The sequence below is a fragment of the Melozone crissalis genome, unplaced genomic scaffold (genome assembly GCF_028551555.1).
Source record: "Melozone crissalis strain CALT ecotype California unplaced genomic scaffold, PUWL_Pcris_2 ptg000038l_1, whole genome shotgun sequence".
NCBI lineage: Eukaryota > Metazoa > Chordata > Aves > Passeriformes > Passerellidae > Melozone > Melozone crissalis.
Window position 1 is genome coordinate 7,822,530 of NW_026535816.1, and position 274,971 is coordinate 8,097,500.

The window sequence follows — 274,971 nt, forward strand, 5'->3', positions numbered from 1 at the left end:
GTAAAACTCGATTCAGTGCTAATAACTCCTTAGGGGGACTCTCAACACAGCCAGGAGTGAAAAGCAGAAGGAGTGAAAATACTGTTTGCTTTCAGAATTTAAAACCTTCTTTTCATTCCTATGGATGAGCAGTCAATATTTCAGCATCTGGTCATGCAGAGGATATGTGGTCAGATTTTAGGATATGCACTGTAGAACTGGAGAGGATCTTTTAATTTTGCCCTTGGAAACATTTTCCTCCAAGCTGTATTGAAGTTGCATGGACTGTAAAACACAAAACAACAACTGGTGCAAATAACCTAAATACTGTGTAGCTTGCTGATGTGTTATGCAGTTTTTTGAGGGTGTTGGCATCATGAAATAAGGCCCAACAGAAGATAACAAGTAAAAAAATTTAAAAAATTCAGAATCAGACTGGAGAGATTAACCAAGCATATGTTGTACAATATAATCTTTGGGCAAAACACATTTCTATTCTGAACATGGAATGGACAGGGAAAAACTGCAATTTGAAAACTGAACATTAGGGCAGAAATAGCTGTTTTCTTCAGTATAAGGTGTGTAAAGATACAGCCATGAAATAGAAATGAAAACTGAACTATCTTAATTACAATTTAAGTAATATCTGGACCATCTGTTGGCCATAATCAACTCCAGAACCAAACTGCACTCAGGAAGACACTGTTGGCTAAGCCCAAGTACCTTGATTTAAAAAAAAAATTAGTTTTTTTAAAAAAATCAAGTATCTTGATTTTTTTTTAAGGACTCACTGAAGTATTTCAAAGGAGTTGGCTGTTTTCTTGTTTTATTTACCTAACCTAAAACGCTGAGAGAAATTTGTAGTAATACCATTACCTGAATATTTTGCCGCACTGACATGTTGCTCATTGTTACAACTCAAAAGGAATTTTTCATTCTTATTTAAATATCTGCCATCACCCAGATATTTGTTGGTATGATCAACCAGCTGCAAAAAATTGTGCTTATCTGAATGCTTATAAACCCAAGAAGGGAACTGATGCCTCAGGAAAAATAATTGCAGAGGTAGAGGTGCTAAAAAAGAGATCTGACTTTCAAAAGATGTGCATTGTATGACTGAGAGGCAAAAACTCACTGCAAAAGACATGGAGATCCAAGCATTGATTTTTTTATTAGGATTGATTTCTTTATTAGATTATTTGCACAGATCCCTGAAGCACAATCAAGCTGTTGAGAATTTAACTAGAGTTTCAAACTGTATTTTTTATGAAGAGCTACTCTATATAGGGTCTATAAAATATATTCATGTGTATATGTTTAAAAAGCTATTTTATTGTACATGTGTTTGTCATAAAATTAATGAAGAAATGGTCAAAAAATATTTTCTCTGATTCAACTGATTGCTGTCTAGTCATCTTGGGTTCATCTGATATGTCTTTGATGTGTACAACCTATCACTGACCCAAAAAGAAAAAATATGTCATTACTAAAACACTGGAAAAAACAAAATCTCTTCAGTAGCACAGTGTGTTGATGGGGGCTGAAGCAGAATTATTTTTCCCTTTGTATAGGGCTGTGTTTTGGATTTTTGGTGGAAATAGTGTTTGAGTAGGGGTGTTTTTGTTATTGCTGAGTGTGAGGATTTGAAGGAATTAGAGATGGGATCTCTGAGTTGTTTTTGATGATGGAATTTATTTTTCTTATAGGCAGGAAGGGTGAGTTCAGCTCACATCTTCACTGCATGGCTCAGAAGGCCACAAGACCCTCAGTTACAAGATCTTTTAAGGAGTTATTGACCAATAAAACACTGCCAGCAAGGATATTTATGGTTTTGACCCAATCCTTCAATATTTCATCTTATGGGCCCATGTTACAGTGTAAGCTTTCTTAGCAATCATGTTATGGCACACAAACCTACAGTGCTGCATTCTAAACTCCTTATTTACCTCTGTAACTACTTTATTTTTTCTATATCTTAAACTGTAAAACTCTGAACTTTACTTAGCTCAATGTGTCTTTGCTTTAAACCATAAATTCACATTCTGGCTTCCAGCACCTGGGTTTGAGAGCCTTTTCCAAGGCCTCAGGTCAAATCCTGGGTTTAATTCTAAGCTTTGGGTTACAAACCCCAAGTTCTGGGAGTTCCCTGTGATGCCTCAGGGCGTATGTAGACTTACTTTGCAATAAATCTATTTTTTTTTTTTCCTAGAGATGCAGTCCTGTTCCCCGGAATCCACACTACAGTGCACTACACAGACTGTAGGGTAGAACAGACTAGGAAGTCCAGTTTGGTTAAAGAATATTCCAAAACTCCCTTGTCAATGTACTTTTTCCAGGGTTGCTCTATTTGCATCACTGTGTCTAATACGACACTGCTGCTTTCTTGGTCTGTTTTACTTTCTGTTCTCCCTTATCCTTTCATTAAGATATCTCCACCAAGATTTCTCCCCATAGCTAAAATTTTTCTATTTACAAAGATCTGATTTTTAGGACAATTTTCCTTCCTTAGGACATCTGATTGTACATATAATTTTATATAAAATATAAATGATTTTATATAAAATATAAATATATTTATATAAATATATATGGTATAAATATATTGTATAAATATATAATATATTAATATTTATTATAAATATATATAAATATAATATGATATATAATATTTATATATTTAAATATACTAAAAATTAGTATACATAGTATATGAATATATAATATATAATATATATATAATATATAATATATATCATAAATATGAGTATATATAGCATATGAAATTATATTATATATTTTATAATTATATTTTATACATTTGTATATAATTTATAGAAAGATATATAAGAAATATATTTTATATTAATATATAATATATATAAATACATATTTTATGCATAAATATATATATTTATATATAAGAAATATATTTTTATATAAATATATTCAATATAAAAATATTGTATACCAGGACTTGTACCTTTCCACCCTGTTTCAGGGAGTTTTCAGTCAAACTGTACTAGTATATTCATATTTGTTCTTATTGTTGTAAAACACCATTTTTAACATATTTTCTGTATTAAAAGTTAAAGGAGACCCTTGAGTACCAAGATCATATTTTAAGTTGTCAGAAAATTTTTAAAAATTCTGATTTTTTTATATTATAGGTTGGGTTCATCCACATGATGCATAAAATAAGGCTGTGATGAATTGAAGTTGCTTGCTATAGGTAAATAAAATTAAAATAAAAAACAGTTGAATTCTTCTTCCACCTGGCAGGTGAGATGCAGCTGCAGTTCTGAAGTGCTGGTGAGCTCCCCACAGGCTGTGGTAGAAAGGGAGTGTGCCTGGGCAGGCTGAGGCTGCAGGACAGATCTGTACAATACAGATCAATATATGTAGGTAAATCTGCACCAGCAGATTGTGCTGTGCCCAATGAAGTGGAACGGGTGCTTGTAGCTCCGGGCCTCCATTGTAAATCAAGGCAGTTCACAAATTTATCTTTTCTGGAATTTTGACAGCCTCTATCTTTCACATGGCCTTATTGCTAAACTTAATCTACTTGGTTTTGGGTTGGTTTGTTTTTTTTTTTTTTGAGAATTTTGAAGGAAAACCTCCCTCCCTCTTCGTGGCATTTGTAAGCTTTTCAAAATGTACCAAAAGTGCAGCTCAATAGTTGGTGTGAGCATCAGAATGAGGCAGCAGGTTTGATTTTGGATGAGTTATTAGTGCACTTAATGCACAGATCTGATTCCTGGGGCATGGGATTACTCAAGTGCTCAGGAGTCACAAGCAGCTGCTCTTGAAATCACTGCTCTGCTCCGTTCTACCACGATACACCAGGACTTCTATTTATTTATTTAATTTATAGTATTTATATATTTAATTTATAGTATTTATTTAATTTATAATATTTACAGTATTCTTTTTATTTTAATGTATTTATTTATAGTATTCTTTTTAATTGATAATATTTATTTAGAGCATTTTATTCAATTTGTACTATTTTTATTTATACTATTATTAAATTTACTATAATAGTTTTATAGTAGAATTATATGAAGTATATTATAATTATATATATTTTAAGTGAGAAATATAATATTATATTATATTATGTTATATTATATTATATTATATTCATAGTATTATTATACTAATAATATAGTATAATACCATTATGCTATATAATTTATAGTAGTATTATAGTATAATAGTATTATTAGTAGTATAATTATCTCATTTTATTAATTTATAGTATTTAATTTAATTTATAATATTTTAATTGATAGTATTATTAATTTTAGTATAATAGTAGTATAGTAGAGTTATGTTTTATATGTATTTTAAGTGAGAAAATACATAAATTATATTGTTATATTACTATTTTGCAAATAGTATTATTATACTAATAGTGTAGTATAATAATACTGTTACACTATATAGTGTATATAATAGCATTCTAGTATACTAGTATCATTAGTAGTATAATTATGTAGTTTTATTAATTTATAGTATTTTATTTAATTTATAGTGTTTTAATTTATGGTATTATTAACTTTTATAGCTTATACTTAGAGATTTTTAGTTAAGGCTCTATTTTAAACTGTTGTGGCAGAACCCACAATGATGAACTTGGTAATTTCTTTATTTTATCGGCTGCAGAAGTGCCCCTTTCAGCACAGGGTGCAGGAGCCTGCTGAGCTCACCAGGATGAACTTCCCAAGCCCTGGGACCAGCTCAGGTCCCTGGTAATTAATCAAAAGTTAATTAATCAGAAGTACTCCACACAAATAAGTTGCCAACCCTTGCCAGATGCCCCATGCCTGTTATTGAGGAAGAAAGGTTGTAGCTGTACACTGAGGGTAAAATCCAAATTCTGAAGCCAAGACTTCAGCTAAATTTAAATTATCAGTAAGACTTTCATATAAAACTCTCCTCTTTTAACAAACTCAGTTTTAAATGATAATTTGTCTTATGTCAATGAGCTCTCTGGTTTTAATTTGAATTTTCTGTTCTTGATTTGAATTTTCTGTTCTCTTTTAAAGCTTATATCTGAGATTATTGACATTTGCATGATAAAATATCCTTAATGTAGACAATTTATCCATTTGGTTGTTGGTTTCTGAACTCCTACATTTATGTTGTCTTCAACTGAATTGAGCATGATAGGACTGAGATTATAGATGAGGGAAGCTGCTTATTCTATGGCTCTTTAGCTTTTAAAAGCTAAAGCAATACCATCTTTCATCAATTTGGATATTCTTGAATTATATTGTAATTTGACTTAATGGAGAAATAATGAGAAACTGAGTGGGAGCAGAGGATGCATGCTCACCCTCTGAAATAAAAAATAAACAGTGTAGGAATTAAATAGCAAGGGACACAAAAATTACAGCAGATTCCATTGATGTCTTTTCCTCTAATAAAATGAAATATATTCTGTTCAGCCAATATGCCTGTGCTAATTGGCATCACCAATCATATTTCAAAGGAGCACTATGAATGAGATTTGCCAGCAAAGAACAGTGAATTAAATGACTGCATGTGAGGAGCACAGACAGACTTTCCCCCTCATTTATTCAAGATTGAACGTAATAACCAAGGAAAACTGATATAACTAACCACTTTTGACTCCTGTAAATTGATATGGGATGGAGCTGTCAGCTTCTAATCAGATTAAGTCCTTTCTTAGGCCATTTTTAATCTGAGTTCCACCATGAGGTTTTACTTTAGGGGAAAATAAACTGCTTGGTGTTCAGATAGGAAACATTATTGATTTAATAAGATGACCAAAAGATATTCCACTGGTAACCAAACCTTTTAGTTGTAGTATGTATACTCTGAGTGCCTTTTCACTTGTCCTTTACAGTATTTAGGATATTGTGAGAAAAATGGGAGTTGGTGTATTAGATTGCCTTAAAACTTAAAATTTAATATTACAGCATGTTTGTTCTCTTGAGTAACTGTGGTACAGGAAAGCATTTAATGTAGTCATTAACATAAAAAGTCATGCACATAGGCAGAAATGTAATTTTTATGAGGCACATTATAATGCCTCTGATTGCATACAAAATCAAAATAATACCAGGAAACACAGGCAAAGCAGCAGCAACAAATAGAAACATGTAAGGAAATAGACCAACCTTTACTGTAGCTAAAAGTTCCACACAGCTCCAAAATTAAAAATCAAAAAAGAAAAAAATTAGAAATTTTCAGGCATCCAAAATGATCAGTGAGAGCTCTCAATTATCATTTCTGTTACAATGAAGTAATTTACATTCTGATGCATTACAGATGTCAGCATTTTTCTGGGTTTACTGCTCCATACTGCAGCTGGAGGCTTACAGTTTTCCATCTCCTTGGTTTCTCAACCTCTATAGCTTATGATATTGCAATCCCCCTTATGCTAACTTAAATCTACCTAATATCCCAATAATGCTTGAATTCTAAAACCTGATTATCCTTTCCACTTCTGCAAGGGATGAAATGATGATCCTCTTTTGAGAGGTGATGAAGGAGCAATACCAATAATCCTGGCTTTCTTTGGATTCCACTGGAGCCCTGTGCCATCAGAGGTCCCCAAGATTTTGGGGAAAATAAATTAGAATGAAAGAAGTGAAAGGGATTTTATGCAGCCTCAAGTTTTTGAACAGCAAATGAAGTATTTTATTTTCTATGTGGATCTCTTTTTGTTACTGTTGTGCAGGAATGATTTAGGCTTTGCAATGGTGCGGGTGATGCTTTAGGAAAGAGAAGCTCCACTGAGTGGTTAGGGTGGGGCAAACACCACTGAATGCCTTCCCTCCTAAACTGGGGCTACTTTCTAAGGATATTTGGGAACAAGAGCCATATTTCCTTTTCCTCCTTTCCAGGAACCTTAAATGTGAAAATACAACAACCTAGAAATTCCAAAAGCCAATCTAATCTGGTTTTTAAATCTTCTTTTCTACTGTGATTTATTTCTCCTTACCTATTAACTTCTTTCTGGTTGTGGGCAGCTGTCAAAAAATATAAGAATTTTTGATAGTAAATTGGCCAACAGACACAGTACCACCCTGAGATTCTGATTTATTCCATCTAAGTTCTACAGCAGATTTTAGTCTTCAATCTGTGGGTTAAAGCCAGATTGTGATAATATGTACTCTTGGTATTTTCCTTCATCTGGTTATACTTTTAATATTTGTTAATTTTATTTATTTATTAGTTACTTTTATTTATTTAGTTATTTGCCTGGTTTTCTGGATAGAATACAAACTAACTCCATATAACAAATGTAACTCTGTACATTTCTATTTATGTGCTAAGTTTAATTGCTATTTCAGCATCCAAAAGAAGCACGATTCAGCTGCCACAGATGCTGCTCTTTCTCCTCCAGAGAAATGTAAGAGCCAGGTGTTGATAGAGGTGTTTTGCATACAATCTACAAAAGGTATGTGGTTACTAATTTCTTTTATTCAATTAGAAATTACTAATTCCATCACAGTGTAGGTTTACAATGTTCTTTGCTTTACCTTCTGACTTCAAAGAATTGATTCCTACATGAATTCAGAAGCAGGAATTCAACGTATTTGAAATTCTCACTGAAGCAAACACACACTTCTCCCGATAATCAAAGATTTTTATTTGACTTTATTAAAAATTTGTTTTCCATTCTATAAAAGCCACAGATGCCTTAAAAATGGTAAATGCATGATAACATCCATTAATTCTTTCAACAGATAAAAGTTAATCTAAAAGAAATTTCTGTGGCACTATTTTGGAATCAAATTAATTTTTTCCTTGCCTTAGGAAGCTTTGTCATCAAATTCATGGCTGTAGCTTCCAGGGGCTGTTGTCACTTGTAATATTTTCTTTTTAGTGTGGCATAGGCTGCTTTCTCTTCAGTAGAAAACAAGCAATAAAACTGTCAAAACAAATAGAACACAAAACCCAAAGAACTTCTTCAAGTAACTGAGTTAAGAGGTCTGTTATCTAGTTTCTCAGAAAGTTAAAACGCATGAGAAACTTGCTTTTACTGTTCCAATCCACTTTAAAAACATGCAAACAGGAAGTGATATTGAGTTAGGATTAATAATCAAAACCTCACTGTTACTAATTCATTAGTCTTCCCTCATTTTTCCATCTCATCTGCAAGCAGATTGCAGGTCTGATGAAAAGGGCTCATTTTGCCAGAACACTCACTTAAAATCTCACCTACTTTCCTTAGAGAAAATTTTCCATAATGCTATTTTCCAGTGTGGGTGAGCTAGCCTAACATTTTGAGTAGAAATGAGATCCCCAGATTCTCTCTTGCTCCCCACTGGCAATTCCTCCAGAGTGGCATCTCTCATTTTTAAACCTCTCATTTCTAAAGGTGCAAAAAGTCATTCCAGCTATAGGAAATCTTCTTTTTCTCCTAGCATGGGGAGAAAGAAATCCCAGCTTGCAAGGAAATATCTATTGGTTCTCCTCATTGAGTTTCTCCAATTTGAGTTTAATTTAATTTCCTATTTATATGCTGAGATGAACAAAAAAAAAGAAGTACAAATCTTTGTTGTGTCCAGTTCTACAGTAACCCAATGGTTAAGGGAAAGGTAAGTGCCTAAACTTACAGTACATTATCAGTTACTCATAAAAACAAGTGTTATCATAGTTCAGTATTTAACTAAAAAGGTGTTTGAAATTGTCTGAATAATGAGATTTCTGTAACAAAATAAACAACGTTGAAGGCACTTTTGTCTTCAGTCTTAAGTGGAAATTTGTCAAGTAAATTACATATCTTTCCCTCTAAAAATACTTCAACTTCTGAAGAAATATTCCCTGTGGTTAAATCTTAAATAGATTGTTTGGTTAAGCCGTGACTTTTGGATCTGATTGCTACATACCACAATTTTTTAACAAACCCAGTCATTCCTGAAAGGCATTTATAAATTTACATCAGGTATTTGAAAGCCACAAATCAGAATGCAGTATTTTTTTAGATGAATGAGAAGCCATGCTGTTATTAAAGTGGGAAGATACAAACAGCTCAGAGGCTGACAGCATCCCATGGAAGATGCATTTCCTGCTGCTCCAGGATCAGGAGGGAGATCCAGAGGTAAATCAGCAGTGACAGGTCAGTGACCATAGTGCACACTCAGCAGCCTCAAGAGAGCTTGTTTGCCTGCACATCTCAGGCTTTCCTTGTCTAAAGTGTTTTCCTGTCCATAATTAACAGGAGGATTCCAGAGCCATCAAGCATTTACTTGCAAGGTGTTCTCAAGCAAAACAAGGAATAACTCATGCTGTGACTGAATAGCTCCCTTTCTGTGACTGGGCTGTGGGTTTGGGCAGAGTGGCACATAAATTGAAGTCTCTGACACTTTAATGCTGCTACAGCAGCTTCAAATCAATTATAGAAGAAGCAGAGATATACACTGCAAGATTGCAAAATATGCAAATCCAGCTCGGGAGTTTGTTGTTTCTCTTATCTCTCTAGAATTTATAAGCTTATAGTTTTGCTGACAGAATAACCTTAGATTTATACATATCATACATTATGGACTGCCTCATTCCATGGCCTTCTTTCTCTGGGTTGTTTTATGAAGAAAATTTGATTTCTTATGTGTGGACAGAGGCTGCTCAGTTTCCTTAATAGACCATTGATGTTTTTCTGAAAATAAAATGTTTGCATTTAAATGTAGGCTGGAAGAATTTTAGAAAACAATGTTGTTTCCAGACTGCTCACTTCTTAAACAATGTCTAATTTAAGAACAATGAAAAGGTCAATATTATGATGCAGTTATGATTATTGTAATTTTCTTTCATGCCAAAAATCTTGGTTTACCCCTAAGCCTTACTAGCAGTGCCCATCTCTGCTTGAAGAACAGATTGCTCAGCATGTCATTAGCCAAACAATCAATTTTACTGTCACTTTACCCAGTTTAGGATCAGGTTGGAAGCTGTATTTCTGGGAGAAGTTTGGCCAGAAACAGAAATGCTGTGATTGTCACATATTTATCAGCTATGACACTGTCCACAGCAACATGAAAGATCCTCTATTCTCAAGGGCTTGGTTCTCAGAAAATTGTCCAAGAGGACTTTCTCTGTGCACAGGAAGCAAGTTCAAACTTGAGGAGAAGTTCCTCATGCTCAGTGCCTTATCTAACAAAGTTATGTATGTCATGTTCACCACAGTGAAGTCAAGCTCACACACTTGGCTGAACTGAAGCCTAAGCCCAAATCAGCATCTCAGCAAGGAGAAAAACACAGAAATGTGTTGTAAACAAAGAATGGCAGAAAAAATGGCAACCATCATGGATCTTTTTACACCCAGGAAAAAGGGAAAATACTAAAATTTGTACTCTTAAGCAGCTGTAGAGAAAAAGAGCTTTGTATACAGTTTACAGAACTGATCTTTGGAGAAATGCTGCTCTCCATAGAAAATATCCCAGAACTGCCCATAATTCCACAGGACTTCCTCAGAAAATGTTTTGCATTGAGGGGTGTGTAAGTCTTCAACTCTTTGGGGTTTTTTGTGTTAATGGGAAGGTACCTGCACACCAGCACAGGATCAAAAAGTTGTTATAATGGAAGAAAAGCTGGCAAGCAGTGTGACTACCACAGAAATGCAGAATCTTTTACAATTTCTGTTTTCTAGCTAAAAAATTTGTCATGCTCAGTGTCAGAGGGTGATGCAGCCATTTAGAGCAGCTGTATCTTTAGGCAAATTTAAATGCCAGCTGTCTTCACTGGGACTCTTTTCTGCTTAAAATTAAGGACATCTTCAAATCTTGGAGAATAAAAAACTAACCTTAAGTGCTTCTTTTTCAGTACCACGATGGTTAAGCCAGTCACAGTTGTTCATGTTGTTAGCATTTGCCCCAAGACAGATCACTGAGGCTTGAAAATTCAGTTAGAAACTCACATTATCAAATGAGATACTGCCTATCAGAGGTGGAGTTTTATATCACCAGCTCAGTCCCCACTGGAATGTTAGCCTGGCATTTCTGGACTCATGGAAAACTACATTTTGAGAACTTTGTTCTTTTTCCAAGGCACATTGCTGTAGAAAATCAACAAACATTAGTACTAATATTAGAGCAGGCTTAGTTTGAGAGTCACATTTCATTGAAATTCCAAACCCTAGCAACACATTCTTTTGTAAAGGAAACACTGATTCCAAGGAACATTCTACTTTCAGGAGTCAGGAAGCGGAAAAGAAAACTTGATGTTATTCCCTTTAAAGGATTCATCTTGCTCTTATTCATTATTATTAGATCCTGAAAAAAAGTAAAGGTACTACATTTAGGTGACTTTAAAGGACCTAAAATACATCAGTAGTATTTTCTTCAAAGGTGAGATTGGAAAAGTTGCCATGATGATACCCACATGAAGAAATGGTTTAACACTAAGAAGTTACCAGTTAGAATTTTTACTTGTCTTTCTTCCTTTGATGTAAAAAAAAAAAAAAAAATCTTTTGAAATATGAATGTAGACTTAAAACCAGCAAAACTGCTTAAAAAACATAGTGGAAGACTTAACCTTTTGACTTCTGGCAAATGTCCCAAAACTTACTGAACCTGTTCAAGGTGACTCAGTGAAATGAGTTCAAAGAAATTGTGTCGCATCCGCAGCTAAGAGTTGAAGCAGGCCTTTAATTTGAAAGGTTTTCTCTGCATTTCCATACTCCTCTTTCATCCTGTGATGTTCCCTTCTTTTTCCCAAACTCGGCTATTTCTCCCATCTTTGCCACCTTTCCATGGTGCAGTTCCTGTCAGGTCACTCCTTTCATTCCCAGCTGAGTCAACCCTTCCTCAGCTGAAAGTGCCAGCAGAGAGCAGGGAAATTCTGCCTGCAGAAATGCTGTGTCAGCACAGTCTGAGCCTGCTGCTGGAACCTTAAGAATCATGAAAGGATACATGAAAAAGATGAAAGTAAATCACTGTCAACACCTCACACAAAAATTTTTATATCAATTTATACTTTCGTAAAAATACAACTTAAAAATATTTTTGTGTTTTTAAAATTCATATAAATTTTATTGATATAAGTAAATTTTTATTTATATCCATTTTTATATCAATTGTGGCTACTCATTTGCATATTCAACATTCAAACTGTGCAAAAATGAAGCACTAAAAAATTCTTAGAAGACTTTTGGAAGTGATTTTTGATCATTGATCAAGAATCTGCCATTTGGGAAAAAAAAGTAAGCAGCTCTACCAGATACTGGGCCTTACATTTGTTTAACAGTAGTAAACTTATTTAGGCTATTATAATCACAGATGGTATCATAGAAATCTGTTCAAACCTTAAAAAATAATATAAAGGGAAATTAAACTGTCATCTGTGTCTATTCTAATAATTTAAGTATGACAGTAATTGAAAGGAGAGTAGTGTTTGGTGATGTTGTTTCGCCTAAAATTGGGACTCTCTGGTGTTAGTTACTATCTGTCCTGGGTTTTCTGCTTGAAAAAAATAGAACAAAAAACCAAAAAACAAACCCAAACGAAAAACCACTAGCCAAAGCAAAAAAAAAAAAAAAAACAAAAAAAAAAAAAAAAAAACCACCCCAAAAACAAAAAAAAAAAACCCAAAAGCCCCAACACATTTGTCCCACCACAGGGTATAAGAGCTTTTTACAGTGAATTCAGCAGCCGGAATATGCTAAGGAAATAAAGCCCAAAAAGCAATAGAGTACTCTACAGAATTAATGAACATTAGGTGAAGAAACCACAGATTAAAAAAGAGGTTATTTAACAACAATCAAACACTAATAGCAGGGTTGATGATATTTCTTACACTCTCAGCTACAAATGCATTGAATCAGGTATCATAAGCACTAAAATATATGAATATATTCGACTATAATTGCTCAAGTTACCATTACTACAGCTTTCATTTGGAGGTGCTTCAAGCTGGTCAGCTCCAGAAAAAAGTGTTCTGGTATAGGGGCCTGAGTAAATATAAATACATGTATTGCAGTAAAAGATCTCTGTATTGTATAGACAGCCGAGAGCTGTGGCAGCCTGAAAGCTGGGACTCTAGAAATATGATCTACAATATGAATTATAACATCTGGTGACCCCAACGTGATGGAGATATGTAGCCTGAGAGCTGTGGAGGAATATGCAGCCTGGAGAGCTGAGGAAGAGCTGCAGCCATAAGAAAACACCGAGAAAAGGTATGAGACCCTAGAAATATGATATACAACAATATGAATTACAACGTTCTGGCATATAACCAATCCCTCTGGCCTTTGCTGGCATGGGCACAAGAGACTTTACCACCACCAGTAATGAAGGGATGGGACTATTTTTGGGCCAAGAATGATTTATTGCTCAGATGAACATCAGTCTCAGAGGCTGTGAGGTTTTAGAGGAGCAAGAACTGGGCCATAGCTCAGAGCAGTCACAGGTTCTTTGTTACAAGGCAATACAGAACTTTCTAACCCAACAGACAGCTGCCACAGGGTTTATTTTGCTTTTCTAACCTATCACTTTTAATTAATTCTGCTGCACTGTGGATACTTTTCTCCAATGGTCTTTCAACTCATATGCACACACAAGCTTCTACTAAAACTTCTAAACTCTGAGCTGCTCTATACAACCACACCCCTACATTATAAACCCTTCACCATCTTACCCATACAGTTCCTCATTTAAGGCATATTCTTTCCTACAACTATAGAAGCATAAGTTTATAATTTTTCTGCTTAATGTCTGTGTGTTGTATTTTTTACATCAATCCAAGCTTCTTCCAATGCTGCAGATCAAACCTTTCAGTGGAAGTTTCTGTTTTTCTGATTCCCACAAACCTCACCAGCAAAATAATGAAATAAAAAAGATCTGAAGGAAAATATTTTAGAGGACACAGAATAAGGAAAATCAAAACTTCTGAAAGTAGAATGAACCGACTTTGTGGTTTGGGTGGGGCCAGACCTGTTCTGCATTTCCCCATCCGTGGAACACATCGTGGAGGCCCTTCCAGAAATGCAGAGATGTGTAGAAATTCCAGAGATATGTAGGAAACATATGCAGAGAGCAGGGCATCCCTGGAAACACAGCCACAGTTCTTTGCTGTGCACTCACTGCAAAGAGTTTCCAATTAGGATTCCAGCTCATCAAGGCAGTGCCAGCAGGCTTATGGCTGGTTAAGCCTCCAATTTTAATTGAAGTGCCTTTAGCTGGTGATAAAATCTGTCTTTTTAAACAGGCAAACTGCACAGTTCCTGTAGCAAGTTAAATTCAAGTTGGAGTTGCATTCAGGATAATTACATGGAGTTGGATCTAATTGATTTAGTTGAAACATGGATTTTATTCACCAAAGTGCTACAAAATGTAATTATGTTTTTTTCCATTTCCTATTTCTCTCCTCCATTTTTTTTTTTTTGCCATCATGTTGTTCCTTTCAGAATAATTAATTTCTAAGGAATAAGGCATAAGAAGAATTTTCTGGTTGAAAATTGAGGTTATTCAGACTTTCCATATATATAGAAAATTAGTCCAAAGGCTAAACTTAATTCACATTATCCATTTTGTACTGCCAAAACCATTCAGGACTATGGGAAATTTTGAGAAATATATTACAGTAATTTATAAAACAGTAATACCAGTGATCAGTAGAGTGATCACTGTGGAGAATCAAAGATTCTCCATCTTTGGATGCAATTAAAGAAGGAATGAGATGAGGTATATTTTTCAAAGATATTCACCAATTGAAACATGGTTTTAAAACAAGAAAATTGTGACAAACCTTAAAAGTATGAAATAATCTCATTATAGTACACATAGCAGTCATGTATAAATAGAAGTAAAGGACAACTTTTGTGGGAGAGTGAAAATAGAGTCTAGGCATTCTTTAAATCTCATCATATGAAAGAAATTACAATTAATAAAGCAATAACATTCTTAATTAAAGAGGTAGAATGAGGGTACCTTTTAACAGTTCCAGGCTGTTTTTAATACTTCCTTGGTGTGACTGGGACAATATGACAATATGTTGAGAAAGCAATTATTGATCTGCAGTTGCAAAAGCAATATTCAGGGTGAAAAAATGAATTTTGAGATGTTCAGCAACAAAAGCTAACAAATGCAGCAAAAAACTGTTCTTTGAAGTGTGCATGTTATTCCAAACAAGTATTCTCTAAGGTCTGTATGCTATTAAAAACATTTTAAAATCAAATTTTTCTACCCAAAATAATCATCAGTTGAAACATGACCAATGCTCCATCTTCCAGCAGTGTATCGTAAAACTTCTTCTCTTGTCACTTAGTGACAAAGGAATGCAATTTTATTACTTGGCCAGATAGCTCAGGTTTCTGTTCACTCTTAGTAAAAACCTTTTTTTATAACATTTATAAAACTTTATTACAGAGTTACGAGAATAAAATTGGATTTCATAACTCACACGAGATCTTGAGGGACCGGCATCTATAAGCTTTAAAATCAGTATTAAACTTATTGCATTTATTCTATTAAAATGTGTTTTTCTTCCAATTTCTCTGAAAACTTTAACCATATTATTTCATTCCTTGGACAGATTAGATTGTCTTTGGCAACCATTTAAAAAGTTATTTCATTTTTTTTAAATCCTATAATTAGTTGATAAGTTAGTTGGAATTTACAGGCATATTTTTTGTGCACAAATCAGATTTGCAAGTAGGTATCTAAATCCAGGAGGTACAAATATCTCCTCACAAGGAATTTCTGGAGGGTGTTCTTGCATATCCTGTCTCTAAATGAAGTTTAATTCACTAAAAGACAGGCTTATTGTAGTTCTAGATTTGAAAAGTGGAAGCAAATTAGCATGAATGATGTAACTTACCTGAGACTAAAAAGCTTCACTTGTTAAACACAGCCTTCTTTGAAAAGTTAAGAAATATTACAGGATCATCTGCATCATATCCAAAATTATTTTTATTTTCTTATTTAATTTTATATTATTTTTTATTTTATTAGGGATACTAGGCGAGTTCCTCACAGAGGTAAATTAGAAATGTTCCAGTTAAGTCCATCTCACTGTGACTTTAAACCCTGTAATTGAAAACAAATCTGTTTCTTTTTCGGGCTGTTTTTTTCTGAAATGGGATTTCTGTATCATACAGATGCTAGGATCCAGTAACTGCATGATTCTGAAAGTTCCTTCTCTTCAGTTCATCTCTGTTAAGTAAGGCTGCACAAAACTGGTTATCCAGAGGGGAATATCTAGATTTTATCTCTTGAATCCATACCTGAAATAACTTTCTCCCTTGTTTTAAGGAAAAATTTAAAATTCAGAGTCATGGCTAGACCAGGCTCATCCATTTCAGGTTTCATGAGGAAAACACAGAAAAAGCAAAAAAATTCTGGGTAGAGATTATTCAGGTAAAAAAAATTAAAGAAGAAAAAATACTTTTAAAAAAGACAAAATAAGACATGAGGAAGACTATTCTTTAAATCTTTTCCCTACTGTGTGAAAATACAGAGTGAAGGAGGATATCTGCAAAAGCATGACTGAACACAAGAATGTATGTTGTTATCCTATTATTGTTATTTCTAGAGTCCCATACCTTCTTGGTGATATTTCTTGGGGGCAGTTCTTCACAGCACAGACTTCTTTTGCTTGTCACTGCTTCTTACTCAGGGCTCCTTCCAGTCTCTCCCTGACTGGCCAAGCCCCCCCCCCCCCGCCCTTTTATCACAGTTATCTTCACTAGCCAGAGCTGCAGCCCAATTAAGTACAACAGGGGCTTATCAGGGCAAGGCCTATATATAGATATTCAAATACAATACAGATATTTTACTAGGACTCCTACTATATTTCCCCCTTCTCTTTTTCTTACAGGTTTTATATATTCTACTTACAATTGTAAAATACATATATTTTCCCAGCTCTCAACTATACAATAAAATACAACTAGGACTCCTACTGTATTTTCCCCCTTTTTACAGAAACGTATTTAGAGGGACACAATACACTACATATATTCTACCACAGCTCTTGGCTGCACAACACATATATTTACCATGACTCAAAGGCAATGTTTCCCCACAGCCCCTTGATTCAAAGGCCATAATCTCACACAGCTCCTTGATTCAATAGCCATACTTCTCCACAGCTCTAGGCTGTCCCACAGTTCTTGGCTGTCTTATCTTCTGCAACTCTCAGGCTGCCTAATCTCTTCCACAGCTCTTGGCTGCCACAGCTCTCGGCTGTCCTGTCTTCTATCACGTCGGGGTCACCACTTGTTGTTATCGTATTATCGTTATCTTATTTCTAGAGTCCCGTACCTTCTTGGTGATATTTCCTGGGGGAAGTTCTTCACAGCACAGACTTCTTCTGCTTGTCACTGCTTCTTAGTCAGGGCTCCTTCCAGGCTCTCCCTGACTGGCCAAGCCCACCCCCTTTTATCACAGTGATCTTCACTAGCTACAACTGCAGCCCATCAAGAACAACCGGGGCTTATCAGGGCAAGGCCTATATATGGATATTCAAATACAATACAGATATTCAAATACAATACATATATTTTACTAAGACTCCTACTATAAATGTGGAACCCCAAGACACATGTTCCTTATGGCTGTGGATGTCTGGGTACACCTGCCTGGAGCTGGCTCCAGGTCAACAGCCCATTTCCCAGCTGCACTTCAGCAGGCTTCACTCATTTAATATTTTTAGCACAATTGCCTAGTCTTGTATTTCCTTCTTGCATTGAGAGTTTTGTCAAACTCATCCATTATCATGAGAAAACAATTTCCAACCCGTGACACGATACATCCTTACACTAAAGACTGAAGATTCAGGACATGCTCAGATGGCAAATTTCCCCACTGGGGATAACACACAGATATCCAAACCACGACTGAAAATGGGCAAGGTTACAGATGAAATGGTGCCATGCACATTAGGAAGAAAACTTTCATGTAGTTTAATGCAGTTTTTAACTTGATAAAGCTTGATAAAGCTTTTCCAAATACACAAAAGACCTAGCTGGAAGCTATGGTTCTCCAGTTTGTATTGTTTAGTATGATTGAAGGAGGTATAACTCAATAGTCTAGACATGTATTTTAATTTAAATAGTTTTGATCTCATTATTTGAGATTCTGGTTAAAGTTTTTAGGGTATATTAGGAAGAAAAAATTATCAAAAAGGAACAAATAGGATGTTCTTAAAAGTCGCTTTGATTCTATGTTAGATCTCATTATTAAAAGTTTAAAAGAGAAACCATTTTCCACAGAAAAAAGCTAAATCTGATGCCCACAGTGTTCTATTACAGAGACAGCAGCAAGTGGACAATGATAAGTCTCTGATCTTCATATTATTTTAAGATAATTGAAGTTGATGGGGTTATATTCTAATGTAACTGAGAGTGAGGCCCAGGCTTTTGAAATACCTACTTAAAAATCATGAGAGTAGTTTTAAGAACAGGACCCTCTATAATGACACACAATTTTGATTATTCCAGAATTGCAAACCCCTGACAGTCAAGAGGTTTATTGACATTTGTGAGGAATTTTGTAGTAATTTGGGATGAGACCTCTGAATTGTTTTTGATGATGCAGTTTATTTTTCTTATGTTTTATATAAGCGAGAAGAGTGAGTTCAGCTCACATTTTTAAAAAGTCACAAACCCCCTAGTTACAAGACTTTTTAAGAATTTATTAATCAATAAAATACTGCTAACAAAGATATTTATATTTTTAACTTAATCCTTAAATATTTTGTCTGATGAACTTATACTACAGTGTAAACTTTCTCAACTAATCATAATATGACATACAAACTTACAGTACTACATTCTAAACTCCTGGTTAATGGCAAAGAACAATGAAACCTATCCTTTGTAGATGTTCTTCACGGATTTTACTTCTCTTTCTACAAGTAGATATATTTAAATCAAGAGATGCACTAGTGTACCTTCTCCTATGAGCAAGGCTTTCAAGGATAAAACAATTAGTAATAGCAACATGCTTTTTGGATTGGGAAATAATTTAATACCTTGAAATATGCTATTTTTGTATGTTTACCATCTGACACGTAGAATTACTGCAGGATCTATAAACAGTAAGTTCTTGTTTTTAAAAGTGTTCAGCAAGAAAGACTACATGTGGGTGGTGTCTTTGGCACCAAATTCAATTCTCTTTTTCTGTCTCTCATAATTTACATGATTATTAATTCCAGCAACAACATTGGGCATGAATGTAGCATGTATTTCTGTACTATTGCTGGTTTGTGCATTCTTTACTATAAAAACTTCTTTGTTTGGCAGAATCTCCACTGGAGTTTTATTTGGAGTTCTTGGCTCCTTTGGATACACTACATTCGTCCCCCATCACAAATGGGAAGAAACAACCCATGGCATAAGATGCCATGGATTTTTCTCTTACTTAAATCATACAAATGATTCATTTACCAGGTTTAAGCAGAAATAGAACTTTTATTCATAGTTCCAGCTACTCTGATATAGTGTCTGATCCCATACATCTTTAGTATATTTTGTAAATCTATACATACCAGATTCTAGGTGTTCTTTGGTTCATACAGCAGCTTTTATCAAACTATATCTTTTTAGTAGTTTCATTAAAGTAGAACAATTGCTTTAAAGTTAATATTAAAACTTGTTTCTGATAATAAATGTAGGAAGAAGGGAATGCTCTCAGTTCTAGGGGCCAACAAGAGGCAGGGGAATTGTAGCAATTCCTACTGAGATTTTTGTTAATTCTGTTATGGTAATGATGCACAAATAAACAGAGATTATTTCCTATCCCTTCCATTGCAATCTTCAGAGATTCTGTCAGGAGTGGGCTCAGGAGGAAGACCCCAAGATAAGAAAGGTTAATAAATTCTCTTTTTTTTTTTTTTTTTTTTTTTTTTTTTTAATAAAAAGGGACTGATACTATTGGTATTTTGAGGTTGAGATTGAAGGTACTCGAGACAGTAGTTTGTGTTTGGACTTGGATGTTAATTATTTCTTATTAGTAAAACAGTCTTACAACTATGAGGTTGGCAGCTTTTCATTACTAAGGCACAAAATGGCTAACTATTTCTTCTAAACTATTTCTTTCTTGTTACAAGGTCTTTTAAGACTAAACTATTTAATTAAGAAGAGACAGTTTATTTTCCCTTTTAACTTAATAACTGATCTCTCGAAGCTTGCAAGGCAGACTTTTCTCTCTAATTACAAAACATCGCCCAACTCATGAAGAAGAAGGTAAAGAAGGACAACTTGCCTTCACCTCAAAACCTCTGTCTTGCTTCATATTTATTTCTAAGTGTTGTATCTTGTGATATTACACACTTCTAACCAACTTACACACATGTAATCTCAGTATTATCAATTAATTTTAGAAGCCTGTTCCATGACCTCAATGTTCTCTTGTGGGTCTGTGCCTTTAAGCACAGAAAGTTTCAAATTCTCAGCATCCAGGATTCCAACATGGTAGGATTCAAGCAGCTTTTATATTGATCATAACACTTGCAGGATTTTTTATAGCATATTAAAAGCTACAATTGTTATTACGAAGACAGGAATTGCATTTCTGAAGTACATATCGAAGGAAAGTACAACAGAATACAAGCATATGTTCATATTCTAAAATATAATTGTTGGGAAATAGTACTTGCTACTCTGATATTTCATCTCTCTAACAACATGCACGAAACACAAGAATGCTTAGGGCCCCTAAGCCCAACAATGTGACTTTTTTTGTTCAGTCCTTAAAATACAGAATAATGATCATTATAGATTTCTGCCTTATCCTGACATCTAAAACCCTCATGGAAAACACACCAGAGTAGCTTATAATGATAGCACAGAGAATGGACACTTTTAAAACACAAAAAGGCGGCAGAATTAGGAGGCAACACATTATTGTTTTATTTTTTTAATTGCCATGTGGTGAATAGGGAGGCTGCGCCACGTATGTCCGCATCCTCCGCAAGGTTGATGCAGCACTGAAAAAACCCTTCAGATTTAATTATTATTTTTTTTTTTACTATTGGAGTGAGCGTGTTCCAGCTGGTATCCCAGTCCAAGAGTGCTGGGACACACAAAGCACAACTCTGCAGAGCAGTTCTTCGGAGTGCGGAAGTTTTGTGGGTGCTGTGGGGCTGCTGAAGGAGGGGATCGCGTTAATTATGGTTTGTAACCCCTGTACTGTCCCTGTCCTTGTCCCTGTCCCTGTCCCTTCTCTCTCTCTCTGCCCCATTCCAGAGCCGCATCCTCTTGCAGCCGCGGCTCTCCGCGGCTCCCGTGCCACTGAGCCGGGCACTTCAACCCTTTCTCCTCTTTAAATCGTGTTTTTATTGCCACACCTCTAGCTTTGCTGTCGGTCTATAAGCAGCCAGAGCGCTCGGGCGGATGTGGGGTCACTTTTAGCAAAGTGACAGTCTGTCATCTCCCCCAAATCTGCTGGCGCACGGTGTTCTGTCGGACCGCCTGGCGACGGGATGACCCCATTAATTGAGAGCATTACTCAACAATCTCAGACCCCCTTCTGGCCTTTTTCCTTCCCTCGGGAAGGCCCGGACACGCTCTACGGTGCTCGGGACCCCCATTTGCCGCCCGCTTTATCCATCGCTGTCACCGGGCACGGCCGCCCCTCATGAGGGACGTGTCGCCCCAGCGCCGCCAGGTGGCGCCTGGGGGCCGGGCCCGTGCGCGCTGGGCGGGGCGACCCCGCGGGCCGGGTCTGACCCTCGGGGGGGCCGGGGCCGGACTGAGGGGTGGGGGACCGGGCTGAGGGATAGGGGACAGGGCTGAGGGACGGGGGACAGGGCTGAGGGACAGTGCTGAGGGATGAGGGACAGGGCTGAGTGACTGGGCTGAGGGACAGGGGACCGGGATGAGGGACAGTGCTGAGGGACAGGGGACAGGACTGAGAGATCGGGCTGAGGGACAGGGGACAAGGCTGAGAGACAGTGCTGAGGGACGGCGGACAGGGCTGAGAGACGGGGATCAGTGCTGAAGGGCAGTACTGAGGGACAGGGGGACAGGGCTGAGGGACAGTGCTGAAGGACAAGGGACCGGGCTGAGAGACTGGGCTGAGGGATGGGAGACAGGGGACCTGGCTGAGGGACCGGACAAGGCTGAGGGACCGGACAAGGCTGAGGGGCCGGGCTGAGGGACGTGGCTGTGGGATGGGACAGGGCTGAGGGGCCGCACAGGGCTGAGGGGCATCGCTACCCAACGGCGGGAAGTGAGCACTGCCGGCTTTTCTGGCGGAGTTTCTTTCCAGTTTATGTCCAGGGCCACTCACTTTACTTTTTCCAAACTCCTATGAGTTTCGATGGGTCGTCGTAAAGATGAACTAGGGGATGGGGATTTGCTGCGTTTGTCTGTAGACAGGCTTTGCCTTTAGGTGCTGGTGAACATCTCCACAATCTTGTTCTTAATATGTTCCAGTCTCGAGTTCATATTTTTCAGTAGCCTCTTCCTGGCTTATTAGTTGTGTTTTGAAGGTCTCCGCCAGACTTAGCTGAGTTGTTCCCAAGTGCACAAACACAGCTCGTCTCCCAGGTGGGCACGCATTTAAAATAATCTATATTCTTTGGCAGGAGCCGGCCCCGGTGAGCTGAGCTGAGGGAGCGCTTCCCTGGGCTGTGGAAGTGCAGGGAGCGCCATGGACACGGGCAGGCACGCAGCAGCTCTGCTGGCTGGGCAGTAAAGGTTTTATAGTTTAATGTCTCCTGCGTTGAAGTCTTCTTGGACAGAGAACAATATCCTCGTATCTTAATATACGGCTGCACTAAAGCTTCAATGACTGGTTTATTTCAAATGTGAGTTCATTAGCCCGTTTGTATACAGTGAAATAGACAGCAACTGCGTTTGTTTCTCAGGTGTTGCTTTTGGGGGTAGCAAGGCTGCAGGGCACAGATGGGCTGAGACACTGGTTGTGGGTTGGAATATTTGTGCATCAAATATTACTGAAATACTACTGTTCAGAGGGAGTGGACTCCAAAGTGACTGTGCCTTTTGTGTGTGATTTTTTTTTTCATTTTTGTTTTTTCCCCAAACACCCCCCACTTCCCTCCCACACCCCAACATTTGATGTGAGCCTTTTTTTAAAATGATTCTTAGGGTAGGGTATGGCTCTGTCACAGTCAGCACATACAGCACAAGTTTATGCCTTTAGGGCTTAAAGACTGATTGCAAGACATGTTGCTCAGGCAGAAATTCTCTATTTACATGATACTCAAGGACTCCATTTTCTTAATGTGTTTTCTCTCTTCTCAGCCTGTTACAGGAAGCAGTCTGCAATTTGTGTCCTGTGAGTGCTCTCCATTGAGTCAGGCATGATCTGGGCTTTGACACAGAGTTTCTAGTGAACTGAACATATGTGAATATATATATGGCTAAACTGTGTTGCCTTGCTGAAGGTGACTGTAGGTATTCTGAAATTGCTCTTTATTTGCTGTAATGAGACCTTTCTTGTCTCTCTTTGCCTCTCAGGCACACCAGAGTTATTAACCAGGGGGAAATTATGTCACCAGCATGTGATTTCTTTAAAAATCATCCAGCCAAGGAAGTCACTCTTCTTATAGTAACAAGAAATGAGTACATCATCTGATGTTCTTTTCCTAAGCCTAATTTAACTGCTTGAGGGGAGATAGGCTGCTTTAAAAACAACTACTTCAATTAGCATTAAATGGTTGGAATTGAAGTGTTTTGGGGGGAGAACTTTGTTGGTAATGAGGTAAATTTTAGATTGACCATATAAACACACCTTGCATGTGTTTAAGCTTCCTGTTGCTCATGTGTTTAGTCAGTTTTCACACACACAAACTCTGGGTCAGATGAGCTACTGAAGCAGAGCACAGCTGTGCTGACAAGAAAAGAGCTGTGCCCACGGTTGCCAGCTGAACACGTGTCCCCTCTGTGGTCACACTTACACGTGGTTTATTTTGAATTAGAGAATGGGATGGCTTCTCAGTCAGATACAGGATTTATTGTCAGAAATGAAAATTTTTATTTCTGCCCTGGTCTTGGCTTCTTGTGCAACCCGGAGCAAGCACATCATTCCCTTACTCTTTGTCTATAAATGGAGTATTATTAAGTTTAAATCAGTGATGCACAGAATGGGATAAATACTTAGAATTGTTTGGCCTGCAGTGTCAGTCAGAGTGTGGAAATAAATACCTTCTAAAGCTGTGAGCCAGCTCCTCAGCCAGGTTCAGCTGAAATGGTTTCCCTAAACCCCTGGAGGTATCAGGGTAGGTTCATATGATCTCAAGGCCTGATCCATGTGCCTCTTGGGGGGTCTTCTGGAGTTCAGCCTTTGCAAAAATACCAAGTTTTGCATATTGGAGATGCTGTAAAGGCTGGAAGGAATGTGTAAATGTTACTTATTAATGGTCTCTATTATTAGAAGGAGAAAGGCTCGTGTTAAATTTTTCAAATTGGCAGTGCATTTAAAGCTGAAGCAAATTTGATTCTGCTGGCTGCACAGAAGTGAAATAGGTCACCATCACTACTATGGTGGGCTTTTTTCCTTCTTTGCTTTGGCAACACTTTACAAAGCTTGAGGAGAAAAATTATACACAGCTGTAGTATACTTACTTTAATTAAAGAAAAATTTATGTCTGTATAATCTAAGGGAAGGAAATAATAAAGCTGAGGAAACACAAAAATATCTGCAGGCTACTTGGCTTTGGTAAAATGACTTTGTATTGAAAATATATACTGTACTTTCTCAATAGAATGTAAAATATTATTTATTTACTCTGTGATGAGAGCTGACCCTCTTATTTCTGTCCCATATTAAAGGGTGAGGGGCATGAACACTATCTCCAGGTTAATATTTCACTGTTCTCCAAGTATTTTTGTCCTTGTCAAATATTCCACAGCTTCTGTGTATGGCTGAGCTTTTCTTGCTAGATGTGGTTAGGAGAGAAAATTAGTTTTGGTCCACGCCATGTAGACCTCCAAAAGAAAAGGCCTGAGGGGGAGATTTTATTTAGTAACCCTTTACACCCTGCACAGCAGCCAAGTGCCTCAGCAGAGCCCCAGATGCCTTTGTGCAGCTGTGGGAGGCACCGTGTGCAGAGGGCAGCTCAGCTCCACGGTGCCCTCAGCAGCACATCCCTCCAGCCCTGGGCTGGCAGCCCTTCTGGGGTTTGGGGTTTGGGAGGGTCCCCAGGACCAGGTGGGAGGTGAGAATCTGACTCCAAGTTCTCAGCAGACTGATTGATTATTTTGTTATATATATTATATTAAAGAATGCTATACTAAAACTATACTAAAAGAGAAAGGATACATCAGAAGGCTTGGCAAGAATGAGAATGAAAGCTCGTGACTGACTCCTCAGAGTCCGACACAGCTGATGGTGTTTGGTCATTAATTAAAAACAATTCACATGGAGCCATTCCAAAGCAGCAAACACAGGAGAAGCAATCAGATAATTATTGTTTTCATTCCTCTCTGAGGCTTCTCAGCTTCCCAGGAGAAAATGCTGGGCAAAGAGGATTTTTCAGAAAATATCACAGTGACATTTCTGCTCTGGGGCTGTGCTCTAATCACACCCTGCAGTGTCTGCACAGCCCTCTGGGCTTTGGGTGTCACCCACGTGCCAAGCTCAGGGTAACCAGCTGCTGGTTTGTAATCCATAAAGAAATAGCTGGGGGTACAGTATGGATGCCAAGCAGCAGAGCACTCCATGTCCAGCTCCAAGCTGTGGATCTGCACAGAATATCTGCCTTCTACTTCCTAGGCTACTGACATCCTCTGCCAATTCTTTATATGGCATGAGTCCATTTCTTTTCAGTCCCTGTGACCAGCAAAGGGTGTCTGGGTGACAGAGCAGTGGAGTTCAGTTGTTTCACAGAAATGTGTTGCCTCTTACCAGGCTCCTGATGCTCTGAACACCAGGATGTTAAGGGTGAATAATAAAAGAGGAAGGATGCACTCCATTTTCATGCAGACTGGTAGGTGGGCAGTCCTCAGTTTTAGGACATCAGTGTTGGGATACACGTAGGAAGATGTTGTTCCCAGACATCTTGTCTCTAGGCAGATATCCACATTAAATAAGGAAAGACCAGGAGGGAGAATAAGCTGGGAACTGCAAGTCTGTGCCAGGCAATAAAAGCATGTAAACCATGCTATTTGACACTTGGAGAGAATCCAATTTGGTTTTCCCCCCTTGTACTGAAGGTGATGAGAAATGCTGAGCCTGGTTCTGTTCCCTCACTGCAGAGTTTAAGATAAATATCTCCACACAGCTCGACTCCAGGGGCAGGTTTTCTGTCCCTACTTTGTTCTCTATGTTTAGGCTATTTGCAACTCTCTGACATTTTGCTAGAACTTCTATGGCATTTCTTTCATCAGTATATATTTTTAAATTAAAGTGTTCTCCTTTTCCTCTTCTACATCCACCAGAGACACGAGCATTTGTGTTTTGCTAGACCTTTTGCAAAATGTTGGTTCCCTTCTGTCACAGGAGAATATTGGGTGAAAAGAATACTACTACCTTGTCCCTGTGCTTTCTCCTCTGTTGTGTCACTTTGTTCTGCTAGACAAACTATCTTTGATTTAGTGGGCTTGAAGTATGAGTGCATAATGGATTATCTGTCACTGGACCAAATCCATCATGGTTAACAGTGTATTGACAGGGCATATAGCAACTATCCTTGACCTGGGGTTTAAAGTACCTGTTGTCAACATCATGAGGTTCTTGCTCCTGCTTGGCATGAACTTTGATGCAGAATATTCTTTATCAGCTCTTTTATTATAATATATGTACTAGTTTTGTCTCTGACCTTTTTTTTTGTCTTTTTAACAAATATAGGCCTCCCTTTTCATTTGTGTAGCAGAGAAGAACCCAGCCAGACAGCGCTCAGAGTTTTAAAAATAAAGAGAGAGAACCTCTTTTGATTTAAATAGAAGCCAGACTTTGAACACTGAGATATTCATTGTAGTTAGGCTGCCATTTAATTTCCCAGGCCAGGATGTTTTACATATTTATTTGTGGTACCTGTTTTTGGAAGGCAAGTATGGAATTATTTCTTTCTGTTATGGCAGTTCCTTTGCTCCTTTACTCACTTTAGGCATTTATGCTTCAGCATTTCTTCCCCACAGCCCTATGTAACAGCATCATTGAATGTTACAGCCAAATGTTCCTGCTGTTTGCTGTGTAGCAGGAGAGCTGCAGTAGTTTCTGTGGGAGAAGGAGTCCTTTTCCTCCCCAGCGAGGGTGTTTTGGTGTCTGCCCCATGCTCCTGGTGATGGGGCCTGACAGAATCACTCCTCTGGGCTGTGATGGACAGGTGAGGTACTGCTCTTGTTCCCAGTGCTAATGGTGCTTGTCTGAATTCAGAGATCCCAAGGTTGATTTGAGCATGTGAACATCCCTGCTGGACTTACTGGTACCTAAGTTCAGTATGTGTTTAAGTGCTGTGCTGAAGTAGGAGCTTATTTTGGGCCTCCATGCATCTTTACAAAGATGAAATAGTGATGTGGAGTAAGTAAAGTAATTACTGCCAAGTGAAAAGTAAAAGACTTGGAGGAATATTATTGATGTACTTTCAGGAGAAATGTATTTGGTCAGCTTCCAGGCAAGCAGTGTCTTTGCTGTAGCTTGGCTTGTGGTTTGTGGACAAATGAAAATAAATTTTACCTACAAACAGTGGTACTAAACCTTCATCTTACTTATTGGAACATCCATATATCCACACAAGAATGACCCAGCTTCTACCAGAATGGATTTTTCCTCATTGTTCCTTGTTTTGGAAATGGGGGGTGTTTAGCCTGTGGAAAAGGAGGCTGAGAGGAGATCTTATAATTCTCTACACCTCCCTGAAGGGATGTTGGGAGGATGTGGGTGTTGGTCTCTTCTCTCAGGTAACAAGTGATATAATGAGAGGAGATGGCCTCCAGTTGTACCTGGGGAGGTTTAGATTGGGTGTAGGAAAAATTTCTTCACAGAAAGGGATGTAGAATATTGGAATACGCTTCCCAGGGAAGTGGAGGACTCACTATCCCTGCAGGTGTGAAAAAATCATGTAGATATGTCATCTGAGGGCATGGTTTAATGGTGAACAGGGTGGTGGTACTGGGTTGGTGGTTTCTCTTGATGATCTTAAAGGTCTTTTCCAACATGAGGGATTCTATGATTCTATCCAAATGCTTTCTTGCATTGTCTCCTAATCCAGACACCTGAATGCCTTTTGTTTGCATAATTAATGATATGTTAATATCTTCTCTGCTCCTTATCTCCCAAACAGGAAGTTTTTTGAAGAGGAAGGAGAAATGTTTTCCTCTGTGGACCAGCCTGGAAATACATGCTGTGGGCAAGGACGAGGGGGCAGTTTGCTTCCTGTTTGGGTCAGAAATGAGGGGGTTTATGGTGAATCTTAGCTGCTGCTCTTCTGTACCTGTTCCTTTGTCCTGTTTGAAGCTCAAAGTGGGATCATGGTGCTCACTGCAAGCTGCCTGTGAGAAAACAAAATCGTGATCCTAAGTGGCTAATCAGCTTAATCCTTACAGCAGAGGCACAGGAGGGTCGATCTCCACCATTTCTGCTGCTCCTGTTGGCAGCCATGCTGCCGCTCCATTCCCTGGCAGAAGGTGACACCAGCGCCACTGTGCCCTGGGGGACACTGGCCTGGGGGTGGGGGAGTGCCTGGCTGTGAGTGACCACACCATGGTGTACATCTGGAGCCCCACAGGATGTTTGAGATGGCCAGGGCCCAGCCTCCTACTGCTGTGCAAACAGGTGGAAACTCTGAGCTTTTGTCACAGCTTGAAAACGTGGAGATGTGAAATACATTTTGTACCCACGGGTATTGCTGATTTACTGGTTTTTGTGGGAATTCTTGCAGGCATGCAAAAGGGTAATTATGTGAGTCATATTCCTAGAAAAGCTTCAGACATAATTCTTAGGGGAAACAATATCAGGCACTATCAGTTGATTTGTATGTAGACATCTAAGCAATAGATCATGCTTTAAGAGGATCATGTATTGCAAAACTGCAGGGTTCCAGCAGATTTATTTCTTGGGACAAAGCTGTGGAATTAAATAATTCTGTGTCCTCCTGTGTTTTTCATTATATAAGTGCTTAGCTTCTGCAGACAAAACTTTAAGGAACTTTGAGCATCATCGTACAAAGACTTCGGACTATCCTTTTGCCAAAAACTCCTAGTGAATGAACAAATTCAAAAGAAAATATCATTCATCAAGATAACCTGTAGTCAAGCACAGAGGAGTTGAACTGAAAACACAGGCAGACAAACTGCATCTTACACACTTTATATTCTTCTCATGGTGAGAATTTGAAGATACCCATCTGTTTGATTCTTTTTTCCCCTTAGCTAGATTGTAATATCCATATATTCCTCATGTCCAGTCCAGCTGAACTGAAATATAGACCTGGCTCTGTGTGAGAGCTGTGATGGATTTTATAACTATGTTCCAAAGTTTCACATTTCTGAGTGCCAGACCAGGGAACTGCATCTCCATTTCAGAAAAAAAATGAGCTCACAGTGTGCCTGCTGTGTGATTTGTGTGCCAGTCACACCTCTCGTCACCGTGTTCAGCACACAGGCAATGCACTCCTGTGGTTTGCTTGGCTCAAGCCTGTGGAAAGCCAGGTTATGAGAAAGTGTTTAAAGTTTTTATTAATGCATTTATTGTGGTGCAGTGTTGGATTGTCACCTGCAGGAGCCCAAATGTGAAAGCAGTTTTGTGACATCCACGTAGTACAGCAACAGCATAGGGATGGAGCTCAAGAGGAGATCATTGTTTATAGTAAATATGAAACAAACAGCTATTGAAGGACAAGCAGGTGATATTGTCAGGAATGGTACTGACCTTTGTTTTGTTTTGGACAAAATAATGAAGTCCTTATTTCCTTACATCTGTATAAAACAAAGACAGAATAGATATAAAATACACAGCTCTGACCTCACTACTTCTTTACAGTGACATAACCTGGTACTTTTTATCCTCTATTCCTTTAGCTAAGGTGGGTATGGTATTGATACAAGTAAACTACTGTAAAAACAGAGACTGATGCAGATGAAAACCTGTTTTAAAAGATTCCTCTTCTGTGCCCAAGGAACTGTTCACAATAATCATTATTCTTCTTTGCATGATTCCCGACTGTGTGAGGCATTACTGTTGTTACATGTTTATTACTGGTTTTTGTTGTTTATTATTAATATTATTAGATGTTTATATATTATTAGACATTTGCTGATAGATATTTACTGTTATCAGACATTTATCCAGTATTAGATGTTTATTGACTATTAGATATTTATCAGTTCTTAGATGTTTATTATTAGATGTTTATATTGATAGATTTTTACTATTGTTAGATACTTATCTGTTATTAAATACCTATAATTAGTAAATATTTAGAATAAAGACTCAACAAGGTAAAGGCCTTGTCAAGCCTCTAAAGGGAGGAAAAGATGCCTCAGGTTTCAGCTTTTATATTTTTCACATTCTGTGCTGCTTTAGTGTGTGGGTCTGGGCTTCACATTCAGGGATGTTGAGCTCTGTGCACAGAGCAGGGAGACAAAACAATTCCTGCTCCAGCTGGGCACCAAGGACAAATGATCCCAATCTCAGCCCCAGAGCACAAACACCGTGGGCTGCAGAGAGAAAAACAAGCAGGGTGGGACTGCCTGGGCTAAAGCTGGAATGGGACAATGAACTGCAAGGTGCAAATGGAGCAGAACTGATCCCAGGGAGAGAGCCCGGGAGCGCTCGTGCATTTTGGGGCCATTTCGGGTCATGTTGGGTGCAGCCCTGGCTGGGCTCTGGTGCTGCCCAAGGTGGATCCATGGAGGAGATGCTTTGAATCAATCCCTGCTTTATTCTTTAACTGTGTCTAATCTCTGTTCTAGGGCAGCCTTCACAAGGCATCAAGGTAGACACAGGATGTTTTAAATTTTCAGAGAAAAATTTTTTAATGTTACTTTTTAATGTAACAGTCAAACAGCTGCTTCTTCTCATTGCTATGAAGGTAAATGAGAGCCTGGTCAAGGTTTCAGGAGAGAGAAATAAGTGGATGCTTTGTATAAGTAATGCCATTGGCTGGGGGGGAGGACAGAGAAAATAAAAATCTTTTGCTCATGCCCTTCTGTGGAAGTGCACACAGAGAGAGTTGCAGAAGGGCATGAGCAAAAGACAAAAAGCAATTGTTTCCAGAAATCACAATTTTTTGTTACAGGATTTTTTTAGATGCTGTCAGAAGTTTTGGCACCAGTTGTTGTTGTAAAGAGGATGGTGTGTTAAGTCTCAGATTTAAGCCATAATTCATCTATTTCTTTTAATACTGGAGATATACAAGAACTGAAGCATAGGCTGTTTTTTAAATTTTTTTGCATTTCATCATTTCCTTGTCATGTGTCACTGATGACCTGTTCTACTGTTGGTTCCCTTGTTGTCCATTCACTAATAATCTCACAGGAGAGCTCAACCTCATTTTCTAAGTGAATTCCTTGATTGCTGAACTTCATCTTTGAATGAAATACTAATGCATCTCCTTCCCTTCACTCCAACCCCTTGGACATCTCCTTGTTCCTTCAATGACATTCATTGTCACACCACCTCTTCCAGCCACCAGCACAAGAATTCAGAGCACTCTCACCAGCTCCTGTCTCAGGACTTGGGTGTGACCATGTGCTCCTTTCCCAATAGCTTCCCTGCAGGCTGGTGTTTCCATGCAGTCCCTTTTGGCCATTCCACATCTTTGATAATGGTACCATTGCTGAAATAAAGCGTTCAGCAGCATCAAAGTTCGTTAAACTTTGCTCAATTGAAATGCTTGTTGAGAACAAAAGTGACATTGCCAAAGATGTGAACAAATACTCATCCTTCTCAGATTTAGGGAACTACTGAAATGCTGCTCCTTTATCAGCCTTGGGGTTTGGGGGAGAGGTTTGGATTGTTGGGGGATTTTTGGGCTTTGGGGATATTATTGTATTTGCAGGGTGCCCCATGACAGGAAGGAATGATGAATGTGACTCCATGTTCTCAGAAGGCTAATTTAATATTTTATGATACTATATTATAGTAAAGAATGCTAAACTGAAGAATATGCATAAGAAGAATACTATATTACTAAAGAATACAGAAAGGATACTTACAAAAGGCTGAAAAGATAATAATGAAAACTTGTGAATTTTTCCAGAACCCCGGCACAGCTTGGCACTGTTTGGCCAAAGAGTCAAAACAATTCACATGAAACCAATGAAACAATCACACTCCAAACACATTCCAAAGAAGCAAAACACAGGAGAAGCAAATCAGATAATTATTGTTTTCCTTTTTCTCTGAGGCTTTTCAGCTTCCCAGGAGAAAAATCCTGGGCAAAGAAGGATGGTGATATTCTGCCAGTCCTGAAGGACAACCAGCTGATGTCCCCAGGTTTTCTTTCTGGTTTCTGACCCAGAAAGGCAACTCCTTTATTGAGCAGATGTGCATGGGACAGGGAGAACTGCAGTGAACGTGGTGAGCAGGAGCTGAAGCACTCTAAGTGAAGAGTCAGAGGAGCTGATCTGGGGGACCTCGCTGTACATCTGTGGGTGCATGGCCTCACTGCCTGCTAAGGCACTGCCTCAGAGGCCAGGAAAGGTCGTGGGAGATCCTCAGTGCTCAGTTTGTCCCATTGTTTCAAGGACCTGTGGTGGGCTTGGGGGTTTTGGTTTGTGATACTCAATGCTGCTGTTCTTTGTAATTAATATTCTTTGTGATTAACATCTGCTCAAGTTTCCCGAGCGTAGTGATTTTCCAAGCTGGTTACATAGAAGCAATCTGGGCTTCTGCACTTCCTGGCATAAGTGGAGAGATGTGAGAAGATGAGAAAAGGCTTTGGGGTCTTTCCTTTTCCTGTGGTGGTTAAATGCCAGGGCTTTCAATAACTTCAGTTCCAGCTGGGTCATTGGGATTCTGAACTATGTACTTCAGCATAGCTTATGGATTTTAAACTTGTCACATTGGACTTTTATTATAGATATGGTCTTGCACTTGCAAGCTGTTTTCTTGATCTTTTGCCAGCAAGGCTTTTGTAGCAGTCCTTGGAAGATGCACCGTAGCAGCTCCCTTTTATAATATCTATCATTAACACCTCTTTGGCATCTCGAAGCATTTCTTCTTTGCTGGAGATTGGAGCAGTTGATTAGGCAGCCTTTTGCTGTCCTCAGGCAATTTCTCAGTTTTCCACTTTGTTTCAAATCTACTTTTCTAGCAGAGGTCCTGAAAAAAGGTTGTGGCAGGGCAGCTGCAGCCCTTACCTTCATGGTAATAATAAACTGTTTGAAAAATTTCAATCAGGCCAAAGCAGAGAGACAGCTTTAATGAGGATTTGTAGTGACCTTCTGTTTCATAGTAGGTGGATTCTGGCACATTGTCAATTTTAATTCTTACTGATCTTCCTGTGGCTTTTGATAGCAGAGATCATAAGTTTCTCTTAAAATACCTGTAGAAGCTCCTGAGCCCTGTGGGCTCTGTTCTGACATTGCTTCATTAGTATTTGCCTCAGTGGTGCCAGTTTGTCACTGTAAATATCTCATCTTCTGATATTGCCCCTGTGAACTGCCAGGTTCCCCAGGGCTATGAATTGGGCGGGTCCCTGGGATTCCTCTATGTATATGTGAGCTACAGCTTGCATTCTCAAAACTTGTACACATGATAATGACCTGCAGAGAGGGCTCACACGTGTTTATTTCTTACAACTGTTTCTGTGTGTGTGACAACAGATCTTGCCTGCCAAAGTGCAGACTGTAAAATGTTACAAAAGTAAATGCAAACAAAAATGACCTTCTGGTTGTCTGTTATTTCATTTTGATTGAATCACATTGTTTTGGTTTTGATTGGCTTTCTAAAATTACAGTAGTAGGCTAGGGATGGGGGTGAGGTTTAGTTTCTGGTTAGTCTTGTAGTGCTGGGGAGGTGTTTCTGGGTGCCAATAGGCAGCAGGGGCTGGCTGCTGTTACTGGTTTGGGTAATGATAAGACTTGCTAATGGAAAATCAGCAACTTACTACTAAATCACCACTTTTTCTTGTCTAGCAGAACTTTACTTAAGGACCATGTGTTAGAGGTGTCTGCCCAATCCTTTAGAAAAATTAAAAATTGAAGATGTATTATTTCATGTATAGAGGGAACTTTTTTTTATAGCTAATCTGATGTTCTTATTATTTTATTTTATTTTTTGACTCCTAGTTATTTTTCTAGTGACTTGAGGTAGAGTTAATCTCATATTGAATGTATCTCTAGATAAACAGCTACCACTGGGCTAGATATCGTGACTGGAGTTATATCAGTGGAGAGACAGAATATAATGTGACATGATTAATTTTATCCTAAGAAGGCTTCTGCAGATTTAACTATAATTTGAAGGGTGCAAGTCCACACAAGGTTATGGTCTAAAGAGGCTTGGGAAGGAAAAGCACAAAAAAGCAAAATGTCAAGCAAGCCACAGCCTGTGTGGGCAATGCTCGGTGTCACAGACCTTGGAGCAGCACTACTGGTGATCATTGTGTGGGCACAGAGTTTGTGGTGATTGGGAGTGGGGCCCAGCCTCATCCCCAATTGTCTCCAGCTGTGCAGGACAGGTGAATGCTATTGAAGGTGAGGAGCCATGGAGTGCCCAGGGGTGCTGAGCAATCACACAGAGGGCACACAGGGGCAGGGCATCAACAGGGCATCAATGGCAAGATTCCCCTGGAATTCCCTTTCCTGGAGCCAGGATCTCAAGGTCTGAAGGACTGGAGTGGATAGAGCACTCCTGTCCTCCTGTAGTTTGTGTAATCCTGCATGAAAACCGAGTCACTTCATCCCCTCTGGGCCAGGTTTTATTGCTCGGGAGTTCTTGGGATGGAAACTGTGGGCACAGAGTTTGTGTTGGTTGGGAGTGGGGCCCAGCCTCATCCCTAACTGGCTGCAGCTGTGCAGGACAGGTGAATGCTATTGAAGGTGAGGAGCCATGGAGTGCCCAGGGGTGCTGAGCAATCACACAGGGAGCAGAGGGCACACAGGGGCAGGGCATCAACAGGAGGGCATAAAAGGCTGGGCTGATGAACAAGAGGAGTAGATGCTCACCGCCTTCTGATGGGATGTGGTGGTGTTCTGTATGGGTAGATGCCTGAAGCCCTCTGATGAGGTAAGGTGTTGCTGTGTTTGGTGAATATTTAAAGCTTTCTGAAATTGTGTGGTGATACTGTATTTTGTATTGTGTCCATCTTGGCTGCCACATATGCTGTGACATATGCTGCAACAAGAGAGTGTAGCGCTTCTGTGGGAGGCTCCTTTTGGGTTGATAAAGTAGCTGAACTCACTTCCTTTGGGGTGGTACTTTTGAGGGTGAGGGGAGAGGTATGGGGGAATTGATTCCCTGAAGGGCTGCAGTGTTGCACTGCAGTGTCCAGAATGTGAGAGGAGCTCTGCAGTGATTTCTTTTCTCCTGTGCCACACGGGCAGTGCTTTCATAACAGGGTGTAGCTGAGCTCCTGGTTCGTGGTATCTGTTCAACTAAAGTACCCCTTTTAGAAGCAGAGCTTGTTAGTAATTTACCTTCTGACTCAGTGTCTGTATCCTCAAACTATACTCCCCTGTTTGGATCATATCTCACTTTGAAATGATTTCTAAGTTCTCTTATACACAACCACTGTGGGTTTACCTGTGGGAGCTAAATCTGACAGGGATTATGAATTGGAGTCCATCACCACCACAGTTCACAGTCCAGGGTATTAAAGTGACCTGAAATCAATAGTGGTTTACATTATAATGTGCCTACCTCTGAACTGGAAACTGAAGAATGGACACATCACCTGCATGTGCCCCTGCAGCTTTCAGCAGAGGGTGAGACTGCAAAAAACAAGAAAGTTGAACTTAGCTTAATAGGGTTTGGAACATCTCACAGGGAAATGCTCTTTTTTGAGAGCTTGCATGATTGTTTTCTATTCTATGTGCTTTGATTTATATTTGATGCACATTAAGTTTGCATGTATTTCTAATTTACGTAGTTTCTTCAAATTTTGTAGTTTTGTGTGGTTTTGCCACTTATCTCAAATTGCTATCAGCTGTAATTATCACACTGTTTTCCTAAGTACAAATGAAAATGCAAGCTGAAACCAAGACAACAACCCTGCTACTCCACATGAGGCAATTTCTGTATTTAATACCCTGTTTCTAGTCAGGGTTATAAAGCTCTTATCTGTGTAATTCACTGTTCTGTCTCCACAAGTGGTCAGAAAGTACAAGGCAGCAGCTTACTTAAATACACATCTAGAAATTGTTTAATGATTTTGAATTACTTTGTTTCTAGTTTTATCTAGCTGGCTGTTAATTACTTATTACCTAATTAAACCATAAGAAATGGTAGTAGTATCTGATGCTTTTGTTAAAAAAAGTTATATTTGCTAGTAGAACATTATCAGATAAAAATAATGGATTAGTAATTTCATTAGATTTGGAATAGACTCTGTGAACCAGTGATGCTTTTTCGGAGTTCCCTTAAAGGGTGAATGTTGTAGATGTTGTCCATAACATAAATTATTAGGAATGTGCCAGTGTTTCTACTTCTGCCAAACAACGCTGTGCATGTTTGGTTTGGGTTTTTTTTAGTTTCTCAGCCTCCCCCAGCTGGCTGAGTTTCCAAAACCCTGTGAGTGCTGTGACAATGGCAGGGAATTCCCTCTCAGCCCTGCGGTGTGGCTGCCTGAACCAACAGGTATGCTTTGTTTTCCAGGGCTGCCTTGCTGCTCCTTTCTGTCGTTGTTTTTGATGAATCTGAGGCTCTGTGACCATCAGATAGCATTGTTGAGCTGTAATGTTTAGGTCCTGTTTGTTTCCACGAAGCAGAGAGACAGCATCAAACCTTATCACCTAACTTACATATTCCCAGCACAGCTCCCCTCCCCCGGGGGCTGCGCTGCCTTTGTGTTAAATAGCATATTGATTACAAGATTACAGCATTTTGTACCTAGAAAGTGAACGGTCATGGGCTTTTACATTTCAATTGCCTGTTTATCTCTGTGGAAAATTGTACACGTTCGCAGAGGAGCTGCTTGGGGTGGTTCAGCGCAGCTGCGGGGAGTGGTTGGGACAAAGAAGCAGATCCTTGCTCTTTGGGTCCTTGTACCTCTGTGCATGAACATCAGAAACTGCAGAAAAGGTGTCAAGGCTTTGCCTGTGTTGCTACCCTTGCAAATCTAATTTCATATTTAACTATTAGTTAACCCAGAAAGATCTGGTATTTATTTTGGTGTTTTAAATCCCCATCTTACACATTTCAAACACGTGGGGTTAGATTTGTAATGACACCATAATTATTTGATGTTCTTTTTATCAAGTACATTGTTTTGTGGCATTGTACAATTTATTTTCCTTTGTGGCATTGTAGCATTTTATTATCCTTTTTAGCTGTTGTTGGGCTTTTTTTGCCCTCTGATCATATTGTTTTAGACTTACTCTGAATATGCACCCAAGCAGCGCATAGCACTGTTGAGTCTGTTATGTTCTCCTGATTTCCTGGGTGTGTGGTGAGTGTCTACTCAGGATCACTGCAGAGCCCTCCAAACTGCAGTATCACAATAGGAAAGGGAAATTACTGCTCAGATGGTATCCGCTGTGTTAGTGACTTCAAATGAAATTTAGGAGTCCAACTATGTGTGTAATTAGCCTGCAGAATTGATTTCTAGTGTTTGATATCCTGGTATCAACACCAGGGATTGTTAAAAAACAATTGCTGGTCTTTGATGCAGCTCTGGAGTTTTATTTGCATTATAGCAGCAGTAGCTCTCTAGAGAAAGGCAACAAAGTCACTAGCTATTGACATACTAGAAAGAAAAGCTTCATTAAGGTATTTTGTGAGTGAGAGAAATTCAAAGAATGTCCCAATATCATCCATCTCGCCATTACTGCTTTGCCACAGCTAGAAATCTGGAGAATGTAGAATTAATTGAGTCTGAGCTAGGACTTTGGGCAAAGTCAGAAAGAGAATTGGGCACGTTAAAATCCTGATGCTGGACCTTACTTAGGAACTCAACCTCAACCTGCTCGGTCCACACTGCTTCGGCACTGAAAAGCTGAGCTTCTTCATTATGCAAAATTTCTTTTAATTCTCCTCAAATTTTACATACACAGTGATTATATAGAACAAAACAATATCTCCTAGATAATGCTCAAAATAAAAATATCTATTTATAGTGTTTTGAAATACCTGAAATTCATAACACTGCATCTCCTCAGACATCATCTGCTGATTTACAGAGCAATATTAGTAACAGAATATTTTTAAATATCTCAGATTACCAGTTCAAGTCAGACCAAATGTGAAGCAGGTACTTGACAATATTATATCAAGAGTCAGCTGTGAAGTTATCAAAGAAGGAAACTTGAATTTCCTTGACAGATGCTGTACTAAAATCTTGATTGATTTTCATGCACATAATGCAAAAAAAAAAAAAAGGCTGGTTAAAAAACAAAAGAGCTGAAAGTTATACCATTATTGTGGTTTTACATCCATAACCCATGCCATCAGGTAACTTGTGCAAAAATCAAGGCAGAAGCAAAGGAAGTTTTGCAGAACCATTAAGAGAAAGAGCTGTGCTCTGATTGCACTGAATTACCTGGATGGCAGCAGGTAAAAGCTTGGGGTGTTTTTAAATCCAGTGTGTTAAACCAGATGGAATCCTTTTTCTGCTGTAAGGTGGCTAAGGATATTTTCTTTTGGAAGGACTCCACAGAGTAATTATTACCCAGTTCTGTAACTGTTCTAGAATGTAGAAAACTCAGAGAAAATAATAATTAAAATTTTAAATGTGTGGGTTTTGGGAGGGTTATTTTTCTTCCCTCTGAGAAAATGCAGTTGTTCAAATGCCTGCTAATTAGACTAGGGATGGTCTATATTGGATTACCTTTCCCCCCTTTCTGATGTATTTGGAGAGTATGTTTCAAATTATTTACAGTCTTGAATTGGTGAGATATTCCCAAATGTTTCTCTGACTTTTTTTTTCCTGCTGTTGCCTCAGTTTTTATATAATTAGTTCTCTCATTTTCATTAGGTCACTCAGGCTGATGTATATACCCTGAATGAAATCTTATTTTGTATTTAACTATTAGTTAACCCAGCAAGATATATTTATTTTGGTGTTTTAAATCCCCATCTTATGCATTTCATACACGTGGGGTTAGATTTGTAATGATACCTTAATTATTTGGTGTTCTTTTTATCAAATACATTGTTTTGTGGCATTGTGCAGCATTTTGTTCTCCTTTTTAGCTGTTGTTGGGCTTTTTTTTGCCATCTGATCATATTGTTTTAGACTTATTCTGAGTATGCACCCAAGCAGTGCATAGCACTGTTGAATCTGTTCTGTTCTCCTGATTCTGGATTTGTGGGGTTTTTTTCCCCTGAGGATTCCCTCTCCTCCTCTGTCCTTTGTCACTCTGGTCCCTCTCACACCTTATGGGGAGTAGGAAATAATCCTACCCTTAAGATGAGGATATGCAATCTATTATTTTTCCACCCATGATCACAGCAGTCTCCCTTAGTAACTAAATGTTTTGTCCTGTCAAGCCTTTTGCAGATCAGGTTATTAAGGAGTAGAATATTGATTATTTAGGATGAGATTTTTAAAGCTTGCCTAGAGGGTTGCGATGTCCAATTAGAAATTAATGACTTAGAGGCAGCTTTGAAAATCCCACCTGTAGAGCTGCAGCTTTCAAATGAGTCTGAAGTTAAGGGCCATAATGAGTGCACAAATGGTGTGATATTTTCCTGTGACTGGAAGAAGTGTTAAATAGCAGCTCTCTATCTTTGTGTCAAACAATTAGGGAAGTTAACAGAAGTAGACTTCTGATGAGTAAACTGCTCGTGTTTTCCTTGGAGCAGGCTAACAGGCTGTTATTTAAAAGTACTAAGGCACAGTGCGGCCCTGGTAATGACAAGTTTTGTCTAGAAAGTCATGTTATATTTGTTTGCTAAAATAGTTAATCACAAACTTTGACATAAGTCTAGAGCAAGCATAAAAGCAGAGAACATAGATGTAGATGGAGAAAATTGAAAAAATAATGTTAAGTTATTTTTAGGATGTAAAAGTAATAGTACATCAGCCATAAGAATAAAACTAAAGCACAGCTGTGTGTGCCAAAGACTTTTTTTTTTCTCTTTTTAATGATTCTGAGGGTATGGCAGGTGAATCCATTTAGCAGGTCTAATGACTGGAAAGTGGAATGTTTTTCAAATAGCATGGATGAAACGATCTGTAGCCCATCAGCCTACAGCTGGAATGATGTCATACATGGTTATGCTTTAATTCTTCCTGCATTGCTGAAGGGGGAATGGGGTCTGTAATATCCCCTGACTGCCTTGCTGAATGCAAATCCTTGAGCTGGAAATGGAGAGTGTTCTCTTTCTCCACATGACTAATGTTAATTTCTTTAGCAGAAAAAAATTTAATAAGTCTCTCTAATGGTAAATTACCATTTATTGTAAATGTGCCACATAAAGGAAGTAATAAGTCATTATTATTGACCTATTACTGGTATTTCTGTTTTACCTCTAATTAAATAAAAATGTGCACTTTGAGTTAATATGCTTTTTGTTTGAATATCCTTTTTTTTGTCCAGAACTGGTGATGATACTCCAGCACACTGTAGTAATCACAGCTTCCTCTTAGATTTTTGCTTAAGCTGGGGATGAAGTTTTCTCCTTAGCTGCTCTTTAATTGGATCCCCTCCACCACATTTCTCTCTTTTGGAGACTTCTACTCCCAATATTTTATTGGACTCTTCTAATCAATTGTTTGGTCCTTAAGCACAAATGTAGAGGAGATAATGCCCTACTGAGATTCCAACTTCAAGCTGATAGCTTCAAGTGTGTTAGTGTTGGAAAGAATGGGTTAGAATTTAGCAAACTGAGAGGAATTCTGAAGGAAAGCCAGAAATGTGCAGGGTGTGAGTGACTGTTCTGGTGTGACTGGTGGAACAGCTGAATGATTGAGGTGGTGGAGCAGGGTGAGAAAGGAGCCTCAGTTCCCTGGGTTTGGCACACCTGCGCATGTACAGAGAACTGCCAGGAGGGTAGGAGTTATCCCAGAATAGGCTCAGGGGCTAACATCAACATCTGGGACGCCAGAGGCAAAGTGTTCTCAAGAAGTCATTAAAGCCAGCTATGATTCTTTCTTGTGTTTGGGTTGGTTTGGCTTTTTTCCCCTCTGAGGTCAGAATTTCTTTCTGCATGACAGGACAGGGCTAGCAGGAAGAATCACAGGAAGTGCTGTGTCATTTGATACACAGCCTGGGGGAAAGGAGCCAGAAAAACTGGACTTGAGCCTTGTTAGGTGAGGGTAGCATTGAACGTGACCTCTTCCACCCTCAGCGAAGGTGTGAGAGCTGTGGTTGAAGGTGAGCAGTGCAATCACCACATCAGTCGTGTTTAGCAAACCCTGTGTCAGACCACATTAGCCTGCCTGAGGAAGGACGTGCAGAACTCTGTGTGCCAGAACTTGTCTGCAGCTCTGAGCAAATATTTTCAGTCCCGCATTTAAGGTGCTCTCTCTGTGTGCTCAGGTTTTTCCCTGGATTTCAAGTGCATTACTTGCTTTGAGTCCCACTGTGAAATGTCCAGCTTCTCCCTGCACTGCAGGCACCAGAAATCTGAATTCCCTCCTTGTGATCAGAAGCCTAGGAGTTAAATGTCATTGCCTGTTCTTTCTAGAGCCCTGTGTCTTTCATTGGCCATCCCTGATCCCAAGTGAGCAGTCAGAGTGCAAAGGCAATGTGTTGCTCGTGTCTCCTCAGTGATCCTGGTGCAGTAATTGTCACTAGGGACACTCCAGGGTCACCCTTGTTCAACCAAACAACACTGTCATGAAAGTAGGAGCTAATCTTTGCTTTGTAGCTCTGCTAACTCCAGTTTAAATGTGCTGGTGTGAAATAACTGCACCAAATTTATTGTAGTATGTACCCACTGAAAATTGATCTTCAGCTGATTATAATGAATATGTTAATAGATGTTGACACTTTTTAAGTAAAAATTTAAAAGTGAGGCCAGTGTTTGTTTTTCAATGGACACGACTAACTCCACTAAACTTGCCTCAGTAGTAGCTCTCTAGTTCATTGGGCTTTTTTTAAGAATAGATATTAAGTTGAGGAAGTCAAAAACCACTGCTGTTCTTGAAAGAGCATTGCTAAAAGGTGTTGCTGCCCAAGGCCTGGAAATCCTCCCAGGCTGTTTGTGGTCCAGGCAGGGATGGCAGGCTGGGGGTGTTGCTGAAGGAGTAACCAAACCTGTTGAACCACCTGCCATTGGGGATTTCTCCTGGCATGTAGATATTCTTCTGAGCTAACAAGTGTCATGAAGTGCAGAACTCTTTCAAATTTTGTTTCCAGACACCTCTGACCTTGACCTCCTTTCCAAGAGTTCAGCTTTTTCTTTCCACCAGTCCTCTGCTGCCCTTTATTCTGTGCTTCTGTTCTTAGCTCCCTTCACTTTACCTGGACTTCATGTGAGGAACACAGCTAGCTGGGGCCAGATGGTCATGGAATAATGCAATTTAGCTAATTGCCTTTGTCCAAAAGGAAAAAAAAAAAAAAACCCTATCCATTCTGGCAGCAGTGGCATTGCCCCATAGTAGGAATTCTTAGAAGATAAGGAAAATTTCCTAGAATTCCTAAATGGCTGATCTATTTAGCTCAAACTTGTGGTGACTTTAGCTCGAATCCCTGGTGACTCTATTACTAGTCTTCAACAATGGTCCTTAATAAGATGGAGGAAAAAATAGGAAGTCTAATTTCTCTTTTAATGCTCTTTGTAGAAGAGTTCTGATGTAGAAAATCAATACTTGTATTCAAAGGAAAGCTATTGAAACAAATAATATTACTGGTTGGCAGGCTCAGCAGGCTTTTTGCTTTGATTACATTCTTGCTGACAGTACTGCACTGGTGTTTAGAAAATCCAAAAAACATCCCAACTTTTAAGTTCTTTTGCTATGAAACAATTTAAGCAGTTTAGTGTTTGAGACATAATTGAAATAAACTTCATGAGCAAAGGAAAATACGTTATTTGTGCTAAAAAATATTTTAAGCATTAATGAGCAAATAGATTCTGTATGTCAACTCAAGGACAACTGCAGTCCCACATTTTGGGACCCCTTGTTGTAGTTGCTCATGTTTGGAATTTTTTTGAAGTTTGTACTTCACTGGATTCTTAAGATAAAAATGTAATACTTGGAATTTTTTAAAGTTGCCTTTTAGCCCGTACTTAATCAGAGGCACTTTCCTTGTTATATCTGGAACACAGATTACTCAATGGTCTTTCTTTGTCTGTGCCAGCTCATATAATTCACATTTTTATTACCCTGATCAATTGAAACATTTTATTAAAGGTCAAAAGAAAAGAAAAATTGTAAAATTAGATATGGAAATGGATTTGATTAATGATTGAAAGGAAATATGGGAGCAAATGATCCAATTTATTACCTTTTTCTATTTGATAAGCGTCTTTGATTCTAGCTCTGTGTTTTACTCCAGCTGCTTTGACTACACAACTATCTGTTCCTTTTTTCCCCAGCCTTGGAAAAACATGGGAGGAACTCAAGCTGTGGGTGGGTAAAATGAGGGTAACAGGGGCATATGTCACAGTACTAAACTTGGGCAAGTAAACTCTGCCTGCAGGAGGTTTTTCCCTGAGACACTGATTAAGGCCAGGAATTGGCCTTGATCATCCTGATGGGTTCCTTGTAACTCAGCATATCCTATGAGTATAGGAGAATATATATATATATTTTCTCTCCTATGAGAATATCCTATTATCTGAAGGCAAAAAAGTTATTCAGGTGATTTTTAGGATTTTTAGTTGAGGAGGTTGTGCACCTTCTAGATCAGCTTACCTACCAACATGTTCTTCATGTGATGCCCTCCTGGTCTCTTGCAAACAAAGCCTTTTTCCCAGCAGCCAGAGTAGATGTTCCTTTAGTTGGTTAGAGCTCACTTCCCACCCCCTAAAGGACTCCACCACATACAGTGAATGGGTGAGCGAGAGACTTGTTTGTCACCATCATATTTTCTGAAAATTGCTCTTTGCCCAGGATTTCTCTCCTGGGAAGGTGAGAAAAAGGAAAACAATATTATCTGATTTGCTTCTCCTGTGTTTTGCTGCTTTGGAACGTGATTGGAGGTTGTTTATCCAACACGTGAATTGTTTTTACTTAATAACCAATCACAGGCTGTGTCAGACTCTGAGGAGAGAGTCACGGGTTTTTCATTAGTATCTTGTTAAGCCTTCTCTAAGTATCCTTTCAGTATTCTTTAGTGTAGTATTCTTTAATATAATATCATAAAATAATGAATTAGTCTCCTAAGAACATGGAGTCACATTCATAATTTCCTTCCTGCCACGGGGGACGCCCAGAAAATGCCACACTTGTTAAAACATCACTGCAGTCTGTTTTATACACACTGCATTGTTCCGTGCAAGGGAGTGAATGGAATTGCATGGTCAGCCCTGGTTTGAGAAATCTCAGGTTTGGAATTGTGGATTTTTGCTAACTCCATTGTAACAGATTGGAACACAAGGAGGGTTTTTTTGTGTGCAATTATACAATACTCCAAATATGTTAACATGCAGTGCTCGAGAAGATGGATGGATTCTAAATATATCAGCAGGGAATTATTGAGGGTGTCTCAAGGGGTTATTTTACAGACAAACAAGACAGCTATTTTGAGCAACAGTCATATAACTCCTTTACATGGACAACTCTTCAAGACATGTCTGATTCACTGATAATTAAAATTATAAATGAGTCTTGTTTGGCCTGAGTGATTAAGTTCATGCTCCAGTGACCATGGCCTCTAAGTACTAAGGCATATAATTAGACCCTTCTTTGACCTTTCAGTATCATGTTGACCATATCTAGGCTCTAACAGATCCACAGCCCAGGGAGTTGTTCAGGGCCAGATGGTGTTTTCATGCAAAATTAGTGCAGGAGTTTGCTTCCAAGCTCCTTGCCCCATGCCCAGCAGAAGAATAGATGATTGAAGCAGGGGCTCTGGTGGGATATGATGAACTGTAACTGAGCTCACTGAGGGCAGGCTCCTCCTGTGCATCATCCTCCTCCCTGTCCAGCATGCTCCGTGCCATTCTAGGTGCTTTCACTTGGAATTTCTGTAGCATTTTCCACTCAGTTCAGCAGCAAGATGAAGGTTTTAATCTGACATTAGGAATGATGAATATAATTTACCAGTAACAAATTTTAATGTATTTAGCTAAGTAAGACAACTCTGCTATGACAATTTGCATGAAGCATCTGTGTACTTCATACACAGAAAGCATTACCTTCCCAAACAGCAAGAAGGACAGAAGTTTTTCATTCACATGCAAAATTGTATGGTGTGGGAGACTTTCATATATAAAATCCAATTAATAATTCCTCTTCCTGAAATTTTAGTTTGACTGTTTCCACTTTAAGTGTTTTAAAGGTTGATGATTTTTGTAGTATTAAGGGTCACACTAAGGGAGATTACAAGAATTCTTTGAGAAACTGATGAGAATTTTGCCAAGTTTGAAGAAGTCAGTCAAGATAAACATTCCCTTGAAACATCCTGATGAGCCTGAACTTTCAGAAAGTCATAAATGTTCAGTGTATGAGCACAGCATTTCTTTCAGGTGCCCATGAATACAAATACTCATTATGTGAATTACAATAATTATGTAAATTATATAATCGTTATGGAAATAAAATGAATAAATAGAATCTGGGGAAAAGTTCCTATCAGCTCCACATTTTGACTGCAGCTGTTACTTAACCTTGCCTACTTAGTAATTCATCAAGAAATAATTAAAGAATCTCTAATATTCCATGCAGTCTTTAAATCTGTGCATAGGAAGGGATGAGACACAAAAGTTCTGTACATTCATTGATTCCATGCTAGCAAGTTGACAAGACACTGGGCCAAACTGTACCCTAGTGTACCTTTAGTACTGCTTTACCGAGAATTGCTGTTGCCTGGGGTTTCCCCCAAAGTCAGCTGTGAGGATTTCTTTGCATTTTCCCTTTAATGCACTCAGGCAGACTTTGGGAATGAAGTCCAGCAGTAACATTTTCTGGCAGTGCCTCCATTTTCCACAGGTTGATTTAAATGATTTACATAATCTTCTGCCCTGAGCCCAGACAAAGTCTGCATTCTGCTGCTGCAGGTAACAGGCCCAAGATGTATTTGGAAGGAGGAGGAGGAATTATTGAATTTACATACTTTGTGCATGAGGAATGCAAAAGTCATGTAAAATAATGAACTGATGTCAACAATATAAAGGAGTATAATACTTTCCTATTATTGATTTTTTTCAACTAGTCTTTTGGTAAACATGTTTCCTTCTGAAGTTGCTGACTTTTAACTGTGAAAGGAATTGATGTGGATTTTAGTTTGGGTTTTTTGTGTTTCTAGTTCGTTTAAATTGGGCAGCTGCATATGATGTTACATGGTGGCAAATGAAGGGTTTTATCTGTCCTTTTTTGTTGGTTTTACATATAAGTGGGAAAAAGCGACTAAATAGATTTGTAATAGCTTTGTGTGGCTGTAAAACAGATGAAGATTTGTGCTCTGTGTTAAGTGTCATTCAGTTTTGTGGGGTGTAATTACATAAATACTTATTATGAGGTCTGACTTAGAATGATGTGCCTGCTCATGGTAGGGAATTGTTTCATCACTCCTGTTCCTCCTGCGCTGCGATGATTGCTCTGCCAGAAAAGTACTTGTAGGCTAAGGAAGTGCTTAGAAGGGCTGAATATACTGTAAATCTTCATTTCTGAGGTTTCAGGTGCTGGAAAGTATGATCTGATTTAGAATCCTATTTTAATTACTAAGAAAAATTTCTCCCTGTTGTTTCCTAATGACACCTTTCATTCCAGGCCAATGACAGGTTGTGTCACCCACTGCTGAAATGAATTTAATGCTTGTGTTTAAGCTGTGTTAGCAGCAAGAAAAGGAAGTTGGTAGGAGAGTGTTAAGTTCTTTATTGACCTAGATATGGGGTAACTGAGAGTTGTTTTAAAAACTTTTATTCCATTTTCAGTCTCATGAAAAGGGTGAGACAATACAGATGTTACAATTCACACCATCACAATCAGAAGCCAACTATTTCCTAATTACATTGCACTATAAATGTTCCTTGGCCTATCAGCTTTAGCCACACCATGCTGTAAATGCCTTAAAGCCAATCATCTAAAATTACCCCTCAAGGGTCCCACTACAATGCATCTTTCATAGCTCTATTTCTCCAAATTATCCAGTCTTATTTGTAAGGCCATCCTTTAAAACTTGTTCCTACCTCTGTTTCTCTCTCAGCCATGTCTGTCCTATTCCATGGCATTTCTAAATCACCCTCTCTTATCTCAGAGTTTACATACAGATGCACACTGTATGGACCTTCTGTCAAGCTTTGAGATTTCTCTACAAATGCATTTCCCACAGGAAAGCAGCAGAGAGTTGAACCTTTATGCACCTGGATTATCATCTTTTGGGGACCAGCTTTCCTAGGAAAGATGTGATGGGCAAAGCATGGATGGAGTTTCAAAAAGAAGTGTGTTCCTGAGGAGCTGTGGCATTCTGGGGAGCTTCTGGAGCTGCAGGTTCGGGGAGCAGAGTGTTAAAGATTTGGGCTTAGAGAGCACTGAGCCTGGCAGCGAGCACCTGGAGAGCTGTTCAGGGTTTGGGGTCTGACTCCATTCCTAAAGGATGGGTTTAATCCTCATGTGTGTCTGGTTCCCTTTCTGTCACCTCTCATGACTCCAGTCAGCTTGCCTGGCTTTCACTTGGGAAGGGACAATTCCCATTTATTTTGCTGTTGCTCAGGGAAGAGATGTGGTTCAACATGCTAGCCCAGGAAATTTTCAAGCCACTCTGAGAAATAGAAGATCCAGTACAGGTTTCCTGTAAGAAACCTGAGTAGGACAACTTCAAATGTCTTGTTCTAAGATTTTTTTTTAACCAATGAAGAACCTGCTTCAATTACCATGTAGTTTCTGTTATACTATTTCATCCAGTTGTACTGTCATTCAGTTTTTCCAAGTATGGATATTCCCTTTCTGTTGCAAAAAGAGGATTATAAAAAGATGCTGCACAAGTAGAGAGTGCATGCTTGCTGTGTTAAGTCCTTGCTGTCTTTGTGGTTACTTGGGAGAAACAACCCCTCTTCCAAGGCAAGCATATCATGAGCATCTCCTTTCAATTGGTTGTGTCTAACTATTAACTATGAAATCCTGATTTAAATATGAATAGATTTTTTTTTTCCTGAAGTTAAATTTTCTATTTGATTTTTCTGTTTTCTATTTGGTCTTTGCTTATGTATTCTCATTTTCTAAGGCAGCTGCTTAGGCTTATGCAATACCAGATAATGCTGACTGAATCTCCCATGTTTGTTTGCATTATGCTTTTGTTTCACTCTGCAGCTCCAAACCGTAGGTTGCAGTAAGTGTTCAATTTCCTGATGAGGCTTAAAAGAACTTTGGCTCTCCAATGCCTCAGCACACGACTCCTGTTTTACCATGATAAGAAAGTATTTGCCTTTAGGGAAAAGGGAAATGATTGAATGCATGTGTTTTACATTACTTGAACCATGATCATTTTACTGAAACAGGCCAAGACATTAACAAGGGTTTGGCCACGAGGGAATTAAGAGTCAGTCGTGTATCTTGTATCCTAGTCAGATGCACTTTATTTTAGCAAAATGAATTCAGAGAGGAAAATACCACTTTAGCATTTACATTGTGGTCAGAAGTAATGAAGAATGAGATGCAGTCATACCAAATTCAGTGCTATTATTCATACAGATTTGAATTTAAATCAAGGGCGTGTAAAATGTATATGTGAAACACTGTTCTTTGTCATGTATTTATTGTGTTATAATTCCTGGGTGATTATTTTAGCCTCCATTTAGATTTGAGATCTTTTCAAACCTTAGATCACATCCCTTCAGTAGTTGTCAAAATTCTAAAATTTTGGGTTTTATCTCAGATATGTGCCCTGGGCTGTGTCTGTTGCTTATCAGTCTTTGAGAACCCATGTGTCACTCTGCTCCCTGCAAGGGTGGGAAGCCACTTGGCTGGCAGTTCAGATGTTAAATCTTGATGTTGCAGCATGATCCTCTGTGCTGGATCAGATGGCCATGCATCCACTTCCCTTCAAACAGCAGCTGAAATGATGCCCTCCCTTACAGCATGATGCCAGGGGCAGGTTCTGCACCCTTTGCTGATATTTTGTGAAAGGATGAGAATTGTTTGCAGCACTAGTTCGTAACCAAGCTGCTTCCCTAGGCTAAACCATGCCCATGGAAAATTCTGAAGCCTTCCTACCAAAAAAAGAGAATGGCACAATTCACACACTGGCCTTATTGTTTAAAACAATATAAAATAAAAATGAAATGATAAATTATAAAAATGAGTCTTCAGGAGATGCAATTCAGTTCTTCTCCTGAAGCTGGTAGGGCACTAATGGTTTATCACAGAATCATTTAGGTTGAAAAAGACCTTTAAGATGGAGTCCAACCATTAAGCCAGCACTGCCAAGTCTGCTGTTAATTGGGAATTGTTGCCTCATTGCTTAGAGAATGGGATCTTCAGCTGCTCAGAGTGACTCTGAGATGTGTCAGAAAGTCTCTTTTCCCAGTCTGGCGGTAGAAGACAAAGTCAGAACTCTTCAGTTCTTGGTCTCAAGGTTGTTTATTGTTTCTTATCTATAAAATTCTTTCTCCTGGCCTGCCGAGGTTCATTCAGCAGGTCAGACAGAGGCACTCTGCCCATCCTTGGAGGCAGTGTTATCTTTTTATACTAAAAACTACATGTACAATATTTACAATAACTCCCCAATACCTATCACCTATGTTAGACAGTGAGCTTCTACTCCAAACCAATCTAAAAGTGCCAACATCACAGCAGAAGATGGAGGCCAAGAAGAAGAAGGAGAAAGGCTGGACATGCCCAGATTGCTCCATCTTTCCCCCTGAACCCCCATTCTAAAAACTCAAAAAAATCTATTTTTTCTATTTTTTTGTGATAAATTCACTATCATTCTACTTAAACTTTCATGGCTTTTAATTCTTCATATAAAGGTTGGTAATTGTTTTTTCCAAGGGCTAAATCAAAGGCCCAGGGGTAATGGGCTCTGTGCCAGGGTCTCTGAGCCCCCTGGGCAGGGGCTGGAGCCCTCCAGGGCAGCCAGAGGAATTTCCTGGGTTCCCACAGTCCTGCAGCCTCTTGGAGGCTGCCCTGGGAGTCTCCTTGCAGAGTCCTGTGTTCCTGGACATCTCTTGGCTTAAGCCCTGGGCCAAGCCCTGTTTTATCATGGATGGTGCTGAGACACAGGGAGAAAATGAGTTTTTTAAGAGCTGAAATGCTTGCTGAGTTTACACTCATTACCTGCATGGAGCAGAGCCTTTGGCTGTTCATATCAGTCTGTGCTGATCTTGGATCTCTGTATGGGTCTGTTGGAGGCTTTCATGTTCATTTTGTATGGAAATTTTGTCTCTCTAATGAGAGACCCTATGGGACCCAGCTCTTGGGATGTTCCCTCATATGTGCCCACAGTTCCACACGTACCTAAAAGAGATAAACTGTTTAAAACTCCAGCCAGGCTTTGGAGAAACTGTTTAAAACTCCAGCCAGGCTTTCTGGTGGTGGATTTTGGAAGTTTCCAAGGCCTGCCATTTTCCCTGTGGTGTCAGGGTTTCCTGGCAGGGACACAGGAACTTTGGGCCTCACAGAACACGCAGCATTAACCTGTGAAATCGAGATTTTCACTGCAACATAAGCTGTCACCCAGGAAAACAGTGTACAATGCATTTGTGAAATGTATGAAAAGAAGTTCAGGAATTCAGTTAATTAACCACATCAGTTTCTTAACGTGATCAATTTTAATTAAACTGAATTTTAATAGAGATCTGTGTAGTCTGTAGAGAGCAATTGCTAATTCTACAAAGCATGTGCTGCTTTTCACTTCAGATTTGCTCCCATCTAATTAATATGGATAGGGCATTAAGCCTTTTTGGACTCTGGTGGTTTTCATTTCATGACTATTAATGATTTTAATGAACTAGACTAATTCAGTAGTTTTCATCCTAGTGTTTCAGAGCTTTGTTCATCACAAATTTCAGGTTTATAATTGGTTTCCAGGTCTTAACAGTGGTCATTGATCAGCTTCAGCAGTTTCTTTTACAACCCTCTAGGAACATAAGAAAAGGTTTTAACCCTTTGCTAGCACAAGGGCACGTCAAGACTGCCTCAGTCTCAGAGAAAGAAGATGGGATCTGGGAGTTCACTGAACATTTTGTGTCTGAGTGCAAGTTGTGCAGAAATGTTGCCATTTGAGGTGTGAAATGAATCTGAACACATCATTGTGTCACACAGTTTACAAGATAGAGGACCCGATTCTGGCCTTGTGGCAGACATTGCACCAACACAGAACCATCTCAGGGCACATCTGTTCTAACCCATGTGCTATATGTGTGGCTGGGAAAAGCGTACAGACTGCCTGTCCATTCAAAACTTCATCAAAAGACCTTTTTAAGTTGTTAGGTAACTTGTTTGTGTAGCTCAGAAACCTGTCAGAGGTTCACCTCTCTGACTGGCCCAAAGTGTCCTGCTCTCACTAAATGCCTTTGGTGTGCTGTGTGTTTTTTCTAATAATAAAACCTTCTTTCTGTAGGGTTTAACTCTGCTGTTGACAGAAATGAAAATGCATATACGTTGTTTTTGCTTTGCAAAATGAAATTTTCAGTAGGGTTTGAGCAAAATACCTCGTACTTGTCAAGCAGGTTTTATTGATTCCTACACAAAGGGTTTCTGCTGGCAGTTCTCATTCAACAAGCAAAGCCCCTGTTTTTATTCATTCTTTTGGCTACCTGCACTGCCTTTGTGGCCCCTGGGAACCTTAGGACAACAAGTTCTGAGGAAGCAAGTGGTATCAGGGCTCAGTTTTGAGGCAGCTGGTGGTCTTAGACTTGGGAAATTGTTTTTTGTTTTTTTTTTTTTTTTTTAAAAAAAAACCCTGCAGTTTTGTTTTAGATGAAACATTTTACCAGCTGCATGGAATGCTTTGCCCCTGCTGCAAACACTGTGCTGAGCCATGGAAATAAGCAGCAGCCACAGTGTGCTGGTGTCATGGTGATGGTATTGATGTTTTGTTTTTTGAACTTGCTGATCACTGCCCAAGAGTGAGTATAGAAGGCGGGAGAATGTGGTGAGGCTGCTGCAGAGTGTGCTCAGCCATCCCCTGGCCATGTGTGTGGAGTTTCCCTCAAATGAGCCAGGCAGAAATTGTGCTCTGTAAGTCTCTTGTGCATTTCCATGGCAGCATTTTAATTTCTCTTTCTCATGGGCCATGCGCATTTGGAGCCAGTGCAGATGAAACATTTCACACCAGCAGTTTCCTAAGGTTTACACACAATTCTAGTCCTCAATGATGTGATTTCTAAGTGTTAATGACAGCTTGGAACAACTGACAGTGATAAATACTGGCAGTGAGAAGAAAAAACAAAAAGGTGTATCTCTTTTCTAGAAGTAGATCAGACACCCCAAACATGAATCTGCAGTAAAGCCTCTGTCACAGTGGTCACAAGGGTTGCAGGATGAAGAGAGAGGCAAGAATGTTGACCTCATGTTCAGAAGGCTTGATTTATTATTTTATAATATATATTACATTATGAATATACTAAAAAGAATAGAAGGAAAGTTCTCAGAAGGCTAGCTAAGCTAAGAATAGAAAAGGAATGAATAAACAAAGGTCTGTGTCTCAGCACAGAGTGAGACCCAGCTCTGCCATGAGTGGTCAGTAAATCCAAACATCCACCCGAGACCAATCACAGATGCACCTGTTGCATTCCACAGCAGCAGATAACCATTGTTTACATTTTGTTGCTGAGGCCACAGCTTCTCAGAAGGGGAAAAATCCCAAAGAAAGGATTTTTTCACAAAAGATGTCTGTGACAAGCCTCCACCCAGCAGGCCATGAATTAAGGCTGATAAATAAAGTGTGCTGGGGGTTTTTGCATCCTCATTTGAATTCACCAGCAGAAATAATAGCAATGTTGATGTAATACTATAGAGGTATGTTTGGTGTGCTTAGTGCAGAATGGAGCTGGATTTGTGCTGCTTCATCACGCTGGGGTGGTGCCATTTGCCCATCACCTACCACTGCACACTGGATAATTGTGTTCAAGTTCTGAATGGATCAGAGCAAGTTACAGGAGAGAGAGGCTTATTATATTCAGAAGATTAAACAATGATCATAACTATTCCTACCGGCCCTGTAATCTCTGCAGGCATTAGCATAGGGTTCCCATCCCTTCAGAAAGTCACTTTGCTCTCTGGCAGAAGGATCTCCTTCCTGTTGCTGCCAGCTGTAATCTCTGTGCTTGTAGCTCAGATGAGAAGATTCTTATCCAAGTGCACAGTGGTGTGGAAATGTCTGTTCCAGCACTGATGTGTGAGACTCTATCAGCTGCACTAAAGATCAATGGTGCTCTCCAGCTGCTAACCCTGCTCCAGTCTTTGACAGCATTTGGTTCTTAGCTGCCCTCAGACTGTGGCACTTTTTAAAAATATGACAAGAGTGTGATGTATGGATGTATAAGACCAAATTGTTGGATTGTTAAGCAATAATGGTGAAAAAAATGCTAATGACTTCCATTATTCTCTGAAACAATGTTCTTTTTTACTTGTTTTATTCATTCTCCCAGCACTTTTAGCATTTTTAACGTGTCTAAAACAGTGTTGTCACAATGAGAGCCAAGAAACTCGCAAGTACCAGGCTCTAGTGCGTAAGGTAGTGAAAGATGGTGGATGGCATTTGACAAATAATAGCTCAGTATTTTCACTGAAAAGTGAACAGAAACTCTCATTTTATTTACTTGCTCTCGGTGAGGTTTGAGCTTATCTGTAGCCCAGCAATCTTCTCTTTCAAAATGCTCAGATGATTCCCAGAAGGTGAGGGGGCAGTTTTGCCCACAGGCTTATTAAATTTCAAGGAACTGGAGTTATCATTGGGTTCCCACTGAATGCGTTTGAAGACCAGTGTAAAAATGCACAAGAAAATCCTTGTGGACAGAATTACCCAAGCAGAATGCTTCCAGCTCTTGGTGCCTTTGCCTGTTTCTCTCTGTCTGTCTGTCTGTCTGCCCTCCAGGACAGGCTCCTGAGAGGTGAGGAGCATTCTGACTTTGTGGTGACCTGCAGCAAGGTTTGCATGAAACTATCTCTGTGTGTGTGTGTGTGTGTGTGTGTGCCTCAGGCAGGATTTATTCATTCCATGTGCTGCAGTGGTTCTGTAAAGTCAGGAATCCTTCTAAACTGGGAGGATTAGCAGCTGGAAGAAATACAGACATGTAACCATGGTTTATAATCTATTAATTCCCTTACAGTGATGAGTGTAAATGTTAATGTGCTGAAATAAAACCCATTGACACCGAGGCACCACTAAAGATATATATATATATATAGGGAATATATCTTATATATAATAAATAATATATATAATAAATATATATTATATAATATATATAATGAATATATATTATATATATTATAATATAGGTAAATTTTCAGTCCTATGGTGTGCTCCACAAGAACAGACAGAAAGGTGTTTCAAGGAAGAGTGTAAATAAGGATACGAAATATTTTTATTAAAAAGAGTTTTATCGTTGGTTGGCTGTTGCCAAGTCAGTAGAGCAAAATTATTGTAAAAAAAACCAGATTCCAATTTCTTTCAATCAAGTCAAAAGTGCCTCTTTCAGCTTGCAGGCTCTCCTTTTGATATAATGGGAGTGCTGCTGGACACAGTAGAACAAAAGGGACAGCATGATGGGGACATATAGAAAATATTTTATAGTATGTTATAATAGTTTATAAATAATTTATAATAGTTTATATTTTTTAATTTTATTATTTTTATACTCTATTTTTAACTCAACAAACTACAGTCTGCTATATTTAAGAACTTGACATTGGGATCAGAGGGGAGGAAAAATGTTAAAAATTGTACCAGAAATGGACAGAACTATGTTAGAACTATGTTATATATAGATATAAAATATATAGTAAAATATAATATATATATTTATAAATATATATTTATAGCATTATGAAATATATAGTAATATAGCTTTGTGTGTATAATATATATTAGCTATTTATATGTATCGCTAATACAGTTCTGAGCACAGTGTTGCTGCAACAGAAAAAGCAGCTGTGATTTAGAAAATGGTCACGTTTGAAATGTCTAGATCCCAGTTTTCCTTTTTCTTTTATCATTGCAGTCAGCATAGTCACAAAAAATAGCTCTCATGATGTCATAAACTTTACTGAAGAAAGCAGTGTCTTTCTTGAATTATTTATTTTACATAAAACATTTATAAAGTGCTACCAGACAACATGGAAGAGCAGTATAGTAAAATCAATAAGCATTAAAATCAGAACGAATTTGGGCACCTCATACATTCTGTGGGATTATTCTGCAACTGTGCCTCATGTGTGATTACAAAACACCTTTGGTGCAACCCTTGATCCCGTGGCCGCTCTGGGGAGCACATGAACGATGCTGCTGGGCTGTCCTCAGCCATTGCCAAGGGGCATTTCCCACCTGGCAGCTGCAGGCTGTGGTTTGTGCTCCCCTCTGGCCCCCAGTGCCTTTCCATGCTGCTGAGCACTGGGATTGCTGCAGAAGCTGGGAGTGTGGCACAGGGTGGGCTGGCACTGTCCCCATGGCTGGGCATCCCCCACCTTTAGGTCCCTAAACCCCCTTGGAGCAGCAGAGGAAAGATCCAGGAAATTCTCCATTGCAATGAGCAGTGGTTGCTGATGTCAGGTTGGGAAAGATGATCAAATTCTCAGTGTAAGAAATAAGCAGCAGCTAAGGAGTTGAAATAATGTGGAAATGAGGTTATGTAATTTTTGTTCTTACAGGGTAAATCAAATTGCTCTGCAGTTATCTTAAGTAATGACATCACACAAATGTGGGATTCCTATCAAATAACAAGTGCTCACAGATGATATCATAGTTGAAAAGCTGAGGATCTGTGTGTACAGGGCAGAGGCACAGGATGTGAAATGCAGTTTGGCAAGTGAAATGAGAGATGGTGTTACACACAGAAAAACTCTGCAGTGTCCACTCTGGTGTCACTGATGCCTTGGGCAGGCTGCCCTGGAGCAGAGGCTGGGCAGAGCTACAGAATAAAGCAGGGATTGATTCAAAGCATCTCCTCCATGGATCCACCTTGGGCAGCACCAGAGCCCAGCCAGGGCTGCACCCAAGATGACCCAAAATGGCCCCAAAATGCACAAGCGCTCCCGGGCTCTCTCCCTGGGATCAGTTCTGCTCCATTTGCACCTTGCAGTTCATTGTCCCATTCCAGCTTTAGCCCAGGCAGTCCCACCCTGCTTGTTTTTCTCTCTGCAGCCCACGGTGTTTGTGCTCTGGGGCTGAGATTGGGATCATTTGTCCTTGGTGCCCAGCTGGAGCAGGAATTGTTTTGTCTCCCTGCTCTGTGCACAGAGCTCACCATCCCTGAATGTGAAGCCCAGACCCACAAAAGCAGCAAAGAATGTGAAAATATAAAAGCTAAACCAGAGGTATCATCTCCCCCCTGAGGCATCATCACAGTTCTGTCATTTTTGAAATCGCTGAGTGGTTGTTTTGCCAAGAGGTGCTGCCAAATTCCTCTTGGAGAGTGCTCCTTGTCCCTTCACAGTTCTCAGGTGCTTCTCTTCACTTCCCCCTCTGCTGAGCTGCGTGCCCTGGTGATGTTTTTGTGTCACCATGGTGAGGTTTTTGTGTCACCAGCTCTTGCTGTGTGCACCATTCCTCCTCTGCTCTGCTTTATTTCAGGCTGATGTCCCTGGGGCTCCTCACTCAGCCCAGCTTCCCAGAGGCACTGTTGGGAATGCTGTCAATAGGCTTCCCAATCATCACCTGGCCCAAATCCTCACCTTTCCCAGGAATGCCCTGACAGATGGGGTGTTCTCTGTTGGTATCCTTGGCAGGTGATTTGTTGGTGGGGTATAATTCTTCCCTCCCAGTGTCTAGACCATCAGCCAGCAGATGGAACTCATACCTCTCCTTCTTGGTAATCCTGTTGGCTCCAGACTGCAATCACAATTAAGCGTCTGAAAATAGCTTTTTTATTAGGATCTTCAGGTCAGCTGCCAAGGGGAAAAAATGCTAGTAAAGAACTTATTTTCATTTGGAGGAAATCTTAACTATTTATTGTCTCGTCTCAATGGAAAAGGAAATTTGAACAAATCCCATGAGCACAAAAAGGAGACTGCTGCTTCACTACTTTTCCCATACAAATTTGAGCTTGGATCTCTGAGAAAATTGACTGTAAGACTAGGCAATAGACTCATTTTCTCCTTGAAGATGGAGGTTTTGTTTTGTTTTGGTTTTGTCTCACTAAATATTTCTATATTTTGTTCTAACTGAAGGAGCAGAAACTGAGAGCACACAGGCAGAGGCTGGGTGTGAGTTGGGTTTGTGGAGTGAGAAATGAAGGTTCAGCTTTCCCTAAGCAGAGAAATGTATTGAAATGTATTGGCCTTGCACTGCAGTTACTGGAAAATTCTGCTGGTAACTGGCAAGTAAAAATTTTCACCTTCAAAAATGTTTTTTCCCTCTCTAAGGCTATTTTGATGGGTTTCTCACAAATTTCCTATTAGATTTGTCCATGAAGTCTTGGATGACCCAGATTAAACCTCGTGGTAAATTTGATAATTATTTCAATTTTGCATGTGCGCCCTTGCTTGGGCTTTGTTGGTATAATGTTTGTTTTCAAAGAGCATTGTCTGCAGGACAGTCCTTTCCAGCAACAGGCAAAAATGTGGAATTCAAGTGATGTTTTGCCAGATTTTGCAGTTTGTGAGTGCACTGAAGTCTCAACAGATGAAAATTTTTAATTGTGGAGGAGATGTTTTCTTTTAGAATTGCAAGGGGTTTTCTCCCTTCTTGGAGAGTCATGGATTTGTGTCAAACATTCTGGGACCCAAAACTGGTTTGTGAAATTTGTGAAGATAAAAAAAAAAAAAGACAAAAAAGAAATCCAGCTCTCCAAAGACCAAACCAAAAAAAACTAACCCAAACCCCAGATTTCATCATTTTTTTAAAAAAATAACTCTTTTTCTTTTAGATTTTGTCTTGTATTCTGATTGCTGTGATATTTCTGGACACATTAGCTGGTTGTGTGGGGGTGAAAAGTGGTATTAACTTTTAGAGCAAAATGAACAGTTTGCTGTTATTTTAGAATATTTGCTTTAAATAATGTCTTGCTATTTTTAGAATTTGTTCTTTCCCAGGTTCTCTGGTTTAGTTATAGCCTGCTGTCTGGTTGCAAGGCAAATACTTGGAAATTTACTGAAATGATAACTAGAATAAGAAAACCAATTTGTGGACTCTGGAGAGTTTATTGTCTGAGTTTGGTTTGAGTTTTGTTGAGTTTTGTTCTTTTTATTTTTAAACTAAGCATGCCTGTTCTCTGAAATGAATGCACAGTATAACTTTATTATCCAATTAAAAGAATCATTCTGGCTAAATGTTAAATATGTTTATCTAAGGAAATATATATATATAAGCAAATATTTATATAAGATTTGCTTTTGGGAGCAGAATAAAGGTGATGCTTTGTGCCTGAAAATACACAGAAGCTGTGGATTCTGTCTTGGAAAGTGTTTTATGCTTATTCTCAAGGTGGCAAAATCTGTTTTTGCATGTGCTGTGTGGAGCCAACCACATGATGATAGTTTAGATTTAAATTTAGTGGCTCGGGGAATGTGGAGGTGATAACTTGGAAAGGAGTGATCACAAGTGATTCAGTTTAAATGATGTGGAAGAAGGTGCATGAAGATCAAAGTGAGGTCAGAAGGGAAAAATTCAGAAATGTATCATTTAAGGGTGGATCAATGAAATGAACTGCTCTGAAGAGTTGAGGGAATTGAGTTCATGGAATTGAAAAGTGCTGTGGAATTCAGTTTAAGGAAATTCCAGTGAAATGTGCAGTCAAGTACCCAATTGCAGAGCATTGGCCAGAGTTACAACAGAGATCGTTTAGAGCCAAAATTAAGGGATGCAACCCATAAACAATCAAATTCACTGCCTACCCCAAAACCATAATTAGGCTAATGGAGATCTGGTGGGAGAACAAATGGGCATAATTTTGCATTGGATAAATTCAGGTTGAAAACTACTTATTGAGCATGTGGCACAGCTCTCAAGGAGCAGCACCAGGAGACAGAACTCTTGAGTGGAGCCCAAGGTTCTTTTCAAAATTCTCATCCAAAAAGAAGGTGCAAGCTGAGGCTGTACACCACATATGGACTATGTGCTGCCTCTGGTGTTTTTCTGCACAGTTCTGTATCATGCAGTGAATCTAAAATATGAATCATGAAGGTGGGCTGGAGCCTTTCAAGGTGTGCCTCAAAAAGTGTTTGCTTCAAACCTGCTGTGCTTTTCCAATTGACCACAGCCAGGCGTTGAATTCTGTCCCAAAACAGCAAGTGGGGCTTATTTTTCATGGCTGAAGGTCTTCCTTATTTTCCATTTCTGGCATGGTAAAGCTTAAGAGGAAGCCAAGTCTGATTACCAATGTTTTTACAGGAAATAAAATAAATGTTTTTACAAAAAAAATCTTTATTTTAGCTGAAGCTGGGACCACAATGCATAAACCAGTCCCAAACTGGACAGCTCAGCCCTAGCTGGGGCTGTGTGTGTGGGGGGGACAGGGAAAGGAATTTACATGGAATTACTAATAATTTAAAAATGTGTCCTTTATTTTATGTGAAAATAAGTCAAGTCTAGAAGTGAATAGTTCTATGTTGGGGTATTTTTATTTCAAACCTGCTTCATCCTAAAAAAAAATCCATTACAATAAGCAGGAAGAGTCATTGATTTAAATTAAATAATTTGTTTAGTTGATGCATAGAAATGCAAAGTACCCAGGAAATCAACGTAATAAATCCAGCATGCCTTCATGTTTTATATTTTGGGAACCCAAGGGTTGTATATTTTTTTTAAACATATTTGAAATCAACAGTAGCAAAGCTACTATAGAGCATATAACACACAAAAGAGAAAATATTGTCTACTGTAGTACCCAAAATATTTTAGCTTGGTATGTGAGAACTTTGAAATCCACTTTAAGGTCTGTGTGGTTAAACACTTTTTAAATGTGCTGCTTAATTTTTCCTCCCATTGTAATTCATTGTTGGCCTTTTCTGCAGTGAATTGTTGGGATTAACCAATAAATCAGCAGAAAAGACATGCCAATTTCCTCAACAGTTGACAAATTACAGTGTGGGGAAAGTACTGTATGTATTATTTATTTTTTTAAAATTTGTTTCATGAGAAAGGCTAACATTCAGATGTCCCAAACCCATGCTTGCTTTATTTGTTAATATTGCATTTAATTATGTTCCACTTTTTCTCAGGTAGCATTTGCAAATATTTTGCTAATAGTCATTAATATCAATATTAAAGTAATACAAGTAATATATTTGTGGATATTTACTTAAAAATAGTATTATTTGGGAATAGAAGGTTTGTAATTAAAAGATTTTTCTTCCTAGAACTTAATTTTAATAGAAGACCTTTGAATTTGGTGTATTTTTTCAGAATACATAAAGCAAAATTTTGGATTTGAATACTGTAGTTCTGAATTATTTAAATACTTGCATTCTGGTTTCCACACATTTATTATTTCCTAGTGCTCTGGGATTGTAGTCCTGCAGTCAAACTAAACAGGGTATCTGCTGCGCACAAATTCTGTATCTGTATTTACAAATAGGTATTTAGCAGGGCATTCACAAGTAGCACTTGATATGTGTGAGAAATAGTGACAAATAATCATGCAAATTAGCCCCTTAATTGTGCATTACCTTGGATTTCTCGATTCTTAACTCTCATTGCCTGCAAAGGTTAAAACAATAAACACAATCCCTCAGGATTGTGGGCTGTTTGGTCTTTATCATAACAAACCTATTGTTTAAGGCGAGCTTTTGTGAAGTGCTCAGAAAGTGTGAGTGCAGAGAAAATGTCCCTGACCTTGGCCATGTAGTACAGCTCCTGGAATTGTGTTAGCTTTTATACTGCATGATGTATGAGCAGCCTTCCGAGGAGGCTGGAGGCTGAAAAATAACCATTCCTGCCACCCCTTCCGTGGCTGTGCCTTGGGAATTCTGCCCTGGAGCAGAGGCTGGACAGAGCTACAGAATAAAGCAGGGATTGATTCAAAGCATCTCCTCCATGGATCCACCTTGGGCAGCACCAGAGCCCAGCCAGGGCTGCACCCAAGATGACCCAAAATGGCCCCAAAATGCACGAGCGCTCCCGGGCTCTCTCCCTGGGATCAGTTCTGCTCCATTTGCACCTTGCAGTTCATTGTCCCATTCCAGCTTTAGCCCAGGCAGTCCCACCCTGCTTGTTTTTCTCTCTGCAGCCCACGGTGTTTGTGCTCTGGGGCTGAGATTGGGATCATTTGTCCTTGGTGCCCAGCTGGAGCAGGAATTGTTTTGTCTCCCTGTTCTGTGCACAGAGCTCAGCATCCCTGAATGTGAAGCCCAGACCCACACACTAAAGCAGCACAGAATGTGAAAAATATAAAAGCCAAAACCTGAAGCATCACAGGGAACCCCCAGAACTTTGGGGTTGTAAACCAAAGCTTAGAATTAAACGCAGGATTTGATCTGAGACCTTGGAAAACACTTCCAAACCCAGGTGCTACGAACGAGAATGTGAATTTATAGTTTAAAGCAGAAAATATAAACCTGAAAATATAAAGCTGAAACCTGAGGCATCATAGGCACATCATAAAGGCGGCAATGCTGGAGCCTATTGCTGCATTTGGGGATTTCTCACAGCTCCAAATCTGCAGGCTCTGCCTGGGGAGCTCCTCTGGGGCCAGGGAAGTTCCTGCACAGCAGCTGCTGTAGGTGCTGCTGTAGATTTGTATTACAATATTGGCTTTCTGCAAATGATTAAATGGATGCTATATGTATAATGTTAAAGTAACTTTGATGTAGCTTTTTGCTGGATTAAGCCCTTTTCTGACCCAGAGGTGTTTTAAAAACTTTTATTCCATTTTCAGTCTCACAATACAGATGATATAATTCACACCATCACAATCAGAAGCCAACTATTTCCTAATTACAATACACTGTAAGTGTTTCTTGGCCTATCAGCTTTTGCCACAACATGCTGTAAAGCCTTAAAGTTAATTACCTAAAATTCCGCCTCCTGGGTCCTACTACAATGCACCTTTCATAGTTCTATTTCTCAGAGTATCTAGTTTTATTTGTAAGGCCATCCTTTGAAACTTGTTTGTATTTCCATTTCTCTCTCAGCAATGTCTGTCCTATTCCATGGCATTTCTAAATCACCATTTCTTGTCTCAAAGTTTGCATAGAGAAGCACACTATAACTATGGAAGCTTTTTGTCAGGCTTTGAGAATTCCCTACAAATCCATTTCCCATATTTCCCCCTCCCTCTTGAACAGAAAAACTTTTTTGATGATTTTGTATATTGTTTGTGGTGTACAGTTGAAGTACATCAGGTACTATTACTAACATTGTTACCATAACAATCAATGCATATAAACTTATTTTGTCAAGTTTATTCTGTCAACTAAACTTAGACATAGTAGTGAAATAGCTGATATAAGTATTCTTGTGTTAAACTCCCTGCTTGGTTGGGATAACCTTCCATGAACACAGGATGAGGTCCCTGATATTGATATGCCAATTATCAGCACTCACTCTTGGTAGAAAGTATGGACCAAAGCCCAAAAACTGGAGGTGATGACAATGGACTAAAACCACAGCCAAGAAACAGGGCATGCTCTAAAAAGGTGGAATGGAGGAGGAGCCATGCTATACAGCTCTTGGAACATGCCAACTAGTTTGGGGGAAAAGTTTAAAAATGCATCATTTTGTATGAATATGCAACAGGCTGATGCCATAGAAATGATATCTCAAGGAAATGATATTTCCAAAGTGGAAATATTGGAAATGATATTTCCGAAGTGGAAATATTGGAAATGATATTTCCAAAATTGCAGGTGTGCTCTTGGTGGAATGAAGAAGCCCCCTGGCTGTAAATCTTTATTGTCTTTGTCTCCTGTTGTCCTTTATTCAACTTTTAAACTTTCCCATGAGAGTGATCCTTGTTTTTTACGATGCCATGGGGATTCTCCTTCCCTGAGCAGTGGGAGGGGGCTCGGGTGAGCTGAGCTCTGTAGGAAATGAGGCCAAGCAGAGAAAATGCCCCAGAGCCACAGTGCTGCCCCCCTGGGCGCTGGGGCCACCCTGCCATCAGGGCAGCCCCATGTCCCCATCACTCACTGCCTTAGCTCATCTGGGCAGGGATGGGGCTCTGGGAACACTGTGACCCCTTTTGATGCCTCTTGCTAAAAATTCTTTGAGCCTCAAGTTTGATTTCAGTCAAAATACCCAAATTTCTCTGTGGTGGTGTGTTCAAGCCTTACCCTTCTTCTGGACAGGGAAAGTTCTGGGAAGGGCTCCCTGTAGGAGCCAAAATGGAGATGGAGCCATGGGGAAATACTTAGAACAGCCAAAACCATTTTTTCCCCTCTTTTTCTGTTTTCTGTTTACTCACTTAAAGTTCTTTAGAGAATGTGGTTAGGTAGGTATTACTTTGAAACTCGATGTTTATTTAGCTGTGACAGATATGCTCTGGATTTAAAACCAAACTGCACTTCCTCCTACATGGAGGGGTATTTTTACTTGGTGCCTAAAAAAGCTGGCTCCAAGTAAAAATACCCCCCTAGGTGGGAGGAAGAGGAGCTAATGAGAGCTTTGTTGGCTGTGGGGAGGTGGCTGGTTTGCTTCTGAAGCTGCAAGATCTTTGTGGACACACTCATGTGGATGGCGAACAAATCCTTGGGGGATGAATTCAGCTGCCATGCTGGCATTAATTATAGCTGTGGGTAGGACAGTGTGAATTACCAGCCCTTGGGCTTTACATCCCAACTGCAAATGATCAGCTCAGCTCTGCTGTGGGGAGCTGGAGCTGCATTTGTGTCAATATTGGGGTTTTGGAACTTGGCTGGATGTGTCTGTGACACCTTTTAAAAGAGAGCTTGCACACATAGTCTGGGAAGCAGGGTAGCACCAGGCAAACTTTTTATAAAAAAAATAAATATTCAATTATTTTAAAATTTTTACGTTCAATTATTTTAAAAATTATATACCAAATTATTTTAAAATTTAGATTTTTGATTATTTTTAAAATTTAGACATTCCATTATTTTAAAATTTAGGTTTTCCATTATTTTAAAATTTAGATGTTCCATTATTTTGAAATTTAGAGTTTCCATTATTTTAAAAATTAGTTTACATTATTTTACAATTTAGACTTTCCATTATTTTAGAATTTATACAATTATTTTAAAATGTATACATTCCATTATTTTAAAATTTAGACATTCAATTATTCTAAAATTTATACAATTATTTTAAAATGTATACATTATATTATTTTAAAATTTAGACATTCAATTTACAAAAATCTTTTATTGGTTTAATATGACAGTATTTCAGCTAACAGTTCCTGTTTGTTTTCCCCCAAAGTTTCAAAATCAAGCTTCAGGAAACTGTTAGGGAAAAGGAAGTTTTCTTTCTCTGTGTTTCTGTAGGCACTCTGCTTCCTTCATAACAGAAGTATTATTTACCTGTCTTAAGGAGATTTTAAAGGAGAGCTTGACAAATTAGTATTTAAATATATATTGCAAAAAAAATGCTTCTTTAACTTTAGTTTTGGTGGCAATTTACAGAAATTGCCAATATTCAAATATTTCTGAATACAGGTATTGTATACAATTACAAATATACAATACAATTACAAATATACAATACAAATATTTCTGAAATCACTATTTTGGCAACACTTTTTTCTTCAGTAAACAAACAAAAAAAAAAAGCATCACCCCAAGAAAATATAGGAATATGCAATAGACATTTTCTCTAATACAGGATGGGGAATGCAGTTTGTATAAACAGTCACAGATGGAGCTTCAGTTTTGCTATTAGGATCACTCATAAAGCACTAATTACTTGGCTTAAAGGAAAGCACTAGGGGAAAAAAATGGGCTTTGTGGATCAGAAAGCTGGAATCTGATTTGAAGTTTCTGTTTCATAATTACCTACACCTTTATTTTAGTCTGGGTCATGCCATGACCCAAAAGCCTCTGAAAATAAAGGGTTCCATTTACAGACTTCAAAAGCTGTATCTCACTTTATCTGACTTTATCTAAACTTACAGGAGGGAATAATTTAAATAACCTGCAAATTTCAAGGCAGCATTTGAATGTTTTTCTTACTGTGAATATTGCTGTCAGGAAAGAGATGATTTTCTTGCCCCTTGTTTCCCATCAGGCACATGTCAGAAATGAGCTCCTGACCAAAATAAAACACAGGGCTGTCTCCCCAAAAGTGTGCATGTTAGGGCAGGAGCCAGGTTTGGGGTCGTGATGGGTGAGCTCAAAGATGCAGCTGCATTTATTGTGCTTTTGCAAGTCAGCAGCCTTTTAAGAATCTGGGTAATTTAGAACTAAGGCGATAAAGCTTTAGTCTCCGATTGTGGAAGTTTTTTTCTCTAATAAATTTCTCCACTGATGGTACCAGCAGTCGTTTCAGTGTCTGAGAAAGGACACACAAAGCCTGCAAGGATTAAATCATCTTACGGAGTGGGTCACCCTAAAACACCTCGAGCATTTTGCATTTCAATTTTCAAGCTGGGCATCCTTAGTTGCAGGTGGCAGGAGCAGGTTTCAGACGTATTTCAAGGCTCAGTTGGGTTTTCTCTGCCTGCTGAAGTTTGGATACCGAGCCTTAGAGTCCCAAAAATTCAACCTGCTTCTGGGATTTGCCCTTCTGTGCTTTCAATTCCCAATTGTGTGACGCTCTCCGTTAGAATGATTTCATACGTGTGTGTGCTAATAATTTATTATTAGCGATTAATAATTGCTATGGAGGTTCATCTAGGAATAATGATGATTGGAAAAAACATTAATTAAAGTCAGGTTGAGAGCACTGGCTTAGCAGCATTAGATTTCCAGGCCTTTGATTTCATGTGCTTTGGTTCTGTCGATCTACGTTTTTCTGCATCTGTCTCTAATCAGATTTTCCCTAATTTTTAACCCTCTGGTTTTAAAATTCCATGGTCTTGTTCAGTGTATTAAATAAAGGTTGCTTTCCATTTACAAATGGATACTGAAGAAAATATAGTGCTTAGAATTGAGTGAATGGCGCAATTTTAGGGTATTAAATTAATACTAGAGCACTTGAAACAATATTCTGAATTGAATGGGGTTTGCTGATGAGTTAGTTTATTTTTTTTTTTTATTATATCCTTCTTCTCCTAAGGGGAAAAAGGCTTTTTTTTCTTAGACCAACATTTATCTGAAGAATAAGAGCAATGAGCATCTGAGAGTAGAATGTGGATGAAATAATGTGACATACCAATGACATTTTCATTTAAAAATATTTTAATGAGAACAGGAAACAAAAGAGAGAGGAAAAAGCCTGTGGGCTCTGATGCATTGTTCGTTACCAGAAAGTACAAATATTTACTTTGGATTGTGGCTCCATCTAATCCATTTAATATATCTATCTACCTAATCTATCTAGTATATCTATGTGTCTTTCTGTTTTCCCAAAACAATCTTTAAAAAGGTGCATAATTTTATTTTTTAATGGGATATAAGCAGCACAGAACATAAAGTAAGCCTTTGACTTAAGTGAGGTGAGCTGCTCCTATTCTTTGTTCTGCTGTAGACTCTCAATAGTGGCAGTTTTTAGCCATTTTGACAGTTTGTTGAAATACTGTGCCATTGAAAGGTGCTGAAAATGTAATGTGCTGCATTTCAATATGCATTTTTATCACCTTTTTGTTTACAGCAGCAAAAAACTGTGTCATTAGAAGGAAAATAAAAAGACAAAAAATAAGTCACAAAGGAGCATGCGTGTGTTGATCTATACTGTTGGCTGGAGTTTCTGCACTTTGAATTTTGGTTTGACATCAGTCAAAATGATCTGTGAGCTTCTGCAAAGTCATCTTAGCTAACAAGAGCCTGAGAGGGTCATTCAAATCAGGGAATATTTGTTGTACATCTCAGAGCACTTACACACAATTAATCATTCCCTGAAAAATGTTTTGAATTTTTGCCAGGGCTTATATTGGTGCAGGGCCAGTGTAGAAATAATTTAAGGGTCCTGATGTGCAAAAATTGGAGTGTGTAATAGAATTTGGGAATCAGGGAAAGGTCTGGGTTTACATTCAAGTGATATCATCCCAGAGCCAGATAAGAAGGGGGGGCAGGCTGGAACAAGGCTGGAAACAATCTCTCCTCCCTCTTTCTCTTTCCAACTGTCACCACCAAAGCCAAAACCCTTCTCTTCCTTCACACTGTAACTGAAATCTGAAACCATTCATGCTCCAGTCTGTAAATGCAGCAAAGAATGAGATGTGGAAGTGCCTTTTGTGGGGCTGTGTTTAAACCAAAATAGCACTTGATCTTTGGCTTGCACTCTGATAGTCCAGATGGGTGAGGACACCTTCCTTCACTGATTCCACTCTGAGTGAACCTCAGCGTTCTTGAGGTGCTAGCAAATATCAAAAACCCCTCTGGAATCTGTCCCTGACAGGAGCAAACAATTTAAAATAAGCAAGACCTTCATAAATCACTTGAAGCAGCACCCACCAAGGCAGGTTTCAGACAGCTCTCTGTGTGCTGCCTCAGCCTCCTCTGCCAGCTCAACCACAAAGCAGAAATTCACCCCAAAGTCAACCACAAAGCAGAAATTCACCCCAAACTCTTGGTGTCCTCCTGACTTTTGCTGTAGAGTCCCCTAAAATGGAGCCCAGCAGCATCACACCAAAATATGTTAGGTATATATACATATATATATATATATATATATATATATATATATATATATGTATATATATATAGGGCATGGAAAATTTTAGCCCAGAATAATTTTGATTTCTGGTTTTGGGTGACTCTATAAGAATAAAATTATTTTAGAAGAATTACAGAAGAATATACAGAGTTGTTACAGAAGAATAACCTCATAAAATCCTGACTGAGCAATATATTGCTTGCTTATTTTGAAAGAAAGCACAAATTATATTTTATCTACAGAGAGAGGCAGAAGGGAATAGAAAGGTGTGCCTGGGTTTTAATGTCCTTAGTCCATAGTTTAGAGTTCTGTTGATTTTAATACCTTTTTAACTCAGAAATATATTTAAATGAAAATCCATTAGCTAGACCAATTTTCCTGACATAAATAATGACAAGTTTTCTTCTGTGTCTGACCACACAAGTTGTGCCACAGGGAGAATTTACCTTTTTAAATTCACCAAGTATTTCTGTGCAGAGAGCTAGCTGTTCATAAGGGCTGAAGTTCATAAAACAAAATTGTAGTGGAAGAGTAAAAGGCAACTTATTTTATCTTCTTGGCAAGTAAACATCAAACTTTATTAAACATACGTGGTGCAGGGACAATGCTCCACATATGGAGGAAATGACATTTATCCTGCAGATGCAGAAGATGTATCCTGCACCCTCCTCAAGCTCTGAAGTTCACTGCTTAGCAATTAAAACTGTAAAACCAGAAACTGCAGGACAAGATGTCATGGCATTAGTCAAAAGAGAGGGGAAAAGACAAAAAAAAAAAAGGAAAATTAGAAGAGTTACTCTCTGTGTGTAGAGGGTAAGAGAAAAAAACACACCAAAAGCAAACTAAATTTACTATATAGGGGTTTATATATTAATGTGGTGTTAGGGAAAGGTTCACAGTACTAAAGAATTGGAGTTTCTTGATCTTTAAGTCTTGGACATGTCAGGACAATCACTTTGTTCCCACCTTGACATTTGGGTTGGCTGAAATCTTCAGTATCCAAAGGCCAGACTTCAGGCTTATGTTGCTTCAGTTCAAAGCAGCAACATATGGTTGAGCTTGGGGCTTATTTCTGTTTTGTGGTTGAGCTTGAGGCAAATTTCTGCATTGTGGTCGAGCTTGGGGCTTATTTCTGTTTTGTGGTTGAGTTTGGGGTGAATTTCTGCTTTGCTGTTGCTTCTTTTGCATGGAGTCAATAGTTTCTCCAGAGGTCATTCCAAAAAGTTCTTACAGTTGAGGGAGGGGAGCTCTGTTTGTTAGCTTGTTATGGCTGATAGCAGTTTCTGCACCATGGCTGATTAAATTAGGGTATTTTAGAATTAATTCTTCGGGAATCAGAATATTTTACTGACGTTTCCCAGTTACACATATCAGTTGAGTTTTGGTTTGCAATATAGATATTTGATATTGCAGTATTGACAGTGCTGCAGTGATGATCTAGCAGACCAGCAGATCACTCCAGTGGAAACCAAATAACCTTGGGGCTTGCAGGCCTGGGCACCAAAAGTGTCCCTGGGCTGTCCAGGAGATGAGATTGCAGCTGTGCCAGGCAGGTGATGCTTTCCAGCAGAAGGCTTTAATGGTTTTATCAAAGGCTTCAAAGGGGAAAGATGAGAGAAATGAGGAAAAAAAATGGTTTGGTGCTGCAGTCTTGCTGTCATGTGAGAGCTGCAGCCCTGTGCTGCTCTGGATGGAGATCAGAGAGTGACTGGAGACTGTCTGATTACAGCCTGGACACCTGGTTTAACTACCTGGGTCTAGAAACCCATTCAGACCTATAAACCACATCAGGCTAAATTGATTTAAGTTTCTCTTAAACTGATTTAAGATAGACAGCACCATGGAGCGGCACAGATTTAACTAAATCTGTTTCTAAAGCACTTGAGTTAACTCAGCGCTCAGACTGATATAAATCGACCTTTGAATGCAGAAGTTAAAAGGCCCATATTTTATGGTTGTTCACTTGGTTCATTTGACTCATCCAGGTACAAATGTCCACTGTACACAACTATTTCATTAACAGTGAGCAGAATGGAACAGGAGCCATCATTTTCTTTTCTTTAAATGGAGCTAATATTTGAAAAAGGAGGTGTTGGAGATGCACATGACAGTGCTTTTGCTGAAAGCCTGAGAAGGCTGAAAAGACACTGGATGATAATGAAATTGTATTTGGAGCTTTTTTCCATGAAATGAAGTAGTCATTCTAGTGTGCGAAGTGCTATAATTATAAAGCAATTTGCCACCCTTAATGGGAGGACTTTTATTTCATAAAATATTAACAAAATATAATATCAGTGCAATAGGTTAGGAACAGTCTTATTTTCCTCCATAAAAAGTCAATTTGTAACTACTGCAGACTGTCTTTCTCTGAATGACTATATTAGGGTAACTAATCCTTTTATAGAAGTATTGAAAGATAAGCATTAAAATAATCACAACAGCCATCTCATTTACCTTTCTACTTTGTAATCAAATCTTTTGCACTGTCTGCCTCCCTAATTTAGAGGCTGCTGTTGTTTCTGCAGATGATCAGCCAAGGGAAGCAGCATTTAAACAGTGCCTAAGAAAGGTAAAAACATTTGAGGCAAAACTACATTTTAGGAAGGGTTGTCAGCCAGACAACATGGCCCCATTTCCTGGCTTGCTTGAAAAAGCATTTGTATTCAGCAATCAAGTAAGGAAAAATTAACCTTCTTTTTCCACAGTAAGGGGAGAGGGAAGAAAGTCAGGGAGCTTTCTGTAATTATGGAATAATCAGGATTTCAGCTCTGATCTAGGCAGCTGCAAAGCATATCTATCATGGGAAGAAGAAAGGACTGGAGATGGCAGAATTAACCAAGCCTTAATGGATTCACTGTCATTTCCTCTCTTTGTTACTATTTTTAATTAAGCAGAAGATTTCATTTTTTTCTTTCTTTTTACTTTTCTTATTTTTTCCTTTGCTGCTGCTACTTGCGCTATTCCAGTGTCTACTCCAGCAGCACATGATCAACTCCTAGGGAAGTTGTTAATTGTCTTAATTTTGAAGATGCTTCAAGAAATGGAACTCTCTAAACAGTTGAGACAAATCTCACTTGAGGAGGAAATTACTTGAGCTGAATAAGCAATAAAATTTTCTCCCAAAATAAAAGTCACTTTAATGTGTTTTAATGTGTTAGGTAGGGAAATGTCCCAGGAGAAACAGAACAGGTTGGCAAAGGAGGGTCAGAAGTTAAATGTGAGCCATCTTTACAGTGTTTTATTCTGGAAATAATGGCTATAAATTAGTTGCTCTCTAAACTCACTGACTATATATTAGTAGTTTCCCTCTGTATTTAACAACCAGTCAGAAAAAACCATAGGCTATCATTGGCAGGAGCTGTAGAGTTGTGTCCATGAGAGAACATTCACCAAACTCTGTTTTCAAAGTGCAGCCCCAAATCTGTTTGACAAAATATATTTGTGAACTTTACAAAGTGGAGTGCATCTCTGTTTTAGTGATGATTGTTGTGTGTGTTTGCATTTTGAAACTAAAGCCAAAACAAAAAAAGGGACAGCATCACAACAACCATGTGTTCTTTCTCACTGAAAATATTTTCTTTCTAACAAAATTTGGAGAGCTTTTCTGAATAGCACAAAAATACCTTAAGGAAATTGCATTTTTCTGATTGAGGATCCAAAATAGATAAATAAAATACTGAAATACCAATAAAGATCATTGGTATTTCAGTCATGCCAAGGCTGTCAGATCCTGTTTTAGTGTCTTTTATGCAGCAGAGCTTCCACTGATGCCATGTGGGCTCACCTGGTGCATCAGCTGGGGTTCAAACCAGAGGATGGGATCCCAGCAGGGCCCTTAGCAAACATGTGGGGCCCCTCAGAATTCAGTGTACAGCGTGATTATCAGCTAAAATCACTGGGAGCTGGGTGTTGAGTCAGTCTGACAGAGCTGCTGGTTGGAAAATCTGCATCCAGAGGAGCTGCTCACACTGGAAACCCGTGTTGCATCTGTTGTGGGCAGGAAGGGTGGGAGAGTCTTGCAGTGTATGTTCACAGCAGTCTGGCAGCCAGGAGTGGTGCAAACACACATGAAGCATTGCCTAAACCAGTTGCTTGTAGGTTGCAAATGCAGGGTGTTGCTATTTATCCCTGTCAGCAGCAGGCCCTATTAACTATTTTTAATGAATCACCACTGCTTTTACTTTTGCCATCAGCCATGACCTTCACCATTTAGAAACACATGGTCTCTCATAAATGATAGTCTGTGGCATATAAACTTGAGAAGGATTCTATCAGGGCTCAAACTACAATATCTATCATTAAAACAAACTGCTCATTCCAGCTCAAGAGACACTCATATATATCATGGAACCAGCGTTCCATATTTTGAAATTTACTGCCCTGCATTGGTGCTTCTTTTTCTTGGCGCTTTTTTTTTCCTCTCTTTTTTTTTTTTTTTTTTTTTTTAAAGGAGGCCATGCAACCTTGCTCACTTAATACTTTTGATAAACTTCTGCTGACAAGGAACTTGATTAATGATGGTTAAAGGAATTGAATCAAGAGCAGGAAAGACAGGGCCAAAAAAGCAGACTGCTGGCCTGATGGAAAGGAACGTCTCTACAGAAATATATGATGGACCCTCCTTTTTGCCATGCCAAGTAATTACTTGCACAGGCCTGTTGTAATAATTCCTATTACAGCCAAAACGGAAAAGTCAGTAACTCACAGCCCTGGGACAAGGTGAAGGCAAGGCCAGAGTAGTGTGGATCAATATTTCATTTACTCACTTAGGTTAGCTTCTATCCCTGTATCAAATTCTTTTACAGAAAGCCATGAAAGAAATGAGGTTTGCTGAAAAACACCAACACGGGGCCCTCATTTCCTTGGGGGTGCTCGTAGAGAACACTGAGCAACAAAACCTCTCAGCAAAACAATATGCACTCAAGGTCACTCATTACTTGCTACTGTTGGAAAATAAAGTGCCATTAGCCTGATATGAGTAATGTACATCAATCAACTGCAGACCAGCAAAAGTATGTTTTCAGCATGGTATTGCAGCCGAAAATGAATGAACCGTGTTAACACTTTCTGAGCACTTGACAACAGTGAGGAATTTTTCCTTTGGCATTATCATTTATTTCAGAGTTTCACTGCAGCTCATCCTCGTGAAATCCAGCCAGGGCACCTCAGTTATTTGCTGCACTTTGCTACAATTGAGTTAATTCTCAAGAAGTAAACATCCCAGTTTTGAGGGGGGACAGCTGGATGCTGTCCAGAAAGGTTCTGTGAGTGCCTGGCAGGACCCTCAACCTAAGGGTGGAAACCCAGATGTAACAAGAAATAATCTGTTGGGTTAGTAAAATGATTTAAACAATTCTTATGAGCCACCTCTGCACTATTTTATTCTGGAAGTAATGACTATAAATTAGTTGTTCCCTAAAGTCAGAGACTATATATTAATAGTTTCCCTCTGTATTTAACAACCAGTCAGAAAAAAACATAGGCCATCATTGGTAGGAAGTGTGGAGTTGTGTCCATGAGTTATTTGCTGCACTTTACAACAATTGAGTTAATTCTCACAAAATAAACATCCCAGTTTGGAGGTGGTACAGTTGGATGGTATCCAAAAAGGTTCTGTGAGCGCCTGGCGGGACCCTGAGCCTAAGGGTGGAAAACCAGGTATAACAGGAAATAATCTGTTGGGTTAGTAAAATGATTTAAATACTTGCTTAGAACACAAGATGACATCAAAGTACACATACTTCTACTTGGCTGCATCCCCAATGTTTTCCTTCCATACAGAAGTTTTGATGAATGATTCATTCATGGCTTGCACAGTGCTGATCTGAAGGGCAAATGTAATATGTGCTTCTGCAGTGGCTGATGTACACTGTGGTGTATTTTTTCTTTCTGTTTCCTCTCACGGGGTTCTGGAAAAACAGTGTTTGGTGGGTTTTGTTTGTGAATGCTCTTATAGTTGACGAAGTTTTAGATCTTTCCAAAGCTTCTTGATTGCCATCTTGGCAGAAAGTTATGTTTTCTGCTAGCAGAATTCAGAATTTTCTGATCTTAGCTGCATCATTGAAATATTTATATGATGGTCATGAAGCATTACCTTCCCAAAAACTTCCATGTTATCCTGTTCAAAAATAAAAGCATTATGTAGGCATAAAATAAACTGACACAGAGTAGGGAGAACTACTGTGGGAAAAGCACACTTCTTTTTCCTACTAGAAAGAAAATTTTCTCTGCCTCTTTTTTCTTTAGTAGTATTCTCTTTGTTTTTCTTGAGCATTTTGAAATCACTTACTAAATAATAATAGTAAGTCTTTGTTCCAGAATAATACCCTGAAGACTGACTGAGCCATGCAAAAATAGTTGAAGTGTTTAGGATTTTTCACTCTTGCTGTGCTTGGTAGTGGTGAAAGTGAGTTATTTTCTCTTCCAGCCCCATCTCCTGAGATCAGGCTTCCAACCATTGTGAGTGTTGAGATCCTTGTAGCACTGAGCTCTTTTAACCAGCATTACTTCCATGCAACTGTAAAGTGGAAGTAAACACAGCCCAGAAATTCTGGGCCAGAAGGAACATGACAGATGAAAGGGCATGTGCTAAGTCAGATGTGACTGCGGCCTCTCATGTTTGGCACTTTGAAAATTCATGTTAAATTTGCTGCTGTTCAGTAAAGGCTGGCGACACTGACTGAATTAATTTCACGTTGTTAACAACTTGGGTAATGCTCTTCAGTTTTCTGCACCTGTGGTATTTTTTATTTTCATTTACAAATCTCAAGTATTGGCAAGTGAGCAGCTCTAGTCTTAATTCCATGCAGGCCATGCTGGTTCCAGTCAAGAAAATCATCTGAAACCCTGATAAATAGGAGCTTGATTATATTTTGGATTTTTTGGGTTGATTTTTTTCCAGTGGATTTCCTTATTTAAAGCTGTATTTTAGAGTAACTACAGTACTGCAGAATACTTCCTGTTCCTCTTCCTGTGTGCTGTTGCTTTCTAATGATTTAATGGAAAATGATGTCCAGGGTATGAATCCTGAGAGTGCTGCTTCCTTCATGTCTGCAAGCAGGGAAGAAGGATGAGCATTTAGAGCTGCCCATCCAACTAAACAGATCAGTTTGAGGAGACTCTGTCTTGCTGGTCACGTAGAGAGGCTCTCCTGCATTATAAGGGCCCACTCCATTTGATTTGTTCTGTGCTTTAGATGTGCAGTCAACTTTGTAAAGAGGGTGCAGTTCAGTCATATGAAGTCCAATAATTCCTTAAAGAGATTCTTTGAAAGGCACAGAGCAGAATTAGAGAACCTGTCTCCTCTATTCCTTAGAATCACAATTTCCTTTTTTTTTTTTCTTCATTCCCAAATCCTTGTTCTTGTGATTAAATTACTTTTCAAAATCTCATTCACTGCAGGTAGTCAGGCTGCTGTGATTGAAGACTGAGTCCGAAGTCCTAAGAATTGTTTAGGTGACCATGTATAATTTGGAGTGACTGAGTGATGTTAGTAGTTTATTCCCATTAACCATCTTTGAAGCAGGGAGATTGTATTACCATCATGTCCTGGGAGGAAGAGGGGTGGTGAGGCAGAAAACAGTGTCAAGGCATTTTGGTGCCCAGTTAAACCAGCAGGAAATGAGCACCTAAGTACCTGTGGGAGGTCCAGGCGTCACTGACTGCAGGGAGAACCTGCACACAGGTGTTGGAAATCTCTGAAGGTTTCCTCTGCTTCCGGTTGCAATGAAAAAATCTTTCAAGAGTGCCTCCACCAGGGTAGGAGGGTCTTGTGATGGGATGGTGAACAGCTCTGTCTCTTCCAAGACAAGATCAAATCACTCCTTTTCCCTTAATTTTCTCTGGTATAAAGGAATCAAAGGTTATTTTTTCTGTTTGCAAACTAGAACTCTGACTTTTGGGTTTGTTTTTTTTCCTATTTTGCATGAAAATACCCTGGTGGTTCTCAGTGTCTCTGAGAACTTGGAGTCATTACCTTGTGTGTGGTTGAGTGTTCTGGTGTAGCTTTCATCCCAAAGAAAGCTGCATTCAGCAGGATTGCTCTTTGAACCAGAGTGATAACTGAGAGATTTGGGTCACATCCCTCACCCAGTCTGCTTGCACTTAGAATCAAGAACAAATGTTTGGTCTGGAGGTCAGGATTTTTGGATTCATAGTGCACTTAGTTGGATCAAGGTCTCATCTGGGGTTAAAATCAATATTGCAAATTGCAGCTTAAATGGCAAAGAATATGTTTCCATCCATGTAATATTTTAGCTACAGCAGTCTTAATGTATAACTAGGTCAGCTCCATTAAGATGCAATTTCATTAAGGGACCATAACTGCAACTGGAATTTGGCCACTAGATGATGTTTTTTTGTCTAATACAACTGTTCAGACATGCATCACTCAGGGATGCTGCTCACTTGGGCAGTTCTGCTTTAGCACCACAGCCCAGTGATCCGGCAGTGCACTCTGCCAGCAGGTTTGAAGGAAATCAGTGAAAAAATATTTGTCTGCAGGGAATGCTTCTGGTTTTCAGCTGTCACAAGAATGAATACCTGTCAGAGCAGTGCAGCAAAGCACTTGAACATTTAACTTGGAGACCTTCAGTTTAATGCACTTGTACAGGTACATATGCAAGTGGCATGTTCAGCAGCAAAGCCTTCAGGCTCTCTTTCAAACAGGATATGAGACAAAGCATCTGACTTTGAGGAGCTCTGCTTCACTTTAAACGTGGCAAATCTAAGCAGAGTTGACCATAAAAGACTTTTAAAAAGTCTTGGAATAAGGAGATGAAAGCATTGTTCAGAAGAAGGCACTTTTTCTGCATTCCTGCTGCCTAAGGAACACGTCTGTCCCCAAGCATGGTGCACACAGGCAGGCGAGGGGGAAAGGGAAAGTAATCTCAAAATCTTGAAAAAGGAGGAAGGCTGTGGGATGGCTTTTGTGTAACCCTCTGTGAGGATTAATTTCTTGTGCACAACGGCCACACAGAGCTTTGGTGCTGTTCACACAGTGTTTCTGTGTCTGCTGCTGCCTGCACTGTGGCTTCAGTGCTGACTCTGCTCACTGCAGAGCCACAAGGGGCTGGGCACAAACTGGGAGGGTTTATTTTGTCTCTCATCCCCGAGGGCATCACCCAGCACTGCACAATCTGCTTTTCTCCACTCGCAGCACAGAGCTGGGGAGGACAAACAGCCAGAGCTGGAGGCAGGCAAAGAGCTCCAGCCCTCTCTTGGCTGTGGAGGCCTTAAAAAGCCCCAGCTGGCCAACAAGGATCTGCTCTGTGTTTGTGGAGGAAGTCTGGGGAGAGAGGAGATCATAACTGGGCAGCAGCTGCTCTGGATGACTTGCTTCCCTGGAAACCTGGCGGCTCTCCAAGTGCAAATGTGAATAGGAGTTAAACTGCTGGGAGCGCTCATTCCTTCCCCTTGCAGCCACCAGCCTGCTCTTTGCCTCGCTGCTCCCAGCAGAGTGAGGGATCCTCTGCCCAGGCAGCCCTGGAGGGCTCCTGTTGCTGGCCAGGGGTCTGTGTACAAATCACAAACAGGACAGGAATGCTGTCTGTGAACGTGCCTTGAGCTGTTTATTTTCCAGCATCACTCTCATTCCGTGGTGATGACAATGGGAAGATGCCACCAGCTCACATCCCAGGCAGCAGAGCACGAACTTAATGCTACAACTCACTTTATAAGTTTTTTGACCAATCACACAAAGCAGAAGCACATTGACAGCAGTTCTATCCAACCACTACAAGCACAGGTACCTTCGGTTAAACACTGCTTGCTTATTTCAAACACAATACCTGCTTGTAAGCCTTAAAACAGGTATTGGATTTGACTTGCACTTGACTATTTACAATGCACAGAGCTCCATTATTAAGCTTAGAACTCCCTACTATCTCACTAGATAAACTTTTCTGTAGCTTAGGGAGTTACTCTCGACAAGCTTTAATACACAGACCATTGTTGTAGTTGTTTTTACTTCCTACATCTTACATAATTTTTCTGCTGACAGTCTCATGGTTACTGCTCAGCTCCAACCCCAGTTCTGCTGTCTCTGAGGCCTCTCTTTTGCAGCTTTCCCAAAACCCTCTGGTTTTTAAGGATTCCCACGCAGGTTCCTGCAGGCAGCAGAGGACCTGCTGCTGGTGGCAGAAAACGGGGACCAGGATTTTGGGAGCAGCTGTCCCATCTCCTGTGTGCCCTGCCGCTGCACACAGGCAGGAGCTTGGTGCTGCTTTTAGAGCTTTTCTGGTGGCTGTATTGATATTTGGGGATTCCTGTTTACATGGAAGGCTTTCCTGTGAATTTCCAGCCTTGTGTAAGCATCCTAGGGCAGCCTCTGGGTTGCTTGGATATCCTCCCCTCCCTCTCCCCCTGGTTCTCCACAATTTTCTTGGCAGCTTTTCAGGACTCCCCAGCTCATTACTGGGTCCTCTTGAAGTTGGAAAAAATCACTTTTATGTCCCTTGAATATTTATATACAGAATGTTTTAAATCTTCCTGTTTTAAACGTGATTTAATCTGGGATAATTTTTTTTTTAAAGTTCCTTTTAAATTGTCCTGTTTACTTCTTGCTGCTTTTTGTAACATTTTTGTTTTCACTTAATGTACATCACAACTCATACCTTCCAAAATACTGCAAAGAGGAAAAAAATAAAATTTCTACCTGTTGGCAAGTGAAGAGGGTTAACCTGGATGTGAGTCAATATCTGCTGAGGAAATGCTGATGTTTATTTTGTCACAATGCATATAAAAACAGTCTAAAATGAAACAAGAGTGAATCACAGAGCTGCTCTGTGCCTACAAATTTTCTGCCTATGGAGGCAGCCACCACACCAACCCAGACTGGTTTTTGAGGGTTTTCCTGCTCTTCTGTGCCCTCTCTCTATTTTTGATTATTTCCCAAAGCTTGTGAATAGTGCCAAATCAAACAGGGCTGCATCTCCATCAGTCTGCTCTTGGAAGCCAAGGTATCCAGCAGTGCCAGATATGAAAGGAGCAATTACAGTGGGCTTCCAGGAGTTTGGGTCTCATAGCTTTAGCATTTGTGTAATGTATATTTTGAGGCTTTTTTTAGAACTGTGCTTCTGCTTTAGGTATGCCTTGTCCACAAAGTTATCATCTATATGATCTTGCAAAAAACATGGGGTTTTTACTTGTTCTCTCCCTCTTTTTGTTATTTTTCTTTTTGTTTGTGTTTGTTTGTTTGGGGCTTGTATGTTTGCTTTTGGTGTATTTTTTTTTTCTTTGGTTTGGAGTTTTTTGTATTTTTTTTTTGTGGTTCTCAAGTGCCACACGAAGTTGGAATCCTATTTCTGTGCACACGGGCTCTGGTAGCTGTGTTGGGTGGTGAGGGGGGAACCTCTGCAGAAGGAACCACAGCAGCGATTCTGAGTACAGAACACAAACTTTGCAAATATTTCTCATCCTTCTCAAGTGTCCAGTCCTTCTTAGTCAGCAACAACTAAATAAATATGTGATGTTAAACCCTAGAGGTCCTCATGCTTTGGACAACGAAATAAATTGATGGGTTAATGGCATTGCTTAGAATGAAAGTAAGAAAACTCGAATTTCTCTCATTAATTGCACAATTTGCAGTAAAATTCATCTTGCAGTGATGAGCCATGGAGATTCTGCTCTCCATTTGATGTTCAGGGGCACAACAAGGAGCTTTGCCCAAAATGAAGCTATTTTTAGGTACCCATTAGTGAGCAGCCACACTCTCTCAGGGCCTGGAAAGCCAGAGTCCATTTGCAGTGGTTTAACATCTGCCTGCTTAAATTCCAGGTGAGGGGGGCAGAGAAAATCTAACTTGGAACTCAATTACAGCATCACAAGAATAGGGAAATAAATGAGCAAAATTGATTTTGCATTTACTGATCTTCCTTGTAAAGTTTGCCCTTTTAACTTTTTAAATTTTTCTCATTATTCTTAATTTTATTATTGTTTATTCTTATTTTATTATTTCTTGTTATTACTATTTATTTTTTATTTACTGTTTACGATTTGCTCTTTTTTATTTATTTACTATTTATTTTTTTATTTCTTTTATATTTACTATTGCTTTCTATTGCTATTTCTTTTTATTTAGTTTATTTACTATTATTTATTATTTATTTTTATTTACTGTTTATTTTTTCATTATCTTTTTTATTTACTATTATTTTTTATTACTATTTATTTTTATTTGCTGTTTTCTAATTACTGTTTACTATTTATTTGCTATTTATTTTTTAATTTTTTATTTCCTATAGGTTTTGTTACTATTTATTTTTATTTGCAGTTTCTTTATTTACTATTTACTAATTGTTTTATTTACTATTTATTTTTATTTACCAATTATTTTTTACTTAGTTATTTTTAAATTATTTTTCTTTTTTATTTACTATTGCTTTTTATTACTATTTTTTTATTTACTATTTCTTTTTTATTTACTATTGGTTTGTTACTATTTCTTTTTATTTACTATTTCTTTTTATTTAAAATTTATTCTTTATTTATTTTTCCTTTTTTTATTTACTATTTCTTTCTATTGCTATTTCTTTCTATTACTATTTATTCTTTTCTTCTTATTTTAAATTTTTCTATTCTACTTTTCTTTTCTTTAAATTCTAATTATTTTTTAATATTTTCTTATTTCTTATTATTTATTCTTGATAAAGGAGCTGTGGTTTATTGATGCCCACATGACTCAGACCTTCCACGCTGTGCCTGTTTGTTGCATTCACACCACTGTGTGCAGGAGGGGAAATCTTATTTTTGAGTAGCTTTAATAAGATAAAACTTCTGTTTTCTCTGTTGTTTCTTGTAAAGAAACAACATTTTGTACCTTGTGCCTTGGAATTTTGTACATTTGTACCTTGCAGTACTTGACTGTCATGACAAATGCAGAAATGGTTGAAGATTTCCACCTTTCTGTGAAATTTACTGAAGTAGCTTTTGATGGTAGCGAGCTGTAAGAACTGCTAATTCAAACCAAAAAAATCCTTTTTTTAAATGGCACAGGGATTTTTTTTTCCCTCGTTATTTCCCTGTGTAGGCTCAAGTCTTCACCAGAATAGATCAATAAAGAACTTGTTTGCATTAACAGGGCTAACATCACACTTGATGTAGGTGCCTGCCTGTATACAGAGGTCACTTGCACTGGAAATTCATGAAAGAAATCAAATATTTCACTGGCTTTGGTTGAATCTAGGGCCAGCTTCAAGATGTAAAAAAGTCCTCCTTTTTCCCTCCAGGAACTCAGTTCTTTATCGTAGCTACAGCTCTGTTTTTTATAATACCTGTGAGATTTGGGAGGAGGAGGAATATTGTTGTTGTTGTTGTTATATTATTATTATTATTATTATTATTATTATTATTATTATTATTATTATTATTTCGTATTAGTATTTTTAGGGTAGAATGAATTTTTAACATTTCATTTTGCAAGGATCACTTGAACGTGTAAAAAATAGTAATCTGAGGAATCTTTATAGTTCTGTGGAAACCCAGTGTATTTTTTACTCAAGTGCCTTTAACAGGTGGGAGAGGTTTTTTCCATTTAATAAATTTATGTTTTAGCTTAGAAATGAAAAAAAATCTAAAAATAAAATCTACCCACATGCACACATGGGCTGTGAACCAGGTGATATTTTCTAGTCTTTTCCAGACATTTTTCTCTCTGTCCTGAATATATTGAAAAGAGAAGTAGAAGTAAAATAATTCCACTTTGCTTTGGAAAGCAACCTTTTGTAATGTGTAATCCTGTGTCACCACTTCCTTGGGGGAAAAAAAAAGCTTTCTTTTACCTAAAATAAACTTTCTGAAATAACTCTCACCATTTGGGAAGCTTTCAACACATTGTGGGACAGAGTTTTTCTTTTTCTCTTCCAATAATGCTTTGCACCACGCTGTGACTTGAACTTTATTTTCACATGTTGTGGGAGCATCTGAAATCTCTTGCCAATCCACCTTTCTCTCCAAATCCTTGGAACAAAATTGGCAGAAAAGCAGGATATCCATAAAAGTGTCTGTCCTGGTGTCCAGCTGGGCTTAGACCCATAGCAGTGGGTTAAAAAATATTTATATAATAATTTTATGTTTATACAATAATTTTATCTTTATATAAAATGTATTTATGCAGTAGTTAGGGTCCAACAATGGTAGGTAGCAAGAGAGGACAGGCTGCAAATGGAGATTTTTGATGTCATTTCCATGACAGAAAAGCTGATTTTTTTTACATCAGGTTTACAAGAAACTGATGAAAGTTCTGGTGGTGGAGGCACAGATCAATTGTATTGTATGGTGTAAAATATATTTTGTGGTTTTTTGATTGCAAACTGGGTAGGAACCTATGGGCTTGGACCCATGGGAGTGTGTTAAAATACATTTAGACAGTGAGCAGGGTATAACAGTGGTGGATAGCAAGAGAGGACAGGCTGCAAATGGAGTTTTTTAATATAATTTCCATGACAGCAATGCTGATTTTTTTTTACATCAGGTTTACAAGAAACTGGTGGAAGTTCTGGTGGTGGAGGGACAGATCAATTATTTTTTATGTTGTAAAAAAATTTTGGGTTTTTCTGATTTTTTGAAACTGGTGGTGAAGGCACACATCAATTGTATTGTATGTATTTTGTGTTTTTTCTGATTGCAAACTGGGTAGGAATTCATTGGATTAGACCCATGGGAGTGTGTTAAAATATATTTATACAGTGATAAGGGTATAACAGTGGTAGATGGCAAGAGAAGATAGGCTGCAAATGCAGTTTTTGATATCATTTCCATGACACAAATGCTGATTTTTTTGCATCAGGCTTACAAGAAAATGGCAGAAGTTCTGGTGGTGGAGGGACAGATCAGTTATATTTTATGGTATAAAATATTTTGTTGAGTTTGGGTTTTTTTTATTGCAATCTGGGTAGGAGCTCCTCTAGGAACTCGTGGGCTTAGACCCATGGCATTGTGTTAAATACATTTATACAGTGAGCAGGGTATAACAGTGGTGGATAGCAAGAGAAGACAGGCTGCAAATGCAGTTTTTGGATATCATTTCCATGACACAAATTCTGATTTTTTTGCATCAGGTTTACAAGAAAATGGCAGAAGTTGTGGTTGTGGAGGGACAGATCAATTATATTTTATGGTCTGAAATATATTTTGGGTTTTTTTGATTGCAAACTGGGTAGGAACTCATGGGATTAGACCCATGGGAGTGTGTTAAAATATATTTCTACAGTAATTAGGGTATAAAAGTGGTGGATAGCAAGAGAGGACAGGCTGCAAATGGAGCTTTTTGATATGATTTCCATGACAGAAATGCTGATTCCTTTTTTTTTTTTTATTACATCAGGTTTACAAGAAACTGGTGGAAGTTCTGGTGGTGGAGGGACAGATCAATTACATTTTATGGTATAAATTATTTTGGCTTTGGGTTTTTTTGACTGTAAACTGGGCAGGAACTAATCTAGGGGGAAATGCTTAGGAATGGAAGGAGAATGCAGAATCCAAGCATAACTATAAGCTGTGTGTGGTGGGGATGTTTGATCCACACTCTAGGAATGGAAAAAATCTGTTGGGTTTAATCTGATTTGTGATAAATGCCAATGGGTTCTCCACGTTGTGCAGTTGTTGTGGCTGAAGCAGTTTAGGTCTAAACGTGCAAAATCCTGAGCCCAGTGTTCGTGAATTCAGCAGTTCATGTGAGTAATCCAAAATAAGCTTACTCAATGGAAATGTTGTTATGGATTTTTTTTCCTGAAATTTGAGTTCATATTAACCCTCTTATGTTCAAAGAGGGGGGAAAAAATAAATAAAAGCCTGATCCTACAGTTCCAATTTCTTTGAATCAAGAACTTCATGGTTTGGTCTTGATATAGCAACAGTTAATGTTATAGGTTCTTGCATTCACCTTGAGCAATTATATGGTTTGATGTTTATGCAGTAAATTATTGGGTTTGGCAGTGACTCAGTCGTCAAGATTAGTTTTACACCAAATTGCTTGCAGATACCAAATGACAGGTTTTGTAATGAAAGGTTGCAATTATTTCTAATTTCCTCAATAGTAGTCACAAATCACTGATGCTGATTCTGCTGTTTGTACGTGGCTTTCCAGAATAAGATCCTGGTGTGTCTGTCTTACCAGTCTTCTGTTCCCTTTACAAAATTGAATAAATCAGGTGGAGTTATGAGTGTGCAGGAGCAAATTTCAGAGAAATTATTACAGCATGATCAGGGCGGGTGGTTTGGGGTTGGTTCTTTGCAGCTAATTTAATTCTTATTATCTATTTTCCCTTGCTTGTTGATGATGTTTGATATTCCATATGAACCCCCCTCTTCTGAATGATTAGAATAATTCAGAATATGAATTGAAATGAATAATTAGCCATGGGGCAGTGTTGCCCTGGTGTGAGCATCCTGCCCTTGGTTCTGCAGGTGTCTGGCTCAGGGCTCTGTGCATTCTGTGCTCCCCAGGGCAGCAAAAGCCCTTCCAGTCTTCCCAAGCTGCTGAAATTATTCAATCCACAGAGGTTTATCACTTTGCCAAGCTCATATAATCTCCTTATCACAGTCAGTCTCACACAAGTAACACCATGACTTATCCTTATGCTCTCCTGGCCAATATTCATGCATTCTTTCCAAAGAAAACAGCTTCTGATTGCCTAAGCTGTGTGTGAGCTGTTGAGCACTAGGTACCAGTGCTCTTGCAAATATTTAATGCCTTTCTAATACCCATGAGTATGGAAAAAGAAAAAAAAAGCCACAGAAAAACTCCTTTGGTTTATTTTGGGTTTGAACAGTTTACTGCACCAGCACTGTTTGCAGCAGTGTTAACTGGGGTTGTAATGCAACTTTCTGATCATTGCTTTAGTTTATGGTGCATGTCCAACTGCATTTTCCCAGGGACAAAACTGCTGCCAGAGAAAGCACCTAAACTCACACAATCTGCTCTTTTCATTAAATACTTGTTTCGTGTTATCTCAAGGTTCTGCTCAGAGCTGTGGCAGCTGCTTGCACCTGTGCAGGTGGATGGTGATGGACTGTAGGAACATGCGATAAATCTTCAGTGTGATCCGCCCAGAGCAGGGCACAAAGACGCTGAGAGGGCTGGAGCGCCTCCAGAATTGGGGTTGTTCAGCCTGGAGAGGAGAAGGCTCTGGGAGGAACCTTCCAGCAGCTTTCCAGAGCCTGGATGGGTTACAGGAGAGCTGGAGAGGGACTGGGACAAGGGCATGGAGTGACAGCACAAGGGGCAGTGGCTGCACACTGCCGGAGGGCAGGGTTAGGTTAGATTTTGGGAAGAAATTCTTCCCTGTGAGGGTGGGGATGCCCTGGCACAGGCTGCCCAGAGAAGCTGTGGCTGCCCCCGAACCCTGGAAATGTTCCAGGCTGGATGGATGGGGCTCTGAGGAACCCGGTACTGTGCGAGGTGACCCTGGCCATGGCAGGGGAATGGGACTGGATGGTCTTTAGGGTCCTTTATGGGGCTGTTCCTCCTTGCCCAGCAGAGCAGGGAGTCAGGGGATGGGGCCATGGTCAGCTCATCACACATTGCTTCTCCCTCTGCTCAGAAGAGATTTTCCCTTGCTGCAGCCTGGGGTCCCTCCCATGGCAGACAGAACTTCTCCAGCGCGAGTCCACCCTGTGGGTTCTGCAGAAATTGCTGCAGTGTGGGGCACTCTCCCACGGGCTGCATCCCTTCAGGAACAGCCTGCTCCCACAGATATCCCCCAAGGGGTCCCAAATCCTGCCAGGAAATCTCCTCCAGCATGGCCAACCCAAAACACTGTGATTGATCTCGAGTTCTTTCATGTTTTGGTTCCTTGCAGGGAGTTGTGATGGTGTTCACAGGGGTCTCTGGTTGAGGGAAGGAATGAGGATCTGACTCCATGTTTCAGAAGGCTTGATTTATTATTTTATGATATGCATTACATTAAACTATACTAAAAGAATAGAAGAAAATATTTCCTCAGAAAGTTAGCTAAGAATAGAATAAGAAGGAATGATAACAAAGGCTTGTGGCTCAGACTCTCTGTCTGAGCCAGCTGACTGTGATTGGCCATTAATTACAAACATCCAACATGAACCAATCATAGATGCACCTGTTGCATCTCACAGCAGCAGATAATCAATGCTTACATTTTGTTCCTGAGGCCTCCCAGCTTCTCAGGAGGAAAAATCCTAAGGAAAGGATTTTTCATAAAAGATGTCTGCGATAGGGAGTAGCATAACTAATGACACTTGGTACAATATTGAGGAGTTAAAGCAAAATCTCATGTGGAAAGTAGACTCAGGGAGCCTCCATGCATGTTTTGAATGGAATTTCCTCTTTTTTCACCTGAGAGTTTTGTGATGTTTCTCCCACTACCCCCAGAGATGGAATGTTTGCACTGCATTTGTCTGCACAGGACAGGTATTATTCTAAATGAAAAGTAGAAATTCAGACTGCTGCAAATGTCTTCTAAGTCCTGCTCTATCATTCTTGCAATATGTATCAACATATAAAAAAATTTCTCTTTTCCTCAAAAATTTGTTAGTGAAAAATGACACCACTATTATCCTAGTATAAATCATAGTAATTCTCTTGGGGTCAAGCTTCTTTAACTTTCAAACAATTCTCAGATGAAGAATAATAGAAAACAAGGTGGCAACAGTAAATGTTCAATAAAAAAGGTGACTGTCCTCAATCAGTTTGGGTTTCTTTGTGCTCAGCTTTTATATTTGCAAATATGGCCTATGTTGATATTATTTGCTTGAAATAATTTGAAAAGGCTTTTATTTTAAGCAGTGCTTTTTTGTTTATTTTTCACATGTGCACTGAGTATTTCCTCAGACATTCATAGTTTTTCTGCTGAGAGGGAAAATGCTTATATCCCTAAGCAAAGGGGTTGTAGAGTATAGAAACTGAAAATACATGTGACATTTCTCTGGGATGCAGTTTTTCTCTCAGATTTGGGATTCTCAGAGGGGAAAGTGAGACAGCCAATTCCTTCCCACCTGTGACCATCACTTATTAGCAAGAATAAACTTATGAACTTTGGTATCTGCAGTCCAATGCTGCTACACTGGAATAACATGGTTAGAAAAATCAGTCAGTACCCTGGAAGTGACAGTGGCAGGCACTGATGACCAGACTACAGCAATTAGCTATTATCCATTATCTGATATTATTATTATTATCATCAGCTTATTATTTAGAATAATTATTATTATAATAATTATCTATTCTGAGATATAACAAAGACAGCAGGATGTGCTAAACATGGTAGTGTAAGCAATCTGGCTCTTTAGCACAACAGGATGAATTTTAGGAATGCATTATAGAACCTGCCTCTTCCTGATGGAAAAATAATCCCTTATTTCTCCCTGGGAAGGGAGAGAACAGCAAAGCATTTAACAGAATAATTTTGGGAAGCAGCAACTTTATTTCTTCAGCATATTTTATTTATTTGCCCCAGGCTTGCAGTGGTAGCTTCACTCCAAGGCACCTTGGTGCTGTGCAGCTGATGTGAGACAAGACATTAAACATAAAATAGGTATAAATATATATACAAAATAAATGTAAAGTAGGCAGGAGGGCTTGCAGGTGGGCTACATCTCCATGTAGGACCATGCTGAGTCAGTATTACCAGGCTTTGACAAGCATTTCAGACCCTTTGGTGTTTTAATTTTATTTTTTTTTTCCACTGTTGCCAGCTGGTTTCTGCTCCTGCCTGCATTTCCATGTACAGTGCTCTAGCAGACAGCCTCTGCTGAGGGTCAGGATTTGTATGTATTTATCGTTGTACTGCAATGGGGGCAGTTTTACTCTCAGGTTTTTGCAATGTGGATGAGGTATAAAGCTGTCCAGTGCTATATTCTCTCTGTATTACTGTAATTTCATTTTTGGGCAAGTACTTTCCCACTTCTCTCTGCAGTTGTTTATAAAACAATTGTTGTTTCAGTCAGTTGTTTATAAAACAATTTCACTTTGAAGTACATATCACCAGTGGCCGAGATGACATCTGGATGATTTTGAAAGTGTATATAGTAACCAACAGATATTTAATTATCCTGTATTTAATTCTCATTTTAATTGCTTCTCAAATGCTATCTTAATTTTTGCCAGCTTCTTTTTGGTATCTGCTTGGGTCAGGCAGAAATGGAGATGTATCAGAAGGGAACAGAGCAGGATGCTGACTTTGTCCTTCCCACCACTCTGCTGTGTGCAGGTTTTGTTGCTGAGGATGAACACCTGTCACACAGCAGAGCTGTAAATACTGCAGAATTTTCTCTCTTAAAGCTGCATGGTTTCAATTCTATTATTTTGTTTGAGATGTTCAGTGGGAAGAGGGTTCTGTCTTTCTAATGAGACTTCCTTTTAACAACTTTGCTCATCTCCAGAAGCACTAATCCCAAAGTATCAGACTTGTCTTAATCCAGAGATAAAACAGCTTTCTGAAAGGCACACAGCCTACAATTAATTTATTTCTTTACTTTTATATTTTTGGGGAAGAATCAAACTTTCTAACATACCCTTGACAGCCTGAGTCATTTGATGGGGTTCTTCAAGGTAAAAGGGTCACGAAACATCACAGAAAAAGACTTCTTCAAAAACCCTAAACCTTAATCTTTGCTAGAACTATACTTCTTTTACTTCCCAAGAAGAAACATGTGCTTCAGAATGAAATGTTTCTATCATGTTGTAATAAACTATTGTCAAATAGGGAACAGGTGTAATTTGCTCAACAATTCTGTTCTTTTTTAAAGTCTGCATTGGGGAAGGTCCATAACAAAAATGTTTTTTGTTTGTTTGTTTTTATCTGTACTCTATTCTTTGATCCAGTTTGTTCCCAAATCTCTCCTCTATAAGAAATACTACTCAGGGCTTGTGTTTAAGTAGTAAATTGTCAAGAGAATTTGTAAAGGTGGCCTTAATTATGCAATTATCAGGGTCCACCAGCTGACAATTAAACTCACACTAATGTGTTTGATTTCAAACACCAAACCTGGCAGCAGATCCCAAAGCTTCACTGCAGCTCTGGCAGGAATTAAATCTTGATCCCATTGCTGTGAGTGGGGATTGGCTGCATTGATGTCACTGCTCAGGCTCTGAGCTGATCATTATCAGCTACAGCATCTGCTGCCTTTTCAAGCAGAAGAAGAGTGACAATTACAGAAGTTCTTTTAATAAAAAGGGAAATTATGTGAAGAAAATCTCTATGACAACTGTGGCAGCTCACCTGAGTGTGCTAATATACATATCAAGAACTATTGATGACTGTGTGAAATAATATTGCCCTTAAATGGAAACTAAGGAGATGAGAAGTGTACTAATCTATCATTAAAGGCAAATGAAACTTCAGAAGAATTTATGACAGCTCCCCTAGCTCAGTGTAGCCTTGTGGCACTTGTTAGGAGCATTAATCAGGAGAGGCATAGGGGAGGAGGCAAAAACGATCAGGTGTGGGGCAAGGTCATTGAGAAAAATGTCTAATTCAATCAGAGAGCTGGCAGGTGACACGAGGAGCTTGAGAAGGGTTTATGGACACAGCTGGCATGGGCTGGCACCAGGCAGGGTGGGCAAGGCAGCTGTGGAACTAGAAGGGTGTGAGCTGTAGGAAATGTTGAAATTAAGGTGAGAGGGGACTCTCTGTGCTCATCAGCCTGTGAAGTGACACAAAACGACAGAGTGGCTAAAACAAGGGGTTTGGGACTCAAATGCCTCACTGTTAGTTCAGCAATGATGGAGGAGTGTGCTTGGAGGTTTTTTGTCACAAGCAGGATGGGACTGCTGGGGTACAATCCTTGAGCTTCATTGCAGCATCATCACAAGGCTGAGACAACAGAAAGATGGCAAAGCTCACGTACAGCCAGCAGCAGCCAAAGATTTCTCTGTTACAGAGCATTTTAAAAACTTTCTAGCCAGCAGCACATTGCTAAAGCTTACAGACAGTTGTTCTAGCCAGTCACTAAAAGCACAGGTGCACCTGCTGCACACAGTGCTGGCTTGTCTGCCTTCTATTAACTATGCAATATACCATTCTTATACCATTACCATTATTCTATTCTATTATTACCATTATTCTACTACCATTACCATTATTCTATTATAATTATTATTACCATTATTCTATTATTATTACCATTACCATTATTCTATTAGTATTACCATTATTCTATTAGTATTACCATTACCATTATTCTATTAGTATTACCATTATTCTATTAGTATTACCATTACCATTATTCTACTACCATTACCATTATTCTATTATTATTATGCACAATACTCCATTATTAAGCTTAAAACCTTCTACTATCTTGCTAAGAATATTTTCCTGTAGTCCTGAGGTCTAAGCCAAGCCTAAAACTCAAGCTATTGTTCCATGTCCTTTCTTGCTGTGCCATTATGACTTGTTCTGCTTTCAGACTTTGCAGCTGGCTCTCTACTCTGTCTCTAAAGCCTGCTTCCCCAGCTTTCTAAAAATCTTCTTATTTTTACTATTTCCCCCAGAAGAGTATCAGCAGTGAGCTGTGTGCCACCAGGCTGAGAGCTGGTTGGCAGGAAATAAACCTGTGGCATGGTCTGACAGAGCACTGTGAGAATTGGGTGGTGGTGCAGATATTTCATGTTCCACAGAAAAATGGGTGAAAAATGGAGAAATTGGTGGCAGGGCCCAATTTTAATTCAGTGTTAGAGTGCTGGTTTCCTTTAGCAAGTTGCTACAGAAGGAATAAAAGGCAATCCTCTGCTCTGGTAAGCTGTAAGTACATAATAAGGAGCTGCTCACAGAGGAAACTCTTCCTTGGTTCATCCTTTGATTAATTTCAAATTAGAGAGAAATATATCTCAGACTGGTTTTGAAGAAATGATTTAAAGACATCAAAGTAAAGAGCTATTCATTGGAGTCACTTGGACTGTAAAACTCAGAAACCTCTCTGCTTTTGGTCTAAAAAATGTTTGAAATTTGCATCTTGAGCCAGAGGGTATAAACTTGTAAGGGAGGTTTTGAGGCCCAGTTTTGTGGTGTTAATCTGGGCAATGACCTGAAGGATTATGAAGGATAAAAAGCCACTAGAATTTAGGAAAAAAGCCAATGAACAGAGGAAGAGGTCTGGTGTGGGTGGGAAAATTGTCTGGTGAGTGTGATGTGACAAGTGCCAAAGTCAAGAGAGAAAAAATCAGTGTCAATCAATGGTAAATAGTTCCTTTTCTTATATTTTTAAAGAAAATTAGTTGCTTGAGAGAAATAGGACTTGTATTTAATTTAAATGACATAGAGAACAAGGATAATCTAGTTTTGGCCAAACCAGCTGGAGTTGGGTGATTGGTGGGGGGGGGGTGTCAAGGAAGCAACACATTTCTAAATGAGAACAGAGAGTATGAAAATATAATCTGAGTAAAGCTAAAATGAAATGAAAACTTGGAAAGTACGATATGAAAAGTTGGCAGGGAGAAAGAAGGGAAAAGGAGAAACCTGAATAAGTCTTTTAAAAAGGGGCATGTGAAACTGTGGTTCCTATGGTTCCCTTTTATTTTTACAGTAAAATTGTATATGGTGCCAAAAGCCAAAAAGTAAAAGTTTGGTGTAAGTAGTGCAATGCATGGAGGTCAGGATTTGCCTAGGGAACTGTTTCTTTTTCAAGATTAGTAATCAGGAGGTAAGGAAGATATTTCGAATGAACAAAAACTTCTGGAAATTTAAAATTGGATAGCACACACTGAATTTACCAAAAGTAAATTATGCCACATCTCTGATGAATTAGATTATTCATGTAAATTATTATTATTTATACCTAGCTTCAGTAAAGGAAGGAAGAGAGGCAAGTAAGAGAAATCATGTAAAGTAGCTGAAGAATTCTATAATGTTCTAAAAGTAGAAACTTTGATTAGAAATTTCCTTTAAGGCCACCCATAAATCACTGTTATAATAACACTGGGGGGAAAAAAGCAGATACAGCACAACTAAATTGTGAAGTCATTGTTATTAAGAGATTGACTTCATAAAGAACAAACTTGATTGAGGATAATGGAAATGGGAAGTCATTTAATGCCACAAAGCATGATGCTATGCTTTTAAAACTAGTCATAAGGATTTCTTTTGCAAGATCTGAGCTGATCAGTTGAAGCAAACAAAAAGAAGGATCCCAGGACGAGGGGGAGCTCCCACTGTGATGTGGCTGCTGGAGAAAAGCAGGAATTGGGAGCAGCTGCAGAATTATTTCCAAAAGAAGCTGTAGGAGAGCAGGTGAGCTCTTTAGCAGTTAAAGAAGTGAACACCAGGCAAAACAAAACCCCTTTCCTGCTTAAGAGAAGGGGAAATATTGGCACAAGGACAGGTTGTGTATCACCTGGTCTCAGATGGAGATATTGGGGCTGGAAATCTCTGAGGAGATCTCTATCCTTGGAGGAGGGAGATGCCTGAAATGCTGCTTGAAGATAGAAAAGGGAGAAAGATGCCAAGGTGCTATTAAAATGAAATATGATTAATTTATAAGCCAGATTGGATGATGATGTGGCTTGTGATAGCAGGCAATTAATTTTGATTTAGGAGGTTCCTTCCTGCCCTGTGTTTGGGATTCATTAGATGGGCTCTCCCCCTGTCTCAGGCTGCATTTTTGAACACGCTGGCATGGCACTGAGGGAACAACAACAATGGCATTTTCAAATGTGCCACAAAGCCAGGGGACACACCAGCTGAGATTTTTAAAGATCCTGTGGCTGTTTTCTTGAGCTCTTCCTTACTGGTTATGACTTTTCTGGTCTGTTCTGGCCTCCTGTCCCCTGCAGTTTTGCTGGTGTGGGTCAGAGTGTGTGGCCAGCCTTCCTCAGAGCCCGGAGGGGCAGGTCTGGGTTCCCTCATCCTCCTCAGGGGATGGGCTGGCAGCCTGCAAACCTCCTGACAGCTCTGGCACTGCAGGAGAGGAAGTGGGATGTGCAGGGCAAGGAATGAAGGGCTCTTGAGCTTCAGCATCCCTTCGGGACCACAGCTGGGCAGATGTGGCTCCTCCCGAGCCAGGCAAAGACTCAAATCTGGCTTAAAACTGGTCTCAGGATGTGTTCCTGATTAATTTCTGCAGCTTTCTGCTGGGAAGCCTTCAGTTTTCCTGCAGTCACTGGGCAAGCATTAATTCACCCTGCTGCTGTGCATTAGCAAGCAGGGGCTGCATCCCTGTGCTGTTTTAGTGCTTTTATATGGTTATGAATGAGGGTACATTTATACATAAACTGAAAAAAAAAGTAGAAGTGAATATGTATTACAAAACTGACAACTAATATTTTTTTACTGCATTTAATAAATTAAAATTGTGTATGTTGGTGGTAGGGAATTAACACATGTGCTTCAGCCTCAAGGGGAAAAAAAACAAACCAAAAAAAAAAAAGAACCCATGCAGAAATGAGCTATGAGGAATAACCTGGGGTGTTTTGGGGTTATGTTTTTAGGAATATTTATCATGAGAATTGGATCTTCAGTGGGATTTGTGAGTGGGGTAAGAGTTAGGAATTGCCAGCGAAGCCCCATGCAGCTGGATTGCTTGTCACTGTAAGAAATCTTTAAAACAAGGAACCCATCTACCAGAAAGTCTTTTCATGTTTCTTTGCAAGGAATTGTCACGAAGCTTTGACTCTAGATAAGGGAATTATAATGAAATAAAGGAAACATTGTTTAGATGTCAAAACGGATTTGAAGTGTGACACACGTGGGAAGAAAGAAACCACAGAAAATTGGATATTGGCTCCTTGAAATTTACCTATGTAATGTGATGACTGTGGATTGTCTAAGAGAATCTATCCCTTTATGGCTGCTGCAATCAACTGTTTTATTGACCTTTCTGGTTTTCTGTTTTAAAGAGTATTAATATTAATGGCACATAAACAAACACTGCAAAAAGAAAAAGCTTAGGAGGTATTTATTTGTAATTAAGTTGATATTCACTCTTTCTGCTTTTTATTATCATTCTTGCTCAAATTTCCTATTAAGTGTAAGAGTAGATATGAAAATATTTCAGAGCACCCATGAAATAAAACATTTTTTACATTATTAACAAAATATCTAGTTTACTTAGATGATTAAGATTTGCTTTTATACAAATAAGAACTTGTCCCATACTGTGTCTGTGAATCAATAATGAAATATTTTGGTGTGACAACATTTAATGATATTTCTCCTATTTACTGGCCCATAAACAGAAATATATCCTCTGTCTCTTACACACAGATTTGTGTATGAAAAGAGTTAAATGATGAATGAGCATGTTTTAAAATACAGGTACAAATTTAAGGCATTGTGCTTATCTTCTAATATAGGCAAGCATTTGCATAATCAGGATCGTATCAGCTTCACAAGCAATTAATCAGAATGGCATCAACTTCAGAGGGAATGTATGGAATCCTGATGTCAGCTTTGACAGCTGCAGAACTGGCTCAATCTTTCGGGTTTGATGTGCCTTTGTGGAGAATTCCAGAGTGTGATAATGACAGTGAAAATCAGCTCCTGTGACTCGACTTGTTCTCTCAATAATCTTGTTCAGTTCTGTATAAGCTATCAGTAATTTTTTAATTTTTTTTTCTAACTCTCCAAAGCCTTTATAAAATGGTTTAGGAGTATGTATAAAGTGGTTTAGGAGTGTGCACAGATGTTTGTGCTGACAAGGCTGAGGACCTTAAGTGAGGCAAATGAGGGTCTGTGTTACCACAGCCATGGCACTGCAAAGCCAAATCTTTATTTGGTCTTTTGGGGATTTTTAACCATTTTATGCTCAAAAGTTATTCCTCAAAATCAGGATCAGCATTATCTTCCTTCACAGACCTTAGCCAGAAGCAAAATTTTTCTTTTCCCAGAGGGTTCCCAGGGACAATGTGCCAATACTGAGTGATCACAGCGTGGGCATGGCCTGCCTGGTTGGTGACAGCAATGTGTCACCACTTAGAGCCTGCTGCAAGCTGGCAGTGACTGAGGGAGTCATTCTCTGACAGCTGACAGTTGTACAAACCAAGTTCATGCCTTGCTCAGCCCCTGACAAGTGCCTGGAATTCCAGAAGCCACTGTGGTGGTTATCACCAACCAAAATGCTTCTGTGGGTCATCTTGCACTGAAACTCGAGAACGAGTGAATTATAAGGGCTTAGATGTCCCTTTGCTGCTACAGCTGTAATTGCCCTGCTCTCTGCAGCTGAAGGCACCCCAGATGGATTGATAAAGACTTGTGGAATTCCAGCTTTAGCTCTGTTAGACTCGTGGGAGTGTCTCTCCATTTATGATTCTCTTTCTTGAGTTTTTTTTTAATGTGAGTTCACTGCCCAAAGGGAGACCCTCTTGAGGCTCCATGGCGATGCAGAAGCAGACCCTGAGTGAGCTGTGGGTCAGGATGGGAGAAGGATCTGCCTCCAGGCATGGTCTGAGAGAGAAAAATCTTTCCCTCTGCTGTGCTTGCTTGTGAGAGGAAATAATCCTTCGCAGCAGAGGACCCACTGTTGTAGGACCCACACACACACATTCTTCCTACGTTATGAGGTGACTAAAATGCTAAAGAAAAGCTTAAATTCATTTCTTTCACTCAGCCCTGGGCCTTATCTGCGTGAGGAGATGTGAAAGGGCAGCTCTAATCCCCTCTCTCCAGGTGTGCTTTGCCATGGAATGAAATGATGCCATGCAATTCTGCAGGGACACCCAGGGACCCCAGCCCACAAAAACCGCAGGGCCCTTGCAGGAATGGCACAGAGCTCACGCCAGCAGTGTGGGAAACGCTCCAGCAGCAGCAGCAGCATTTGTGCTTTAACTGCAATATTTGTTTTTAAACAGCAATATTTGTATTTAAAGAGCAGTTTAACAAAGTCAGCTCTGCAAGTCAGAACTCAGAAAGGAAGAACTCGGAAAGGAAGGGCTCAGTAAACACGTGGGTTTTGATCAAAGGAATAATAATTTGAGGTGGTTGTAAATAATCTGGAGCAGAATGTTCTGCCAGTGAGCTAAGCCTGCTCAGGGTGCACTTTGATGGTGATTCCCCACAAACCCTGTGTCCTGGATTTAGCACAAATTTGGGAGAAATGCTGTCACCCCCAGGACCCCCTGTCACACAGCCCAGCTCTTTTGGCCCTCCCTGTGCCTGGCTGTGGCAGGGATTCAGCCCAGGCTGTGGGGCCCTGCCTCTGCCCTCCCTAAGTGCTAAAGTAGCTCCGTGTGCTTTAATGGTGTCAATCCTGATTTACTGTGTCACAGCTGAGCTTGTAATCTGCCTCTGAAATAATAACTTGATGCAGACTTGAGTGAAAAAAAAAGGTCTTGTGTAAAATCAGGGACATGCTTTTGGTGAAGAAGAACTGTGAGAATTTTTATTTTAGTTTTTATTTTGGTTTTTTTTTTTTAATCTCTGGTTAAAAAACCCGGGGGTTTCATTTGTCAGACAGGTTTGTCACATCAGAGTAAAGTGAAAAGAAAATACAGCAAATAATACTTTGGGCATTGTGGAGCTAAATGTAAACAGCGTGTTGTTTGTACCACTGAAATGTGTGTCTTTTTCAGCATCAGGCCACTTCTGATACACTTGTGTTGGCATCATTATCCTGGGGTAGTCATTTATTTATTTATTTCCTTTTGGCATCAATGGGATTTAGAGATGAGCCATTGCCCTTCTGGATACCTAATCCAATTCTGCAGCTTTTGGTTTTTCCAGTAAAACATCAATAATTTTATATGCTTCTATTGTCTAAAGCAGTTTTGTCTTGATGAAAGACATTTTAAGTGGGCAGCGTTTCAGAACGAGACCTCTCTTATGTAGCTTGTCATTACGTGTACAATACGTAAGTAAATCTTATCTATTAAATTAATGAGAATGTGGGGAGAAGGAAATATTTTTGATCAGCGGTAGCCAAACTCTGAGAACGGCGAGGAAAAAAAAAGATGTGCAAAGAGCTTCAAAATACAGCACGGCATTGTTTGCAAAAAGCCTGCTGTTTCCTTTATGTCTGACTGATCCGTGCCAGAAGCCCTCTTGAATTTCTACAAGAATAGAGCTTCAGATCATCTGCATTCAGTGCCAGAGTCATGGCCCTGGAACCGATAATTGCCTCTGACAGGATTTAATTACCTTCTGCAGGACCTTTTCTCTGTTTGATTGGAGACCACCCCCCGCTCCGATCAAACCAGACAGTAATAACACGCCGTGGCGCCGGAGCCAATCCCGCGAGCGGCCGCCGCCGTGACCTTGGCGAGCCCGCGGCGAGGGGCGGCCACCGGGGCCACGGGGACGGGGCTGGGGATGTCACCGGAACGGGGCTGCCACCACCGGAACGGGGCTGGGGATGTCACCGAAACGGGGCTGCCACCACCGGAACGGGGCTGCCACCGAAACGGGGCTGGGATGGCCATCGGAAAGGGGATGGGGATGTCACCAAAACGGGGCTGCCACCACCGGAACGGGGACGGGGATGTCACCAGAACGGGGCTGGGGTGGCCACCGGGGCCACCGGAAGGGGGCTGCCACCGCCGGAACGGGGATGTCACCGACATGGGGCTGTCACCACCGAAACAGAGCTGTCACCGCCGGAACGGGGATGGGGCTGTCACCGAAATGGGGCTGTCACCACCCGAACGGGGATGGGGCTGTCACCGGGACCACCGGAACGGGGCTGGGGCTGCCACCACCGAAACGGGGATGTGGCTGCCACCGAAACGGGGATGAGAATGCCAGCGAAACGGGGCTGGGGCTGTCACCGAAACGGGATTGGGGCTGTCAACGCAACGGGGCTGCCACCACCGGAACGGGGATGGGGCTCTCACCAGAGCGGAGCTGCCACCGCGGCCAGGGGGCTGTCACCATCAAAACGGGGATGGGGCTGCCACCACCGGAACGGTGCTGCCACCACTGGAACGGGGCTGTCACCGAAACGGGGCTGGAGCTGTCACCGCAACGGGGATGGGGCTGTCACCGGGGCCACCGGAACGGGGCTAGGGCTGTCAGCAAAACGGGGCTGGGGATGTCACCGAAATGGGGCTGCCACCACCGGAACAGGGCCGGGGCTGGGGCTGTCACCACCAAAACGGGGCTGTCACCGAAATGGAGCTGCCACCAAGCCAGGGCTGCCACTGCAGATCAGGGGTTGTCACCGAGCCGGGGCTGCCAGCACCAAACCCAGGGCATGCAGCCCCGTGTCCCCTGGTGTCCCTCTGGGGTGGCACGGCGGGCTCAGGGACCCTCTGGAGCTGCACCTCTGGAGCCCACCCGGGTTGTGTGAGCTTGGGGGACAGCCTGGCTGCTTGGTCTGCATCGAGCTGGCCCTGTTTGGAATATTAACTTAATGCCCGCAGCCTCTAGGTTATTTAGATTTAATATAGAGTCTAAATGTACGCTTCTATATTATTTAGGTTTAATATAGAGTCTAAATGTACTCCTCTATATTATTTAGATTTAATGTTTTCATTTTGCTGCTTACCCCATTCTACCCTTTTCCTAAGTTGCCATATAACTGATGTTCCTAGATGTTTCCATATGCTCTCAACAGGAATTATGGTGATGTGAGGCTTTCCTTATCTCCAGGCTAATAAACTTCCATAGGAAGCCACTGTTTGGTGAAAATAAGTAAATAAGTGTTTTTAGAAGGCAGCACGTGTGTGGGACTGTTGTAACCAAAGTCCAGTTTAACTGAGAGTGCTTTCAGCTTTCTGTGGATGGTCTGGCAACAGAGCAGCCTCTGAGATGAAGAGACATTAGAAAGAGAAATGGGAATGTGTGATTTTTAAAAATTTTCTTCCAAAAAATTTTGGAAGAAATTACACTTGCACAGCCTGAGAAGGCAGAAATGCTCCCAGCTGCAGTGCCAGAGCTCTTCCCTGTTCCCAAAGCAAAGCTCTGAGAGGATCAAACAGACAGTGATCTGAGCACAGGTCCCCACAGAAACACCCTCTAACTCCAACTCTGGAAAATTTTTAATTTCCAGAGTGGACAAAAATAGTAAAAGTATAAACCAGAGAGTGTGTGTGGGTGTTGGAGGAGGGTGGATGGAATCTGAGGCAAGTTGCATTTTATTTATTTATTTTTTTTCATTTGCCCAGACAGATTCCACTGTGAACATGTAATGGTTTTCACTGAGGCACTGTGTTATTTTAAAGTAAATCTGCTGACTTCAGAATGCATAATCAGTTTCACGATCGTAATAAATTACATCACAGTCATCTCTGGTGGGAAAATGGAAGGAAACACACAATGCAAGGGTGCCAGGACAGCTTGCTGGTTAGGATGCTAGCTTGGAAACCATGTCTTTGTTGCTTTTTAAGGAAATAATTTCAAAAGCCTCTAGGTCAATTAAAAGCTCATTCTGAAAGCTTCATGGGCACTCACAATTTAAATCTGTCTGAAGGATACTTTTGGAATCGTGGTTGCAGTTCAGTTCCACAGCTGTAAATTGGGAATTGCAGTACTTCTTGCAAATAAAATACATTTGAAAGCAACTGAAGCCAAAGAGAAGCTCTCTGAGGAGCTGGGGTAGACAGCCAGCCTGCACAGGCTGCGGCACTGGGAGCACTGATTCACCAGCAGCCACAGCTTAGGCAGTTCAGGCATCTCCCCCCTCCTGGCAGGCTGTCCCCAGCTCTTGCATGTGCTGCCACAACTGTTTGCACAGCAGTGCAGAGAGCTTGATCAAGGAACAGACCCAGCTGGTAGAAGATAAAATACATGCTGACTGCATGGCAACACAAACGACTGCGCCAGCCAAAACACTGCTTGGCACGTGGAGCCCAAGGAGGGAGGGTGGGAGCTGCTTCAGCAACCTGCTGCCAAATGCAAAAATCTCAGCCCCTTTTTATTTTTCAGGCACCTTAAATGTTAATCTAGAAAGGTGAAAGTCGTGTTCTAATGTGCGAAAAGACGTTTCTTTCATGGTCTGATGAGATAACTGCAAGATTTTTTGTCAGTGATTTCTATATGAGGAAAGCTGGCTCTGTGATTTATATATTAAAAAAATCAGAAGTAAAATGAAACTAAAGTTTTTTAACAAGGAAAGTAACTTACAAAAAATATTACTTAGAAGTCATACTGTTATATTTTCACTTTTCCAAGGAATATAATAGCAAACTTAAAAATGGACTACTGCTGTAAAAAAGGCAGCTATAATTTTTTTTATAACTTTCCTTAGAAACTTGTGTTATGTGTCTTTTCCAGCATTACTTTTTAATTACTACTGCCCAATTGTGAGATCAATCATTGTTGCATTACCCTTTTCTATTTGAGATAAAGATCCTCATACTGTAGGTTTGTCTTTCCAGGCTTCAGTGGCGGTACACTAAAAATGAATTTCATCTATTCCATGTGACACAGGTTGTTTAACAGGAAAATGTTTTTATTAGAAGAACTGGGTTAAGGGTCCATCTGGAACCAATTGAATCCTCTAATGGCCTAGCCCTCTATTTCTAGAGGGAGAGAGGAGAAAAAAGCAGAGAGCAAATCCAGGCTATCAGTGTAGCTCTGCAGTGTGAATTTAAGAACTTTCCCCTTTGCTCCCCCCAGCCTCTCATTCTTGCTCTCTAGCTGCAATTTGCCACGTCTTCAGCTTTGTACATACAGCTATTTTCATGACTTGCTGTAAATTACACTCTTCAAATAACTGCTGTTAAAAGTCATCATCAAAAAAGGACGAGGGGGGCACTTAAATGGGGCAAGTGAGGGAAGAGTGAATTGTGCTGGGAGAAAGGGAATGGGTGTGAGGGAAGGCCAGGGCTTCCTCAAGCCCCTGTCACTCGAGGCAGCCGGCCCATGAGCATTTAATTACAGGCTCAGCCATAGGCCTGGGTGCTCAGCAGCCCTCCTCAGATAATCCAAGCACCCCTGCACCTCCCAGGCCAGCATGCATCATATTCACGTATGAAGCACTGGAAAAATGGAAGCCCCTGCATTGCAGCTGGGTTCAATGTCCAGTGAGGATCCGAGATGTATTTCTGTTATTCCAAGTGGCTTTGGTTGAGCTAAAAAAGAAAAAAAAAAAAAAAAACCAAAAGGAAAACATTTGCAATAATGTTTCTTCAGAAAGGAGTTCATATCAAAAAGGCATTGAGGCAGCAATTGTCCTGATGTTACGTTGTTTATAAACCCAGAATTTAGCCTTATTTATTCTCATCTTCTGGCACAATGTTAAGCAATTTCTTTCTCAAGTGCAGAATGGCCTTTTAGACATCAAATGCTTGCTACTTGTCCAGGACAAAAAGGGCTGCAGCACATACATTAATGTATGTCCTGGGATTCTCCATGCTTCTGATTATATTACTTCTTGAGTTTCCTAGCAGAAAGTAAGAGTCATTCTGGGTATATATCATCCTACTTGTCTTGGCCAAAAACCACCTTAAATGTTTGCTAGTGATAGAGAAAAAGCGATATAGAAAAAAAAATTCTCCCAAAGGAAAATAATTTTCCTTTCTGAAGCTGGCCATTGAAAACATTTTATTTCCAAGTCAGGTTGCATTATTAACTCATATCAGTTTGGACTGATAGCAAAATGTGGAAAAATAATGTTATGTTTCTAATAGGAAAAAAAACAGCTAGGAAGTCTGAAGCTGTGAATTTTGTGTAGCTCATGTTCCTTAGCACCACATCTCTGGTAGAAACAATATAGGGTAGAGCACAGTGAGAGGAAATGAACATAAAAAGTGTTGATTGTGTAATATTAGTGGATGTATTCATGTGTGTGTTTGGGGAGGAGATAACTGTGCAGTTCACTGCTAACCTCCTCTGCCTAAATGCACTGTGCAGTTATTTGAAATACCTTCTGAAAAAGATAAAATCCTAAGTGCAAAGAGCCTAAAAAGGCATCCACATTGAGAAACTGTACCCAGTTGATTATTCAGCTGGCAAAATGGGACTTTCAAGTTGCATAGACAGCTAATTGTGGCCTGCCTGTGGAATGACAGGTCTATAATTTTTAGTTTTGTGCACATTCAAAGCCAGTCACCTTGACACTTAACAGTCCATTATCTGCTGGCCACCGACCATATGATGATATTCGAAGAGTGACAGGTCTTTTCCATTACAGAATGATAAAATGCACTTTGCTTTATTTGGATAAAGCTGTCTTCAGAGACAGCACAAACCAAATGCTTATCTGATCCTTGCATGCAACAATGACACTGAGACACCTTTTACTCCACAGAGCTAACCTGGTTTTTGTTGGATTTATTTTTTTTGTTGTTGTTCTTCTTCTTTTGGGATGAAGATGAGTGAAATTGCTATTCCCAGTATTGTTTTCTAGGAGAACAGACAAGCTGGCATTCACATCTATGATTTCTTTCAGTATTAAATAAGACAGATTGCAGGAAGCATTGGGACACAGGTCATGCAACTACATGATTCATAATCTAAGGAGAAATGTTTGGGGTTTTATAAAGAGACTGTTTGTTTTCAGCATGAATACAGAGCGAGGTCAAAAAACACGTCCCAGGATACTTTGCTATCAAATAACAAAAAAAACCCCAACAAATCAGGCTGAGGCTTGGCATTTGATTGCAGCTCAGCCAAGGGGCTGGATGCATGGCCAGGGGCTCTGGGTGAGGTGAAGGTGTCTGTGCCTCTGTCCCTTGAAGCTGGGGGCTGCAGAAAAAGCACAGCTGGGAGGGCAGGCAGGGCTTGGAGGGTGTTCCTCAGCTCAGGGAAGTGTCAGAATTCAGGACATCCCTCTGGCTGTCCTGGATTGCCAGGACCCTGCCAGGGACCTCAGAGACCCTGGCACAGAGCCCAAGATGCCTGTGGTCTTGATTATGACCCGTGGAGCAAATTACCAACCTAATACGAAGATCTGCAAGCCACAAAAGTATAAGTAGAATAATAGTTTGTCATGGGGTAAGAAATGGATTTTTGTGGTTTTTAGAATGGGGGTTCAGGGGGCAAGATGGAGGGATCTGGGTGTATCCAGCCTTTCTCCTTCTTCTTCTTGGCCTCCATCTTCTGCTGTGATGGTGGCACTTTTAGTTTGGTTTAAGGTAGAAGCTCACTGTCTAACATAGGTCATAAGTATTAGTTGGAACCCAGGAAATTCCTCTGGCTGCCCAGGGGGCTCAGAGACCTTGGCACAGAGCCCAAGACCCTTGTGCCTTTGATTTAGCCCTTGGAAAAAACAATTACCAATCTTTATATGAAGAATTACAAGCCATGATAGTTTAAGTAGAATGATAGTGAATTTATCACAGGGTGAAAAATAGATTTTTTGGGGGTTTTTAGAATGGGGGTTCAGGGGGCAAGATGGAGGAATTTGGGCATGTCCAGCATCTCCTTCTTCTTCTTGGCCTCTACCTTCTGCTGTGATGGTGGCACTTTAGATTGGTTTGGAGTAGAAGCTCACTGTCTAACATAGGTGACAGACATTGGAAAGTTATTGTAAGTAATGTACATGTAGTTTTTAGTATAAAAAGGTAACACCACCCCAAGGACAGGCAGTGTGCCTCTGTCTGTCCTGCTGAATGGACCTCGGCAGGCGAGGAGAAAGAATTTTATAGATAAGGAACAATAAACAACCTTGAGAATGAGAACTGAAGAGTTCTGACTCCTTCTTTGACCATCAGGCTGGGAAAAGAGACTTTCTAACACATCTCAGAGTCACTCTGCCCAGCTCAAGCCCCCAGAGGGAAGCTGTGCAGAAGCCACAGTGGGCAGGGGGAGCCTCTTCCTGCTGTCCCACTGGGCAGGGAAAGCCATTCCTTCAATTGGAGCATTTATGTTGACAATTTGAGCATATTTATATGATTATATCACAGACAATTGGAGCATAGGAGCTTGCAGCTGTCCAGAGCCTCACGGGAGACGGGCCCACAGCAGCCACGAGCTTTGTTTGGGCCTCAGCACCAGTTTCTGTGCCAAAACCCTTCTCCTTGAATTTCATTTATTTATTTCTGAATGTCGGTTCTGAGCTGTGAATTCTGAATGTGGCTTTGGAATAGCTGTTTTTAAACTGTTCTTGGACTTTCAGCAGAGAGGCAGGATTGTTTTTCCTAGCCAGCAGGGCCTGCTCCAGCTCCCAGGGACATTAGTGGAGAGATGCTGACTGATTCATGATGTGCTGGAGCAGGGTCTATAGGAGAAAGCGTGCAGGGATGGGCTTTTCCAATACATAACTTTTATCAGCACTTCATTTTGTAGTGATCTTAAAAATGATAAAGATCCTGCAAATTAGGAATTTGCAGAGCACTTTTCTTGAGCATTTGGAGTGAGCAACAGTGACTTTTGCCACTGGAAAAAATGATTTGCAGGTTTTCCAAATGATACACAACTGTCCTTTCAATCTTAAATACTATATATTTATTTTTAAATATTTATATATATCTATAAATATCTATAAATATATATACTATATATATTATATATATTGTATATATTATAACATAATATATGTATTACAAATATATATACACACAAATACACACTTAAAAATATTATATATAGTAAATATATTTTCATATACTATAGTATATATAATAAATAAAAATATTATATAAAATATATAATGATATAAAATATTTATATATGCCACAATATATCATATTTTAATACATTAAATATATTTATATAATGTATATTATAACATATAAAATATTATATATACTATTATATATAGTATTATATATACTATACTATATGATAGTATATAAAAATACATATATTATGTATTTATATATACTATATAAATAGTATGTACCATGTATAAATACTTAAATGCTTATAAATACTTTATATATAAGTATATAAACACTATATATATCTATATATTGTATACTGGTGTTTATACTATATTATATTATGTATATATTATTATATAGATTATCTATATTATTTTATATTTATATTTTATATTTATAATATATACTATATGATTATAGTATCTTTATATATAATATATATTATAAAATATATATATAATTACTTTATATATAATATTTATAATATATATTATATTATAAATATAAAATGTATTTATTTATACTGTACTATAATATAAATATATAATATATATTTATAATATATATATTATATTATATTATATCCATAATATATACTATAATATGTTTTATATTTATAATACAATATCTATAATAAATATTTTATAAATACTACTTTTTTAGGTCCTTGCTTTCTCAAAACTACAATATTTTCATGATTTTTTTTCCCTACAAAATATACTTTGCATGCAAACTTTGAGTCTCCTGTGTTCTCAAATATACATAAGATATGCCATAATAGATGTTATATTTATAATATAATATCTATAATAAATATATTTCTATATACCATATAAATACTACTTTTTCGGTCCTTGCTTACTCAGAAGTGAGCGATGATAAAACTCCAATATTTCTATGAATTTTTGCCCACAAAAACCGACTTTGCATGCAGATTTTGAGTCTCCTGTGTTCTCAAAGATACAGAATATATGCTATAATATATATTATATTTATAATATCTATAATTAATATATTTTAAATACCATAAAAATACTACTTTTTTAGGTCCTTGCTTACTCAGAAGCAAGCCATGATAAAACTACAACGTTTTTATGATGTTTTCCCCACAAATATCGACTTTGCATGCAAGCTCTGAGTCTGCTGTGTTCTCACATGTGCAGTGCACTGCAAATATTTCTGCACAGTTGTGGAGCAAAGGCTGAGGAGCACAGCACAGTCTGAGGAGAGCAGTCAGGAGGCTTCATTTGTTCCCTACATGCTGCAATAATACTAACACACCTTTTACTCTACACAATGGCTTGTACTCGGGGAATTGTGCTTTCATCCAATTTTCTTGCAAATAATGAACGAGTTCCTCCAGGTTTATTGGCGCTACCCTGCGCACACTTTTTTCTTTTTTTGGTGTAAATTATTTATTCTGCTAATTTAACAGCAAACAGTCTTGGCTAGTGAGCTTAGTGAGGCAATTTCATACGTGTTGGTTGTGGGTTAATTATTTAGGGATTAAGATATCTCTGGTAATGCCAAATAAGTACAGACCTCATCAGAGAAAGCAATTGAATGTGTCCAGCTTGTCCAAATCTCAGATCATGCAGCCATCATTTGATGGCCATTAAGTTTGGTGTTTTATTGCAAAAGAACACGAATGTGTTTTTTTGAGGTTGCCCACAAGTTAACCCTTGTAGCTCCTTTCCCAGGAGCTTTTTATTTCCCCCCCCCCCAGGAGCTCCCAATCACTTTTTGATCCCTTTGAGCTGACCAGAACGTCCCAATCCACACATTCTGTTCTTGTGGAAATGGAAGTTATTAAGGATGTTTTTGGATATGTGTCTTGTGGGATAGCTTAATGGTTTGGAGGCTTTAGACACATGAATGCTGAGGAGGCCACAGATAAATCACATTTAGGACCACAATAAACACCTTCTGCTGATTTTTCCCTAGGGTGGTGTGCAGACACACAGTTGTCACTGTTTTTAGGGAGAGATTTTGATGCCAATCATTTGTAAAACACGAACTGTCTCATGTCCTATAGCATCACTGCCCAGTTTAATGGGTGTTGTGTAATTTCTTTAATTCAATGAGGAAAACATTATTCTCATGAGGACTTTTCAGCTGACATGCCATAACTGGGTGATTCATTTGAGGGAGTAGAGCCTGGGAAGACGATGTCAGAGAAGCAGAGTGAGGGGAAGGCTGTGAGCAGGGCTTGGTGTGGATAACATGTTGAGGCATGGTTGTTTCTATTCTGCCATCCTTATTTCTGCAGAAAAATTACTGCTCTGTGCTGTGCTGTGCCTGGCTCCTTAAAAAGCACTCAAGAAAGCCCTGCAGAAGGGCAAGAAACTCTCATGTTCAGGTTCTAACCTCTCTTCAGTAGCAGCTGGAGGTGTTTTATTTTTTAAGATGGGGTAAGCTGCTCTCTAGGCTGGTTTCTGGGGGGCAGTGGGTGTTTGGGGTTTGTTTATCCTTCTCTTAATGCTCGATTTGGAGTGTCGTGGTTTTGTTTGTGTTTAATACAGGTGCGGATTCGTTTTGCATGTTAAATTTAAAACAAGCTGCAGGTGGTGGGGAAGATTTGAGATGCTCCTTTTCTCTTCCTAAGGCAGTTCCTTCTGTAGTTTTAGGTCAGCCTTCACAGAAGTGCTGGCTCCCTTGGAGATGAGCGGAAAGATGCCCTCAAGAATGGGTTTGTTAAGGTCTGCCCAAGGTTCCAGGTGGCTGTAGGGTGGAACAAAGAGGTGCTTTGTGCAGGAACTGCTGTTGTGTTTGGGATGCAGAGCAGGTGGTGCACAATTCCCAAGCTGCATTACCAGCTCCCGGTTTACTCCCTGTTGTAACTGGTGGCATGGGGACAAATCCCACAGCCCATCTGCCTGGAAAGGAGGGCACAGGGCTGGTTTGGATGCACTCAAACTGATCAGGGAAACTTAAAATAAGGACACCTGACAGATTCAGGGGTTTCTGGGTGGAATGCAACCTTTAAAAGCCCCAAGAGAATAGCACATGGTCTTTCAGTGACATGTCTTTCAATGAGCTCCCTCATTTTCACATTGTTCTCTTGGTATGAAATGTTTAACAGAGATTCCACCTGCCTGTTCCACAAGTAGGTCAGCATTTGATAACTGCATTAAAATTGTAGTTTCCTAAATCCTCTCTCTCGCTATAATCCTGCCTGTCCCTCCCAATTTTCCTATGTTCTAACGTGCTGTTATGGAGAAAATGTGGAGTCTTTTTTTGAATTACTTCCGAGTTGTCACCCACAATGAAGCTGTTTTGTCTTAGGTTAGGGTCACATCTCTTCCCCAAAAGCCTCTGAAGACAGACATCACAGTTATAATGCCACACAGGAAAGGTTTTGTCATGTAAAAGTCCACGTCTTTTTGTATTGTCCTGGGAAAAAACCCACCAAGTGTTTGGGCCTGTGAAAGTGTCTTAAAGGATATATTTTGAATATTTAAATATATTTGGTAATTTAACTCTTCAGCCTGACATTCAGCTCATTTTCAATGTAGCCCATCACTTCTGGTGTGACATTACTGAAAACCTCCTGATTAAAGCCAGCTCTCGTATGCATACTTTACCTCTGTGACCTATGAGTGGCTTGAAACCATTTGAACTCTGTCTAAATTGGATCCCCCTGGTTGTAAGTGTTACTGCATGTCAGTTCTGTGTCAGTTGGATGGAAATCTTGCTGCAGAGGATGAAAGTTCACAGCTCAGTATTAATCTACTGGGCAAACTACATCTAATGCCTTCAGTTTTCTTGAAATATAGCTCCTGATGACCTCTGACAGGTAAAATACAATGCAGGATTTTCTAATATTCATTTTCAGTGTAGCTATTTAAAATAAGGCATGTATCATCCTTCTATACCAAATAAATGCTGTGAGAGACAAAAATTAAGAATGGTGACATGTGGATTATTGGATGTGGAGACTTTGGTTAATAAAATATGTCTAGGTCCATTATTCCACAATTGTCTTGGAATAGGAAATGCAAATCCTGGCTGTGCTGGAGGAGGGTGTGTGGGGATGAGCTGCTGGCTGGGATTCCCTTGGTATCTCTTGGATGAGACTTTCAAACTGCTGTGTGAGCTTGGAAAAGCAAAATAAATAAATTCCAGAAGCTGCATGGCTTCTGGAGCAGGCAGCATCAATCACTGAGTGGAGTCTGCCTCCAACTCACAACCAGGAGCTTTGCATTTAGCACCAGCTACTGTTTTAAAAGAGAATCTGTGCAGATTTGTGCAACTTGCATGACACCATTATCAACTGTATCACTGTGCTGTTACACAGTGACAACAGTGACACCTCTGCTCCTGTCGTTGTTAGAGAGAATTCCAAGTACATTACATTTGGGTTTGCTTTTGAAGGGGTTTATTTGGCTCAAAATCAAAGCCTAAAAAAGGTGAAATGCACTGATAGGTGCAGGTTTGTAAGTCTGCAATTTTCTCTCACTTCTGTTTAAACTAACAGCAAAACTCAGATCTCTTTCATGGCAGCAAGTTGGACTTCTAAATAGTTATTTGGAGTCTGAAAGGAAATCCTGCATTCATTGCAAATCCCAAATTGTCTCTAAAAGAGTGGGATTTGGTGGGAAGAAAGCAATCAAATATGGTGAGAAGAAAGAAATCCAGCCCTGAGCTCTGCTTTGCAGGTGCTGGGAGGAAAGGATGCTCTTCAGGCACTAGACAGGAATTAAATCAGTTTTTCCTCAAAGCCCTGCTGCAACCCCACTGAGAAATGACCAAGTGTGCTGTGCTGGGCCTGGAAGGAGCCTTGAGCTCTGCAAGGAGCCTGGGTTTAAGCCTTGTGTTTAAAGAGAAATTTCAGTCTATTGAGAGTTTACCTGCTCAACAGCATCTCTGGAGCCCTTCCAGCTCCTCTGGTTCTGGAGCCACAGTTTGTCTTTCCAAACAGATAAGTCAGATAAAATATCCCATCTGATGACTCTCATCCTGTCACTCCTCTCAGGGAAGCACAAAACAATGGCAATAAATCAGCACTGCTATGGCCAGAGGTATTTTAAGACAGTGGCAGTCGGATCAGTTCTTGGACACTTCAGGAGCATATTTTCCTCTTGTTTCTATTTTTAAACCCAGGCTTCTAAAAATCCTGACAGCCTGGCTCTTTTTCCTGTGACTCACACAAAGAAATAAATTTTTGATTACAACACGTGCAAGGGCCCAGAGCCCAAAACTTTCAAGTTATCTTCTATCAGGGCCTCTGAGGGCTGGAATTGAAGGATAGATATCAGGTGATGGAGGAGCTCCCTGTGGGTGCAGAGCTGGGGTCACACTCATCTCTGGGAGACCAGAGGCAATGCCACAGGACTTTTCTCTGAGTTCCTGCACACTTTCTGCCATAAATATAGAATTACAGCACAGGGGCTCCTCCAACAATGTAACCAGAACGAAGTATTTGAAGAAATGGAAATGAAGCAGCATCTTGCAGACTATGGCAATCTGGTGGCTGGTGGGCTTTAATCATTGATTTTTTTTGCTGTGTTAATTTGGCAGTATTGAACATTCAGACCCGACAAATAGGTGGAAAAGAGCACTCTAATGAAAATCCATCAGAAAGTGAGGGAATGCTTCAAAGCACCAGGAGGGTGTGCAGGTGGATTCTGGGCTGGAGGAATCAAAGCAGGCACTGACAGCAGTGATCTCTCCCCTTGCTGTTCATTGGCTCACACTCTTCATTTTGATAGAGACCCCCAGATATGGAGGAGTAATTTTCCCTTTGTAGAACTCCCATATGTGGGAAATTTTCTTCTTAAGCTTACATAGAGGGCTTTATGACAGGCCAAACTTGAAAGAGTAGAAGGAAGCCAACAACAGTGAATAAAATACTATGGTTTCATGGTTTTTTGCATATGAAACAGCTGGCTAAAAAAATCATGAGTACTCAAAGTTTTTTACATCCACAGCGAATGTCTAATCTCAAAAATAGGAGCTTGATCTCAAGGCAGGGCAGAATGTGTCCTCTTTTCAATTTTATCAGTTTAACTGGAAGTGAAGCCAAGGATTTCAGTGGCATGAATGTGATCCTGTATTGTCTGCTCAACAGCAAATACACCCCTCAGCCTGAAGCTTAAGTATACATTTTATTCTAGATTTGTCCTTCTTAAGGCTAGACAATGCATATATCTAGCAGTTTGTTCTAAATGGGAAAAAATCACTGTCAGATGATTAGCTTATCTTGCTGGTGGTGGGTAGAGCCGCAAGCTGATCTGGAGAAGTTTTGTGGCTGGATTTGTTTTAAAAGCTGGAGTGTTTTGTAGTCTTGGCCCTGTACTGGATATGGGCTTGTGGAAAGCTGGAACTGAACCCCTGCTTTTTCCTTTGTCTTCTGCATTGTCATATTTGTGTTTTTAGTGTTTTCCTTTTGCCTTCTCCCTCCCCAGGGTGGGACATCTGGTTCTGTAGACACAGTTTGTCTTTACAAACGGATAAGTCAGATAAAATATCCCATTTTGGGACATCCCAGTGGGTGGGTCACTGTGGCAAGGAGGGTGGTACAAACAGAGCCCCTGCCCAAGGCTGTGCAGGTCTGAATGCACAGCAGGAATCCACAGAAACCCTCCCTGGGGGCACACCAGGGTACCCTGGTTAAATTCTAACTGAGGCTCAAAGCTGATTTTATGAGCTGGTTTTCTCTGAGAAGTCAGTTTTCTGAGCGTGGTCCCAGTTTGGGATGGATCACAAAAGTCACAAAAGATGGAATTGTGATCAGTGGGTCTGAAGGAGCAAAGAAACACTGAAAAACTCCTCACCTGCATGGTCTGGGTTAGCTGGCAGGGAAAATGACTTTTAACACAAAGGTTTTGAGGTGACCTTATGAGACAAGAGATCAGAACCCACACCTAGATTAGTTTAGAAACCTGAATGTATTTCCAGAAAGTCCTCTCAGGATTCCACTTGGCATTTCTCTACTAAGCTCCTATCTGTGTATTCCCTAGTAGAAACGAATCTTCTAGATAATATCTTCTAGATATTAGATATTATTAGATATCAGTTTTCTAATTAGCCTTATTCATAATTAATCTGCATGAATCCATATGCAGAAACATCTCATTACAATTCTTTGAAAACATGATACATGACACTCAAGAGATGTTTGTGTCTGCTAATTTTCCATTTCATGGTTTCTGCCATCCCTGTGTCATGGTGGGGTTGAAGGTACAGTTTAAGTAAATTTTCAAATTTTAGAAGTATCCACTGCTCGATCTTGATATTGTCTTTTGTACATGAAAATGTTGCTGACTGTACTGAGGGATACATATTTTAATTGAACAATAACACTGTTTCTATAATTTCTGTGTGTTTTGTTGTTTATTTGTGTGGGTTTTTGGGGATTTTTGTGTTTGGTTGTTGGGGGTTTTTTGTTACTTCCCAGTCTTTACTCAGCTCTGCAAGCACACTGAGATGTGTCAGGAGGAATAGCATATAGCTTGCAGTCCATCATCTGCATTCCCTTTGCATTAGGTGTAACACTGGCATGAAAATCAGAGCCCCCGCTCCAATTTTTCCAGCTGTCTCTGTCTCCCTGTGATCTTTTTGTACAAATTTTCTGGCAAGTCTACGAATGTGCACGCTTATATCCCTTTCTTGGGCATACATACACATTTTTCTATCTCAAAACACGGGTAGAACTAAATGGAATCATTCATTTTTTTCCCCCAGTAATATGAGTGTGTGTTTACTGATGTAGGTAAACATCAGTAAACAAAACATACATCTAATATACAAAAATTACAATATCTTCTTTCTTTGTCCTCTTGCTCTCAGATCTCTATGTAAGTTTGTTTTGTTTTCATTCAAAATGTATGAATAAAGCAATATCAGGATCTTTTCACTGCCATCATCAGGTCTTATTTATACTTTTACAGCTTCAGGAATTGTTAACTTTTAGGCAATAAATGTCATCTTATTTCTGAGGTCATATTTATTTTATTCCCCTCAGTAATATTACTGCTTTAAAACTGTAATATGTTTTCTATTTTGGTGTTTTCCTGTTGCCCCCAGGGACTTGAGCTCTAACTAGGATTGGCCATGGTGTTGTTCTTATTCTGCACATATTTTTGGGTAGGCAGGAGAGAGTGCCATGGCTGAACATGATATTCCATTGGAGTAGCTCCTGCCAAGGTTTTGGGCTTGAACAATTTGGTAGAGACATGATGTCACTGTCTCCATCAAATTTGTGCCGTATATTTGTTTCAAAAATAACAATTAACATAATTTCTTGTGGGTTTCCCTAATTTTTTGTATCTGCTCTCTGGTTTCACAGCCTTTGCACTGCGTTGCTTGTGTCCTGGTGGTATTTCTGTTTCATTATTTTTCAAGCAGAGTTTGATGACACTGATTTAGCAGTTTCTCACAGTTCACTGCTCCAGTTTCCATCAAATTAAACTTGTAGTTATACTAGACACTTTCATCATCAATTTCCATATGCCTCAAAGACATGCAGGGCCCAGTTTGCCAACGCTGAACTCAAATTCCAGGCAGTAACTGGAATACAGGATTTCTGTTCTGAGGGTGCCTGAAACAGAGTGTAACATCCTTCAGTTCTTAGCAAGTGTTTTCAGCCTGAATGCATACAAAATCCAGACAATAACTGGTAAGGAATATTGATTTTTTTTTAAATGCCAAATCAAGGGTTAAAAATGAGCATTGACCAGAGGTGATACCACAGGACCTTCACCATTCCTTCCCAGAAAGCTGGCTTACATTAGAGCACTGTGGATTTAAGGTTTGCTCTTTCCCCACAGAATGAGGGGATTCCTAAGCAACATGAACTGTATTTTCTGTGCAGCAGAGTCTGATAATGATGATAATTAGCACACAGTAAAGATTTTGGCTTCAGGCCCTTAGGTTTATGTTTACCTTCAGATCAGCAGTGTTACCAGGACATTTAAAGTGACAAGGCTCCTGAGAAGGTCTTTTCCTTCATTTAGGGAGCTCAGATTGGAAAAGATGTCCGTGTAGGAGCACCTGACACCTTTAAAGGCTTTCTGTTATGGTCATCCTACAATTTTCTGTCAGGGCACCACAGATCTGACCGAGAGGGAATCTGGATGAACCAGAACTAGCTGCAGATTTGCTGGAGAGCACGTTTCTTTGTGTCTGTCAAAAGCATAAAGTTAATTATGCAAGGCATGAAGTGAAGCTCTATTTGTTTAGATGTAAAGAGGTTAACTCTGAGTAGCTGTTGACAATAGTCATCATCATCATCTGATTAATTTGCCAGTAAAGCTGTAGTAAATCTGTAGTCTTCAAAAAAAATGCGTTGAAGGTAGCACAGGAGTAATACTCTCTCCTCTGCAATACCATGTAAAATGCTTTTCTTGCACTGAGAAATAAGATCAATTTCAGGTTTGCCATTTGCTTTCCATGTGGAATTTTGACTGATTTGGAGAACTGCATACATAACTTTCCATGCAATAGGGGACAATAGCAATATTCTCTCAGGAACAGTGAGAAGAATTTTTCTCCATCTGTAGGAATTTGGGTTTGCGGAGCCTGACATTTGAAAAATGCAAAGGAAAACCACTTGACAGAATCTTCTGTGTGAAGTTAGAGGGACAGGGGTAGAGTTGGAGTGTAGACAGGAGGGCATCTGCTCTCAGTGTGACTCCTCAGAGCCATGGGAACGCAGTTCATGTTACACAAAGGAACAGAAACAGTGTGTTATTGTAATCATACATCACAGATCACGTCGGGGTCACCACTTATTGTAATCATACTGTTGTTATATTATTTCTAGAGTCCTGTACTATTGTAATCATATTGTTGTTATTGTTGTCCACGCCTTCTGGCTGGTTTTCTCACATGCAACTCTTCTTAGCAGTGTAGTTCCTTGTGGCTTCATCAGGGCTCCTCCAGGGCTCTCAACCCACCCCCTTTTATCCTAGTAGCCTTCACAAGCCACAGCTGCTGCCCAACTAAGGCCTTCACAGCTGTAGCTTATTTAGAATAACTAGGAGTGGGGCAAGACCACTTATACAGTACATAGATATTAAGGGACTCCTACTACAGTGTGTGACCAGGGTCTGCCACAGGAGAGAGAATCTCTGTGATGAACAGGGCAGGGAGTTAAAGAAGTTAAAGGTCAAGGAGAGGAGAGGTTTGTAAGACACTCTTGTGTACTAGCAATGCCTGTTTTCTGACACACCATCAGATTTTGGTACAAAATTGTTTGGTACAAAATGAGCCTTGAGTGCCTGAGCTGCAGGTGAATTAAACTGAAGATTTTCCCATGCCCTGGCTTTGACTCAATGAATAATTGAGTCAAGTAATAAACTAACTTAACGATAAAACGATCACTTGGGGATAAAAGGCATCCACCTTATAACAGGCAAATTGCAACGCAATAAATAGGATGTTAAAACACCCACTGGTGTTTATTCCCTGCCACAGCTCACTGACCAGAGTGTGACCCCCAAAGCCTTTCTCTGAAGTGTGCCCTGAGCCTCCAGCACCTGGGAGTTCCTGCAGTGATGCCTGTGCAGGAGCTGCTCTCCATCAAACAACACTTGAATCATTATGTGCATACAAAATTGGAGTCACTGCCTTCTCTGTTGTGAAGAAATAAATCACCCATGGATCCTTCTTAATTGTGAAAAAAAGAATGTTTAGGGGAAAAAAAAATTATTAATATTTATAGTATATAATATTATTACATATTATATATAATATATAAAATATATATTATAAAGACATATTATATCATATAGCACATATATATCTCTATATATAATATAGTATAATATGTACATAATGTATATAATATATATTATATTATATAATATCATTAATCATAAGCATAATATATAAAATATTATATATATTTATAATATTTAGAATATCTATTATAAATATGTAAAACATTTAAAAATATATCACATATACTATAAACATTATATAATATTATATAATAGTAATGTTATTGATATTATATAATATTTAAAATATTAATATTATTAATTATTTCTTTTCCAGGTACCATGGACATCAGTTACACTGGGAGTTCTTAGAAGGACAGACACATCTCCTCCAGATGGGGTTTTTTTGGCATCACTTAATTTTTACAGAGGGTGAGTAGGAAAATTCCAATCAAATATTTAATTTTATTTAATTTAAAGGGGCAAAGCAGCAGACAAGCATTATCCTGTGACAAAGTTCTGGCCCATCAAATGTAAAAAGACTGCCCCAGGGGGCAGCTGGTGATATCTCCTTCAGTAATCTTACCTGATGCTCTATCAGCAGAATATGCTCTTCTGCATCTGCAAGTTCTGACAGAAGGCTCCAATTTCAGTTCCTTTTGGCAATTGTCATTTTCCTCCAAAGCTGGTGTGTTTCGATAGAAAGGCTGTGGGTTCTTTCTGAAGTGTTTGCTGGAGTATTGAACAGTTTATAGGCCTGTTTGTCAGATAAAAATTAATAATGGGACAGATTATGAAAGTCCAAAGCCATGAGATCAGGGGAGTTTTTCAGCTCTTAGGATTGAATTAGCTCTAGTTCCAGCCTGCAATTTTGTTAAGAAGCCCTAAGAGCTAAAAAACCCAATTTGCAAAATTGGAATCCTGTTGTTTTGGATTTTTTTTTTTCCTGTTTGTAAGTAATACTCTGTTTTTCTGTTGTTTTCATGTTGTTGGCCAGCATGCACCCCAAATGCCCTGTGACTTATGGCCTGCAAGTGAAAGAACAGAGCAAGGGTGAATCTATCCAAACATATTCAACAAATTTGGGACCTTGTGGGGTGTGAAGACCAAACTAATGCAGTTTTCTTCTTCTGTTGTCTTCTGTTCCACAGGTAGGAAAGAATTTCTGCTTTAATGGAGGGAACGAGCCTGTTAAGATGCAGTTTTTGGTAGAATTGCACTGGTCTGTGCTGACATGTGGTAAATCCAGTGACTTTTGGTGAAGATTGCTACCAGTGGCCATCCACTGGACCAAAATCTACTTTCTTAAAATGTCAGGGAAATTAAAATATGTTAGGAAATCAAAATATGCATTGTCTAGTACTGTACCAGAGTGTCCCAGTCTCTGCAGGCTGAAACTGAATTGTCTGCAGTGCAAACGAGAACCCTTGGTGCTCTGGTCTTAAAATGGCTAAAAAAAAAATGCAGGAAATTGAAACAAACAATCCAAACCCCTCTGGTACTGTGTGCAAAGGAAAAATAGTGTGAAACCCTGGCCTGGCTCTTTCAGGAGGTCCAGCACACGCTGTGCCAGCCTTGGTCCTGCATTGCTTTGTGCCAGCACAAGAATTCATGACATTGCTGTGGGTCTGCCTCAAAACCCCTCCTGCCCTTTTGGAAGGAGCCTTTTTAAAATCTGAATTTGTTCTTCATATTTTCTGTGGTTTGCATGTGTTTGAAAAGGTTTTGTTTGGTTTGGTTTGAGTTCCCCTCTGTGTAAAAGATCTCTTGAAAAATCTGATTATTTAAGGAATGAGTGCTCAGAGCTGGGCTTGAAGTTGTACTTTCTTGTAGTGCTTTACAGATACTTGGGAAATTTTTTTTCTGAAGAGCAAAAATAGGTAGGTGTCTGTGGTTCAGGGTGTCTGAAGTACCCTGTGTGTGTCTCATAAGCTGTTAGCTCTCTCCTGTGCTTGGCAGAACCTGGAGGCAGTGATACCTATGAAATGTATTGAAGATGACATAATAGATTGTGAAGAATGGGTGTGCTTTTCTGGATTCTGTAGTGGTTTGTAATTTTGAACATGCATCTCCTCAATCTGTGCGTCTGATGATAATCACTTTGGATTTATACACGTGAAAAAAAACAACATCTAGCATCAACTCTGAACAGAACTAAAGTTTCATGTATAACATATCTTTCATTATCATTAATAGGCAGTATTAAGGTAAAGAAAAGCTGTCTGTTCACTGTTTTGAATTTCACCCAGCTAGAAAAATCACTCCTGTGACACTCAAACACTGCATTTACTTTTTAGGTTTCTGAATTTATTTCTGAAATCCTCCTGTCATGTGTTTGTTAACAAATACAAGTTCCAGCCATAATATAGATATTTTATTTTTGTGTGCTTGCATTTTGATGCTGCTCTTGTGAATTAGCGAAGAAAGGCAGCAGGACTCTACTCCTTCCCTCAGAAAACCCTTTAATCAGTTTAAGTAAAATATTTTTTCCTTCATATAACGACTCTGGGGCCAGCACATTTCTAAAGTGAGCACAACTTAGGAAAGCATACTGAAAACAGCTTGTAAAAGGGAAAAGTTCTGCTGGGTGCCCTTAGCAGAAAATGTTTCAGAGTTTGTCAAGTCATGTATGAACAAAAATGCTCCTGATGACTGTGTTACAGCTTGCTGCTGTTGCTGAGTAGGTATTATTGTGAAAAAGGTGTGAGCTTAGAAGCAGGTCCCGCTCTGGATTCATACAAGCAAAACCCAAATACCAGGAACTTGGAGGCCACAGGGCTTGCTGTGTGTAAGGACTAGTCAGGCAGGGAAGTGCTCACCTCAGTGCCAGGGAAATGTCTGTATTAGAGGAGATTCCACAAGGTCTGTAAGCATCCTAATTCCAGTCCCCTGCCCAGGCTTCTTCCCTGTTTCTCTGTGCTAGGAGTTCCTTTTGTAGTGCCAGGGGTTCCAGATGTGCAAAGACAGAACAGGAGAAGTCCTGGTGCTGTGAGTGTGGAGAAGGGATGCAGCAGGTTCAGGGTCAAACCTGCTCCCTGTCACCTCTCCCTTCGTGTTCCTGGGACCAGAGGAGCTTCTCCTGTTCCCTTTTTTCCCTCAGCTGCTCATCTCTCTGCTTGTCCAGTCCCAGCAGGAGAATTTGTGCAGTGGCTGGGCGAGGAGGCTGACCCACAGCAGAGCAGAAGGTTTTTCCTGGGGCTGAGTGGATCAGTTTCCCTGGTGGATGAGGTTCTCTGTTCCCACCAGAGTGCAGGGACACGGGTGGGATGCTGGATTGCTGGTTTCACAGCTGGGTCACAGGAAGCCAGCTAAAAATACTCAAGCAGAATCCATCCCAGGAAAAGTTTCCCTGGAAGTGTTGCTCTGATTTGGTCAGGAGGACGACTCATCTCTGGGCCTTTTTGTCGAAACAGGAATTTTCCTGTGGTTTGCAAAGCTCACTTCTTTCAAAAGTTATGACGACTGTAAAAAAAAAATCAGAGTGAAAGGGTAAATTTGGGAAAATGTCTTATGCCATTTAGTCTTTTTCAGGTTCATTTTTCTTAGTTTGCCATGTTTCTAAACAGGACATTCCATCCCAGTGGATTTCTGCCTGGCAATACAGGAGACCCTTCTCGTGGCTTTCAGCAACAAAGGAAAACCTGCCTGCTTGCCATGCACATCTGAAGGTTGGCCAGAGTCAAAATTACTTATTTAAAATATATAGGTCACTTATACTCACTATTAGAGGCCTGTTTTTATCTTCCGTCTGCCCAACTATTAAAAAATATTTGGGCTTGCTCCTTCTGTCTTTCTTTCTTCCTTTCTTTCCTTCTGTCTTTCTTTCCTCCTGTCTTTCTTCTGTCTTTTCCCTCATTGTCATACATTTTTGGAAGTCTCCCCTTTCCATTTGCTGTCTTGAAGGTAAAAGAACAAACACGTAAAATCTTTGTTGCTGTTGTGGCTGTTGACACAATTGCTGTGATTTTGGCGGGGATGGGAGGGGGAGGAAAAAAGGGGGAAAAAATAAAAGACAACAGCCACATCCCTGATTTTATATTTCCATAGGAAAGCCCCAGTTACCCTAAGACAATGCTCGGCCTGAAAGGCGAACCCTGGTGTTTCTGGTCGCTGAGGTGAGCTCACCTACAAAGGAGCGCAGGGCACCGCATCAACACCCGCTGACGGAAGGTGCGGCGGAAGATGCCAAAACCCGTTCTGAGGATTTGGGGGGTTTTAATTGTTATTACTTATTTATTTTGTCATCTCGGTGGGCAGCGGGCGATGCGTGCTGCGGGGCCGGCCGTGTCTCGGAGGGTCGGGGGTCCCGGGGGGCTCGGGCTCTGTGACCCCGGCGGGGAGAGCGCAGCTCGGGGAGCCTTGTGCGGCACTTGGGAAATGCAGCAGCGCTCGCTCGCTCCCTCCCTGCCCGGGGGGGCGAAGTGCGAGGCAGCGGGAGGAGCCGTGCGTGTCTCTGTGTGTGTCTCTGTGTGTGTGTGTGTGTGTGTGTGCGAGCGAGCAGCGCCGTGGCCGCCGTGTTTCCTGGTGCCTGCTCCCTGACCCCAGTGGCAGCCCCGCTCACTGCACCGCGCCCGCCCTCGCCGCCGCCCCGCTGCCGCTCCCGCAGCCGGACCCGGACCCGGAGCCGAGCCAGGGCCGCCGCTGCCGCCGCCGGGCGCCGCCGCGGGGTCGGGCGCAGGCTCTGCCCCGGCCGCGCCCCCGCAGCCCCATGGAGCGGCCCCGCTGCCCGCGCTGAAGCGTCCCCGAGCCGCCCGCAGCGGCAGCCGGCGGAGGGAGGGAAGGAAGGTGAGCGGCCCCGGGCCGGTGCCGGGAGCAGCGGGGCACGGCGGGGGCAGCGGCGCACAAAGCGGCGGGTTAGAGGTGCCGTGTCATGGGCGGCAGCGCGGGGGGGGCGGGCGGCAGCTCCGGCGGCGTTGGCGGCGCCGCTCCAGCCTCCCGCGAGCGAACAATGCTGGGGACGAGCGCGGCCGCCCGCGCCCCCGCCGTGACCGCCCGAGCCCGCCGGGTCGGGTCGGGTCGGGTCGGAGCGGCGGCCCCGGCGCTTCCCCGCAGCCCGGGCGGCGATGTCGGCGGCGCTGAGCGAGGCTGCCCTGCCCTGCTCGCTGCCCAGGCCGTGCCCCCGCTGCCCTCCGCCGCTGCGGGGCTGGCGGGGCGCCGGCGGCGCGGGGGCGGCCCGGGGGCGGGGGCGGCGTGCGGGCCGGCGTTGCGGGGTCGGGGCGGGGGTTGCGGCGGCGGGGCCGGGAGGGTAGGCCGGGGAGCTTTGTGCTGGCTGGGGCCAGCGGGCGGGCGCGGGGACGGGGCTGCGGGCGCGGAGGGAGCCGGGGATGGGGGCGGCGGAGATGGGGGGGGACACGCCGCAAAAGTAAGGAGGGAAAGGCGGGTTGGCTCGGCGTTCCCCGGCGGAGTTGCCCCTCGCCCTTTCGCCGGCAGAGAAGCCGCTCTGAAACCGTGATCCCGGAGGCCTCAGACACTTGGAGGCTTCGGAGGGGTTGGGGCCGCGGTGCGGGGCTCGGCACGGCCGCAATAAAAAGCGGCGGGCATCACCCCCCGCTCGCCCGCGGCTGCTGAGGAGTTCATGGCATCCCTCCTCCGAGCCGAGCCGAGCATCCTCCCCCCGCAGCTCTGTGTGTGGGTGCGTGGCACCGCGGGGCCGGGTGAACTTTGTGCGGCGCGGCACGTAGGGCGCAGACGGGGCAGCGCTGCCCGCGGTGCCGCGGGGCGGGGGCAGGGCAGGGCAGGGGGCGCGGCGCGGGGGCTGCGGCGGCACACGCCGGGACGGGGCCGCGCCGGAGCCATTGGCCGCCCGGAGCCATCAATCACCGGGGGGCGAGCCCGGGGCGGCCCGGCAGCCGGAGGTGGGCAGCGGCCGGGGGCCAGGTACCGGGGGAACGGGGCGGGGAGAGCCGGGCTGCGGCCCCGCCGTGGGCAGCGGGAGCGCGGAGTTGCGCGCAAACTGCAGCGCAGCATCCCGGGGAGCCGGGAGCGCTCCGCGGGCCGAGGCGCGGCCCCGGTGGGTGCAGCGGTGCCGTGTCGGTGGAGCAGCGCCCGGAGAGCGCACCGAGCACCACAAGGTGTTGACACGGGGTTAGCCCTTCCCGGCTCCTGCCTTTCAGCCCGAGCCCAGCTAGAGGCGAATTTTTTGAAATTCAGATGAGGGAGGCGTAAATATTTTATTTGGGGAAATGGTTTTTTCGCGTGCCTTCGTGTGAGCCGCTCTCTGTGCGAGGCAAGGCTGCATTGAAATTCACCTAGCTGGGCAGATTTCGTGGCAGTTTTTTGACAGGGTTTACAAATAGCTGAGCTCACGTTTGGGCCAGCCCTGCTCCGAAAAAGTGCCTGTCTATACCTGTAAGGCTGGGCAGAGTGTACAATGGCACATCTCCTGTCTTGCTGCAAATACACGCTGCGAAAGGAGAACAGCCTGTAGCTGGGGAAAGGCAGCGTGCTGAAAAAGCATCACTTGGGTCTTTAATATAGGCATTCTTGCTCAAAACTGCCTCGAAAGGCGCAGAAGATATCACGCGTTGTTTTTTCCTTGATAGATGGGAAGATAATCCAACACTTATTTTTTTATACTCATCTCCCATGTGTAACCTTCAAGTAGTGCTCATAGTTGGAGAAAGAATGGTAGCGATTCGAAGAAGTCTCTTTTAATTTTTTTTTTTTAAATTTTGGGCCTAAGATGCGTTTGTTTTAAAGTTTTGAAGTGTTCAGCTTCTTTCTTCTATTTTCTTCAGAGACGTTCACAGTAAAGAAGGTAATAATTAGATACTTCTGATAGTTGAGCTGTAGTACTCTATGGAGTATTAAATGGAAATTAAGAGAATTGGCACAGAAGCCAGCTTCAAATTATGTATTTTTTTTACTCCCAGTCTGGCATGTTGTTGAATTTCATTTTTAAAAGATGCTTTGTTCAGCTTTGTCTCAATTTAAGTACAGATTTATTTTTAAGATTAAAGATTAGAACAATGGGAAGCAATTGCGGCTTATACACTTATAATCTGACTGAGAGTCAACTTAAAAGTATTTAATGCAGCTGTTTAAGTGTCCTCTTGTCATTTGTTTTATGCCAGTTAGTTGTAATTTCTTTCAGTAACATGGACTGTTACAAACATTGTAAAAAATGCCTATTATCTTTATGTATAATTCATTCTCATGAACAAATTAGATTTTTCTTCCATGAGTGAACTATAATATGAAATTTAATGTTCTGACCTTTCTTATGCTGGGTTGTTGAAAACAGTGTCATTTAGCTTTTTTGAAAGCCCAAGCATATTTTTGTTGTTGGTTTAATGCACTGTTTTATATTGCTGCTTTTAATTGCAGAAAAAAAAAAATAACATTATGCATGTAATTTTCACACTACTTCTTAACATATGAAGGCTCCAAAGTTCTTGCAGCGTACAAGAAAAACTGTATTTTTTGTTCTGGTAGCTCTGATGGCCTGTCTTGTTAATGACAGTCATTTCTGTGGCAGGAAGATGTTTTCATTTGTATGTACTTCTCAGTGCAGGGCAATTATGCTGCTCTGCTCTGCTCTTGCTCACTCTTCGTAGTTCCTATCTCAAAAGAACAGCAGCACAGCAGTGCTTGGAACAGGATTGCAGTTTGAAGCAGGTGTTGTGTTTTACTGTTATGCAAAACAACGCTGAAGTGTAATTGTAAAGGAAATTCAGGAGACAGCTGCAAACTTGGCGTGGTAGCCACTACTTTGTGTGAGCAGTTCTTGCAGCATCTTCTGCCGCATCTAGCACGGCAAAGATGTGTTCCAGCAGAGCTCACCCTTGCTGGTTCCTGCTGCTGAAACTTTGTTCTCATGAGAGAGGTCCACCAGGTCTCAGAGGGGAGGACCAGGCTGTGACCACAGTTACAGCGCTCTACCATCTCTAGTGACAGTTTTGAAATTGCTGCTTTTCCTTTTCATTTCATCTTCATCGTATTTTTTTCCCTGTTAATTTTTTCCTCTTGCTTTTTTTTTTTTTTTTTTCCTTCCAATGCTAAAGAAGATGAAGGTTAGAATCCAGTTACTAGAATGAAGTCTGCAGAATGTCTCAACCCAACCAACATATGGAAGCCTACATAGGCCTGAGGTGGTAAAATAGTAAAATAAATGGCCTATAGCAGGCCATCTGCCATTTGCAGAGCGTTTTCATCGTGCCTCTTGCCAAACTGGAAATTAGTCTTTGTATTAAAAATATATTTTGAATACAAATCAAAGATTTCAAATGCTTAGCGTTACACATGGCAAGCACATTTCTATCTGGGAGCTAGAGGAGCCCAGGGAAGTTGCACTGGAAGAATATTGCTTGGTTGGATGCTCAGGGCTCTTCTCTTTCCCCTCTCTTTGTCTTCCCAGTAAGCAAGGATTTACTTTTGTGAAACGCTCTCCAGACAGGGGAAGCCCACTCTTGCAGGTGGCAGCTGAAGGGAGGAATTTCAGAGAGTGGCGATTTCACCCAAGTCCTTGCAGCTGTGTCCCAGCTGAGGACCTGCCTCTAAACGGGGCTTCTACAGAGCTGCTCATCTTGGAATCCTTCGACCACGGGCTGATCCATTGCCACAGATGCCCTCTGAAAGGAAGGCAGCTTTTCTATATCACAACCTGAGGTGTCCTCAGTTATGGACCGCAGAAATCCAAGCTCGGATTTTGCGCACACAGCGGGGCGTGTTTGGGAGGTTCTGACTGATACCACAGCACACACATCCAGGCCTAGCTCAAAGTGTGTTTAAGAGCACTCTGAAGAAGCCAAAGACAGGGATGCAGAGAGAGGGAAGAGCCTGTTTCTTTCATTTTACGCAGAAATGTTTGTGCGTAAAATCGCGCTAAAGTCAGATAAATTGTTGCTGTCTGCTAACAGTGAGCCCAAACTAGTTTCAATGCTGTAATCCGGATATTTTGTTAACATTGCCTTCGTACTCGCCTTTCTCTGGGCACTCAAACACCTCGATTTGAAGGTATTGGGTGTGCCTTTAGCTGTGCAATTGTAACTGGTGTTCTTTACATGAGTTTCTTGTAAGCTTCTCAGCTGTTCGTGTTCCACAGCCACAGCAGCTTGAAAACAAGTGTGCATGTTTGTGGAAAGCCTTTTGTCCTTCAGGAAGCTGGGTCCACTTGCAAGTTTTTCGTGGTTGCAATTAACAGGAGATGTTATTTAAAATCAAGGATAAGAAATGGGGAGTATTTAACTGGAGCTTTCAACACGGATATTTTATTCCCCCTTTCCCCACCCCCTGAAGACAAACCCTTACTTTAAGCATTCATCCTTTGGATATGTCTAATGATGATGGAGTTGGATGATGAGGTAATTAAAAAAAAAAAACCAACAAAGTGAATAGTAATTCGTGGAGAGGGGTGATGGGTACATCGGGAATATAGAAAAAGATCTGAAATCTGCATGGAAGTCGCGAGAGCTTGGGAGCAGTGGGTCAGTGTGTGTTTACATCTTGTGGCTCACAGCAGCGTGCGCTGTCTGTCTCTCCCGGCAGAGGTCACGGAGTTGATGCGGAGCTGCTGGGAGCCGGGATCTGCCCGGAGCACGATGCCCTGCCCTGCCCCTGGCCTTGGCAAGCTGTGAGCTGCTCATGTCCATAAGGAGGAAGGATGGCTCATGGAATTCCTTCACAAGGCAAAGTTACCATAACGGTGGATGAGTACAGCTCCAACCCAACGCAGGCGTTCACGCACTACAACATCAACCAGAGCCGCTTCCAGCCTCCCCACGTGCACATGTGAGTATCCACTGCTGCTCCACGAGGGGCTGGAAAACTGGGAAATTGCCTTGGCAGCCGAGAGGCAGAATGGTTAGCGGGTTGTGGCCCCGCTGTGTGCGAGCTGCGCTCCATCGTCTCCTGGATGGAGGTGCCACCACCTCGGTGGGACTCAAGCTTGTCACTTCACTGATGTGGCTTCCACTGGCCTGAGGGACCCGTTGCTGTAAGATTTCAGCTCCCTTCCCCCAGCGCTTACACTCAGCTGCGAAATAGGCCTAATTGGGACTAATTGTCCCCCCCATCAGTGAATCCTTTGTCCTGGCGGTGGCGAGAGGAACGTGTGCCGCATTCCACATTCCACCCGCAACCTGCCGCACAAAGGAGCCGGGGCTGCCCCGCGGCTCCTCCGGGGAGCTGCGAACCCTTCCAGCACCTCCCTGCGAGCTCCAGCCCGGGGAACACCGTGGGGAGAGGGGAGATGGAGGTTCCTCCTTCCCTCACCTCCTCCTTGCCGGCTGCCGTGACACCCAGGGTCGGCACCTAGGCACAAAGGGCTGCTCGCCCAGCAAAGCACCGGTTCCAACTCTGAATTTCTTTCCCATTGTTCAGTGGGGTTTTTGATCTCTATCGGTTATTTATGCCAAGGTTCTTTTTTTTTTTTTTTTCCTTAGCATTAATAGACTGAAAAGCACGTGAAACTAAAAACAAAGCCGACATCCCTGGACATCCTGCGAGCCATTGTTAGGCAGGATTTTGAACCATGTCACACTATTGAATTTGATAAGGATTTTGCATAATAAGGGGGGAAAGTTGTATGGTACTTCATTGCATTTTTGTTATGTAGAAGCCTGCCGGAAGAGTCACAATGTAGGAGTTCAGCACCTTCTAATAGGATTTCGTGTGGTTACAATGTTCCTAAAGGCAACTTTAGGAAGGATGCTGACGAGTGTCTGTCTGTCGTGCATTCGCTTTTCAAGGTGGAAAACTTCCCATTAATTACGTTTGATTTGTTGCTGCCACGATGATGATGTAACTTTGATTTTTAGAAACATTTCCGCGTCTCGATTCACTTTTCAGACCTTTTGCCAGCAAATTTCTGTTGTGTGTTTTGCACTCCAGGCTGGGCTTCTGACTGACGTTAAGTACAAATCTTATTTAGAGAAGGAATTCAAAGCAAACAAAAGAAAATCAGAAAGCAGTTTTAAAGAACTCCTTCCTATGGCTATTGACTTCAGCGGGAGCTGAATTTAGGACTAAGTGTGGTGTTCAGCACTGTAAAAGTTGCTCGTGCTTTGTTTAAAAACCTCAAACATGCAGGCACTCCTCTAAGGGATAGTGTAAAATGATACTGACTTGATGGATGTCGTGAAAGATACTTGTTTGGAAAAACCCTGTAGCTGAAATAAACACTGAAACTTCAAAGTACCGACAGATTTTTAAATAATTTTTAACTTAAATATTACAACTTTCTTAAAATCAGAAATTCTGGTTCAGCAGAGGGTGTGGCACATGAAAGGGAGATCAAAATTTTGAAAAACTGGCAATGAATTAGTCTCAGATTGCCAATGGAAGCAGAGATAGAAATGTTCCAGTGCAGGAGCTGAGTCCAGGTGCAGGTCTGGATAGCAAATACAGATTTTAGAAAACTTGTTGAGAAAGGAGAGAGGGGGGATCCTCCACCAGGTGGACAGCAAGGAAGGGAAGATCTGGGTGTGCTGAGGGTTTGTGTGATGTGAGAAACAAAATTATTGCTGGGGGGAGACTGGATTATGTGGTAGCCTCAGATGGAGCCTTTATTTGGCTTCTTAATGGATTGTAATGGAAGTTTTGTGTGTTCATCTGAAAGTGGCTGTCATCAAGTGAGAAATCTTAACAGAAAATTGGTAAAAGCAGTATTAACAGAGAAACCATGATCTTTTTACTGTGTTCTGGTTCTGTTAGTGCTACATTGCTGCAGCTGCCAGGATTGATTTGATTTGGTTTTACAGTCTGCTTTTCTTTGTTGCTGTCTTTTAAAGCAATGCATCTGTGTGGTTTGTTGATTTCTTTTTCTTGTATTTTTCCTAAGAGGGAGTTTGAGGAGGCTTTGTTCCCTAGTGAAAAATTTATTTTAAATATCATGGGATGAAGAGAAATGAGTGGAGCAACGTGGGGGCTGAGTTTTGTGCTCTGTATGTGGGCAGCAGGGCACTCTGTTGCTGCAGGGCATCAATCAGGAGCTGGGGGCAGCTTAAGGACAGCGTTCTTTGCTGAAGGAAATATTGGTTTTAGAAGTAATTTCTTTATGGATATGCACTGCAAAGGTGAGAACTGGTTTCTTGGCCTACACTGAGCCATTTGCAAGGTCCTGTATCCTCCGGGCCTGACTCTGATTTTACAGAGAGTAGCGGAGAACCCATGGAATACCACCAGCATAAATCTGGTGAGTAAGGCACTACTTTGCCACTTCACATGTCCTGGGCTCCTTGTCCCACTTTTATTTTGTGCCTTTCATGTAGTTCAGTCAGCTGAGATAGAGTTCTCTTTATATGTATTTTTAATACTCCTTAGTCAGTTTATTTAAGCATAGTGTCATTTAAAAACAGAATATTTATTACAGCTCCCTTTGCTTGTGCTGGCAGCGACAGCAGTTTTGTCTGTGCAACTTTTGAATCAGTTTGTCCAACCATTTCATGTCATTAAATTTAATTTCATTTTGTTTCTCTACTAATTAATGTTTGAACAGGTATTCTAAAGGCAATTTTGCTGCACAATTGTTTTGCATAAAGAGACGTAATCTTAAATATTATTTTATCTTGAAGCGATGCTCCCACCCTCGGGTTTCAGTTACTTAGATACAGTTAGACTGTAACTTACATTTTAGACTGTAACTTTTAGTTACTTAGACTGTTACAAAGTGCTTGTATTTGATTACTTTGTCCAGTTAGTGTTAACTTTCTGTTGGGTTTAATTTACAGCATCACTTCAGTTCCCTGCTTTTAAGGGCAGCTGCAAAATAATAAAAAATAGTTAAAAATATAGCTATAAATAGTGATTAATATTATAGCACCTATAATATGCTTCTCTGTGCTTCATGTTGATGATTATTCTTTTGAAAGTTTTCATACTTTCAAATTTTTTGGCAAGCATTGTGATTTAAAGAGGGAAGTGCTTCTTGCCCCTTAGGTGTATAAGAGCACGTTTGAGGGTTTTTTTGGGTGTTTGTTTGTTTATTTTTTAACTAAACCAGCTTTTTAAGCCCGTTTAGACTTTTAAAATATTCTGTATGAGGCTGCTGGCGATGGTACCAACAATACCAGGATGCAGCCTGGGGACAAATCCAAGTGAAAAACTCCTTCCTTAATTTTTAAAGAGAAAAATCTTCCTGTTTAGGTGCAACAGCCCATTTACTTGCAGGGAAAAAAGAAAACCCAGAGAAGAGTGAAATAAACCTGGTGTTTCTATTATGGAAAATACACCTTTGGACAGGCCTGTCTGCTGAGGATGAGGGAGTTTTGTGAAGATAAAATAAGAAAATAGCTGTAGGCTGAGCCTTTTGGAGTAGTGGTGGCTTCTTTTTTTAGGGTAGTTTCACTGCATATTCACACTTTGTTATGGTTGAAATTCAATAATAGGGGAGTGAGGAAAAACAGGGGTTTCTGTGCCAGAGCAAAAGTCCTCTAAATAAATTTAGTCATAGCTGGAGATACATTTTTCAAGCTGTAACTATATAATTTTACTGCCTTTTCTGCACTAGAGCAATCCCCCATGAGAATATTCTTATTTTAAAGAGTATAAGCAAAGTTTTATATTGGTAAAAATATATGTCTGGTTGAATAAAGTACGTAAATGTCTGTGTGTAAATATATATGTATATATATAAAAAATTATATAAATATCAATATATCTATCTATAAATAGAGATAAATATGTATATATAGATATATATTATATATCTATACATATATATGTATATATATTTATACTTATATATTTATATATATAAAAAGCTGAAACTTCAAAGTAGGGCACAGTGACAGAATTTTAAATAATTTTAAACTTTAATTCTGCAACTTCCTTAAAATCAGAAATCTGGTTAAAATTTTTGCTTTAAAATCAGAGTATAATAATAAAAAAATAAAACCACAGCTTTTTGATCATAGAAGGAAAGTCTTTCAGCTGTGATAAAAGTTTACATTGTTAGAATCTTTTTAGACTACTCACCTTGACAAGAGAGGATCTTGATTTATTGTTTTTTTATTTTCCTTTTCTTTTCTTGGGGAAACCATCCTGCATTTGATGAGCTTTATAACCTCCCCCTGAGATTAGTGGGAAATCATGGACTTGATTTGCAGCAGCCTGGATCTTTGTTTCATGTGAGGTGTGTGATATTTGGCATTAGCAAAATATGAACTCATTTGACATTTACCGAAAAGTGGAGCTGGTACATGTAATGTTATTGGTTGAGAAAAAAGGAGACTCAGTCTGACAGCAGTCAGTGTATATATATATATATATAAAATATACATAGGATATATATTTTATATAAATAAATAAATATATATATAATATATATTCTATATATATTTTATATATAAACTATATAAAATATATTTTATATATAAAATATATGTATTTTTATATTTATGATATATATTTTGTATATATTTCATATATAATATATTTAATTTTTTTTTACAAAAATATACACAGTTTATAACCATTCGGGTTTCTTTTCACTACTGATTTTGCCAAATAAATAAATATTCATTTGTTATTAAGTAAATAAATATAGAATTACATATTTATCATAAATATATCTAGTATAAAATTATCTATTATAAAATTTAATAATTAATATTATTTATTACAAACATTTATTTCTAGTATTTTATATATATATACGTGTGTATGTATATATATATATATACACATTATATTAAATAGATATTTATTATAAATATATAAAAAATAGTCTCTGAAACAATCAAGTGACATTTAAGTTGTGGAAACAGGAATGCTTTGAATGAGTGCACTTAAACCAGGGATTTTCTCCTGGGCTCCTGGCTCATGCTCAGCTCACCTTGGTGCAGGTTTAGTCATTAAGAAAACTCTCACTGGTGCCTGTGCACATCTGTGTGAGTGAAGATCTCTGCCATCCCCCTGATTTTTACACTGTTCAGAGTTACTTGTGCAAAAATCTAAGCAGCACCTAAGTTCTAAACTTAAATTTTAGGTGTAAAATAAAAATAATTTTTTAAAGGAGCTGCACTTATTTGGGATGCTGGCGTGTGGAGCATACTGCAAGTGTTCATACAGTGCTGGTGTAAGGCTCAGTTTTGTAATTAAAATTCAAATTCAGGCCCCTTGTATTGAGTTTATACAGTGCAGTCATCATATGCTAAGCACTCTTGAAAAATTGATTAAATTCCTGACCTTTCTTTTTGTCCTTGTAAAAAAGAGTAATACCAACTCTACCTTTAAAAAATGGCCTGACATCCCTGGAAGGCTAATGCTGTAAAAGTGCCAATATTATTATTATTATTATTACAATAAATGTAAGACAGGTTTAAAATAATTTATTTTTGTCACCATTGCCCTGTTACTACTGTCTTGGCACATCACCCTGCTCTAAGCCAGAAGCCAGGTGTGCTTTTAGGTGGGGATTAACCCCTCTTGTGCTGGGGGACCAGGCTGCCAGAGCAGTTTGTGCCTGTCAAAACCAATCCATCAGTATTTAGGGGGAGATCCCTGCTACAAGGAGAGGCTTCAGGGCTGGATCTGCTGCTCCTGCCTGCCCCTGGAGAGGTGGCAGAGCCTTTGGGGGCTGCAGGATGGACACTGAATCTGCGAAACCCAGGACATCCCTCTGGCTGCCCTGGATGGCTCCAGCCCCTGCCAGGGGGCTCAGAGACCCTGGCAGAGCACCCAGGACCCCTGTGCCTCTGATTTTGACCCATAGAAAAAATTACCAACCTTATATGAGGATTTACTAGCCATGAAAGTTTAAGCAGAATGACAGTTAGTTTGCCACAGAGTGAAAAGTAGAATTTTGGGGTTTTTAGAATGGGGGCTCGAAGTGCCAAGATGGAAGAATTTGGGTGTGCCTTGTCCTTCTTTCTCCTTCCTAACCTCCATCTTCTGAGCGATGGTGGCACTTTGAGATTAGTTTAAAGTAGGGACAGACTGTCTAACATAAGTGATAAGTATTAGAAAATTATTGCGAATAAAGTGCACGTAGTTTTTAGTATAAAAAGACAACTCTGCCCTGAAGGCAGTCGGTGTGCCACTGACTGACCTGCTGGACAGACCTCAGCAGGTCAGAGAAAGAATGTTATAGATAACAGAAAATAAACAACTTTGAGAACCAGAACAGGAGAATCCTGACCCCTCCTTCAGTTGCAGAGCTGAGAAAAGAGACTGACACATCTCAGGGCCATCCTGACCACAGGGACCCCTGGGAACAGTCCAGGGTACAAATGTCCTTCTAGTGGGGTGGGGATTTTGGTTTAGTTGGATTTTTGTTTTAGTTTGGTTTGGTTTTGTTTGGTTTTTTTGGGTTTTTTTTTCCAATGATCTTCTTCCAGTGATCCCTCTCCTGATGTAGCCAAACCAGTGGAGGGCCACAGGGGCAGCCAGCACAGGGAGCTGGCTTAGTGTCATCTTAACTTGCTGGATTTTTTTGTTTTTTAAATATCTTCAGCATTTAACATATTGGTTTATATTGTGGTGGGTCTGGCAGTGCTAGATGAATGGCTGGAGTTGATAATCCAGCCTCAACAAATCCATAATTCAGTCATAATTAGCTTCTTCCTAATTAAGAACAACCACACAAAAGTTAAGCTACAGCACAGCGCCTAAAAACTGCAGCCTTCATGGCCCACATCAAAACTGGAAATAAATGGGTAAGGCTTGAATTTCCAAACTCCAGCAAGCAAGCTGTTTGCATCTGCTGAAATAGCTGCCATGAATTATGTGCTTATGGATCCACCAGCAGGCAGGGAGAGAAGGGGGTTTGTGTTCACCTTTGGTGCAGAAATAAGACTGAGGAAGATTTTCCTTGATGAAAATGTGCTGTTAAAACACCTTCTGGAGTCAGCCTGGCTGCTGTTGCTAAGCCCTGAGAGGGAGGGAAGAGAAGTTGTTTTGTGTTCATGTGTGTTGTTGCTGCAGAGAAGCCTTCAGGTCACAAACACTTTATCTGCAGGGCCCCGCTCAGTAGCTGAGCACTAGAAAAGGAAATTTTCATTACATGGTGTTGACTGTAGGGTTCATTTCATGGTCAGTCACACTGAGACACAGCTGAGCTGCACTTCCAGGTTTATGTACAGCACACAAATGTGTGTGTGTCTCCCAAAAACCTTTTGGGGGAAGTGTGATGGGATGTGGCCAGGAATGCTGTGTGCAGCAGGGGCTCCTGCCACAGCACCTTGTGCTCACCCAGGGAACTTTTCTGTGAAGCAATTTCACAAAAAAGATGGAAATATGTTGCAATCAGGATGTTGTGCTGTCACTGGAAACTTGTGAATTTCTTTTTTTTTTTTAAAATACCAGGGCAGTAGGGATGTGGAATTCTTGTGGAATTGTTGTGGAATTATTCTTGCAGAATTGGAGCAGATTCTTGCTTTTATTTAGTGCTTGAAGGGTGAGGCACAATCTGTCCTGTGAAACAACTCCTAGAGAGTGGATTTCCTAACAGAGAGTTAACAGCTGAACCTGCAGGCCCCACACTGCAAATCCCACTGCAGAAATTTTGGCTCCTGGTTCTCTCCCAGTGGCAGGATGAGGCTGCTCTTCCCTGGCAGCAGTGGTGAGGGAGCTGCTTCCCTTGCTGTGACACAAAGTGCTGCAGCTGCCTACCTGTCACACATCTGGCTCTTTTTTTCTGCAAACCCTTGCTGGAATTTTTTTGGTTTTGGGCAAATAAGCAGAAGGAAAGCCCTGTAAATAATGTGAGTTTAGATGTCTGTGTTATTGTGATGATGTTCACAGGGGTCTCAGCTTGAGGGAAGAGACGAGGATCTCACTCCATGTTTCAAAAGGCTTGATTTGTTATTTTATGATATATATTACATTGAAAATATACTAAAAGAATAGAAGAAAAGGTTTCATCAGAAGGCTAGCTAAGAATAGAATCAGCAAGAATGATAACAAAGGTTTGTGTCTCGGCTCTCTGTCCGAGCTAGCTGGGCTGAGATTGGCCATTAATTAAAAACAACAACATGAGACCAATCACAGATGCACCGGTTGCATCTCACAGCAGCAGATAATCATTGTTTACATTTTGTTCCTGAGGCCTCTCAGCTTTTCAGGAGGAAAAATCCTAAGGAAAGGAATTTCATAAAAGATGTCTGTGACTTGTTAGATGTTAAATTTTTATATGCAGCTCGCTTATGTTTGATGCAAGAAGTTTAGTGGTGCAATAAGTTTATTTCAGAAGTGACCAAGTGTTGGTTGTGGATGTTGATTTTTTTTGGTACTTGGTGTCAGCATGGTAATTTTTTGAGTTAACATTTCTGATCTTGAGCTCCCAGAGGTGGCTTAATTTTGGAGTCAGTGGCCTAACATCATGGAAAAAATTCAGAAATGGAGGGCTAGCCTGTCTCCCTGTCAAAGGAACGCTTGAACAGCTTGCCTTTTGGATTCTGTGACATGCCACAGTGTAACTTGAGAAAATAAATGCTTTTAGGCCCAGCAGAAGTACAGTGAGGCAGGGACATGCCTTTAAAATATCTCAGGATATCTTCAGAGCATCTCTGGGCAGTGAGCTTGTGAAGCTGCTGCTGGCAAGGCAGAGCCCAGCCTGGTGCTGGGTGGGCAGTCCTCCCTGTCCTGCATGGGGAAATCATTCCCTGCGTAATTTGCAATTTCCTGAGTCCCTAGGAGTGGATTTTCCAGCGAGCTGTGAGTTTTGCTCCTTGGAGCAATGACTTCTTGTTTCCAGTGGTTTGACTCATACTTGGCACGTGCAGCTGCAGTTTTATGGCCTCGAGGAGGTTGTTGCTGCTTGCAGAGGGCCTGAGAGTGGCCCTGAGCTCTTCCCTGTGGTGTGAGTGAGCACCAGAGCAGTGCAGATGCACATCCTTCCTAGCAGCTGCTTCACAAGGTACAGCTTGTTTGCTGGGGTTTGGAAATTCAAGTCTCACCCATTTCCTTTCAGTTTTGGTGTGGGCCATGGAGGTTGCAGTTTTTAGGTGGTGTGCTGCAGCTGAAGTTTTGGTTTTGTTCTGTTTTTTTTTTTCCAATGAGCTGCTTCCAGTGATCTCTATCCTTGTGTAGCCTCCCCAGTGCTGGGTCTGTGTATCTGAATATCTGTGTGGTTGTTTTTATTTAGGAGGAAGCTGTGACTGAATTATCAATTTGTTTAGGCTGGATTATCAACTCCAGCCATTAATCTAGCACTGCCAGACCCACCACATTATAAACCAATATGTTAACTAAAAAAAAATAAGTTAAAAAAACTAAATTTTAATGTTAAAAAATTTTTAACCAATATGTTAAAAAAAATCCAGCAAGTTAAGATGACCTAAAATAAAACAGGGAACGTGTGCATTTAAAATACTGAAGTCAAACCAATTCTGTCCTGTGGTAAATGAGACTAGACCCCATTTAATGGTTTTTATTTTGCTGCCTTTCTCAGACAAAAAGCTAGGTTAGGACAATCTTGCACCCAGGAACATTCCTGCAGCAGTACCAAGTGGTTGGAGGAGCAGAAAACAGCAAGTTTGGGTTCCAAACAATAAAGTTTAGGTACCTGGCATTGCAGTCATTTTATTTATCACCTAAAGAGTTGGCCATAAAGCCTGGTCATGACCTCAATAAAGCTGGAGGTTCCCCCAGCCCTGGGAGCTTGTGTTGATCCATTGGCAGTAAGAAGGGCTCTACGAGAGACTTAGATCGGTTGGATGGATGGGCAGAGTCCAACAGGATGAAGTTTAATCAGTCCAAGTGCCCAGTTCTACATTTTGGCCACAGCAATCCCCTACAACGTCCCAAGCTGGGGACAGAGTGGCTGGACAGTGCCCAGGCACAAAGGGACCTGGGGGTGCTGCTCCACAGCCGGCTGGACATGAGCCAGCAGAGTGCTGGGTGGGCAAGAGGGCCAATGGAATCCTGGCCTGGATCAGGAATGGTGTGGCCAGCAGGAGCAGGGAGGCCATTCTGCCGCTGTGCCTGGCCCTGTGAGGGCACACCCTGAGTGCTGTGCCCAGCTCTGGCCCCTCAGGCTGGGAAGGACGTTGATCAGGAATGGTGTGGCCAGCAGGAGCAGGGAGGCCATTCTGCCGCTGTGCCTGGCCCTGTGAGGGCACACCCTGAGTGCTGTGCCCAGCTCTGGCCCCTCAGGCTGGGAAGGGCCTTGAGACGCTCGAGCACACCCAGAGGAGGCAACGAGGCTGGGGAGGGGCTGGGAGCACAAACCCTGTGAGGAACCACTGAGGGAGCTGAGGGTGTTTAGCCTGGAGAAGAGGAGGCTTAGGGGTGACCTTATTGCTCTCTACACCTTCCTGAAGGGAGGCTGCAGACAGGTGGGGTTGGTCACTGACAGAATCAGAGGACACAGTCTCAAGCTATGTCAGGGAAGGTACAGGTTGGATATTAGGAAAAAATTTTTCACTGAAAGAGTAATAAAGTACTGGAATGCTCTTGCCAGGGAGGTGGTAGAATCACCATCTCTGTGTCTTAAAAAAAGACTGGCCATGGCACTTGGTGCTATAGTCTGGTTGAGGTGTTAGGGCATGGGTTGGACTCGATGTTCTTAGAGGTCTCTTCCAACCTCATTATTCTGTGATTCTGTGTGTGCTGCAGGATCTGCTGCTGCTGGCACTCAGGGCTGGGCCATGAGCTCTGCTGCAGCTTTCAGGGTGGAGCAGAGGATTATTGGAATATGATCCCAATATTACCAGGTAGATTGTGCCTGGGCCAGTCTGATCCTTGCTGCTGGGCCAAAGGCGGCAACTGTGGTGTTTCACCCCAGAGACACTTTTGGCTGGCTGGAGGTTGCAGCTGGGCACTGAAACAAGTCTAGACTTGTAGAAACTCAGTTTACATCAGGTGGGAAGGCTTCAGGCTAGGGTGAAGAGGAAAAGGAGATGGATTCTGCCGGAGGGTTAATATCCAGAGTTTATTCCATGGTCACAGATATCTGAATCTTGGTAACAGCTCCAACAGAATCCCGAGCACATGGTTCTGGCTCAATTTAAGCCCAGGGACAGGGGGAGGGAAGGGACACTGAGCACCAACCAGGTGGGAGGAGGAGGGTCTCAGGGGACGAGGGACACATAGGCCAATGACCCCAGGCCTGAATTGCATCCTTTGAACTTGAGCAACCACACGAGGCCTTGCTGGAATGTTAAGCCTGATTGACAGAACTCACTCAGCAAGGGGGCGAGGGGGAAGGGAGAGAGGTATTGCCACACCTGGGAAGGGGCTGGGAAGTAAAACAGGAAATTGTAACACACTGCAACAGAGGATGGCTGCAGAGCAGCTCATCATCCAGAATTCACCCTCCCCAAATACAGTTGTCCTCTTCATAGCTGATAGATCAGGCCCTTTTTATTTCTGCTGCAAGTTCACCTGTGTTCTCCACTGGCAGAGAGATGCTTGCCCTTATTTTTATGTGCCCTATTTTATAGTGGGCTTATTTTCTAAATTTAAATCATTATGTGACGGGGAGTGACAAATAAAATCCCAACTGTCTCCTGTTTTCCCTAAAAGATTATTTAAATTACTGTGCAGTGTAGTATCTTTCAAGGTTTGCTTTTGTCCCTGGCTGTGAATTTCACGTTCCCAGACCCTCTCTTCCTTTCACCCTGGCTGACATTAGAGCTACAGAGGATTCTGCTGGATGTTGACATGGGAAAAACCAGCACCAGAGAGGCTGCCTTGCAGCAGAGTCTCCACTTACAGCAGTGGGCATTAACTTATATCCAGCACATCAGACTTAAAAGCACAGGGCCATTAAGGGGAGCTCTGCTTTCCCAGGGGGGCAGCAGATGGAGAGAGGCTGGGGGAGGGCAGGGGGAAGGAAGGAGGGTGTGAGATGGAGGGGCTGGCTCTGATGGAGCTGTAAGCCAGCAAACTCGCTGTTTGCCACGTTGACAATTTCCCTGGGATAAAGGATGGAGTGTAGTGGCTGTGAGCAGGAAGGTCAGCACATTACTCCTCAGTGTTTGGCTATTCCATCATTGATGGGAAGGAGAAGGTGCCAGTCCAGTCCATCTTCCCTCCTGCTCCTCTCATACAGGGAGCACAAAGAGAAAAAAAAAATCATTTAATTTTTAATTATTCCACGCTTCCTCCTTTCTTACAGCCATTTTTGGCCAGCAGTGAGCATTTACAGTGGGTTATTTGCTTTCCTGTGAAAATCCTGGGGAAAATCATGTTCAGAATTAAAATTTCATGTCAGCCAGCGTATTTAATAAATAGGAACTTTGTCCTATTCTTGTCCTCTGATCTCCTCAATGTTTGGCTATTCCATCATTTGATGGGAAGGAAAAGGTGCCACACCAGTCCATCTTCCCTCCTGCTCCTCTCATACAGGGAGCACAAAGGAGAAAAAGTCATTACTTTGTAATTATTTCAGGCTTCCTCCTTTCTTAAAGCCACTTTTGACCAGTGGGTTATTTGCTTTCCTGTGAATGGTGAAGGAATAGTTTTGGGGAAAATAATGTTCAGAATTAAAATTTGATGTCAGCCAGCATATTTAATAAATAGGAACTTTGTCCTATAGTTGTCCTCTGATCTCCTCAATGTTTGGTTACTGCATGATTTGATGGGAAGGAGAAGGTGCAACACCAGTCCATCTTCCCTCCTGCTCCTCTCATACAGGGAGCACAAAGAGAAAAAAAAAAGTCATTACTTTTTAATTACTCCAGGCTTCCTTCTTTCTTAAACCCATTTTTGGCCAGCAGTGAGCATTAGCAGTGGGTTATTTGCTTTCCTGTGAATGGTGAAGTAGTAGTTTTGGGGAAAATAATGTTCAGAATTAAAATTTGATGTCAGCCAGCGTATTTAATAAATAGGAACTTTGTCCTCTTCTTGTGGAATTTAGTGATTAGTGACATCGTTATTGCTTCCAGTGGGACAGGACCTGCCACTTAAAAATACCAGATTAAGCAGCTCCCTCGCTTTTAAGCAATGATTTTTTTTCAAGGACTTATTTTCTCTGTCTGTTAGCAGTGTGCATATAAGATTATGGTAATTGACAGATATTAAGGAAGAGGGAAATTTTGTCTTTGTGGTGTGTTTATTTTGTAAATTTAAGGTCATCCAGTCATTCACTTTTCCTCTTGGTGCAAAGCAGTGAATAAATTCAAACTAAATAAACACACAATCATACATGAAAAAAAATTATATATAACCTCTTTGAATTACTTGAAAATTTATATATATAATTGTTTTATTTTGATAATCTCTCTCTTGACATTAGATTGATTTAAAAATGTAGAATGAAGGCTTTGTTTTCTTTGAGTAAGGACAGAAAGGAAATCCCTGGTCTCAAGGAGTTACAATGGTCTGAATTTGGGGGGGATTTTGTTTTGTCTTCTGGCTCATTCATTTTAGATACATTTATTACAGAGCTTATTTTCCTCAAAAGAATCCTTGCATCCGGTCTGGATTGTCAAGAGAAAAATATTAATTGAGGTTGAAAATGAGTTTTGGATCACCTGGCTTCCTTGAGAGTGTGTTCATGCCATCACTTCATGCTGTCACTGCTTTCAGTGAGTGCTCCTCTCAGCAGTTTTACAGATGTCATTCCAGGGCACGAGGAAACCTCTTGTGAATCACTCATTCAGTGGAGAGTTAAAAGGTATGGACTGAAACTCCTGGAGCCAGGAAGCTGGCAGAGGGTTTTTTTTGTTATTAATTAGTTCAAATTAAATTATTAGTTCTTATTAATTAGTTCAAATGAAATGGGGTCCTGTAGAAGATTTGGAATAGACGTGGCAATTTTCTGTATATCTGTCTATAAAGAGACAGTGCCATTTCTTTGGGTCCAGACACTTATATAATAAAATACAGGAGGAATGAACTGGAGATGACCAATAAATGGAAGTAGAAAAATGTATAAATGATCCCAAATGTCCATAAATAACCTGAGATTAGCTGTTGGCCTGAGGTGAAGCTCCTATCACACCTTGGACCTATATTTATTTATTTATTTATTACAATTTTACTGTCTGCATATGGGTTTAAAGACTTTCCTGCCCTAGCATGAAGTGCAGCAGTGTGAGATATATGTGTATATATGATATATATTGCTGTATTGGAATCTGTCTTTTGTGTCTTTGTATGTGTTTCATTATTTTCCTAACAAAAAGGGTTTTTTAGATTTGGAACTTCCAGACTTATGTCTTGTTGTTTGCACGGAAGCACAGTCATGCTGACCAAGAGGGTGTTTATAGAAAATAAAGAAGAATATTTTCTTGTGTTGTCTTGGTTTTTGTGGGGTTGTTTTTGTTTTTTTTTTTTAAGGCACCAAATGGCCATTATGAGGTCTAAATGAAAAATCAAGCATCCTGCTAACTGTCCTCTGCATTCATATGGCACAGACAGTGCTGACAGGTGTGCTCAAAGAATTTAGGGATCTTTTTTTCCTCCCTCTCTATTTTCAAAACAGAAAAAGGCAAAAATTTAAGAATTTAAATGTCAAATCTCTGATGGTATAACCAAAATAAAATATAACATATAATATAACATATAACAAAACACATAACATAACATCAATATAATATAACACCAATATAATATAACACCAATATATTATAACACCAATATAACATAACACCAATATAACATAACACCAGTATAATATAATATAATATGACATGACATGACATGACATGACATGACATAATATAATATGACATAATATAATATATGATAGGATATAATATAATAGGATATAAGAGGATATAATATAATATAATAGGATATAATATATAATGTACATTATAATATATAATGTATGATATAATATGATATGATATGATATGGTACGATATAATATGATAGTATAGTATATAACAGTATATTTTATAATATTATTTAATATATAATATTATAGATATAAAATATAATAAATAAACACATTATAATATTTATATAATAGAACATCCAAATAATATAATATATAATATAATATAAAATATAACATAATAGACATAATTCAACGCAATATTTATATAATATGATAGCCACATAATATAATATAGTATAATATTTTAGGATATAAATATAAGAAATTAATTTAAAAATAGATATAATAATATCCTGATTTTAGCAGCCTCCCAAAAGCTGTAGAAGAAACATTTGAATGGAGCATGAAAAAGTTTCTTGAACTGCCTTAGTTTCCACTTAGTTTACTTGGACCGAGGACCTGAGGCAGTGCTGATCAAGAAGCCAGGCATATGGATGGCTCTGCCTCAGAGAACTCTGGAAGAGAGTAAAACTTAGGCTGTCACAGGTGGGTGGAGCAGTGACCACACAGGGCACAAAAAAACCCTTTTCCTATTTGCTGTAGTGGTTTTTGGTTTGTTAATTTAAGATTTCTTTAATTTTGAGATTTTTTTTTAACTAATGTGTTGATGAGTGTGGTGGGTTTTAGTGTTGGTTAATTACTTAGGTACTTATTTTTTGTTGTGAGGTAGGATGACAGGATTAGGAGAAAGGTAAAGTAGGTTTAACACTTTAAAAGGGGATAAAGAAAATTTAATTAGATGACCAATAAATGGAAGTAGAGAAATGTTATAAATGATCTCAAATACCCAGAAATAACTTGAGATAAGCTGTTGATAACTAAAAGAAGAAAAAGTAGTAAGAATTACAAGAAATTTTTAGAATACTTCTCTTTGCAACTTTTTTTTACTGATAATGTAAAGAAACAAACCCTAAAATTTATAGGTAGTTTACTACATTTAAAATAATCTTTTTTTTTTTTTTTTAGTTTACTTAGGGAGAGAAATCTCTCTTGCTAATGTTATGGAGATTTCTCTACAAGATGAAAAAAAAAAAAAATCTTTTGTGGTTCTTTTAGGAAAACAGTAGCTGCTGGGGGAAATTGGTTATTGCGAAGTTTTCCACAATACGCTGCTGCCTGTGTGTTTGAGATCCAGCGCAGGGCTGCGCTCGTGTTTTCTCAGGGGAGCCTTGTGCCTGTGCTTTGGGTGTGCCCAATTGACCTGGCAGCTCCATCAGCTCGGGAGGGCAGGGGGATAAAAACCACCTTCATTAACCCTGAGCATCTCCTGCTCCTCGGCAAAGGTGGGCTGGCTAATCACAGCAAAGGCCTGAAGCTGAGTGCAGACATTCCAGGAGGGATTTCCCCCACTGTGAGGTGGCACAGGGAGGGGACAGCAGTGCGCAGTGTGCAATTTCAATAGCTCTGGGTTCTGCAGCATAAATATGCACCGGATGCAGGGCAGGGATGAAAAAAAAAAACCCAGCACGTTCTCTCAGGATGCTGTTAGGGCCAAGCAGCATCTCATTAGGGACAACTTCAAAGATCAGTTCCTCATGTCCATAAAAACAAGTGTAAATTATCTTCTGTGAGCCTGCTGTTAGCAGTTGCACTGTTACATTATGCATGTAGCCTAGACTGCACATGGTATCAACAAACTGCACTGGGTTTCATTAGGGTTTCATCTTTATGTGAGGCTGTTTATTAACTTTGCTGTTTATTTGTTGCACTTTTGGCTAATGCAGTATTTGACTTAAAATTTAGCTGTTAGTGGTGACACAGTGCCTGGAAAGGTCTTTGAGGGTTCCACAGTGCCTGTGTTTTCCTAGAGATATGGCATACAGGCAATTATTCCCTCTATTGACAGCTTCTCTTGCTCTCTCATTCTTTTGCTTCCTGCCCTCAGTGAGAGGGTGTCTGATCCTGACCCCTCTTGGAATGAAACTTGATGAAATTCTTGGATTTTCATTCTTGGAATGAAACTTGAGGGAGCTTTCAGTGAGGAAATTCTTGGATTTTCATTCTTGGATTTTCACTCTTGGAATGAAACTTGAGGGGGCTTTCAGTGATGCTGCCTCTGCAGCACCTGACTTAAATGTTTATGGAAATGGTAACGAGGGCAGAACTTCAGTGCTGTGTGCTCTCACTGCCCCATCACACACATTTGAAAGGCCAGCTGGGGAAATGTTTTCAAGTGGTGAAATGCAGCTTGTGTGCACGTAAGTTTTGTGATAATTTCCTATGGGATCAAGATTTTTGAGATTGTGTTCATTGTCCTTGCAGAAACAGCAAGATGCCACGGAATATTCTCCTGAACTGTAGTGCTAAAAAAAGGAAAAAAAATAATATTTTTGTATTTTTCTTTTCCTGTGGTACTTTTGCCTTTTTTGCCTTTCACTTGCACACCTAGTCAAGGCTTGGGTGTGATGCTGAACTGTGGGCTAGCAATCTGATCTGCACAGGGATTCCACCAAGATCTGCACCTTGGGGCTTGCCTTTGAGTTCTCTTGCGTCATCCAGCATGACTTGAGTGCTTCCAGCCACTGTTGTTGCACTCACAATGCCAAGAGGTGTGTGCAGAGAGGTTTTATGAGGTCTCTTTTGCCCTGCTGTTAGCTGGAGCAGCCCAAGTGCCTCTATTGCACAGCAAAGTTGGGAATTCAGAGGAATCCCTGGAGTTTGGTGCCCAGTTCAACTCTCCAGCCCTGGTCACCATCTGTGCCTGTGCTGGCACAGCAAGAGGGGACTGGGAGCTGCAGGGCTTGGCCCTGTTGGTGGAAGGTGAGATTATTGATCTGTATCCCTGCACAGATTAGGGATTCCCTGTGTTTAATGTGAGCCAGGGGGTTTGCAAAGTGCTTCCTTCATGAGACACAGCTATGAAATGGCTGAATTGTGTTGCCCTGTTGTGTTATGGTGCTCCAAAGGTGCTTCCTTCATGAGACACACCTGAAGCTGCTGTTTTGTGCTGTCCTGTGGTTGTCAGCTGCTTTAGAGCTCACCCACACTTCTCATTCCACTCTCCAAGGGTGGAATGAACCCACACGAGACTTTCCTGTGATTTCCCAGCAGGACACGAAGAATTTCCCAACGTTGCTCAAGGTTATCTCCTTTAATATGAGATGATATCTATGTCCTGAAGGGCCTGGGTGCACCTGTGGGGGGATCAGTGAGAGTCTGAGTTTCTGCAGTGCGTTTGGAGCGTGCAGAGCGCTGAGCTGTGTTGCCACAGTGGTGATTGGTGGCGCAGGGGTTGGTGCAGGAATGCAGAAGTGCCTTTTGCACTGTGGGACAGTGTCTGCAGAGCCCAGGAGGGCTCTGTGTTTGTCTCCAACACCCATGGTCAGGTGGCTGTGCAGCCAACCAAGGGTTGTTGGTGATAACATACTGTGAGAAGGAACAGGAGTGGCTGGAGCCAGGGGCCATGTGGAGATAGGCAGCACTTTTCTGGGACAAATACCTTCATTCTAGTGCCTGGAGATAAGTACAACACAAATGAGATTCAGAATGGGCTGTAGGGGGGAACAGGACCACCAGACACCCCTGCAGCCCATTGTCAGAAAGGTCTGAAAGAGCAGACTGTGCATGATAAACTAACTTTCATAGAAAGTGAAAGACTTGTCTCTGGGATGAAAAAAACCTACAGAGATCTATAATCCAAATAAATCTCTAATTTATATAATCTATAAGATTAAACCCCCCAGAAAGCCCCACAGGGGCTCTGGAGCTGGGCTGAGGCCTTGGTGGAGCTGTGGCCATGGCTGTGGGATCATATCCACAGGAAAAGGGACATGTCCTGGATGAACCAGCCTGACCCTCTGGAACTAAAGAACCAGGTCATTTTCATGGATAAAAAAGCTGATGCTGTGAGAAGAAAGAAATAGCAGGAAAGCTGTTAACAGACAGAAGGGTGTCAACCCCAGTAAAATGACACAGCATCTATCAGTTAGATTAATAAAAAGATGCTTGCTTGCCTCGTGGACAAAGCAGAGCTACCAACCAAACAATGCATGACAAGGTAAGAAGTAAATATAAACAACGTATAGAAGCACAATGAACAGCGTTTGCTTGGTTGACATTGAATCTGCAGAGTCCTTTGTCTCCTCTCCTCACACGGTGCCACTGCAGGTGGAATGAATGGGGCCTTGGGCAGGATGGGATGTCTTCCACCCTTGGAAACCCCAAATCTCCATTTAGAACTTCTACCAGGGCAGTTAATCTGAGCAGAGATGCCCTTCAGTGCAGCTGGGGTACTTCTGACGTTAATCATGTCAACAGATCTGCCCAGGAATGGCACAGATTGTGCTGGTAAAGCTTGTGGGCTTGGTAGGAAGCAGCTTGATGGAGGCAAAAGTCTTGCTACTTCCTAGGTTTAGGGTTTTTGCTTTGTTCCTTTTTTTTTTTTTTACTATTATAAAAACTTTGAAAAACTTATTTTCTCTAAGAAGCATCAAATTCTAGTGCAGAGTTGTCTGAATTGTAACAGAATTAAAAAATACCAGCTCCTTCCCTTTGGAAAAGTTGCTGCTGCTTCATCTGTGTTTTAAAGGAGCCAAAATTCCTCCTTTATTTTCTTTTTAACAGAGAAGAATTTGACTGAGGAATCCAAACACCCCCATGCTGTATATTTGTTATTTATTTCCACATGTGTCTGTGTTCATGTACATATAACTGGTGCCCAGAGAGGAATGTTTGCATGCGCTGAGAGCTTTGCTTGTTTTTTTTTTTTTGGAAGCCTGCTTCCTATCTGCATTCTCTTGAGCTGGATTTTAAAGCCCTTAAACCCCCCAGCAGGGCTTGTTATCTTGCTGAGGAGTGATCAGTCTGATCAGAAGTTCAAGACTGTGTTGGGAGGAAGCCTTCACTTAACATCATTGTTTAGGTCTGGCTCCCTGTCTGCCCCTGGCAGACAGTGTTTGAGCAGATAAGATAAGAAGTGGCAGTGATAGCCATGCTGCAGGGTTACTGGAAGGGCACAAAACAGCCTGGCCAGGGGGCTCGGGAGGTCTGATCCTTGCTTGTAGTGGGTGATTGAGATGTTCTTCTCATGGGGCTGGCAGTTAATGTGGCATTCCTGTCGCCCTGTCCCTCGGGAAAAATGGGGTGGTTGCAGGAAAACAAAGAAAAAGCAGAGCCTGTGAAACTGGGCAGAGAATCATTTGGTTTTTCATGGTCACTTGGTGCTTTTACTGCTTCAGGAGCTACGTGAGACCATGTGAGGATATAGTTTTGGCCAAGGAAGATGTAAAAAGAGTGGAGTGACAGAAAAGCCTGGATGGTCAGGGCTGAGATGGTGTGTGACGGTGTTCACAGGGGTTTTTGGTTGAGGGAGGAGACGAGGATCTGACTCCATGTTTCAGAAGGCTGTTTTATTATTTTATGATATATATTATATTAAAACTATACTAAAAGAATAGAAGAAAGGATTTCATCCGAAGGCTGGCTAAGAATAGAATAAGAAAGAAGAATAACAAAGGTTTGTGTCTCGGGCTCTCTGTCCGAGCCAGCTGGGCTGTGATTGGCCATTAATTACAAATATCTGACATGGGCCAATCACAGATGCACCTGTTGCATTCCACAGCAGCAGATAAACAATACTTACATTTTGTTCCTGAGGCCTCTCAGCTTCTCAGGAGGAAAAATCCTGAAGAAAGGATTTTTCAGAAAATGTGTCTGCAACAATGGTGTGACTGGAAAGTGGGAAGAAGGTTCTGAAATACAGCCCCTTAGAACAATTAGGAAACTGCAGCCAGGACTCTTATTATGTCTTATATATTAAAAAGATTTGCTTTACTTTCTTTCTTCCTTAATTTGTTTTATTTGCTTTTAACTTGCCTGCTCAGGAGGCCGTTTCCCACCCAAGCCTAACACCATCTCTGACAGGAGTTCAACCTGCAAGTTGAACATGCAGAGCAAGACCAGACTGTGCCTGCAGATAGAGAAAACCCTCATTAGATCAAGGAGCTCCTCATTTTTGCCTTCAGAGGGAAAAAACACCACCCCACATAACACCTAGGAGAAGGGCTGTGCTGATGCAGTGTGCACATGCCTGCTCTTGGGAGGATGTGAGCTCCAGGTGCAGGTTCTGGCTTAGGGGCAGAAGAAGAAGAAGGAAAAGTGGCTTTTACCTGTGAATGGAATGGGTGTTAAAGGCATTTAACCCTTGATAGGCTTCCTGATGTATTATCTCCCCTGAGGGAGAGCTTGCTCAGACACTCATAAAACAGGGACTCACACGCTCAGAACGATCAGGGAAAATCCAGGGCACAGCAGGTCCTCAAAGTGGTTAACACTTGGGTCTGTTGTGCTTAGCAGTGTGAAAAATGACAGCAGGGTTTGTGTTCAGCAGCACTTGCCGTGCTTGCTCCTGGCTGTGAAAGTGGCTGTGCACTGTCTTAGCCCCAGAGAGCAGCTCTGACACCTGGCACACTGGTGGCAGTGGAGTCCCAGGGCTGAATTCCCTTTGTCCCACACTCTCTCCACACGTTCCCATCGGGCTGGGAATGGAATTCCGTTTTTGCTTGGACTGGAATTCCATTTTTGCTTGGACTGGACGGGAATCCCATTTTTGCTCGGACTGCAGTGGAATTCCGTTTCTGCCACCAGGCTGGGAGCTGAAGAAGCAAGCGGCACATGGCATGAGCCACCTTGTTAAATCCCTGTGAGGTGAGGTTCCCTTCAGACAGCTGAGCCCAGCCAAGCCCTGCTCCCTGCTGATGGCTTGGTGCACACACCTGGCAGGCTGCCCCAAGCTGTGGCTCCAAGGCAAGTCTGTAATTCAGGCTGTTCTCTGGGGCTGCTTGCTTAGCAAAGGTCAAGGGCAGAGCCATTGACTGCTCGTGTTTGCTGGGAGGGGTGCACAGCGTGGCTTGTGAGGACAGGTATGGTGACACAGTGAGTGAAGTGATTTTGCTGTTATTGCAGAAAATATGCACCTGTGCTTGTTAAACTGAGTTGTATTTGATGCTCTCTGTAAAGCTCTCCAGCCACAGTAACAGCAAAGTGTTGCTTTGGTGAGGAAGGGTCTTTGGGGAGATTGGTGATGTTTCAGACAGGAGAATGTCATTTGTGTGGGTGAGATGAGCTCAGCTCTTTGGAGCTGCATGGGGTTCTCTTCACCACTTGGAGGTGATTGTTATTGTAAAAAATCTGTCATGTCATTTGACAAGGAGAGGGATAGATGTGGTTCTTGTTGCTGTAGGTAACAACAGTGGGGAAAAGCAAGTGCTGGAGATCAGCTTGCTCTGAGGCAAAAGGAGTGGAAAAGCCTCTGAGCATGTCACCTTTCATTTTCTGCAGCAACATGCAGGCAAAGCCCTTCTTGAGGAAAGATTTAGAGCTGAGTTGATTTTCCAGGGGGTGGAGAGACCAGAGCATTTCAATTCTAGAAAGACATGGTTTTGGCCTTTAAGAGTATGGTTAGTCTCAAGTCTTCACAATCTGCAGAAGATGAAGGATCTCAGCATTTTATAGGCTGGAGTAAACCAGTGGAGTAGAACTAGATGGAATAACGAATTGCAGGAGGGATTTCTGGAGCAGACTGGAGTATCTTGCCAGTTTTACCCTTAAGGGCTGTATTCATTGTGAAACAGTCCCTAAGCCTGCTCTTCATTGCCAAAGCGTTTGGAGGGAGGAAGGAGGAGAAAGGTTGCAGGAAATTACTCATTTCAGTCACAGAACTGAGACTCCTAACTGCTAATTTTGTGTAGTGTAGGTGACTGTGAGAGTATTGATGCAGGCAGAGTGGTTTCACCCAGCTCACATTCCTGTCCTGTTATGGTCACTGTGAACTTTGCCTTTATTGACTGCAGCAAGCCCCAGCACAGGCTGCCCTGGTGCTGGGCAAATGGGGATTCCCCTGGCACTGCCAGAGTGCAGAAATGTGCAGAAAAATTACAGCCCACTGCATCCAGATGGAAAGTAAGAAATGGTTAAGACAGCTGTTCCCAGGCTTTAAGTTCCATGCTTTTTCAAGTTTTTTTTTTTTCTCTTTTTGTCTCCTTAAGCAACTTAGTGAATTAGCTTGTTTCCCTAAAAGCTACCCTAATAGTTTTCTCCTTAAAAACTACCCTAATTTCCTTAAAAGCTATCCTGTATCTTTTACAGAATGTTCAGTAATGATTTTTTTGCTGCAAGCTCATGGAAACATTCTTTTTCTTTTTTTTTCCTTTGCACTTCCCCATAATCTTGCAGAGCTGTGGAATTCTGTTGTAATGTGTCCCTGGAAGGTACCTTTTCCTGCTCCTTAATGGATAAAATCAAAAGAACTGGGATTTCCTTTACATTTACTGAGAAATATGACTGTAGATGGGTAGGTGGGTGCAATTTTACACGTATTCTTAGTCAAAGCAAAAGTGGTTTTGATTGTTAAAAACTGAAAACAACACACCCAAATTAGTATAGCTGAGTGCCCTGATATTCCATCTATTTGTGTGTTTTGGTTCTGCCAGTGTCAGTTTTATTGTTAATTGTCAAGAAGCTGAAGCTTTTCTGCAGTTTCTATTATTGGACTACCCATTAAAAACATATAATTTTCTTCTCCTTTTAAGTACTAAGAGGCTGGAAATCAATGCTGTGTGTCCATATAGGGGAACTGATTCAAGACAGTTCCTACAGAAAAAGGCTGTTCTGCAGCTGTTACTCGAAAATTCCTCTTGCTGTGGACAGTGATATTCTCTAGGAAAAGTGCTTCAGCTAAATCAGAAAACAGGCCTGTGCCTAATAAATGTATTCCCTGGGGAGCCATGTAGGGAAAGCAATGGTACTCTTAATTCACACAGCCTGCCTGACTTCAGAGTAACTGCCTGTTTTCAAGCTTTGAGAAACCAGAAGATAAATAAAAACTGGAAAAGACTCTTGTATATAAAATATGTCTGCAGTTTTGGGGTGGTTTTTTTTTTTTTTTAGTGGTGTTTTGTTTTGTTGGGGAAGACACTGGTTTGGGGGTCTTTTTGTTAGTTTTGTTGTTGTTTGGGGTTTTTTTACCTCATGTCATGTGGGTTCTGGGGTATCTTTAGCTCATTTATGACAAATGTGGTGGAATTAATCTCTGTGAGTGTCTGTGTGTGAGCTTAAAGGCTGCACAATTCAGTTTATGCCACCCCAGCACCCACCACCACAGAATGCATTTCACTCACCTTGGTTATTCCCATCTAAATGGGAAATGCTGGTTCCTATTTGTTCTGCTGCAGATAGCATGTTTTGTGATTCTTGCATGTCTAATTGCACTGGCTGAAGTAATGAAATTCCCTCTTTTGTTTTGGAGCATAATCAGTGAGATTGCATTTGCATTGCTTATAAAATGAATCACGTAAGTGAAATTGCATTGCCCACATCTCATTTTGTATCGTAAAACGTTATGTGCTGCAGCTTGTTTTCCTCCTTCCCAGGGCTTCTCCTTGTGATGTTCCTTCCCTAAATCTCAAAATGCAACTGTTTGCCTTTTGTACTTGACACAGGAATTACTTTCTGCAGTTTGCTCCTGCATCTGTCATGCCAGCTAAAATCCTGGTAATGCTCAGCACAAGGGTTGGGAAGCAGCAAGTTTTCAAAGCTTTCAAGGGCAGCATTGAAAGCAATATTCTGTTGCATATTCAGCATTATTCATTTGGTCTGTGCAATTAGCAGCAGCCTCTGAGTCATAGGTGGCAGTGCCTTCCTACCCTTCACAGATGGAAGCTGGATGTTGAGGTTGCAGCTCGTTTGGCTTTGGAATTTTCTTGTAGGAAACGCTGAAATCAAAATGATTCTGTTGTTCTTCCCCCTTTTCTCCTGCCTTTGTTGCTGGCACAGAGGCAAAAGTAAATGTGTTTTTAAATTGAGTTTTCTATAAGTATCCCTGAGGTAAATTTCTATCTTGACTATAATTCATTCTTGGATTTATTTGATTTTTGGGGATACATCTTTGGAAATGAACGGTTTAATGCAATAAGAATAATTGCTTACTGCAGGAGCCAGTAACAGTTCTGATAAATATGAATGTCCTAGATACTCCCACTGAGGACTTTGAAGTCATTAATTTTTATTATAGAAGTATAAGCAAAACACAAATGTTCTGAGATAACCTGTGGCACTGTGGCTGCCCACAAACACTCTGCTTATTAACTACATTATTGATAAAACCTCCTGATCCTGTATGCAGCACTGCTTCTCATAATATTGTATAAACGTGATGTGTGTCAAATAAATGCCACAGTCAAGTTAAAGTGATGGCACAACTGAAACAGTCAGTGCTGCTTTCTATCCATGAGATATTTTGTATTTTCCCTGAGAAGATGGTGGTCTGGATTTCAGCAGCCTCTGTCACATAGAAATACTCATGGAAAATAAATGAGAGCACCAAATAATAAGAGAGATTTGAAAAAAAAAAAAATAAAAAGGGGGAGAAAGCAAATCAGAATGAATTGTGCATTTCCAAGGAGGATCTCCAGCTGGAGTTGCCTTTGTGCAGCTTTCTGCTAGTGAAAACATGAGATTTTTTTTCTGTCCCACAGCTTTATCCACCAAGCTTTTTCTCACTTGAGCTAATGTTTGCATCTTGAATTTTTGTGGAATGTGTAGTGTTTGACCTGAGGTTTCCTGGCCATAAGTTATTTAATACTGGAGAGAGAGAGAGAGAGAGAAGGTAGGGAGAGCTATCAGGTAGAATCTTTTTAGCTGGGGATATATTTGGCCCAGAGTTTTACAGATAAAATAAAAATAACCTGCTTTTAGTGCCTGTGGTCCCCCTCCAGTCCAGCCAGCAAGGAATTGCAGTTTTGTTGATTAAATCCAGTTTTGCCTGGGACTGGATTTCATGTTAGCTCTAATGATGACAATTGCACTGGAAATATAAAGGATAGAAAGATTCAAGTGCTAAATTCTCTCCAGCAGAATTTTCAGTCCAAAGTTGTCTCTTACCTTTCTGTGTCTCCAACAAAGTTCCCATGAAAGGTTGAGAGCATGTCTTAAGAGCAGAAATTGGCTTTTGGAAGTTGGGTGGTTTTTATTTTTCCTGGTTTTGTTTTGTTTCATTGGGTTTTATTTTTGTTTCCTCCTCTGCAACAAAATTTTATGAGATAAGTATATATTTTTCTATACACCCTGGAACTGCTTCAGATCTCTCACCAATCTAGATCTAGAGTTCAATTGAGCTTAAGACAACTGGTGTCAAAATTTTTTTTTGCAGTGGAATTTTCTTGGAGTACACAAATATTAGGCCAGCTGTGCGACTCCTAGGGCATGAAAGCTTACCTAATTCCAGTTTTTAATGTGGTGCTGAGCTTTTTGTTACCCTGGATGCTGGGTAGAGACCTGTGTTTGGTGCTGTGGAAGGCAGTCCATAATCTCCTCTCTATTCCTGTGGAAACAAGGGCTTAACTGTGCAGGGAGAGCTAATTGGTGTCTGAATATTATCATCTTCCCCGTGGAAAGCTCCTTAAAACTTAGGAGGCAGACAAATAAAAAAAAAAACCTTTGGCAAGGGCTGAAATGGCTCATCTAGATGAGCCCGAGTGCCTTTTAGGCTGTTCTGCAGGATTTTATTTAGTAGGAACGCAGTGTTAAGTGCTTGTGTTTTGATGGGAATTTAGCATTTTATGGCTGACACCTTGTTAGAGCTCAGGTGCATCCTGACAGAGACAGGTTTTGGTACTGGTTTGTGGATGCTGGAACTGGTCAGAGAAAAAAGCCAGATAAACTTTACCAGACATTCCTCTGGGAAGTTTTGGGAAAGCTCAGAGGAAGAATTAAAGCAGTCCTGCACCTTGTGTTTTGAACTTCTTGTTAATTGCAAAGTGTTGACAAAAAAGAGTGTTATTCCTAATTACCCAATAGTGCAAAGAGTATTCATTAGAATGAAAACAATTGTACACCTAGTGTTTTGAACTTCTTGTTAATTGTAAAGTGTTTATGAAAAGAATGTTATTCCTAATTAACCAACAGTGTAAAGAGCATTAATTAATGACCAATCAAGTCCACTTTTATCATAACTGCCTATAAAAAAAATGTGCAGTTTCTAATAAGCTCAACATTTTACCTTAGAGTCTAAATGTCACTGTATTCACCCATCCTCCATGCGACAGCCACGCTGGCTCACATGCACGAATTCATATTGCAGGTAACACATGATGGCTGCTAATTTACAGCAGTGTGTTATGTTTGAAATAGTGTGTCCTGCTGCCCAGATGCTAGCACATTGCTTTTTGAGTTCTGTGCTCCAGTCTGTTCGTTCCTCCTAACATCAGTGACAATCCCACAGGCATGCTGGTGGCATTCTGTGCCTTCAGTAACTCAAAAGTGGTGCTTGGTGGCATTCTATGCATTCTGTGCCTTTGCTAACTGTCACAGACATTTTTTCATAAAATCCTCTCTTTGGGATTTTTCCTCTTCTGGGAAGCTGAGGCCTCGGAAGAAAAATGTAAACAATTATTATCTGCTGATGTGGCATGCAATAGGTGCACCTGTGATTGGCCCATGTTCCATGTTTACAATTAAGGGCCAATCACAGGACCAAGCTCTGGAACAGATTCACAGAGAGGTCTCTTGTTTTTAGATTCTATCCTATGCTATTCTTAGCTTAGCAGCTTCTGAACCTTTCTCTCTATTCCTATTAGTATAGTCATAATGTGTTATATATCATAAATCAATAAATCCAGCCTTCTGATCATGAAGCAAGATTCTCGTCTATCTCTCTCACCCTGAGGAACCCTCACAAGTCATTGCAATAACTAACTCAGAAGTGGTGCTTGGTGGTATTCTATGCATTCTGTGCCTTTAGTAACTCATAGGAGGTGTTTGGTGGCTTGAGCAACTCAGAAATGGTGTTGGGTGGCATTCTGTGCTTTTAGTGTAACTCAGAAATGGTGTTAGTGGCATTCTGTGCCTTCAGCAACTCCAAAGTGTTGTTTGATGGAATTCTGTGCCCTTAGGAACTCAGAAGTGGTGTTTGGTAGCACTCTGTGCCTTGAGTAACTCCAAAGTGATGTTTGGTGGCATTCTGTGCCTTGAGTAACTCAGAAGGGGTGTTTGGTGGCATTTTATGCACTCTCTGCCTTCAGTAACTCAGAAGTGGTGTTTGGTGGCATTCTGTGCCTATAGGAACTCATAAGTGGTGTTTGGTGGCACTCTGTGCCTTCAGCAACTCAGAACTGATGTTTGGTGGCATTCTGTACCTTCAGCAACTCAGAACTGATGTTTGGTGGCATTCTGTGCCTTCAGCAACTCAGAAATGATGTTTGGTGGCATTCTGTGCCTTTAGCAACTCAGAAATGATGTTTGGTGGCACTCTGTGCCTTCAGCAACTCAGAAATGATGTTTGGTGGCACTCTGTGCCAATAGGAACTCCAAAGTGGTGTTTGGAGGCATTCTGGGCATTCTGTGCCTTTAGTGTAACTCACAAGTAGTGTTTGATAGCATTCTGTGCCTTCTGTGCCTTCAGTGTAACTCACAAGTGGCGTTTGCCCAGCGGAGTTGCCTCTCCTTTGAGCTTCTTTTGTGGCTCAGCTCCATCAGCCCTGTGGAAGCCAAGCAGGAGGGAGAGCAGCAGAGAGGCCAGTGCTTAGCAGTGTGTGATGGAATTTCACCCCATCCCTCGGAGAGGGTGTTACCTGCAAGGCAGGGAGCAAAAGGACTGAGCAGGCTGAGCAGAGAGCTTCTGGCTTGCCCTGTGTCCTTAACTTGTGCCTTGAAGAAGAACGCTTGTGTTTCTCAAACAGAGATTTCGAGTATGTTTCAAGTATTTCAAGTATCAGAACCAGCCTCAAATGGTTCTTTGCAAACACTGGGCTTAATCCTGTGGGTATCTAAACAATGAGTATTTGTTTGTGAAACATGAAGAAAGATTTTAGATTTAATAACAAATCCCAAAGAGAATGAGTAGTCAAAATTTTATGCACCTTCAGGTCCACTTGCCCAGTTTCCCTATTACACAAGAGTTATTGTCTATTTGGAGAATTTGTCATCTCCAAGAAAATATAATGAATTATGCAGATGAATTCTGTACATTTTATGACTCTCCAGATACGATTCTTAATATACATGGGCATCAGCAATGGAATACCTGCTGCAGTACATGCTTGTGCAGTTCTGTTCTGGCAGAACCTTATGACCTTGGTGCCTCTGATCAGAACTGCCCTAATTTCTGAGGAGGATGTCATGTCAAGTTACAGCAATGCAATCTGTCCTGGGGATCTGCCTCTGCTTGTTTTGGGATGCCTTTTTTTTCCACAGCATTTTGGGAAAAACTGTTTTACTGTTGAAAGAAGGGCTCTGTGGTTTCCATCCTGGAAGTAAATCCAGCACGTTTTATGACTCCTGCAGTTGAAATGAAGTGATTGGAGGGATACCACGCATTAAGTTAGCCTTGCTAATTATATCAAAATGTGCATTTTTCAAACCTCATTGTCCTTAAATTAAAATTGGATCTAAACTTGGAGTGCCAGGTTGTACTTTCTGAGTGTATTTCATGAGTTGGTGTTTGGAGGGCTTATAGTAAGGAAATAATAAAAAATCTTTCAGTGTAGAGAGTTTATTGCCTTACCCTCCTAGTAGGTGCAGTTTTGCCAGCAAATAAGTTCTGTCAGGGTGGGAGATAGATAATTTATAGCAGTCCCCCAACAACAGCAGCAAAAGAATAGGGGGAAAGTGCTTTTTAATGAATTTGAATTGAAACCATACCAGCATAAGAATGGTTAACTATTTTATTTAAAGGAAACTTCTGTCTGGGCCTTAGAGTGATGCTGACACTGGTATTGAAACTCTTTTTTTCAGTTCTGTTTTACTTCTCTAACCTTTGGAAAGCCACTGATAGCTAAATTTTAGAAGGTAATTTGTTGACTTAAAAGAAATTTTTTTCTGCAAAGGGATGATTAGTAGGATTTTCAAAAATGCTCAAGCAATTCTGTCTCTGAATTCCCATTAGTATCAAAGGCAGAGGTCAGGTACTTCAGAAAAGGCCAGCTGTCTATTTGCCCCTCAAAGAACACCATGGCAAATCTGGATTTTAGCTCTTTCTGCTTTTATTACTGACCAGAATCTGGGTTTAGCAGAGTTTGGAGTCTTTAATTAGTTAAGGTTTAAATCGGGCTGAGAAGATGTATTATTATAAATTCCTTGTAAAGGAGAGTTTTCTTAAATTTGCCCAGATGATGACAGTGGGTAATATAGGTCTTTTCTGTTTAATCTCATAAATCTCACTGGAAGTAAAACAGCTCCAGAACCTGTAATAAAAAGATCCATCATTTCCCTGCAGCTATAATTGTTGGAAGCGTTGGCAGTAAGCTGCTGAGCGCTGCATTGAATCCTCCTGTGGCTTTGGAAATGTAATTTATTTTTTTTTTTCCCCCTCCACATTGCACCAAGACACAATTAATGCCATTTCTGTAATAAATATCAGAGCTCTGTTTTACAGCTCTCCAGACCCCTCTGAGGCTTTGGTGGGTGACACGTGTTGTACGTGGAGGTTTCCAGAAGAGCTGGGGCTTTCCATCAGGTTTGGGGGAGTCTGTTCTCAGAGATGTGTGTGTGCTTGCACAAATCAAATCTACCAGGGAGAGTGTGGAAAGGTATTTGCATCCCTTTGTTTTCAGTCAGACAAGAAACCAGATGTTGGCTTGGTGTTTGAGCACGCTGGAAGACAGAATCAAGTTAACAAAAGCATTAATATGTATGTTTTAAACAATTAATGGCTGGCTGACAGTGGCCAACTAAAGCAATGCTATATTTGGGCATTAATTTTGTGTATTGAGAGGAAATTAGTGTTTGTCTTTGTGTCTTCAGCATGTGTTGTATTACAAAATCAGCTACGGGCATGTAAATGTTTTTCTGATGAGAGAACTTAAATGACATTTGTGTTCACGTTTTGAAGGTTTGGAAATTAGGATATGAAATTTTTGTTTCAAAATGTAGACACATTTACAGTTTGAAATAGTCCTTCTAATCTGTGGCCTTAAAAACTCAGTGGAGAATTGTGAAGTTGGCCTAGTAGCATTGAGGTTTGGTTGGTTTGTTTGTTTTAATAAGAACAATTGCACATCTGCATACTTTCATTCCATTTCTTGGATGCTGCCAGGCATGCAGGTGCATTTAATGCTTTTTTTCCTTCATCTGAGACACTTACTGATAAATTTTAACAGAAATTAATGAAGCCACAAGTTTCACAGAATTGCCCTATTCCAGGATTTGGGACTGGCTCTAAGAGCAGTAACAAATATCACAACGTAACAAAGCTGTGAGGTTTGGATACAGAAACTAATACATTAGCACAGCAGTTTTCACAGAAAAACCCGTTCTATTCTCCTGTATTTTCCATGCCAGAGAGAGCATGTGTAGAGACAGAGGTATGAATTCAAAGAAACAAAAACCTGAAGATATAGAAAATATATTGCTTTTGTTTTCCCATTTAAAAAGAAATTCTTCCATTGACTTAGCTGAGGAGGGGGAACTAACAGCACTAGACAACAAGGTTTTAAAAGTTTTTGTTTTTTTTTTTTCAGAAAATATTTGTATTTTAATTCTAAAATAAACACACCAAGGTAATTGGCTCTTTGAAGAAGTATTTTGTTCGCAAATTTTGAAAATAGGAGTAGCAAGAAAAGTACGAAATGATACAAGAGGAAACTAAACTGTAAATAAATACAGTGATGACTATTCACAGGAAGCATGAGTGGGATGCTTTTTAAAAGCTAGTTATATAGATGTGTTTTAAATATCTAGTTACTGGAGAGGATGTCTCCAAGTGACTCCCAAAACAGAGTAAGTGCAACAACACGCGTGGATTTGATGTGGCACACAGAGGTGAAGCCTGTGCTTAAATGGATGCATAATGAATACTTATTTAGATGTCATAGAGAATAAACCCACAAATCCAGTCACAGACATACCCAGTGGAGTAATTAGTGAGATGAAAAGGCAGCGTGTGATGTTGGGATGGATGCGGGCCGTGTGTCACGGGACTGCTCATGCATCTGGAGAGCCTGGGGACAGGAAAATTCCCTGATTTGCTGCTCACCTGTAGCAGAGGCAGCCTGCAGAGGGGTGGGCTGTGAGCAGGAGTGATGCTGGGTTGGGCTGTGGGGCTGCAGGAGGGGTTTGCAGCATCTGGTCGTGTTTTGTCCATCGTGGTGCTGTGTGAGTGATTTATTCCATGGCAGGAGCTGGAAACTTTCCTGGCTCAATGTTTAAGGTTTTTATTGCATCTCCAAGGATGAATTGGTTTCTTGGGAATCCCTCTGTGAGATTTGGAGTCTGCATATCTCAAAACCTGAGGGAGCAGGGCAGTGAGCAGTCTGTGGGGTTGGGCTCTCCAGCCACAGGCATTCCCAGGCTAAGCCACTCCTGTTAGATTAAGTTTTTTCTAACTCAGAAATTAAAAACTTTTGTTCTATTTTCAATCTCATGTAAAAAAATACAAATGTTATAATTTACACTATTATGATCAAAAACTATTTCTTAATTACAATGCATTGTGTTTCTTAACTTATTGATTTTAATCACACTATGCTATAAATGTTTTAAAACTAATCATCTAAAATGACCCCTCATAAGTCTTATTACATCTTTCCTAGTATAAAATATCTAGTCTTATTTACTAAACCAACCTTTAGAATTTATTTCTAGTTCTATTTCTCTCTCAACAATATCTATCTTGTTCCACAATATTTCAAATCAACATTTCTTATCTCAAAGTTTGTACACAAATACATACTGCATAAACTTTCTATTAAACTTTAAAAATTCTCTACAAATTCATTTCCCACACACCCCAAGACCCTTATTTTCAGCATTTGAACTCACCCATGCAGGATTATCCTTTATCATCAAAAGTGACTCCTTTCAGGAAGGTGATGCTTGTGTGTTGGCTGGGTTTTTGCTGCAGCAGGGTCCCAGTGAGGCTGCAGCTGTGTCTGTGGGAGGGCTGCGCTGCCCTGCCTGTCTCAGAGGAGCTTTCCAGCCCTGCTGATTTATGAGACATCCTGATGAGTAACTGGGGTAGGCTTGGGCTGAAATGCACAGTTAACTCGTCTCCTCTGTGGCAAGGCATCCTAAATCAAGTCCTTTGCCCCTGTGTTGCTGTTGCACTAGGGATGGCTGAATAAAGTGACGCAGACTTTTATGTTGTTAAAAGGTAAATGTGAAGTTTTTTATTATATATCACATTCTTTTTACAGGCAGCTGTGAGAAGGTGGGGCCTGATTAGTCCTCAATTAACACTGCTCACATTATTGGCTAAGTAGGAGCAGCACTCTTCTTGTACACATCTTAGAAGTAAAAAAGTAAAAAAATCCATCCAACACACATGGATTTGATGTGGCACACAGACTTGAAGCCTTAAGCTTAAATGGATGCATAGTGAATACTTATTTAGATGTCATAAAAAATGAACCCACAAATTGAGTCACAGATGTACCCAGTAAGTACAGGAGTACAGGAAGTAGGAACAACACATTATTATCCTGAGCACAGGAAAACAGGAGCAACACTTTTCTTGTACACATATAGTGTACTTAATAGTGGGTAATAAGAAAAACACTCTTCTTGTGCACATATAGTGTACTTAGAGTGGCTAAAAAGAACAACACTCTCTTTGTGCACATCTTGCAAGTAAACAAATTTAAAATGACAGTTGTAAAGATTAAGGATATAATAATATATCCTTAATCAGTTGCAAAGATTAGGGATATATAATATTCATAATATATATTATAATTCTATAATATATTAGTAGGGAGAAGGGACTATATAATATATATATATATATAAGGGACTATATAAGGGACTATATAATATATATATATATATTACTATATAATATATAATAATAATTATATATTATATATATTATTTATATATTATAATATTATATATAGAATATATACTATATGTAATGTATATAATATATTATATATATTATTATTATATTACTATATAATATATAATAATATATAATAGATTACTATATAATATATATTATATAGTAATAACATATATATTTAAAAAAAAATATATATATATAATATCTAAAATTTCAGACCCTTGCTGAATGCCACCTGAGCAAGCCAAATCAGAGCCTGCATAGTGCTCTCCTTTCAGGCAGGGTGGGAGGAAATGCATATTTTGCAGGAACCCCCATACTTTGCAAATCTGAGGGGTTCTTAGACTCTAAGTGAGAACCACCGGTGTTAAGGGCAGGTTGGTAAAGTATTTATCTGATAAACAAGGTTCTTGTAGAAGTGTATGAAGGTTACATTGTCCCTTCTGAGTGCTGGACCCTTGTCATAAATGCAATAAACGTGACAGATCTTACATTACTGTCGTGATCTCACACAGCAGTCATTGCTCAGCTGCCTTATGGGATTTCGTTCTGGGTCTTACAAATGCTTTTTAAAAACCAGCCAGGTGCCTGATTTTTTAAGGTGCAACATATCTTTTATTGTTTCCTATCTCCTGATTACTGTATTAATCCTAATATATGAACATTTAAATTATTCTGAAATATCTCTTACTGCATCTTTCCTTGAGCACGCTGCTCCAAGTGGAGTAATCAAATAATCTGTGAAGTGTTTCAGTCTGCCATGTCAAAAAGACTGAAAAAACCAAATTGTTGGTGGTGATGGAGAGTGTCAGAGTTAGCTGGATGCACTGTGTTTGGAGCAAAGGTAAAGACAAAGTTGAATTTCTTAGGTACGTGCTCTGATTCAGCAGAATGGTGGTGGACATAAATAATTTGGATTAATTACAATTATTAGGGCCAAAATTATTATTTTATTTTATTACTTATTATTTTATCTGCAGGAAGGCTCAGATGCAGAACTGTCCCAGAGATTTCAGTGTGCAGCCCCCGGCTGCTGGGTTGTGAGTGGATCAGAAAGAAGGGTGAAAGTAGAAAAGGAAGAAGGTAGATCGGAGAAATGGGTGTCACCAGAGCTGTGGCAGGGCAGTGCCTTGCCTGCAGAGTCCAATCCTCTTGGAATGCAGTGGGAAAGGAGGCTCTCCTATTGCTGTTTGCCATGGGTGAAAAGAAAACTTGAGCCTTTAGCACTGGCAAAACACCACTTTTATTAAGTTTCTATTGAAGGACTGCTCTGAGTATGATAAATGGATGGACTGAACACAGTCACCTGCAGTATCTCACTTGGAAATAGTAGAGAAATACTGAATGAGAGAAGGAAGTTAAGATGTGGAAAAAAGGTTACTTGGCAACATCAGAGTGTTTGTAAGGGAGAGAAAGAAGGGTCAGGGACTTATTGAATTTTGATGATAGACTTTTCTGTAAGTCATGGCACGAATGGAAAAATCCCAAACCAGGTTTCAGCCATACTCTAACGCAGACCAGGGTTTGTTTGGAAGCTGCAGAGAAGAGCAAAGCCTGGCTGCTGTGTACAAACAAAATTGGGCTCCCCAGGCAGGCAGTGCTGGTTTAGCTCCAGCAGAGATGCTCTGAACAAGTTCTGTGCTGCTGCTGAAAGCTGGTGTTCATTTTTTGTGCTGTCTGGAGTAAACATGCTGGGAAGTAGGGAAATGTTGATTAGGGGACCCCCATATTTTGGAAGGAAGACACCATGTAGGAAAGCACTAGGATTGCAGTTCTGCCCAGCATGCCAGTGCAATTTCAATAGGTAAATTAATTTTTCTCTGGAATAATAACTGTATTAATTTCAAACCCTTGCTGAGAAAAAAAAAAATACATTGATTGTTAGATTTTTCTCCTGGGTTTCTGCAGTGGTAACAGTTTCATGGCTCAGGTAATTGTACCTGCTGCTTTGGGTGGAACAGGAGGTACAATACTAAACCCCAGGAAGAGTCATCCACCAAATTCTCTGCTCTCCAGTCCAGCTGGCAGTAGAATCTGTTTTTAAAGTAAGCATCATCTTGGAGAGCCTGAATTTTGCAAATTAATTCAGTGGCCTGTGTCAACAAGGTATGGCATTTGATGGTAAATACAGCTTGATTGGAAAGACCTAATTATGGTACCTAGGAAAAGGTAGTCTATCAAATATTTCCCCCCTAGTGCTTCCACCACTATTATTTTTGCTGTGAATAGTCTAACAAATAGAATACATAATTAATATAATATATATTTATATATATGTATATATAGTATATATTAATGTAATATAATATATATAATATCTAAAATAATGAATTAATATAATTTAAAAATGCCAACAAAATTAAATTCTAGCTCAGTAAGATCTTGTTAGTAAGTGCATTCAGAGGGCCAGTTTTCCACTGGACACCAGGACATATCCATATGGAATCTGATTTCTGGAGCCACTCTAAAACTCCGCAGGGCAGGGAACTGATTTGCACCCTGGAGGATGCTTCTGGTATTTCTCACCTGTGCAGGGAGCTGAAGTTCAAGGCACTGGTAGAAATTTTCACACAGTTCAGTGTACACCAAAAACAAAATGCTAATTTAGTTTACAGTTCAGTAAAAAAAAAGCAATACTTCAAAAGTCAGTATTTTCTCAAGTTTTGTGCTTTATTTTCTATTACTGACCATACATCTCATCATAACTGTGGGGATTTAGGACAAACAAATTCACAATGATGTCTACTGGTGTTTGTTTTCAGTGTGGAGAGCACAAGTAATAAAACCCATTTAAAGGTTTTATTATTAGTTCATTAGTTTTATTATTATTGTTTAATTTTAGCCTAATTTTCAGGCACCGATTTTTGAATGCCTGTTGCGCCAGTTTGCCCAAATAAATCTTTAAACAGCATTATTTTGGGATGCTTTAAAGTAGCTGGAGCTTGGTTCCACTAGCCTGATAATTTGAGATGTAAGTGCACTATTATTCTGACATAACTCCTCAATACCTCAACATTTCTAGCTGGAGCTGAGCTCCAACCATGATCAAAGTGGCACATCAATGGAACGAACTGAAGTTTTGTGGGATTGGGATGGGATTTTCTGTGGCACTAATCCAGACGCTGTGCTATTCAAGTGTTGAGCAAATCAAATTATGGTAACTCTGCAGAGAAATATTTGCTATTCCAAAGTAGGCAATGGATTGTCTTTTGTATTTAAGTTTTTCTGTTACAAATTAGAGCTTCTAAGCACTAAGTATGCATAAAGCATTTCAACTACCTATTTTTTTCCTCTATTGTGCTTAAAAGAAAAGTCACCAAAAACCAAATGACTAGACTTCCATGATGGGTCGCATGTAGCTGATAAGATAAGATTACCAAATGCAGTTCACAAACAACCAATTGAACTAAATTTTCCCAGCATTGTTGGCTATAGAAAAAAAAGTTTTATATGTGTGATAACACATCAGTCCTGACTTTATAGATTCTGCGATGATGAGCTCAGGATTTTGTTTGAGTTTAGGAAGCTGCCACTAGACTTAGTTCTGCAGTTTCCAGCCTCCATCAAAGCACTCCTGAATGTACCTTATTGTGTGTAAACAAATGCTCTGTGCTGGGATCTGTAGGAGAACCTGTGCCCTTGAACAAAATCAGCTGCTGAGTGTTGTATTTGCTGGGACACCCGTGACACGAAGGAATGATGAATGTGACTCCATGTTCTCAGAAAGCTAATTTATTATTTTATGATACTGTATTATATTAAAGAAAGCTATACTAAACTATACTAATGGATACAGAAAGGATACAGACAGAATGCTAAAAAGATAATAATGAAAACTCGTGACTCTTTCCAGAGTCCTGACACAACTTGGCCCTGATTGGCCGAAGAGTGAAAACAATTCACATGAAACCAATGAAATAATCACCTGTTGGATAAACAATCTCCAACCACAGTCCAAAGGAGCAAAACACAAGAGAAGCAAATGAGATAATTATTGTTTTCCTTTTTCTCTGAGGCTTCTCAGCTTCCAGGAGAAAAATCCTGGGTGAAGGGATTTTTCAGAAAATGGGAGTGTGACAGCTGAGCTCAGGTGGACCACCTGGCTGACCTGGTATCCCATGGCTCCTGTACCTGTCCATGTGTAAGGCACAGGATGTAAGACATCCCAACTCAAAGCCTCCTAAATCCATTTTTCCCTGTGTTTGAACACACTTTAGTACCACAGAATAGCCATATTCGTTTGTATTTCATCTTCCTTTCCTCACCAGGTAAGTTTTTAGCAGCGCTGGGTTTTTGGCAGCGCGCGGCGTGAGTCAGTGGACGCGCGGCTGCTCTCCTGGAGGGAGCAGCGTGCTGCTACTGCAATAATGGATGTGAGGCTTTGAACCTTGTGACTGTTGTGGGATCTTTGTGTCTGCTCCAGGGTCGACCCCATCCCATATGACACTCCAAAGCCAGCGGGCCACACGCGCTTTGTCTGCGTCTCAGACACGCACTCCAGAACAGATGGCATCCAGATGCCCTACGGGGACATCCTGCTCCACACGGGCGACTTCACCGAGCTGGGACTGCCCTCTGAGGTTAAGAAGTTTAATGACTGGTTAGGTAAGGAATTACTGCCTTTTGGTGACCCCAATTAACCCCTCCTGTCCCAGTGTCACTCACTGCCTGCTAATTGAATTAGGGCGCTCGAGAAATCTCCCCCTGCGCTCGCTCCGCTTGTCCTCGTGTCATGTGCTGCTTCTAGCCTCACTTGTCAATAGTCATAACAAATTATTACTATTATTATTACTATCATTATCAATATCATTATCATTATTATTATTATTATTATTTCTCTTAATTAAGACAAATTCAGAAACTTTGCTGCATTTCTGCATTACCTCAGGGAAAGGATTCCTTGCAGCCCCCTGGGAGTGCTGAGGAGGTGGTGGCACCTCGTGCAAAGGATGCAGTTTGTTCCCTTAGCTGGTGCTGTGGGGGTTTTGTGTCCACTCCAAAAACTGCTGCTGGCTGTGTTTTGGGTTTGCTGTAGCTTACAGCAGAGCTGGAAGTTGCATGGATTGGAAATTATCAAAGTCCTTCTTCCCATGTAGCAGAATCAATAATACTGTTTGGAAGAGTATTGATTTAAAAATATAATAATAATAACAACAATTTTTTATATATATTAAAAATAATGTCTATATCTATAGTATTAGAGATATATAATAATCCTCTATCTATAATGTTAATATATAATACTATCTATACATCATATGTTATATATAATTATTATATAATATTATATAAATTATAATGCATAATATATATAATATAATAGAGAAAATGTATATACCATATCTATAATATATATTATATTCTATATAAAATATGTTATTTATATGTATTAAATAAATATATATTATATATAATATATACTATTTATATATATATATGATATTTGGAGAATTTGGTGGGTGATATTCATATGCTTGCCCCTTTCATGTGGAGTACAGGTATTTTATCTTTGATCACGGGCCGTCAGCATCTCTTTGGTAGAATACTGTCTTTAGGGAGAGAAAAAAAAAAGTCTATTCCCAGAGATAAAGATCATTTTAAAGATAGAAATGAAAACTTTTACCTTTAAACAACTCATCTTTGAGAAAGTACCCCATAAGTTAACATAGCCCATTAAGACAACTGTAAAAAAAGCTGATAAAAAAATAGAAGAAATTTCACAATTACAATTTTCCTCAAGCAGCTACTCTTCATAATAAGAAACACAAAAAACCTATTTTCTTACAGATAAGTCTCCATAACATTAACAAAAAAGACTTGTCTCCCTAAGTAAACTAAAGAAAGATTATTCTAAAAGTAGTAAACTAACTAAAATTTTAGGATTTGTTTCTTTACGTTATCAGTGAGAACGAAAAGGTTACAGAAAGGTGAGAAGTGTCCTAAAAGTTTTATTATAATTTTTATTACTTTTTCTTTTAGTTACCATTAAGAAATTTCTCTTTATACCCTTTGAGAGTTTTAAGCTTTACCTTTCCCCTAGTCCTACTTCACAACAAGAAATAAGAGAGTGCATCCTAGTGAATGCACTGGTGATTAGCCCGCACTAAACCCACCACACTCATTAGAACATAAACCAAAAAAACCCTCAAATTAACAAACCAAACCCACTACAAACACCTTTGATATTCTGCTGCATTTGACAGCATGTTGCTGGAACTGAGGGCAGTTCAACAGTAAGAGCAGAGAACCGAAAGGAAGGAGGGGAACTTGTGTGGGAACAACTTTCCTGTTGTTGGCAATGCCACTGGCAGCCTGGTTGTGCACTGCCAGCTCACCCCTTGCTCTAGAAATACCCAGGGCTGAGGGTGACTTGAGCAGCTGCTTTTCAAAAAAACATCAGAATGGATTTTTATATATATTTTTAATATATAAAAAGTATTTCAGAGCAAAGCTCTATCATCAGGTTTTACTGCATTCTCCCTTGCCTGCTGTGTGATGGCAACATCTCTGCATATTTTATCTTGTGTGCATCTTACCTATTTTATCATATCTCTCTCAGCATCTCAAATTTTATTGCATTGGAGTTCCTTGGCTGATCCTTCATATCAAGAGATATGTCAGGAACATTTGGTTTTACAAAAGGAATATTTAAATAGAAGAACTTGTACATTGTCTGTCTTGTCATCCTTCTTTGCATTTTCTTCATACTCTTCTTTCTGCCTGACCTCCTCTGATTTCCAAAACCCCATTTGAATTTGAATTTTTTATTGCTGTGCACGTGGGAGTGGGGCTCTCTAACTACACCAGTGCAACTTACCTGTACTGTTCTCATTTCTAGAAGGGAACGGAAATTTCTAGAAGGTGATACTAGATTTGGTAGGCTCAAAACTGTCCTTTTTCTGTGTGCAATTGCAGCTCCAGAGGAGGAATTGCCTCTTGGAGAGCACAGATCTCCCTGGTGCATTGCTGAGAGCAGGCTCTGGCCACCTGAGTTCCTCTTTGGCCCCTGAGTAATTTCACAAATGCTCTTTAGGCACAGCCAGAGCCTGTGGCCAGTGCTTGGCATTTGAAAACACTCAGGGCTGCAGAAAGCCGGCCCAAATATTCTGCCAGGGTGCTTTCACCCTTCCCTGGGCCATCCTGCAGTGCTGGCATCCTCTGGGCATTCCTTGCGTCTCACAGGGGGTTCATGAGGATATTATTTTAGCACATAGGTCCCAACATAACATTCCCAAGAGAAGAATTATAACCCTTGGGATAGATTGTGTTCCAGCCTCAACAATTTACCAGGGGGCTTTCTTAGCATATATGCATAACTTCTTGGAGAAGACAGTGTAGTGTTTATCTGAAAAAAGCAGATTTTGCAGGCAGTTTCACTGAAACTGGAAGCTCTGAGTGTTGGAGGGCCCGCTGGCTTTAGCCTCAGGCTTTCATAGTTCATCTACAAAGAAAATCTTTTTTTACATGCTGAGAGTCCACTTGCATTTTCTCATATCTATATATACACATATATAAATGCGTATATATACAAATATATAAATGTGTACATATACAGATACATTTGTATATATACACATATATTTGTATAGATACACATATATATATACATACATATACAAGTATATATATGTATATACACATATATAAGTCTATATGTATGTGTGTATGTATATAGATATTATATTTTATATATGATATATACTTATTTATGTATTAAATGTATATTGCATAATAATATATAATAAAATAGAATATATTATATATATAACTATATTATGTAACAAATAATAATATAATATAATGATATATATTGTCATAAATATATAAAAATACATATAAATATGCATAAATATATAAATATATAAAATTTTATATATATATATATATATATATATATATATATATATATATATATATATATATATATGACAATACCAGTAATTAGGTTCCTTTCCTAATTAGGTTCCTGACCCAGGGCAAGCCCAGCAAATTGCTTCACCTGTGGGAATGTTGATGAATACTTGCTTCAGTGCAAATATTCCTCACCAGGAATCAAAACCACCAAAGGCAGCCATGTCCTTTTGCCTCTCTTTTCAGACTCCTGTCTCCAAAATGTGTTAGCTGTGTTTTACCAATTATTATCTTCTTATTTACTGTGTGTGTTTTGATGATTTGATGAAGATTTGATGCCTTCATGGATGAGAGGTGATGATGTGCTATAGTTAAAAAAATACATACCAGGATCAAGCAGGATTCCTTTTGCTTCCTCAGTAGCATCTTTTCTTCACCATAGTTGGTAGGAACCTTTTTCCAGAGCTACACACTGAGAATCAAATGCATCAAATACAAGGTGGTCCTTACGGAAAAATGTTTTTCTGTCTTTCCTGGCTCTGGTTTTCTCCCCTGGCGGTTGTGTTGTGGAGCTGCAATGAGGACAAGGCATCTGTGTCATTTATGTCATGAGGGAGAGAAGCCAGATCAAAGCTGGCTTTCATTCTGCAGCTCATCTTACCCACTCTGTGGTAAAAACCAGGTCTTGCCTCCATTAGAATTATATCATGGCATAACTAAAACACAGTGACTCCCCAATTTTTACTGGCAGTAAAGCCAAGGGGAAAGTTGAGAGATGATTATTCTGTGCTCCTGCCTTGCTTGTCCTTTGGTGGGCATTACATATCCCAGTTTTACAGGGCTGAGAGCACTAAAGCCCTGCTGGTTTATATCTTTTAGATTTTGCATCCCTTTGCCACAATTTGGGTCTTTCAGCTGGGAAAAATGTTCGGGTTTTGCCTGTCCATTTCATCCACGCTCATCCTTCCTCCTTGCCTCCACAGCCCAGCCATGGAGCTTGCTTTCCACCCTCCCTTTCCCATTCTCCCCAGTTCTCAGCCCTTGCAGCAACTTTTGCTAGTTAAACGCTTTTTCCCTTTGGCTGTTGCATTTTCATTATTGGTTTTGCGTGGAAGTCAGCTGGGCTTATACATTGAATAACCTCTGTGGTCACTTAGTGATTGCAGGCACTGGCTGAGGTAATTTATTCACTTTGTTTTGGTGTGAACATGTCCCTCGGGTCTTGTAACTGCTGTAATCACTTGACCTTAGGGACTGTTAAATGCTTTAAACACAGTTATTTTAAATTTATAATTGTTTTCATTAAAAATCTCTTCTGCTAACTTAACTAATTTTGTAGTAAACACAGCATTACTGTGCTGAGGAAGAATTGAGATGTTATTCTGTGCCAAATGTAATTTTTACTGAATGTCTCAACTTGCCATTATTATCTCTGTTCATATTTTTTCCCATCCATTCTCATTCAGTCATATATGTGAAATGAAACAGAAGAATATCTAATTATAGCTCTGTCTTCATAGTGCAATATTTCCTTTTCTGGATGACGGGAAGTGATTGAATAACCCATAAGAAGTGAAGAGAAAGCAAAGATAAATTCAGGCAGATAGATCTTTAATGAGTTGATATGTTTATTTTGCTCACTTACTGTGGGCCTGATTGTGCATATGTGTGAATAATTTGAATTCATTTCAGAATTTTTTCTCGACTAGCTCATTTTATACTTTTTTCTTTAGTGTTTAAATCACACTGTGTTCATTTTTTGGTTCTGGTTTGTTTGTTTTTCCCCCCTGCAAGGTTTCTTCTATAACGAATATTACTGCAGGAGCTACCAAAATCTTCCAGTGGTAGATTTGGATAAATTCAGTAGGTGATCTTACTCCTGGTTATTGTCTGTGGGGCCGAATGTTGAATTTAGCTAGGTTTTTCCTGGCTTGTTCTAGGATTTAGCAACTTGACTCTTTCATGTGTTTTAAGTCTTGCTTTTGTTCTGAATGGTTATTTCTTTAAATTTCTTTGGGATGATGACTGTGAAAACTTTGTGGATGGTTTAGTGGCCAAATACATATGGGTTTGTACTGGAGCAGATATTTCTTTACCTGTAATATGTGCTTGCCTCTAGTTTGTTGCTAGAGCTAAAAAAAAATCAACCTTTTTTTCTGTGCTGTAGTTCCTTGATCATATTACTCGAAGTGAGAAGAAAAGAATGATTATATAATTTTAATGCAGAGTTTTTCTTGTTACCTCTGCATAAGTGCATGTGGTCCTCAGCAAAGTATTGCAAATTATTTTAGAGTTCATTTCTGTGTGGCCATTAGTAATTGAAAGTTGCAGCATCACCTTGGAATTGCTGGTTGTTATGTGGAATAGATGACAAAATGTAAATGTGGTGTTGCTCTCAGAGCTGTGGACAGACACTTGGTTCCAGTCCACAGTTAAATTTATGCATTAGTGCTGTGGAAATTTGAAATTATATTCAAAACTGTTAAGCCAGACACCTGCCAGAATGTGTTTGATATTGAAGATAGCATAATTCAATTTGAAAAAAAAAAAATTAAAAAATGAACTGTACCAGAATAGTATAATAGTAAGATCAAGCTCTTTTCTTGTCGCTGTTTAAAAATGCAGGGTCACATTCCTCTTTTATCCTTTCTCAGTCTCTCTGGTCTGGCTGAGTTATCTGGCTTCATCTCCTCGCCAGGCATGGCTCACTCAGGCTTTAGAGTGAGTGTGTTCCTGTTACTAATGTACACTGAGGACAGCTCCAGTGGCATCAAGTGTTTGTTCCTGAGGGCTTTTGCTCCCTGGAAGCATATTTCTGATTATTTTGGCATCTGACATCGCACTATTTCATATTAAAAAAACCAAGCAGTAAGTTCTAAATTTCTCCACATTCATAGGGGTATTAGCTCAAAGTATTCTGGGATAATTTAGAACCAGAAGGAAGCCTGTGAATATTTTAAAGCTAAATTATGGCAATAAAAACAAATCCCTTCCTTTTTTATAAATTGATTTATTTCTGATTTGTGTTTTTTACCATCTGGAGCATATTTTGAACTCTATATTGCTCTGCTTGTTACAGCTAGAATGAATAATTGACTAAACATAAAATACCATTTTGATGAACAAAACTCTGAGCCCTTGAAAAAAAAAATTGCATTCATTGCAAGTGAAAGAAAATGCTGAGGTGGCTTTAATGCTGTAAGTATGTGTGAGTTTGGCGCAGCTGTTGTGGGAGAGAGGGAAGCAGCTCCATGGAAAATCTGTTAATCCAATTTTGGAAACAACTGCCTTCCATGATGGCCCTGGTGAAAAGCTTCAGACACTGGGACACTGGGGTGGGATGGAGATATTTCATTTACAGGTTGAGCTGCTGCTGAGGACTTGTGGGTTTTTTAGTGATTTAGTAGTTCTATGGGTTATGGATCTCACTCTGTCCTTACCATAAAGTTTTAGAAACTTCTTCCTAGTTTATTTAGGGTTGATTGCTATATTACAGCTTAAGAATATTTCCTTTGCTTTTGTTCTAACTTAAACTGTGTTTAATGTCGTGTTTAAATTCCCATTTGTACTTAGTTTTCATCCCATATGGCTTGCCTGAATTATTAATCTCTGCTCAGCTTTTATTAGCGTATACCTTTTTATGATCTATTATTACTAATTTTTATCTTTGTTTTTTCTTCTCAAAATAACACAAAAATACAAATGCAAAAATAGTTTGAATGTTTCATTTTATTATATTTATAAAGTAGTGGGAAAACACAACCATATTGAGTTTTGTTGATAGGCTGAATAATTTTTCTTGGTGTAGCAAGGTGTAGTGCAGTGTGAAAACAAAGGTAGGAGAAAGTGCAATATAATTTCAAATTCTCCTTTTGTGCCAGAGTTATGGCTGCTTCTTCATATTTATCCTCTGCTCTGGGTCAGGTATGAGATGCTTTGTGGCAAACAGAACCCCAAAAGTACAACTTAGAAGGTAAAATAGAAGCCATTGGATAAAATGAATGTTGAGGTAGTAAAATTTCCACTGACCGAAATGGAATTTATCAGTGTAAGTGTAAGATCATTCATATCTGATCAGTTCTTTCTTGTTCTGCTCTTGTTATTCGTGGCAATTGTTCATAAAGAGATTGCACAAAAAATCCATTTTTGCTATCTCCTAATGGTCTCTAGAGAAACGGAGGGTTTTAAAACTGTGTTTGCTGCTAAAGTGTAAAATTCTCTTTACGAATTGCCATGGTCAGTCAAAGCAAATATAGAGGTGTTATTTGACAGCCACTAGAAAACTTGGCTCAGGTAAAACGTGCTTTCAAAGAGAATAATGTTCTGCAGTGAGTGGCTCTTTATAAGTTTAAACTAATATATTCATTTGGTAATTTTAAATGAAAGGAAGGAGCCAGTGAGCACTGCAAAGTACTGCACAATTCCTGAATGGATTTTCAATCACAATAATTGCTGGGTCATTTCTTGGATCTGCTTCCCTGGGCTGCTAATGTTGTCTTAGAAGGGGGGAGGGGATGATCAGCTTTCTTATAACGAGCTATAACCAAACCAAATGTATAAAAAAACCCCAAATAATTCTTCATTTCCATTCCCCCTTTCCTACAAATCCACTTTGAAACAGAAAAGAGATTTATGCCTGTTGTATAGAGCAGGCATGGGACAACCAGTGCCCCTCAAATAGAAACTTTTTCATCATATTCTTCCTCCAGTGCTGCTGCCACAGCCACATATTGAAATGAGAATGATTTCAGTGGAGAACAGCCGAGGGATTGATTCTTTGTACACCACCAGTTAATTCCTTCACTTGCAAATTTAATGTTGCATCAAAAACACAAAGTGCAAAAGTACTTCTTCCCTACATTTTCACCCTGTGCACGCCATATTAACAATAGCTAATTAAAATGAGCCCTTCTGTTAGCAGAGCATCACGTTACAGGCTGGGAAGAACAATGGTTTAGGGGTGGAGGAGTTGCTTTGAGCAGAGAGGGGTTGGGGCTGGGGAGAAAGCACTGCAGATTTTAGTATAATGTGAAGTGTTCAAAGAAATTTTATTTCATCATAAAGATTAGCAGGCTGTGTAATTCAATTTAAAGCTGGTTGGCGGTGTTCTGTCTATTACAAAGCCTTTTTCTTTTTTTTTTTTTTTATTGCCACTATTTTTTTATGTTGTATGTGACTACAAAACCTCATAGACGGCAGGAATGATCTTAGGGGTTTTGTACTTCCCACCTGCCTTCCTCTTTTCCATTCTGCATGTTAGGAAATATGTGAGATTACCTTAAACTGAGCTACAAAACAGTCTATCAGTGAAACACCATCCTGGATTTTTTTTTTGGCTTGTGTAAAATAATTTTTTTTGTGGCCCAACAGCCACTGAAAGTGGAGACCTGTTAAAAATGTTCGATTGAGAGGATTGAATTGAGCTTAAAACTCAAATGTTAGCATTTATTCACACTGGTTGTGGGCATTACCGTGCTGTAGAAAAGCAACATGCAGCAATTTATGGTAATGCAAGGCTGGCAGACCTTTCTCTTACAGTAATTGCCTATACTAGGGGGTTAATAAATGTTCCAAGAATTACTGACTTCTTTTTTTGTCTTGAAGAAAAACAGAGAGCTGCTTATTGCTGGCTATAACCAGCCTGCGTAGCTTGTTCATTAACCCTCTTGTTGCAGGGGGCTGAGTGTTTGAGCTTGGGCAATTCCTGCATGCCAAGGATGTGTCTTGGCACACAAGAAATTCCTGTGTCCCATCCACCCCTGTCAGGGTCTGCTAGGAGACTTTCAAACCTTCATTGCCTGTATTTAGGGAGCAGATTGGTTTTGGAGGGTGGGTGTTGTGTTTGTGGGCACCAACCTCTGGTAAGGAGAAGAAGAAGAGGAGAACCACTTTTCCCAGAGATGAAGGAACTTTTGTATTCCTTGTCCTGGTCTGTGCTGGGCATGGCAGGGAATGATGGCACCTGCTCTGTAGGGTGGCTCCAAGACCCACAGGAGGCACCTTCAGCCCAGGGAATGATACCTTGTGCAGGCTGAGCTAGCACAGAGGCTGGACAGAGCTAAAGAATAAAGCAGGGATTTCTTAAAAGGCCTTCAAGGGATACAACTTGGGCAGTACAGGAGCCTGGCCAGGGCTGCACCCAAGATGGACTCCAAGTCACAAGTGTTCATACCTTTTATAAGCTTTGGTCCATTTACATATTGGGGTTAATTGTCCAATTACAGCTTCAGGTTATGAAGTCCCATCCTCCCAGTTTCCTCTCCTCAATTCGCTGCTGTTTTATACTTTTTGGGGCTAAAGCTGCAGTGGTGTCCTTGGGCTGGAAAAGGATTGTTTTTCTGACTAGACTGTGAAGTGAACTTGCTAAGACTTTATATGAAGCTCAGAATTACATATTAAAGCACTACAAAATCTGGACAATTTGAAATCTAAACCTGAAGGCATCAGTGCTAATGACGCTTTGAGAAGGCTGACCTAGAACAGAGACCAGAGAGAGTTAAAGAATAAAGCAGGGATTTATTGAAAGCATCTCCTCCATGGATCCACCTTGGGCAGCACCAGAGCCCAGCCAGGGCTGCGCCCAACATGACCTGAAATGGCCCCAAAATGCACGAGCGCTCCCGGGCTCTCTCCCTGGGATCAGTTCTGCTCCATTTGCACCTTGCAGTTCATTGTCCCATTCCAGCTTTAGCCCAGGCAGTCCCACCCTGCTTGTTTTTCTCTCTGCAGCCCACGGTGTTTGTGCTCTGGGGCTGAGATTGGGATCATTTGTCCTTGGTGCCCAGCTGGAGCAGGAATTGTTTTGTCTCCCTGCTCTGTGCACAGAGCTCACCATCCCTGAATGTGAAGCTCAGAAATACAGAAAAAGCAGCACAGAATGTGAAAAACATAAAAGCTGAAGCCTGAGGCATCAGGAGGACTCTCAGTGCTCCTCAGCCTGTGACACCACAGCAGGGTGGGATTGTGGTGGCCCTGCCACAGCTTTGGGAATGTTTGGGACGTTCCTCAGGACTTGTGGTGGCTCTGAGGCTCAGGTCGGGTCAGTGCCTCACCTCACTGAGCTATTCTGGTCTCTTTGCTCCTCCTGCACCCCAGCTGAGAGGTGACAGTCGCCAAACCCTCCCTGGCCACTGGTGGTGCCTTTGGTGGAGAAGGAGCAAAGCAGCACACCGGGGAACAGCAGTGTAAGGAGAGAGGCTGTGGAAAGCCAACACGGGGAGAACAAAATAACATCAAACTGGGGGTGGGGTGGAGAGTACAAAGAAGAGGGAGACAAATGGAGAGCACAGGGACATAAAGTACTGGACCTGGTTTTTTTCACTTGCTTTTTCCAGAGCTTCATCTCTTCTCGAGTTAATAAAATTAGGATATGAGAGCTCAGGAACACTCTGTGCTTTGAATTTCCTGTAATTTTTGGTAAGTGAACCATAAAGACCTCAGAATTATGTGCATTTTTTCTAATGAACCAGAAGCTTTCACGTCACAGGGCAGGCTGGGTATCAGAGTGCAGGAGCTCCTTCTCTCTTGAATGTTGCCATTACATTTTTTTTTTGGCATAACCGGCTGACACAAAGGGTTCTAAGTTTAAAACTGAGCTGCAAATGATAAAGAATTACCCACATGTCCTTACTCTTCCCTGAGCTGCTCTCCCCCATATGTTGCTCTGAAGGCTCCCTGCTCCCTCAGCAGCACTTGGCATTTGCCTTCACTCCTGAGAGATGAGCAGAGAAGCTGCAAGGCAGGCACAGATTTCCTGCAGCTTTGTGCAGGAGATGTCTCCTGAGCATGGCAGGGAAGGAATTTTCTCCTTCTCCTCTCCTCTGCCCCAAGTTTCAGTGGTTGATGCAGCTGTAGCCAGGCCTGGGGTGCTGAGAGTAGAGGTCCTGGACTGCTGTCCCCTCTAAAACCCCATGAGGCTGCTGAGGGGCTTGGAACACAAGCCCTGTGAGGGAGCTGGGGGAGAAAAGGAGACTCAGGGCTGACCTTATCACTCTCTGCAGCTCCTGAAGGGTGCCTGTGGTCAGGTGGGGTTGGGCTTTCTCTCCAGGAACCGACAGAACCAGAGGGCACAGCCTTAAGCTGTGGTAAGAGAAATTTAGGTTGGATATTAGGAAAAAGTTTTTCACAGAAAGGGTGATAAAGTTCTGGAATGGCTGCCTGGGGAGGTGGTGGAGTCCCCATCGCTGGGTGTGTTTAACAAAGCCTGGATGTGGCACTGGGTGCCAGGGTTTAATGGAAGTGTTGGAGATGGATTGGACTCGATGATCTTGAAGGTCTCTTCCAACCTAGTGACTCTGAATTCTGGGAATTTTGGGAATTCCCAAGGAGGTGCTAGAGTCACCATCCCTGGGTGTGTTTAACAAAGCCTGGATGTGGCACTGGGTGCCAGGGTTTAATTGAGGTGTTCAGATGGATTGGACTCGATGCTCTTGAAGGTCTCTTCCAACCCAGTGATTCTGTGAATTCTGTGAGTTTTGGGAATTCCCAAGGAGGTGCTGGAGTCACCATCCCTGGATGTGTTTAACAAAGCCTGGATGTGGCACTGGGTGCCAGGGTTGAGTTGAGGGGTTGGACTCAGTGATCTTGAAGGTCTCTTCCAAACCTGTGATTCTGGGATTCTGTGAATTCTGTGAATTTTGGGAATTCCCAAGGAGGTGCTGGAGTCACCATCCCTGGGTGTGCTTAACAAAGCCTGGATGTGGCACTGGGTGCCAGGGTTGAGTTGAGCTGTTGGGGATGGGTTGGACTCGGTGATCTTGAAGGTCTCTTCCAACCATGTGAATTCTGTGACCCACACTGTACAGAAAGCCACTCCCCATGTGCTGTAAATGACAATCCTGTGCCATTAGAGTGGGAAGGGCAGGGGAGGACGCCCTGCTGTGGTGGGCACAGGCACAGGGGGAGGAAGCAGACACCTCTGCTGTGGGGGTGGAAGGGCTCTGGCATTGCAGTGAGGTGCCAGAGGGGAAGCAATACAGCTATTCATTTTTTGTTTTAAAGGCTAGGAAAGATGGCTAAAATGGGTAAGTCAAGAGAGATCCTACTCTGCAGAAAGCACACAAGGTGAAACATTGCTTGCTCCAACAATTAACCACAGCATTTAATTGCAGAAATATTTATTGGTGGATCGGGATTCCCAATGTCCTTCTCTGCACTAGGGTGCAGATTGTGCATCATACAGATTTTCAAGCGCCTTGTGAAAATGCTGCTTGAACATTTTCAAATTCACAACAATAAGTGCCATAAATCTCACACATTCATTTTAAAACATTTCACTTCTAGGTTAGAGGCTTACAATTATCCTTATTGAGGAGCAGAGGTGGCAGCAGCAGATCTTTCCTTTTCCTGTAACAGGGGCAGCAAAGATCAAGAATTTCACCTGAATTATCTTACAAATAAAAGCATGCAAACTCTCTGCTGCAGAATGGGGTTTACATTGCATACACTGTTTTTCATATTTTTTTTCTGTTTTGTCCTGCCTTTGGAAGGAGAATTAGGAGGTATTTCAGTTTTCTGCAATGAAATTCAAGATCTGGATCCTTAAAAAAAACCTTCAGTGTGAATTTGCCCAGTCTGCTGTGAGATCCTGGGATGCTGCAGCACAAATTTACAGCAAATAAACTGGAAATTGAAATTCTGCAGAGCCAGTAGAAAAGAGGAGGTGGCAAGAAACAGTAGCCAGGGGTGAGACAGAGAACTGAGAAATCACTGGTGCCAACGTCTATAGTTACCACTCCAGACCTTTATCAGGCTTCAAGCTTCCTTCTCACTCTCTTTTTAGTGTTTAGTGTTTGTGGGTAAACTCTCAAAAGGAAGGGATCTCTGCCCTCCTGCTCAGGGAATTCTGGAATTCCCTCCTGCTCAGGGAATTCTGGATGGCCAGGAAGAAAACCTGCCCAAGAGGAATATTCAGCTCCTTGCAGTAACACGATGCAGCTGGAGGGGTTTGGTTGAATCTCTCAGTAGCTGAGGAGCCTCTCTGTGAGCTGGATTCCTCAAAAGGAATTTCCTTAGGGGGCTCAGGAGATTCCTGGCATCCAAGTTCACCTTGGAAGACTGTAATGGAACGTTTGGCTTAATTTGGAATAATAAATTTAAACAGGGGGTTCAGAAGATAGTGCTGGAGGTTCCTGAAGACCTGCCTGGACATCTGAGCTGCTGCAATTTCTGTTTGCATTCTCTGTGCACCTTCTCTTTGTGTTCTGTCCTCCACAAACAGCTCAGAAAGGGCCCTTGGAGGTGGTTCTGGAACACACATATATATCCCTGCTGGATATTGCACTCTAGAAGTGGAGTTTAGGCTCAAGCTTTTGATTTCTGCCCTCCAACTTAAAAAAGGAAGGAACAATTAGAAAAGGAAGGAGCAACAGGAAGGAAGGAACAGTTCCCAACAAGCATCAGTATTGCCATGTGAAAATATATTTAAAACTACCTTGGAATATCAAACTTGCTTCTTATACTCCAGTATTTACAAATTTAAGCACAAACCTTGGTCACAGGGTAAAATCTCAAGAGCAGCTGATTGTTTTAGCACACTGGAGAATGTTCCATTCTCAGAGTTGTTAAAAAGCTGTAGTCCTGCTTTTAGGCAGGAGTTCATGCTTTTAAAGCCTCTGGGATATTAAAAAAAATATTTTATCTTATTTCTTCTCTTTAAGTTTATTTTCCTTGTGATTATTCTTGCTATCCCTGCTTTTATCTTTCCTTTTATCATTATGGACATATATCCACATAACACTGGTACTGATAGTTAGATAATTATGAATCCCAGTATGTTTTGTAGTTTCCCAACAATATGCTCAAAAATAATCATTTTAAAGGAAGGATTTCAGTTCCAGGTATAAAATCAGGAAGTTATGTAGGGTATAATGTATCATATAAAGAAAATAGTTTTTAGGAGCATCTTGCTTGTGTATTTGGAGATTTTTCTCTTTGTAAGAAATGCTGTGGATACCTTCCTGGGATACAGAAAAAAGGAGATATTTGAAGGGATTGTTTTTCAGAAATTCTGACTGGGCTCTACCAGGCCAGAAGACAGAGGAAGGTGATTTCCTACTGCTTTGTGCATTTGTAAGTCTCAGAGATTTTCTTCTGGAAATGAGAAAGCAAATGATGGGAGCTAGCTCAAAGACTTGGGAAACAGGAAAATGTTTTGGAGATCATGTGTTCCCCTGCATTTATTTGTTCATATTTAGATGGGTGGGTAGGTACTGGGAGGATCCTGATGGGGTGTGTGTGTTGGTCAGTCCTGTGGGCAGAAATGCAATTTCTGCTGCTTGTTTCAAGGTCTCTATCAGTTAGATGGAAGAATTTGGGGCAGAATCTAGATCTGGCTCCTGCACTCATAATTCTCATTTCCTTCACTAAGTAGTGAAGAAATTATATCAAACCTTGCTTCTCTTTTAAATAAACTTTTTTTTCTGGAAAATCTCGTCCTTTTAGCTTTCCCTGGCCTTTTGTAGTGTGAAAATCCATGTACATTAGAATACCAAGACATTGTCTGTGATAATTATGATTAGCTTAATTACTTTCTGTATAATTGTTTCTCAAGATGACCTCCTTTTCGGTGGCTTAATTCATTTATTTTAGGGGGAAAAAAAAGACTTAATTGGAATTGTAGATGACAGAGATAAAGGGTATGTTCTGGGAAATTGGTCCAGATCTGTTTGTGTCAGGCAGTGGAAGCTGGTTTTTATATTCTTAAGATTCATGGAGAAAAATAATTTAAATTGATACAGTACGTGTGTGCACAAGGTAATATCAACAACCAATGTATTATTTCAAAATCTGGTGAATTTCTTCATGGAGGATTAGGTTATATAGTGTGGTGGGCTCTGAAAAGAAAATAGAATTGTGTATTGATGCCTTGAGAAATATTATTTGAGGGCAATAAAATGTTCTCTGGAATTCCCTCCTGAGTGGAGAAAATGGAGTTTGTTTGCGGTAATTGCATTTTCTAGCATTTGCTTTCGTGCTTTCCAATATGAGTTAAGCCAATTGGAACCTGTGATTTTGTTTTGCTTATTGGCAAAAGCACCATGTAAATTGATCCGTGATGTATTTAGAGAGAATGCTTTGAAAGTTTTGAGAGAGAGATGCCTTTCTGTTATTAGATTTAGCTAGTATTAGGGTTCATTTTTACGTTTTAGCCTAATGCAATAGTAACCAAAAATGTTTCTTTTCAATTAAGTCTAAATTCAGTCCAAGAAGGACATTTCTACTTAGCCCTACTGGCACTGAGAGCTTAAGTTCCAGCCTTAGTGTTTGGAGTTCAAGGTCAGAGGCATTTGAAACCACACAAGGTGCTGAAATTGGGCTAAAATTGGTCAGCCCTGGTACATTAAGATCTCGATTGCAGGAGAAAAATCCCATTTTGTCCAACAGAACTTTAGATTTATTTCTATGTATGCACAGTGCACACAGACTCTGAACTCTTGATGCAGGTGGCTCTGCCACTGTAAATACAGGGAAATTCTGTTTAGGGAAGCACCCTGCAGCTCTGCCGGACAAAAAGTGTTCTGGCCTGAAAATCTCTGATGGTTTTCAAGGTGAGCACCATTTCCCTTAAAGGATCACATGGCACAGACCTGGGACTCCTTCAGGTATTATCAGTTTGCTGTGGCAAAGAGGAGAGGAGCCAGGAGCTCCCATGAATGCATGAAGCACTTGTGAAAATGAAAAGGAACAGACAAGTCTATTGTGATTTCCAGGTAGGGTGGTGTCTCAGAATTGGCCAAATTTAAAGAGAAATTTCACAGCTGCCAGCTCCTTTGATTTTAAGTTACGTGATTTTTTTTTTTTTTTCCTCTTGAAATGTCTATCTTTTAGGTTGCATAATTAAATGCCTGAAAAGAGAGCCTTTCCAGGGACTAGCAAGCAATCTGTGCTGCTTGCGTTTCAGATTTCATAATTTTAAAGTCAATTTGGGGGGACTTTTTACACCTAAACTTGGCAGTGCTGTGAGCTGCAAAATCTGGAGGCTTTTTTTTTGTGTTTCTTTTTCCCTTTTTCTTCTGAGGTTAGGCTGAACAAAACCTTCAGATTCTGTTTCAAAACAAAGAAATGTCACTTATTAGTTGTTAAAACTTTAGTGAAGATTTCCATGTTTCAATAGCAGCAGCCCAGTGAAGTTCAAAACAAGCTTGGAGATCAAAAAACAGGACAAGTTATGTCAGAATAACGCGAAGGAAGCCGCGGAATGCTGAAGGGAAACAAAACCTTGTCGCTTACCCAGTGCTGCATTTCTCCTTTCAGCAGACAGGAGGGAGATATTAATCACAAACAGTTACATTAGAATAATGTTATGGTTGAGACATAAAAACATCAAAGCAAGGAATGGTGACCAAGTGCCAGAGCGTGGTTAGACCAGGCCTGTGGCCGAGCAGGTTCTGCAGCACACGTGGGGAAGTTTTGGCCTCGTGTTGTGCAAAATTCACCAGGTTTTCTTGTGGAAGAGAGAGAACAAGTGGAGACTGGGTGTTAGGCACCAGTGAGGGTGCACATCAGAGTTGTGTGCAGTGCCTGCAAGGATGGAGCAGCACCTGTGCTCCCTGAGCACCGCTCGGCCCAGCTCCACATCCACCCAGCGCTTCCTTGCTTTCATGGGTTTATGGCTCAGCCCCGGCATTATTGTAACGTAGTTTTTTGTGTTTAATGTTCCTTAGACTTGGTTTTCCATTGCCAGCATGGAGGAAATCCTAATGCATGAGTTTGAGAGGAGAAGGCAGCAGACTCTGAACCTGCTGTGTGGCTCGATCCGCAAGCGTGAGTATTAACGCTGGAGCTGTCAGGCCTTGTGGAAATTAATGAAGCCTGACGGCTACAGAGGGAAAGGTCACAGGCAGAGCTTGCACTCACCTAACATTTCTGTTTTGTTGTGTCTAACAGTGCTCTCAACAAAGGGGAGCTTTAATGTACAAGCGTTGGATTTATCGCAGGGATTCCAGGGTCTCAGCCTTTGCTTCTCCCTGTGCTGCCATGCCATGTTTTCTTTGCATAAAGGCAAAACACTTACATGTTCATTCATCCTCTCCTCTTGCTCTGTTGCCCATGTGTGTTTTGCCTTTATTTTTTCTTCTCCAAAACTGGAGAGGAAAAGAAAAAAAAAGAAAAAAGAAAAAAAGAGGCATCAGAACCGATGGTTGAATACTTTTCGCTGGTTTCACTGGGAAGACTTTGAGAGATCTTGTGCTTCAGTTCTTTGTACTGTTTTAGAAGCATGCTCTGGTTTTGTGCATGTTCTGTTTCTTATTTGCTGCCTTTTTTTTTTTTTTTTTTTTTTTTTTTTTTTTTTTTTTTTTTGCTTTTAATTGTTTCATTGTGTAGGTTGCTACAGACACAGGGAGCTAAGCTTCATGGAAATTCATGGGCTATGTTGTCAGCCTGTGTGTTGGTTGATACCAGTTTGAGCTGTTCTGTTGATGACTTTTTGTGAAGGCTGACTTGATTAAAACAGCCAAAATATTTTCATAGTCAGTTGGTCAGTCTCCTCTTAGAAAAGGTGTTTTTCTTGCCCAGTTTTGGATCTCAGTGCCTGAAGTGGGTTGTTGGTGGGATAGGCCCAGCTTATCCTGTGGAAGCTCAAGTCTGTATAACTGTACTTAATGCAGTCTAACTCACTTACTGCTGCTGAAGGAGAAATAGCAGCCTTTGAGATATTCTGCCTTTGTTTTAAAAAGCTGAAAGGAGCCTCTGTGTGTTGGGGCTGTGCTGTAAATGCTGGGAAGAGAGAGTGACCATGGCCCTGTGGTGCCAAGGGCTTTCCATGAGAAACCTCTCAGGAAGAAGCTGCAGAGCTGCTGACCAGAGCTGGGCTCTGCTGGTTGCCCTCAGCAGCTGCAGCTGTGGGGGCTGAAATCTGCAGGAGCAACACAAAATCTGCAGGAGCAACACAAAATCTGTTCCTTCTGTGTTTACCCCTGGATGTGTATGGGGCTGGTTACAGAGGAAATGCTCCATGACCAGTTTTGCAATTTTGGGGCACGCATAAAATACCAGAAATTTGAGACGATTCACTTGCACGCACATCTCTCTCTTGTGCAGCTTCCCCTCTTTTTAAGATTTATACTTCAAGGATTTTCAGGCTGTTTCTCAGCATATGGCCAAAGGGTTTATGAGGCTATGAAACAGGCATGAAAAAAGCTCCATGTTTCATGGAAGTGCTGTGTGGTTTGAATAGTTAATGCATGCATATGCATATTCAGAGCTTTGCATCAAAACCACTTGCATATCATTTGTGTGTAAATACAGGTTTCCACCACTCTACAGACAGCTAGCATCACATTATTTCTCATTCCCCTACTTCCCTGTGGGGTTTGCAGGTAACAGTAGTAGAAAAATAATGTGGTTTTCTATTTTTATAGGGGCTCAGCAGTTAACGTTCACTGCCAGGCACACTCCTTTTCATGTCTGGCAGCTCTGCAGAACTTGGGTTGTGTGACTAAACTGTACTCATATGAAGCATGCTATTAAAATGGGAATGACTGTTCAACAGATTAAGGCTTCCTAGGCTCCAAGTGCATAAGGTGAATTTAAAGAAAGCCACTGAAACAACTCCTTAGGTAGGTTAAAAAACCCCACAGCCCTCTGGCCCCCAGGCTTGCCCCCTTGTCCCATGTAATAGATATATTTAAAGTCAGTCTGTTGTTCAGCTGACACTTGCAGTGATGTAAGTGGCTGCAGCCAGCAATAGAAGTTCTGCCTTAGCAGCATTCAGACCCCCATCCTTTTTTCCCACATCATTTTTCATCTTTTCCTCATTTTTCATTTTCATCTGATGCACTCTGCTCTGTGCCCACCAAATCCTTGTGTTGGCAGGAAGGTATCATGGCACAGGAGTGAAGATGAATCCTCTGGGGGACAGAGATACCTGGGATTATAGCTTGAGGGCTGACTTGTTAGACCAGTCACAGAAGTTTTCTGAGACTCCCAGATTAATGCATTTACTGTAAACAATTCAATTTTCCCAAGGCATTCAGAGATAACCATTGTTGCCTTTGTTTGAGCAAGAGCAGTATTGACCTTTTGGCTTCCAGAAGGGAACAACTTGTTTAATTGCAGTATTTTCTTGATCAATGATTACATTGTGCCCTTGCTTGTGCTGTTGAGAGTTGTTGAAAAACATCTGAACCAAAATAATAAATATATTTTGAAGATACACATGTCCACACCCTGTGTGTGTGTGTGTGTACATACACATAAATATGGGTTTCAAATACTCCAGTATAAGTGACTCTGCTTCACAGACACAGTGTCCTGGTTCCTTTTGGTAGCTGTAATTTTAGCCTTTTGATCTCACCTGTTAAGCATTTAAATATTTTAAATTGCTCAGTTATTATGCTGGGAGTTAATAATGGGGATTTCTGAAGTGCTCAGCCCAGCAAACAGATCCCACTTTTTCTAGCTTGGAAAAGATTCTTCTAATTGTTTTCCAGAGTCACAGTATAAATTTAGAATGGATGATGTTGCTGATGCATAATGGAAGATTTGATAGTTAGGAAATCAGACTAATAAAGACCAAATGTGTTTAACAAAGATTTAGTGAAGGAAAATGAGGAAAAGCCTTCCAACCTCTGTGTTATGCTGTACAGGCAGCACTGATGCAGAGACAGAGATTAATCTGGTCAAGATAAAACTAAATTACCATGGAGTAGGAGATTTTTGAAGATGACTGTTTCTATTTCCATATTAAACACAAGGTCAACAGATTATAGACAAAGGGCAGGTCTGGCAAAAGAAAACAAAATATTTCACAAATTACATCAGAGAGAGTGGATGTTGTGCAATGCCATGGGGCCTTTCAAGAAGGAAAAACCAGAATGTGATGAATAAATAGCTGATTTGATTGCAGGTAACTTATTACTGTGATTAGTGCTATATAGTCCTTTTCCTCAAGGAAGAGAGAAGAATTAAATGAGACTTTCTCTTGCTGCTACCCTGGCTTTTGACGTGTCTTAGTCCTGAAAACACCAGCAGCTGTCTTCACACCAATTGCAAGAAATACTGTCTGGGTACCCCCTACAGATTTCAGGTGCTAATATAACATGTATAATGCTACATTTATGTTTTTTAATAATTACTGATGTCACCATTGGTTTGCCTTTGCATGTCCTGTGTGCCTCCAAAGTAAGCCCTTATTTTTAAAATGTCAAGATTAAAAAAAAAATACTGGGCAAAAATGCTCCAGGCTTAATTGAGGATAATATCAGCAAAACGTGCTGGTTTTCAAGTCTATCAAAATAAATGGAAGTCAAATCAAAATAAAAAGTATAGCTTGGACATGTATCAGGTAAGATGAAGGGTTTTCTGTGTTAAAGCGGGCAAATGTTGATAACTTAGCTGAAACCTGAATTTAACTCCTCCATCCCACTTCTCTGAGAATATTATCACACCTAGCTTGTTTTGGGGGATTGATGGTTATGACAAGTGTATCAAATTTCACGCTGGTGATAATCTTTTATGTTTCCTGGGAGAAGAGAAAATAGCACTTTTATCTTGTGCCCAGGAGTCACAGAGAGCAGGAATTGCAGGTACATGCCGCACAGAGTTCTTAAATAAAAATGCATTGCAGAGCAGCACGTAGTGGAGATGGGCAAGGGGAGGAAAGTGGGAAAGGAGTGAGTAAAAAACTGTAGAGGAGCATTTATTGCATCTCCCCAGCTTTTATTCTAATGCAGCACCACCACAGAGAGTAATGAATATGTATTTTATTCAGACCTGAGGTGTCTATGAAAAACATAGTCTGCTTGGTTTTTTCAAGGGATTTGTAGCATTTTGGTTTTTCCTCCAGAATTCACTAATTTTGCAGAGATGATGTCTCATGTAATTCCTGTTTCTGTGCTGTAAATGCTGAAAAAGCAGAGGGTTCTGACTGGCTCCCCTCTAAGTCCTATTTAGGGGAAAAGTTAATCTTGTTGTATATACTTACAGCTTTACTCTGAAGCCCACTTTTGAAAAGAACCCAAACCAAACAGTTTCAAAAGCTGGAAGACAAGTTTTAAACCAGCAAAGCCACTTCTGTTTAGGAGCACTGTACTCACAAGAAATGTGTAGCATCTGATTCTGTCTTCCCTGGGACACATGTTGTGAATTCCAGACCTGGAAGACAAACTCAAAGATTTCTATTTCATTTTGCTGCCTTTGTGAAAAAATAAAAACAGAGACAAACTGCACAGAAATCCCCACAACAAACCCAACCTTTTCTAAATGATTCTTAGTAATAAACACCAAAATGAAGGATAAGGTATGAGGCTGAGAAATCAGGCTTGTGGGGAAGGCAGGAGCAGTTAGCTTTGATGCAATCCTATGTGGGATTTTTGGCAAGTCACAGTGGGACAGATTTTGTAAGAGAGCCTAACTTCTGTGAAGACACCACAGTATGGGACTGCATTTTTAAGGGAGCTCAGCACCCAGTATGTTTGTTTGGAAGATCTGGCACTGATTGCTAGTACCAAGTGCTTGAAAATCTGTTCTGAGCTCCAAAAATCTGGCTCTGTGAGCATGATCCATGCCTCCTTCCAAACAATGCTATTAGTTCCCCTGAATTGAGGGGAGCAAACATGTGATCCTTTACTTCTGACTCTGATGGTAAATGAATTAATCAGATTTTCCTTTTTCCTGGTTTGTCTTATGTGGCTGAGTTTCATGGTTATTTCTACTTGTGTGCTTTTTGCAAGAAATGAGATACTCATAAACATAATAATAATAATATAAAAGTATGTTGCAAATGAATTAAAGTTTTGGGAAATAGGCTAGGTCTTGAATAAATGTGGATTCTCTGCTTCTTTTTTGCCAGGGTCAGGATTAAATGTGTGAGAAGGTATTTTTTTTTCAGACTCAGATGTTTATTAGTTCTTATCTGTGTTACAGTCTCACAAACCATGAGTTCTGCAGCACTGCACTCTAACAAACTAAAAATGGAGCTGTATCTCCCTCTCTTCAAGGCCTTTTAAGGATAAACTGTCCAATTAAGAAATGACACCTAAATTACTTTTACTTTTAACCCAATAACCAACCACACAATGTGGACTTTTTTATCCAATTACACAAACCCACCCAAACCCATGGAGAAGAAGGTGAAGGAGAAGGACCAGCCTCCACCCTAAAACCTCCATCTTGCTTTATATATATTACTATATTCTAAACCCTTAAACTCTTAAGTTTCGAAATCACACACTTCTATTCAAACTGCACACCCACAATCCCAGTTCTGTCATTCCATTTTGGAAGCCTTCTCCACAGCCTCAGGTGAAATGCAGTTTTCTCTTGGGGGTCAGTGCCTGCCAGCACAGAAATAAGTGCCACTGAAATACAGCTGAATCAAACAAAGCCATAATTTAAAACTCACCATCCCCAGCAGTCTGAGGCTCTCAGGACAGGCATCCTGCACTCCCTGCTCACCTGCCAGGCTCCTGACCTGCATTAAAGCCTGGTGGGCACATCCAGGTGAATAACCCAGCAGTGCTGGTTCATGCCCCCTTTGGAGCTGGTTTGACTGCCAGCAGCTGTGTTGCTGAGCCCTGCAGCAGGGGCTCTGTGCTGTGCCATGGCTTTGGGTGCCATTCTGTGCATTCTGACCCTGTTGCACTGGGTGCAGGAGGAGCAGCATCCATCCGTGTGCTGTGCCCAGCACGGAGATGCTCCCAGGCCTCGGGTGTTGCACTCTGGCACTGCTGGCTGGCTGCTTGTTGTGGGAGGAGGAAATGTGCTAATGAAGTCCTCTTTTTTGTTATTTCAGGAAACCTACCATATGAATATAAAATAGTGATTGCTGGGAATCATGAACTGACATTTGATAAGGAATTCATGGCAGACCTTGTTAAACAAGATTACTACCGCTTTCCCTCTGTGTCCAAATTGAAACCAGAGGACTTTGACAATGTTCAGTCACTCCTGACAAATAGTATTTACTTACAAGATTCAGAGGTAACAGTTAAAGGATTCCGAATATATGGTGCCCCGTGGTAAGTCTCAATTTCAACTTTCTTTGCTGTTTATTGCTTAAACCCCAGCAGGAATCATTCCTGCTGACCCTGCATGAAGCTGCTTTGTTGCATTGCCCTGCAGAACAGAACCAGACCTAGCTGTAACCATTCTGACACAGTTGCTTTTATATTTTTTTAAATTTCTTTTTCCTTTTCTTTTTTTGGGTAGATAATCTCTGTTTGGACGTGTGTGAAATACGACAAAAGGAACTCGTAACTATTTCTGTTCTGCCTGTTGAATGCACCCAAACTGTGGAGTCGATACTGACTCTGTGCTTGTGGATGAACTGTGGTGGCATTTTGGGATGCATTAGGGAAACTCCATTACATTCTATACTGCTGAGCTATTTATATCTGCTGTGCTAATAGATTAGTGTGGTGGCATTTAATACCCACACAGCACAAGGGCACAAGGCAGCAGGTGCTTTAAGCCTTATTTTTGAGCAGTTCTGGGCATTGTTTTCTTTTTGCTTGTGAAGCTGTGATAACAGAATTTCAAACCACTTTTGGTCTCGTTCCACCCATGTGTCAAGCATGTCATGCAGGAAAGATTGCTGCCCAGTTTTGTGCTAAGGAGATCCTGCCTTGTTTTTTCTACATGTCATTTAATTGTGATGCCTGACATCTTTCTCTGGAGCCTTGGGTAGCACTTGTTCTAAATTCTCATGCTTAGAGCAGCCACAGTCCTCTCAGGCTTTACCAGAGACCTGAACTTGAGTGATGGTGATAATCACTCTGCTGCTTGGAATTCTCAATTGTCAGCAGCAGCACCGAGATGCTAATTTATGCACACCTATAAGAAGGGCTTGTTATGAGCTTATAATTTATTTTTGATGTCAGGCTTGCTTTAAGGGTGAAAGCAGGAGAGGGGTTGAACCAGGAACTGGGACAAACCTATAAATGCATTAGAAATTTTCCCCTTCAGCTCATCTTTGTTGCCTTGGCCTGCATTCCTTGATGGTTGGTGTGGCACCACACGTGTTGATGCTTCTGATAATGCTTTCTCCTGGTCCTGTTGTATGCATCAGTGCTGGCTGGAAAGCTGTGATCTAGCTCTGTATCTCACAGTCTTGACTTGAGCTGCTAATCTTTTAATTTAAGTCATAGCCTTTAGCTACTAGTTTAATCAGCCTGACATTGCTTGGCTAAAAAAAGAGTAATGCTCTAAATCCTTGCAATATCAGCAAATTGGGAAAGATGGTCTTAATTCAGGTTAGGAATCATCTCCTGGAGACATTTCAAAGTAATATTTTTTTGTAATAGCAGCACGGAAGGCCTTGGGTAGTGAGGTGGGTTTGAGGGTGGCTGCAGGGTGAGGAGCTGGGGAAGATGTGCTGCTGAGGTTGGGGGTGTGTTCAGCTGCTTCTGTGTGTGTGCATCACACTTGGGAGGGCCTCTCCAGTGATTAGGGAGTGCAGGCATATTTCCAAATTTATTTGGATCAGATTTAATGAACTCAGCTTCCTGCAGCACGTCTGGAGAGGCCTGGAGAACACAGGAGACAACTGTCTGATGCACCTTTACATTTATATGTACTGGCAATTCATCATGTTCTTTTTTCTTCTCTTTTCCTTCCCAAATCTGTAATGGAAATCTGTCATCCTTTTGTCTCCAGCTGCATTTAGAAGTTCTTTCAATTTGCAGGTGTGCATATGGATTTAGAATGTTTGCTCTGCAATATTAAGGGACATCACATCAAGGCCCTGAGTGGTCCTAGCTGTAAAAAGTGAATGGCATGTGTCTCCTGACCTAGCCATGGAAGACAAACCTGAATTAATCTTTCCTATAATCCATTGATACCTGGGTTTTTCCCATTAGTGATGCATGATAAATGAAGCTAGATAGTGAGAAATTGACACTGAGCCCTAACCAAGTGAGGACTTCTCTCTCTTGATCTTCATTTGTGTTTAGCTGCCAAAAACTGTTGTCAAATCATGTCTTGAGCAGCTGTTGGTGTGGAGTTGAGATTACCATTTTCAATTCAGCTTTTTAGATCAATCAGCCAGTCAGAAATATGATATTGTCCGTGCATTTTCTCTCTCTCTCTCTCTTTTTTTTTAAATTTTAATAATGACAGTTTTTAGAAAATGTGAAAATTTACTAGGTGGTTTTTTTTGTGTTTTAGCCAGTCTTTCAGAGGAAGAAAAAGTCCCATCAGATATTAGTAAAATCTGCTCTAATTTTATTCTGTGCCTGGAAACTGAGACAAAATGATCAGACAAGCATTTTACCACTTCTTAAATTTTTATGCTCTCTCCCCTCCAATCACATCTTGCTCCATTCCTATAAATCTTCAGATTACCCCAAAGGAGGAGAATTTGTGGGATGTTGTGTATATTTACAGCCTCCTTACCCCAATTAATTCTGTCACAGAAATGGGGCACTGGTCATTAACCCAGAAGATATGCCAACCTTGACAAGAAATAAGTTGGTATGTTCAATTTATGTGCAGTTTTGTAAGTATTTCCGGAGGGGGAAAAAAAAAATTTCTCATTTGCTGATAAATCTACTGGTTTTAATTTAAAAAAGAGGGATCAAACCAAGAATAACAGATGTGATTCTGGAGGTTTGAGCCTGTCAGGGGTTTCTAAGAAGTAATTGCCAGAGTACTGGGAAGGCTGGCTATAATTCATCTATCTAGAAAATGTAAATTGCCAGCTCAGTGTAAATACAGAGAGGAAATATCAGTTCATATTCATTACATGCTATTACTCAGGGTACATCTAAAAGCTTTCTAAAGACCTGAGAGAATTCAAGTAGTGCCTCCTAACTTACAATTTAGCAGGATTTGTGAGTAAAAAAATAACTTACAATACATGGGAGCATTGGTGTGTGTTTGCAATTGGAATGTGCCGTGGTGCATAACACCAGCCTCTGAGGAGCAGAAAATTTGAATTTAGCCTGATAGTTCTGAGAGCATTAAATGGCATTAGCTGGAGGGAAGTTGAAAAGAAGAGTCTCAGCTCCTAAAAGAGAAAAGTGCAAGGGTGGGACATAAATCACATTCAGAGCTCTGCTCATTTTCTGAGGTGAAGAATGTAAGTGACATTTTCACACCTTAAATAGCAGATTCTTTGATGTACCTTGAAGGAACAAAATGGCTGAAGATTTTCCATTTGGTCTATAGATAACAATCCACAAAAACATTCCCCTCCTTTCTCTTCCTTCTGACTTTGCCCTATGAACCTGCCTTGTTTGCTGGGAAAATAATTGATAGTTTATGCAGTAAAAAATTCTGTGAGATTCCAGTGACAACGTTTCCTCCTTGGGAAATTCGAGATTGAGGTTTGCTATTAAACAGGATGGAAAATAAAACCAGTGATGGATTTATGAATTTTTAAATTTTCAAACTCCCTCTGTGAAGTAAACATGAGCATAACTCATGCTGATGTATCTGTGAAAGGGTAAGGAGACACAGTCTGTTTTTACTGCAGCTTTGGGTGCTGAATATGCATAAGTGAATTAGTGTAAGTTTTACTTATATTCAAATGTTATTTTAAAATACGTGTTGGTTTTTTTAAAATTATATTTGAAATGGTTCATCCGTGCTGAGGGCTGAATTTACCACAGTGTGCTGTAGACATTTGGATACAAATATTCTCACAGTGTGTGTTTTCTAATGAAGCTTTAAAAGCACTCAAACCACCAGAGGACTGCAGTTAACTGGAGACAGAATTTGTTTAAACCACATTTTGACAGAAACAATTGTTCAGGGAGAATATTTTTTGCTGGTTTATTTCATTCTGCTGATCAGCTCTATAACTTTTGTAGGGTTTTGCCTATTTGAAAGAGAAAAGTAGTTGAAAAGAAAAAGTGTTCTGCTGTACTTTACTTTGTGTGCATCGAAATTCGTCATTCTTGCCTTTATGAAGAGGGAGGCAATAGGCTTATTTATGGATTTTAAATTCTGTTCTGCATAAGAATTTCACAGAAAATGCCAAAAGCTATAAGTGTAGAAGAATCTAACAAAACAATCCTTTACATCATTTTTAGCTATGAAAGTGTGTGAGGAAATTCCACTCACAGAATGAGAAGTAAAGCTGGAGGTCTGGAACTTTCAGCCTATGTATTTGTTAAGATAACTAGAGATAGATTTATCTTATTGAAGGAAGAAATGTGTAGTTTAAATAGATCTAAATATATAAATAAATATATACAATATTATATGTAAATATAAAAATAAAAATATATATAAATAATCAATACACATTTATTTAGATAACTAGAGATAGATTTATCTTTTTGAAACAAGAAATCTGTAGTGGAAATATATATAAATGTAAATATATAAATAAATATTTACAATATAATACATATATTATATATAAATCTATAAAAATATAATATATTATATATTATATATTATATATATACACCTATAAATATATATAAATAATGACTATATAAACTTTCAGCCTATGTATTTGTTTAGATAACTGTAGAGATATGTGTCTTTGTGAAGGAAGAAATGGGTAGTGTAAAAATATACAAATATGTAAATATATGAATAAGTATCTCCAATATTATATAATGTATATATTATATATATTATCTATAATGTTTATAATATATATACACACTTATAAAAATATATATAAAGAATACAAATATAGACTTTCAGCCTATAGATTTGTTTAGATAACTGGAGATGCATCTATCTTTTTGAAGGAAGAAAGGTGTAGTGTAAATATATAAATATATATATTAAATATATATACAGTCTTATGCCTACAACATATATTTATATGTATATATAAAAAAATTTATAGACTTTCAGCCTACATATTTGTTTAGATAACTGGCAAGGAAGGAAAAAAGGTGTAGTGTAAATATATAAATATATATATTGAATATATGTACAATCTTACACCTGTAACAAATATTTATATATCTATATATAAAAATTTATAGACTTTCAGCCTACATATATTTTTAGATAACTGGCAAGGAAGGAAAAAATGTGTAGTGTAAATATACATAAATATATAATATATAAAATATTTATATATAGTATACAGACAATAATTATATAGAGACTTTCAGTTTATATATTTAGGTAACTGGAGATACATCCATCTTTTTGAAGGAAGAAATGTGTAGTGTAAAAGCCAATTCTGTATAAATCAATGGATGTCAATGGTTAACAGAGTCAGCTTGTTGTGGATAACTGAAAAGCACCAGAAACATAAAAATGGCAATCAATTATTTAAATAATGCCTGAAATCAGTGATTTCCATCCCTGTGATGAACACGAATTCCCCCTGAGCGCAGGTGGGAGCGGAGCTCTGCCCTCCTGCAGGAGCAGCAGCATTGTTCAGCAATATCCTGCGCCTTTGTCAGGCTGCAGCCCGCTCAGGTCTCGAGAACAGAAGCACAAAGCTGGCCTCCCAGTTGCTTTTAATGAATCCTAGTGGGTTTTTCCTATGTCCAAGAATTTGATCTGGAGGGTGATCCAGAGGTCAGGAACAAACGGCTCACTATCACTCACGTCTGCACAGCCAAGGCTTTCATTTGCTTTTTTTAGTAACTCCAGAGGAAGTGCCTTAACTCTTTTTTTCAGAAGCAAAGTTTTAATTGGCGTAGATAATGCAACCTTAAGAAAGCAGAGGCAGGATCAGCCATCTCCTTCAAAAAATAATGTTTTGTGCAATCTTTTCTTCTCAGCCCAGTGTAAAATCTGGGGTTTCATCAAATGATTTTTACATCAGTTAAAAATGATTTCTCTGACTCAGTTTCTTTCTCTGCTTCATTTGCAATGATATTTTAGTACAAGCAGCTCCAAGTTAGTACTTCTGCCTTGTTCTGATCAGTGTTTTCAGGCTCTCTGTTTATCCTGTCAGAGAGGTGTCAGAGGGTTTCTTTTTTTCCTTTCCAATTATAAGTTTTGTAATGCATCATGGGTTTTGCTGACAGTCTTCAAGTTCTTGAAATAGCAAGCAAATTAACAGCAGATATTGAGCGTGAGGACTGGAAAACCAATTGGCAACCCACATGATGGGATTCAGATACACTGATGGGTTGGAATGGATCTCATTTCTTTTATTTTCATGGTCTTAGCTGGCAATTAGCTCCTGTCTGAAAAAAAGGAGGGATAGAAATTGGGCTATTCAGCAAAAAAGTTCTTCTTTGCTGTTTAGTGGTGAGGAAACCAGGGGAGACAGGACAAGGCTGTGTGTGTTGCACCAGTTTTTCAGGAATTCTGGTGTTTATGCAGTGGAAGTCAGCAAGTGAGAGAATTATTGGCAAAGACTGAAGTCTCCTGTCTGTATGTTAAACAAACACAGCACCACTGCAGCGTGGCTGTGTTTAAAGGTGCAGGCTTCTGTTTCGTTTTTCTTGGCATTCCTCCTCCAGGTCTCTCGGTTTAGAATGGAAGAATGAATTCCCCCTGGTCTAGAATTGCAGAGGTCTGTTTACATTTTTTGCCTTGTTGGGAATGTGGCTGATTTTTCTTTGGTCTCCTTGATATCAGATTTGCTTCCAAGTAAAAAATTGTCCAGATTACTTTTAAAAGCTTTCTTTTTTTCTTCCTTTTTTTTTATTTTTTAAATAAAGGGTGGGATATTTGGCATTTTAAATGCACTCACTCAAAAGTAATTTTTAATCCTGTGACACAAACCTGCCCTATTTAATTCTTTGGACAGCTCTGCATCCTGGCACTGGGGCAAATCATGAAGTCTTGATCTTTTCTTCAGTCTTCACTTCAGCAGGAATAAGAGCTTTAGAGTATTCTTTACTAGTGTTAACAAATAAACTGTTCCTATTTGTGAGTGGAATTCTAGCCAGTTAAGCCAGACATAAAATGACACCTCTCCTAAATCTTTCCCTGGTGTGGAAACAGGGATTTGAATTCTTCCACAGCAGTACAGACAAATGATTGTGGAAATCTGCTCTGAGTCTCTAATTCTTGGAGTCCAAGAAAAAAGCAGAGAGGCAGAAGGAGCCAGAATGAGTTTTGGTGTTGGGGTGCTCATTATTCATGGTGCCCTCCTTATTTGTAGGTTGAAGTATGGTTTGCTCAGCAAGGAGGACATTTTGGCAGACAAGCTGTGCTTATACTTGTAGTTTTGCTTTGGTTGGTGTGTTTTTAGTTGCCAGAATCAGTTTGCTTTCCTTTAGCTGAGCCCTGGAATAACACAGTGGTCACTGTGCAAGGAGCAGGCTGAAAGTATTCACAGCCAGCAAGGAGTTACCAAGAGCAGGAAACAGAATACTGCAAAACTCCTGACATTTTTAACTCTGGAGCATCAGGCTTTGTCTTGGGAAGGGGTTTGAAGCCCCTTAAAGAATGGGAGCTGGGAAAGAGGAGTTGTTAAGGCAAATCTGGATGTAGGCTGTTCTGTACAGGGCAGGACTCCTTGCAGTGTGTTGATGCTTGCTTGAAGGAATTCTCCTGCACTTCAGGACTCCTGCTTTTCCATTTCCCTTCACCTGCACGTGCCCCACAGCTCTTTGTGGTGGTCTGGTACAGAAGGGAAGGCAGACAAAGCTGAGAACACCATGCTGTTGAGGTTGAAAATTACCTCTCTCTAGGACAGCCACCTCCACGGCAGCAGAGTGCAGGAGTAAGAGAGGGGCTGCAGCTCTGACAAGCTGACACCAGGATGGATTTTGCATTGCGTGGCGCTCTTCAAGCCTCATTACTCTCATTGCTTCATTTCCCCTGTGCCCTGAGCAAGAAGGATTAGGGAGCAGGTGGATGCTCTGAGTGACAGGCCTGTGGGAGGATGTGTTGGGTCTGGCTGAGCTGGAGTTTGTTCCTCACAGCACTGCTTTGGGGGCTGGAAGGGTGCAAATAACACACCTGTGTTTGGCTACAGCATCAGCACTGCTTTCTCCAACACCCCTCCCCTCCATCAGGCTTGGAAATTTTGGAAATGAACACAGCTGGGACACTGACCACAGGAATATTCCACACCACACGAGGTCAGCTCAGATAGAAAAGCGAAGGAAAGTGGGGGGATGGTGTTTGATATTTGCAGTGTTTGTCTTCTGGAGCAAGCACTCCATGTGATGGAGCCTGGCTTCCTGGGGAGTGAAATGGATGAAATAAGGATGGAGGAGGTGACAGGGAGGAAGGTGGTTGGGTATGGGAAACAGATGCAATCTACAAGTGGTTTGTTTCACAGTTCATCTATTCAGGACAAACAGGAAAAATGTGGGAGAATGTACCTTGCAGGTAGAGTTGACAATAAAGCTCATGTGATGTGACGGGGATAAAATGCAATGGAAATGGAGAAGCAATTATTTTTTATTTTTTTTAAATCCAAAAGCAAGTGACTAGATTTTGCAAGGGTAAGATCTCTCATGACTGTCTTTCAGATGATTTTGGTCATATTTATCTAATACTTATTGATCACAATGCTAACTTTACCCTGACATGTGTATAAAATGCTTTAAGTAATTCTCAGAAGCTATGAAATAAAGCAAAAATTGCACATGCACTTTAAATAAGAGACCACTGATTGTGAATCTGAGCAGAGACATAAAGGTCAAGAGTGACAACTGCATTCATCAGATTTTCATGAGAATCTGTTCAGTGGAATAGATCTGGCACCTCATTTCAGAAGTGGTCAACACTCATGGATTCAGTAGAAAATCAATGAGACCCGTGGGTATTAAAACCACCCCTACAAGGTTTAGGTGCTGGTCTAGATTATGGTTTGTGTGCCTTTGTAAAATGTGAGGGTTGCTGACATTTCTAACACACAAAGGGAATAATGCTTGCCAGGAAGTGATCTAGTGATGATTTGAAATCATCTGACATTTCTGCCATTGTATTTATTTTGCAAGTAGTGCAAGCACTTGGGTTTTGTATCTGCAGATGTGCCAGCCTGTCTGTCCTCTCCTCCTGGAGAACCCTCACCTCCAGGTTTGCTCCTTCAGCAGCATCTGTAGGATGAGTAGAGCTTGCAGGAAGGCTCTGGTCCTTCAGAAAGCCAGTTTATTTTTGTGCACATGTGAATCAGTGTGAATCACTGGCAAAAGCTGATATTTGCAGCTGCTAACTGTATTAATCTCTTGAGTCAGGTTTGTTGTTATTTATAGTTGTGTATCGCCTCCAGTTTTACATAAAGTGAGCTTTATGTAAGAGGGAAGGCTGCCTTTCAGTCTCCTTCTCCTGGCACAGATTTTAATGCATCTTGTTTTCAAAACTGGCAATGTAATAAATTTCAAGAAAGGTGTTCTCTTTAACACTTCCCTTGGTGCTCCATCTGGGCTGCTTGGGACACTTCCATGGCCTGCACTGCAAGAAAAAGCAGAAAGGCAACCTGAGTTGCTAGTCTGAAAGCTGTAAGTGTTCCCATTTTTAATATGGAATGCTCTAAAAGACTGTAATCTCAAGTTATGGCTCCCTCAATTTGGTTTTTCAGTTTTTAGCAAGCTTGGCTCCTTCTTCTCTGGATGAATATAACATAAGTTTCATGTTTCTTGAGAAACCTGCAGAGTGCCATTTTAAGGAATATTGTCTTCCACTGCCTAACCTGCAGATCTTTTTTTATAAATTCCTGGATTTATAGGGTTCAAGAGTGGACATTGCTGCGTGTATAGAGGTGGAACATTTGGGGACAGCTTGGAAAATGACAGAGCAAACCAAGTATGGATCACTCTGCACAGCTCTTGCAAGGCCAGATGGGGTGTGGGGCATCTCTGCTGGGCTGCAGCATCTGCTCCCATATTGCAGGGCTTGTGCAACAGTTCCTCACGTGCCAGGATTGCATTTCTGACCCACAGTTGCACAGCTGAAAAGTGTAATTGCTACTGACTTTATTCACCTAATATCAGCCTGGAAATCCAAGTGACCTGAAAAAGTGAGATGAAGGTGTGATTTGTTTCAGAGAAACAAAGAGAACAAACATCCATTATGCCATTATGTCATGGTAGGTAGGTAGGTAGGAAGGAAGGAAGGAAGAGAGGGAGGGAGATCATATTACAATTTTATACATATCAAGTTATTAATTATATATATAATATTTTAATTATTTATTTATATCTAATTTATGTATTTATAGATAAATATCTATCTATATATAGATAAAATATATATTTAATTATATATTATATATTTACTATATATAAAATTCTTAATTATATATTTAATATATTAATTATATATTATACATGTCATATATTATATTATATGTAATAAATATGTAATATATATTTATGATATATATTTAATAATTATATATCTCTATTATATATAATTAGTATATATTATATGCATACATATATAGATATATAGATATATATTTAATATATATTTATTTTATAAATTTAATAATTATATACATTATATATTATATGCATACACATATAGATATAGACATATATGCATACATATATATATAAATGTATATGTGTATATAGAGATATATAGATATAGATAGATATATAGATATAGATATAGATGATATAGATACATAGATAGATATAGATATAGATATAGATATAGATATAGATATAGATATAGATATAGATATAGATCTGGGGACATCCACAGCGTGATGGTTCATCTGGAAATGAGCTGTTCTAGCACACAGCAGCAAGACCTTGCTGTAAGGATGAGCTGATAATTACTAGCAGTCAATCTGCCTAGAATGTACACCTTCTCTTATTTATATTCCAGTCCTGTAACCTTCCCTATTCTCTTGTGCTTTTGTCCTATTAATCTACAAAACAGGGCTTGACTTGTGATTAGTCCTCAGAGGTTGTTTCTATTAATCAGGCTGCAAAACAAGTCTGCTTGGATGTTCTGGTGCAAGTGCTTAATGTGCTTTCCTCATCAGCCCAGAGCACAGAGCTGCTGGGCCTGTCTCAAATGGCACTGAAATCAGGGAGGTGTCTGCTGCACTTTCTTTGTGTTTACATCTTGATTGTGTGGCTGCTGCAGGGGGAAAATAGAGGGAAAGAATTGCAATCCTACAGAAAATGGCATAAATAAGTGACATTTGTGGCTATGTATTGCAAGACAGGTCCTGTCACAGCAGAGCCACTGCTTTAGCTGTGTTTTGGATGTGAGTTAGAAGTGTGAGAATTAAAATTCAAACTTTGCTCACAGGTGGGACTAAGCTTTAAACTCTTGGTAGAATTTGAGGGAGAAGTCTATCCCCGTAACATTCAGTGGGTCATTTAAGAGAATGTGTATTTGTCTGCAATAGGTAGAAAGCCAGAGAGATTTTTTGTGAAAGAGACATATATTTTTAAATATATTTGTTTATACATATTTAAATACATATATATAAAATATATTTAACAAGTTTTCTATATATATTTATATAGATATATGTATATATATGTGTGTATGTATATATATATGTATATATGTACATATATACATATATCTATATATATAACCAGTTTTGTAATATAATTATATATATATTTATATATAAATATATGTAATATATATGATATATATAATACAATTATATATATGTATATGTATGTGTATATATATATTTGTATGTATATATATGTATATATATGTATATATATACATATATCCATATATCTATATACATAACCAGTTTTGTAATATATATTATTATAGATATATTTATATATAAATATATATAATTATATGTAATATATATGATATATATACAATACAATTACATATATATATGTATATATATGTATATATATGTGTGTGTGTATATATATATGTATATTTATATATGTAACAAAAGAGTACTCTAAGAGCTGGTTTAATACCAAAAAAAACCCCAAAAAACAACCTCAAACTGAACTGTTTGTAACACTTGAATTATTAGAACTTAACATAAAACTTGAACAATAAACAGCATGTGTAGTGAGAAACTAATCTAGTTTCATTGTAGAAGAAACTGCTAACTATAAAAATGTAATGATTTATTCTTCTAATTAAATGCAGTGCTTCTTGCCTTTAGGAGGAAAGCGCATATTTTAAAATGTACCCAAAGAAACAAACCAGATCGCTAGTTCTTTTTTTTTTTTTTTCTATTTCGTTCCTTTGGCTTTATTCATTTATTTTTAAAGTTTTTGTGATGTTGATGATGTACCCCTTAGCCAGCTCAATAAAGTTCCCAAAGGAGATTGTCACAGCAGGGCAGGAGAAGGGTTCCCAAAGGAATTTTTTCACAGCAGGGCAAGAGAAGGGGCTCCTAAACCAGTTTGTAACAGCAGGGCAGGATAAGGGTTCCCAAACCATTTTTTGTCACAGCAGGACAGGAGAAGGGTTCCCAAACCAGATTTTCCACAGCAGAGTGGGAGAAGAGCTCCCAAAGGAGATTTTTCACAGCAGGGCAGGAGAAGGGGTTCCTAAACCAGGTATTTTACAGCAGGGCAGGAGAAGGGATTCCCAAACCATTTTTTGTCACAGCAGGGCAGGAGAAGGGGTTCCTAAATCCAATTTTCTCAGAGCAGGGCAGGAGAAGGGTTCCCAAACCAGATTTGTCACATCAGGGCAGGAGAAGGGTTCCCAAAGGAGATCATCACTTCAGGGCAGGAGAAGAAGGGGTTCCTAAACCAAATTTGTCACAGCAGGGCAAGAGAAGGGGTTCCTAAATCAGGTTTTTTCACATCAGGGCAGGAGAAGGGGTTCCTAAATCCGATTTTTTCAGAGCAGGACAGGGGAAGGGACCCAAATGAGCTGTGCCTTGTGAACTCCTCCTGGCCAGTCTTTGCTGGGGGATGGAGTTGGCATTTTGGTGTGCCACCCCCTTCTCCCTGTGGCAAACCCCAGGTGCTGCAGAGGGCACACAGAGCAAAGGCATTTTTCAGAGGTTTTAGTCACCTAAAGCAGTAAATTGGAGAGTTTGTACTGCCCAAGGTGACTCATCCCAATTCTAGCCATGGTTAAATAAGACTTTTTTCAAAGCCACCACTGTGAAATTTTACATATACTGTTCTTGTTAGGAATAGAGAAGAAATAGGTACTCTAACGTGGTTTTCTGTAGTCAAATTCCTTTTGGTAATTTCATTTTCACTAGCTATTTCTACATTTTTTTTTCCTTTTTCCTCCTTACTTCTTTTTTTCCTCCCTCCTTACCATTTCCCCAGTTATCAGAGAAATCAGTCTTCCTGCATTGATTCATTTCGACCAGAGTCTGCAAGGCACAGGGAATCAAATTAACTAATATTTTACTTTTGCATGTGATTAATGCTAATGCTTACAGAGAAGAAAATACTTTGCTCTGATTTAATTTTCATTCTCCAGTTGAATCCCAGAGATTTAATTTTGCAGAGGGTTGTCTCTCTGCTTATTGTCTCTTAAGGAATCATGAAAGTTAGAGATGGAGAAGACCTATTAAATCATCCTGCTTTTGCAGGATTGTCTCCTACACTATATTTTTGAATATTATGCCCAGTTTTAAATAGATGAAGAAAAGCAGTTTCAGTTAATTCTTTCTTTCTGAAGTTGGACCTCAGTGCAGTGAAGATGTTAGTAACGGGAGCTAATATTCTGCTTATATGTTTCCTAGGTTTATTTTATTTTAAAAAATAAAACTGTGCAATGTTTGAAGAGAACCCTAAAGATTTCTTGTACCCTACATGATGTTACTTTTCTAGCTTTGTGCCATTTAATTTATACTCTCAGCCTTCGTAATCCTTTCAGATTTTTCTCTTTTCCTCTTTCTTATTTCTGGTGAGGTGACTGATATTTGCTTCATTGACTATCCGGGCTGTTACCATTTTTTTCCCCCAAACTTCCACAAGGCTTAGACCCAAACTGCAGAATTCTGTCGCTGCTGTATGGTGAGGGGACCCTTGGATGCTTGAACCCTGCTGAAGGATGGTGACTGTGTTTTTCCTCTGCTTCTGCAGGAGGTCCAGGCTTGCATCAGGCTCTGATGTGCTGGTACAGCCACGTGTGTAGCCCAGACCATTTTATTTTTTCCCTATTCATGTTGCAAGCCCATGCATAATTTGCTGTCAGCTGCTGCCCCTGGGTCTTTTATTTTAGCTTAACAGGTTTGGGTTTCTTCCTCCCACTGATTCTTTGTGCTGTTCAGTTCTCTTCAGATGTATTAGCCTGCATTTTTTCCACAAGGAATCCCCTTTTCTTACTTATCTCAGTGTTTCTAACCTCCTCTGGCATCATTGCTTCCCCCACTGTCGTGTTTATAACACTTCTCGCTATATTGAAATCTGTGAATTTAATTAATGCACTGTTTACCCCTTCTTCCAGATCATTAATAAAGATGTTAAATAAAACAGATCCTAATACCAATCCCTGTGGCAATGTGCTAGCACCTCCCTTGTGCTGCTGCAATCTATTTATTTATAGCCCTTTAGCCACTATTCAGCCATGTGACAGTCCTCACAAGCAAGCCAATTTTAGGCTTTTTGAAAAGGGATTGTGTCACATTTTTGCCAAAGTCTGGGCTGATACAATCTACTCTATTATTTTAATCTACCGACTTGGCTGAATTTAATATATGTGCAAAAATTAAATGTGATGAAATAGAGCTGTGGTTTTGGAGTGTTTTGAGATCTTGGCAGCTGAGTAGCTATAATTCTGCTTTCTTAGAGCAATTACACCTCCTCCACCCCCACCCACCCCCCACCCCAGTTACACCAGCATTTTATTCTGGGCTGAATTTAGATTTACTAGGAGAGGATTCTCAGCATTGCTCTGTAATTCAGAGTGTGCTGAGCAGAGCCATGCTCCTCACCGCTTCTCCAGGGCTGGATTTTAAATACCAAACTACTATGGATGGAATGGTTCTGTTGGTATTTCAATTGTCTAGTGGCAATTTGAATTGTCTGCTGCTTGATTGGCTGCAGTCGTCATTTTGTGGTTTTTGGATACATATAAAACATATATATCTGTATATCTATATATAATAGATAATATAAATTCAAATATATATATAATTATAAATATAATTAACAAAATGGAATATAATTAATTAATTATAAATTAAATAATTAAATATAAATATAATTAGTTGTATATAAGTATATGTGTCTATTTGAAATTTTATTTTTATGTGTTTGCAAAAGCAATAGTAAACTCTTGTCTTAATTTTAAGTGCACACTTTCATCCTTGTGAAATTTTTGAGATTTATCTGTTTGCTTAAATTCAATGTTCGTTTAAGTGCTTTCTTCTATCCAGCTTGAGGGTCTGTAGAATTTGTTTAATAGCACACTGAATTTGTATTTCCTTTAAATTCAAAAGTATTTAAACTGGAATAGGAAAAAGTTCCTTTTAATTCAAAGGTACTTAAACTGGAATAGGAAAAAATTTGTGCTTCACAACTTCATTGTGTGCTTCAATACAAACTTGAATAATAAGTTGTGCCATGCAGCAATTGAATGAAACCAATCTTGTGAGATTTCACTTTCTCTTACTGTGTTTGGCTGGATTTTACAAGCTCCGTGCAAAACCTCCATTTTTACTCTATAAATTGTAGCATGGAAATGTTTATTCCATAAATTTTAGCATGGAAAACTCATTTATCCCACCTTGGTTGGAATGGCATGCCCTGCAAAGCACCACTGAATCATCCTTGTGAAATTTTTGAGATTTATCTGCTTGCTTAATTTCAATGTTGGTTTGAGTGTTTTCTAGCTATGCAGCTTGGGGGTCTGTAGAATTTAATAGCATCCTGAATTTGTATTTCCTTTAAATTCAAAGGTGTTTAAACTGGAATAGGAAAAATTTTGTGCTTGACAACATCATTGTGTGCATCAGTACAAACCTGAATAACGAATTGTGCCATGCAGCAATTGAATGAAACCAATCTTGTGAGATTTCACTTTCTCTTACTGTGTTTGGCTGGATTTTACAAGCTCTGTGCAAACCCCCCATTTTTTAGTCTATAAATTTCAGCATGGAAAACTCATTTATCCCACCTTGGTTGGAATGGCATGCCTTGCAAACCACCACTGAATTACCAAATCTGACTAAGAGGTGTTAAAATCTGGCTGATTTGGGTCTGTGCTAATGCAGAGCTCTAGAGGAGCACAAAAGCAGAGCAACCTGGTATAAAATAAATGACACAAGGCTAGAAAAGTAACATCCTGTAGGGTGCAAGAAACCTTTAGTCTCCTCATCAAACATGGCTCAGTTTGGAGGGTTTTTTTTTAATAAAATAAACCTAGGAAACATATAAGCAGAATATTAGTTCCCATTAGTAACATCTTCAGTGCACTGAGGTACGACCCCAAAAAGAATTAACTGAAACTGAACCTGAAACTTAAGTTTAATTAACTTAATTAAAACTGGGCATAATATTCAACCCTGCTGGCTGGGGCTGGGCAGCTCTGCAGCCTGAGCCAAGCCCCAGTGATGCTCGGGAGCATTTGGAGCCAGGATTTCTCCCTTTTCCCCCAGCACTGAGAGGCTGCATTCAGTGCCTTTAAACACAGTGGTTTAAAGCATTTAAACACCACTGGAACTGGAGAGAGGAGGGTAGGTTGGAACAGGGCATTATCTCAGTTCCACTGTTTTAGCCTGAGCTCTGCCATATTGACCCTTAACAGCTTCCTCCAAGTCACTGTGGGGGCAAACTCCGTTTTCTTCTCCAGAGGATAGTTAGGAGGTATGTGCTCCAAATTTTGGACTGGCCAGGTTTATACTGGGTCAATACTTTGCTGCAGTCCCTTGGTTTGGCGTTCAGGGGCTTGACAGAGTTCTGGTGTCAGGTGCGCCAAAATAGGATTTACTGCCTTGTTGGATGATGGCTTCAGAGCAGAATTAGTACTTAAAGTAAGGCCTGCATTAGCAGGGATTGGTATTAGGATCTGTTTTATTTAACATCTTTATTAATGATCTGGAAGAAGGGGTAAACAGTGCATTAATTAAATTCACTGATTTCAATATAGCGAGAAGTGTTATAAACACGACAGTGGGGGAAGCAATGATGCCAGAGGAGGTTAGAAACACTGAGATAAGTAAGAAAAGGGGATTCCTTGTGGAAAAAATGCAGGCTAATACATCTGAAGAGAACTGAACAGCACAAAGAATCAGTGGGAGGAAGAAACCCAAACCTGTTAAGCTAAAATAAAAGACCCAGGGGCAGCAGCTGACAACAAATGATGAAATCAATAGCACATGCCCCATCTCTGGAAATAGCCAAAGCCAGCCTGAATGGGGCCCTGAGCAACCTGGTGAAGGTGTCCCTGCTCATGGCAGGGGGGTTGGACTGATTTTAGTGTGATGTGCATTAATGTGGTAAGGGGTGGTGGAACTGAGTTTTTAAATTTGTTTGCAAACTGCTGTGAGTGTGCCTTCAGTGAGAAGAAACATGTGGGTGCCAGGAGGGTGGAGAATGTGGATGAGGGAGCAGGGAAGGAAAGTCCCAACTTTTTGTTTAATTTCTCTATCAGCAAAATAAGTAACAGTTATATGACTGCCATTTAAACAGTAATTTCAGCGCACGAAAACACCTGGAAAGTGCCAAGTATTGCTGTTAACTTTATTTTAGCCAGGTGATCCAGCAAGGTCCTGAGAAAATTCAAGCCTTTCCTCCTTGGTTTCACAGGTGATCCAGCAAGGAATCACCTCTGAAACTCACAGGAATTTCAAGCACATAAAAACACTTGCAAAGTGCCAAGTATTGTTGTTAACTTATTTTTCAGAGGTGATCCAGCAAGGAATCATCTCTGAAATTCAAATTCCTTGGTTTCAGAGTTGATCCAGCAGGGAATCTCCTGAAATTCAAATTCCTTGGTTTCAGAGGTGATCCAGCAAGGAATCACCTCTGAAACTCACAGGAAATTTCAAGCACATGAAAACACTTGCAAAGTGCCAAGTATTGTTGTTAACTTATTTTTAGCCAGATGATCCAGCAAGGTCCTGAGCAAATTCAAGCCTTTCCTCCTGGAATGGTTTCAGGGGAGCCTCAGGGAGGTTTCTTTGCCCCTGGAAGTCTGTGTGCTTGCAGGGGCTCTTGGCTGGATGATTGCACTGCAGAGCTACGGAGGTGTCTGGTTTTTGCAGGATAAGAAGGGGCGTTCTTGAGATCCTGTTGAAGTGGAATAGATAGCTGTGTTACTTGAAGTGGGAGCTGATAACGTGTGATTTCAGGACACTTGAAGCCCTTTTCTCCAAAAGAGGAAGATTAATAAATAAAAGCTGCATGGCTCTGAGTTTACTTCCTGGCATTTCTGCTTTGGGTGGTAAACACATTGCTGATTGAGAATTGGGTTATTAGGAAGGATTGGAAGGATGCAGAGAGGCTGCAGAGGGGATGGGGTCAGGGAGAGCCATCTGGCACAGAAATCTGTGCTCTCTCCTGTCCTGTCCAGAACAGTTTCCTGCAGAAACTCTTCCTGGGCTAAGCCTGTGCCTGCCTCACTGCTGAAAACTTCTCCTCCCAATGCACAGATGAGTTGGACAATCCCAGCCTTCCCAAACTCCAATTCCAGCCCATTTCCCCCCCCCCCCCCCCCCCCCCCCACTGCTGTTTTGGTGCTGTGTATTTTTAAAATACTCCCACCTTGGCGCTGATTATCTGTGGGGAAGATACTGAGATTTCAAAGGAAAGTAGGGTGGGCCGCACATGAGCACCTGTGGGAAGAAATGTACCTTTATGCCTCACGAAATAATACAAATATTCATTCCCACCTCCTAATAACCACCTCCTGCTCTTTATTTAAAGGCAGACCAAGGGTAGAAGATCCAATCTCCAAGGAAAGGCACTTAGCAGGTATTTGAGCAAAGAGTCCTGCAGTCCAGGCAGTGAAAACTGACACTGCTTCTTCCCTTCCATCAAAAGCCCTGTTGAAATGTAGGGCCTGTTATTGTATATTTATTCAGGCATCAATCACAATCAAGCCTCCTGCTAGTTCATCTGTAAGGCCATTGTAATCCTATTTTTATCAGTTCCTTCCTGTACAACAGACAGTTAAAATAGCACGAGTGGGGCTCACAAATATCTTAATGGCTTCGGTTCCCAGAGATATCAGTGACCAGAGGAAGAGTTTTGCCCAAATTTCTTCCTGAGCTGATAAGGAGGATAAACAGGGCTGAGGTGCAGGGCGAGGGCAGTGGGAAGTGCAGCCTGGGATGGAGCTGCACAAAGAGCAGGCAGCAGTGCTTGGGGAAAAACCTCGGGGCAGAGGGAAGGAAGGGCTCCTGTTTGGGGAAGGGTTCTTTCTTTTGTGCAAGGTGGGCTGGGTCAAGTGGTTTTTGTGATTTATTTTAATCAATTCATAATTTTATTTATTTATTTTGTAATTTATTGAATGCTTAAAGTGCTCATTTTTTTATTAATTATTAAATTTTACCCTAATTAATTAAGTACATTATAATATACTTAATTTATTTTATTTATTTTAATTTTTATTAATTTGCTAATTTTATTTATTATTTAATTTATTTAATCTCACATAATTTCACTTAATTATTTAATCATTAATTCAAATATTATAGATTTAATTATATATAGTTATATATAATTATTATATTATATATTTAATTATTATTATAATTATATATTATATAATTATTCTATACCTAATTCATTATTCTATTTATCTTTATTTTGCTTAATTTATTTATTTTATTTAATTTATTATTTAATCTCACTTAACTTTAATTTATTAAATTGATTATTATTTATGTAATCCATTATTTTATTTAATTTTTTTATTTTGATTAATTATTAAAATTTATTTTGTGATGTATTGTAATTGTAAAATTTTTTTGTAATTTTTCCCCCTTGTTTTTGCTATTTTACTTCTTAAAAACCTGCAAGTGATTATTTAGGTGAAGGAAATTGAGTGTCAATAATTGGCGGCATGTCATTTTTTTAAAATTTGGGACAGTATGCTGCTGACTCTTTAAGTGGCAGTATAAAAATGTAATCCATTAATATTTTTGCTCTTCTTTTTGTACATACATTTAAATATTTGCTTGTTATAAAGTGATGAATTATGCTTTTTAATATCTTTTTTCATGAATTCCAGCTCTCTTTTGATGCAAATTATTAGAAATAATTTATAAATTTACACACAGTATGTTTTAAAATGCATTCTCTTACCAGAATGAAACTAGCTTAGGACTGTGAATGCATAAGGAAAAAGTTCATTACAGCAAATTTTATCTTATAAGACAAAATATTGCCTTTGTCTCAGCTCTTTCAACTAATCTATTGTTCCTGGTCAAGCCAGTCTTTCAAGATTTCAGAGATAAGGGACACAGTGTTTTACACTTCGTTTTTATTAATAAAAAATAGATTGTACTTTTCCTGTTTTGATTCCCAGGTTTTTGGGGATTTTTCCTTGTCATTTTAATCAAGTGTTAGTATGTACTACTAATATGTAGGAACTAAACCAAAAAATTTCTTATTTTCTAGAAAAGCAATGAATTTATAGCAAATTCATTTCTAGAAATGAATCCTGTAACAATTTTTCCAGCAAACCGCAATTCTAAGAGTTTATTCAGAGACTTCTTTCAGTTAAATGGTTGACCTTTAATTTTAGGAACAAGTAAATATTGCTTATTTCTTGGGGTATTAATGATTTTATTATATTATTCTAAGTGTAGACTTTGTGTGGGTGGCTACATCTTTAGGGTAAACGTTAAAAACAATTAGCTGTCCCAAGCAGTAATAATGTGCTTTATACAAACCAGAATTTGCTATGTAAAAGCTCAAAAATCCACGTGAATTAAATCAGAAATATGAGTTTGTCTCTCTACCACCCTTTGATTTTTGAATTTTAATTCCTGCTGCAAGAGAAGCCACATGCCAGGCTTCTCTTCTCCTTCCTGTAGGGTCCCCCTTTTGTCCCCCTTTTGTTCCAGGGGTGGCAGCTGCTTGTGACACTTGGGTTTATGTTTAGCTACACAATATGAGGAGGTTGCACCAAAAATGTGCTGAAGATTTCAAATGTGTCCCCACCTTATTTTTTTTTTTTTTAATTTTAGCTGTTAATCATTCCAAAATACCCTTTTCCATGGAAACTTATTTAAAACAATTTGTGCAAGAAAGCAACCAGTCAGCAGAGTCTGAAATATTTTTGGAGACCTTTTGCTAGAGATAAAAGAGGCACCAGCGTTCCTCCACCATGAAAGCAGGCAACAAATAATAACGAAGCACCCCACTCGATGCAAACAGAGATTCAGCACACACAGCAAGCTGAAATTCAGTGTTGCTCTGCTCCTGGAGCTCTGTTTTGGCTAAAACCAGCAGAGACTGACGCCAGGGGCAGCTCCAGGGAAGCTCCAGTGCTCCTGGTGGTGCTGGAGCTGATGGGTTCTGTCCATGGGGGCAGGCACTGCAGGTCAGCCTTCCTTCCCCAGGCATTGATTTCCCACTGATTTTCCCCTTTGCCTCTCTTGTTTCTGTCATGGAAGGTGCCTGTGTTTTTCAGCCTGATTTAAGCTCCCCCAGGGGAAGGTTAGGATGGGCGCTAGGGAGAAATTCTGGACAGTGCCACGGTCTGGGTGACAAGGTGGTGTTGGGTCAGAGCTTGGGCTCAATGAACTCAAAGGTCTCTTCCAATCTAGTTAATTCTGTGATTCTGCCACAGAAGCATCATGCTGAATTGTGCCCTGAAAACCTTGGATAATCAGAATTTTGTAGCGGCTGACCTTACAACATGGTCAATTAAATCTCTGTCTGAGGTTAGGTCAAGAAGAAACTGTGCCCGTTTACAGTAATCTAGGTTTTCTTTTTGTTGCTGTTCTTAACTTTCCTTTCAAGAAGAATTAATCACTTCTGGAGGTGTGGTATGTAAGTTAATTTAAAAGTTGGTCTGACTTTTCTTTCTCTTCAAGTGACAAGGAGGTGAATATCGGCGTGAGCAAAGCTGTTATTCTAGTTGGAATAAATAGAGGGGGTGGAGGGGGTTGTGACTTTCACATCACAGCTTTCACTTTGGTCCTAATAATATTGCACTTTCTTCTCACCTCACTCTGGTGGTTATAGTTCAGGTGAAGTCATTTTTACTTCAGCAGAGGCTGACAAGAAAGGGCAAACTTTGCCAGGGAGCAGGAACTGCTCATTTTGCTCTTCTGTCCCAGCAGCTGGGTGGTTTTTTTGTCGTCAGGGTGGCGATTCCTTCGAGGCACAGGGCCCTGAGCATAGGATCCTGTTGTGCTGCTGCTCCTGGACAGACACACTGAGCTTGGGGAGCTGTGCAGGGGGAAAAGGCTGCCAGTAAAACCCCATGTGAAGTCTGCACACTGTGGTCACTGTGCTTGATTTCTCAAATACGGGATGGGGTGGATGAAAGTAGGGGGATGAGTCAGCCCTGCAAATTGTGGTGTGAAAAATGTTACTTGTTAAAGCAGCTCCCCTGAACAAGTGTCAGTAATTCCTGAATGAGTGTCAGTAATTGTGTGTTATGGTCTCCGTCCTCTCCCTTTCTGTGTTTTCACTATTCATATCTACTGTCTTACATTTTTTATGGGGATTTTAAATAATACCTATTTTAAATAATAGGTGGCATGCCACTAATCCTTTGTGTAAAACTTTGCTAACTCTAAAGAAGGTGTTGCTTTGTAAGCAAAGTGGGGTGCTGAGTTTATTTCCATTGACTCCCGTGAGCGTGTTGTCTTTCTGATCCCGCCTTTATCGATTTTCAATGCTTTAGCATCATTGTCATTAATGAAATGTGTTTTGCAATAACTCTGCAGTAAATGCCTTGCCAATACTCACCTCCATTAAATCTTGATCCACTTCAAACCCTTGGGCAGAGCTCTCATTGCTCATTTCAGTGGGAGGTGAAGTCTCAGGGACTGTCAGACCTGGCTGGGAAGACAGAGGAACGTTGTTCCCCCCCTCCACCCCAAGATAAACAGGGAGACTGTTTGGATGTATCTTGCAGTCAAGCAGAAGTTGAAACCTTGCACAAGCCTTGCCTTGTGTGCCTGGAGCTCTCCAGCTGAAGAAAGCCATTGTGCCTGTGGAGGTTCTGGTGAACACGTGCTTCAAGGTTAAAGGGGGGATTATACAACATGGGGAATGGCAAAGTTTTTTTTAAGGATAAATTTGTTTAATTAGGAAATGGCACCTAAATTATTTTTGCTTTTAACTTAATAATTAACCACTTGTGGCCCACAGTGTGGAATTTTTTATCTAATTACTCAAAATGGCCCAAAACCATGAAGCAGAAAGTGAAGAAGGACCAGCCTCTATCTTGCTTTATAAATATTACTGTAGTCTAAAACCTTAAACTCTTAAGTTTTTTACTATGTGATATTACACACTTTTATTTAAACTATACACCCATAATCCAAATTTTATCATTCAATTTTAGAAACCTTTCCTACAGCCTCAAGTCAAATGTAATATTCTCTTAGGAGTCAGTGCCTATCAGCACAAGAAGTCAAAAATTCTCAATAACCAGAGTTCTAACAGCTATGAAGTAGTATCTGATTTTGGTATCATGCTATAAAACATGGCACTTATTATAAATAAATGTACTATTCATCATAATGAACTATCAAATAATTATCCTGTGTGAAATGCTTTTCATAATTTAGTTTCTTTAAATATGCTAAAAAGTATATCTGCTCCCATGAATACTGTGAGCAGAAACCCCTGATAATTAAGTCATTTTCTCTTTGGGAAGAATAGAATTACCATCTAAAATATTTATAGGAAATATTTCAATGACTGTACCAAGTTCACTTTCAAATCACCATTTCCTATAGCTGGAGTTCAACAGCAGTTAAAATATCTTTGTCTAACACTAGAAGAAGTTAAAAGTGTTATTGGTCTCTATTTTACCATGAGTTCTGTTGTCAGTGATAAAATCCCCAAATGTACCAAATAGAGAAGAGAAGCAGAGCAGAAGAGAGACATTTGATTATTGATAATCGAATATTAGATTTTTGAATAAAGAAAATGTCTGATTAGTAAAGTTTGGGATTGAAAAGTTGAGATAAAAAGTATAGATGACCAGAAATTTCGGTGCTGAGCTACAAAATTGGCCTAGAACTCGCTAGATGCATTTTTCCAACCCTGGAAAACTTTCTGACTCAGGTCCTCTGAGTCTCATCCAAAGCTCCTTGAAGCCAATAGGATTTTCCCCCTGATCTTTAAATCATGTGTTTGATCCTGGGGTTCTCAGACAACAGACGAGAAAAAAAATTTAAAATTCCTTACTTGGAATTCTGCCTGACTCAGGACTGCAGATTTGCACTGTGGAATACAGCATGCAGGCCCAGCCATGTCTGCGTCTTGCTGCCAGCTTGGGCATCTAAACAGCTCAGAAAAACACATTGGAGTCTCCAGGCCTGTAAGAATTTGAAAAATGCTTTTACTTTTATGCCTTCATTGCAGCTGGAGTCTGAAAAGTCGTGTGACTGCCGTGTTTTCTGTGGTATTTCAGTGTATTATTTAAAGAACTTCCTTACACTGAGCAGGTTATCGGTTCATTATGCAAATGAAAAATAAAAGGTTAGGGATGGAAGTCAGCTCTCTGTGACATCAGTAGCATTTGCTCCTAAGTTCTGTAAGGAAAGGATGTAATTTCAATAGTTGGGAAGACAAATTCTTGCCAATAAAGGCATGGGTAGAAAAGTTTCATACTGGAGGACTAAATTAATGCAGTACCCTTCTAATTCTGACTGCATTTCAGCCCTACAGTTACTTGTTGGAGGTGTAAACACAACTATTTGAAACATTATGTGAAATGCCTCTGAGTTTCTTAAAAATTCTCAAAACATTGAAGAAATCATTTTAATTCAAAAAGAAATTGTTTTTCACTTTCTGCTTGTGCTGCAGCCCAGTACAATCATGCTTTGGGAAGGATAAGGGAAACATCTAATCCACACACCACCTTCAGAATAAACATATTTGTACTGTGGGTTGAAGAAGAGAGCTTTTTAAGTTAAATTGTGTGGACTTGAAAGCATCAATGCTGAATATTTTATGTGAAGCTTGTCAAGGGCCCTTACTAAAATAGCTTAAAAGCAGTATCACAGTTGCCTTCTTAGAAGCATTGCACACAAGAGGCATGTTGAAGGCTTTTCAATATTGCCAGAAGTTGATATATATATATATATATTTAGGTGTCAGATTTTATGTGCTTTATATATACGTGCATGCTCGTGTGAACAAACACCTATCTCACCACATTTCTGCAGGAGCTCTATTTTATATAATGCATGGTTTCCCTTAAGGTGCAGCAGTAAATCTAGGGGTTGGAGCCTTGATTTTTTTTTTATTTATTTAAAAGTTGCAGTGTGAAACTAAGCAAGAGTTCCTCAGCTCCGTGTTTTCATGGAAGGAGACTGAAAGCAGCCCTTGCAATCCATCCCAGCTGCTTTACACATGGCACCCTTTGCAAAAAGGACTTTTTTCTCTCTCTGCTGCCCATAAGGGAGCCAAGGAAACTGCCGTGCACCAAATATTTGACTTCTGAGCAGCTGAATTTAGCTGCAGTGTTAATAGGCTTGCATGCACTGTGGCTAATGAAAACAGGTCATGTTTGGTCCTGATGCATTGTAAGAAATAAAGTTACCTCTGTAAGAGTGTCATGAAAGTCATTTAAAGCCCTGCAAAACGTTAAATGCAGTGGAAAAAAGTGACTGAAATCCATTGCTTGTGTTTTAAACACTGGGCTAATTCATGTGGCCAAATGCACCTTGCAATGAAGGTGGCAACTAGGCAGAGGCACAACAGTGAACACTGTTCTCCCCTTTATAAATTCTATAAATTAATTTATTATATTTAATTTATCATATTTCTTTTTATAATAATTTATTATATTCAATTTAAATTGTAAATGAAATTATAATTTATAAATTAATATATAAATCGAATTAAATTCAATTATATAAATTAAATTGGATCTAAATTAATTTATAAATTACAATTTATAATAGACATTTCTAAAATGATAGAGAAATCCTTATGATATTTATAAATATAAATATTTTTTATATTTCTATACAATGATATATTATATCATATTATATTATGTTTATTATATTATATTACATTATATTGCATTATATTATATTATATTATACTATATTATATATATTATATTATATTATATTATATTATATTATATTATATCATATCATATCATATCATATCATTACATATTTATATTGTTTCTAAATATAGAACTAAATTTTGAAATCATAATTTATAATAGAATTTTTTATAATAGAAATTAAACAGAATTGAAAATTTATAATTTATAATAGAGATTTCAGGCAGAAATCGAGCTGCCCTAACAATCTGGTGAACAAAGTTTGGTAGGGCTTGTAGGTTTTGATGTGCAAAGTGTGTCAAACTCCTTCAACATGACAAATCCTCATGCTGATTTCATTGCTTGATTGCAGCCTCTTGCCTACTTATGTGTAGAGGTGTAGATATGAGAAAATAGATGGAGTGTGCTGCATATAAGGATAATAATGTTGCATGTAAGTACAATAGAGGCACTGTGTTTCTGCATGCATTTAAAGGGGTGCTGGCCTTGTGTGTAGGACACATTGAGGCTGTTTCTCTAGTTTTATCTTTGGTTTTTAAGGAGGATTTTGTTCATACCTCCTGAATTGAGCTTTCTGAGGAAGTTTTTTTTCTCCACTTGTATTGGTTCAAACACCAGTTGGAGTAAAATGTTATATACACGTTAAATATTACTGGAGTGTTGTATGGACTGAATTCACCGTCCCATCTGTCTTCCCTTTCCCTTTTCCTCTCAGGTGTGGCAAGGGAAGCCCAGCTGGCATTGCTGTGAGGAAATGGCTGTGGGTGTGAGGGGGGCAGAGGAAGCTTCCAGGTGGATCCCACTGTGCTCTGAAAATACGCCCCCAAAATATGGTGTGTCTCATTTGTGTCATCTCAGCCATGGGGAATTCTGGCCACATGGGGCCTGGGTTTTCTGCTTTTAAATAAAAAAGTGGTGCAGATGAACTTCTTCAGGGGAGTGTAGCCAAAACACGGTGCAGGACTTGATTTTTAGCCTATCTTCCACTAAAAAGTTTGTTTCCTAATGCTCTTAAAAGACATCATGGTGACCTCCGGGCTTTATTGTGCCAGTCAAAATGATTTTTTTTTTCCGATGATAAAGGCAGGGGAAGGCTGAGCAGCAGCTTGTGTTGGGGAATGGAAGGCAGCAGGGCCTTCTAGAGAGGGTAGAATGCCAAGTTTTAAAGGGGATGCTGCTAACAGAAATGCACCTTCTCATGTCTTCTGTGCTCTCAGAAGCAAAGCAGTATCAAAGAGCAGGACAGCAAGAGGTGAACTTATTGAAAAACAAATCATGGGTGAAATTTCCAGCCCTGACCTGGGTGAGAGCAGCATTTCACACACTGGTGGGGGTTGCTGCATCCCATCCCAATGCTCCTTTCAGCACCAGGCAGGAGGAGCCACGGCTGAGGGCAGCAAACAGGAGGGGCAGAGTGAGCAGTGCCTCAGATGGGACAGAGGGAGCAATATCCAGGTGGGAATTGCTGATAGAACCCCATCTGTGTTCCTCCCACTAGTGGTTATGGGGACAAAGGGTAGATATAGGTCCAATTGTGCCAGGAACCCACGTCTTAAGAAAGGAACCCACTTGCCGTGGCAAAACGTCCAGATATGGACAACACTGGACAAACCAGACCAGTGAAGAGCCTTTTTTTTATTATTTGCACATCAGTCTCAAGACAATGGAGACAGGATGTTAACAGCTCGCTGATCCACAGGGAATGTCCGAGAAGGTGGGGTCATACAGAATGACATAAAACCATCTCAATCTAGATTTCAGCCAATCATACATAGAACAACACATATTGACAAGCATTCTATCCAATCTTATAAAACACACGTAATGGTAATTAAAACAAAGACTGGTTCATAAGAGACAAAGAACAGAGCTCTATTCATGCTACACTTCTAAAGATATACATTAAATAACCTTGTTGCCATCCTAAAGCCAATTCTACAGAGGCCTATTGTTATTTGTCACGTATGCTCTCCTGCTTGGGAAACTTTTCTGCTTGCTTGGGAAACTTTTCTGCTGTATCTGCAATGCTAACAGAACTTCAGTCTGAGGCCTATACTTTTTTTAAACCATTTCCTAAAAACCCTCTAACTTTATGGATTCCAACAGTGGTCAGCTCTTTGGCATGAGCAAGCCTACAGAAAGGAGTTGCCCATAGAAAGGAGTTAGGCAGAAGATTGTTGTTTCCCTACAGCAGGATTTAGCCATGAGAAACCCCAGTTCACAGTTTGGTCTTCTATAGTTGATAGGAATTTGTAAGTTATGGCAGTAAGAAATGTTCCTGTGCTCTCCTCCCTGCTGCCACTGAAGGGATGTCTGTAGGTTCTGAAATCCCTGGGAGCAGGAGGGATCCCCTCCTACAAAAATGTTTTCTGAAGTGTTTTCTAGTTTTTTACCGCTATCATCTAGGTCTCAGTCTATTAATCCACATAAAATATGTATTATGGCCACGGGACTTAATCTCCTGTATCCCAGGGTGTTTGTTGCTGTCGGGATCTGATAACCTGTGGTAAGAAACCAAAACAATATTTGCAAGATTTGACCCTTAGTGGTGTTTTTAAATAAGTATTTATATGAGTATTGAAATTAGTGTTTTTAAATAAGTATTTATAGATATATATATATGCATATTTGAATGAGTGTTTATATACATAGATACACATATTTGCAAGTTTTGACCCTTAGTGGTGTTTTTTAAAAAGAATTTATATGAGTATTTAAATGAGTATTTATATACAGAGATACAAATATTTGTAAGATTTGACTCTTAGTAGTGTTTTTAAAAAAGTATTTATATGAGTATTGAAATTAGTGTTTTTAAATAAGTATTTATATATATATAATGAGTATTTAAATGAGTATTTATATACATAGATACAAATATTTGCAAGATTTGACCCTTAGTGATATTTTAAAAAAAGTATTTATATGAGCATTTAAATGAGTATTTATAGACATACATACAAATATTTGCAAGATTTGCCCATTAGTGCTGTTTTTAAAAAAGTATTTATATGAGTATTAAGGTGAGTATTTATATACATAGATACAAATATTTGCAAGATTTGACCCTTAGTAGTGTTTTTAAATAAGTATTTATATGAGTATTGAAATGAGTGTTTTTAAATAAGTATTTATATATATATATATATATAAATATATATATATATATGAGTATTTAAATGAGTATTTCTATACATAGATACAAATATTTGCAAGATTTGACCATTAGTAGTGTTCTTAAATAAGCATTTATATTGAATGATTACTTCTATTTTAAATGAGTATTTGTACATACATACAAAGTTTTCTTACCTCATGCTCTATATTTCAACCTGTGTGAAGTCACATTATTGAGCTGTTACCATCAATACCTGGGAGTGGGCCAGGAGCCAGGGGCAAAAGTGAATTTTCACATTTGCCAGGCATGGTTCATTGGAGAAAGCAGCTCTGTTGTTTCCTTGTGCCTTTGCTCATCTGTCACTGTGGCAATGCATAGTGACATTTCAAACTGCTAGCATGGAAATAAGATAAAAAGTGCTTGGGACAACTGGGAAATTTCATTTGCACAGAATGTCAGACCCTGGTCTCCAGCGAAAATACTGTAGGTTTACCATGTCCAGCTTTGAGATATCATTTGATGTGAAATTAAATCGGAGGCCAGCCAGGAACAGGAGAGCATTTGAGCCTGCTCACTTTTGGTTTGTTGTACACTTCTGGCGCTCCTGATGCCTTGCAGGAGTAAGTTACAGTGGATAACCATTTATAGATGTGTTTTGAAAGTATGATTCCCACAGAAATGTCTTGTAATTCCTCGCCTGGAAGTTTGAAAAGTTTGTTAAATCTCCAAAGTGCTTTTTGTGGCCCTGATGGTTGCTGTGGATGTGCTGGTGCTGGCTCAGGGTGACGTGGCTTTGCACAGCAACCTGACACTGATATTTCAGCACAAACAGGCACCAGCCTGGCTCCTCAATGGGTGCCTCACACGTATTCATAAGCTGTGCCATTCATTTCTCTGACATGGAAAAAAGGGTAGGGCTGCTTTCATCCTCCTGCCAGCCCTTTTATCTCCAGAGAATCAAATTTCAGGAAACCTTTCTGCCTAGGTCACAATTTCAAAGGGGCCCGTGATATTTTCAAAGTTTAACATCTTAATTCTCGTAATTTGAATTTCTTTTCCCACAGAGAAGGGGAAACAAAGAAGCCCCCCCAAAAAACAAAAGAGAAACCAGTGAAAAAAACCTAAAGCAAAATACAGGTTTGGAGACATGGGGCTCAGTAAAAATGTGTTTAGTGGTACTTCACTTCCTACTATTGAGGACAGCACATTGTTAGGGCTGGTGCAGTGTTTATACACTTTGTGGTTATGGCTGTAGTCAGGGCCATTGTTGAAGGATGTTATACAGACATTTATCATGGTATGTCAGCAAACCCATTGTAAAAATGTCCTGGTAGTTAAATGAGGCTTAGATTTAATGAGGCTGTAAGAAAGGGCCATTTTTTAATCATACTGTAAATAAGGTTCCTGTAGCAATGTCAGTGGGATTAACGTGCAGGTTTTCTCTTGTTTCAAAATAAGAGCAATATCTGCAGGAGGTTAGGCAGGCATTTTGCAAAGCCTTTGGAGCAGGAGGTTTGTGCTCATACTTGGACTACACAATGTTTCTAGATGAAGGTGTGACATTTCAAAACATTCAGACCTCCCTTCCTATAAGTTTTATAAGTTTATAGTAGGTATTGTAAGTTTATAATACTATTAGAAGTTTATATACTATACTTATAATACTTTTTAATAACACTCTATAAGTTTATTTCGTTTATAAGCACTATTTATATAGTTTATGATACTATTTATAAGTTATTAATACAGTATAGGTAATTGTACTAACACTAACAGAATAGTGTGGTCATGGCTAGGTAATGCACTGTCAATGACAGAAAACCCGCTTTAGTACTTTTTAAAAAGATGCTCAGCATAGTTACAAATTTCTGCACTGTTCCATTTGCTAACAGTGAACTGACTTTAATGTTTTTAACACCACTGTCGCTGAGAAATAGAAAGATGCAGCTCATAACCATTAAGATTTTACACATCAACATTTATATTTCTTGTAGCTTTGAAAACAGCCATCTAAAGGTTTCAGAGATAGTTATTTTAACTACCTTTTAGCTTTCTGCATTTCTTTTCAATCTAACGTATTTTCTGTGCTGTACAGGCGCTGTCCCTTATGTTTAAATTAAAAAGTACAAAAGTGTAAGGGAAAATATAATTTTTACCATTCAAATGGGCATTGTCAACAGCAGAAGATTAGGACAGGATGAGTGTCTTTATTGTTCTTCATCTATTTCTTTTGCAGCAGGAATGCATTGTTATAGTCAAAACTGTAGTTTGGTGCTAAGGCTGTGAGTTCTGATGTCAGGAAAGCAGCTCCTGCCCTGAACAACCTGCCCTGAGCCCAGTGCTCTCGTTCTCCAGTCCCACATTTGGGCTGGTTGAAGTTTTGAATGCTGTAAAACCAAACAACCAAAAAGTTCTTCCCATTTTTGTTGACAAGGGTGCTGTCAGTGGCCTCATCTCGGGCTCATGAGGAAAAGAGAGCAGGATGTTTTGTTAGCAGAGAAAAACACCTTTCTGCAGCCTCTGGAGGTGGGATTGTGCCTGTCCACTTGCAGGGGGCTAATATTGATGCCTTAATGAAGGGATGGGACTGTTTTTGGGCTAAAAACCATTTGTTGCTCAGATAAACATCAGCCTCAGAGGCTGTGAGATTTTAGAGGAGCAAGAACTCAGCCCCATAGCTCAGAGTAGTCACAAGTTTTTTCATTATAAGGCAATACAGAACTTTCTAATCCAATGGAAAGCTGCCACAAAGTTTGTTTTGTTTTTCTGACCTGTCACCTTTACTTCATTCTGCTGCACTCTGGATACTTTTATCCCATGGGCTGCTATCACATGGACACACACATGTGCTTCTATTATAACATCTGAACTCTTACAAAATGAAATTACTGCACTATAAACTCTTTACCATCTACCCAATACAATTTATCATTTACTTAAGGTGTATTCTTCCTTACAACTATAGAAACATAAGTTTATCATTTTTCTGCTTTATGTCTGTGTACTTTTATTTTTTTACTTCAACCCAAGCTTCTTCCAAGGCTGCAAATCAAACCCTCCAGTGTCTGTGGAATTTTCTGTCTTTCATTTCATCCACCCCAGGCCCCTGAGTCGCTTCAGTCAGGGAGAACTTGGTTCTGAATCACCTCAATCCAACTCTGGTACTGCTGCCTTCAAGAGGACAGCCAGACAATGGAGAAAAGGAAAAGTTCATTCAGGATGGGGATATTTTGAGCAGCCAAAACCACAGTAGTTTTCCTTTTCCACCAAGAAAAAATTTGACCCAGCTGGGGACTTGCATGCCCTGTTAGTGCCCGAGGTTTCCCTTTGACAACACATTTCCTTTCAGCTGCTTAAACCTTTTTGGGGGCATTTCTAGGATAGTGATTGCAAGTGCTTCATCCTACCAGAGCAGATTCCTGCAGCTCTCTATTTAGAAGGCTATTTAATGTTAGCTCTCTATTCATTTGGAAATAATGGTGTTGGGGGGTGGAGAGAAATAATTAAAATGGCTTCAAAAAGTAGTTAATTATAAAGCCTACCATGGCCTGCAGTATAAAATACATTGCAGTCTGAGAAATCATGTAGGGGGAGCATTACTAAAATAATTAATTTAAAATTTTACATCGATCACCCACACAGCAAATGACTTGGCTGCTGCTAAAATGAGTCCAGTGCCCTTCAAAAACTGAGCATCTCTTCTATCTCCCACTCACTCTCTTTTAGATATCCTGGTTTGCTTCTTTACTCCGGGGATGCAATTTGTGTTAAGAACATCAATTTTGGAGAAATGCTCTGTGTGTTGATTTTAGCGTTATTTTAGCACTGTGTTTTGTGATTTTTTTGGGTGCTTGATGTGACAATGCCCTGACTGCTCCTGCCTGACTCTGGCTCAGCTAAGCCCAGCTCTGGTGCTGGTCTGGGAGCATTTCCAGTCCTGGCAGCTCTCAGAGGGCATCAGAGCATCCCTTCAAGGCAATCCTGAAAGTTCAGCACCAAATTTAGGGTTTTTTTTCTGAGCCCCTGTGTGTGCCATGCAGGTATTGAATATTGCAAAGGTTCACCTCGAAGTGCAGGAGAAGAGCTGCTGGCTTTTGGTATTCTAAGAGTGAGGGGTGGCTTTTTTGGCTTTATTTTTGTTTGTTTCGGGTTTTTTGTGGGCTTTTTTTTGTTGGTTTTTGGGGGGTTTTTTTTGGTTTTGTTTTGTTTGTTTTTTGTTTTTTTATTTATTTTGGAGGTTTTGGTTTTTTGTTTGGATTTTGGGTTTTTTATTGTTGTTGCTTTTTTGGTCTTTTTTGGTTTTGTTGTTTTTTTGTTTGGGGGTTTTGTTATTTGTTTGTTTTTTAGGGTTTCTTTTGTTTTTTGGTTTTTTTGGGGTTTTGGTTTTTTTTTTTTCATTTCTGGGAATTTTTGGAGTTCTTTTTTGCTTTTTGTTTGGGGTTTTTTTTTGTTTTGGTTTTTTGCGGGGGTTTGGTTGTTTTTTGGGTTTTTTGTTTTGTTGGATTTTTTATTATTTTGGGGGATTTTGGGTTTTTGTTGGTTTTTGGTTTGTTTTTGCTTTTGGGTTTTTCTTTTTTGATTTTTTGTTGTTGTTTTTGGGGTTTTTGTTGGCTTTAGGGGGTTGTTGGTTTTTTTGGGTGTTTTTTTGGTTGTTTTTTGTGGTTTTTGTTTTGTTGGATTTTTTGTTGTTTTGGGGTTTGTTTTTTGTTTTTCTGTTGGGTTTTTGTTGGTTTTTGGGTTTTTTTTGCTTTTGTGTTTTTCTTTTTTGTTTTTTTTTTGTTGTTGTTGCTTTTGGCCTTTTTGTTGGTTTTGGGGGGGGTTGTTGTATTTTTTGGGTTTTTTGTTTTGTTGGATTTTTTGTTGTTTTGGGGTTTTTTTGTTATTTTTGGTTTTTTTGTTTGTTTTTGGGGGGGGTTGTTTGTTTTTGTTTTTTCTCTTTTTTCTTGGTTTTGTTTGTTTATTTTTAATGTACTCTTGAAGACCCAAGTGTGTGTCCCATGCAGGCTCAGGCTCTGTGCTCTGAGAGACACAGCCATGCCTTGCATCACACATTAGCATTATATGATACTTATATATATTATATATTCAACTATTACACCCAGTCAGATTGTGTTTGACATTTCTCCATGTAGTACTTTCCAGCTTTCTTACAGGTATTGATACAGATTTAAGCGTCTTTTTTTTAATTCTAATTAATTGGATATGCTGTTTTTTGAATGACCTGCAAAAATACCAGCGACTTTGCTTCGCATGTCGGTTAATAATTTTGAAGGACCATCTTTGTGCTCAAACCTATGCCTTAACTATTTATTATTGCATATACTGTCAATTGTTTATTTGCTTGTTTATCAATTGCTTTTATGGAATTTTACCAGTTCTTCATTCCTGATCCTCTAAATGTACTACTTGCCTCAGTAATTGACATTTTATTTAACCTAAAGGAAATTTAGACATCTACAATGATATGATTGTATCCGTGCTGGAATAACAGCCCCACCTGTGCCCAGTGGCTGCCACCTCGCTGTCCCTCTGTCCCTCGTGTGCCTGATCTGTGCCTGCTGCAGGCTCTGACACCCCTGTGCTTTATTTATCAAACTCTGCCTCCTTGGCACCCATTAGGACTGATCTCAGCATCGCTAATAAACAGCAACATCAAGGCCATATTTTCTGCTTCCTGTCAGAGCCCTGCTTTCCTGGGTGAAATAAAAGTCCCATTAACATGCTCCTCCTCATGGGCTCTGACAGTTTGATTAATTGGGCCCCCTCTCTAGATGACCCCTGCACTGACACGACAAGGAGGTGAATAGAAAATGAATCGTTTGCCCACATAATGGCCTGCTGCAACTTTCAGATTTTTATCAGATCAGCCTCAAGTCCAGGGCCTGTGCTAAAACCCCCAGTGAACAGCAATATATGGCTGTGGGTTATGAACTGCAGGCTTTACAGCATGCTTAAGGAATTAAAACCAAACCAATCCTAGCCATGCTGATATATTGACTTCTTCTCCAAGAATTAATCTTTCCTTTACTCTCTTGGCCGTACAATACAGATCTAATTCATTTACATTATCAAATAAAATGACCTTTTGTTTTCAAAGGGTTTTTTATTGCCAGAAAATACAGTATGTTAGCTCTGTGGTTATTCAGTCTCCCATAAAATACTAATGTAAAGCCATTATTCTAGTGCCACTCTATTTAAATGTCAGTCTGCCTTTCTGTTATAAACCACCAGTTCATAGGCTGGTAACTCATCAGTAAAAAATTTACTTCAGCTGGGAACTTGTAATACGAGCTCACAACTTTTCTTTGAATGCAGCTTTAAAAAAAAAATATGAGTATATAATATCCCAAGGGGTGAATGTGTAATTGTGACACTACAGCTTGGCTGGAGCACCTCTCCTGCAGGGATAGGCTGAGAGAGTTGGGATTATTCAGCGTGGAGAAAAGAGAAGGCTCCAGGGTGATCTTCCAGCAGCTTTCCAGTGCCTAAAGGGGTTACAGGACAGCTGGAGAGGGACTGGGACCAGGCCATGGAGGGACAGGACAAGGGGGACTGGCTCCAAACCACAGAAGGTAGGGTTAAATTAGATGCTGGGAAGAAATTCTTTACTGTGGGGGTGGTGATGCCCTGGCACAGGCTGCCCAGAGAAGCTGTGGCTGCCCCTGGATCCCTGGAAATGTTCCAGGCCAGGCCGGATGGGGCTTGGAGCAGCCTGGGACAGCGGAAGGTGTCCCTGCCCATAAGGGTCATAAAGAAAAAGCTCAAAAGACTGGAGAGAGCATTCGGCCTCACAGAGGCAAAGAGAGAATTGTTTTAATTGAAAAGGATCTGTTTAAGCAATGGGTCACTCCTTTTTGTGGCCTTCAGGATTAAACAAGGAACTCTGATGACAGTTGGGTCATTTACACAACATTTCATTTTAAGGCCCCCTCCACCTTGGTGTTGTTCTTCTGATGCCTTGTGCAGGCTGCCCTAGAGCAGGGGCTGGACAGAGCTACAGAATAAAGCAGGGATTGATTCAAAGCATCTCCTCCATGGATCCACCTTGGGCAGCACCAGAGCCCAGCCAGGGCTGCACCCAAGATGACCCAAAATGGCCCCAAAATGCACGAGCGCTCCCGGGCTCTCTCCCTGGGATCAGTTCTGCTCCATTTGCACCTTGCAGTTCATTGTCCCATTCCAGCTTTAGCCCAGGGCAGTCCCACCCTGCTTGTTTTTCTCTCTGCAGCCCACGGTGTTTGTGCTCTGGGGCTGAGATTGGGATCATTTGTCCTTGGTGCCCAGCTGGAGCAGGAATTGTTTTGTCTCCCTGCTCTGTGCACGGAGCTCACCATCCCTGAATGTGAAGCTCAGACCCACACACTAAAGCAGCACAGAATGTGGAAAATAGAAAAGCTAAACCTGAGGAATCACGTCCAACGAGATTTGTGGGAAATTGGGATTACCACAGACTGAAGGAGAGTTAATTTTACTCTTCTGGTGAAAAAACTACTAATAATAGAATAATATTTGTAACAATGCCCATGGCAGAGAGCTGGAGCTAGGTAGGTTGGAAGGTCCCTTCCAGCCCAAGCCATTCTGTGGGTTGTAGCACCAGGAGCAGTCCTTGCCCTCTGGCTGGGGCTGCTGCTCCATGGCTCCAGGAGGAGCAGCTTCATTGAAGTGCAGTTCAATCCTCTAGGAGGCACCTTGGGCTTTCAATAAGGTCTGGAATTTCAGCTGGTGGTCACTGAGAAAGGCATCTTCCCTGCATCCTTGTTCTCCTGTTTGCTTCCACTTAATTATTTTCCACTAACACTCTTGAGAGGAGTTAGCTGTGGCCTCAGAGAGATGTGGGGGTCACATCTTCTGTCCCTCAAGGTGAGAACTGGGTCAAACATGAATAATATTTTATTGATCAAGTAACTGACACAGATGCAAAAGTTCTGCTACATTGGTTTCTAATAGTTCTGTTATTAGAAATATTATTTTATTATTGTTTGTTTTTTCAGCAGAAGAGTCAAATTAACTCTCCTTCAGCCTGTGGTAATTCCCATCTCCCACAAACCTTGTTGGAAGGACAACACCAAGGTGGAGGGGGCCTTAAAATGAAATGTTGTGTAAATGACCCAACTGTCATCAGAGTTCCTTGTTTAATCTTGAAGGCAACAAAAAGGAGTGACCCTTGCTCAAACAGAGCCTTTTCAATTAAAATAATTCTCTCTTTGCCTCTGTGATGCTGAATGCTCTCTCCAGTCCTTTCAGCTGCTTTTTTTTTAATGGCCCTTATGTTTTCCCCTCAACCTCCCCTTTGTGTTCATCTGTTCATCAAGTAGCTGCATTACTTTGATTTGCTGAATTGGCTCATACATGAGACAGCTCCTCCAGGTAATAACCTGGAAATGTTTGCTCACATTCCTGTGGCCATGCTCGAGTGCTGCAGCACTAGGAGCTCTCGTTGGTCTGGGAGTGCACTGAGCCATTTCTGCAAGCTGCTTTTCAGTTCCCCTGATACAAGCAGAGCAGCAGGGAACGAATGTTTATTTATATTATACATATCTATAAACATATCCACGCACAGGTGCACATGTTGTATGCACCAGGGGTACCTCAGGTGTGGGATTTTCTGTTTGTGTGGACTTTGCTTGCAGTTGAGTCTCCTGAGGGTTCCTGAGCTGGGAAGGAGGTGTGATGTGCATTTTGAGACCCGTGAGCATCCCTTTCCCCAGATGGCTTTGCAGAGGAAGTTTGGTGGGAGGCAGAATTTGGCAGATGAGGTAGCAGTGGTTTTTGATGGAGACTGGACAGGAGCTTTAACTTTCCCTTCCTGCAGGCTCCAAGGCTGGATCACATTTTTCAACAAAGGTGGAATTTTGAATATGACAGGTGTTAAATTCCTGCATGAAGCAAGGTCTATAATAAATGAAGAAAATGAACCAACCTGCATAACTTTCACTTCCTAAAACTTACAAATGAACAATGAACCAGCAAATGATGGCTTAAGACCAAGCCATGGTATTTTGTACTGTACCTGAATGCCAACTAAGCATGTATTGTGACACTGGGAACTCAGTTTTCATCTGGTTAGTGAGGATAAGAGACTTCACATCAAGAATAAGCTGGAACGGAAGGTAGCACAGACCTCAGACAAAAAAGAAATGCTGGGAGTATCCTGTGACCTAATTATAACTTAAGTGTTTCCATTCTTTCCTGTAAATATTTAGAAGATTACGTTACAAGTTCCTACAATTAAATATTGTGGGCTGTGCATGTTTGGAGGACTTAATGCATGAGAGCCTTGTTTGGTTTTCCTAGCCAGGCATTCTGGAAAGTTTCAGTTTCTTGTTGAGGAATGCTGGCCAGCATTTGGAGCAAAACATAAATGAAAATAGTGGTGGTATTTAAAGATAAACAGCACCATCTGGCAATAAGCAATCTCAGTGTCTTATTTTAGGTCATTGGAGTAGCTAAGAATAATTAAATCATTGGTAAAGACTAATGGTGAAAGCCATGGAGGGCAGAATTCTGTGTCTGCTGTCTGACTGACTTTGTGCAAGTTTCTTGGGCATGTATTCTGGCAAATTTATTTTTGGGTTAGCCAGCCTAGTTCTGCACCTCTGTAAACAGTGCTGTGACCAGACTGTTCTCACCCTGAATTATCTACTGCTTGTGAAGCACTTGAAAGAGTTTTTGAAAGCCTTCAAGTTCCTGTCATTGCGATGGAGGTTTGTGCTCCTCGTGTTCCTTTGGGTTGGTTTTGGTTCATGGTTCAGAAACACCAAAGTGGTTTGATAACTCTGGGAATTAGAATGGGAAAAGCACAGGCAGCCAAGACCAAACCTTTTTCTTTGTGATGTTGTGTGCTAGGGTTCCTCAGTATAAAAAAGACCTTTCCTGTAGGTGTCATTAAGTGTTGTGTACATTAGGAGCAGCACAGATATAAACATATAAAAAGGTGCTGAAACACTGCATAAAAATACGTGTCTGGGATTTGTCTGGTCTGCGGCATTAATTAATGAACAAGCTATCACATCTGCTGACCCTCAGAGCCTTTTGGAGGAACTACAGAGACTTTATCAATGCTAAAGAATTCTGTTTTAAGGAGCATTCCAAATAATTAAATATCTAGAGGTTGTTTCTTAGGAGAAAGAACCAATTTCACTAATAGGGCAGGTTGACATAACTGCTCTGGAGTGTTTTATTTGTTACACTAACTTACATCTGGCAACATTTCTTTCATAATTCACTGAAATGCAGCTTATTTGTTTTAAAGGCTGACGTGTTTCTGTTAATATCTTCCAAATGCTGCTTTTACAAGTATATAAAATATTCAACTACTGGATGTAATTAGACCAGTAGTTCAGATTTTGTTCAGAAAATCTGTTCAGATTTTGCTGTTTTACATGTCAGGCACACAGACCACCCCAGTGGGTTGAAGATATGCACTATTAAGTGTGTGTTGGGGGAGAGCTCTTTGCTTTTCTTTCTTTTTTTTTTTTCTCTCTACTTTAATGTGTGTTGTCATCACAGAAGCAGGACTGCTAGTAAAAGCCTCTCCCTGACTGACCTGGGGTGGAAGCTTTGTCGATTTACATTTCCTGCACAGATAATGAGAGGAATGGAGGAAATTAATTTAAGATGTGGTACAACAGCATGTTATGATCACACTTACTCTGAGAAATCAAGCATCCAAGCACCATTCTCAAACATGCACAGTTGTTGAGCAAAATTGAATCAAAATTTTAGACAGCTGGTTTGCTCCTTTTTTCTTTTGTTCCCTCTTTCCCTTGGCATGTCCCTGGGAGCAGAGATTTGATTTATGTTGTGGTGAGCTTCAGGACCAGAGAGCTCCTTCCTCTAGACAGATATTTGAAGGTTCTCTATGTTTTTTACGAAGACCACAGAATTTTGCCTTAAGAACTCGAGTCATTTCAGTTCTTTCCTGTGCCGCAGCATCCTCTGATGATTCAAGGGCACGTGTGTCCTTCAGTGTGGGATTGAAGGACTAAAAGGGCTCACTCCACAATGAGAAGCAGTTCTAAAAGTCAGTCCAGAGTGTATTCTGGAGGTCTGAGCTCTGCCACAGTGCAGCACCACTGTGCTTAATGTCTGGATCCAATTGAGTCTGGTCCTAACTTAAGCCAGGTCTATCCTTGCAGCCAGCCCCAGCTACACAGAGCGGATGTGTAAGGTCTGGCACTTGATTCTGTTCATAGGCCTTTGTAATTCTGTACTTTTTAAAAGTAGAATGAAATTAGCCCTTGAGTCAAGTTTGAATTATTTTCAATTTTTTGGGGGGGGGATATTAAAATATCTCCCAGATCTCATTAAGTAAAGCCCTAAATAAAATAATTGCTATGCAGTCAGGGATTGGAAAGCCCCAGAAGGTTTGGAGGAAATTTCCTTTGATGAGCAATTTGGATACTTTAACAAAAGTTGCCTGGATCATAAACTTGAGAAATTCACCTAGTCCCTTCCTGTTCTTTCCAGTGGTGATGTCCACTGCTCTGCCTCACTGTGTTCTTTATTGCTGTGCTCTTTGTCCTTCTGTCCTCAGTGTCTCTGTGACATTACTGGGTTCCAACCTCCTGCTCCTTTGCTCCCAAGTCTCTTAAACCCTGGTGTATTTTTATTTGTTTCTTAACTCAATTTGTGGGTTTTTTTCTTTTTACTAAAACACATCTTCCCCACAGATGAGTTTTCATAAAAACTGTGGTGTGACAGTGTTCACAGGGGTCTCAGGTTGAGGGAAGAGATGAGGATCTGACTCCATGTTTCATAAGGCTGATTTATTATTTTATGATATATATTACATTAAAACTATACTAAAAGAATAGAAGAAAGGATTTTATCAGAAGTCTAGCTAAGAATAGAATAGGAAGGAATGATAACAAAGGCTCTCAGACTCTGTCTGAACCAGCTGACTGTGATTGGCCATTCATTAGAAACATCCAACATGGGCCAATCACAGATGCACCTGTTGCATTCCACAGCAGCAGATAGCCATTGTTTACATTTTGTTCCTGAGGCCTCGCAGCTTCTCAGGAGGAAAAATCCTAAGGGAAGGATTTTTAATAAAAGATGTCTGCAACACTGTGGTGTTCTGGTATTGTTAACACGAATGGACAATCCTTGGCAAAAAGGGTCAGACATAGGGTAGGAGATGTCAGTGGCTGGTGTGGACCATCAGAGAGGAGAAATAAGTGAGAGATATCCACAGAGGTGGTAGATTTGGCTGTAGATTTGGGGGCCAGAGCTCATTCCCTGTCAATAACAGCAGGAGCAGCCTGGAGGCAGGGATGTGCAGACACTGAGAGAGGGGAGATGCAGGAGGGAATTCTTTCCGTGTTCCATTTGTATGGATGGCTAAAGCTGCACTTGCTGCTGTCCTGTTCCTGTTTGATGTGATAATCTGATCCACATCAGCACATCCATGGAGCAGGATGTATGGCAGCACTAAAGGTCCTGGGTTTTTCACAGCTCTCACAGATCCAGGCCTGAATCTGTGTCTGACAGGAGTTTAAACTCAAACCTGCACTGGCCAGTTGGTACAGTCAGAAATTGAGAATTGCCTGGGGCAAGGAGGATGCCAGGTCATGCTGGCTGCTGAGGGGATCCTGCAGCTCCTCATTCCCTGCTCCCCAGGGAAAAGGCACTGCAGGGCTGCTTCCCTCCAAACTCACTGCAGGATGGGGCGTCCTGCTCCTCAAATGCTTTGTCATTTAGATAAACAGAGGTTAGAGACTGTGAGTTAGAGAGAGAAAAATCTGCAAAGCAGAACCAATCAAAACAACCAGCAGGTTGTTGAGGTTTCAGGTTTTTCTGACCTTGTGAAAATAGCTGAATTATGTTTTAGAAACTTCCTGAGTGAAGTGCAGGCTGGTAATGAGAAGGTACATGGCTAACATAATTGCAGCACTGATGATTCACTTCTGTGAGAGCTTCAGCTGTTTAAAGATGCGGGGTAAGCAAAATCCCAAGGAACCAGTGCTCCTTTCTGTTCTGTGTTATTATTCTCACTTTCTAAATGGGACACTGAGGCACAGCAGGTGAGGGCTGGTGGAAATGGCATCCAGCTGGAGCCCCCAGGCTGTGCCTCTCACCCATGTCACAGCGCTGCACATAATGAGCACATTTAGGAAACAATTTAGCCTTTACCATTTCCTGCTGGTTGTTACATTATGAAAAAGCATTTGAATCTTCACTTTAAAAAGGAGCTTCACCCAAAAAAGGGCTTTAGTGGCACTGAAAGCAGGTTTCAGTGGCTTTACAGAAGCTGCTGTAAAATGTGCTTCCTCAATGTGATGCCTTGGGCAGGCTGCCCTGGAGCAGGGGCTGGACAGAGCTACAGAACAAAGCAGGGATTGATTCAAAGCATCTCCTCCATGGATCCACCTTGGGCAGCACCAGAGCCCAGCCAGGGCTGCACCCAAGATGACCCAAAATGGCCCCAAAATGCACGAGCGCTCCCGGGCTCTCTGCCTGGGATCAGTTCTGCTCCATTTGCACCTTGCAGTTCATTGTCCCATTCCAGCTTTAGCCCAGGCAGTCCCACCCTGCTTGTTTTTCTCTCTGCAGCCCACGGTGTTTGTGCTCTGGGGCTGAGATTGGGATCATTTGTCCTTGGTGCCCAGCTGGAGCAGGAATTGTTTTGTCTCCCTGCTCTGTGCACAGAGCTCACCATCCCTGAATGTGAAGCTCAGACCCACACACTAAAGCAGCATAGAATGTGAAACATATAAAAAGCCAAAACCTGAGGCTTCAAATGCATTGTGCACTTGCCCTGCTCAGTGTTTTGTCTGGATGATGCCCCAGGCTCTCCCCTCCTGCCATTGTCCCTGTCCCTGTGTGTGCATTCCCGTGGGACAGTGTGCACTGCTGGCCCTGGCAAACCCTGTGTGTGCCCTTGGGGCCAGGGGGCACTGAAACCTTGTCCTCCTTGTCCTCCTTGTCCTCCTTCTCCTCCTTCTCCTACTTCTTCTCCCTGCACAAAGTCACTGCTGGTGGCTGTTTTGTCACTTTGTCTCGGGTTTCTGTGGTTGACATGACCCCGAGATATTAGAAAGTCTCTTTTTCCCAGCCCCGCGACCGAAGAAGAAGTTGAGATTCCTCAGCTCTGCTTTTCAGGGTTGTTTATTTTCTCTTATCTGTTACATTCTTTCTCTGACCATCCTTGGGATGGTGTTAACTAAGAACTACATGTACTTTATTTACAATAATTTTCCAATACCTATCAGCTATGTTAGACAGTCTGTCTCTACTCTAAACCAATCCAAAAGTGCCACCATCACAGCAGAAGACTGAGGACAAGAAAGGGAGGGAGAAAGACTGGACACATCCAGATTCCTCATCTTGCCTCTTGAACCCCCATTCTAAATCCCAAAAATTCTACTTTTTCACCCTGTGATAAATTCACTATCATTCTATTCAAACCCTTATGGCTTGTAACTCTTCACACAAAGTTGGTAATTGTTTCCATGGGCTAAAATCAAAGGCACAGGTGTTTGTGACTCTGTGCCAGGGTCTGTGAGCCCCTGCCAGGGTCTCCAATCACCCAGGGCAGCCAGAGCAATGTCCTGGGTTCAGACAACTTTGCTGTCCTGCAGCCTTGCCCAGGAGTGGAGTGGGTGCTTTGGGGATGTGTCTATAGGGTGTCCCACAGGTGTGACCGTGTTCACAGGGGTCTCAGGATGAGGGAAGAGATGAGGATCTGACTCCATGTTTCAGAAGGCTTGATTTATTATTTTATGATATATATTACATTAAAACTATACTAAAAGAATAGAAGAAAGGATTTCATCAGAAGGCTAGCTAAGAATAGAAAAAGAAAGAATGATAACAAAGGTTTGTGTCTCGGCTCTCTGTCTGAGCCAGCTGACTGTGATTGGCCATTAATTAGAAACAACTCTGAGACCAATCACAGATGCACCTGTTGCATCCCACAGCAGCAGATAATCAATGGTTACATTTTGTTCCTGAGGCCTCTCAGCTTCTCAGGAGGAAAACTCCTAAGCAAAGGATTTTTCATAAAAGATATCTGCGACACACTGCTCCAGGGCTGCTCATCCCTGTCCTGTGCCACCAGCTCTGCTCTGCTGCTGGAGCTGCCTCCCTGCCCCGTGAGCCAGGGCTGTGTGCTCCCTTTGAATGCTGATAAAAATAGAGAGCATTTTGTTGTTATTGGTGGTGTGGAAGTGCTTCCCACTGGGATGCCTTTTAGATGCTCCCTCAGCTGTTATCCTGTGCAAGGAGACAGAATGAGATTTTTGCCTCCTGTGCACTTTACTCATTGGATTAAAGGTAAAATTGAAGCTTTCCTAAAAGACTGTGTATCCTTAAAAATGAATGAATACCTGGGATTAAAGACCTACGAGATAATTCATTTTTCTAATCCTGTTTAGAGGTAACTATTGAAATAAATGGATTTGCTGGTGGAGTCAAGAGGAAAATGTGAATATAGAAGGTCTCCCTGTACATTTACCTTTTGAGTTGTTGAGCTCTGAGGATCAGGTAATTAAATTCATGAGTCAGGGAAGAGATGAAAGTGGGTTATAGGAGTTGCCACCCTTCAAAAGCTTTAAAGTTGACATTTCTGTGCTACCTGGGTGAACGTGGCTGTGACTTTGTGTCCCCTTTGCCCATGTGCTAGTGTTGGTTCTCAGGTGAATGCACCAAGGAGCAGTTGTGATCTTTTTGTGCCATGAAATCATCCTCCATGGCTGTGCTTTTGTTGCAGGCTTGTTTTTGGGTGTTCTTAATGTATTAGTGAAATAATAAAGCTGTACAGTGCTCACCTGGGAGAAGGGAGATCTGGTCACCTGCTGAAGCTGCAGCTCCCTGCTGCTGGAAGCAGATGGATTAGTCCAGGGATTCTCCCAGTGCACCTAGAGAAATTTAATTTTTTTAGAAACAAATTAAAAATTTAAAGGAGGATGAGCCTTGTTGGGAAGTTTAGCATTCCCTCCCTCCTGGCACGATGTCCAGCAGTGTCTGCAGCTCTTGCAGCACGAGGTGTGAAGATAATTTGCAGCCTCCTCCTTTGAATTTCAGATAAGCTTCCAAAAGGCCAGGTGGAGGGGGATCTGTGCAGGAATAAGGAGCTGAGGAGAGCTCAGGGAAGGGCCAGGTGTCTGCCCCTCGTGAGGATATTCCCTGTGCCGCATCTGGTGCCAGCACAGCCTCTCTCCCCAGTGATGAGGTGTGACCGTGTTCACAGGGGTTCTTGGATGAGGGAAGAGATGGAGATCTGACTCCATGTTTCAGAAGGCTTGATTTATTATTTTAAATAATAAAATTTAAAATATATTATATATATTACATTAAAACTATACTAAAAGAATAGAAGCAAAGATTTTCACAGAAGGCTAGCTAAGAATAGAATAGAAAGGAATGATAACAAAGGTTTGTGTCTCAGACTCTCTGTCTGAGCCAGCTGACTGTGATTGGCCATTAATTATAAACAACCAACATGGACCAATCACAGATGCACCTGTTGCATCTCACAGCAGCAGATAATCATTGTTTACATTTTGTTCCTGAGGCCTCTCAGCTCCTCAGGAGGAAAACTCCTGAGGAAAGGATTTTTCATGAAAAGATGTCTGCGACAATGAGGGAGCGCTGCACTCAGGGCGGGCTGAGCTGTCAGGGAAGCTCTTGGGGAGCAGGAATTCCTCTGGGGCTTTGGTGGCACGTGGGGGAAGCTGTGAGCTGTGGTTCTGAGCAGCAGAGCCTCAATTAGGTTCCTCTGCACACGGGCTGTGTTCTGGTCCATCAAACCTAAAATGACAAAATCATTTGTAATCTCTCATTACCGGTCCCTGTGGGTTTGCCATCCACGCCTCCCCTGTGGCATTATTCAGCATCATATTATCCATTAAAAAAACTTGAATTTTTTTTATTAAATTCAATAACTTCTTGCTGTTGCCAACTATACTTAAAAAAATGAAGTTTTAGGAATTAGCTGAAATATTTGACTCAGAGATCCATAGGACAAAAGAATCAGGTCAGATCTGAAATATTGCTGCTAATGACTACGTAGCCTTCATTACTTACTTGTGCTTGATTGTAGTTTGCCATGAGTGGGTAATATGTGCTTTTACCCCTCTGATTCTCTCTCCCACCCCATGGGAGGCAAGGAAAAGGGCTGTGGGGTTAAACCATGACAGTGCAGCCAAAATTCCTCATCTACATTTCTTCCTAGACAGGAAGTGGTTTCTCACAGTAAGTAATCAGCTTGAAAATACATTGCAGAAGGCACCTAACTCTGTGCACAATTCTTTTTTTCTAAGTTATTTAGACATTGAGAGCGACTCTATTTGACTCTTGTGTATGCAAAAAAGGCACTAGCAGCAGTGAAATCTCCCTCTGTGATCCACGGAGCAGGCTTTGTGTTTCCTGCGGGAATTTGGAGTTTGCTGGGGTGACCAGCCACTCCCAGGGCTCACAGCACACCGACCCCATCCCGTGCTCACTGGAATTGGAATTGGAGAAGGGAAGAGATTTTTTTATTTTACACTGATGCAGTTTGTCTTATTGTCCCCATCAGGTCACCTTCCCTGGTGTTCCTGAGCCTGTGCCACGCAGCTCTTTGGCTTCTTGGTGCTGTTCTGAGCACATCCTTGGCTTTTTGGCAAAGCCTGAGCCCCCTCCAAAACAGGGACCCTCAGTCTGCCTGGCCAGCCTGCAGTGCTGGAATTCACTGTTTCATGTTTTAAAAGCCTGAAGCCTAAATCTGTAATCCAGGTGTTCTTCAGTCGTGCCTGCTCCTCTCTTTGATTTACCCCTTTTGTATAAAAATCTTTAGTATATTAAGTAAGTACTTGATCATTCTTTTTTTGTGCATAACGAGGAAGGTTTCTCAAAAGTTTTCTTCCCATGTGGCGCCTGTTAGTCACAGCTAATTACAGAGGTTGGTGAATGAGGAATATATCTGAGCTTAGGTTCCCCTCCTCCTCTTTCCACAGTGTCTCAGAAGAAAATAAAATAAAAATTCTGCAGACAAATCCAGTTTTTTTTTTTCCTGTGGTCGTGGTCTCCAAAGAGCTCCAGCGAAATCACAGATGTGGTTTCACATTTCAGCTTTAACTATGTTGTAATAACTACAGTCTTATCTGCAGGAGAAATGCAAGTGGGGAAAGAATCATTAATTGACAGTGAAAAGTTTGACCCCAGCTCTGTGTGTTTGTTTGTTTTAAGCAGCTGAATGTTTAGCCAAACCATATTTTAACTTCTGATATTTTAATCTCCATAGGTTAAAATGTTGTAGGAAGGGATATTTTAACTTCTGCCTGCAGCCCTGAAGGTTACAATAATCTCCATGGGTTAAAACCCAGGAATGTTATAGGAAGGGGAACTTAGATAGGTGTTTCAGGAAAGCAGAAATTCTTGTGGTTTGAAGCCAAGACGCAGCCTTCAATTTTAACCCAGCCTCACACAAACCTTGGTGGGACCTTGCTTTAAACACAGGAGGGTTTTTGGGTGTTTTGGTGGGTGCAGGGCAAGGCAGCTGTGAGAGGTGAAGCCTCTCCTGTGGCTGAGGAGCCCACGGCTCGCTTGAAATGTTTGGCTAACATCTAATTTTCCTGTCTTTTGTCAGTGTTCATTGAGGAAGTCTGCTGGCCTGAATGAGTTCCTGTGTGTGTGTGCAGTATGAGCATTATGCAGCAGGACTACATGGGATATGTCTATTATCTGTCACAAAGGCACCAGTGACCTTCCTGCCCCTATATTAGCAGTGCCTGCTGGTTTTCCATCCTGCCAGTTGTCAGGAATGCAGATCATCCCCAGAGCTGGGTACAGCCCTCATTGGTCAAACTGGTGTCTCAGCAAAACCAAATGCTTTCATTATAAAAAAAAATTAAAAGTTAGAGATGTCGTCTCAGCAGGACATTCCCACTCAAATGCATATTTGAGGCTGGAAAAATGAATAATTTAGAGGGCAGGGGAGGGAGATTACATAATGAAATTACACAGGACTCGAATGATCTCTGTTTTAACAGGTATGGCTATTTTCAAGGTTGGTTTATGGTTGTTCTTTGCTCCCAGATTTGTTTTCTGTTTTCAGAACTGCAGCACACAGGAGACTTCAGGAGTAGCCTGAACTTTCAGAAATATGGGCTAGGATAGGAGAATCCTACCTAGAACCTTCAGAAATATGGGCTAGGACAGGAAAATCCTACCCAGAACCTTCAGAAATATGACCAGGGCTAGGACAGGAGAATCCTACCTAGAAATCAAAGTTAAAAACTGTTGCCTGAGCTCTAGGAAACACACACACAGATGGAAACTCTTAAAATTAGTACAATACTAAGAAAGGTTATTGGTAACATATCTAAATAGTCCTGTATTTCGTCAGTGTGCTTGTTTGATAGGGAAAGGGTTTACTATGACAGACGTGTATCAAAATTATGTGTTGAAAAAGTTCTATGTTAAAAAACTACTAGAAAATGTGCTTTTCATTGCTGCATGCTTGGGTTGATGGATAAAGTGTCTCAGAACAACTCTGTGGTCCCCTGGAGAACACTGAGGCTGTCAGTTTTCCTTGAGAAATGCTAGATTTAATTGTTTAAATTTTATTAATATAATAAAATACTAAATTTTATTATTTAAATTATAATATATAAGTGAAAATATTTATAAGTAAAAAAAAAATTTTACTATTTCAATTATAAGATCCTTTTAAAAAGCCACGGTAAGGCTAAACATTGTGTGAATGTTTATTTCTTTTATTATTTTTATTGTTTTTCCTGTATGTCTAGGAGGCTCAGGGGTTCAAACCCCAGTTTTATGAGTGTTGTGGTAATAAAAGTGCTGAAAGGAGCAAGGTTGAGTTTAGTGAGATGCCACAGGGGCACAGGTGGTGCTGCCCCATCGAGCCTCTTGTTGAACTGCTGCCCTGTGTTCAGTTACTGATTTTACTGTTACTGACAAACTGATTTTTGCCTCCAAAAAAACGTTTGGGTTGTTTTGGTAGTTAGCATAGGGAAGGTTTTTTTATGTTTGAACATTCCCAAATTTTGATAAAAAGCTTGAGATTTAGACTTTGTTATTTTAGTGTTTTTCCCTTTCTCTATAGTGAGAAAATGCCCCCAGGGCTGAATGCACTCACAGTACAAAAACAACATCAGGCATTAATCTAAATTCAAATGTACATTTAATCATATGTATGTATGTATGTATTTAAATCAGTGTGTGTTAGAGGCATCCCCTGCAAAAAAGGCTGTCTGCAGGTAATCTCTGAAGCACAGAAATTGTTTTAATTCAGAAAAAAAATTGGTGAAGGGAAGAGATTTTTTTAATTTACACTGATGCAGTTTGTCTTATTTTCCCCAAAGGACACCGTGGTTTAATGGATGGGGCTTTAATCTACCCAGAGGTCAGTCTTTGCTAGACAAGTGGAACCTTATTCCTGAGGGAATTGATATACTAATGACACATGGACCTCCCCTTGGTAAGTGAAACAAAAGTTCTGTGTGATTTTATTTTTTGCGTGAGAATTTTACTGTCAAAGTGGATAATGCTGTAAGATATACTGTAATTGCACCCAGAGTAAAAACTGTGGATTGAAAAACTTTCTGAAAGAAGTGGAAAATTATGATTAGGCTTAGCTGATCTGTTGAGTTTCCATAAAAAAAACTTGAATTTTTTTTTATAAATTCAAGCTAGGGAAGATCAAATATCTGACACCATAACCATTATAGTATGACATTTTATTTAAGAGTAGTATTCATCTGACAACCAGTTTTCAATCCCTTATGACTTTTTAGAGATTGACTAAAACTTTTGAAACCTTTTCTCACTACAGTGTCATGTCATTTTAAGGTTTGAGAGCAGCAGTCAAGAGTTTGGAACTTTGCAGTCACACATTCTCCTTGATAATGCCCTTGTAAACTTTGAATATGTAAGAATAGTTTTAAAGGTATTAATTGGCTCATAAAAAATTTGTGAAGGAATAAAATTATGTTCTTAGATAATTGTTCCTAACTTGATTTAATGACAGGTGAGCACCAGCCACTGAATGCATAATTTGTTTCTTCATTAGGCAGCTAAAGTTTCTCATTTAGTTGAGTTTTGCTTTTCTTCTTGGTGTGAGTCATTGGCTGAGCTCAGGTTTAAGATTTAAACTAAGCCCTGCTGGGTTTACAGCAACTGAGACTCATACAAATGTCACTTAGCAGATCACCATGAGGAAGTGTGGCAGTGGCTTCATTGCCCTTACTGTAAGAAGAGTGATTTTTGTCGAGGTTTTAGGGTTTTTGTCAGGGTTTTAGGATTTTTGTCAGGGTTTTAGGAAGTTCTTGTAACCCAAGGGGTCACACAATCACAGGAAGTGGCCAAATCACAGTCACTTACTACATTTGTGGTAGTGAATATGTAAAATCTTCTCACAATTGCATTTTAATAAAATAAACCAGCATTTTAAATCCTTCCAGGCTGGCTCAGTGTTCTTTTGGAGCTTCTTGATGACTGTGGATTCAGGAATTAATGCATGCTTAAAAAACCACTTAGTTGTGTTTTTTGACCACAGTTAAGTTAAGAGTCAGCAATCCAAGCTAAGGGGAAAAAAAGAAAACTCCACAAAAAGTTTTTGACCAATGTACTTACTGCTCCTTTTATATTCTGGTTAGTTTTTTAATGCTACTTGGAGAATGTTGTAAGAAGATCAGCAAATTCCCTTTAACCTTGCTGAAGCTGCCAGTGGCTGCAAACCAGGGCCTTGAACAGCACTCTCTTAATCACTTCATTTTCCCAAAGAAGCAAAAACAAAACCCAAAACCCAAGTGTGTTTATAATGTTTCATGGGTGCTGTTTTACATGGGTTGCTCATCCACCTGCTCTGAGCTGTGTCCATACAGAAATACTGTGGTGCTGCAGACACCAATGAGTGCTGTCATTGAACAAGCCTGCTTAAATTTTGTGTTTGAAGGAGATAATGAAGCTCAGTTTCAAAAGGCTGGCACTGTGTCTTAACCACAGACACAGATTTGGTGTCAGTACTGCCCCTAAAATGAGGGACTCTAGGACTCAGCCTGCATGATAACATTGATAAAATACTGATTTTTAAATAAGTGTTTACTTATTAATGCTAAGTGAATATTAAGGGAGATAGAGCTGTAACTGGACTCCTTGGTCACTCTAAAATTTAGCCAAGCTCATGTTTTTACCAAAGTCAGTAGAATGGTGCTGCAGCTGGACGTGGCTCTTGATTTCCCTTTCATTGCTCCTCATTCCCTTTCCCTGCTGATGTTTTCCATGCCAGTCCAGGCAGCAGGCTCCTGCAGGGACTCATGGCCGCTTTTTACATTTTTCTGTAAAATCTTTTTACATTTTTCTGTACTGTCCAGAAGACCAAGTGGCAGCGTGGTCTGTGGCGGTGTTCACAGGGGTTCTTGGATGAGGGAAGAGATGAGGATCTGACTCCATGTTTCAGAAGGCTTGATTTATTATTTTATGATATATATTACATTAAAACCATACTAAAAGAATAGAAGAAAGGATTTCATCAGAAGGCTGGCTAAGAATAGAATCGAAAGGAATGATAAAAAAGGTTTGGGGCTCGGCTCTCTGTCCGAGCCAGCTGGGCTGTGATTGGCCATTAATTACAAATATCTAACATGGGCCAATCAAAGATCCACCTATTGCAGCAGATAATCAATGTTTACATTTTTTTCCTGAGGCCTCTCAGCTTCTCAGGAGGAAAAATCCTAAGGACAGGATTTTTCATAAAAGATGTCTGCGACAGTGGTCAATTAGCACTGGTTTGTTGGGAGCTGCTTTGCAATTTTTGCACAGTGGTGAGGGCTCAGAAGTGGCCTGATGGCTGCAGACCACATCCTCCAGAAGCTGTGGGAATCTGTATTTTAAATCTTTGGGATTGAGAGGTGGCTCAGCTCATCTTCCTGAGCTGTGACGGTGTTCACAGGGGTTTTCAGGTGAGGGAAGAGATGAAAATGTTGACTCTCTGTTCAGAAGGCTTGATTTATTATTTTATGATATACATTACATTAAAACTATACTAAAAAGAATAGAAGAAAAGTTTTATCTCAGAAGGCTAGCTAAGCTAAGAAAAGAATAGAAAAGTGATAACAAAAAGGCAGCTGTTTCGGACTCTGTCCGAGACAGCTGGGCCTTGATGAGCCATTAATTATAAACATCTAACATGGGCCAATCAAAAATCCACCTGATGCATTCTACAGCAGCAGACAATCCTTGTTTACATTTTGTCCCTGAAGCCTCTCAGCTTCTCAAGAAGAAAAAATCTTAAGAGAAAGATTTTACATGAAAAGATGTCTGCGACGCTGAGCTGTTTCATTTCTGGAGTAACCACGGAGCTGAATGCTGTCAGAGCCAGGGGAAAGGGAAGAAAAATCTGCAGCAGTGCCAGGAAAAATCTACAGCAGTGCCCGGGGTTTCAAGGTGGAAGAAACCTATAGTTCAAAAAAAAAACAACAAATCACATCCAGGAAAACCATTAATGCAGATGGAGGGAGGAAATCTTAAGGAAGGCAAAGTGACAGTGAAAAACATTTCTTAAAAGCCATTGTGTGCTTTAATGGAGAGGTTATGACTGGAGATAATGGAATAAACCCTGTGTGAATGATGACTTCCTGAAAGAATAGGTGAAACCTCACCTGAATAGGGGAAATTAATGCACTGATTGCTTTTTGCCTCCAGGTTTCCGAGACTGGGTTCCCAAGGAGCTGCAGAGAGTGGGCTGTGTGGAGCTGCTGAACACAGTGCAGAGGAGAGTCAGGCCCAAGCTGCATGTCTTTGGTGGGATTCATGAAGGTAAGCAGCAGAGCTGTTCCCAGCTCCCATTTCCAGAGGCACATTTTGATGGTGTATTGCAGTGGGTAATGGCAGATTGCATTAAAGTAAAGGAGGGAGTTCAGGGAAGTGATTGCCTGCGTGGCACTTTGTGAATTTATTCCAGAATTAAAGCAGACTCTTTCAGGAATGTGTGCTACATTTAGCCACCTACATCTTTCACCGTGCTGCAAAGGTTGTTCCATGCAGGTTATTTGAAAGCAATTCAAGTTTTGACAAACTCTGCTGGAGAAACAGATGAGATTCCCCACACTTGCGAGCCAAAATGAAAATTATCCCCGTTACTCCCAGCACAGGAGCTAAGAAAGATGCTGGAGGAGAAAAAGGAAATGTGCAGGCAACTTGCTGCCTCTCCTCACCTCCCTCAGGGTATGAGGGGAAGCAGAAAGGAGGGCATGTGGAGTCAGGCATCAGTGCCATGTTTTAGGGGAGATATTCCCCCTCTGTGGTTGCCAGCACAGGCGGTGTGAGCAGTGTGTCAGCCTCAGGAACAACCAGCTCAGTTTGTGGCACTGAGAGATTAAATACATTCTGGAGATACTTAAATATTTAATACAATTTTGTGGCTTTCATGTGGCTGAGAGACAAACACTAGGAGTTCTGCCTGAGAGAGAGTGTGAGACCTCATGACCCCAGAACTCAAAATTACACATTAAATGTTTTATATTCTCCCCCTGGAGGTTTCTCCATTGTCTCTAACTAGGTTCTCCATAGGCCTAAAGATTTCAGGACTTCATAAAAGCAAAATAAAAAGAGGACAGCTCTCTCTGCCAGTGGTGTTGGTTTTTCTGAAGCCCTTGTGACTACATGAAATGATTTCCATGCCTGGCATCTGTAAATAAAGAGTTTGTACTGGGAATACTGACATGACCCTCTGCACAGAGGCATAAATAACAGTCCTTTAATGCGCCCATTAAAAAGATTGAGTATTTTGTACAAATATTAGTCCTCACATATTAAAAATAAATGAACATGGCAAGACTCTCAGCTGAAATGTGTAAATTGTAAATTTGGGTGGTGAAACTTGTGGTTGTAATAGAGCTAAGGGTGTCTGAATGTACAGGACCATCATATGAGAAAGCAGCATGTTTAAGTCTCCTGGGAAAGGTGGCAGGACATATTAAAAGCGAGCATTCAAATAAATTCTTGTAAAGATACCAGCAAAAATTTAAAATAATTTCTAGTACTTACACAGAATAACATAAGAATGGCTTGCTTCAGTACAGGAAGAAATAGCAAAGTGTTAAGAGCATTATCTCAGGGTGCAATTAACTTCTATCCAGCCTCAGCTGAGATAAATATGCACCACATTACCTTGAACCAACAGAGGCCATACACACATTTTGGTGATGCAGGTTTTCTCCCCTGTTTGATAAGCAAAACAACCACAAACAAGGTTTTTCCCACCATGAGATGATCTAAATCAAAATTGCCAGTCTAAATAAATAAAGTGATACAGGTGGACAGGGAAGCAATTCTGAAGTGATTATTCTTTCTGATAGGCACTGTGGGTAGCTGTATTTATCTGAGCTTTCAGACAGCAGTGATCTGTACTCTATCATAATGGTTTGAAAGAAAAAAAACCTTTTTCCTCTGTGGGTTTGCAATGGGAAGCTTTCTTCCTCCATGGTACTCTGGGGTGTTTTTTCCAATTATTTTTTTTTAAGTGCATTTGGGCCAAATACTTCCTGGATGTTTTCAAGCTTCTTTGTTAGCTTTTTGTAGACGTCAGCTGAAAACACACACACACTTTTATAAAATTCTTTTGAAATACATGTATAAATTAAATAATGGAGCCATAGAGCAGTTTAGATTGGAAGGGACTTTAGGATCATCTCATTCCAAGCCCTCTACCATGGACAGGGATGCTTTCTATTATCCCAGGTTGCTCTGAGCCCTGTCCAGCCTGACTTTGAACACTTTGGGGTTGGGGCTGACACAGCTTCTCTGTGGGGCAGCATGAGGGTGTGAAAGTTTGTGTTCTTAACCTGCTGAGGAGCTCCTCAGGTCTCAGAAGCTGATGCCTCAGGTTTCGGCTTTTCTATTTTCCACATTCTGTGCTGCTTTAGTGTGTGGGTCTGAGCTTCACATTCAGGGATGGTGAGCTCTGTGCACAGAGCAGGGAGACAAAACAATTCCTGCTCCAGCTGGGCACCAAGGACAAATGATCCCAATCTCAGCCCCAGAGCACAAACACCGTGGGCTGCAGAGAGAAAAACAAGCAGGGTGGGACTGCCTGGGCTAAAGCTGGAATGGGACAATGAACTGCAAGGTGCAAATGGAGCAGAACTGATCCCAGGGAGAGAGCCCGGGAGCGCTCGTGCATTTTGGGGCCATTTTGGTTCATCTTGGGTGCAGCCCTGGCTGGGCTCTGGTGCTGCCCAAGGTGGATGCATGGAGGAGATGCTTTGAATCAATCCCTGCTTTATTCTGTAGCTCTGTCCAGCCCCTGCTCCAGGGCAGCCTGCCCAAGGCAGTGTGAGCAGCAGCTGGGCAGTGCTGGGATGAGGAGCAGGGTGAAAAGGGCCAGCACAGGGGAGGTGACAGAGTTCAGGTTTGTTGGAGAGCAGGTGTTGAGGTCAAACCAAAGTTACTTTAAAATCTTTTCCTTCTGAATGGTCTTTTTCTTCTGACAGGCATGCAAGCTATAATTCACTAATTAAGTAATTAGAAAAAGGACATGTGTGGTTTGTGTTTCTGCCACACCCCGTTGCAAGAGAGGATATTCCAGGGGTAAAAAAAGGTTTGTACATAAACCAAAAGCGCCTGTTCTTATCTCAAACACAGCCCACTGGGTTTTTACAGTCGAGTCTTTGTGGCAGAGGTACCAGCAGGGGCTGGTGTCATTTTGAAGGGGTCAGCTTGGTTTTATTGCACAGCAGGGATGCCCCAGCAGCCTTGGGGTGTCCGTGTGTCCCTGGCAGTTGATGCCTTGTGCAGGCTGCCCCAGCGCAGGGGCTGGACAGAGCTACAGAATAAAGCAGGGATTGATTCAAAGCATCTCCTCCATGGATCCACCTTGGGCAGCACCAGAGCCCAGCCAGGGCTGCACCCAAGATGACCCAAAATGGCCCCAAAATGCACGAGCGCTCCCGGGCTCTCTGCCTGGGATCAGTTCTGCTCCATTTGCACCTTGCAGTTCATTGTCCCATTCCAGCTTTAGCCCAGGCAGTCCCACCCTGCTTGTTTTTCTCTCTGCAGCCCACGGTGTTTGTGCTCTGGGGCTGAGATTGGGATCATTTGTCCTTGGTGCCCAGCTGGAGCAGGAATTGTTTTGTCTCCCTGCTCTGTGCACAGAGCTCAGCATCCCTGAATGTGAAGCCCAGACCAACACACTAAAGCAGCACAGAATGGGAAAAATAGAAAAGCTGAACCCTGAGGCATCCCAGTGAGTGTGTCCCTTGTCCCCACAGGTTATGGCATCATGACAGATGGCTACACCACCTACATCAACGCCTCCACGTGCACAGTCAGCTTCCAGCCCACCAACCCTCCCATCATCTTCGACCTTCCCACCCCTCAAGGATCCTGAAGCACTACTGGGGAAGGTCTATAAACTGCCATTTTCTAATTAAAAACTTACATTCATGTTTATTTCAAAATAGGGGCTAGGGGGGATTTTGGGGGAGCCGTGGGGGGTTTTGTTTTGGGGTGGGGTTTGGGATTTTTTTGTTTTGTTTTGTTTTTTTTTATTTGTAAATTGCTGGTGCAAAAGAAACAGGAAGAGAAGTTAGAGGTTGTGCTTTTTGGAAATGCAGCATTCATTTTAAATTGATAAAGCATTGTGAATTTGTACAATGAATTTTGTTTTTCAATAAATTTGCCATTGTAAATTGTTATAGTGTTCTCAAAAGGACAGCCAAGCTTTCTTTTAATAAGTGAGAGACCTTATTTTAATATTATATTATAAGCTAAAAAATAGGCAGCATTTAAATACACCCAAATTTGCACAACTTTTGTTATTGTCGGGGTTTTTTTAAGTGTCTTCTTTTTCCCTCGGTTTAAATGTCAGCTTTTTATCTCAATTTATATCAATTTTTTTAGTAGCACAAACAGTGTTTTGGGGTCCATTTGCCTCTTGACATGTGTGCATGTACTTTAACTTGTTTCTATTCATGGTAGAATGCAGCAAGGGGAGAATAGACTTCTCAGTTGTTTGTCTCTACTTGCTTTATAAAGACTGATCTTGATAGCCACAGCCTGTATGTGATATCTACCTTCTGTTGTTTCTTTTTTTAAATTATTTTAGCTTTAAAAGACTGGGGGTGAAAGCTGCAAAGAGCAGGTATTTCATGCAGTAAAAAAAAAAAGAAAAAAAAATTGTAAATGCGGACTCCTTTTAAATATGAATTTATATATATATGTATTTTTTGTGCATTATAACTAAGCTAGGATTTAATATTGCCAGTATAGCATCTGCAAAATTATGCTGTACAGCACATCTAAATTATGAAGGATGTGACATGTTTTTCCAAGTGCTCAAGGCCTTCAAGAGCCCGAGTTAAATCTTTGTTGTAGTTCTGGCATGTATAGAGTCAAATGGATACAATCAAGCCTAAATAAAATAAGGCTTAGTTGTCCTTTATATTTAAATATTCTTCTTGTCTTTTTTATTTCCTTTTTCTTATTTTGCACTGTGTGTAAATGCAATCTCACTAGCACAAAATATTGTTGCAGATAGTTATTTCTGTTCCACCACTGTAAATGCTATTGAGCTTCGTTCTGTTTTATGTTACCTTGTTAATGGAATTTAGAAAAGCAGTTGTTTCTTTAAAATTATTGTGATATTATATCTAGCGGCCTTTATATGCAAATAAAATTGCAAGATTTTTAAATACGTGGTTCAGGGGAATTCTGTGGTTGTTTTTGTGGCTTGAACAATTTTGAGGAGTGATGATAAAGGTAAGAAGTTTTCTGTTTCTCAACACATTTATATTGCAGCCCATTCATCAGATGCCAGCTGGCTCAGTGGAGCACTCAGAGTTTCCATTCTGTTTCTGTGCCCTCCATCTCTCATTCCTTTTGAGATTTGCAGTTGTTTCTTTAAATTTATTGTGATATTACATCTAGCGGCCTTTATATGCAAATAAAATTGCAAGATTTTTAAATACGTGGTTCAGGGGAATTCTGTGGTTGTTTTTGTGGCATGGATGATTTTGGGGAGTGATGATAAAGGTAAGTAAGAAATTTTCTATTTCTCAACACATTTATATTGAATATATTTGTATTCATCAGATGCCAGCTGGCTCAGCGGAGCACTCAGAGTTTCCCTTGTTTCTGTGCCATCCATCTCTCATTCCTTTTAGGCAGAAGAGATTTTGTCTTTAGGGGTTGTGTGACCAAGTTTAAGCCTTGTGAGACCCTCTTCCAGGTGACACCAGGAAGAATTGATCAGGCAATAACCTTTTTGCTGCCTCACTTGGTCATTGGCACTGAGCTGCAGGTGTCTCATGCTCTCACCCACTCTGGGTTAAAAAATTAATAGTCAGTATCTGAAATACATCAGTTTTTCTGTGGATCTCCTGTCAGTTTTGTGGCTGCAGCAGGATCCAGCACTGGCAGGGCAGGGGGATGACAAACACTGCAGGAGCTGCTGGTGATGCTGCATGCAGGCATCTAGATAATAACAGAGTCTTCTTCCAAACCAGGAGCTATGGCTGCAAAAATCTGCTTTTAGACATGAGAAAATAAGGTGCTGTTTGCATGAATCTGCATCCTCAGTAACAGCAACACCTGGAGAGAGACAGAGCATCCCCATTCATCTTAACAGGTTGGTGGCTTTGGACATGATTTTGATACAAAGGTTAGAAAAATTAGACAAACAAAATAGACAAAACAAATCCAAGGCTCTTACAGCAGAGTACAACTTAGAGGGCCACTGTCTGTATTTTGATGCAACATGCATGTCACAGATCTTGGCCAAAATCTTCAGATTTATAAGGCTGCCATACCAAAGTCTTTTTTGGGGAAGAAGCTGCTGTATCTCTTAAATCTAGTTCTTGTTCTGTATGTGGAATTCCTTGTCAGGTTTCCTTAGGAAATAGACAAGATATATATATATAGATATAGATATAGATATAGATATAGATATAGATATAGATATAGATATAGATATCCTTAATGATATCTGCCTCACTTTGTTTGCAGTGCTGCTTGTTTTATCAACTGAGCCAGAGGAAGAAAGGTTACCAAATATTAGTCCTTACTTTTGGGTGTAGATGCAGGGTCTGTCTTGTGGGGGTTTTTTTAATCTAGCAGTGAGAACACAAGGAAATTGGTTTTGACAACCACAGCTGTCTGCTGGCAAAGAGCTTTTGAGATGGCTGTCCTTGGAAGAAAAGCAATTTCTGGAGCACATAGAAATCATGTGTAGCACACCTTGGATTATTCTGTTTCACTGATCTCTTGCTTCTTGTCACTGCATAAGAAGGGAGTCCCACAGCCTCAGATGCTCTGTAGATGAATTTTCAGGTGAGCAGAGAATAACCACTGCTGCTCCCCAGCCTTCTGGAAAGCCTGGCACCTCTTCATTAGCTACAGCAGGAGGCCCATAGCACCAGGCTGTCGTGTCTCTGCCTCTTCACAGAAACTGGGTTATTGCAAGAGCAACAATCCCAAGCCAGCAGCTTTGTTCCAGCATTTGAGCAGACTTCTGGCAGCAAAAGGAGTGGAAGCTCATCCAGGAGTGTGCCTTGGGTGAGACTGGTGGTGAGGACAGACCAGAAGCTGTGAGGGAGCAGATCTTTGGGATAACCTCTAAGCTGTAGCCATGGCTGTCCTAAAGGGGTGAGTCTTGGCTTCAGCTCTTTGCCACGTGTTTTTTTGGCTTTGTGGTGTGTTACTGAGGGGTTCTGCACTGCCATACAAGGGCCTGGATTTGTCCCAGCAGGCTGAGGCTTCCTTCTGCCATTTAGACACATCAAGGACAGTCACTGCTGTGTCATCAGTTGGTGCTGGTGCTAAATGCAGCTGTTAATTTACAGAGGTTTAGTCTTCAGGGGTACTTCCTAACCCTCTGTTTCCTCCTGGTATTTTTTCTCTTGGGCTCTGTCAGCCTCACCTTGCTGGTGGTTCAGCACTGAGCTCGTTCTCCTCCATGCCAGGGTATTTTAAATTTTACTCCCTCAGTTTTCTTTAGTCCTTTCAGGAATTGATCTAGTTTTCCTCTTCTGAGGAAGCTCTCATTTTGGCTAGCATCAATTACAAAAAAGGCCAGGAAAATATTACCACTTTGGCTTTTTTTCCTTGTTGTGCTCCTTGGAGATTTTGAAATGTCTCTAGGTGTCTATGTGTGCTGTCACAGGCACGTAATTCTCCTTTGCTGGATGTCAGCCATATCTGACAATCAGGGTGACTGGGACACAGCCTGGCTTGTAGAAGTTTGATTTCACAGGGAGGCAAAAGTGTGTGATGAATCTGCTTCTTTTCAAGGATCTTTCACTGCTGAAAGTAGCTTGATGCATGCATGCAGAACAAACCTTGAGTAATAAGTCTTTCTTTAGGGTCTAGTCCAAGCCCAGTGAACTCACCAGGAGTCTTTCTATTGACTTCAGCTGGCTCTGCATCAGACACCTGCCATCTCTCTGGACTCTGCTGCTGCCTATTACTCATCCTTCCAGCTGGAGGAGATGGTGCTTGGTTAAGATGCAGGAATCTCTGGGTGGGAGGAGAGTCCTACCTATTGTAAGTGCTGAACCTCCCAGGTGATTGATTAACAGCAGAGCAGTCGATTAACCTTTCCTCCTGTGAGAGCAGCTCCCATCTCCTCATCTCCACGAGGCTGAGAGCAGTCAAGGCCTTCAGCAGGGGAGGGCTGAGGAGCAGGATGCTCCCCAGAGGTGACTGCTTCCCAATTCTCCCTGCATAGTGGATTTAGTGAATTCAGCAGACCTTGGGGTCAAGCATTTATTAGGCTAAGAGACTGTCAAATCAATCTGCTCTACTCCAGGCAAGTTCTACCAGGAGGGTGGGTTTTGCCAAGACTCTGTCTCAGCTATAGATTGATGACTGGCTCCTGGTTGAGGCTGCCTTTCTCTTTTCCATTTTCTGTGGATCAGAGTTTTTCCCCTCACTGACACCGATATTTTATCCTTAGACAAATTTCATTAAGGAAACTCTTGGAAACTATATGGAATTTAAGTCACAGGGAATGACCTAAAGTCCAAACTCTGTAGTCCTTCCATTTTGTGTTATATTGACCCCAGGGCCTTTCTTGAGAGCTTGTTTTTTGACTACAGGTATTTGAATTATATTTCTGGAATTTTCTTTTTACCCCATCTCTCCCTCACCCTCCCATGTCTTTTTTTCAACTTAATATTCTCTAGCAGTTACAGGCAGGCAGGGATTCTGATTTTTCTCCGCCTAACATCACAGCTTCTTAATGGAAAGAGAAATGCATTGTAAAAGTAGCTGTATTTCCTTCCCTTCATACCAATCCTAACTTCCTTGCAGGTTCCTCATTTGCTGTGACCAGGCTGCTGAGCACCATCACCAGCTAACTTACCTGAGCTACCCAAATGAAATTGTGTGTGTGATCAGGCTTGGCCAGGGATGTCAGCAGCCAGAGCACAGCCCTGTGGGCAGGTTCCAGCTGCCAGAGCTCTGCAGAAATGCAGGAAAAGGGAGTCCAGCACAGGAGTGCAGCCTAAAGACTAAAGTCAGCTTTGAACATTTTCACCCCCACTTCCTGCCAGCCTAATCCAGGGAAAATGCAAGAGAGGTCTGAGTGAGCTCAGTGCTCTAAATCAGTTTTCAGTGATCCATATTGATTTGTTTCTTCCCCATGCAGTTTTCCCTTTCCTGCCTGCACCTCTGCAGGAGCCAGCAGTGCTGCAGTGATTCCATTAGCATGTGGCTATGTGGATACATCTCATTTTGTTTTCCCTCTTGTTTTCCTCAGGCTCAATTTGCTTTCTTGATTGATTATAGGAGAGAATCAGAGGAGCCCTTCATTTCCTCTGGGCAGCATTTCTCTGTAATTCTTACCACACAGTCACTTATTTTGTGAAGGTTTGCATTCACAAAAGGGAGTGTGACAAAAACCTGAGTTTAGGATGACTGAGTGAACAGCCCACCTCCATCTCTTCCGCAAACAGTGGGTACTTCTTTAGGTAGGTGGCAGTGGTACAATAGGGCTTGTCAGATTTATGGACTCAGGAGTTGGGACTGCACAAAGTCCAAGGAGTTCGGAGAAATGGCAACATATTCAAAAAATTGGGCTAGAAAGCATAGACTTAAAAGCATAAAATAAAAGGAATTGCATTAAGATGTATTTTTTTATTACCACTACTGTTGAAGTGGCTCAGAATTTTCAGTCTGTTGGGCCCTCAGTTACTAAAGGAACAGCACCACAAATGTGAGGGGTTTTGCATGCTGTGCTCAAGCATTTTCAACATTCACTCTCGTGCAAGGACCACAGCAAAATAATTTTCTTTTCTGGTGACTTACTGCAATTGCAGGAAGAATGTGAACTTTTTTATGAGCACTATCGTAGATTCTTTAAGAGGTCTGAAGCAGGTAGAAAATCTGCATTATTGTGAGGTACAAGCTGCAGCTCTGTCTGTAACACCACCCTGTTATTGGATTTGTGTTAGGAGGTATCTGGAGAATTTTGAAGGCTCTGGAGAATTTTGAAGGCTCTGTTTGAGCATCATATTGACACCACAAGGCTGAAGCCCAGCTCTGGCTGGGAGAGGGGCAGTTCCTAAGAGGAGCTAAATTGTATTGATTAAGGTCTCCTAATCAACAGAACGACTTCTTGCACAAAGTGCTATTGAATTTTGTGCAGACTTGAAACTCCAAAATGCATAGACTTATTCATAATCAATTACACTCAGTACAGAACTTTGAAACCCAAGAGCTGTATCAGTTTAAAATGAAATTCAGGTGGCTTGTTGTTATTAGTGATTTGCATTTCTGTTAGCAAATTGAGGCCAGATTTTCAGATATGTTTAGGTTGCCATGTTACTCTTGAATACCCCATCACATGTTGTATCTGGAAATATGTTTTAAAAAATCCTGGTTTTTTGGCATATCTTATAAAAAATTCCTACCTGTTGTTCTAAGATTTTTCTGGAGGTGCTGTAGGTACCAGACTTTAGCACAGTGGATAGTCAGATAATAAAATTTACTTTTCTTAGTATAATGCCCTGCAGCAAACTGTCAGCTGTGTGAATAAAAGCTGGAGCTCTCAGCTGCACTCCAGGAGCACAAAGACTTCCCTGACTTGGTGTTCCTTGTCAAACATGGTCAGAGGGTCCCTTCACTGTGAAGTCCGAGTCAAACAAGAATCCGAGAAAAGCAAAAAGCCAATAACTGCTATTTTTTACAGTTAGAGCAGCTGTGGGAGGAAAATCAAGTTCATCAGCCACAGTTACACCAGTGGCCTGTAGCCAAACTGAGGATGGAATCCTTATTTTCTGATTTTTGTTTAGTTCCTCACAACTTTTTATTTAGAAAGATCACACAATGAGAATGAATCAGCTTCCTTATCCTCATTTGGAAAAACAAAATAATTTGAAAGCCCACAAAAGATTTCACATGAAAACTATCATTTGAGCCAGAGATAACCAATAGATAACAGGAAGGGCATTTGAGAGACAAACTGGATTTCCAGGCTAGAATACACAGGTTGTAGTTTTGGCAAATGTTGGACAAACAGTAGTTTATAACTTGTTTACTGGACTCTTCCTTCTTAAGGGGGTGTGTGTGCCAAAATGCCAGGGAGGAACAAATCCAGGACCATCCCACCCCAGATTTTGCTTTTGTTTGGAGAGGGGAGGGGGGGTTTTGGAGGTTTTTCTGTGTGTGTGTGTGTGTGTGTGTGTGTATGGAGCAGTTCCCAAGGCACTATTCCTTAGCAGGAAATGCTCTTTGTTGAAACCTTAATCCCAGTTCACTTTTGTTCAGAGCAGCCAGTTGCACTTGTACGTGTCACACAGTGCGTTTTTTTCCCCCTGAAGCTGCATTTTGATAGATTTTGTTCCCAGCTTAAAGCCAAGGCTGAACAATGGGGGCAGGTACACGGCGTGGCTGCACTGATGATTTAGAGTTTGCTGGCTTTTATTTGGAACAAGAGGAAAGCTGCTCTGGTGTCAGCAGTCATTACCTTCTGCCTGTGATGTGCTTTCCCCACACTGTGGCACTTGAGAGGCTGCTTTGTGAAAACAGACTTTTCCAAGGAACAAATTATCCATCCCCAGTGCAGTAACCATATGCAGACAGCCCCAGCTGTAGCTCTGGCTTCCACCAGTATCATTTGCAGACCTGAATATTTGTAGAAATGCCAGTTAAGCTGTGGTACCACTATCTGTCACAGAAAGCTTGGCCTTATAATAAAAATACCTCAGTTTCTGTTGCCAGACAATTTGAATAGAGCTTCTGCTGCAGTAAATCAGATGCTGATTATCTGATATAATTATTTATATATATATATATACATATATATATATATTTATGTATATATATATATATTAAAATTATATATATACATATATATAATTATAATTAAATAATTTATATATATAATTATATATCATATAAATGTTATATATACACTATATAACATGTGTTATATATAGTGTATAACTTTTTATATATAATATATAATATATAATATATAATATATAATATAACATAAATATAATATATAATATATAATTGCACATTATATGTTTTAATTATATAATTTTATGTATTATGATATATATTATATTTTCTGTTATATGTTATATATTAATATATATTAATAATACATATTATATATAATGATGATAATGATAATGATAATAATAGTCCCTGCATGGTTACAGAATGGTAGGATGGAATTTCAGCATTTCTGAGGATCTGATTTGGTGAAGTTGGTGATGCTGCTCGTGTGTGTCAGGGGTGCAGGGCTGGCTGCTGTGAAACCACACACAAAGCAGTGAGACCTGGCAGGTTGTAGGAAGATATAAAAGTTGTTGGAAGAAGTTGTTGTAGGAAGATAAAGTTGTTGTAGGAAGATAATAAAGTTGTTGTCCACTTCTATTGGACAGAGCAGTCCTCAGGCCCAAGAATAGGGCAATGGGAGAAATCCTGGAAGTGTGTCTAATAGATATTTTGGCAGCTGGGAAAAACTGACAGATTTCAAGGGGTTTCCACAAAGTTTCCTCCCTCCTCTAAGCATCTTCAAACAAGAGCATCTTGGCTGAGGTAAGTGTGACCCTCAGCAATCACAGCACTAATTTTAGCAATGACTGTCAAGCACAGTGCACGTGCCTATGAACCATCTGAATCATCCTGCACGTTGACTCGTGTGTTTAGTCACTGAAATAGCTGTGCACACTTCCCTGGCCTCTGAAAAGCAGTTTGTGTGTGTTCTGTGGGTGTTTGTCACTCCACACGTGGGCTGGCAGGGTGCTGGCACAGAGTGCCTGACCTGCCATCCAGCTCAGTTGCTGCTTTTGCCTTTGAGAAAAGGTAGAAGCTCCTCAAGGCAAATGAAGCCCCTCTGATCTTCAACCCTTCATCCATTTGCATGTGAATAAATAGGTTAAACTGTTCACAAAATGAGAAATTTGAGGAGTGACACAAAGTGGCAGTAGCAAAACTGAAAAGCAGCCCATTGTGTTTTGCTCTGGGCTGTACCTGCCAGTGTACTGAGGACTGAGCACAGTTTTTGATTGCAATCAAGTTAATGAGCACAGGGAAATAGGGTTGTTCAGAGAAGTTTGCTCTCTTTCTTCCTCCCAGGACACAGGTGCTCTCAGGATGGCCCTGCTGAGCCCAGTGCAGCCTCTCACTGCTTTCCTGCCCCAGTGACAGTGGCCAAAAGGAGCTGAAATGTGCCCAACACACCAGAACTGTCTCTGCATATGAGGGCAGTGAGTTTAATTACATTAGTTTTCATTTTCCTGCCTTCTGCTTGGTGCTCTGGGTAGCCCAGCATCCTTCCTATCACCCAGCACCTTTCCTCCTCTGGGAAGCTGCACAGGCTCCCCCTGCCAGCACCCAGCACCCCACAGGATTTCCCTCCCTGAGACAGGCAGGAAGGAGAACAGTTTGAAAATAAAGATTGCAAACTGCAGCAATATGTTCTACAGGGTGCTTGCATGCGCAGCTTTCCTCCAGGATACAAGCAAACGAGGAAGAAAATCAGAATTACAGCAATGATCACCTCAGCTAGGCAGTTTCCCAAGTCCTTCCCCACCCCTCACCCTCTAGAAAGTTGCTGTGATGCTGCAGTGATCAGTGGATGTTATTTCTTCACAGTTTGTCCAATACAATTCAGCCCTGGTGGACTCACAGCTCATCCCTGCTGTAATAGGTCACCATATGCTTCACATCTGGCCCCACAAAAGGAGCCATATTACACACATGACGACAACTGGTTTAGGGCACAGTCTCCAGAGACTGATAACTGTGGCCAGCAGTCCTGACAATTTAGTAGTTTCATTAATCAGCATTAAAATCTCGTTTTACTATTACAGGCATCATTACTACAAATCCAAATGCTGACTAAAAGAAGTAATTTCATGAGTTGTGTTATTTAGCAAGCTGATATAGACAATTTTTTTTTTTTCTAAAATGCAGGCATTTAATAAAAAGCCAACAGCAAGTTCACTGCAGTGTCTCATCAAAAACTGCTGGACCAAACTGACCTCAGCAGGGATGATAGAGCAGAAGTGTATTTAATCAGAAAACAGGCAAAGGTTGGAGACTATATATATGTTTTTCAGAATTCAGACCTTTCATTTGTCACAGGAGAAAGTGCTGCTTAAAAATTGCTTGCAATATCTGAATATTTGCTGTTAGGTGAGTATTTCAGTTTACATTTGGGATCTGACTCTGGTTTTTATTGGTGAGGGGGAGGAAAAAGAAAAAGAAGCCAGTTTCCAGACAGCTGTATGCAGGGAAATTATGTCTCCTCTTGCCTCACACAACACATCCTGGAACCCACTGGTATTTAAAGTTTGGAACACTTATTTTCTATATTTTTTTTCTATAAGGGATTGAAACTTGATGTGAATTCTTCTCTTGAAATACTTGAAGTCTTCCTAAGAGGATAAAACACAGGAGTCTGGGTTATTTGCCAGATTAAGCTTTAAGAATTTCCTACAAATTCATTTCTGTGTACAATTCCATGTTTGGGGTTCTTCTCCAATGTCCTGACAGCCTTTTCCTAATGTCCCATCCTCAAAAACATGAACCAAGGGAGGCTGTGCCATGTGGGCAGGCACTTTCTAACTTTCACTAGTTCATACTGTGAGACTTGCTGCCTGCAGAAAGTCAGCCTGGAACACTGAGGAAAATGTCCTTAAAAAAAGCCAGGGGAAAAAAATTGCTTCTCTTCTTCATTACTCATCAAAATCCATCCTGTGTGTGTGCCACTGCTGTGTGGGTTGGAAAAGGGAAACTGCATTCTCTTCATGTCAAACACTCTCTTCTTGAAAAAGGAAGGTAAGGTTATTTCCTATTGAATTTACTGAAAATTTGCACCCCAGATCCATTGTAGCAGCAAAGTACATCCACCTCTTTAATCTTGTGCGGGACCAGGGCTAATTTGCCACGATGATTGCTTTGCAGGTGGTTTATTATAAAGGAAATGCTCCAGAAGTGCTCTGGAACTGCAGACCTGCCTCACTCTATGTGTGTCCTGTGGGCACCTCTTCCAGAACACACAATTCCTGCAGCACTTGCAGCTGGAATTTTCCCTTTCCCTGCAGAGGGGCAGAGAATTGTTTCATCCTCCCAACGACTAAATGCATTTTTGATGAATGAACAGCTTTTAGGTCCTGTTTATTTCCAGGTATGATGAACTCATTTTAAATTCCTTTTGTTAAAGCTGCAAAGCAAGGACAGGTATTTATCCCAGGCACTGAAATTAAATTGGGTTTTCTCTAAATCCCTCCTTTCAGTGATGTAGCTGTTGGGGTAAGTGAGCAGGGATGCTGGCCTGGAGCTGTCCCATGAGGTTCCCTCCAAGGCCACCTCCTGTCTTTCCTGGCTGACTCCCTGCCAGGTTAGGCACTGGAAATCCCTTGAAAACTCTCATTTTTTCCAGCTGCCAGGAACTGTGGTGCTCTTCAAGGAAAACACAGGTGGTGTACTGGATTCCTCACACCAGCAGCTCTCCAGAGCTGGAATTTATTTTAAGCTTTGCTTATTTTTCGGGCAGTTCTTGCTCTTGTTGTCAGGCCCATGCTAAAGCAATTACTGTCTGTGAGGGTCACCTGGAGTTCAGTGCCACTGAGAAGCTTGGAGCAGGGCAGGGAATGGCAGGAACTGCTCAGCAGAGGGGCTGACACTGAGAGAAACAGAGCAGCTCCCTCCCTGCCTCCCTGCTTTATTATTTTTTTCAAAATGAGAGAAGCAGGATGAAGCCCTTTTCTTTCATGGCATCAAGCCGTGCTGCCAAAAAACCCCTCCCCTGCTCCAAGCAGCCAAGTGCCCTCCAAAATGCAAACCCTGGCATGCGCTGGGGGCAGCTCCAGCCTCTCGTGCCTGACCCCTCAGGGGGATGGAAGCAGCCAAGGCGTCCCTGGGAGTCAGAGCAATCCAGCCAGACGAGATGTGCTGTGACACACAGTCCAACAGGGATGGGCAGAGATGTGACAAAGAGCAAATGAGAGCCAAAGCAGGGAATAAACATGGCCATCCATCCAAGGGAACTCCTCCAATGTGCTCTCCTCCCCTCCTGGATCAGCTGCTCCTTCCCTGCCACTGCTGCAGGAGAGTGAGAGAAATAGCAGATTTGTCTTTACAAACAAGCTGTGGATGTGCTGGTAGATAAAACTAGCACTGGGAGATAAAAGAAACAATGGGAAGGATTCTACTGATTAATGAATAGAAAAAGGTATTTGCTTTTACAAATAAACTTTAGGTTTTGCTGATAAATGAAATTAGACATTGAGAGATGAAAGAAACAATGGGGAAGAAAACCCCCTAAATTCTATAAGAATTAAAAATTAAAAGGGAGGGTTATACATTAGAAGGAAATTTTTGGTATCAGGTGTATCAGGAAGTTTGTATCTTTCAAGTACCTCAGCTAATGGGGAAAGAGAAAAGGGAAATGTGGCTGGGAAATTGGGTTAAAAAGGGAGGCTGTGTCCTCTAAAAATCTGAGAGATCCCAGGGGAATGCCCCATGGCCTCTCCCTTTATTCAAACCAAGTAAACGGACACCTTTGCCTCCTTTCTAGACATAAACCTCTGATGTTAGTAAATTAAATTTCCTAACAAGAGGGAACCTCTGCTGCCTCTTTGTAGCTTCAGTTCCATTTTCATGTTTGCTAACTTTCCTCCAGGAACACAGCTTTTGCATTTAGATGGCTTAAGAGGCTGATTTTGTTGCTCAGTCCCTCGGCTGGAGAGCCACTGTGTAATACAAGGCATTCCACGAGTGATCCAGTCTTCAGAGCACCTTCTGTTCCCTCTCTGTTTGTAGTTGCTCAAATCAAAATACTCTGCTGGTTTCAGTTTGCTGGGTTTTGTGTCTCCACTCACATTTTCTTCAGAGGAGAGAAATGAAATGTTGGGCATTAGAGGGGAAAGATCCTGGATTTGTGTGCAAAGGTAAGAACAGAAATCTTACCTGTGGTGGTGTTCGCAGGAGTTCCAGGCAGAGGGAAGAGAAGAGGATCTGACTCCACGTTTCAGAAGGCTGATTTATTATTTTATTTTATATATATATATTATATTAAAACGGTACTAAATGAATAGAAGAAGGGATTTCATCAGAAAGCTAGCAAGGAAAGAATGAAATGAAAATAAAATCTTGTGACTGACCAGAGTCAGAGCCAGGTGACTGTGACTGGCCATTAATTAGAAACAACCACATGAGACCAATCCCAGATCCACCTGTTGCATTCCACAGCAGCAGATAATCATTGTTTAAATTTTGTTCCTGAGGCCTCTCAGCTTCTCAGGAGAAAAAATCCTAAAGGATTTTTCATAAAATATGTCTGTGACACTTACCCTCTAGATTGATCTTTGATATTCATAAATGAAATGCTGGGCATTAGAGGGGAAAGATCCTGGATTTGTGTGCAAAGGTAAGAACAGTAATCTAACCCTCTAGATTGATCATTGATATTCATAACCTTTAGACATGGGTAACTCTACTGCCTGGACCTGTCCTGTCATGTTTAAGCCCAGCCTGCAGCTGTTCCTGCACCAGAAACCTTTGAGAGCAAGAGATTTCTTCAGAGAGAAAGCTGCACTGGGGATGCTGGGCTGGCTGCTCACAGGAACCTCAAGGACCATTCCAGGAGGCTGTGTCAGAGCCCTGTCCACATCCTCTCCAGCACAGGAGAACTGCCTCTCGGGGCTTGAGCTGCTCAGAGTGACTCTGAGATGCTTTAGGAAGTCTCTTTTCCCAGCCCAGCAGTTGAAGAAGAAGGCAGAGCTTTTCTATTCTAGTTTTCAAGGTTGTTTATTGTTCCTTATCTATAAAATTCTTTCTCTGTCCAGCTGAGGTTTGTTCAGCAGGACAGACAGAGGCACACTGCCTGTCCTTGGGGCAGTGTTATCTTTTTATACTAAAAACTACATGTACAATATTTACAATAAGTTCCCAATACCTCTCACCTATGTTAGACAGTGAGCTTCTACCTTAAACCAATCTAAAAGTGCCAACATCACAGCAGAAGATGGAGGCCAAGAAGAAGAAGGAGAAAGGCTGGACATGCCCAGATTCCTCCATTTTGCCCCCTGAACCTCCATTCTAAAAACTCCAAAAAAATCTATTTTTCACCCAGTGATAAATTCACTATCATTCTACTTAAACTTTCATGGCTTGTAATTCTTCATATAAGGTTGGTAATTGTTTTTTCCAAGGGCTAAATCAAAGGCACAGGGGTCTTGGGCTCTGTGCCAGGGTCTCTGAGCCCCCTGGGCAGGGGCTGGAGCCCTCCAGGGCAGCCAGAGGAATTTCCTGGGTTCCAACAAGTGCCCTGCCCAGGTTAGTGCTACATTCCTGCTGGGAAAGCCACAGGCATTGCTTTTCTCCCTGCCACAGAAAAGCAGCACTTCTGTGGGGCTGTCCCAAAATGTGTTCTATTTTAACAGCTGTGTTGCAGAGAAAAGTAGGATGGATGTAGCTGCTGTTTGAGGCTGGGGGGAGGAAAGTAAAGAAAATTGCCTTCTCTTTTTTTGCCTTTTCAATTTTTGGGGGGCTGAGGAGTTACACTGCTCCGTTTATAGTGGAGAGCTCCTTTATACCTGTGTATTTCTATATGTGTGTAAAAATTCACCATATCTTCTCTTCACTTTTGTGTGTGTGTGTGTGTGTACACACAGCACAAGTGCAAACCTGCTGGTGTTGTGTGCATTGACAAACATCCTCAGGTTCTGTGGGATACCCACAAACACACACAAACACACACTTTGAGGATGCCTTCATTGTACTCAGCCACGAGGGTTTTTAATGACAGAAGTCCAGAAGTTGAAAGAGATTTATTTTTCAGCCTCTCTGTCACTCATGAAAACACCTGCTCGCAGATAAATCTGTTTATTAACTCACAGTGATGATTACAGGCAGACCTCTTAGACATGACAAAAATGCTGCACTCTTCCTCACAAATGGATTTAATAAGTGCTGTGCAACTGCAAATGAGCAGGGAGAGCCCTGATCCTCCACCCAGGAGAGCCAAAAGTTCTGCTTTTAACCTCCAAACTGCAGGTGAGCTGCTGCTGGGTTTTATTTGGTGAGTACAGAACCAAAACAAGAGTTTTGATACCACTTTTGGTGGAAATAGAATACATTTTGTACTCTGATTGTTATATTTAATAATGAGAAGTAAATATACTTAATAATTAATATAAGTGTATTTAGTAATATATATAGTAAATATATTTAATAATGAGAAGTGTATCAGGTAAGCACAGCAGGATTAAAATAATTCCCTGATGAAGAGAGGCCTTCAGGAAAGGGCCAGGCTTTATTGTCTGTGAGGGTGCTGTCAGCATAAAAAATTATCATGAACTTCAACTTCAAGCAATCAAACTTCATCATATTGAAGGAGCCCCATTAAATGCTCAGATTGCTCTTCATTTGATCAATTCCTGAGGGAAGAAGAGGCTGCAGAAATCAATAGGGCATGGCTGAGGAAGGCAGGGTGTCTTGGTGGTGACTGCCAGAGAGAGTGGAGCCACCTGAGGAGGGAGCTTGTGTCACCCTGCTGGGACACAAAATGCCCAGGAGCCCTGGAAGGGCTTGGAGCAGACAAGGAGCTCCAAAGACACCTGGGCTGGGGCAAATCAGGCTCAAAATTCGTTTTTCTAGAGCTGCTGTTCAGCTCCTCCTTTGGGTTTCACTGCTCCCCAGGCAGGGTGAGGGTGGCATCTGCTGTGCCATGGGGATGCTGGTGCAGCACTCACTCACTCAGGCTCACTCACTCAGGGCAGCTGGGCTGCTCACTGCTGCCTTCCTCTTCCTTCAGAGACACCCAGAGAGTGACCCAGCCTTCAGAGCACCTTCTGTTCCCTCTCTCTTTGTAGTTGCTCAAGTCAAAGCACACTGCTGGTTTCAGTTTGCTGGGCTTTGTGTCTCCACTCACATTTTCTTCAGAGGAGAGAAATGAAATGTTGGGCATTAAAGGGGAAAGATCCTGGATTTGTGTGCAAAGGTAAGAACAGAAACCTAACCCTCTAGGTTGATCTTTGGTATTCATAACATTTGGACTTGGGTAACTCTACTGCCTGGACCTGTCCTGTCATGGTTTAAGCCCAGCCAGCAGCTGCTGTGTCCTGGGGTGACTTTTTAGTGCTCTTTAATATTGTTCACTTTTTGTGCTTGTGAATGCTTTGCCTGTTAGATAAACAGGCTTCCCCCCCCCCCCCCCCCCCCCCTTTCTCCAAGGAAATCTTTCCTTTCTAGAGCAAATTCTAAACTCCTTTAGAGGTTTTCTCCCAAATTTGCCCTAAACCAAGACATGCACACTCCCTCCCTCCAGATGGGAATGGGAGAGAGAATGGGAAGGGTGGAGGTGAGAAAATCCTGGACTGAGATAAAGACAGCTTAAGAGGGAAAGCAAAATCCATAGGTGCAAGCAAAGCAAAGCAAAGCCAGGGGTTCATTCCCCACTGCCAGGGCAGGCAGGTGCTCAGCACCCCCAGGAGAGAAGGGCTCCATCCATAGAGGGTTACCTGGGAAGAAAAACACCAGCACCCCCTTCCCTCTTTGTTCCCCCAGCTCTCCATGGGAGTATGATGGTCTGGAACATCCCTGGGGTCGGCTGTCCTGTCTTGGCCCCTCCCAACTCCCCAAAAAGGGCCTTGACACTCTTAAGTGCTGCTCAGCAGGAAGGAAAGCATCCCTGTATGACCAACTTTGTTTCCAAAACAAAATCCCATACCAGCTCCCGTGGAGGAAATTATCCCAAACACCATCCCATCCCTAAATCAGCCCCTTTCACCCTGAGCTTCTGTTCCACTCCTTTAACAACAGAGCCCAGCAAATTTAAAACTATTGGCACAAATCTTTTGTCAAAATTGCTTTCATGTCTCATGATTTAAAAATCACCCTGACACTCTGTAGTTATTCTGGTAATCAATGTGCTCATATTGAAATATTTCTAAATGAAAAAAAAAAAGTTTGTGGCGAGCAGATTATCTTTTTTCCCCCTCATATTTTGATCACAAAACAGTGGGAAAAAACTTAACTTGAAAATTACCCTGAAAAAGAAATAAGGACAAGGCCATTTACAAAGTAAAATACCTCTTCATTTGAAATCTCTCTGTTCCTCCCCATTTACAAGGGTGAGCCTTGCACTGAGCTTTGTGGATCCAACTCTTTCATCAAAAGGAGAGTATGAGATGCTTCTGAGTTCTGCCTCAGATAACTGAATGTGTTTAAGGTCAGAAATGCTACAGAGGACACAGCTAAAGGCTTAAAAAACAGATTTCGTGGCTTTTCCCTTTCTGATTGCTGGTTGAATATTGGGAACCTCGACCTGATTCAGAGCAGGCATAACCTGCCCTACTCTTTTCCAGTGGGCTTCAGGGCACAAAGCTCCAGTCCTTAGAGGTAAAGAAAGCAGGTTTTCAGATCCTGTTAGCCTTTCCCCCTCAGCAGGTTCAGAGTGCAGCTTTAAACCTGCAGAGACAGCGTGCCCAGTTTTCTCTGGCCTTTTCAAAACAAACCAACACAACTTCCAGCTTGCTTCTCCCACCTTTTGGTGCTGGCTTGTGACAATCCTGCATGCCTAATGATTGTTGGCACACCCCAAGGCTATTATCCAGGGCAATAATGTTGGAGATGAGGGGGTTCTGCAGATGAGGGGGTGCTGCATGTTTGTGCTGCTCTCCACAAAGCTGATGTCCCAGCAATGCAGCTGTTGCATTGCATCCTTCCCATTGTGTGGGGAAGCCACAGGGGCCACTGGCTTGGATTGAGCTTTGATGTCCTCTGGCTTTGCTGCCGTGGTGTCCATGCCCAGGGTGTGTGCAGCTGAAACCACCACCACCACTACCATCATCTCCTCCTCCTCCTGGTCTCTGGCACAGGCCCCTGTGTGCTGGGGTTAACTCTCCCTCTGCCTCGTGCCTGCTGCTCTCTGGTTTTGTGTTGCTGAAATGGCTCCCAAGGTAGTAGAAAGTCTCTTTTTCCCAGCCCTGTGACCAAAGAAGAAGTTGAGATTCCTCAGCTCTGCTTTTCAAGGCTATTTATTTTCTCTTTTCTGTAACATTCTTTCTCTGACCTGCTGAGGTCTGCCCAGCAGGTTGGGTTGTGGCACAGTCCCTGCCCTCAGGGTGGTGTTGGCTTTTTATAATAAGAACTACCTGTACTTTATTTACAATAATTTTCCAACACCTATCACCTATGTTAGACAGTCTGTCTCTACTCTAAACCAATCCAAAAGTGCCACCATCACAGCAGAAGATGGAGGACAAGAAGGAAAAAGGCAGGACATGCCCAGATTTGTTCATCTTGCCTCTTGAATCCCCATTCTAAATCTCAAAAATTCTACTTTTTCACCCTGTGACAAATTCACTATCATTCTATTCAAACCCTTGTGGCCTGTAACTCCTCACACAAGGCTGGTAATTGTTTCCATGGGCTAAAATGAAAGGCACAGGTGTTTGTGAGTCTGTGCCAAGGTCTCTGTGCCCCCTGCCAGGGTCTCCAATTACCCAGGGCAGCCAGAGGAATGTCCTGGGTCCGGACAGGCTGTTTAGGAAGTGGTGTCAATAACACAGAAAAGTTTAAAAAATAGTTTAAAAAAGCTTAACTTATAATACAGAAAAGCTTAACTGGTGCTGAGCTGAGCTCACATGGAACCAAGGCCTTTCCTCCTCTGGGCCCTGCCAGGGCCTTGCGGGGGCACAAGGGGCTGGCAGGGGACAGAGCCAGGCCAGCTGAGCCCAGCTCACCCAGGGGACATCCCAGGCCACATGGCCTCATGATCAGCAGGAAAAGCTGGGCAGGAAGGAGGAGAGGACAGATTCAGGGCCAGCATTTGTCTCCCCAAGGTGCCAATATGGGAGCTGGGCCCTGGGGATCGCTGAGCTCCTGCCAGAACTGGGAGGGAACTGGGGAGGGAATTCCTGCTTTGCTTTGCTTGCACATGTACCTTTTTCTTTCTCTATTAAACTGTCTTTACCTGCAAAATCCTTTACCAGGGTTCTCCTCACTTCCACCCATGCCATTCTCTCCCCCATCCCTCCAGAGGACAATAAGTGAGGGGCTGTGTGGGGCTTAGCTGCCAGCTAAAGGGTTAAACCTTGACACCTTGGGGAAAATGTTAAATATCTGTGACAGGAAGTACTCAAATGAAACTGCCAGCCATCCATCACAGAGAATTTATGGATGTCTCCCCTTCACACCTTAAAGCTTGCATTCACTGAAGGCCACAAGATTCAGATATTATTGCCATGTATCTTACACAAGCAGGGACTCAACTAACCTGGGGTCAGGGAGTGGGGGAGCATGGAGAAGCTGTCACCATGCCCTCCTCCCATTTTTTTTTTTTCCTCTGGAAGTATCCTAGATGCATTTTAACAAGTAGGAGCTGTCAGTATAACACCTTGCCTTCCTCACATCCTATGTGGGAACATAAAAATAACATTAATAATAAGTTGCAATTGATTATCTATTCGTTATATTAGTTAAAATAATATAATTATTAATACAATTAATTATATTATTATATAGTTAATATTTATAGTTAATATTATATTGTTATACTTATTATAATTAATTATTGTTTAATTAATACTTAGAATAACAGTACAATAAGCATTTCATTTTTGATCCAGAGATCTTGGAGTGTTTCTTGAGGGACAGGAGGAACAGGACAAAGACAAGTCCTGCACTGTGGAGGGACTGTGCTGGAGTGAGCACAGCTCCTAGAGGAGCTTATCAGATCCCTGTCCTCGGCATTTGTCAGGCTACATCACAACTGATATTGTGAGATCTGGGCTCCCTCATGTAAGGGAGGACAAGAAACTCTGCAGAAGCTATTTTATCTCTTATCGCCATCCAATTCTGCCACAGGAGAATTATACAGAATAATGTCCCCCCTGCAATGGGGAAAGTACAATAATAGCATGTCAACCCCAAAATCCCTGCCCTGCATTCAAGGCCCTTGGGATCAGACCTTGCCACATTTTATAGCTTCAAAATCAAGACTAGAACTGGCGCTTTTCATCTTTGGGGATGTCATTGCCTTCAATTAGCAGGTAACACCGTCCCTAAGTGAGAAACTGAGGAGTCTTTGTGACTCATGTAGCAAAGGCAGAATGAACTGTCCTAAGGTTTGAGAGCAGCTTCAAATATCACTTATTTCCATCCCAATTTGTCTTCAAATTGGCTCCAGAAAGGCAGCACATCAAAGATCAATAGACTTCAGGGAAAGTGTGGGAGGCAGGGAAGAAGAGTGATGGGGAGATGATTCCCGTGTTACTTTGAGGCACATTAATATTTCTTTGGCCACAAAGCACAGATCACAGGTGAGCTGAGCTCCAAAACAAGGCAGGTTTTGCTGCAAGATGCATAACACCTGTATGAGCTGGGAGCCCTGCAGGCGTTTTTAATGGGTACCAAATATTTAGTGAGAAATCAGGAAGGAAAAGTGGTTAATTTAGGACCAAAGCAGTTGGCAGAGGCTCAGTACATAACACAGCAGTGCACTGTGACAAATGTAGGCAATAGCATGTATCACTCTGCAGAGTCAGAGACTGTAAAGACCAGGTAAGAATTAACCAAATACTAGCAAAAAATCCCAACCCCCTCCCCCCCCAAAAACAACAACAAACCAACCAACCAAAAAAAAAACCCAAAACACAACAACAACAACAAACCAAACAAAAATCAAAACCAAAGAGGATATTATCCTCCAGCAACTCATTTTTTTGGGAAAGGACTGGCTGGTGTGCCCAGGGCTTGAGAGCAGGGCACAGTGTGGTGGCAGTACCACTGTTCACACTTCTGTAAGAGGCTTTATCATCAGGCAACAGCACCTAATTTTGCTCTTAATAAAAAATGTCAGGAGATTAAGACCAAGCTGAAGATTCCTACTGCCATCCTGGGATTTAGAGGTTATGCTGAAATCATTAATACAACCACTATTTGAACTCTTTTGATCACTAAGTATTAAATTCATCCCTAAGTACATAAATCCTAGGAAGCAGGAAAGCAGAGCTACCAGTACTGCTGGTCCTTTTTCATCTGCTTTTCTCATCATTGCCAGTGCTTGTAATGTCCCTCAATCACCTCCTGAACTGCATAAAGAACCCACAGTCCCTCCCCATAAAAAGCTGTCCTAAATTATCCTAGAAGATCCGTTGCTGTTTTTCTTTATTTTTTTAATTTCAGACTCTCAGAGCATCCATGAAAATCCCAGGTGGGATTTGTTCCCTCCCTGGGGCTGCTGATGATGATTTGTGCTAGCCCAGAGAAGCAGGCTTGGCCCTGGCCCTGCTCCTTCCAGAAAGCAGGTATTTCTCAAAGCAAAGAGCCTTTATGCATTTGCAGCACCCCTAGCTGTGACAGCCCAGCAGAGGGTGAGACACATTTCATTCTTTTTTATGTTATTATTATTTTTTCTGCTCAGCCTTATCCCTGTGCTGTGGTGATAAAGAAGAAAGTTGTTTTGGTTTGGTTTTTTTTTCCCCCTTGGGTAAAATGAGTGCCTAATATAAAACCTGCCCTCTAAAGCCAGAAGACCTCAAGCCTTTATTTATTAAACTAAAATCTCTATTGCAAGCAGATGAGCCAGCACAGTAGTCAGGGAACCCCAAGAGCAATTTCTTGTTGTTGTTTTATAAGTTCTTAACAAATATTTCTGAGTCAGACAAAGGATTATGCTAATGAGCCTGCTGAGCTGACACTGCCTTTCCACAACTTTTTAGGACAATGGCCACATTTTCTTCTAAAAGCAACCCTGTCATTAACAGGAAGGCTCCAAAACACATTCTGCTTCTTACAGAGAAATAATTCCTCTAACTGCATTTTCTATTTGACTTCAAGCAGTATTTGAACAAAACTGTCACTCCAAAATATTATGGCATTGTTCCACAGCCTTTCTTTTCACATCCTTTTCCACCCTTAAAATGAAGATTAACATGGAACCTCTACCTGCTCTTGTGTTCTTTGTGGGTGTATTTGAGTGCCCCTCACCACAGCTCAGGTGAGATGGCAGGATCTCTCAGGAGCTGGAATGGGTTTAGCAAGGCTTTGGGCTTTCATTACTCAGCCAGAACGGGGAGTCCATCAATCCCCTGCATTGACACGCTGCTGAATTCATTGCCACATTTGACAAGGACAGCTATTACCCCGTGTTCTTCTGGCAGCTGGGCTTGAGATCAGGAATTTGTCAAATTCCCTTCACATCAGCTGCTGCAGGAACAGTTGAATAGATCAGGTGAGGACATTGCAAGATTTCTCCCCACCCCCCAATACAATCTCAACATCTGGTGATAACCTGAACCCTAAGTAAAATTATGGACTTCATGACATCAATAAGCAAGGAGCAATGCCAGAGCTGTGCTGTAAACCATCTCCTGACTGGGCTGACAAAGCATTCAGGGAGTCAGAAAACTAATTCATTATCAGGAAAGTTAGCACCTTTCAGCAGTGACTTTCTATGTGTCCTTCAAGTAATGCTTATTGGGGGGGAGTATTTCAGGTTTGTCTGAGTCTGGGGATTGGTGTTTACACAAGTGTTGATCACTCAAACTTCACCTCTATTAAGATCAGGACCAAGCCTGAGTTACAGTTGGATGTGAATAGTTCAGGGCATGGAACACTTTGCTGGGAGCCTGTGCTGCTCCCTGGCCACCACTATCTTATTTTGAGACAGTTCCTAGAGCCTCCTTCTTCATTTCCCATGGCTGCTCTCAAGAGCTTTTTCTGGCCTTTTAAGACCAGATTAGAAAGTGATGTGATATTTTATAGAAAACAGCATGCAGGCATGCTCCTGCCCAGAGCTGACAGAGGTTCACTGGCCTGACAGTCCTATAGGCTCCTTCCTCTAGTGATGCCTCAGGTTTTGGCTTTTATATTGTTCAGGTTCTGTCCTGCTTTAGTGGGTGGGTCTGGGCTTCTCATGAGGGGATGGTGAGTGTTGTAATCATATAATTGTATATCTTATTTCTAAAGTCCATACCTTCTCTAGCTGGTTTCCTCACAGCAGTGTTGTTGTTGCTTCTCCATCACCTCACCCCCTTTTATCCTGACTACTTCCATGGGCTACAGTTGCTGCCCAATTAAGGCCATCACAGCTGCAGCCCATTTACAATAACTAGAATCTGGGCAGGGTCACTTATACAATACAGAGATCTTTTACTGCAATACATATATTTACTCAGGCCCCTATAGGTGAGCTCTGTGCACAGAGCAGGGAAACAAAACAATTCCTGCTCCAGCTGGGCACCAAGGACAAATGATCCCAATCTCAGCCCCAGAGCACAAACACCGTGGGCTGCAGAGAGAAAAACAAGCAGGGTGGGACTGCCTGGGCTAAAGCTGGAATGGGACAATGAACTGCAAGGTGCAAATGGAGCAGAACTGATCCCAGGGAGAGAGCCCGGGAGCGCTTGTGCATTTTGGGGCCATTTTGGGTCATCTTGGGTGCAGCCCTGGCTGGGCTCTGGTGCTGCCCAAGGCGGATCCATGGAGGAGATGCTTTGAATCAATCCCTGCTTTATTCTGTAGCTCTGTCCAGCCCTTGCTGTAGCTCCAAGGCCTCACAAGGCATCACAAGAGGGAGATACCTGAGCCAGTCCCCAGCTCAGTGAGAGATCATCCTTTTGTCCCTGAAGAGCAAAACCCAAGCTGTGCCTCTGCCCTTCTGCTCTCCTTGATGCCTTAGGATTTTAGCTTTTAAAGTTTTGAAGTCTTCTACTGCATTAGTGCATAACTCCAAACTCCATGCAGAGAGTGTGCTAACTCTCTTCACAGTTTGGTCAGACAGAACAATCCCTCTGAGCCTGTGATCCAAAGACACCCTACAGCCTCAGGCCTGAGAAATATAAACAAAAGTGAATTGGTGGGGGGAACAGGGGGAATATGACTTCATTATCTGAAAGTTCAATTGGAGGATTAACCCCTGATATGTTATTGGACCAAACTTATAATTGTCTGAAAACCTTGTGATCATTATCCATCTTGGGTGCAGCCTCAGGGGCTTTTGACTGTGCTGTTTGAAAGCCTTTAATAAATACCCACTTTATTCTTTTAATCTTTAGCCTCTGTTCTAGGCAGCCACTCCCAGGCACCACTCTCTGCTGGGCACAGAGAGGGAGAAATGCCCTTGCCAAGAGATTTCCCCAAGCCTGACAGGAGGGCAGTGGAAATAGATCATCCTCACAGCCTAAAGTGCTCAGAAACAAATCCTGAGATACAAAACTCCATTAGGTCTAGAACTTAGCATCAGTCAGGCCTAAAAGTCAGTTTGTAAGAAACTAGGATATGCTAAAGCTGTTAGAAAGTAGAGGCTTACCACAATTCTGTAAAAAGGAAAAAAGAAAGACGTGCCAAACTTCCAAATTCCCCAGCTCAGCAAACAGGTACCAGCTACTGGGCTTTCTCAAGACCACAAGGTAAATTAGGGAGAGATATGCCTTGGGGCAGCCCTTTGGCCACAAAGCAAGTCTCCTTTTCCTTTAAATAAAATGACATTATTTTTTTAAATCTGGAGGGCTGGTTATCAGCATCCATTACCCTAAGAATGGACATGGACCATGGACATGGACATGGACAGACCACCAGGTGTGTCACTGTCACATTCTCTGAAAAATCCCTTCACCAGGATTTCTTCTCCTGGGAAGCTGAGAGCCTCAGAGAAGAATGAAAATAATAATTATCTGATTGCTTCTCCTGGGTTTTGCTGCTTTGGAATGTGGTTGGAGATTGTTTATCCAACAGGTGAATGTTTGATTGGTTTTATGAGAATAGCTTTTACTTAATGATCAATCAGTACCAAGCTGTGTTGGACACTGAGGAGTCAGTCACAAGTTTTTAATTAGTATTCTTGTTAAGCTTTCTCTAAGTATCCTTTCTCTATTCTCTAGTATAGTTTTAGTATAGCATTATTTTCCATAATATGTTATGTAATGTAATGTAATGTAATGTAATAATATAATATAATATAATATAATATAATATAATATATAAATTAGCCTGCTAAGAACATAGAGTCAGATTCTGAATTCTCTCTTCCTCCTGGGGACTTCCAAAATACCCCTGAGGTGGGCTCTGGAAGGGACTGGATGCACAGGAGATGGGGCTGGCTGGCTGGTGGCTCTGTGAAGGCAGAGTCCAGGCCTGACCTCTGGCTCCTCTGGGCAAGCAAAGCATGGCTCTCCATGCAGGAGATCACCACAAACCCTTCATCCTACAGCTGTGCCTCCATTCCCTGAGAAAACACAGCAAAGAGGAGCTGCTGCCCTTCACCCATCAGCCGTGGGTTAACTGTGGGCCCTGAGACCATGCTAGAATAACTTCTGGAGATTACTGCTCTTTTAAAGACAATGATGCAGCCAGGTTTTCATTTGCACCTTACTGGTTTTGCTGGGAAGTGGTGCACAGCACAGATTCAAGGCTTGCTGAAAAGGCACAGAAAAAACACAATTATGCTGCTTATGACTCTTGAGGGGAAATAGCTGGGACCAGCTCATTTATTTTCTTTGATCAGGTCATGTGCTTGTGGCCAGAAAAACCATTTTATTCAGCACATGGACACGTGGCTACCACCAAACTCCTTCAGCAGATAGTCCAAGAAAAGTGCAGTTAAAAAGGTTTTGCAACACAAAAAAAAAAATCAACAGAAAACAATCTGGCAAGCTCAGTCCCACAGATCCTTGCAGGAAAACATTGCCCTGTGGTAGTCAGCTGTTCTGCTTCCACAGCCAGGAGCTGGTCACCTGGACAAGGTGATGCTTGCCTGCCCTGCCTCAGACCACAAAAAATGGATCCCTGGACTCTTGTTCTGCCTTTCACCCCAAATAAAATTCCCTAAGCTGGGGGAAGGATGCAAGGGGAGCAGCTCTCTTATTGCTGATACCTCTGGCTGCAAAGCTGGTAAGGGATAAGCTGCAAAAAACAGGGAATGTGCAATGGACAGAATGCACACCAGTTTTTGCAGGTATCTGGTGAGATCACCTCCAATTTAAAGGGATATTTTTAACAGATGATTCAATCAGCAAGCAGAGAAAGTTGCAAAAATTAAGTGCAGTTTAATGGTGAAGCATTTCCATTTCTGAGGCACTACCTTGAATTATGCAGCAGTGCATCACACTAACTTTCAAGTCAAAGTGACCTTTGGTCAAAGTATATTGAAATAATCTTACTTTATAAAATATGGGTTAGGGGAAAACCCCCCAGCACCTGGCACACATAGATTTTGCCATTTCAGAAACTTGTCCTGCCAAATGAAAAAATACAGCCTTGTAGGTGTTCATTAGCAGCAGAAGTAGCATGGGGATCCATACTTACAGTTAGTGGGATCAAAATGAAATGTTAAATTACCTAAGCAAGAACTGCACTGGTAGATTTCTCTTAGAAAAAAGGCTGGTCAAGTAGGCATAGGCAGGAAGATTACCTTTAAAATGTTTTACTGGAGACCTAAAATAGCTTCCCAGCTTTGTTAAAAAAAAAAATTGAAAAAATAAAGGAGAGAGAAGGGGAGGGGGAAAAGAGAGAGAACATAATTTCCAAACCCTTAGCTTATTTTTAATTTATAGTCCTTGGAAAAAAAATAAGTGGATAGCCCAATCATTTATGTGCCTGGGCAAAAGTAATACATCTATATAAAAGTGCAGTGATATATTTCTGTTGCTGGTTTAATGTGCTGCTCTGTGCCCTGTGTGTTCTGATTCATTGGAGAGCAGCAATCATGTCGACAGGAGCTGTTCTTCAGCTCCCATCAGCGACAACTAAAGGCCAATTCAAGGTTGTGGTGGGGTCATGAATCTAACACACTCACTGATGGAACAATTTTCCTCCTGCATGACACTGTTGGTGGGACACAGAGGGAATGCACAGCAGGTTTGTCCTGTTTCCTCATCCTTCCTCCCCTCTCCCCACCCCATTCCTCTTTTTTGTGTTGTTGTTTTTAATTTTTGGCGGTGATGTGCGCTGTTAACAAGGAGCCTCTGGGGAACACAGAGTCAGCAGCATGGGAAATAAGAGGAGAGGAAATTTCTGAGCATTTAGGAAGCCAGCATTGTCCTGTGGGTCCACCCCAAGGCATGAATAAAGGAGAGAGGTGCTGGGCCAAACTCCACAGTGTCTTCACCTCTGCTCCACCACCCCTTGAGTCAAATAAAGAGGCATTTTTACCCAGCTGTAACTGCACCTGAGCTGCTGTCCCCCTGTGGTATGGAAATAACTGCTGAATTTTGCCTGGCAATATTATTTTCACACATTGGTGCTCGTAGGTGTGAACTTCCCCTGAGCTTGGCACAAGGTTTGCCCAAGCTGAAAACAAAAAACCAACTCCCATTATTATTTCTTCTATGTGTGCTGCTGAGAGAGCTGATCTTGGAGGTGGTGAGGGCTATTTCATTCTTGTGCCATTACCTGTCACCACAGGGCTGCTGTGGTCTGAAACAACCCTCCAGGCCAAGGTGAGTGCTTATACTCAATGCTCTGTGTTTCCCATGCCTGGAAAGCCAAAATCCCAGCTGAGAGCTGCAGTGGATGGGGACAGCTCCAAGCTTTTCTGTCTGTCCCATTGCCTCCCCTGCGTGTGACACTAATGAGCACATGGGGCCAGGCCAGGTGTGCACCAGGAGCTGCTCAGGTGTGAGCTGGAGCTCAGTGGGGCTGAACAAGCCCAGCTGGAGGAGGGGTGGCCTCTCCTGACCCCAGGGATTGTGGTGTTTGTGAGGGTCCCCAGGATGAGGTGAGAGATGAGAATTGACTCCAAGTTCTCAGAAGGCTGAAATTATATTATATTATATTATATTATATTATATTATATTATATTATATTATATTATATTATATTATATTATAATATTAGTGACATACTGAAATTACACTAAAGAAAGAGAAAGGAGACATGAGAAGACTGGACAAGAATGAATAGTAAAATCTCCTGACTGACCAGAGTCCCGACACAGCTGGACTGGGATTGGTCATTAATTAAAAACAATTCACATGGAACCAATCAAAGATACGCCTGTTGGTGAGCAACCTCCAAACCACACTCCAAGCAATCAGATAATTATTGTTTACATTTCTTTTATGAGGCTTCTCAGCTTCTCAGGAGAAAAACCCTGGTGAAGGGATTTTCCATAAAATATCACAGTGACAAGGGATGCTCCACAGGGCACGGGTGGCAGGGCCTGCTCACCAGAGCTCCCTTCCTGCTGCAGACACAGTGAGCTACACGAGCAAGGAAGGGAGAGGAGATGTCAGGACCCAGGACATTGCTCTGGCTGCCCTGGGTAATTGGAGACCCTGGCAGGGGCACAGAAACCTTGGCACAGAGTCACAAACACCTGTGCCTTTGATTTTAGCCCCTGGAAACAATTACCAGCCTTGTGTGAGGAGTTACAGGCCACAAGGGTTTGAATAAAATAATAGTGAATTTGTCACAGGGTGGAAAAGTAGAATTTTGGGGATTTAGAATGGGGGTTCAGGAGGCAAGATGGAGGAATCTGGGCGTGTCCTGCCTTTCTCCTTCTTGTCCTCCATCTTCTGCTGTGATGGTGGCACTTTTGGATTGGTTTAGAGCAGAGACAGACTGTCTAACATAGGTGATAGGTATTGGAAAATTATTGTAAATAATGTACATGTAGTTCTTATTATAAAAAGCCAACACCACCCTGAGGGCAGGGACTGTGCCACAACCCAACCTGCTGGGCAGACCTCAGCGGGTCAGAGAAAGAATGTAACCGAAAAGAGAAAATAAACAACCTTGAAAAGCAGAGCTGAGGAATCTCAGCTTCTTCTTCGGTCACAGGGCTGGGAAAAAAGACTCTTTAATACCTCAAAAGCCATTTCAGCAACACAAAACCCCAGAAACAGCTGCAGCCCTGCAAGCATCCTGAGAGCAGATCTGCTCTCTTGAGGGATCTCCCCAGCTTTCTAGGGGATTTCCTTCAAAGATCAGGGGGTTTCCCTCCTTGTTTTGAGCAGGTTCAAAGCCAGGTGAGACCCACTCTGCCACTTCCCTTTGGTGTCCAAGAAGAATTCCATGGTAATTCACACGGACCCATTTACAGGAGGAGAGGACCTGAGTGTTCCTGCGCTGCTGTGGCCCTTCACACTTACCAGAGCATTGGGCAGGCTTCCCCAAGAGCATCAGCTCTCACTCACTGCCTCTCAGGCCCTGCAGCTGTACACAGCTGTGTCTAAGTAGCTGATATTTCATTTTTTTTCCATATAGTTGCTCCTGATCAAGCTGGCTGCAGACAAGAGCCCGGCATGTGCTGAACTCAGGAGCAGCAGCTGGTGCCACCATCCTCTTCCATGTGTGCGTGTGTCTGTCCCACCACAGGTGGAGAAAATTAAGAGTGTAAAACTTCCCAAACCTCAGCCTTTACCTCTTCTTTGGGCAGAATGTTTGACCATATTGATTTCATTTGCATTAAAAATGCTTCTCTGGAAATGAAAGACTTGCATCTGTCTCATTATTTCAGATCTGAGCTGGCAACTGAGTTAATATTAAAATGACACATGCACACAAATCACATTTCCTATGTTATAAATAACAGGAACAAAGCGAATATACCAACATTAATAATTTACCTTGTGAGCTTAGCCCTTCTTTATTTTTCTGAAACCTCTACAAGCAGATTGCCATTTCCTCCAATTTATTCATTATTCAAATTCAGCCAACAGTTTAAAAGAACATGTTTACCTAACAGATAGCTTGCATTTTGCTCCCATTTTCACTGCTCAGTATTTGTAACAAAGTGTGAGTCACAATCATGTAATTAAATCACATAATACAATTCCTTTTCCTCAGCTAAATCAAAATGTAATACTTCTGGGGGAAAAGTACTGCCAATGTGTCTATAAAAACCAAATTCCTACAAATAGCTTTGTCTATGCCTGAATTTCATCTACATTCATTCTGACTAACAACTCAGCTGCTCAGATGTTTAGCAAATAATCATTAAAACAGGCAGAACAGCTTTATTTCCTTGCTTCTCATAAAGGATGAAGGAAAAATCCATTTGCTCTCCCTGAGCCATCTTTAGCTCCTTCTGCCACCCAGCCACTGCTTTCCCCCTGGTCCTGCAGGTGACATTAACAGCAACAAAAAAGGCCACTGACAGAAGCTGCCTTCCCTTTTATTCCCTTTTGAGCAGCAGCCTTTGGGGTTTTGCAGCTCCATGGGGAAAGTGAAAGCCCAGAGTAAACTAAAGAAACATCAGGAGAAGAACAATAAGTCTTTCACACCTCCTCTCAATTCTCCTTTAGCTTTCATTTTTCTCACCCAAAAGAAAAACGAGGTTTTTTCCCCCTCCTGTTTTAGTTATTTTTTGTTAATTTCAAATAACATTCCTCAGTTATTTCAGGGCTAACCAGACATGAAGCCTGCATGTATAAAAGCTTAAAAATGCACCTAGCAGCCCTTTTGCAGATCTGATTTTTAGCTGAGCTCCTGGCACTCAGAAGTCTCTGCTGCCATGGTAGGATGCAATGGATCCCTTTCCATGAGCACAGCCTGGCCTTGGACACCTCCAGGGGTGGCACAGCCACAGGTTCTCTGTGCCAGGGCCTCAGCACCCTCACAGAAAAAGAAAACATACCAGATATATTTGATTCAATCATGTGAGACTCTCTAATTTCTCTCATTTTCTCTGATTTCTGAGGTGCTGCTGCATGAATGTAAAATTTAACACCGGTTTGCACGTGTACAGCTCTTGGGAAAAAAGCAAAGCTTTTCCAAAAGAAAAAAAAAAAAAAAAGAATTGCAGGGGATCTCTTCTTGTAAATCCATCCTGACTCCAAACAGCAGCACTCTCTGCATTTTTGGAGGAGACAGAATAGATTTAGAAAGTGGCTGCCTATCGATTTATTGTCTTTATGCTGGACATAGGTTTTTATTAAAGAAAGCAGATGCTCAATAATGTTAACTAGTAATGGGAATTGACTTTTCACTAATTGCACAGAACCTGGCATTAATACACTTTAATAGAAAATAGGCTTGTGCACTCCAGATCAATCCAAAAGTTTTTCCTGAGTACGCTGCAGACAAAGGGCTCCAACAACAACACAGCTAAATAAGACATTGTATTTATTCATTTATTATTCCTCCAGTCATTGAGACAGGGAAATACCTCCAGGGAATGAGGGAAATGCTTGACCTCAGCTGCTTTTCCACTCTCTGTTTGCTCCATAGGGCTCAGTATTTCCTGGTCTGCTGTTCTGCCCCATTTACCCAGTTTGTAAACAGAGGGGCAATTTTGTCTGCCTCAGGTACTGTGGGATGCAGGCAAAATAAATGTTTTGGAGGTATGACATGAGAAATAAAATAAATTATCACTTAATAGAAATATGTTATCATTACTATAATTATTATCATCATCACTTTTATCATTCATATTGTTATTAATACTATTATATTTGTTTAAAATGCAAATGTTATAAACCAAATTCTCTGTATGTTTAGTTTCACCATCTGGCTTCTCATTAGGGGATCACAAGGGGATTGACAGCACCAGGGGCTGAACCCTTCTGTATTATCTGGGGTGTGTATCTCTGTGGGGCTCAGCTGCCTCTCAAGACAACATCATGAAACCCTTTTCTTGGGGCCTGGCAGGGCAAAGCCAGTGGGCACAGCCAAAACCAGTGCATTTTCACCCAAGTGCTTGGGAACATTCACTGAAGTGAGGCTTGCTGCCATGGTGCAGTTAGCAGGTACTCTGCATTGCCTGCCAGGCACCTCCAGGAAAAAGATGAAGACAAATGAAGCAGGATCAAGCCTCAGTCCCTGTCCCTCTGAAACCCTGGCAGGAAATGAGGCCACGTGCTCTCACAGCTAACAGTGGTTCCAAGTGGAGCAAATTGGAGTCCCAACCCTTTTTAGGCACTATTACCAGTCCAATAAAGCAGCTAATAATAAAGGATTGCTGTTTTATTTCCTGCACTTAAATAGAAGAGATTGGCAAAACCTTGCTAATCATTTCTGACGCTGAAGCACTACAGCAGCAGACAGGCTGCTGGAGAAAGGCAGGAATTTTCAGAAGCTTTGGACTTCTGAAGGGTGGGAGTCCATGACTTTATCTGAATGAAGTTTGAAGCACCCTGACCTCTATAACCATACCTGCCATAGCTCTCAGCTATTTTAGACCCTCTTTAGCTTTCTCTGAGGCAGCTGAAGGAAAAAGCCCCATTGCCCAGGGTCCTGGCAGCGACACAGGGGCTGACAACACTTTGTGCTTGTTATAAAAATATGCTCGTGCCACAGGAAAATCATTTTTAGTTCTGTGCTAAGTGTGGGTGGCACAGCTGGCACAGCTGGCACAGCTGGACTGTTGCCATGGCTGGATTCCCAGTGGATGGCCCTGAGATGAGATGGGGTACAGCATGGCTGTGCTGCTCCCCAGGAGGGGGAATCAGCTCTGGAAG

General features: G+C 40.6%; 1 protein-coding gene across 4 annotated transcripts; it reads left to right on the top strand.

Moving 5' to 3' along the window:
* Window positions 1-119,567: 119,567 nt before the first annotated feature.
* MPPED2 (metallophosphoesterase domain containing 2) lies at window positions 119,568-242,569 on the top strand. 4 transcript variants are annotated; one of them, XM_054283724.1, is made up of 7 exons: window positions 119,568-119,659; window positions 124,361-124,603; window positions 162,737-162,918; window positions 185,900-186,125; window positions 235,468-235,583; window positions 238,808-238,921; window positions 242,374-242,569. In XM_054283724.1, the coding sequence occupies exons 2-7, from the start codon at window positions 124,476-124,478 to the stop codon at window positions 242,490-242,492; spliced, it is 885 nt and encodes a 294-aa protein (XP_054139699.1). In that variant the 5' UTR covers window positions 119,568-119,659; window positions 124,361-124,475; the 3' UTR covers window positions 242,493-242,569. The 4 variants fall into 4 exon arrangements, with proteins under 4 accessions (XP_054139699.1, XP_054139702.1, XP_054139701.1 ...); XM_054283727.1 differs by lacking the exon at window positions 119,568-119,659 and adding an exon at window positions 120,700-120,729; XM_054283726.1 differs by lacking the exon at window positions 119,568-119,659 and adding an exon at window positions 120,834-121,631.
* The last annotated feature ends 32,402 nt before the right edge of the window (window positions 242,570-274,971 follow it).

What these genes read in the sequence shown, in the direction of transcription:
- MPPED2 (XM_054283724.1), top strand. Translation starts at nt 124,476, where the DNA reads ATGGCTCATGGAATTCCTTCACAAGGCAAAGTTACCATAACGGTGGAT. An exon ending in CAGCCTCCCCACGTGCACAT is followed by an intron (nt 124,604 to 162,736) that starts GTGAGTATCCAC and finishes TGTCTGCTCCAG; the next exon opens with GGTCGACCCCATCCCATATG. An exon ending in CTTTGGTGGGATTCATGAAG is followed by an intron (nt 238,922 to 242,373) that starts GTAAGCAGCAGA and finishes TTGTCCCCACAG; the next exon opens with GTTATGGCATCATGACAGAT.